Raw genomic sequence first — 253,814 nt, 5'->3', positions numbered from 1 at the left:
TGTGCCGTACAAGACCAGATCACTCCCAAGAGTGTGGCGAACACGTGGCCTGGGATGCACATTAGGTCCAGTGCCTGTTCATTCCTGCAGTGGGACAGAGTGTAGCCCTCACTTCCCTAGATCCCCACACATTTCTTCTCCAGGGCAGGTGCTTGCCCCATGGGCATCACAGGTGTAGGACCCAAGTGAGGCAAAGACAAAACACTGTACATATATATGCCTTATGTAATCATTTTCTTTGGCAGTAATTAATAAAACCCAGCATGTACAAAAGTACTGTAGAACACAACTTCTAAATAATGTACATAGATATATAACTAGTGTAGGTTTAGATATATAACTTTAGAAATAAGATTTAAAAAAGTAAAAGAAAAATTATTCTCACTGTACAGTAGGCATTTCCGTTCTGATGTCTTTGTTTTCTGAATTGCTTTGGTCCCATTGACTGCTGGCCCTTTAGTGCATGGCCTTTGTTCTGCGTCCCAGACTGGCAGCCCGTTCAGGTACCTCACTGTTCCCTCGCTGATCCTTTCATTGACTCTAATAAGCCATAGGTCTGGGGGGAGTTGGGAGGTCCAGCAGATGGCAAAACGCACCACCAATACACTGATATACTGTGAAATGTTTACAAACCGAGGCCTCTGGTTTAAGACAACCAGGGCCTCACTGACTAGCCTGGGGAAGAATTCCAAGAGGACATTCTCGAGCTTGTCACCAATGCCAGGTTTATGCTTTTCACACAAGCGCTCATCCTTTGTAGTTCAGGAAACTCTTCTGCAAAAACACTGATTCTCTAGCTGTTCCCATTCCGTAATCACGAGAAACTACAGACTATTACAAGGAGACATGGCAGGTGAGCAGAAGATGGTTGGGTCTGGAGTCATGGACTTCATAAAGGCTCATAGTGTCACTGACCTCACACACTGACTTTATCCTGCACTCTTCCCAACCCGGGGGCTTATCCATCGGCTTCTTGCATTGTTATTTATTCTATTCTTTTATTATTATGAAATGACCAGAGTTCAACATTCAGAGATTACACCAACAATCTCGGTGACTACGAAATCTCTCAAAAGTCTGCCACAGGTTAGAAATCAAATCCAAAGTGTCTCTCAATCAAAAGAAAACAAAAAAACTGCAGCCTTAATTCATTTCAATCTGCAAAGATAAATGTAGACAGAGAGAGGAAGACAAAGAGGAGAGAAGGAAGGAAAGAATGGAGGGAGAGCCAAGAGGGAGGGTGGTATTTTGTGCTGAAAATCTAAATTTTAATATAAAAAAATGTTTTCAAATAAAAAAAAAAGAAAGAAAGAAAGAGAATCTTATATGAAAACATTAAGGGCAGGTGGAAATTTTGCACTGTGAAGATCTTTCACGTTAATTTTACTATTTTAAACTGTTTGTTCCCTAACATCAATACCCACTGACTGGACGTAAGTTCATTGTCAGCTCCCACAGCTGTGCTCAGTGTGAGGCTCCGTGGAAGTCCAAGAACTCAGACTAGCCGTCCCTCCCTGTTGACCTTGCTCTCCCGCACCAGATCACTCAGGCCTTCGCCATAGTTGAGGGACCTTGTCTACTAACAAGCGTGTGTGGGAGATAAGGGAAGGGGTTCCTCGGTCTAACACGGGGCCTCTCTTCTCCCACTTCCAAGACTTTGCATCAGGACCGCTGCTTCTTGGCACCGACTTTCTGGAGAACAAACCTGTTGGCCACAGCGCCTTCCTGTTGGCCAACATCTCACTCTGCGTTGAATATCTGTTCAATCGTTTATTCATTCCACACTCCGAGGAGGAGGTTGCAGTCAAGGAGGACGAGGGAGCCCCATCCACTTCCTGCCAGGCGGTGGGAGGTACAGTGGCCTTTCCTCCACGTACGTACGTAGCCTTATACAGGGCGCTCTTGACTCGCGGGCGCTAACCCTGCAGCACCCCCAGAGCTGCAGGGCGTGGCCTGGTAGCACAAAGCGAAATCGAGCAGGGGTTGCAAAAAGTCTGCTACTTTAGCTCTTGAAGACTCACCGGGCCTTTTTGAAGCATGTACTAAGGCCTAAGGACCATGCACGCCCTGATGTCTGGTGGGAACAGCAGCTCGGGGCCCGTTAGCACAACTGAACATAGAGCCTGGCAGCCCCTGGTCACGCACATGGCGGTCGGTTCGGTAGCGGTGCCAGGGCACCCGGGTGAGCCCCCCCCTGTTCCCACCGTCTTCGGTGTCCATGTAGTTGGAGACAGAACACGAACCAAATCTCGTTTTTGTAACGTGAGCCTCTGAGTCTTTCCACGAGGATGTTCCAGAAGACCCTTTTACTAGAATGTCCCGCGCAAACGTGTCTATTTTTCTACAATTATTGATAACAGTTTAACGGTGTATTTTGTGTCAACTGTTAAAATTTGGAACGGAAAGCAGCTCCTTAAGACTGAATTTTCTAAGCAGCAAGTACTGAACGGTGTTTTCCCATTAAGACAAAGATGCCCCCACGATTTCCAGCCCCCGCCCCATATCCAGACCCCCCCTTCCCTCAGCCACTTTGTTAGCAAACCAAGTGCGATGACAATAAATAAGCCTATTTTAATGCAACAGCACCCATGACGAGTAAGAATCACTCTCAACTTGGTATGTTGGTGTCTGGTTGGCGTATTGCAGTCTCTTTTCCATAAAACCGTGGTGGGGTCCCTTCGCTGGATGAGCACTTTGAACTGAAGGTTGCCGTTTGCTCCAGGTGACCCCCATCTGGAGAAAAGGGCAGATTCACCTGCAAGCAGCACCCCCAGGGCGCCGGGGCCCTCAGATTCTCACTCCCACCAACCCCAGCGGGCTTCCCCTCCCCCCCCCCCCCCCCCCCCCCCGACAGAGCGCCTCTTCATCTCTGTCCGCTTCGTGTAGCTGCCACAGCTGTTTGTCTCTGGCGTCCCCGGGGCCATCGGCACATCTGTAGCAACGCCGGGTCACCACTTCGCTGTTCCTCGGAAAGACGGCTTTCCAGCCCCTGGTCCAGGAGGAGGTGCCCGGGCCCACCTGCCCCCCGCCCTCCTCCATCCGGCCCTCTCCTGCGCCCTTCCCTCCAGTTCGACCCGTTCCCGCAGTTCAGTAACTCCCGTTTCCGCTCAGAAATCAGCCCCTGTCCCTCAAAGTGTCAGCCCGTCTCTCAAGCACAGTTTCCTCTTCGGGTTTCGCCAGGTGAGGGCTCTCCTGTCTGTTTGCCATTCCATTTTAATTTCAAAATGATCTGTGACTTCCTATAGAGCCTAAATGTTGACTGACTAAAGTCTCCACATGCTTTCCCTCCCCACACTTTCCTATAGTTCTGGTTTCTTCCTTTTTTCCCCCTTGGCTTTTTTTAATTTAGATTTAATCAAGTATCTTAGGGAGGTTCAGAAACTATTTGGAAAGGTGGGTAGACAGAGAAGGAGGCTATAAAAATGCCGTTAGAAACTATACTTGAACTCGCCGCAAGAATGTGAAATCATTTGGTTAGCTGAGCAATTGAAGATTTGTTAGAAATGTTGAATATCCGTCGTCTTTTCCCAGATAGCTCGCGTTAGGCGGACCGGTCTTCAGTCTCCTTTCCTTGGCCCGGGGGGCGCTCTGTGGTTCACGACAGGGTAGTTGGAAATGAATGTCCTGCAGACACGACAGACCTTCTCTCCCAGGAGTTCCTTCCGGTGGATGGCTGTAAAGTCGGAAAACGGGCAGCACAGACAATTCTTTGATAACATCAGCTTGTTTCTAGACTTTATGGCCAGCCTCCGCTTACGGAAATATTATCCTTTAGTGAAAACGGAGTAAAACACGCCTCTTCCTACCATCTCTGCCCCTGTGTCTCGAAGAGCTGCAGACGCAGCGTGGCATCTGGAAGCAGAGCTCGCTCAGGACGCTAGAGAGGTTGACGAAGCACAGTGTGTGCAATAACAAGACGACATGACACCCTACTGTGCGCAGTGCCTGAGCACTTACTCAAACTACTCCATTTCATTCTAACCCATCAGGGAGCTGTGTGCTATAATTTCAATGTTACAAATGGAAACCCAGAGGGTAGGCAAATCACGGCCTTGCCCCGGTCACCAGGCCGGCAAACCACACACCCTGGTCCGGTCCAGGTGCCGAGGCGTAAGCTCTGGGCTCTTTTTACTACAAACACGGTCCGCAAAGCAGATCTGCTCCCAGCATCTGGCCGCTGCCTGTTTTTGGAAGACTTGCAAGCTAGGGATGACTTCACATTCTTAAGTTGTTGGGGGGAAAGTAAACAAAAGAAGACTATTTTGTGACATGTGAAAATTATACGAAATTCTCACTTCAGTGTCACAAATAAAGTTTTATTGGAACACGGGCACCCTATCCATTATTATTACTCACACACGCTAGCAGAGTTGAGGCCGTGCGGCCAGAGGCTGCAATATTTAGTATCTGGCCCTTTACAGGGAAAGTTTGCTGGCCCCTGTACATACTACTAAATGCTATTAGTACCATTAACTGCTATTAGTCAGTCAGCATTGTGCTGCAGGATTAAGAGATGCCAGGACAACTTAGAACAGTAACGCTCTTTCCCAGGACAAATCTGTTACGTCACCCATAGGTCTGTTCAAAGGGGGAAAAGAACACATTTTTTGGTAAGAGGCCAACTGCTTCATAGGACTGTGGTAGCCCAGTCGTAGTCAGGTCTCAAAGAAAGACTTCTCCCTTCTCGGGACACCCCCTTCCCCAAGGTTGGGGAGCAGAGGGAGAGCCAGCCGGGACCCAGCGGCCTACCCATTACTGAAGAGCAAGAAATGGCGGTTCCCGGGCCAGTTCCCGGGCTAGAGCTTCGCTGGGACCCACAGGCACTTTACTATGTAGTTGGGCCCCAGCTCTGCTCAGCGGGGTGAGCTGGGCTTACAGGGGAGCACGCAGCCCCAGCTGCTCCCCCTCCCCCGCCCCCCAGCCTTCTCTCTTCCACTCTCTGGCAGGAGGACAGCACTCACCCTGAGCTGCCGCTGGGTCCCTGCTGGTCCCCCCAACCCCCACCTGCAGTGACCAGGTGATAGGTGAACCCTGAGCTATGCTGGGGTTACGAGAACTAGTTCTGGCCCCTCCAGTGGCTCAGCAAAAAGCTTCACGTGCAGACGAGGAAGTACATGCTTCTCTTGGGAAACCACCGGGTCCTTTGGGGAGCGCCACAGGAGAAGGGAGAGGAGGAGGGTGGTTGTGGGGTGAGTCCGGGAGGAGAGGTGGTGATGGCGGAGTGCTGGATGGAAGGGAGCCAGACGATGCGTCAAGAGTAAACGCGCTCTTCAGGGCCGCTGAGCTGAACCCCTGGGTTCTAAGAAGCATTTCCAAAGCCCCAGGGTCAGCCAGGCCAGGGGGCCTCCCTCTCCAGTCCCACTGAAAAAGACCGCGTTTCCTTGGGAGTGCTTTCCTAGGAATCACGTGAGAGAGGAAATACCTGTAACAAATCGTTGAGATGCTGTGTTGCCAAGACGTACGTGGTGGAAACTGAGATGGACCTGGTCCTGGGTGGGGAACAGGGAATGCGTCTGCAACGTGGAGCACGCACAAAGTCTGCAGCCCTGCCACGGCCTGGAGCCCCACGTGACTCAGTGGGAGGGGAACTCCCACAGTTCACCCCATGAAACTCAGATCAATGCAAAGGACTCAAACTCTTACTTGGCCTCATTGCCTTGGTGAAAGGAAGCTTCCTGCACCCATTGAGTTCAGAGTCCTGGGCGGGGGGAGAGAAAATACTTTAAGACACCAGGTGGGTTCACTGAGGTCCCAACGTGACTACGTGACGGAGACTGGTCACCAGTGCACAGGGGACTTGCAGTATGTTCAGACGCTCCCCCACCCTCCCAGAGGCCGAACCCTCATGTGCTCTGTGGCTGGCCAGAGAGGTGTGGCCACAGGTCCTGATTTCAGAGAAGGACATGTTTCTACCGGCAGATGGGACGGAGCATTTTCAGAATAAAGCCCTGCGCTCCCACTGGTCGGGAATACTGGCATCGCCCAGCCACTCCTCATAAACACAGGAAGGCTGCGGAGAGCAGAGACTCTGGGGGAAGAGATGTGGAACTCATCGTCATTTCTAAGAAATCAGAAAGCATCCGTCCAAAGGCGCAAGATGGCCCAGGAGCCTAAGCTCAGACCTCGCTCACCACCGACACCCAGGCCTGACTGACAGCCCTACGGAGAATGTCCATGTGGGGCGTCTCACTGCTACACACAGCTACCGAGCGGGGTCAGCTGGAGCTGGAGCAGAGCCTCTGTCCTGGGCCAGCATTCCCAGAGGAGGAGGAGCACTGTCCTCAGGTCCGCCCAGCAGGTGCCATTCTGGCACCAGCTCTGGCACAGCTGCCCGTGAGGCAGGGAAGGAACAGTGCCCTCCCTTGGCTCAGCCGTGGGGCGTCCAGAGCTTGGCCATGCCCACTTCTCTGGGTGAGCCTCTCCTTCCAGGCCGGGTTCCTGCCCATCTAAACAATGACCCCCCACCACCACCACCCAGAAATGTCTTCCGGGAACCCTGCGTCTTTGAAGCTGACCTTGGCCAGCACTCTTTTTTTTTTTTTTTTTTTTTTTTATCTTTTTTTTTTATATTTTATTGATTTTTTACAGAGAGGAAGGGGGAGGGATAGAGAGTTAGAAACATCGATGAGAGAGAAACATCGATTAGCTGCCTTCTGCACACCCCCTACTGGGGATGTGCCCGCAACCAAGGTACATGCCCTTGACCGGAATCGAACCTGGGACCCTTCAGTCCGCAGGCCGATGCTCTATCCACTGAGCCAAACCGGTTTCGGCATGGCCAGCACTCTTGACCCCACAGAACACCCACGTGGGTCAGGGAGACACCTCTCCCTAAAGGAGCTCAAGTAGACCCTTTGAGTCCCCTGTGCACGGGGCTGCCCCTCCCGTACTAAATGAGAGTCAAACAGCACTGACGCATGAATGGAGTGAGTGCAAGGAAGTCCAAAGAAGTCCTCCTTTCCCATGGTGACTGTTGTAGCCTTTTGTTCCCCTTCGCACGTCTCATTCTGGAAACTCTAGGAATCTCCACTGTTGGGTCTCATGCTGCCCTGCACACAAACTCAGCTGGCTCGTCGGACGACCCCAGCCTTCTCCCCAGACAGTCTGACCCTGCTCCCTCCTTTTAAGAACGGGGGCTCAGTCTGCTCAAACCCACCCCACCACCAAAACAAGTGCCGCCCTGGGCAAGCGATGCGCACCCCTCCCTTTCCTCTGGCAGCCACCCAGCGAGGACAGCCAGGCCAAGACTTTCTGGATTTGCAAGGAACTCTGGGTGGCCGCGCTTGGAGACGCAGCTGGTTGTGTCCCCAGGAGCCCACCACTTCAGCCCACCGCAGGCTGTCCTCCAAGCACGCCCAGCTCCTCTCTCTGAACCCCTCCCTCTGCTCACCCGCAGGGGGTGTCCTCCCGGCACCTTCGTCTGAGGGCCCATGCCATCCTTGAGCAGCAGCCAAGAGCCTGTTCCTGGGGCTACTCCTATCTCTTGCCGTTTTCTTGTCCACCCCCAGGTTTCACTGAGCATGTACTATGTTCGCAGTCTGACCACCCGAGATCAAAAATGTAAAAGAGTTTGGTCCTGCCCCAGAGACAGAGCCCACGCGTGACGGCTGGGCATTGTGATGCCAGCCCATAGCTCAGCAGAGGGCCAGGGAGGTCTTGTGCCAAAGGCCAGCTGGACTTCCGCAGAGGAATCTTCTTGCCCCGAGCAGGCGAGGGGCTTGCCGAAGACGGCCCTGGCTTTCTTTCTTCATCCAGGGGGTCCATGTCTAAAAGAGAGCACCCAGGGACAATGGGAAGCTCCCACACCTCCCAGGAGTCCGGAATGATGACACGTGCCTGCCTGTGTTGGCAAAGTGGTCTCCCCGACTCCACGCTCCCCCGCCCCCTGCCCGCACTGTCTGCTCAGACTGTGCCCCAGGGAGAAAGCCTGGCGCCCATGGTGCCTGGCTCCCCAGGACCTGCAAGGCTGCTGCCGCGGCGCCTGTCCACCTGCACCTCGCCGCGGGGGCTGAGGACTGGCTGAGGCTGCGCCACCTGCGGCCCTGGGGAAGCCACGGTGATCCGGGCAGCGCCCGGGCAAACAGGTACTCACTCAGCACGCCACGTGCGGGATATTCCTGCCCTTTCTTCCCAGGATGGCCTGTCCTTAGGCGGCCAAACTGCTCCTGAAAAAAGCTATTCTTTAAGCCGTCATTTCCACACCCAAATCATGTTCATCTTTTTAAAAAGATCCCAAAACTAAATTCACATAATCTGATCTAACGTATGTCCAAAGAGCTGACCGTATTAATCATTCAACTCTGCCTAAAAGATTAAAATTGCCCCCCCCAAAATAGTTCCACAATTTTATTATGTTCTTATTATGTTCCAATAATAAGCCTAACTACAAGCCAACGTGATTTAAAATGTTTACAGATTCTTTTTTTTTAAACCTGATTTCCTTGTTTGATTCTCATATGTGCCCTGACCAGGGATCAAACGCACATCTTGGTGTCTCTGTGTGATGGTCTAACCAAATGAGCCCCCCGGCCAAGGCGGTGGCCACCTCTCGCAGGCCACCATGACCAGCTCAGTCAGCTCCAGCAGGTGCTTGGCAACTCCTTTCACCAGAATCCAGCTCCACCTTCCCCGAAGCAAACCTCTAGGCCCCAGGCAAAACCAAGGCACACTCAACCAAGCAGAACAGCCGAGGAGGCAAAAACCTGAAACCGTCGGAACTTTAATTCGATTTTTTTTTCAGCCATATCCCTCTTTTCCACTAATAATTGTAAGACAATTCATTGTATTTTTCCTAATAAACTAGCACAATACCAAGGCTGAAATATTTACTATGGACCATACGTAAAATACGAGGTTGTTCTGTGAGCCGTTTCCTGAGACAGAACGAAAATTATTCTGAAAAGTTACCCCCTAGGTCCATGGTCGGCAAACCGCGGCTCGAGAGCCCCATGAGGCTCTTTGGCCCCTTGAGTGCGGTTCTTCCACAAAATACCACGGCCTGGGCGAGTCTATTTTGAAGAAGTGGCGTTAGAAGAAGTTTTAAGTTTAAAAAATGTGGCTCTCTAAAGAAATTTCAATCGTTGTACTGTTGATATTTGGCTCTGTTGACTAATGAGTTTGCCGACCACTGCCCTAGGTTAAAGTCCACAGGATGCCTAAACGGTAATTTTTTAATGCTGGGTCTGTGAAGCTGAGGATGAGTCTGACTCTAGTGTGATGGTTGCATGTGTGTAGACATTCATGTTTCCGTTGACCTGGAAGTTCCTTTCTCACCACCACACGGAACTGTCAGGAACTTTTTAAGCCTCTCCCAGGCCTGGCTCAGCAAGCGGGTGCCTCTGGGGTGCGCTCCGGTGTCCCCTCCCCGTGCCCATTTCCAGAGGACACACATCTCCAAATGAGACAAGGCACACACACTTGCTCTTCCGCTCTGTGCCCAGAAATTCTTCTAGGAACTCGAGTTTTTGATAAAATGCTCGCAGCCCAGAGAAGTAAAATGTTTTGTTTTCAAGGAGCATGCAGCTCGCCAAAGCTGGGAGCAGGCGCGCGCTCCTGTTTCTGTCCTCAGGGGTCCAAGCAGCCAGGAAAACCAGACAAGCACAGATCGCCCCTCAGCGCTCCGAGAGCTGGCTGATGCCTGGCTCACCGTTCTCCACCTGCACTGGCTGGGCTGCGTGCCGGTCCCCACACACCTGCACACAGCGCTGTCCCGGGCAGGTGGTTGGGAGGACTCCAAGGAGCAGTGGCATCTTCCTCGCCAGCCTCCTGGCTGCCAGCTCTCCCCACGTGGCAGCTCTGTGCCGAGGGCCTCGAGCCACACCAAAGCCCTGTGAGCAAACACCGAGGAAGACCCTGAGGGGTGCCGGGGAAGTTCACTTACTCCAGGCTCAGAAATAAGACCACCGAATTAAGAGGCCATGACAACTGTTCTGACATTTGAAGACGGCAGGTCAGCCTCCACATAAGCCATCGCGAACGGTGTCCTGGGGAAGGAAGGGGTGTCTCCTGATGTTCCTCCAGGCTGGGCAGGATTGGGGGGTGGAGATCCAAGACAGAGGACCTTCCTTTCCGTCTGAGGGGCCAGCCAGGGAGAGGGTCTAAAGATAGACACACACAAAGCGAGCCTGGGTGGGGTGGGGTGGGGCGGGGTGGGGTGGCTAATCGGAGAATTCAATAAAATGTGCTTTTTGAAAACTGGTGTGAGATTGTAGGGGACTCAGGCTCCGGGCTAAGGAACCGGCCGGGCAGGACGGCACAGCAGATGCATTCACAAGCCCACCCAAGTGCTTAAAGGCTCGCGTGGGTCTTCAGGACTGATCTTTAAAAATAACCCGATATAATAAAAGCCTAAGATGCAAATCGACCAAACGGCAGAACGACTGGTCGCTATGACGCGCACTGACCACCAGGGGGCAGACGCTCAACGCAGGAGCTGCCCCCAGCCTGCAGGCCCCAGGCCAGCCAAGGCGGGTGCCAGCCAAAGCTGGGAGGCAGAGGGAGGCGACTGGCGGTGGTGGGGGGTGCCAGGCCAGCCAAGGTGGGTGCCAGCTGGGGCTCCCCGATTGCCTCGCCAGTCGCCCCACAGATCAGCCCTGATCACCGGCCAGGCCTAGGGACCCTACCTGTGCACGGATTTTGTGCACCGGGCCTCTAGTAATAATAATAATAATAATCTTTCAGTGGAAAGAGAGCCAAGTCTCCTTGACAAAACTGTCCAGCGGGTTGAAATGATGCAGCGAACCTGAGAAAAAGGTGGCATTTCTACAGCCTTGAGCAGTAGACACCATGCCCAGCAAAACCATAGACGAGGGTTACACAGGGGAGACTTATAAATATTAACCAACACGATGGCGAAACAAAGCTTCAGCCAAGGGGCAGTGCTCCTTTAGGGATGAGCCGAGAGGAAGGAGGAAGAGCGAGCACACACCTGCCCCGGCTCCGGCCTCCCTCTCGCCCTGTGACTGAGGTTGCTCTGAAGTCAGCCCCCTTCCCACTGCCCTTCCCAACACCCTTCCCGCCGCCCTCTTAGAAGAGGAAAGCCAGGCAGGGCTCCGGGACGGGTTTGGCTCCTGACCCACCTTTCGGTCCTTCTGTAACTGCTCAACTCTTCGTACGGCTGTGCGCGGACGAGGAGAGGAAAGCATGCTAAATGCAAAAGCACAAGCTATGTATTGAGAAATCATTACAATGCCAAATTTTTTTTTAGAATACAACCTGTATCTTTAAGAACTTGCTGTGTTAGGGAAACTGTTTACATATTGAGGTGTTCCTCCTTTTTATGACTGGAACAATAAAAAAACTGACACGGCTTTGGCTTCTTCTTCTGTGTGTGTGTGTGTGTGTGTGTGTTATGTGTGTGTGCGTTATGTGTGCGCATTTATGTGTGTGTATGTTGTGTGTGTGTTATGTGTGTGCGTGTGTGTGTGTGTGTGTGTGTGTTCAAAGAAGGCGGCCTTTTCTCCAGGTGGGCAACCCCCGCTGAGGCCCTCCTCGACTTCCTCCCCATAGTGCACTCACCGCTGCTCCACCAAAAACAGCAACAAACACAGAGCCTCATCACATGAGCACTCCCACAGCACCTGCTGAGCTACCTATTAGCTCACAGAAGTTTCTGGAAGCTTTGAATGCCTGCATGGTGATCGTCTCGCTGTAAAATAACTGTTTCCGGCAGGTCTGCCTGTCCAGATGCCTGTGGAGCCCAGCGGTCACCCCGAATTAAGAATGTCAGCGGCGCTGACTGGGGAAACTCGGAGCGGCCACTTCCCGTTATTTCTTTAGCAGCTTCCTGCTCCTCGGCACCCGCGGCGAATATTTGGGGCGTTTTCAAAGTCACCATTTCCTCCCTAAAGTCGCTCTCATGTTAGCTAATCCAGCCCCTAAAATCGGAAGTTTATGCATATTAGGCTAAAAAGGACTGAGGAGCTTACGGAAATAAGCAGCCCTCCGCTTCTGGAGAGTTCTCAGAGTCCTGGGCCCAGCTGTGCGCGGACAAGAATGACGGCTCCCCACGCACGCCCCCCACCCCCAAACCCTGGCACCTCGCAACACCGCGTGGCACACCCCTAAGAGCCTGCGAGGAAAGAGGCTGAGCGTGGTGCCAGGGCACAGGGGCTCTGCCAGCGGGGTGTGGCTTGGCTCCCTAAACGGGAAGCGAATGTGACAGCGGTGAGAGCTCAGCGGAGCTGCGTGCACCCCATTCCGTTTGAGGGGAACTTCTCCGTGTACCTGAAATACTCACTCCGCATTTTAAGAAAACCATTCCCAGGTATGCGTGGGGATCTAAGGTATCCGCCGTGGCCGCCCGCCTCTCTCAGCCCCACCAGTGCCCCGGCACATGCATGCACGTGCCACGGCCCCATCATCTCACACACATCCCGCACACACGTGCCACGCCCCCGAGCGTCTCACACACACACCCCGCACACACGTGCCACAGCCCCATCATCTCACACAAACACCCCGCACACACGTGCCACGCCCCATCATCTCACACACACACCCCGCACACACGTGCCACGCCCCATCATCTCACACAAACACCCCGCAGACACGTGCCACGCCCCATCATCTCACACACATCCCCGCACACACGTGCCACGGCCCCATCATCTCACACACACACCCCGCAAACACGTGCCACGCCCCCGAGCGTCTCACACCCCCGCACACGCACGTGCTGAGCCCCTGTCTGTCTCACACACCCCCATGCACGTGCCACGCCCCCCTCCCCCTCGTGTCTCACACCTTGGCCTTGACACTGCCCGGGCCTCTGAGAATCAGGAAAAGGGATGACGGGTAAGATTCCCAGGCTTCTGCCCCGCAGGAGATACAGGAAGTGCCCGCCCTGCCTTTGAGATGGGCTACCTCCCGCTGACCACTAGGGGGGACCGCAGCTCGCCAGATGCCAGCACCTGGGATTCTCCCAGCGGCCTGCGCAGAGTCTAGAGAAGTTGCTGTGCGTGTGTTTTCTGGCTGTGGGTGGGAGGAACATGGAACTGGCATTGGTGTCCCATCTGTGCCGGGAGCAAACTCCAGCTGTACCTCGTGTCCCTCAAGCCCATCCTTCAAGACAGGGCAGCACTGCCCCGTCACCAAGGAGGAAGCCCGGGCGTGGAGACCTTAGGGGCTCACCCCACCCCACAGTGAGCAGCAGGCAAAGGGGGTGGCTCAGCAGAAGAAAGACCCTGGCCAAGACCCAGGGGGAGGAATGGGTCCTGGAGGTGAAGCCCAAGGTCACCAGTCAGTCATCTGCCTCAGGGGTTCCAGGGGAGTGGAGTCTGAGGACCAGAGCTTGAGAAGTGGGTGGGCGAGGGGTCTGGGAGATCCTAGAACACACCCCAAGTTCAGTATAAACATGATGGAGCTCTCCTCTCAATACGTATTGGAGGACCCACGATATTGTAAATGTGAAGTTTGCATCTTAAAATACCTGCAAACGTGTGAAAGAGCTGCGCTTTGCTCTTGCAGATCAGGGAAGTCATCCTCAGCTCACCGCAGATCTTGCCAAACACCGCCCACCCGGGTTTCTGACACGGAACCGCAATCGGCAGGGCGCACTGCGGCTGGAGGCCGCCTCCACGCCTACTGAGGATCCCCATCCGATCATGGGGGTTGTCGGCATGTCAGAGAAGATCTGAGAGCAATTCCAACAGAGAGAACAAAAAGACACTCCTCCAGATGAGAAAGGTCCTTAGATGGGAAAACTCTCAGGCAAAACTATCTGAGAACACAACAATAACAACAGAGTTCTCAGGGCATGGGCTAAACTGATCAAAGGACATTTAGGAACTCAGTCTTCACTGATGAGCAAGTTATTTAGGCACATGGAAATCTGAGCAGTCGTGTGAATTTACAAACCCCCATTCAGTCACTCGGGGGATCCCCACGGGGACCTGTATGGAATCAGGCACAGTGCTGGTCTCACGCTGAGCAGTTGCTGCGCTCAGTGCATCCACAGACATAGAAGTTGAATGGTCAAAAACCCCTTATCCAAACTCCTGGGACGCTTTGCAACTCAGAATGTTCCAATTTTCAAAAGAGAAGAAGGTGCACAGACCTGGCATTGCATAGCAGGCCTGGTAAAGTCCACAGCAGTACCTGCAGCCAAGCACACAGACCAGTAGAGACCACACAGAGCCTCGGTTCATGCCAAGGGTTTACTGCCAAATGAGTTTGCTGCTTTCTGGTTTTAGAGCTTCCTGGGTTTTAGGACTGTGGGTAAGGGGCGAGGAATTGTGGACACAAGCTCCATTTCCAGAGAGGCTCGGACTCATGGAAAGAGAGAACACATGTGACTCAGCAGATAGAGTTGGGATCACAGGACGTCAACTGCTCAGACTCTCAGCCCAGGGTCCACATGACATTCACATCCTACATGTGTGACTGACCGAGGGAAAGAGACGTCTGTGACTTGGGATCACCGAGCCTTTGCAGAAGCCAGGACCACTAGGAGCTTTGATTAGCTGAGCACCCCAGCTGAGGAGGATGGGGTGGAGCGCTTGCTCCAGAGACATGATTTCAACCGATCAGGATCTGCTCAGGAAAGATGCCAGACAGAGAGCGGAGAGGAGGATTCTGGGAGGGGACCTGAAGTGGGACCAGATACTAGTTTTTGTGCCATTTTTTTACAATTTGTAATTTCTTATCTCCCCACAAAACCACCCCACACTCTCCATATCTCACTAGTGTGCTCCAGAGTTGGATTTAACTCAGTGACGCATGGAACTGCTGAGACCAAGCCAGTGGCCCACCACCTGTATCCGTGTGAGTGAATCTGCAACACTGTTTGACATCCATGACAGCAGCCGGGCTCAGGCATGCTTTGTTACCGTATTTTCCGGCGTATAAGACGACTGGGCGTATAAGATTTTCCTGGGTTAAAAAGTCGTCTTATACGCTGGAAAACACAGTAATATACTTTGGAACAGGAAGGCAGGGTGTGTTTTCCAACCGAAGGAATCTAAATGAGCTTCCCAACAACAAACAAAGGAACTACCGAATAGCATTCAGAACAGGATACTGACCTGCTCCAAAGAAGAGGGCGCAGATCAAAATGAAGGGAGAACTAAAGAAGCGCCAATGGAAGAGATTCAAGAAGCCACCAGTAGGTGGTCATGAGTGCTGGTGCTGGGCAAGTGTGAGCAAGGTGCTCTGGAGGAAAGAGGAGAAAGGTGGGACGCAGGTACGGGACTCACATTCTCAGAGGTGTCAGACTGGCTCGGAGAGGAGAGGCATAAATTGCAGAGGACCTAGGAAGGTTTTGTGTTTTTCACGGAAAGAAACCCTTTGCAACTCTTCCATAAATAGGACAAAATAGAGATGATTCTTCCTGCTCCTCTCCTGAAATTGTTATCAAAACTAATTTGCTGTTTTTCTCCCTCTGGTTGGAAATTGCTCGAGTTTGGCAAACCAATAGATGTGAGAAGGAGCTCCATAAGACAGCCTGGTCTTTGAAGCCTGGGTTCTTGCAAGAATATTGGATTGTGGGGATGGAGGGGGGTGGGGTCATTAAAACCAGAGAGACCCACTCAGAAGGATAGCCCAGGTGTGGCAGCCTGGGAAATTCTGAGCTCTGGATGCACAGGACAACACCAGTGATTCCAAGCGTAAGAGTCAAACACAGACAGGACACTGGAACAACACAGAGGGGTCTCAGAGTCCACCGGAATGTGCCGAGTGCCTTTGCAGATGCTGTTCCATTTGCCTGAAATACTTTTCCCCTCCTCCACATCTACCAAGTCTGCTTTGGCTAAAAGACCATCTCAGGTGCCCCATAAAGCAGGGCTGGAGCCCTTGCAGGCCAAGTAAATAGCTTTGGCCCCTAGCACGTTCCTGTGCTCATTGGGGCTGAGTGGAAAGACTGGACTGGGGAAGAATTCTGGGATCAGATGACCTGGATTCAAATCATACCGGCTGTGCGACCACGGTAATTCACAGCCCCTCGAGTCCCAGTCTAACGCATAGGGTCACTGTCTAACGCATAGAGATAACATCTAACGCATAGGGTCACTGTATTACACACACACACACACACACACACACACACTCGCCTGAGGCCCCTGGGCTGGTGGAAGCTGACACCGGCACTTTAGTACCTGCAGGGCCTGTTCTCTCTCCCCTTCTAGACTGTGAGCCCAGGGGGCAGGGCTCCCTGCGTTCTGCAGATCTCTGAGTCGGTGCTCACATTGTGCTGGGAGCTGCAAAGAGCTGGAGGAGGGGGAAGAGGGGGGAGAGGGGGGAGAGGAGGAAGAAGGGGTCTATTCAGGCGGGGCTGGTGGGGATCCTGAGCAGGCTGCCCTGTGAATTCACTCGGGAGTTACAACTCTGACTGTTCAGACGCGGGGATGAGCCAGCAGCAGCCTGCCACCTTCCGCCGGGAAAGAAATGTCTGCAGCTGCGAGTCACTGTCGAGGTTTCACTGCAGACCCGCCTTGGGGAGCCCGGCGTTGGGAGGGGTGGAGTGGGAGGGGGGTTGTCCTGAGGTCCGATCTGTGACCCCAGGGGACCGACCAGAGGAAAAAGCCAGTTGGGGCTGGGGCTGGGCCAGGACACTGCGGGCAGGGGGGCTCTGCACGCATCTTCCCGGAAAGGTGCCCCCAAGCGGCGAGCGCCTGCCTCAGGCTCCACGGCACGGGCGCATCCTCGCCGGGCATTCTCGGGAACGTCCCTGCCCCGCTCGTTGCTGAGGCCCGAGGGACGGGGTGCGCACCGCAGCTGGGTCCCAGGCGCCAAGATGCCCCGAGCGGCCCTCTCAAGGGCGCGTGAGGACACGTCCCCGCTCGCAGCACCGCCTCGGGGCGTGGTCCTGGCGCGTCTGGCCAATCGGGGCCGCGGACGCCTGGTCACGTGGCCGCCCGCCGCCAACAGGGTCTTCCGCGCTCCGCCTTGTAGCTCCTCCCAACGCGGCTCCAGGCCGCTGGCTCCGCCCCGCGAGGGTCTTCTCGCGAGAGCAGCCCAACCTGCGTCTCCTCTTCCGTGTGACACGTCGGCCGGCGTCCTGGAAGGAGCTGTGAGGAGCGGGGGCTCCGGCATGGAGGTCGGGAGGCGCCCGCGGAGCAGGGGCTCGGGCGGCCCGCAGCCGGCTCGCCACCTCCCCGCCGGGACAGCGCCCCGGTTTCGTCGTGTCGCATCCAGTCGGCCCTGGAGCCCCCCGGCCCTGGACGTGCGCTGGCCTGGCTGGGTTAAGGGGCGGCGGTGGGGGCTCGTTTCTACCCGTCACCTCCGCCATCCACCACCGAGAACCGCGGGAGACCGTCCCAGCGGGAAACCGGGGTCACCTCGGCCGAGATGGGTGCGAGCGCCTCCGTTTGTGTCCCAGGGCTCCAGCTCCACCCCGGGTGTCCCCCCCGCAGGGAGCCCTCGTGGTGCCTGTCGGAGAGGACACGGGCGCAGGTGGACCTGAGGAACTGGCCGGACGTGGCACAAAGCCGGACTCTGTGTCTCAGCCACCGGCATCTCCAACCACAACACCACTCGCTGCTTCTGTCCTTCTGCCCCGGAGGCACCGCCATGCTCAGCCTCCAGGCCGAAGGAGAAGACAGGCTCAGCCGTGACCCCAGAGCAGAGGCCCTGCAGCTCTGGCCTGGGAGCCCCGTGCCTTGCCCGGGTGCGAGGCTCAGGCCCGAAAGGGGCCACTTCTTAGCCACGGAGCCGGCCAGGAGTGAAAAAGGGGCCCCTCAGGTACCCTTCTCTGAGGGAACGCCTAAGAGGATATTAAAATTGTCCCAGCTTACAGCCACTCATGCCATCTATACAGTAGGTCCTCAGGTTACATGGGAGATCCGTTCCTATGGCGCTATGTAACGTGATTTTCGCCCTAAGTCGGAACCCACCTACATAAGCACCTACGTCACCCACATGGAGCACACACACAGCAGTAATGAAGTGAAACAGTAAAAAAAAATTTAAAAGAAAGATAATTCCTGACGTTTACTTGTGGTAAATAAATAATAAAAAACATAAAGCACATAAGTACATACGTTGAAATGACGTAACTTTTTTTTATAAATAAATGGGAGATGGTGACATAACCACGAAACGACATACATCAAGTCTGACATAACTCAAGGACTGCCTGTATATATAAAAGCCTAATATGCAGTGTCCCCTCGGGAGTTTGACAGGGAGACCTGAAGTTCAGTCGCTCGCTATGACATGCAGTGACCACCAGGGGGTGGCGCGGAACGAAGGGAGGCCCCATCCGGTGGCCGGCAGCTGGGGAAGGGAGGCCCCGGCTGGCAGCCAGAAGGCCCCGATTGGCCCTGCTCACCGGCCAGGCCTAGGGACCCTACCCGTGCACGAATTTCATGCCCGGCGCCTCTAGTATGAACATATATCTCAGGCCCAACGTGATACCTTGGTAGAGCCAAACCAATCATCTTCAGCCACCTACAGGTGAGTCAAGGCCCCCTCGCATTTAAAACACTCTGTGGAAATGCCTGAAATGCCACCATTGGCAATTCTCTGACATTAAAAATCATCTCTAGACTCGTTACTATTTGAACTGTACTAAACCCCGGGATCCTGATAAGACAGAAGGTAAACTAAAGTGCGGGGCTCCTGGGGAGAGGGGAGAGGACACAAACGTGGGAAAAGGGGCTCCGCTCCCAGGAGGGGCTCTGGAGGGAAACCTAAGAGGGATCTCTCCACTTGGTGCACATCACTCAGGAAGCTATAACACGCGTGTGTCCAACCCACTCTTCCCCAGGCCTTAGAAGGGCGCTCTTCTGCCTCTCGTGGGGTTCTGAGGCCCATGAGCCTACTGAACGCTCACAGCCAATGCGGCCGTATTCCGGGTGGACAGGAATCCCAGAGCTCTCTCCACTGGCCAAATGTACCTCGGAGCAGCCATGTCGTCAGAAGATTCAAAACCCCGCCTCTCTCAGGATTCATCGGAACCATTTGTTTCCCATTCCAGGAAGCAGAGCAGCGCCATGTTCAGAAAATAGTGAGAAAGAGCCATCAGATTAAACCAAAAAACAATTCCACTAATCACCTGCGTGTGGCTCTAAAGAGGCCAAGAACCCCAAGGTGACAGAAGCATTCAACATTATTATTAATACCGAGAAACTTCTGATGTTTGAACATGCTTTTGACTCATATCTTCATCTTCTCAGACTACCGCTGATATGAAAGAGAATCCCCCAGTTGGGAGTGTGGACATTGCAGAAGGGGTGCTGGTCATTTTTCATCTGAGGAAGAGATCTGACCCCTCTTCCTCACCCTTCTAGAAATAGCGTATATTAAGGAGCAAGAGCACCTCCATAAATTTTAAGAAACGTTACCATCTACATGAAGCATATGGTCCAAAGGAAATTAAATCCATGTTCGGGACCCACCACCACCAGCCGCAAATGCTCAGGGAGTAGCTGTGCTTAGCGGTCTGATCAGAAGCAACCTGATGTGGATCCCTGAAGAAGTCACCCTCTCCTGATAGCCAGTAACCCTATTGACCCCCAATAAAGACGCCATCGCCTCCAACTACATGGGGGGCCAGTGCACCCAGAACTCTCAGGGCCTTTACATCTTGGTATGGGCCATCCTTCGCCCTCCCTCCTCCTCCACTCCACCGAGGCCTGGCACAGGGCAGGTGCCCACTCAACCTCCACCGAGTAAGCATCCGCACCCACCGTTAGGGGAGTAGGGAAGTGGCCCCAAGGCCCCTGGGAGCTGGGAGTCAGCAAAGATCCAGGTGGGTGGCATCGTGGCAGAAGGAATTCTGTTTCCTGGAAGCTGAGCTGGAGCTGGCCTAGAAGAATTGGAGGATTTTTGATGAGTCAGCGGTATGAGAGGGCGAAAGCCTTGAGAGGGAAGTGAGAAAAGTGTGATGGAGGACACTTGGAAACCACATGGATGGGTTCACCCCAAGGACGAGGGTCGAAGTATACAATCCACAACTGCAGATATGCATCGCCTGTTGTATCCCAGTAGGTGAGCAAGGTAGACAGAAGTCACTCACATTCTCTTAGACATTTCCTGCTCCCGTGAGGAGGTCCCCTTAGGGGGGTGAGAAGAAGCACAAAGCTCTTCCTCTGAGATATCTGGTCTACCTTCGACTCATTCAACAAACATTCTTTGGGTACTTCCCACGTGCCAGCACCGCTCTGGGCACCAGGATCCTAGGATGCTCAGGACAGCCTGGGAGCCCACCGCCGGGGCTCATGTTCCACTGGGGGGGAGGGGGGTTGGTGATGAACACGTGTGCTTCTGCGGAGGGTGAAGGGTGCTTTGAGAAGGAAAGCAGAGTGTGCCGTTGCAGATGGAGGAATCAGGAAACGAGAGATGACAATGGACTTCCCTCGACTTCCCTGTTGTGGCACCACTGGCAAACCTTCACCAGAACCACCTGGGGTTCTGGGCTCATCCTCTGCATCTGCCGGTAATACTAACAACAGCCCCAGTGCCACAGAAACCATTCCAGATGTCTGCTCCCATCTGCAAAAGTTATGGCTTAGCTCTGCTTGCTACAAGCATTCATCAGCTGTTCACCACACTGTTTACACAGACAGACACATGGCAGCCTTACATGTTAGGGCCCTGAGAACAGGGCCTGTCTGGGAGCTCGCCGAACGCTCTGTTCTCGCAGAGCAGGGCCTCCACTCCCCCGCTGCATGGCTGTGCAGCCAGTCACACAGTGATCAGTGGGCTTGGTGTTGCTATTTTTAGAAAGAGTGCCCGTCTTTTGGGTCCCACTGAGGGCACGTCCACCTGTGGTTATCTTCTGGCTGGGTGTTGGCCTTATAAAGGCACGCACATGCCCTCGCCACTCAAGTGGAAGGAATTCAGGCATGTGGCCTCGGCCGCTGACATAATCCTCTCGGTTTAGGGACGGCAGAGTTCAGCTCCGCTTTCTGAGGTTGTGCAGCCCTGGTTCCCGTGCTTAAATGTCAGCAAGGTGTGTGGGCCCGAGACCCAGAGATCCCGCTCCGTCTGAAGAGGAGGCTGGGATTCTGCAATCAGGCCCGGAGCCCCGGCTGCGGGGCGGGCCCGCAGAGCGCGCTTGGAGAAACTGCTTACGGTTTCACAACCGAAGGGAGAGTTGGAGGCAGGCGTTTTGAGAGGCCACCTCCCAGGGCAGCGTGCAGACAGCTGTCAAGAACACAGAACAGCTTCCTTTCCAAGACCAAGTGCAAAGCCCTCCAAGGTCTAAGCAGAGAGAGGTCAAGAGGAGATGTGGTTGGAGGAGTGTATTTTTCCAACTCCTCTCCAGGGTTCCCACTCTTTCCCCCAAGATTCCCCTTCCATTTGGAGGTTTCTTCTTTTCTTCACTCTGACGTCCATTATGCCCTTCAAAATCCCAATCCTAGATCACAGTCTCTTGCTTCTTCTCCCCTGGGTATAATCAAAAGTCGCTGCTCTTGGCAGAAGAATGTGACTACTACTAACGCTGCAGGAAACTAAGGGGAAGTTTATGGGAAATACAAATAGCAACAAGCATGCAGGTTTCCAAAGCGTAGGTTTCTGGTGCTAAGATGACAGCCCACCGTAGTGAGTGGGTGTCCCCGATCCCCTCCCCCTCCAGTGTTCTCACTCCTGGACTCCTGCGGGCCTGCACCCCTGGCCACGTTCCGGTCAACACAACGATCGCCTCCTCTGAGAACCGAGGCAGGAAGGATGGTTTCTTACCCACATGCACACCTCCCCTGCCCCTAGAGACCCCTCCCCCGCCCCCCACTCTGTGCTGGTCCCACCCCAGGCGCCCCTGGGCTCTGCAGGGATGCCTTCGCACACATCCCACTGATGGCGCCTGTCTCTATGGGTAAGCAGGACATACAGGCCCAAGTAATCCCCACCCACAGCAGCTCCCACGTGTTCCCCGGAGCCACTCGGCATCCGGTGAGACGCGATATACAGAATCCAGCAAAACCTCGGTCCACTTAAACACGTCCAGCTCTCCCGCCAAGAACTTTAAGTCTAACTCTTCCCTTCGCACTCAGCCACACCTCCAACTCGCTTTCCTGATGATCCTTGGTCTTAACCTGCAGGAGACGGCCATGCCACAGTTGTGAGTATGTGAAACAGAGCCTACTCCTGAACTGTAATTTATTATTGTAATACTTCCCATACATACTGTACATCTATTTTTGCAGTATTTTCATTTAAAAAAAAATTAAATGAGTGTTGACATGCCAAAGCACACGCTTGGATTTGTGGGTTAATTTCTGTGTGACATCGTGTAACTCCTTAACACGAACTTGCACGTGGACAAGAAGCAGGTCACCTTCGCTGAAGAGTCGGAGTCCACAGAAGGGAGACCGTCCTGAAAACCTGGCTGTGTGGTTGCCGTAGTAATCGATGCCTTCTGGAACAAATCCACCCCGGGCTAATTACAGCCTTCTATTTTTAACTCCTTTACAGCCTTCTCCCCCTCCCCAACATGGCTCGCACAACTTCAGCAATAAAATACTCTTCTGCTGCGTGCACAGCCCGCGCTGATCTCAGAATAACTGTTCCCAGCCAGCCCCGCGGCACGGGAGGCGCGGCTCGGGCTCCCTGAGCCAGGGACGGGATGCAGAGACCAAGGGCCAAGCAGACCCCTGCCTGCCAAAGAGCCCAACTGCTCCCCAAGCTCCCGGGCAGCCGCCACCTGTGAGCACCAGGCCTGGGGTCCCGGCTCCCAAGGAGCCTGTGCAGGCGCCCACCCCTCCCGGAGGCCCACCTGACGGTCAGTCCTGCGCCTGAGGGGCTGTCAGGGCCGAACACAAGGATGAGAAGAGGCTGTAGGCCTTCTCCTCTCCGTGCCCCACAGAAAGCCGGGTCCTGCTCATTCGACCGCGGGCCTGTCCTCCCAGGCCGGATGGGTGACCTGGAAACAGACCCAGACACCCAGTGAGGACAAGCCACGCCTGCCAGCCAGGTGCACAGCCGGGGAGCCGCACCGTCCCTGCTGCGTCCTGGGCGAGGCTGTCCTCGCTCAACCAAGGGCCGCGCACCGAGGCCCCGAGCAGAACAGCAGCCTCTCTCCGTCCCGGCGCCAGAAGTCCGGTCAGGGGTCCGAGCAGGGAGCGGACACACACGGTGAGGAGCTGTGAAGCAAACATACGGAGATGAAACTGGACATCGGAGCCACTGATCAGTGACTGCTGCGTAACAAACAGCCCCTGGCATTGCCGCTGATCCCGGCGCTGATGGAGGCTGATGGAGGCTCCGTTTGGGGTCCCGTCTCTTCCCCTTGTTCTTTTCGGGCGTGAGAGAGGCGAGGAGCACCACACAGGCACCGTCCAGGCCTCTGCTCGCCTCCCGGCTGCTCACATCCCGCTGGCCAAAGCCAGCCGCCCCGTGGACACAACATCCCTGCCGCAGTGTCCGCAGAGAGGGGCATTGCTGAGCAGCAGGCCCAGGGCCGGTTTGGGCCGGGACGGGAGAGCCGCCGGGATCGAGTCTGTGGGGAAACCAAACTGTGGAGCAGCATCTCCCAGAAAAGTCGCAAGTGCTGCGGGATTTAAAGTCCGGGGTGGGAGCGGCCCTGAGGGAAAGGTTTTAGTAAGGTTCTTCTAACATCATAGCGTCTTGCAAACATGACATTTATTTCTAACCACATTGTGAAACACTTGTTAAATTATGTGGGAAGAATGTCATTTAGTAAGAAACGCTCTAACAAGTCAGGAGACCCCCGGACACGTGAGCGGAGGCCCCCCACCCGTCCCTTCCCTGTTCCCGGCTGGAGCCCCGGCCAGAACGCCCGGGCCCAGTGGGGAGCCGTGGGAAAGCCCGTCAACAGCCAGGACTTGGGGCGGGAGGTGACACCTGTCGCTTCAGACGCTCAGGTAAGACGCCCCGGGCCGCAGAGGAGCCTTCCTGCCGGAGCGGGTGATGGCGATGTGGCGGGAAGACGGCAAGAAATTCACAGACTGTCCAACCCGGAGGCCGGGCCCCCCAAACCTCTGCTTCACACCCGAGGCCCAGCGAGACCACAGGAAGGGACACCCCAGAACCCAGGCCGCAGAGACAGCCCCCCTCTCTCCAGCGCCATCTCGGAGCATCCCCGCCTTCCTGGCAACACTCCAGTTCCCCCCAAGAAACACGGGATGGCCTTTACGGGGGGGGGGGGGGGGGGGGGGGGGCGGTGAGCGCGGGAAAACCCGCACGAGCCCGCGGACACAGCAAAGGGAACCGGCCCGAAGTCAGGACCCGAGTCCCGTCCTCGCGTTGGCTGCCGTGTTCACCAGGTGCCTTGTTCCGGGACCCAAACCCGGAGACACCGGTCCCTCCCGCCCGAGCAGAGGGCAGGGATGCTGCTGCCCCGGTCCCGCTGGGAGCCCTTAGGGCTGAGCTATGGGCCTCCCCACCCCCCGGGGCCTCCGGGTGACGCTCCAGCCGGCAGAGAGCGGGACCACCCGGCCGTCCATCAGGCGGAGCCCGGGAGCCTCACTCCGTCCGGGGGCTCCCCGAGACCCGGGCCTTGTGGGGTCAGCACCCCCTGGCTCCGCTGGGCCCAGGCCCTCTCCATGCACCGGGAGCCTGTCTCCCGGATGTTGTGAAAATTAATGACCAAGTGGGTGAACCAGATAAGGTCACCACCACGCCGTGCGTCCTGGAGATCAGCACAGGCACCCCCACACGTGTCCCCAACAGACACCCCCATAGACACCTCCCCACGTGTCCCCCACAGACACCCCCCCACGTGTCCCCCACAGGCGCCGCCACAGGCTCCACTGCAGAGGCGCTGGGCTCTGCTCCCCTCCAGCCGCTGGGACAGCAGCCCTGGGGCATTGGCTGAACAAGCCCGTGGGCTGCACGCGCTGCGGACCCAGCTTGGTCCTCTCTCTCTGGAATTTCAGTGGGACACGCAGGACGCCCAGCTTGGTCCCTCTCTCTCTGGAACTTCAGTGGAACACACAGGACGCCCAGCTTGGTCCTCTCTCTGGAACTTCAGTGGAACACGCAGGATGCCCAGCTTGGTCCCTCTCTCTGGAACTTCAGTGGAACACACAGGATGCCCAGCTTGGTCCTCTCTCTGGAACTTCAGTGGAACACGCAGGATGCCCAGCTTGGTCCCTCTCTCTGGAACTTCAGTGGAACACGCAGGACGCCCAGCTTGGTCCTCTCTCTGGAACTTCAGTGGAACACGCAGGACGCCCAGCTTGGTCCTCTCTCTGGAACTTCAGTGGAACACGCAGGACGCCCAGCTTGGTCCTCTCTCTGGAACTTCAGTGGAACACGCAGGACGCCCAGCTTGGTCCCTCTCTCTCTGGAATTTCAGTGGAACACGCAGGATGCCCAGCTTGGTCCCTCTCTCTGGAACTTCAGTGGAACATGCAGGATGCCCAGCTTGGTCCTCTCTCTGGAACTTCAGTGGAACACACAGGATGCCCAGCTTGGTCTCCAGGCCGGTGATTGAACTGCAACCCAGGTACATGCCCTTGACTTGGAATCGAACCTGCTACCCTTAGGTGCACGGGCCAGTGCTCTAACCATTGAGCTACGAACCGGGGCTCTTTACTTTTTATTTAAGATAATCCTATGTAATAGAAGGGTAATATGCAAATTGACCCTAACAGTGGAATGACCAGAACAACCACTCAACCAGTCACTATGAGGTGCACTGACCACCTCTCGGTCCCTCCCCGCGACCAGCAGGCTCCCATCGCCCGATGGCGAACAAGGAACCAGGGGTGGGTGGCGGCGGGGCCGATGGCTGGCAGCTGGGGAAGATGGCCCTGATCGCAGGCCAGGCCTAGGGACCATACCCGTGCCCGAATTTCGTGCGCCGGGCCTCTAGTTTAACATAAAGTAGGATGAAGTGACCTTAAGTGCACCTTTCAGTGAGCTGTGACCAATGGGGAGACCTGAGTCTAGCACCTGTGGTAACAGAAGGTTTTCATCACCCGGAGTTTACGCCCATCCTTCCTGCTCACTCCCCCCACCCCAGAGAGAACCATGGCTGAGGTTTATCTCAGCATAGCTCGTCTGTCGTGTTCTAGAAGCTCAGATATAGGACCAAGTAGTATGTGCTTTTGTGTCTGGCTTATTCCACTCAACACACTGCTTTTAAGAGGTACACGGGTCCCGCTGTCAGGAGTTTGTCTCTTCTGTAGCTGAGTTGTGTTCCATTGTAAGGATACATCACCGTTTCCTCACCCACTCTCCTGTGGACGGAATCTGGGCTGTTTCACTGGTTAGACAGTAAGACTAAAGCTGTTATAAAGACCCTTGTACAAGTGTTTCAGTGGACATGTTTTTATTTCTCATCAGTAAAAGATATCTGGAAGTGGAACTGCTTGGTCCTAGGGACAGTGAATGTTTAATAAGAAATTGGCATTTTCCCAAAGCGACCCTAACTCGTTATCCTCCCATGCATCTGAGCTGCGACTACACCCTCACCACCTGCTGGTGTCCACCCTCCTCATGGTACAGGAGTAGCTCGTCATGGTTTTAGGGTGCATATTACTGATGCTGGTAATATCAAACATTTTCTTAAGAGGTTATTGGCCATTAATGCCTCCTTTCTGAAGTGTATGTTCAAACACCTTGCCCTCTTTTTAATTGGGTTGTTCATCTTCTTGGGTTGTAAAAGTTCTTTTTCTAGAACTTTCTTCATCTGTAAGTTTTATAGTTTGGGCCCTTATGGTCAGGTCAAGGATCCATTTCAGGGTACCTTCTGCACATGGTGTGAGATAGGGAGTGAGGGTCACTTTCCGTATGTGGATATCCAGTTGCTTCAGCATCTACTGGAAAGACCATCAGTCCCTGTTGTTACCTGGGCACCTTTGTTGAGAACTGACTGACCATATCAGGTGTACCAGTTAATAATGCGGATTTTTTTCAATAGATGGAGTTACACATATGTTGATATATATGCGATTTGATATGTATGCTATTTTGTTGTATTGACAGCAAGCTTCAAAACTTCATATGTCAAATTTGCTGAAGGTGTTAACATCGTAGATATTTTTATTCTTAAAAATGTCGAATTTCGTGCCCAAAAAAGAGCATTTATGGGAAGTTTTCATTCATCACTTTATTTTGAAGAAAAAGTTATCGTATACTTCAGGAAGCTTATGGTGAACATGCTCCATCTCAAGATACTGTGAACGCTGCTTTAAATGCTTTAAAAGTGATGATTTCGATGTGAAAGACAAAGAACGTCCAGGTCAACCAAAAAAGTTTGAAGACCAATAATTACAAGCATTATTGGATGAAGATGCGTGTCAAACTCAAAAACAACTTGCAGGAAGATTAAGCGTTGCTCAGCAAACAATTTCTGATCGTTTACAAGCAATGGAAAAGATTTTAAAGGAAGGAAAATGGGTGCCACATCAACTGAATGAAAGACAAATGGAAAACCGAAAAGTCAACAGTAAAATGTTGCTTCAACGGCATGAAAGAAAGTTTTCTTTGCATTGAATTGTGACTGGTGATGGAAAGTGGATTTATTTTGAGAATCCCAAATGCACAAGATCATGGATGGGTTGATCCAGTTCAACCATCAACATCGACTGCAAGGCCAAATCGCTTCGGAAAGAAGACAATGCTCTGCGTTTGGTGGGATCAGGAAGGTGTGGTGTATTATGAGCTTCTAAAACCAGGTGAAACGGTTACTGCTGATCACTACCGACAACAAATAATCAATCTGAACCACGCTTTGATCGTGAAATGGCCAGAATGTTCCAGAAGACATGGCAAAGTAATTTTGTTTCATGATAACGCACCATCACACACTTCAAAACCAGTTAAAGACACGTTAAAAGATCTTGCCTGGGAAGTATTAACCCACCCGCTGTATTCACCAGACCTTGCTCCTTCAGGTTACCACTTGTTCCGATCGATGGCACACGCACTTTCTGAGCAGCACTTTAAAAGTATGAAGAAGTGGAAAATTGGGTCTCTGAATGGTCTGCCTCAAAACAAGAAAAGTTCTACTGGGACAGTATCCACAAAGATTACCTGAAAGATGGGGGAAATGTGTAGCTAGCGATGGACGTTACTTTGAATAAAGCACCTTTGATGTTGCTCTTGAAATTATCGTGTTTTCTCTGATGACAGAATCCGCCATTAACCGGTCCACCTGGTAAGTGTGGACCTATTTCCGGACTCGACATTCCAGTCCTATCTGTCTCCTCTCTGTTCAAACAGTCTCAACTGCTCTGTATTTATAGTAAGTCCTGAAATCAAGTAGTATAATTTTTCCAACTTTATTCTTTTTCAAAATTGTTTTGTTTGTTCTATGACATTTCTATAACATTTTTAGAATGACCCTGTTAAATTCTACAGATAAACGTGCTGGAGTTTTGACTGGGAATGTGTTGAATATATAGATTAAGGGGGAAAAGATATCCTATCAATTGTGGACATTTCAATCCACACAGAGGGACACCCATATACTGAGGCATCAATGTGAATTCCGTTTCCATCACACCTCTCCATTTATTTAGGTCTCCCTGATTTCTCTCATGAAACACTTCTCATTTTCAATGTAAAGTCTTGCACATATTTTCTTAAGTTTGTCTCTGCATTTCAAAATGTTTATGAAACTTAAAGCATACCAGACAACAGCAATTACCAATTATTTGGTTCCTGGTATGTGAATACTGAAATTCAAGTCTCATATAACACTTTCAAACATGAAATATTATTTCTTAGATGTTTTTCAACCATTTGACACGTAAAAAGCATTCTTAGCGGGGTGGGCCACACAGCACCAGGGGGCTGGCTGCCATTGGCCGACACCATGGCAACGGACAGGACGCCGCGGCCAAAGGCATCGCTGCTCTTCCAGGGCTTCTGTGCCCGAGGGCCACCACCGGGGCTGTGCCAGGGCCTCCTGTGCCCGAGGGCCACCACCGGGGCTGTGCCAGGGCCTCCTGTGCCCGAGGGCCACCACTGGGGCTGTGCCAGGGCCTGCTGTGCCCGAGGGCCACCACCGGGGGCTGTGCCAGGCCTCCTGTGCCCGAGGGCCACCACCGGGGCTGTGCCAGGGCCTCCTGTGCCCGAGGGCCACCACCGGGGGCTGTGCCAGGGCTTCTGTGCCCGAGGGCCACCACCGGGGCTGTGCCAGGGCTTCTGTGCCCAAGGGCCACCACCGGGGCTGTGCCAGGGCCTGCTGTGCCCGAGGGCCACCACCGGGGGCTGTGCCAGGGCCTCCTGTGCCCAAGGGCCACCACCGGGGGCTGTGCCAGGGCTTCTGTGCCCAAGGGCCACCACCGGGGGCTGTGCCAGGGCTTCTGTGCCCGAGGGCCACCACCGGGGCTGTGCCAGGGCTCCTGTGCCCGAGGGCCACCACCGGGGGCTGTGTCAGGGCTCCTGTGCCCGAGGGCCACCACCGGGGGCTGTGCCAGGGCTTCTGTGCCCAAGGGCCACCACCGGGGCTGTGCCAGGCCTCCTGTGCCCGAGGGCCACCACCGGGGGCTGTGTCAGGGCTCCTGTGCCCGAGGGCCACCACCGGGGGCTGTGCCAGGGCTTCTGTGCCCGAGGGCCACCACCGGGGCTGTGCCAGGGCCTGCTGCAGCCTCCAATGGGGAAATGCAAGTAACAGCAGCCAAGAGGACACAGCTGGAATGGTTCAGGAAAACAAAAAGACGGGCTTCCCTGATAATCACTAAACCGTAACGAATCTCATTTCTTCTTGCAACGTTTCCCTTGGTTCAGAGTCCTACGGGGCCTCCCTCTCTCGGTGCAGAGGCCTGGCCCGGGGCCCTGTCGCAGGACAAGGCCTGAGTGGCCACTCACCTGCATGGAGTTACACTCGGTGCTGGAGTTGGGGGGCTGATGGGAGAGACAAGAGGGGAGAGACTGTCTGTGGATGCCATGTGGGGCAGGCAGTCCCGTGAAGGGTTACCCGACTGTGTCACGCCACCTTGGGGACACCACTGGGAAGAGCCGGAGCCGGGACAGGAGTTACGGGCCCTGGAAGGCAGAAGGGGCAGATATTACGGCGGGAGGAAGGATGGGGCGGAGAAGCCGCTTCCGAGGAGAGGAGAGGACAGAACGGCACCAGCCTGCCCTGACCCTGCGGAGCCTCCTGGACGCCGTTTTAGTTCCTGAGTATGAAAGTCAGAGATAAACCTGTTCAGCATTTCCAAGGTCAGGAAAGGCCCGCCGAGCAAAGCCTCTTGGGCGCCCTGTGTGTGGTTCCTTAGGCCAGGACAACAGTCCTTCTTCAGTGACCGCTCACCTGCCCGTGTTAACGGAGTTAATGACGTTTCCTCCCCTGCACCGCCTGTAGGGACACAGCTGGGCGGTCATCAGCTGTAGATGGTGCTGTGTGACCTCCACGTCAAGGTCAGCCCGCAGGGCTGGGGAGGCCCACGAGCAGCGGGACTGTCCCTGGTCGGCGTGTCCTCTTGAACAAGTTGCTCAAACACTCCGGTTTCCTCAGTGTAAAGTGAGGGCAGGTCAGTGACGCCACGTGAACTGCCCGGCGCCTGGTTCTAATGCAGAGTCTGAGTGTGCCGGGCCGGCCTGACATCCGCTCCCAGGGGATGCTGATGTCACAGGACCCGACTCCACTGAGCGGCGAGGGTCTAGATGACCTCTCTCCTCTTGTATCTAAAACGCCATCTCACCCACCATCATTTGCCTCCATAAGAAGAACCAAAATCGTGCCATCCCCCGCTTCCTCGCCTTCAATCCGTTCATTTGAATCAAATGCCCTGTTTGACATCTCCACTTAGATGCCCTGTAAGTCCTTAACACTCAGCGTTGGAAAACTGGAAGCACGACTCCCTGGCAAACCTGCTGTCCCTTTAAATGTCCCCAACCCCAGTGAACAGCACTGCCACCCGCCAAGATGCTCCCGCGAAAAGCAGGAGGAGGCCCAGGGCCAATGGCAGGGCTGTCAGAACAGGCTCCTTCCAGCCACTCCTCCAACAGCCTCCGTGAAGTTGTAGAGAAAATGCCACTGAAAACCCATCCTTTCTAGAACATTTACATGCCATACACTACATCCAAGCAAAGGGAAGGACGAAGCACACCACTCAGTTCTAACGCAGACATAGGCACCGTGCACAGCAAAACCAAGTCCTGACTTAACACCCAGGTGGACTCCAGAAGGAAAGTAACCGCGGAAGCAGTCCGTTTCCTCATTCACACGGTACTCACCTCGCCCCCGCACCACGCCCGTCAGCTTCGGACAGAATGCAGGCTGCGGACGCGGGCTCTCGCCATTTACCACGCCGCCGTTCCGTGCCAGGTCCTCATGGCATGACCTGTGAGAGCTGCATAAACCCCGACGTGGACCCGACAGTTATTCCTCTGGGACGAAAAGTCGAGGGTGCGCTGCCCAGGATGAGAGGGAGGGTTTGAACCCAATGCTGGATCCGGGAACCGCAGCCACTGCATCGCAGGCCTCAGCCAACGTCTGTGTGCTCACACCAGGCCAATGCCCGGAGACGCCCCACGGTTCCATGGAGACCTCCCGGGATGGAGCCTTGGGAAATCAACCCCACAGGTGCCATTCATGGGACACCTGAGCTACTGGCAGGATGTCACACCAGCACACTTTCAGAAGGTGACAGGAAGGAAGCAGATTGGAGCCTCATGTGCTTGCACCTGGTAATCGATGCCTTTCTTGGTGGCTGTTTTATAACACTTTGTGACGCCATGGGAGTTGTGAATTGTAATTATTTAATTACACACAGAAACTGCAGGAAAGCACTTAGAATTGCTCAGACCCCTCAGGTGAGCCACAGGCTCCTCCGGCCTCCTGAGCGGTGCTGGCTGCGGGCGCAGCATCCCGGAGGCGCTCCATCCCGGAGGCGCTCCATCCCGGAGGTGCTCCACCCCGGAGATGCTCCACCCCGGAGGCGCTCCACCCCGGGAGGCGCTCCACCCCGGAGGTGCTCCATCCCGGAGGTGCTCCATCCCGGAGGCGCTCCACCCCGGGAGGCGCTCTGTCCCGGGAGGTGCTCCATCCCAGAGATGCTCCACCCCGGGAGGCGCTCCGTCCCGGGAGGTGCTCCATCCCAGAGATGCTCCACCCCGGGAGGCGCTCCACCCCGGGAGGCGCTCCGTCCCGGGAGGCGCTCCATCCCAGAGATGCTCCATCCCGGAGGTGCTCCACCCCGGAGGTGCTCCATCCCGGAGGCGCTCCACCCCGGGAGGCGCTCCGTCCCGGGAGGTGCTCCATCCCAGAGATGCTCCACCCCGGGAGGCGCTCCGTCCCGGAGGCGCTCCGTCCTGGGAGGCGCTCCTTCCCGGGAGGCGCTCCGTCCCGGAGGCGGTCCGTCCCCGGAGGCGCTCCATCCCAGAGATGCTCCATCCCGGAGGTGCTCCACCCCAGGAGGTGCTCCACCCCAGGAGGCGCTCCACCCCGGAGGCGCTCCACCCCAGAGGCACTTCGTCCCGGGAGTCGCTCCTTCCCGGGAGGCGCTCCATCCCAGGAGGTGCTCCATCCCAGAGATGCTCCATCCCGGGAGGTGCTCCACCCCGGAGGTGCTCCACCCCAGAGGTGCTCCACCCCGGAGGCGCTCCTTCCCGGGAGGTACTCCATCCGGGGAGGCGCTCCGTCCCGGGAGGTCCTCCACCCCGGGAGGCGCTCCACCCCGGGAGGCGCTCCATCCCGGAGGCGCTCCATCCCGGGAGGCGCTCCGTCCCGGGAGGTGCTTCATCCCGGGAGGCGCTCCACCCCGGGAGGTGCTCCATCCCAGGAGGTGCTTCATCCCGGGAGGCGCTCCGTCCCGGGAGGTCCTCCACCCCGGGAGGCGCTCCACCCCGGGAGGTGCTCCATCCCAGGAGGTGCTTCATCCCGGGAGGCGCTCCGTCCCGGGAGGTGCTCCATCCGGGAGGCACTTCGTCCCGGGAGGCGCTCCGTCCCGGGAGGTGCTCCATCCCGGGAGGTGCTCCATCCGGGAGGCACTTCATCCCGGGAGGCGCTCCGTCCCGGGAGGCGCTCCGTCCCGGGAGGTGCTTCGCAGCCACAGGTGCCCGGCCCCGCTCCCAGCTCCCAGTCAGAAACCCCAAGCGTGAGCGGCCCGCCTACGACTGTAAGTCTGCAGGTGAGTCTGCAGCAGGGTGAAAACTCCCGCTTAACTGAGGATGCTGATGCAACAGTTTAAGACCACCTGGAGTTCACCAAAACCGCCTGTTTGTAAGGTCTTGCTTTCCCAGTTGCTGGGCAACGAAAGCGGGGCTGGGCCTGCAGTGAGCCCCCCCCCCCCCCCTCAGCCGTCCCGGAATGCACGCAGAGGGGACTTGCTCCTTCGGGTCACTGCTTCACTGTAGGATGCTAAGATCTTAAAAACAACCCTCTGTCAGCACCGGCAGCCATTTCGTTCCAGGCCGTCCTCACCCCCACGTGGCACCTCGATGCGGTGTTTCTATGCACGTGATGAGGGCGGTTCCCAGTTGGCCACCTGGGCTCTATGTTAACCAACTCAGCCTGTCCTACCGGGGAAGCTGCCCTGGGCGCAGCCCCCTCCTGCCAGGTGGCCGGCCACCCGGGTTCCCCTGGCTCTGAACCTCCCTCTTTCACTGCAGCCAAAGCACTTGGGGCAATGGCAGCGACTAATGAGTTAACTCCCCAACAAACCCTTCAAGAAAAGCCCCCAAAATGCCAAAGGTAGCAATTTTCAAAAACTTAATTAGAAAGATAACCAAATGAACTGTGGTCCAAGACAGAATGTTTGATTAAAACCGGCGTGGCCGTTCTGCGCCACGACCCAAAAACCCTCGAGGCTCTTTCTGGAGCTGAACACCCGGCTGCGGACAGCGTCCCTCCTGGCACCAGGCGGGCTGGGCCGCTCCACCATCGGCACACTTCCTCCTCCTGCAGCAAAGCCTGGCCCATCCCCGCCTTCTTTAGCCAACAGGCCTCCGGTCCCATCGCTCTGCCCTTCAGCCAGGTGGGGCTGGCAGTGGCCTCGGATGGCAGTGGCCTCGGATGGCAGTGGCCTCGGATGGCAGTACCAGGAGGCGAGTCCGCGGAGAGACGCGCGCCCCCTCGCTGCTCTGCTGCACATGGCAGGGAGCATGCTGCGGGCCCTGACACCCATACGTGCCATTCCCACCCCTCTGTAGCCTTCTGTAAGTCCTCACCGGGGACATGCCGAGAGCGAGAACCCGAAACCCAGCTATGATCGCCGAGTGGGAATCAAACCAGCAACCTTTCTGTGCACAGGATGCTGCTCAACCAAGCCACTCCGCCAGACTCCACCTTAATAAATGGACTTGCCCTCAAGATGGGAAATGATGGAAAACCACTGTTTTGGGGTAACAACACAGGAGCTAGAGAAGCTAGCTGTATATTGTAACCTGTGGTGTTCCCGATACCCAGTTGTTAGGTATTTGTGTGTTTAAATCACCGGAGAAGGAACTTTGAAGAAAACCTAAGGTAAGAAACTGGAAAAAATTAACCATGACAAATACCTGTGCTCTCCAAGTTCAGGTGAGTATTATCCACAACAGCTATGACGCCCAGACACCCTGGTTCTTCATCGCTTCTCGCCACGGGCAGCTGACACCTGGGACCTCGGCTGCACGTCACGCCGAAGAGAGAGACACACACAAGCAGCGGAGCCCTTACCTCACTGCCTCCTCAGAGAACACGGTGCTCACACAGCGGCACGGACGTGTGGCCGTCCAGGGGCAGGCCGGTGCCGTCCACGGAGCGCCAGTGGACGCCCTGACAGGGACACTGTGCGTCAAGAGGATGATAAAGGAGGAGGTGAGCGTTTCTTAGGGTTCCCCTTGCTCTTTGTACGAACACTTACTTGAGGCACGTGTTCCCTCTGGAAAACACGTCTCGAGGGGAACCGTGGTCAGGAAACAAGGACTTCTGCTCCCCTCTTCCGGCACCAGTCTCCCAGGACCAGGTCCCCCGCCGGCCCCGGCAGGGTTCTAAGAAATCTGAACGTGGTCTCAGTACCCCCGTCAGTTTCACCCAATCTTAACCTCAAAATTTCACTTTTTCCATTTATGGCACCAAGAGCAAGTTCTGTATCTAAAATGAACCACTTCAAAAATTAATATAAAGTGAGTACTGAACCTGTATTCTGAAAGTGACAGGGGCAGGCCTAGGGAAATGGGACACTAACCTAGGAGAAACCTGGCATTTGCTATCTCACCTGTGAACACTGTTATTTCCTTATACAACTGGTGACAATACGTTTAACAACACGGGTCCCAGAAAAGAGGGCACAGTGGCAAACCCAATGGTCATTCTGTGGGCTTACAGAATGACTGCAACCTCAATGACCTTTTACTCACAGTTCTAAACTCATTAAATAAAAATAAGCCTAGGTTGGTGGAGTACCATGTCGTGTACCATGTGCCACTTACCAAGGTAAAATGCTCAGACCCTAAGAAACAGCTAAAGGGAGTTTCTTCTTACATGTGGTAAGTGTACGAGTTGTATGCAGCCAACCTCAAGTTCACAGAATAACGCTTTTTAAGATTTTGCCTTCTGAAAGCCACCTTAATATATACTTATGCAGGGTAACTTACAGAAGGAGAAGACATTAGGTGAGAAATTAATTCATTGTAGCAGAATTCCAACACTCTGTACATGAAAGCTCGTGACATGCCCAGACGAGGGTCGGGGAGGAGGACCGATAGGATGTGTGTCCCTATTGCTTCAAGCAGGTCACAGCCTGTGAGAGACATCACCTCGCGCTCACATCCATCCTCAACACGAGACTATCAGCACTGTGCATCCGAGAAACCGTGAATAACGTCATCGTTCATATAAAAAGCCGACTTCAAAAATAAAAACGATCCGTTAAACCTCCAATTTTTCTGAGATTTTTGAAGCCTAGGTCGATGTAACTATTTTCCTTTTACATGTGACTAAACTGATACTCAGTATACCGACCAGACCATCCCCTGGACCAGGTGAATTGCATAGGAAGATTTTTACTATGTTCACATGGTTCTGAAATTAATTTTTAAAAAGCATAGTAAAGAGTCTGAGGACAAATTATTCAACTGTTTATCATACATAAGACCGCATGACTATAATACAAAGGGGATTCTTTTCATTTAACGTTACAATATACACAGCAAGTCCGGACCAGATCTTACAATCTGCACACAGGTATTTAACCTTTTCCATGCTGTTTATGTTTACAATGCACAGAAGTCCTGTAACCAAACCGTGTAGGAAAGCACACAAAACTGGACTGTAACATAACACAGTGTGCAGAAGCATTGGGTTGTATGACTTCCTGTATGTAAGTAGCGGTTTAAAAACTGCTTTCATTTTTTGGTGCTTTTAAAGATGTGGCAACCAGCACAGAAAAAAATGACCTGACCCATATGGTATCATCACCTTATATTCCTAAACAGCAGTAACTACTGAGTTCCTTTTGATATTGCTATACTCAAGATGATATCCTTTTATTCACTGTAAACCTTTATGAACTACCAAGTTCAAAAATCATCCACAGGCTTGACATTTAATTACAAAATAAATATGGATTTCCTGATTAACAACAAAAAAAATTTGTGTGGTGTATAAAAACGGATTATTTCCACGTTTCCATTCACATTCACATAGTTTTCAGCCTTTCTTTTATCACTGTTTACATATAAAAACCTGCTTTTGTTCAGAAAAAAGTTGACCTAGTCAGCCTCATGGAATTGACCAATAAGAAGTGATGTGGTGGTCTGCTGAGTTGTTTTGAACAGGGTTATCGGCAGAGGTAGATTACTGCTTCTTTTCTAGGCTTCTTTTGATCCTGGACAGGTAAATGACTCATCTTCATTCTCCCAATTCAACCGCTCAAAGGTATAACACTCTACAATTGGTCAATTTAAAATGGGAACACAAATTTAGCAACTGCCAGCCTGTGCTACATTAAGGCAGCGTAATCTCGAGACCAGGCCCCTGCCCACACCAGCCTGCTCGCGCCAGGTCATGTGCGGGGCCTTGCTCTACTCATGCTCTTATTCTGGACCTGTTGGTGCAACCAAGGTCTTGCTTTCGAGTTTACATGTAGGTTAACCAGGAATACAAGAACCAACTGCTGGCTCCACCGCTTCTGGACCGTGTCCCTTTCCCTTCAGAAGGCTGAACACGCTGAGAATGTAACAGGTGTTGTAGTCTTGAATTAGATGTCAATCTATTATGTTCAGTACAAAGATTGCTGTAAATGTATTGGCTATGGGTTCAACAGTTCCAGTTTTGTTTAAGCAATAGTACAGCCATAATTTTCAACTGACATTTAAAAATGGTCTAGTTACACCTTGTGTCAAAGTGCAGAACTGCTACATTATTGGTTACAGACATCTATGTGCTATAAAAACAGCTTTGGTACAATAAATTATCAAAAAAGAAAATAAATTTTTGTAAAATTCACAGCATAATTGTGAGGCAAAAAAGCAGTCACATAAAATTCTGCATTTTTTAAAAAATGTTCAGGATGAACAGAAGACATCTTTGTGCAGAAGAAATGGTGGAGATACCACGTGCCAAGAAAAAGCAAAAGAAAAGTAAAAAGCAGGAAGGGACACAGCTGTAGCTATTTCCATCAAAGCAAACCACTACCTCTGTGACCTTCAACCAATAAGGAAGTCAGCTTTATGACACACGCAAAGTGACCTTGCAATACCTTACAATTAGTGGGTCACAAAAGTCTATTTTAAAAGAAAGGCCTCTTGAATTACCCATTCTCTGTGTTTTCAGCATTAAGGACTGTCTGCAAAAGCATGTCCAAAGTGATTGCATCTGAAATGGTAGGCTCTTCTAATTCCGAGTCCAAATCCATAAGGCCAAAGGTTATCCCAAAGACCACCACTCAGACCTCCCCAGGACTGGCCGCGACTGACCCGTTGATTGCTTCTCAGTGCACCTTGGTTGGGAGACCAGTCACGTTCCGTTCCTCTCTTACTGTGGCCTCTCCCACAGGAGACCCACAGGATCCCATGTAATTGCTGCTTTGCTCCTCAGTAGGTTCAGACAGGAGAGTTCTGATCCCCGCCACTTAGCATGCTTACTGTGCCTTACACACTCCAATACCACCGTCCCTTCCATACAGCTGCAGGTGATGTTTGTGTGAGCTGGAGCTCCCTCTTCCTGACAGTACTGCATCTCCGTGCCCAAATGTGTTTAGAGGACTTAAAAACCCAAATTCCCCACCCCCACCCCAAACAAAACAAAAACAAAACAAAACAAAAAAGGGAAAAAAACACCCTCATGGGGCCCTTTATGCAAATTAGGTGCAGTGCCTTTTTATTTTAAAATTAGTTGGCAAATGACCAAGACCAACATCTGAACATTAACTTCTGTGGAATAGAAAGACAAAAAAACCCACTACGACTGGGATGTGGCAAGTTAAAGTGGGGGAGGCAAAAAGAGGACACCTCTGAGCTGTCCATGAAGATGGGTTTGGACATGGCTCTTTTAAAAACTTCATTGTCCCTTTGCAATCTTTTCAAGTTAAAAAAAAAAGTCAGCTTTGCCCTCTCGTAGCGGTTCAGTGTGTTAATCTCCTTCTGATTCAAGCAGCTTTGCACTTTGTTTTTTTTTGTTTTTGTTTTTTTGGAAAAAAACACCACTTCTATAAAAACACACAAGAAACAAACTCAAGTTTCAATTTAGTCACGAGCTAGCTACAGGACTCTGTTGCACACAAACTCCTGTCATGGGGGACTCTTCTCTATCGGCCCCTTGCCTCATTGTCAGAGGTCCTTCAGTCATGTAATGTGCAGGACCTGTATTAGCAGAAAATTGGTATGTTGGATGTCCAGCTATGCCAGTCTCTTGGCGGGGATTGGAGTAGACGGTTAAATTAACGTCCATAGCTCCATTCTGTCCAAAGTCCAAGGTATTAGCAGCCACTGGGCGATTCTGGTAGGCCTGATTGCCTTGATTACCAGTAGAGGAGGAAGATGTAGAGGAAGAAGTAGTTGAGGAAGACAGAGATGTCATGGAGTGGTGACTATGGCCAACCTCCATAGAATCCTGGGTAGAGGAGCTATTCGTTGGAGAATTGTAGACCCTTGGCCTGGTCCGGTTACCCAAGGCTTGTTGTCCATGGTGGTGGTGGTGGTGATGGTGGTGGTGGTGGTGATGGGAACTGTTTCCATGGTGATGATGCAATGCATTCTGTTGAGGGGCTACATGAAAGGTTGTTTCTTGAACAGGATGAGTTTCAACAGTGACCTGTGTAGGAGCTTCAGTGCCTGACCAGCCAAGGGGAGCAGGAAACTGCTGACGCACCTGGAAGAACGGATGTTTGGATTTATGCGGAGTACTGTTTCAAAGTTTTAATCTTCAGTCAAAAGCTATATCACTAGCATTTACATCAACGAGAGAAGAAGGTTTTGAAACTTATGTTAGTTCTATACTGCAAAATCCCAAACATGTTCAAGAGTACAAAATATTTAATTATGAAAGCTACAATTTTTAGCAAGTTATATCCATAAATAGACTCATGTACTTCACAGGCCACTTTTTTTTCCTTGGAAGTACCGTCTATGCCAAGGACAAGTAAATTTTTTTCTGGAAAGAAATAGCTAAGTAAATATTTGAGGAAGTCCAAAAGGAATTCTTTACTTTCCTCCTATAGCCCTTCTCTTCATCCTTCTGTTCCAATATAAGCAATGCTGTCCATTCAGCCGCTCAACCATTCCTCCATCCACACCAACAGCAATACTATTAACACCACCTTCAAATTAGATCCCAAACCTGGACACTTTTCTCCACCTCCAGCCCAGGCCACTATCATCTCTTGCCTAAAAATTATACAACAGCCTCCTCAATCAACTTCCACCTTCCATCTTTGCCTTTTTCCAATCTATTCTCCAAAAAGCCAAAAGAATAATCTTTTTAAAAACACAAATCCAAATTAGGCAAAGAAAAGAAATAAAAGGCATTCAAATTGGAAAGGATGGTACAAAACTATCACTATTTGCAAATGACATATACAGAAAATTCTAGACATAAAAAACTGTTAGAATAAACAAATTCAGTTAGAATGAACAAAATCAATACACAAAAATCTGTTGCATTTCTATAATGAATTATCTAATAATGAATTATCAGAGAAATAAAGAAAATAATCCTATTTATAACTGCATCTAAAAGAATAAAATAGCCCTGGCCAGGTAGTTCAGTTGGTTAGAGTGTTGTCCCACAATGCCAATGTTGCAGGTTCGATCCCCAGTCAGAGTACATACAAGTCCTAACCAACTATGAATGCATAAATAAGTAGAACAACAAATCAATGTTTCTCCTCTCTCTCTCTCTAAAATCAATCAATCAATAAAAATTTTTGAAATAAGCATTACACTCCTTGATTTCAAACTAAATTATAAAGATATAGTAATTTAAACAGTATGATAATGCCAATAAAAACAGACACATAGTTCAATGAAACACAGAGAGCCTAGATATAAACCCCTGCATATACGATCAATTAATCTATGACAAAGGAGCCCAGAATAAACAATGAGGAAAGGACAGTGTCTCCAATAAACGGTGCTAGGAAAACTGGACAGCCACATGTAAAAGAATGAACTTCGACCACTATTGACATCATATACAAAAATTAACTCAAAATGATGAAGACTTGAACAAAGACCTGAAACCATAACTCGTACAGAAGAAAATAGGCAGAAGCAACTTGACACAAGGTCTCGGTGATGACTTCTTTAATCTGACACCAAAAAGTACAAGCAACAAAAGAAAAAATAAATAAGCAGACCTACATCAAACTGAAAAGTTTCGGCACAGCAGAGGAAGCCATCAACAAAATGAAATGAAACCTACTAATCAGGAGAAAATATTTGCACATCATATATCTGATAGGGGTTAATATCCAAAATATATTAGAAAATAAACAAATAAACAAAAATCTCACAACTTAATAGTAAAATGACAAACAAACAAAAATCCACAACAATCTGATGAAAAAAAAATGGGTGGAAGATCTGAATTGACGTTTTCCCAAAGAGGATATACAAATAGCCAACAGGTAACTGAAAAGATGCTCAATATCATCAATCATGAGAGAAATGCTAATCAAAACCACAATGAGATATCACCTCACACAAATAATAGTCAGAATGGCTATTATTTCAAAACAAAACAAAACAAAAAACAAGTGATGACGAGAATGTGGAGAAAAGAGAACCCTCGTGCACTGTTGGTAAGAATGTAGACTAGTGCAGCCACTATGAAAAACAGTAAAGAAGTTCCTAAAAAATTACAAATAGAACTACCGCCCTGGCCGGTGTGGCTCAGTTGGTTGGGTATCTTCCTGTGCAGTGAAAGGTTGCTGGTTCAAGTCCCAGTTGGGGCACATGCCTGGGTTGTGGACTCAATCTCCAGTGGGGGGCATGCAGGAGGCAGCCAACTGATGTTTCTCTCTCTCTCTCTGCCCCTCTCCCTTCCTCTTTCTTCCAAAAGTCAATAAGCTATTCTTTTCTTTAAGAAATAAAAATAAAATAATAAAAATAGAACTACCTTATGATCCAGCAATCCCACTTGTGGGTATTTATGCAAAGAAAAGAAAACCACTAACTCAAAAAGATACATGCATTCCCATGTTCATTGTAGCATTATTTGCAATACCCAAGATACAGAAACAATCTAAGTGTCCATTAATGGATGAATGGATAAAGAAATTGTGGAATATGTAAAATGGAATAGTATTTAGCCATTAAAAATGAGGTTTTGCCTTTTGCAACAGCATGGATGGACCTCAACAGTATTATGCTTAGTGAAATAAGCCAGGCAAAGAAAAGATAAATACTACGTAATCTCTCTTGTATGTGGAATCTTAAAAAAATAAAAAACAAACAAACAAACAACAAAACCCCTCATATTCACATATATAGAAAACAGACTGGAGGCGGGGGGAGGGGGTGGGATTGGTGAAGGGGGCCAGAAGATAAAAAGAAAAATGCAGTTAATATAAAGCACAAACCTAATCACTTCACATTTAAAATCTTTTAATGACTTCTCATTGCACTTAGAAACTAACAAAATAATCTAAAATTCATCCCATGGTCTGCACAAATCGGGCCAATGCTCATTTCTCCAACCTTTCCCTCTAGCCATTCCTCCTCCTGCTACCTGGGTTCCAAGCGCACAGGGTCTCCCTTCTGTCCTTCTACCTGGCTAAGGGCTTTCAAATGCCACAGGGATCTGTACTTCCTGTTCCCTTCCGCCTAGGATGCTGATTTCTAACTTCTGCTTGGATGCTTCTCTATCATCATTTCGGTTCCAGAGTCTTCCCTGACCACTCTGGCTAATGCTGCCCCAACTCCTGTGGCAGAGACTGCTAGTTGTCCACAAAAGCTCCTCTTCTTCTTGAGCACAGGGCTGCGCTGCACTTCCCAGCCTCTCCTGCACTCAGGTATGGCCATGTGACTCAGCCTTACTCAATGGAATGTAAATAAAAGTTTCTATGTCATGGCTACACATGGCCACAAAATACCTCCCCAAGTCCTTCTGCCTGCTGAGTGCAACAAGCAACTAGGCCTTAGGGAATGAAGGAGCCACACACTGGTAGGAGCCCAGGACCTAAGGAGAGAGCCATGTCACTAAGCTGAATACCTACTCTAGACTGATACATAAAAGAGAAACTTCATATTCTAAGCTATCATGTATTGGGGGCCTACTGCTATCCATTTGGCCTAGTTGAATTAATATATCCCACCCAACAAATGGCCATTTTCTATTACATTACCCTGCCTCATCTTTGTTTAAACAGCCAATGGTACCTGCACTTCCTATTCCTTTGGTTAATGTTGTTTATTTACTGTATCACTATAAGCTTCAGGAAGGCAAAGCCTGTCTTTACCCCAGCAGCTGGCACAAATCACTAAGTATTCACTCAACAAAGTGGTCTGAGAACCAAAATTCAAAAATACAATTGAAAACAATCCACTAGAAAAAAGAGGCAAAAAGTCCTCAGAAAACACTAATGGTTCATAAACTATGAAGCTACTAAAATTAATTCATAAGAAGAAATAAGCAAAATAAAACTATACTTCAATAGCATTTTTCATTTCAGATTGATCCAAAGGTAATCACACTGACTGTTTCTCCAAACTCTGTTCATGGGAAACGAAACTGGCAAAACTACAGAGAGGGCAATTTGGCAACAGCTATCAAATTAAAAACCACATCCTCTCTGACCCAGCAATTTCACGCCCAGGAACTGATAATCACAAACTGCGTATGTGTGGAATGACATGTGTAAGTTATTTATTACAGCATAACTTGTAGTGATAAAAAAAAAAGCTGACAACAAACTAACTGTCCATTAACAGAGGACTGCAGAGGTGACTTATGGAATATCTAAGCAACAAAATAGTGTGACTTTTTTTTTCTAAAGAAAAAGCTATCTAAAATATCTCTAAAAATATATTAAACAAATATGTAAAACATGTTAAGAAAAAAAAGATGTGAAACTGTATATGATATACAAAAATTAGGTGAAAATGCATATATATTTTATGTTTGCATATGTCAAAAAAAATCCCAACTAAGAAATTGGGTGTCTACAGGACATAAAAAGGAAGACTTCATTGAATCCCCTTTTATATTACTTATTTTAACCATGTGAGCCCAGTCACAAGAATGGGGAGTGAAAGTCAACAACCTCAGTGTTACTTCACTCAAATGACACACTGGTCTCTCATTTCAAAGTACCATACAGCAGTGTTCAGTGAATTAACTTATTATTTTACAAAGCAATGTTACCACCACCACATGCTTCACCTCAATTTTTTAAAAAAGTTATTACTTAAATGAGATTCTCTTCAACAGGTTTAAAAACCTAAAAGGAAAAAAAAGCAAAACAAAAACCAGCAAAACCCCCAAAAGAATACAAAAGAATGTGGAGTTGAAATCAAACTACAAACTGATTCAGAACCTAGGACTACTGGTGCTGAGAGATCACAGGTGGGGCCCAACAATGGTGGCTCAGTGGCTGAGCGCCAAACTATGACCCAGGAGGTCACGGTTCAATTCCCGGTCAGGGCACATGCCGGGTTGTGGGCTCAATCTCCAGTGTGGGGTGTGCAGGAGGCAGCCCATCAATGCTTCTCTCTTATTGATGTTTCTCTCTCTCTCCCTCTCTGGGATCAATAACAATATATTTAAAAAAACGAAGAGAAGTTCCTTTCGTGTTTTAAAAAAAAAAAAAATCACACCTGGGGTAGAGTGCAGTCATTAAGATAGTGACCCAGGGAGTCATTTAATCCAGGAAGTCTCAGTTCCCAATGTAAAATGAAAATTTTCATTGTATAAAGCTGAAAATGTTGCTGTAGCAAATGAGATAAAGACAGAACAAAAAGCAAAACAAGAGACCTTTTCAGCAATGGCTGGTGTGCACCCAATAAATGTTAACTCTTTACAAACCAGGGGGATTGCAAGGATGTGCTTCTTCAGTTATAATTCCTTATAGGGGGAGCCGTGAACCTTCAGAGATCGTGACATTCATTCTACAGGCACTCGGCACCCAATACCACTCGGCCTGAGTGTGGCAGGAGACGTGCACCAGGGCGGGAGAGCTCACCTGGGGACTGTGGGTCTCACAGTCCATGGCCTGCACGGCGGCTGAGAAGTGCCCGCCGCTGTGCCGATGCTGGTGCGTGGGGTCCGACCTGGCTCTCCCACTGTTGCTCGTCCCCGATGACCCACCTGAAGTATTGCAACACAAAACAACTGTGAGTATAAAGTCAGTTTTGTTCAAATTTATCGTCTAAAACTGTAACGTTAAAACTAAAAGTGTGTCACACACAAGAATCTGCATTAAAAGAAAGTCACCGGATTCCTGATTCAGTTCTTGCACATCAACCCTGAACTACAAAGAGATCAAGATGGTTTCACTAGGGGAAGTTTAAGCATGTGGACAAAGTATTTCCATTTAAAGAACAATTTAAAATTTTGGTTAATAAGAAGTTTTGTTTCCAGCTACCAAGCAGAACTTATTACATGTGTAACTAAACACCGAGGCTGTGGGAAGGTGACATTTTTACTAACTGCAATGACTAGTTAGGTGAAATGACCGCTCCCCACCCCATGAACACTGTAACAGACCCCGCCAGGTAAAGAGACAGTCAAGGTTCTGAAGGCTCGCCTGTGTCCGAGGACAGACCTGAGCTTGACGAAGTGCTGGAGGTGGTGCCCGAAGACTGGGACTGCTCCATCGCGGGGCTCGTGGACACACTGTTACTTGTGTTTGTACCTTCATCAGCTGTTTTCTTGAAAAAACTGTGCTGCAGGGCATAGTAAGGTTGAATTCGTGTTTTGGGGTCATAATCAAGCATCCTTAAAATGAGGTCTTTGAACTTCAAGTAGTCAGCTACCGTATGACCCGACTCCCCAGCACGACGCCCACCAGGTCCTCCTGTTTCTACTCCCAGAATATTGTGAAGTTTGCGGGTTGCTGGTGGTTTATACTCCTAAAGAGAAGAAACACAGAAAGGCTTTCTCTAAGTTTGATGGGATATGTAAAAAGTCTACTTAATTTCAAAAATGCTAAAATATATTACAGATGGAGGCCTTTATTGAAAACTCTTCAGATTTACAGTTAAGTCCTCTAATGTTTTTTCACATGTTATTATTCCAAATGCACTGTGGTTAGAAAATTTCAAAAATTACAATCACTGGATTTTGACTTCTAGTTACAATGTAGAAATTTGCAGAAGACCACTGCTCTCACTCTAGAAGCAAAAACAAGCCTGGCAGGTAAGCCACAAAAAGCACTGCTTTTTAAAAATCTACCAGAGAGCTGAGGGCTAAAGAAACCAGAATTAAGTACATTCTAGAAGATGCACAGCTCTTCCTGGGAGAAGCAGGGAAGAAGCACCTGCCATAGGTCTGGGTAAGGAGAATTCAACCCAGCTCTGAACTGACTCCTAACAGCTGCATGTGAACAGGCCTGGGCAGGGGAGAAGTGTGGACCCGGAGAGGCAGGAGCCCCGATAGGACCCCCAGGGCACCGTTAAGTCTTGGGGCGGAGCAGCAGTATGAACACAGATGACCTGAGGCACAGGTAGGAACGGGCTGCTGGCTGGGCAAAATGAAGGGAGATCACTCGGCCTCCACCAGCACTGCTTAAGAACTATATGGACAGTGGAGACGAGAATCCAAGTCAAGCAAACAAAGCCCCCATGCAACTGGAGCCCTCACTCGCTGTAGGGATGGGAAATGATAAAACTCTAGCATACTGTTTAGTGTTTTCTTACAAAGGTAAACACACATTTTCCCTGTAACTTGGCAATAATTCTACTTCTAGGTAGTGACCCCACAAAAATGAAAACATATATTTAAAAGATTTATATAAGAATGTTACCAATAGCCTTATTCATAATATCCCAAACTGGAAATAGACCAAACATCCATCAACAGGCAAATATAGATGTTACGGTATTTCCATTCAATGAAATAGTAGGAAGCAATAAAATAACTCCTGAGACACACAATATGAGCGAATCTCCAAAAGCAATGTTTGTAAAGTGAAAGAAAGAAAATAATAAATACTATGGAGTTCCAGTTATAGAAATTTTGCCTGTGAATGGGCAAAACTAACCTCTGATGATAGAAATCAGAAAGCAGGGGTGAGATGAGAGAAAGGGGTCATGAGAAAACTTCTGGGGCAGTAGAAATAAAGGGCTGAGCAAAAGCAGGCTTACAGTTGTTCATATGGAAAAATGCATACAAGTTATGATTATAATAGCTTCATTAACTCAAAAGAATGTCACAATACAACTGCAAACCTACTTTTGCCACCCTTGTATATCTTGTCTTAGGTAGTAGATATGTTACCCTATATAATAAAAGGCTAATATGCAAATTGACCGAATGGCAGAGCAACCAGTTGCTATGATGCGCACTGACCATCAGGGGGCAGTCGCTCAACACAGGGTCTGCCCCCTGGTGGTCAGTGCGCTCCCACAGGGGGAGCGCCGCTCAGCCAGAAGCCGGGATCATGGCTGGCGAGTGCAGTGGCGGTGGCAGGAGCCTCTCCCGCCTCCTTGGCAGCACTAAGGATGTCCGACTGATGGCTTAGGCCGGTGGTCGGCAAACTCATTAGTCAACAGAGCCAAATATCAACAGTACAACGATTGAAATTTCTTTTGAGAGTCATATTTTTTAAACTTAAACTTCTTCTAACGCCACTTCTTCAAAATAAACTCGCCCAGGCCGTGGTATTTTGTGGAAGAGCCACACTCAAGGGGCCAAAGAGCCGCATGTGGCTCGCGAGCCGCAGTTTGCCGACCACGGGCTTAGGCCAACTCCTCGTGGGAAGTGGGAATAAGCCATCAGTAGGGCATCCCCCAAGGGCTCCCGGACTGCGCGAGGGTTCAGGCCAGGCACCGGGCCTCTAGTATATGCACCGGGCCTCTAGTATATGCACCGGGCCTCTAGTATATGCACCGGGCCTCTAGTATATGCACCGGGCCTCTAGTATATGCACCGGGCCTCTAGTATATGCACCGGGCCTCTAGTATATGCACCGGCCTCTAGTATATGCACCGGGCCTCTAGTATATGCACCGGGCCTCTAGTATATGCACCGGGCCTCTAGTATATGCACCGGGCCTCTAGTATATGCACCGGGCCTCTAGTATATGCACCGGGCCTCTAGTATATGCACCGGGCCTCTAGTATATGCACCGGGCCTCTAGTATATGCACCGGGCCTCTAGTATATGCACCGGCCTCTAGTATATAAAGATTAAAACTCAACAACAAGAAAAACACTTAAAATGCATCTAATTGTATAAAAATTATACTTTAACAAAACAGCATCATTTATAGTCTTAATTCTTCATCCCCCTTCTCCACCAAAGGAAAAATAAATATATAGTAGATATGGATTTCATTACTAGGAAGCTAAAATGGGCTCATGAAACATAGAGAAATTAAAAGTAAAAATAAAATCACCTATGGTTAAAATTCCTGTACATCCTTCATAATGTAACCATTAGGTTGTAGATTTGTGGGGGGTTGGTTTGTGTCATTTTTTAACAAAATTTATTTCTGTTCAAAGAGAAATGGTCACTTTATACTTTAAAAAATTTAGTTTCTTAAGTTGGTTGCTACTTGTGGCTATGGGAAATCTCATAAAAAGATAGTTAAATATAGGTTAAAATACTTTTAATTTTAGGAAGGGAAATAATTAAAAATAATAATAATTACAGCCCAAATTTGGAAGAAATGACAGGTTATAGCCCATAGTGACTTATCTGTGGTATCATAAGGTAGAGATTTGGGAAATTGGATGGGATGAACATTTTATTTAGAAAAAGAATAAAAATAGCATATGGAAAAAGACAACTTCAAAATAGAGAAAGAAACAATAGCCTGCAGAGAGAGATAAAACATAAAGTAGGTTTCATATCCTCATGCTAACGAAAATCAACTGGTACGGGCTGCCATGGATGCTGGGGAAGCTGAGGAGGATTCCCAGCTGTGTTTGGGTTCGGTGGGAAAGGGGCCCTGACTGACAGCAATGTGATCAAAGGGAAAAGGACTCGGGATGTTCGCTTGGTATTTTCCATCCCTTCCTTATGGGGAGTGGGCATAATCAGCTGCTGGATAGTCCACTGCCTGGATCTTAAAGAATAAGGCAGAATGCAATAAGCTAAAAATCAGTTGTGAAAGATACAATTACATATATATTCTAAAATAGTCTAAAAAATTCACTTGATATTAAAAGTGAAGGCTCCATAGCTATATGAAGGTGAATTAAAGCCAACAATAATCTTCAGTTCCCTAGGAATGGCACATGGTGGCAGCGTCGCTAAAATGCAAGGGCAAAATAAAAACTAAAGCAAAAATAAAATCTCTTAAATGTTAGAAAGGCAAAACTACACTCGCAAGGTGTCTGTTATATATCATATACAATCATATATTTAACAATTATATTCATTTTGTAATAAAACAAGCTAGCTTACAAAATACATGAATATTTTCAGATATATAAAACAAAAAGGTAAATCACTCTAATTAAACAGACAGTTTAGGCATCTGAAAAAAAGCTCTCAAATTTAAAAAAAATCACTGAAACAAACCTAATGTTTCAAAACTTCACTTTTAAAGATTTTAGAGATGTGAAATTCCTTCTAAGCATGTCATCAAGCTAGGAATATAAAACCAATCAAAGAACCATCTAGTCAGTTCATATTCTTGTCACACATTGCTTAAGTAAAAAATCTTTTTCTTCCATCTAAACGAAAAAAAAAAAAATCCATTTACTGCAATTATGACTGCCACTGTCCACAGCTGCAGTACTACTAACTGTGAATTTACTATAAACTCAAGTGGTGAGAAACAAAGGGCAAACTTACTGATTCTACTGCTGAAACCAGCCCTGGTGCCTGACCGGCTGTCCGAAGGCAGACATCCAGTTGTCATAATGAAGCCTTAGAGAGAACTCTGACCATTAAGCAAGCACTGGCCCCTACAGTTCAGGTCAAACTATATCCAGCTTTTGAAAAAATTATATACCTAAGTTACTGAAACTGTTAACTCTAACACTGATTTCAAGTAAATACAAAATGGGCTATTAAAAGACAGCTCCAGTGAAAGAAATAACAAAGGCTCAAAAAAATATGTCCCTGCTTTACCCGTTTTCCATCTTTGGTCTTCTTTAAGTTCCAAGTGCCATCTGGCAACTTCTCAAAGAACTTTCTTGCTTTTGGTGCTTGATCAAGAATATGAGCAGGTGGAATACCCAGAACTTCCACTATTTTATTCATCTGATCTACCTGTATTAAAAATAAAAATAAAAACACCTGTAATTTCTATGGTAGACATCCTACTTCTGCTCATTAATTCGTTCATTCACTCATAAGTTATAATTAAATAAGTTGAGCATCTTCTGTGTGCCACGCACTCCTCTAGGCAATGAGTATACAATAATGACCAAAAGAGAAAAGTCCCTGCCCTCCCTGGAGCCCAACATTTCAGAGGGAAGGGCAGACAAAGAAATAAATACATAAGCCTGTGGTATGTCAGGTGGTCATGGATAAAAAATAGAAAAAAGATTGGAGGGAGTGTTACAAGTTTACGTTTTTAGAGTTTTAGTTAAATAACCACACACAAAACATTCCAGGGGCTTAATACAGTGTGGATCTAATAAACTCTTTTTTAAGTGCAGATTCATTCAAATAATGAGTCTACTATATGCTAGAAACCATGCTCAGTTGAATATAGTAGTAAACAAAACAGACAAAACTCCCTACCAAAAAGTTTATATTACAGGGGAAGAGATCACCAATAAAAGAATACTAAGCATATCATGTCGGATGACAATTAAGAACTATGGGGAAATGAAAAGGGGATGGGAGTGAGAAAGGGCAGCACAACTTAAAATACGGTGCCATGAACGGTGCCATGAACGGTGCCATGAAGACGGTGCCGTGCGAGCACACAGCGAAGGCAGTGCAGGAGGAGCCGAGTGCTTTCCGGAGGAAGCATTTCAGGCACGGGGCAAACAAATGCCAAGGCCCTGCCATGGGAACTGCTTCCAAGGAACCAGACAAGGCTGGGTGCTGGGTCGGAAAAGGTGGGGGAGACTAGGAGGACACAGGTGGGAGACAGGACGGAAGTCAGAGGAAGGAAGGGGTCCGAGGACTCTGGCATTTCCATGGGTGAGATGGAAGCCACAAGTTCCAGGCGGCCCTGATATTGTTTAAGCCCATGAAAAGATACCAATTTACAGTGATATTATTTATATTAAAACAAGAAGAAACACACACTATGGCAGTTACTGCCAAACAGTAGCTCTGCCTATTATTAAGAGCTGTATAACCCAGTACCAATCATTAAATCTCATTGATCTTTCTTTTCTCATTCATAATGAATGGACTGATCAAGAGCTGCAATGGTTAACTTTTCTTTAAAAATAAAAAAGCACAGGGTTTTTTAAGGAGGCAGATTATTATTTTCAAAATTAAATTTATTGGGGTGACATTGGTTAATAAAAAATATAGGTTCCAAGTATGTATTTCTATGATACATGATCTGTATATTCCATGGTGTGCACCCCACCCAAAGTCAAATCATCTTCCATCGCCATATATTTGACCCCCTTCCCCATTAACCATCTCGTGAATAGTTTTAAAACTAATGAAAGCCCAATTCCTCTGCCTGCGAGGGAGCTTGGCCTCTCCCTTGCCCTCCCAGGTACTGCCCTCTGACCTTCAAAAATCTTCTAAAACACAACACAGAAACCTGTGGACTAGAAAAAGTACTAGTCTATAGCTCTAAAATCCTCTAATACTAATTTACCCTAAATTATTCAGACTCAATATCTATCAACCCTACTGGTCATGACTTTTGTTTGCTTGTTTGTTTGTTTAAATTATTACATATGTCTCCTTTTCCCCCAAATGACCACCCCCTCGTGCCTTCGTTATCATCATTTTCTGTTATATTATACTTAAAATCTGTAAAATTTGTACCAAGATACTTAACATTTTCTTATTTTTTATTGTTCTCCTTTACTAGCAGATTAAAAGTTCTCACTTCCCACCTCATCATTATATAATAACTGAAAAAATTGATAATATAATTCAAAACTACCCTAATATTTGAATGATTACATTGGTAAAAAGACATCTTTTCCTAAAAACAACTTTCAGATTCCACTGTCAGACTAAAAACAAAAATAAATTATGAAAACAGAATTTTCAAAGCAATCCACCATATACCTCATTGGCTCCACTGAACAGAGGTTCTCCAGTGTGCATTTCAACCAAAATACACCCAAGGGACCACATGTCGATAGCAAGGTCGTAAGGCATTCCCAGTAGCACCTCTGGAGACCGGTAAAAGCGACTCTGAATATACTGGTATATCTGAAATATATTCAAAGTAAGTTTTAATTGTAGACAGTATTGGATTAACAGCACTGATCTAATATTAACCGGAAGAAATAATTATCTAACTCCTAAATTGGGGTTCCATTTCCTGATTTCAAAGCGGCCTATGAATATTGTTTAAAGAACTAAACATGTCCCAGGAATGGCTAGTCTGCCTGTGAAATGCAAACTATACACAATTCAAGTCCTTTCATTTAGTTCAATCCTAGCAGGTAAAAAGAGACATCTTAAAGCAAATAATTATGCCTTACTACAAGAAAATATTATTGAGAATAATTTATTTTCCTATTAATTATTCTTTGTTGCTATGGCTGGCACTTGGTTTACCATTAATTTAACAGCTAAACTGTATTTATAAAGTTAACCCTCTTTAGATTAACTTAGGTACACTGTAATGGACAATCCAGACATCTGTACTATACTAGTATCACAGATGAATCCTAGAGACATTGCCACATAAAGATTCAATCAGGAGTTGTTTCTGGTTAACCACTTCTCTGCCCTGTCCCCCTCCCACCTCAATCTAAGACTTCTTAGAAAACAAAATATTGAGGTGGGTTATTTTCAATGAAGTAATCTGAAATGTCTTCACAGACCAATTTATCTTCACTTAGCCATTGTAATTTCATATCTAGAAATATCAGCAAAGCAAAGAAAGTTTTATGAAAAAAGACAGAAAACAAAATCCTCCTAAGTACACTTTCTATGTGAACACTCAAACCAGGCAGCCAGCAATGCGATGTTGTTTCTAACCAGTGTTTCTGTGGCTCCGACCTAAACCTACAGCCAGGTCTCCAAGCTTCATCTCATGTCCCATTAGCAGGTCAGCCCAACCTCAAGGCCTCTCAGAAAAGAAAGCCTCATTCAAAGAAACCAGGAAGAACTACACATTTCCAGATTTTTATGAGCCAACATCATCAGTAGGCCCCAAAGACTCCCTGCTACTAAGATTACCTATTTCCCACCTGACACAAGTTAGTATACTATTACCTCCAGTAATGACCTCTGCACTGCGTACACATTACTAACATCTCACATATCTACTGCCTCTATTTTACGTAATTCTATTTAACTCACAACTCCTGAAATGTACTTACCCGCTGCCCCAATTGACAAGAACTGCCGAAGTCAACAATCTTGATTGCACTGCGTTTGGGGTTACACAGAAGGATATTCTCAGGTTTTAGGTCACAGTGAATGATACTAAGTTCTGGAGTCGCGAGGAAAAGCAGTGCAGTGCACATCTGTTGTGCAAACTTTCGTGTTAGGTTCAAAGAGACACCTCGAAAATTGGTGTTCCTCAACAAGTCATAGAGGTTGTAGGACAGCATTTCAAAAACTAAACAGAGATGGTTTCGAAACATAAAGTGGCGTTTCAAATGCACTGAAAGAGAAGAGTTGCCATTTAAATTATACATAGACCAATAAAATGAGAATAATGTATGCATGAACTCTCAAATAATCTGTAACATTACAATGTCAAATGCAGAGTGAACATCAAGTTAAAATTTGGAGATCAGCATTCTGCACTAACAGCAAATTCTTTAATCAGTTAAAAACAGCTAAATTGTTCATCTGCTGAATTAACCAGGTGCACTGTCTGCCAGAAAGCAATATAATGGAAGAAGTACCACCAAAATGCCTTGTTTTTAAAAAAGGTAACTCAGGTCTAAAAATATGAGTAGCAACGTGATGAACAGCCCTAAGAACACATCAGTAACTGCCCTCACTCAGGAGGGAAAGCACCTTTTACCGCCCGGGGCCCTGCCTCACATCCTGTTTCAGTGCCACCCCAGGACCGCAGGTCTGTGGTAATGCCGTCCTGCGCAGCCCTCTCTGGGAAGGCTTTGACATATATATACAATCTGCTTGGCTGACACTTAGGTTTCACTAGTAATTTTCGGTAACAAGTCAAAGGAAAATACAGATTTTTCTTTCTTTTAGGCAAATATAGCAAATGTCTAAAAATCATGCATTAGAAGGCATAGTTCATAAAGCATTTGATTATGTTCATCAAACTGGTACATGAGACATCTTGTGCAACACTGAAGGTTTGGGAAAACTTCAAAATAAAGTTCAATTACAAGAAATTATAAGTAGACTTATGAATGGGGAAAGAGTAGAGAACACATTACTTGCTACCCCTGTTGACCCTCTATAAAGGCTTCATACTCATGAAGCTGTTTCAAAGGTTGTTCTTTAAGTATTAACACTGACTTCACATCAAATGAGGTCATTCAATAAAAGCTGCCCTTCACTATAAACATTCTTACATATACCAAACTAGAGGCCTGTTGCACAGTATTCGTGCAAGAATAGGCCTTCCTTCCCCTGGCTTCACTCCCAGCCGCCCAGGAGCCGGCAAGTCCTCGCTTCTGTCCGGAGCACTGCTCCTGTAGCTCCCTCAGCCGCCCTCCCCTCCCCCTCATCGCAGGTGACCCACCCCTTCCAGCCCGCTCCACACCTGCATATGCAAATTAACCCACCATCTTTGTTGGGTTAATTTGCATACTCACTCTGATTGGCTGCAGGCATAGCGGAGGTATGGTCAATTTACATGTTTGTCTATTATTAGGTAAGATGGAGCACCTATAACTCAGTGGGAGTGATAGGAAACCACCATTTATCATGGGTGCCTTCATTTTGGTCTTCTGTATCATAAAAACAGGTTTCTCTACAGATCTATCTAGAGTAACTATGACAGTATTCAATGTCTGGTCCCTGAGGAAGGGGACACATTGAGTTGTCCTGGTAACAATACTGCTTTTAGATCACTCCTGATACACATGATCTAAAATTAGAATAAACAACTCAATATGAATACTACATGACTCTGTAGGAGTCTATAGTAGAAATCAACACTCCGCAAATAAGAATCCTTAAATGTTACATAAGAATGTATAACATCTGCTCTTAATCACTGAAGTTCACGGGTTTAAAACTAAAAACACAGCTCGTGTGACAATAAGACACCCAAGAAATGGTCCATGCAAAAGTTTTAATATGAGTAAGCAGTAGCTACAAAAAGAATGCAAAGGTAATTGATGTCAGAATTCCAATGTGATTATGAAAATCCCTCTAAGAAGCTCTGAGATTAGAATGCTTTGAATCCTCCTATATAATAAAGCGGTAATATGCAAATTAACCCTCACACCCTCACAAGATGGCTGCCTACAACCAGGCCAGCAGGGGGGTTAGTGAGGGATGACCAAACGACTGAATACGCAGGCTGTGTGGGGCGACCAGGCTGGCAGGGGGGTTAGTAAGGGACAACCAAACGACTGAACAAGCAGGCTGCATGGGGCAACCAGGCCGGTAGGGAGGGCGCAGTTGGAGGCAACCTGGCCAGCAGCAGGGGGCAGTTAGGGGCGACCAGACAGGTGGGGGAAGGGGCAGTTAGGGGCGATCAGGCAGGCAGGCATGTGAGCAATTAGGAGCCAATGGTCCAGGATTGTGAGAGGAATGTCCGGCAGTCAGACATCCCCCAAGGGGTCGTGGATTGGAGAGGGTGCAGGCTGGGCTGAGGGGACCACCACCCCCCCCCGCCCCCGCTGCCCAGTGCATGAATTTCGTGCACCAGGCCTCTAGTAGAAGATAATCTACTCAGCTCCACTTGACCTCCCTACTCAGTCCTTACTCACTGAGCATCACAATGTGCTAAGCACTAAAGATGCTGTCAAAGAATGCTCAAACTCAAGTATACCTGTTTAGTCTTTTAAACTAAACTTTGGGGAAAATAGATAGGTTAGCAAGACTTTGTTCTACACCTAAATGGAATTTTCTTTTAACAAGACCCTGGCAGGTACTAATAATCCAGGTAAAAAATTATGCTAGATGGTAAAGCAGATTTTTTAAGAGTTCCAAGACTTAAGACTATAAAATCATCTGAATAAACTATATCAGTCAACCACTTCAAAATATAAATAAATTATCTATACTAATAAAAGGGTAATATGCTAATTAGACCGGGTCGACCGGACATCTTCCGGACGTCCGACTTTCTTCCGGACAGTTAGGGGGCGACCAGGCCGGCGGGGGGGGGGGGGGGGGGGGGGGCAGTTAGGGGGTGACTGGGCCGGCAGGGAGGCGACCAGGCCGGCAGGGGGGCAGTTAAGGGGCGGCCAGGCCAGCAAGCAGAAGCAGTTAGGGGTGATCAGACCAGCAGGTAGAGTGGTTAGGGGCGATCAGGCAGGCCGGCAGGCAAGTGGTTAGAAGCCAGAGGTCCCAAATTGCAAGAGGGATGTTTGACTGCCGATTTAGGCCCCATCCCAGGGATATCCCCCAAGCAGTCCCAGATTGGAGAGGGTGCAGGCTGGGCTGAGGAACGCCCACACACACACGAATTTCGTGTGCCGGGCCTCTAGTTTACATTATAAAAGAGCAATAGGACTTTCAGACACCTTAAATTTAAGGTATCAACTCTATTGGTATGTCTGCATCTAATTCTAAAGTTCTTTATTTGTTGTTTTCCAATATTAGAACCTCTATTTCTTGTGACACTGCATTCACAATCTTCCTAAAAGAGCTTAAAAACTCATCCAAAAGAATATCTGTAATGACTTATACAATTAATGGTCATTCATCAGTTTACCAAAAACAAAAATGATTGCTGTTATTATCTAAGAGCTGAGTAGCTACCATTTACTAAGTACTTACTATATGCCTGCCATGTTTTCTTTCAATAAAGCAGGGTTAAAATATTAGAACAACACATCAACATTTTCTCTCAACTTTAGCAAACATTCAAAATAGAACACACAAGAGTGAGAGGAAGGAGGAAGGCGTGCCCAGTGACCACTTTATAAGCCGAGCATCCTTAGGGTCCTTCTTGTGCTTCTAAAGCCCCTAGAGTGGAAATGGGCTTCACTATACTAAGTTATAATCACAGTGAACAGCAAATGTTCAGTAAGTCTGAATAAAAGAGGTTTTAAATACTAATGTTATTACTACCAATTATATCTGATATCTAAAGAGAAGGAACCAAGTTAGAAAAAAAAGTAATAGCATAAGCTCTTTTTATTGTACAATGGGGAGTGAAGGGTGTTTCATAAATGGAATATAACCCGAGTATCAGAACATTATACCTTTAACGTACATTCTCTTGTTTCAACCACATTCAGGGGACTAAAAAGACCATTAACACCACAATGTCCTCCCTTATTTTCTTAAAAAGGAGCTTGCTAAGTAAAATTTAACCTCATATTTATCAAGTAAAGCCAGCATTCCTGAATTTAAATTGCTATGGATATATACCTACAGGAACTTCTACCATTAATTGATTCTAAGGTCTCTATCATAAAACTGATGGCATCTGATATTTATACTGGGCAGCAATTGTTTCCTGGTAGCACATAAATTATTAGCATCTCACAATCACTGGCATCTTAGATTTGGTTAAGAAGAGCATTGAAGAATGGATAATTAAATGTTTTGCCCATATACTAATCGGCCCTAGACATCACTATTTTCCTAATTCTTCTGTCTCCTCATTTTGTTTTCATAAGAAAAACACCATATGACAATGAAACAAACACAGCCTGCGGAGTTAGGCAGAGATAGGTTCACATCCTATCTCCAGAGCCCTGGGACCTTGGGTATCGTTCCTCTTTATAGAAACCACCTGTGAATAAACATTCTACCACTTTCCTTACAGGACTGCTATGATTATTATAGATGATGGAGGAAAAGCACAAGAATGTGATAGGAGTTCAATAAATGGTGGCTATTCTCTCTTTCCTGTTGTAGTAAGTCCAACAGCTTTTAATGCCACCAAACTTATATAAACAGCCCGAGGAGCCAAGATCTTGACTCAGCCATACCAAAAATGGTTCTATAACCATTAAGAACAAACATTCTAGTTTACTTCTCATTTCTGATCTATATTAGAAATGGTTAAAGTTATCAGGAAGATTTTCTGGATAAATGTCCATGATGAAAGCAAACAAAAGGGACTTTTTAGACCCCCTGACCCTCCAAAGTCACTATTCTCATTGTTTCTAAACTGTATGCCATTTATAATGCACAGTCCCAAAAACTTAGCATATTATTGCCAGATCAGGTAACTTATATAAATCCATGCCCACCAACAGAAATAAAGAGCTGAATTTTTAGTCAGTCACGTTAAAGAGAAAATCAATGTAGTGTCATACGAAAATAACCATTATCTCAAATTTCTGGTCTGGATTAGGCACACTGCTTTGTCTCCTGTTTGTTTACCTATGTAGTATTTCATTTCAGTGTCATGTTTGTTCATGAGCTCAAGAAGCCGCACTTCTATCTGGGCTTGATTCAAAAAAGCCTTCTTGTTCTTTATTATTTTAATGGCAACCCATTCTTGCTCCACACGATCATATGCCTTTACAACCTAAAAGAGAAGAAAGAGGAATAATTCTCTATTTCACTAATGGCAACAATTTCCCAGCAGTTACAATTCACCTTAATTGTACATTTACCTAACTCATTTCATGACGTTCCTACTTAGAAGAGATCCTATTCCTTTCCATTCAATATCATTCATTTACCACTTTACAATCACTTTAAGTCAATCTTTTCTATTGAATTTCTTTTGCATCCTTATAATATTTCTAAATATCTACAAAATAGGTAACTTTAACAAAATTAGATTAACTATTTTCCTGCTTCAAAAATAAATTATTAATTTTAACAAGTGCTTTGGTTTTTCATCTTTCTTATTAATTAACACTGTAAGACAATTCTGTTATATTCTTTTAATGAGAAAAAACCTGGTTTAAATCCTAAGTATTAGTGTAAAATATATCAAAAGTCCTAAGTCACCTGAAAAATGTAGATAAATTTCTAACTTTAAATTAGATTTTCATAAATAACATAGGTATATAAAATAAAAATTAGTTTATACTAAAAAAGTCAAATATAAATTACCAGAAAAGTTCCACAATACAGGAGTGGGCAAAAGGAGGTTTACAGTTGTTTGTATGGAAAATAATACAATAATTAATACAAGAATAAACTGTGTTTCACAACTATAAATCTACTTTTGCCCATCCCTCTATACACTTAATGTCATAGAGAATTTTGATGGTTTTAAAATGAGAATCAGTGCTAAGGTAAGGAGTGTTCATGACTAAATCACCATGCACACTTCTCATTTTAAATTTACTCATTTAAAATGAGTTTCATGTTAACAAAGGGATTTACATAAAAATTAAGAAATCAATATAGATATAAGAAACTATCTCTACAATCAGGAATAGCGACTATAACTGATTAAATAAGTTATACTTATAATATTATACAGAATCTGCACATTCAGAAAGTCTGGGGGTGCAGGTAGAATTACAAGTGATTCCACCCTGTAGGTTGAGTACCACTGACTTACAGAAGAGAACAGAATGTATGTTCCAAGATTTATATCAGTCAGGATAAATAGATGGTCAATGACAGAGTGTAAACGGCTCAGCTGAAATCAAACGTGGAATGAGAAGTGCAGGACCTCTAGTTCCACCCAATACTGAAAAGTACTACCTATTGCCTTTTGAGGCAGAAGCTGCCCCTGGAAACACCTGACTAGCTGCCTGCACCAGTGCCTCTCTCCCAATAGAATCCAGGACAAAGGCCATTAACAGGCCCCAACTCTTTACTGACTTAGCAAATAGTTAACCGCTAAATGCCAAAGCAATGGCTTTTAACCCTGAATTACACATTTAATAGGTAGTTTTTAAAAATACCAATGCCCAGAATCCAGTCACAGATTCTGATTTAATTGGTATGGAGGCTAAGCATCAGTCCTCCCCCGCCCCCGCCCCCGCAGCTTCCCAGGGAAATTTCAACATGCAATAAGGATAGCCATTGGCTAAAGAAGTGAAGGAGCCCTTATTTAACAAGGATCTGGCAGAGACTTCAGAGAGTCTAACAGAGTCAATGGAGGACATTATCCGGTGAGTGGCAGGTCCTGAACCAGAGCACACCAACAGCATATGAGAGGGGCATCAATCTGACCTGGTGAAGTGAAGTTTTATGTCAAAGAGGCCTACATTTTCACAGGTTTACAGGAATTAGAGTAGAAGAAAATTAAAGTGAAAGAGGAAGAAAACATCACTCTGACCTCAGAGACTGAGTATTTAGGGAAAGCGAAGTTTAGAGAGTAGGCTACATGGCCATAATTTTCATGGTGGACATCACACAAGTAAAAAAATCCTGTTGATAGCAACTGCTTACACGTTGGTGTAATTTTCAAGGTGGAGACAACAATCCCTGTATCGAAGGTGTTGAGAATCACTCTCAAAAGCTGGTTTCAGAAGTAACTTTCCTTAAGAAACTTTGAGAGAGAAACAGAAGCTGTTTCTAACAAAACAAATAATCCTATATAATAAAAGCCTAATATGCTAACTGGTCATTCGTTCAACCGATCAAAGCATAATAGCTAATGATATGCTAAGGCCGCTCAACCACTAGCTATGATGTGCACTGACCGCCAGGGGGTAGACACTCTTGACCAGTAGGTTAGCTTGCTGCTGGGGTCCGGCTGATCAGAACTGAGTGCGACAGGCCGGACAGTCCCTGGAGCCCTCCCGCGGTCCCTCTCCAGCTGGCCAACCTCCTGCATCCCTCCCTGGCCCCTATTGTGCACCGATGGGGTACCCTCAGTCTGTCCTGCACCCTCTTGCAATCCGGGACCCCTCAGGGGATGTCACAGAGCCGGTTTCAGCACAATCAAGCAGGCCAGGCTGAGGGACCCCACTGGTGCACGAATTCGTGCACTGGGCCTCTAGTACTTTAATAAAAGAGGGACTCCCGACACACTGAAATACCTCCAACTAAGAAGAATACGAGGTTACAAATCAAGGGAAAAGCCCCTGCATTATGTAAAATCACTAAAATTCCTTGAAATCATGGAAGGGGCAGACATATAAATGGAACAGCAAAGCCACACCAAAGCTCCAGAGGTCTTCTAACAATCTTGCTCATGTGTCCTTACAAGCTTATTTAATAGCATAGATTTTTCTGGGTCTACACCCGTGGCTGCTAATGGCCTACAGTATACTTTTTGTCCCAAGCATGATAAGACTGACAAATGACGAATTTGTTCCACACAGGTTAAAAAGAGGTATATGTTACTTTCTCTCCAGGTAGGAACAGGTAAGTAAATGCATGCAGGTTCCATAGTTACAGAAAAACAAAATAAAAATTTAAAAGGTAGTTCAGGATGAGTCATTTTGAGACCCCTTCTATCCTCATCATTAAGAAGTCAAAAGAAGTAATTGGATTGCAAGTTAATGACTGGCTCATAGCACAAAGGTTGCAAGACAAATATTCTGGGATTAACAGTAAATCACACCTCAAACAAAAAAGAGCTCTGTGACTCAGTGAGATAGAATTTACAGTGCAAAGAGATGGGGGAGCCACAGCCACCGAAAACGCTTTTTAAAGTGCAAGGAGGAAGGCTGGCTAGCTATTGGTCTGAACACAGCTGATGAAAGAGACTACTGTATTGAGGTTTTTGTGCTTTGTGTTGGAGCTGGGCGGGCAGGTGAGGAAAGGAGAGTTATGGGTAAAGAAAGAGGCCAGGAATGAAGAAAAAACAGTTTCCTTGGAGTTCCCAAATTCCTTGTTGTTCCTGATAGAAGCTCCCAGAATGATCCTCTTAATGCATCCAAGTGACCCCATCACACTCAGCACTGCTGAATGCTGTGCGGACGGAAGAGGAGAGGCCTGACAGAGTCAGAAGATGAGCTGAGAGAAAAACCCCGGGCACAGCCCCTGGCTTTCCGAGCCTCCAAAAAGGGAGGGCACCTGCCGTGCCAGCTAAAATAATGATTCTTTGCTCCTTGAGGAGGAATATCAAACAGGGGTCATTATCTCTAGCATTCATAATGAAGAATCAGCCATAGACTGCACAAAGCCCATATGAACTGCAGGCCCATATTCGTGATTAAACTCGAACTCCCAGTGCCGACTGGTGTGGCTCAATGGCAAGAATCGATCTATGAACCAGAAGGTCAAGGTTCGATTCCTGGTCAGGGCACATGCCTGGGTTTTGGGCTATATCCCCAGTAGGGGGCCAGTAGGGGGCCAGCAAGAGGCAACAGATCAATGTTTCTCTCTTATCATTGATGTTTCTATCACACACTCTCTCTCCCTCCCTCTCTAAAATCAATAAAAATATATACTTGTATATATATAAATCAACCTCTTAGTAACGTAAGTACTTGGCAGCTGTATAAATAAAGAAAAAAGGTCCAAAGGGATTTGGACAGCTGACACATTTTACTATCTTTAGAGAGCTATGACAATCCAAATACATACCCGTTGTTTAGATCTATTTACAAACACTGAAAAACATGCCACTGAGGAAAGGGTATAACAACATCATTCACTAAGAAATTGAAATTTATTAAATCCAGCATTTTCCATTCAATTACCTGTCCAAAGGAACCTTTGCCTATTAAGGAATCAATTTCGTAACGATCCATCCACTTTTCCCCGTTTTTCACAATGTAATCATAGTTATCGTCGTCGTAACCATCGTTGTAAACCTTCCGCTCTTTCTTATGACTAGAATCGTCTCCCTGGCCCTGTTGGTGCCTTCGCTTCTTTTTTGCATAGTAAACCTGAAATGAGAACATACAGCGTTAATTGTATAACTTAAAATATTATGGACTAGGGGAGCATATATCAAGAGGCAAATCTGCTATTCGTAGGAAATTAATGAATTTTTATTCTTTATAACAAATACAAAAAATAAAATAAAAATTTTCAGTAGTTGCTATTTGAATTATAGAATGACACTGATAAATAACCAATGAAAATTGTCTACAGTAAAATTCACTTTAAAATTATACTGTGTATCCCTGGCCAGTGAGGCTCAGCTTGTTGGAGCGTCGTCCCATGCACCAAAGGGTCGCAGGTTCTATTGCCGGTCAAGGCACATACCCAGGCTGCAGGTTCCATCCCCCAGGTGGAGTGCATATGGCAGGAAAGCAATCGATGTTTCATAAGGCAAAAGATTTTATAAATGAAAGTTTAAATGTATATAAACTGATGTTTTACTAATATAAAGGCCCTCCTAGACATGCTCAATTTTTAAGCCTATAATAATGTAACAATTAATAAAAAACATCCTGTCTCCCCACCTCACCCCGCCCCCGCCCAATACTAAAGGCCATAAACCTGGAGGCTGATCACAGATTGGTTTATTTTCCTTATATCTGTTTTTCTTACAAAATAGTTTCTAAGATCAATAAAAAACAAACAAACAAACAGGTGAACTAGGCAACAGTCCAAGTAATTGGTAACTAACTTTAAGGAAATTATAAATTAGGGTTTCACAGAATAGCATTAGAAAAACTCTAGTTTACAAGGTACACTACATTTAAAAACAAGCTTCACAAAGTTACTGGTTAACAACAGATTAACAGTGGCTTTTTAATTTATCAGATATTAACAAATTGACATTGATAAATTATTAACAATTTATCAGCTATTCTTAATATTCAAAAGCTAGTTTGGCACCACATCTTTTATAACACATTAATTGTGTGCAATATTCAACTCAGAAATATTCCTCATTGCATTCATTCTAATTTTATTTTGTCACATTAATATAATAATATTGGCATTAACAGCATCAAAGTGCTGTGAAATGTGTACCTACAGAAGAACGTCTTTTTAGCTACACGGCTCTGAAGCTGTGGAGGAGAAGGCTCCAACGTGAAGAGAGGGGACTCACACTGGGAGAGGGCAGAAAGCACAGGCACGTGCTCTTCTCCGAAGCTCCCTCAATAACCAATAATGGAGCTGGAGTTGAGGCTAAGTAGCAAATGGCAATCAAGTCAAAGGGCTAAGACAATAGAAAAATAATTTTTGGTGGCAAAGAGCCAACTTGGAAGATGAGTAAGTTGAAATGCTATGTTTTTTATCCTACCTACTTCCACCCAAAAAGGCTTTTAGATACCTTACAATTAAAAGAACACCCATAAAATTTAAAAAGACAACTTAAAACCACAGAAATATAGATCAAATACACTAGGCCAAGTGCCTGTTAACTAGTTATTAAATATATCTCAGAGTTTCCTGACATCCACGGCAAAAGCAAAAACAGATATATAAAAATTTAAGCAAAATTCTAACTGAAACATACTTTTATAGTGGTCACTGCGCCCTCATGCTGCCCTTTCTTGTTTTGGAGAAGTTATTATAAAAATGGTAACTCAGCATTTATTAGGTAAAACTCTGGAAAAAAGGGGAAGCTATCCACAAGTAATTTTTTTTTGCAGTCCTTGTTAGTATATCTTCTTTCTTTTACATAATTATATCGTCTATAAATCATTAGTTTACCAGTCTTCACAAAAATCATCCAAATGACAATCACTGGGGTAAAAAAAAAAAGTTTAGTATGTTTAAATAGGTCACAAAATAACTTTTTCCCCTATTCTATTGATAGAGAGATGCTGTTATAACAAATCAATAGTCTTACCTCATTAATATGTTTATATGTTTTGATCAAGTCAACAGAGAGTTTTCTCAGCGGAGCAGTTGCTGGATCACGGAAGGTTTGGGGCATCCGCCTCTGTAACATGACAATATCAGGCATCACCTTAAATAGACAGAAAAGACTAGCACTTTAACTTTACTGTACTGGTATAAATTCCCTCTTCTGTATCCTGTGTATCTTTTAAAAAGGCATCTACATTAGATGATTATACGTTCTCTCTGTTATTTCTTTCAACAGATTCCACTGAAGAAAACCACTGGAACAAATCAATGAAATTAGCAGATAAATGCCCAGCTGCCCAAGGCTTCAATCCTGTTCCCCAAATTAAACAGTGGGATTACAGAGACACCCCTGGTTTAAGAGACTCGCAAAGTGCTGCCCAAGAGGGCTTCTCCACCATACAACTAGCCCAATGAAAAATATCTTCTGAATGACTCCTAAAACCTGGCCTCATTCAAGACTCAGTGGGCATCACGAAGCTGGCCTTGGAGGAGGACTGGGGCTTGGTGCTGCAGAAGGACAACTCCCAACAACTAGACTCTGCCCTGTGACAAGCATCTGCCCTGTAAGCAAGGCTGAAATCTACTCTCATTTCTTTAACAACTGAGTACATGTCCTCCACATCCCCCCTTTCCCGCTTTCCCTGCTCTGTGACTCCCCAAAGCACATCAGACAGATTATACATTACACATTTACAGGTTTTCATTTGTTTCTCCTTTTCCTTCCACTACAATGAAACCTCCATAAGGGCAAGAAGTTCATTATTGTATTCCCTTTGCCTCAAAGAGTATCTGGCACACAGTAGGTTTTTAATAAATATTTGACTAAAAAAATGGAGTCATAATACCTATCAATATCCTTACTTATGATTACAACTAGAGGCCCGGTGCATGAAATTCATGCACAAGGGGCGGGGGGGTATCCCTCAGCCCAGCCTGCACCCTCTCCAATCTGGGACCCCTTGGGGGATGTCCGACTGCCGGTTTAGGGGCATTAACTCCAGCCATTTGGAAAATCACACAGAATGTCCTTGACAAACCAACAGTGTGGTTTTGAGTTGTTTTAATAATAATGGTCATTCCTTTAAATAATATCTGCTTACATACAATACAGCTGGTCCTATGTGAACTCAGAATGTTAATATCACAAAATCATAGAAAGTTGTAGTAGAAATAACCTTGAATTGTCTAGTCCAAACTTTTAAAAATATGGGAATTCCCTTTTCAAAGATTTTGAATGCTTTTTGTCCTAAGAAGCTTAACCAACTTTTGAGGCAACCCATTTTCTGTGAAAGGACTGGGGGACTCCGGCAGCGGGCGCGCCTGCCGCCCCCTGGGACTGGGGGACTCCAAGCAGGGCTTAGAGGACTGGGCGCCGCCATCTTGTGGCTATAGACGCCACCATCTTTGTGACAGTGTGATGGTCGATTTGCATATTCCCTCTTTATTAGATAGGAAGGAAGGATAGGCGTTGACCACAAACAAGTTCCACAGGACACCTTACAGCTAATGAAACTTTCTTTTAAAAACCTCATTTCAACCATACTCTATTCACTCCTCCCATCCCCAATCGTAAGCCACATCCCTTTCATCATCCAATAGGCAGTCAGAGTTCAACTATGAGTTTCCTGCTAGACAGGAAAGCTGCAACTAGCACATCCCAACCCTGCTGTTCGTGCCCCACTCGGGTTCCCAACGGGCCTTTTGCAATCAATAGATCCTCAAAACCAATTAATTACATGAAGTTACCTAGAGTCACCACCACTAGCTCTCCCGGGGTTCCTCTCTAGCTCTTACAGACATTTATGCCAGTCAAGTCTACGGAGTCAGAAGCTGCTAATGCAGCCCCTCTCAAAGGATACTCAGGTCACTTTGAGGGGCAGAGAGGCAGTGACTACCTCATACCTAGCAAGACCTCCCAGAAATATCTGGAGTCTTGGGATAATTAAGCAAGTTTGAAAAACAGGAGGAAGGTTATAAGGCGACAGTGGACAGGACAGACAAAAATCACCATCCCTGTGGCATGGAGAGAGAGTTATCATAGCAGTTACCTAGGTGCACTTTCTCTTTAACCAGCATTAACATTAGTTTCCTCTGCGCCTATACTCAAACTCTAAAAAGTTGTTATCCAGCTGATAAATTCATGGAATTACTGTTAATAATGATCTCTTCTCATGATCCTCTCTTTCTTAAAGTTCCAAATAAGGTTTAAGGAGGAAAAAAAAAAAAAAAAAAACAACTCCAGTGATTACAACTATTTATCTGAAAAGAGTAAGAATAAGAAAAGCTGATTAATTTTTCTAATATACAGTTTTCTTTTTCTAAATATAAATAATAGGTACAGCTACAGTCACCACCACTAGCCATCCCGGGGTTCTTACACTATTCCTTGAAGACTTAATTTAATGAATAGACAGTATCAGTAATAAGCATGTCAATGATTTTTATGTGAATGAATGCTATAAGCATTTAAGGTAATAAGAGATTTCCCTTAGCATATTTCCTTTTTATTTTTTAAGACCCTGATGGTCTTTATTTTCATGCCGGTAATTTACTCAGCAAGAACCTGCTCGGACTACTGGAGGAGACCCTCACTGTGAGGTTTCACAAAATCATTTTACAGATGAGAAGCCTGAGCCTCTGGAGTAAAATCACTTGACCAAGTCCAGGAGCCAGGGCAGCATGCAGGTGAGGAGAGGAGCTGGGCCGTTTCACACCGCATCCCGGGCTCTGGACCACAACACTATGCCAGGAACCCCTTATCTCTTTTAGCCTCTATTCTACTCTCTTGGCTGAATCATTTTTAGGCTGTTTGCTGGGCAAAATAATTGTCATGCACAATAAATACCAATAAAATAAGCATATGCATTTATTAAAATTAGTTATGTACAAAATCGTGAATATAAGTTTTTTACTTGCCCATTTATAATTCCACTGGTATTTCAAACATCTGGAAAAAGCATACACCACTGACTACATCTTTCCAGAACAAATTATGCTCACTCAAAACACCAAGATCATACAATCATAACACAACTTGGGTATGAATGTAATGCTGACTGAGTAATGATGTTTTTCTGCATTCAACATGAGTGTGTGCTGTGTGCTATGTGCTTGGCCCTTCACAAAATATTGCTAACCTCTTCCACAACTGGCCAGACTCTGCCTGAAAGGCCAAATCAACTGGCTGGTTCTAAATGCCTTAGAAGGTATTATTTCAGGGGCACTTGTCTATGTAAACCAGGTGCATTCTGTTTACAAAAAACACAAGCCTTCGGACCAGACCGTATGTCACCACGTCAGCACAAACCCAGGCCTAGGAGATGGCTTCTCCAAACACTCAGCACACATTTACAGAAGACTCGAGGCCGCCCTGGGTGATGCTGCCGGCACTTCTGCTTCGTACGGCCACGAAGTCGGAGAATACACAGGAACGGGCACTCCTTTCCGCCCTTCCACGCTGAAAGCCCATGGTGCTCAGAAGACCCAAAAGCCCAGCAAGCTAAAGGTGGCCAGTCCTCACCCCACCCCACCCCGTCCTCCTGCAGAAAGGAAAGGTGATGATACCCTCCTGCTGCCTCAGCTATCTGGCCGTGGGACCCAGAAAGAGCCACAGCCCAATGCTCACATCTCCCACCTTTCTGTGTAAAGACACAGACCACCAAGCAAAGGGAAGTAGTTTCTACCTCCCGCTTAGGTCAGTATCAAGAGCTAAAACAGCTTTTTTTTTTTTTTTTTCCTAAAAAGACTCCATAGGATAAGCTCCAGAACTTAAACTTTGTTTTTTTAGCTTAATGTCTATTCCGTCCATTTTATTTATATTACCTCATATTTTCATATATAATGCAGAATTAGAAACACTATATTCTACCTCCTTGCTATTTTGAGAGCCACTAATAAAGGTGACTAGCATATTTAACGCATATCCAGAGTACTGGTTTAGTGTAACTATGAAAGGCACCCTAACAGCCCATAGGCTCAGCATTCCAAACACCAATCATACTTTCCTACACTTGCCTTTACTACATTTCTCATTTCCTAAATTTATCTTGTGAACAAAACTGTGTAAACTTGTATGAAACATTAACTACCAAAAATAAAACGTTAAAGTTAGCTCCTTTCAATTTGTTTTACAATAAATCTTATTTAAAAGACACTGACAGGATGATAAACAAGAAAAAAGGGAATCAAATAATGAAATTACAGAAGCTTAGAGCTAGAAAGGGGTGGTGTGGGCGGGGGTTGTCCTAGTCTAAGGTCCCAATCTTACATCCAAGTAACAGATAGAAGGGTCCAGGTGACCTGACTCAAGGCATACAACCAACTCATACAGTAAAAACGTGAACCCATGTTTTATGACTTGTAGAACATACCACAGCAGCACCCAGTTTTAGTGGTTTACACTTCAGTTCTAGGAAAAAAGTCTTCTATCTGACTGCCTTATTAGGTTCAGAAATCTATGGTGTTTAGTAGATATATTTGACTAAATATTATTTTATATTATAAATATTGAATATGAATATTATACTTAAGACAATCTTATATAAATCTTTAAAAGTATTTTTACAGATTAAAATGAAAATGCTAAGTGAATTATATCATTTTAAAATAATCCACAAGATATTTGTTATAACTAAAAATAGGTACTTTACTAAATTACCTCCTTACAAGAACCATAAAATAACGTGGAAGGACTGGAATCTGTCCTAGCCCTCCTAATGCCGGGTGTTGGAACTCAAAGAGCACTGCATCTGAGACGAAAGACGCCTGGGCTGGGTCCCAGGGTCCTGTGCTCACACACTTGAGGAAGTCAGTCCCATCAGCTGTGAAACAGATAGAAGCAGGCATCCTGCCTGACAGGCTACTTTGGAACACGAGGAAAATGAACTGTATTTTACTTTGTTTATTAAAAGTACAATGCAATTGAATCAATGTGCTATTACTACTTTTTGGATGTCAGAGAATTTTCTTCTGGTATACAATTAAACACTTTCCAAACTTGAACATTCTGACCAACTGCTCCAATTCCAAACATCCAACTTCTCAATATAATGCATAAAAAAATTCTTAAGTCCTGCCATAATTGATATTACTGCTTAACTGAATGTTACTCACATGCACATTTCATAAATAAAAAGCAAGCTCAACTAGTGACAAAATCTTATTATAATATATACAAGGTTGTCCCCTAATAATGACATTATTTAACTGTAGCCAAACACATTACTTTGAAATAATCCAGTGTAAGAAATACTTTGAAGTTTCCTAAATTTTTTATCCTCACTTGATATATTAAAAGACTTAAAACAGTGGCAAACCAAATTCCCAAGTACATGGAAAAACAGCCATTTTCAGACTCATCACAGACTCAATCCCAGTGAGGAAAGAAAATGCCAGACAATAGCTAGTCAAAACTTCTCCCCAAAGCAAAAGAAAAGTAATCAATGTAATGGGTGCAGATAACTCAGGAAAACATAAAAAATACACACGGGCATGTATGTATGTATGTATGTAAATCCAGAGATTTCAGCACTTACTCTCTTTACACTAAGTATTTTATGAAAAAACGCTGAATCTCTGTCTAAATATCAAAATGAACAGCATGGTTTGCATTACATATTTTTGTTTTAATTTTAAGGAGTTTTGTCCTTATTTTGATAAATATATGCATACTAAAGTAGCTTATCTCTCTATATATAAAAGCCTAATATGCTAAGTGTCCGACCAAGCGGTTGACTAATCAGTCACTATGACGTGCACTGACCACGAGGAAGCAGATGCTCCGACTGGTAGGTTAGCTTGCTGCTGGGGTCTGACCGATTGGGACTGGGTGAGATGGGGCTGGGCACGCCCTGGAGCCCTCCCGCGGTCCCTCCCGAGCCACCAGCCCCAATTGGGACTGGGCAAGATGGCCCCGATCGCCAGCCAGGCAGAGGGCCCCCACCTGTGCACGAATTTTGTGCACTAGTCCTCTAGTAAAAGCATAAAAAAAGCTATGTAAGTTTGCTATAATGAACTCAAACTTGTCCTCCTATAATTTAAATTTTTCTACTTAACCACCCTTTTCCACACAAATAAGCTTTTGGGCCCTGGCCAGTTGCTCCGTAGTTAAAGTATCGGCCCGAGCACTGAAGGGTTGAGGGCTTGATTCCCGGTCAAGGGCAAGTACCTGGGTTACGGGTTCACTCCCTACCCTCGGTGGGGCACATGCAGGAGGCAACCAGTCACTGTGTCTCTCACACATCGATGTTTCTCTCCCCCCACCCCTCACTCTCTCTGAAAAACAATGGAAAAAATATCCTCATGAGAGGATCAACAAAAACAAAAAAATAAGCTTTCAGTTTCTTTAATATTCTTCAGAAAAATATTTTTCCTTCCCTGTCATAGAATAAGATTATGTGATTACATTCAGTATGTTTTAAGTGAAATAGAAGAAAAAAAAACCTCTTTAAATGCAAACTTCTTAACATCATACTATGTCAATCCAGAATTCCACTTGACATGTAAAACTGAAAACCATTAAAGCATTTTGCCTATTTACCATTTTCAGGAATAAACTACCATTCCAACAAATTGTTTTGATATGTCATGAACTTACCTGGTTAGTTAGAGGTTGCTGAATCTGGTCAGAATAAGATAAGGCAGAAACCTGCTGGTCACTTATGTTTGGCTGGCGACGGTCACTGTACTGATGTGAATGGGGCATCTGTCCAGCCATCTGAAGGCCAGCAGCATGGAATGAAAATGACGGTGCAAGCCGAACAGATGAAGGTTTGCATGCTGAAGTCTCTCCTCCTGCGAGAAGACAAGGGAGGATTGGTTACAGGATGTACTCGGAGCCTGGTGCTTATATCCTCGGACCTATCTGGTGTTTTTTTAAATGAGTACTTTAGGGTGTTCAATGACATTAAAAACATCTAGAACTACAAACAATATGTCACTCAACACAACAGCTTTATGTTAAAAGGTATAAAATACAGTGATCAAATGAATATTTATAAATCTGTATTAAGAGAAAAATCTTAAATAGTTCTCTTTTTTATAAAGCAATAAGAATAATCTTTAATATTTATTTTCATATATGAGATTTTCATCAACTGAGAACCATAAGTTATGTAAATAGTGTCAAGTTCTGAAGGGCCTCTCCAATGGACTGGGCTGCTGAGAAACCAATGCAAAGTACAATCAATGGACACGGCTAAGATGTGGCTTTGCACCTGCCAGGTGTATGGCAATCAATATCCCCAATAGCCCCCAAACCAGCTGAAAGATCTGTTCTCATGGTGCTCACCACTGACACAGGTAATTAAAGGTTGAGCATAATTCACAAAAATGAATCCACAGAATGCTGGTTTCTCTGGACTCTTCCTAAGAGAACCTGGACCTGGCAACCTCATCACAAGAATGATGATCAATAATTATCCACAGGTAGGCTGGGACCATCCATGATCATGAATTTTACTGTAGAAATGAACGATAAACACTTTGGGTCTCTACAAGTATTTGGCAGCTAACTAATAAAAGTTAATTCTTCCTTAAAGAGGGGAAAAACCTTCTTATATTCAACCAAACTTGCTATCACAGACTAAAGCCTAAAGCAAAGGTAAACCCTGGTCAGCAAACTCTGGACCAGCACACTTGTGCTCGTCTCCCTGAATAAACCAGCCATTGCCCATCACGACAGAACACTGCCCAGCACCAGGGTACTTTGCCTGAAGTCTGCTTTCCTTCAGACTTACACCACCACTGGCCCAAGAGCGATGAGCACAGATTCTCAACCACGCAGTTTGCAACTTCAGCTCCACATTTACCTATTCCCTTAGGTTTGTTGTGAAGTTTAAATGAGACACCTATACACCTAATTTCCTGATAATGATAATATCTACCTCAAAAGGCTGTGGTGAAGGTTAAGTGTCTTATACATGTAAAGTACTTAGAACAGCTCTGGCAATTAGTGAATGGCTCAATATCAGCTGCAATCACAGTGCTGTACAGTAAAAGATGATGAGACAGTGCCCCTTCCAGCGGAGCCTTCAATCTCTACATGAGCTACCCAGGCGCTACAAACAGGAAAACAAAGCTTGATCTTCCCCAAACGTACGTTTCACTCCTCCTTCCTCCCGCGGCGGGTGGCCTGTCTCCCACCCAGTCCACAGACTCAGAGCTCTGGAGTCTGCAGTCCTCTCCGCCAGAGGCCACCTCAAGCCATCAGCCGCCCGTTCTTGCTGACTCCACCTGCCATAGAACACTCCAAAACCACCTTCCCACGGAAGACGTCCACACAACCTCCGCCCTTCATCTCCATTACCCTAGGCCTCGCTTGGATGACTTAAACAGATTCCTAACACTTATTCGTCTTTACTATGCCCATCTGCAAATTGTCATTTCTTCAATAACATGACTAGTGACTTTCTAAAATGCAAATCTCAATCTTCCACCCTATTAACTTGACTACCACCTGCCTTAGCACTGCTTTTAGACCTTAGCTTGTCTCCCTCCACTACAGCATCAGGGGCTTGGCTGACCCATAGTACATAATAAATATCTTCTCAATATGTAAGATGACAATGTAACTGTATGATAGACGAGATAACTTTTCTAAACATTTCATTACTCATTATAAAAAATACTCAATATAATTATGTGGAGCAACTTTGTTCAGTTAAAAAAAAACACTAGCAATTTATCCCAAAGAAGTAATTGATGATGTGCACAAAGATAGTTAGGAAAAATGTTTCCTTAGCACTGTTTGTAACAGCAAAAAACTGGAAACCTACATGTTAAATAATGGGAGGAAAGGAGGCTTTAAATCTGCATTGTAAAAAAATGGAAAGAGATGTAAATAGCTCTTATAAGTAAACAGTAAAGAAACTGAGGCCCTGAATGGTGAATAACTTTACCACTCGGCATCTTAGTTTCCCTATCTATGAAGCAGATGTATTAAGACAATAACCCTAATCCGTGAGGTTTGTTATGAAGTTTAAATGGACACCACAAGTAGACATGCAGAATAGAACCTGGTATATAAAAACCACTGTTTAAATTATTAATTCTGTTTCTATTATCAATGCCATTACTATATACCATAAACTTATCTATATATATAAAAGCCCAGCGACCAAAACCGCAGAACGACCAGAACAACTGGAATGATCAGTGGCTATGATGCGCACTGGAGCAGCCAACCAGCCTGATCCAATATCATGCCCCCCCGGCTGGCCCAGCCCCCAATCGGACCCCAACACCCCAATTGTGGGCGGGGCTGGCTGGCCAACTGCCCGAAGGCCCCTCCCCGTGGCCAGCCCTGCTACCGACCGCCTCCCACCCCGATCAGGGACCAACCATCCACAGGCCAGCGCACACAATGGGCCCCCATTGGGGCAGACCACCGGATCCCAACCGTGCACAAATTCGTGCACCAGGCATCTAGTTTATTATAATACTAGAAACCTATTGCATGAAATTCATGCATGGGTGTGGTCCCTTAGCCTGGCCAGCGATCTAAGCTCAAGCATCTGGCTTGGAAGGGCAGGTCCCAGCTGACCTCTGGGCACTGGGCAGCACCTGGGCCCCCGGGCCCCCATGCACCCCCCTCCACCTGAGTCACGGCGCCAGAGTCCCCATGGAGAGATGCAGTGAATGCGGATGGCCTGGCACCGCCCGCTCACCTGCTCCACCATCCCGCCACAATCCCGCTCTCATCGGGGCCCATCGGGGCCAGTAGCACCTCCACTGCTGCCTGCTGCCAGCGCTGTCGCCATGTTCCTTGTCACCCCCTGGTGGTCAGTGATGTCATGGCAAGCAGTCGAACTCCCGGTCGAACAATTTGCACATTATGCTTTTATTATATAGGACTAGAGGCCTGGTGCATGAAATTTGTGCATGGATGAGGTCCCTAGGCCTGGCCAGTGATCAGGGCCTATCAGGAAGGCTGGGGCCTGCCAGCTGCCAGCTGGGGGGGTAGGGCGGGGGAGGAACTGTGGGAGGTTTGCTGGTGGGGGGAGGGACCGGGGAAGATTGGCTGGCCATGAGAGGTTGGCTATGGGAGCGCACTGACCACCAGGGGCAGCTCCTGCATTGAGTGTCTGCCCCCTGGTCAACCAGGCATTCTGGTCATTCAGTTGTAAAGGTCACTTAGGCATCTATCTATCTATCTATCTATCTATCTATCTATCTATCTATCTACACACACACACAGGCCCAGTGCACGAAATTCATGCGGGGGGGGGGGGGGGGGGTCCCTCAGCCCGGCCTGCACCTTCTCTAATCTGGTACCTCTCGGGGGCAGTCGGACATCCTTCTCACAATCCGGGACCCACTGGCTCCTAACCGCTCACCTGCCTGCCTGCCTACCCCTAACTGCCTCTGCCTGCCGGCCTGATTGCCCCCAACCGCTCCCCTGCAGGCCTGATCGCCGCCTAACTGCTCCCCTGCCAGCCTGATTGCCCCCAACTGCCCTCCCCTGCCAGCCTGATCGCCCCCAACTGCCCTCCCCTGCTGGCCTGATCGCCCCCAACTGCTCTCCCTGCTGGCCTGATCGCCCCCTAACTGCTTGCTCCCCCACGCTGGCCTGATCTTGCCCCTAACTGCTTGTTCCCCCTCGCTGGCGTGATCTCACCCTTAACTGCTTGCTCCCCCGCCAGCCTGATCGCCCCTAATCGCCTCTGCCTCGGTCCCTGACACCATGGCTTTGTCCAAAAGGAAGTCGAATGTCCGGAAGATGTCCGGTTGACCCAGTCTAATGAGGATATTACCCTTTTATTAGTATAGGTCAGTGGTCAGCAAACTCATTAGTCAACAGAGCCAAATATCAACAGTACAATGATTGAAATTTCTTTTGAGAGTCAAATTTTTTAAACTTAAACTTCTTCTAACGCCACTTCTTCAAAAGACTCGCCCAGGCCGTGGTATTTTGTGGAAGAGCCACACTCAAGGGGCCAAAGAGCCGCATGTGGCTCGCGAGCCGCAGTTTGCCAACCACGGGTATAGGTTATTTTAGATATATAGAGAGAGAGATGCAGAAAAAGTGCAAAAGTCATTAGTATGTAACAAACAATTATCATCAATTGAGCCTGTGTGTCAAGAAAAAAAAGAATGACCATCATCCTTGAAACTCCTCCCCACACTACTCAATGGCCCTTCCCAATCAATCCAAATTCCCTCTTCCCCAAAAGTTAGTATTTGATCTCCAAAACCAGATTTGTTTTAACTTTATATAAATTGGTCTCTATACTTAATGACATGTTTATAGGCTGGTTTGTTCATTATCATTACTTTATAGTATCCAATTATATGAACATATGACAATTGGTTTATCCATTCTACTTTTGATTGACATTTGGATCATTTCTACTTCAGAGTTAGTATGAATACTGCCAGTAGGAAGATTGTTAAGTGTCTTTGGTATGCACAGAGATGCTGTTCCGTTTTTTTTCCAGTTTTTTAAAAATTCAATCTGTTTTCCACTAGCAGTTTATAAAAATTCCCTCTGCTCCACTCTTACACCAATACTTGAATCATCAGACTTTTTAATTTCAGGCATTACAGGAGATGTGTAGTGCCCACTGTGATTTTAACTTGTATTTTTCTGGTGACTAGGAGCATCTTTTCATTTATTTACTGGCCATTTGGATATCCATTTATGTGAAATGACTATTAAGACTTTCTTTACCATTTTTCTATCAAAAAACTTTCCCACAAAATTTCTTAAGTTAAAAAGTTTCTATTTTTAAACATGTTAGATGTGAGCATCTTATTGCTTAGAGATGATCTGCATCGTCATTCTCTTAATAGTGTTTTTCAATTAACACATCTCTTATCACTTTTGCTTTAGAATTAGTACTTTTGGTGTCTGATTAATCTTTCCTTATGCCAAAGTCATGAAAAATTGTTTTCTTTTACAAGTCAGATTTTACCATTCACATCTAGATGGGCAATGCTCTTGAATTTTATTTCCCCCAAAATAAACATCCAATTGACCCCAAAGCAATTATTAAAAAGACAAACTTTCCCCACTGCTCTGCAATGCCATCTTTGTCATAAATCACATGCTCATACATACTTGGATCTGTTTCTGGATTCTCTATTCTGTTCTACTGGATACAGACTTAACTAGATTTCTTAGATCTTTATACAAAAACCAGACACTGTTTAAATTATGATCGCTTTACAAGTTTTAATATTTAGTAGAGAACTTTATTCTTTAAGAATGTTTTAGCTATTCTTATCCCTTTGCCTGTCCATATATGTTTTAGAATTATCTCATCAAATTCACCAAAAACAAATGAACCCATGTTGGGATTTTGGTTGTACTTGCATTGTCTGATGAACAGTACTGTTCATCAGAATTTTCTGCAATGATGGGTTGATCTGCACTATCTAAGCAGTAGCTACTAGCACTACTGGGCACTTTAAACAATTTTATTTTTTCCTTCCCAATCCTTATTCTTCCCTTTCCCTTATTCCACTTGCTGGGACCTCTAGAACAGTGATTAGAAGAAGAAGAGATAAGCACCACTGTCTCTTTCCCAATCTCAGAAAGCAAGCTTTCAACAGTTCTCCAGGACAGTGGTTGCTGTAGGTTTTTAACTGATAACCGTTTTCAGAGTAATGATGTTCCCTTCTACTGGTAGTCCTAGTTTGCTAAAACCTTTTCCCCACAAATGGACACTGAAGTTTATTTAATGCTTTTTCTGCATCCAATGAGATGACGTAAGTTTTCAGATTTACTGCTAATGTGATGAAAAACATTGACTGAGTTGTGAACGTTGAACTACCTTGGATTCCTGGTTATCCTTTTGTGGTAGATTTACTAGTGAAACCATCTGAACCTAGAGTTTTCTTTGTAGATTTTTCAATTAAAAGTTATATTTATATAATAGAACTATTCAGATTTTGTATTTCCTAGTGCCTATTTTAGTAAATTGAATTTTTTAATAGTATGTCTACTTCATCTAAATTTCAAATATACTAGCATCAAGTTCTTCATAGTATCTTTTCATAAGCATTTTGATCTAAGGAGGTATAATTGTAGTGATATCCCTTTCAACTCAAGATTGGTTAATGAAGCCTTCTGTTTCTTTGTGATCAGTCTAATGAAAGGTTTATTAATTATCCTCTCTTATATGTTGCTACTATTTCTGCTCTCATCTTGTTCTATCAGTTAGCAAGAGAGGTGTATTATAAATCTCCCATTTCAGTTATGTTATTAGATTACATACATTTACAGTTATACCTTTCTGATGAATAAAACCTTTTATCATTACAAACTGCTCCTCTCTATTTACTCTGTCTGAAATTTGTATAGCTACACCAAATTTTCTATTAATCTTTGCATGGTATATCTTACTTTCAACCTTTCTATCTCCTTGTATTTTAGGTTTGTTTGTCTCTTGTAAACAACACATAGTTCTGTTTAATTTATATATGAACACTAATAACTTTTCTATGTTACTTTCTTATTTTCTACTAGATTGAAGTTTTAACCCCCCCAGAATACAAATTACGTTATTTTTAGTTATTTTATACACCAGAGGCCCGGTGCATGAAAATTCATGCACTGAAGGGGGGGGGGGGTCCCTCAGCCCGGCCTGCCCCCTCTCACAGTCCAGGAGCCCTCAGGGGTGGGAGGAGAACCGGCGCCCAGGCGAAGGCGGCACCCCCATCACACCTCTGCTGCTGCCACTGCCAACAGCACAAACCTCAGCTGGCCCTGGTTACCTGAGCCTCAGGCGGCCCTGGGCAGCTGGGCAGCCACCATCCAAGGCTTGCCTGGGTCTTGGGCCAGCCCTGGGCGGCTAGGGGGCTGAAGGGATTGGGGGACTCCGGAGGCAGGCGCACGGAGCAGCTAGACCCACCTGGGGGCGGGCCTGGCCGTGCCACGCACCTGACACCCCAGCAGGGCTGAGGGGACTGGGTGTCGCCATCTTGTGGCTGTGGGTGCCGTCATCTTTGTGAGGGCATGATAAGTAAATTCCTTCTTTATTAGATAGGATTATATTATCAACTATGTTATCGTCAACTCATCAAAATCGAATTACTTCTTTAATTTGTAATACCATTGTTGACTTGTATATTACACACACACACACACACACACACACACACACACACACACACGATCACAAGATCTCTACTCAACCATCCAGCATGATTAGAATCAGACTCAAGATACATTTAAAGGGACAGATGGATAACTTTTTGACATCCAGATAGCTATCAAAGAATTACAAAGAAATGGTTAGCTGCTGCTTGATTATTATTGTTACTAGGGGCCCAGTGCACAAATTCGTGCACCTTGAAAGGAACTGTGGGCCGTGAGGCTGTGGTAGGCAAAAGGGCGGGTCTCAGCCCATCCTCCGCACCCCTGCCCTGCCCCTCCCGCCTTGGCCCCTGTGCCCGTCTGCCAGCAGCCCTGCTCCCGCTGCTCCCACGCACTGACAGCGCCAGCCCCGCTCACACCCACTGACAATGCGGAGCAATTGGGGCAGGCGCCAGCAGCAGGTGCGAGTGGCAGCTGCTGCTCCAATCGTCCCTCAGAAGCAGGGGGAGGTGGAGAAGCCCTCAGGGGCAATCGGGGTGGCAGTGGCTGCTTGCACCCGCTAATAGTGCCGAGTGATCAGGACCAGCACTGAGCACCCGGCACTGAGCACCGGCAGCGGGTGTGAGCATTGGCTCTGGCCTCAGCTGCAGGTGTGAGCAGGGCCAGCGCTGGCAGTGGGTGCAAGAGCCAGGCAGGACAGCAGCACACAGGAGCAAAGAATTTTCAGTAACCACCAGAGGCTCGCGCCCCAATGACAGCGACCAGCGCCCCACCTTGGTCTGACACCCCCGCTCACCTGCTCCACCATCCCACTGCGGCCAATGCCCTCCATGTTCCGCACACACCCCCTGGTGGTCAGCGCACGTCATAGCAACCGGTTGTTTGGTTGTTCCAGTTGTTCCACCATTCGGTCTATTTGCATATTAGCCTTTTATTATATAGGATTACTATCTTCCTAAAATACTTCATGTTCTGAACCTAGATCCAGTCAACTACAAGCATTAAATTCAACAAGCTTTTACTGTGGTTATACTATGACACTGTTTATTGGGGTGCCAATGACATTCATGATCTATAACAGCACTTCTCAAACTTTAATGTACTTACAAATCTCCTTTCAATCCTGTTAAAAGTGGAGATTCTGCTTCAGAAGATCTAAGGTAGAGCTTGAATCTACATTTCTAACAGCCACCAGAGGACACCAATGATGCTTTGAGTAGCACCTAAACTACAATTTAATGGCTCACTTTAATAAAAGAACACCACTTTCCAGCTAATACAAGTAACAGATAACCCAAAGGTATGCTGTATTCTGACTATACCATACACTACAGTGCTTTTTCTCCCAATAGATTACCGTATTTACCGGCGTATAAGACGACTTTTTAACCCAGGAAAATCTTCTATACGCCCAGTCGTCTTATACGCCGGAAAATACGGTACCTTCCTAGACTCAAGGGCTTGTGCTTTGTTTTTTAAAACTAATGCACATTCCCGCTCATAAGGCTGATATGCCAAATGAAAAGGAAAATTTTCTCTTTCAAATTTGCTATAGATAATCTGAATATAGATTAACAAGAAATAACTATGTTTTTCACTTGTGGGACGACTTCCTCCCTTTAGATAAGAGTCCAAGACAAACTAATACGGAAATTTGTCAACCTGATTTTATTAATTAAGCAAATCACCATGATTTGTATTCTTCCTAAAGTTTCCATCTTCCCTTTAATTCAAATGTTAATAAGAAAAAATAACTCAGTTCATCCTATAATAGGGATGATGATAGTAAAGTATTAGGTTTAAAGTGCTGATATTAGAACTACTTTGGCCTATGAAATTACAATTTTATATGGTTTAACCTGCTATCTACCATATTACATGTAAGTCTTATTCAACTAAATTTAAAACTAGCTCATCAGTACTAATAATATTTTACTTACCCCGAGAATATATCACAATACATGTAGCAATATCAGATACTGTAATTTAATAATAAACTTATAATGTTTAATTCAAAATTTTCTTCAAAATCATTACTTGGAGTTCAATTCCAAAATAATACTTTAAAGTGCTGCCAAACAGTACAAAAGCAAGCTGGAAAAAAGGATATGCATGTGGGTCCTACTTTTTCATATCCTGTATGGATCTGTTTTACCCCAAGCACATTTCTGTAACTTTTTAAAAGTTCGTAAAAAATTGTGTTGGGCCCTAGCTGGTTTGGCTAAGTAGATAGAGCATCAGCCTAAGGACTGAAGGGTCCCAGGTTCGATTCTGATCCAGGGCATGTGCCCAGGTTGTGGGCTCAATCTCCAGTAGGGGTCATGCAGGAGGCAGCAATCAATGATTCTCTCTCATCATTGATGTTTTTCTCTCTCCCCCCCTCCCTTCCTCTGTCAAATCAATAAACGTGTACGTGTGTGTGTGTGTGTGTGTGTGTGTGTGTGTGTGTGTGTGTGTTTTAATTGTGTTGGTAAATAGTTTACTAAAAAATGAAGTAGCTTTCTCACTCTACTCAAGTTCCTATATTTTACCAAGAAACTATAATAAGTAAAGACCATACCACTAACAGAGATGAGCAATGATTCCACAGAGAAACATTTCATGAACAGATCTCAGAGAGTGGAAGGTGGTAGGTAAGACTCGAAAACACAGTAGCAGACATGGAGGAACTGTCAACTAGAAAAGCCTAGAGAAGACCCGAGTGAAAGTAACTGCCATTGGTCTGGTTAACACCACCTGTAACTCCGCTTGTAGGCAACTTGAATTTCTTTTTGTTATTAATATGTTGAGAGGGGACCATCCTTGTGACAGTATTAACCCACATTAGATTTTAGAGAGAAAGAACAATATTAAGAAAAGTAGCCAAAACCGGTTTGGCTCAGTGGAGAGAGCGTCAGCCTGCAGACTGAAGGGTCCCAGGTTCGATTCCGGTCAAGGGCACGTACCTTGGTTGCGGGCACATCCCCAGTAGGGGGTGTGCAGGAGGCAGCTGATCGATGTTTCTAACTCTCTATCTCTCTCCCTTCCTCTCTGTAAAAAAATCAATAAAATATATTTTTTTTTAAAAAGAAAAGAAAAGTAAAAGTAATTCAAGTTAATTAAAACTATGGCATCCAAAATGTGGAAACTCTTATGAGGTCAAGCTTCTGGGACAGAATCCCCTAAGAAATGGAGGAGGGGGGTGGGGGGCAAGCTTATGTGGGAAGCAACCTGCAACAAGACATACTCTTAATGACACAGAAAAAGTGTTAACGGAATATGCAATTGTACCTTTAATGGTGGCTGGAAATAAAGGTACACAAAAGAGAGGGGAACTGAATTTAAGTCAATGAGTAAATTTTGTTCCTCATGATATCATTAATCAGTACCAAAAACAGTGCCTGGCAAATGCCCTGCATTCAATAAATATTTATTCAATGAAACAATACACTGAACCCATCAGTAATATTTAGAATATGAAGAAGTTGTTGAGAAAGAAGGGGAGTGAGCTGAAGGGGGTAAGGATGAAAGAAATATTTTAAAAATGAGGGCTCATGAGCCAGAAATAAAGAAGTCTAATCATAGCACAGGCTAGAGCTACTGCTTAACAGTCTCCCTTACTCATTTTATATCCCAACCACACAGCACAGCGCCTGGCTCCACAGGTTTTAAATAAGTGTAAATGACGCTGTAAATTATCTAATGATAAGGACAAAGGAACTGATTTCTTATTAACTTCTAGTTAGGGGCCAATACATGTCACTACAGAATATGTGAGTACACACACACACACACACACACACTCACAATGAGGCAGTCAGCCAGATCACTGAAAACCAACACTAAAGAAAAACATTGTAAAAGCAGCCAGAGGGGGTAAAGTACCCGATGACATACAGGAGAACCACTGACTTCTCGTAAGAAACCACACACACACACTACAGTACCGGCTTTAAAATGATAGGGGAAAAGACCTGTAACCTACAATTCTATATCCAGTTAAAACATCCTTCAAAAATGAAGGCAAACACTTTTTAAGACAAATCAAAGTGCAAAAATTTGTCAACAGCATACTTATACTCAGAAAATGTTTACAGTTTAGAGAAGATTTGAGATAGAAACTGAGATCTACACAAAGGAATAAGGACCAACAGAAATGGTAAATACGTAGATAAATAGTAAAAAAGAAAAAGTTATCTTGTCGATATTTTTAATAACTATTTAAAGCAAAAATAACATTGTATTGTGAAGTTTATAACATACAAAAGTAAAACATGTGACAACCAGAGAGGTAAAATGAAAATACTTCACAGTACAACTTACGGATGCCTGGAATAAGCACTCAAGCAACCTCTAAGATTAGATAGATAGATAGATAGATAGATAGATAGATAGATAGATAGATAGAGATACAGATGATAAATTGATAGATATGATTGATAGATAGATAGATAATGATAGATAGATAGATAGATAGATAGATAGATAGATAGATAGATACAGATGATAGATTGATAGATAGATGACAGATAGGTAGGTGGATGGATGGATGGATGGATGGATGGATGGATGGATGGATGGATGATAGGGACAGACCAACTAACAAGCCACTAGAGGAGACAAAGTAGAACACTAACTGTACTTGGGAACTAAAAAGAACATCTTGATACTTTGAGACCAGCATACATATGCATGCACTTTAGTCACACTACTTAACAAGCACCCATTCTGTTTGAGATGCTATACTATCCTCAACAACTACATTATAAGAACATCTTCCTGAACCCTACAAGAAATGAGTCCTTAACCCTTTCAATTATAAAAGACAAACCAAAGTCTTACAGCTGAAATTAGAGGTCAAGAACTTATTTTTAGTCATAGCATCTGGAACACACACACAAAAAAAGACTAAAACAGTCACCCAAGATATAGCTGCTAGATTCCACAAATTATTATACTTTACACAGTATAACATGAAATATTGATAAATTTATTATTTTCCTCCACATTCTAAAATGGTTAGCTATTTTTAATTAGTAAAAATAAGTAAAGCAGATAATACTACCTGATATTTCATGGGTTATGAGTAGTCATGAAAACTTCAAGTGGAAAATCTTTTTATAGTGTCCCTAATAAAAAATGTTTAATCATTACTGAAACCATTTAAATAAAATATTTCCCCATTTAGTAGAAAACAAGGTGCCAAGAAGCTTTGAGACCTTAATTTCTATGATGGGGGGTGGGGGGGCTTTCTTTTATTAAGGTGAGCCATTAAATTGTAGGTTAGGTGCTACTTGGTCTCAGTTTAGCCCAACATTTAAAAAAAAACCTTTTCCCTCTACCCCAGGCAAAGAGCAGAACCATACACATACTCCTCATTCATTCTTAGCTCCAGTGAGACAGCTGTTAAACATACAAGATATATTTAAATCCAGTTAAGTACTTGGGTACCTATATTGAATTGCAGCATAATACTTAAAATTATCCAATGAGGCAACCACTTGGCTTTGTGATTCCAATTAAAAGCAGTATATTTACAGGGATTTTCCATTACAGAATGCCCAAAAGGCAAGATATTCACCTGACCAGACACTTTGAAGTTAAGCATTAAGCAAATTTTAACTCTTCAAGAGAAGTTATAAAATTTAATAATATAAAAACAGCAACCCTTCATTAAAAGTATATTTATATAGCAAATAGACATATCATTTCAGAGTTCAGAATTGGTTTTCCTTCTCCCATACCTACTGTGCAAAAGTGGTTAAAATTTGCACATCTCAGTTCTATATCAAATGAAAATAGTCTGGAAAACGTTACTATCCAAAGTGTTATACAATATCCTTAATCTCTAACAACACAATTACCAACACTAAGATCTGCCCCGCTCTGGAAAAAGAATCAGGCAAAAGATGTCACTGATATGTAATACGGTTGGAGCAGGAGAAGCCACAGCAGTGATCAATTAGGGGCCTATTCCAACAGTCCCAGCAAAGGAGAGAGCCTTTCGGAGGTTAATGCTGAGGAAGAAAAGGAAAGAGACCGATGAAAACACACTGTGAGGAAGAGGTAACCGGACGTGGAAACTTGTTTAAATATGGAAGATGAGAGCTGACCTGGATTCAAAAATGACTCAGAAGTTTGGAGCCTAGGTGACTTGGAAAACGGGTGATGTTAGTCAGAAGAGGGCAGAGTTGCGTGATGATATCTCCTTAAATGCATTATGACTTGAACTTCAAAGACTGCCTCTGAGTATAGCTCAGCAGTTTTCATTTACCGAGCATATGACAATTAAAACTTGGTTGAAAATAGAAGGCAAAGGCACAAAGACAATAGAAGGAGAAGGAGAGGGTGCGGAGAAAAGAACGCTGCCAGGAGCAGCAGCCCAGGTGCCGGTCTAAGCTCAGCGGTACCCACAGGACACTGGGCAAAGCAGGCGCCTTCCCAAACAGCCCCATTACACACAGGGAGCACCACACTGCGCCGGGCCCTTCAAACTACACGTAACCACTTTCCCCTCTCCCTCATCTGCAAAGCATTGTCCTGGGGAGCCTCTGTTTTTGACAAGTATAACCAAACTGCTCCGCATTCTCAGGCAGAAAAAGAAGTTGAGAAAACACACCTGAATAACCATCTCCACAGTCACTTTAAACTTGACATTATCACTTTTTTTGACGATCTAATTGGCTTTATGGAGTGATTCATGAAAAGGGCAGCATCCCATCTAGCAACTGGACGTGCGTTCCCTGACATCATATTTGCCTGACGATACCTCAATCGGGATTATAAGGCTGTGTCAAAAGCAGAGATCTCACATTTCCTAACCAGCTCAATGTTACATCTCTATCTATGTACTAATGAGGCACTCATCTCAACACAGCCAAAAGCCCACCTTCTTCAACACCAGTGCCTCTGCCAGCATCAGAGCACATGACAGTAACTTCTAAGTCTTTTCAGATACAACACTTTTGATTGCCTGTATGACACTGTAACTGGATATTTTATCCCAAGTAACAATGATGTAAAAATAAGTTAATATTGGAACAGCTGATGTTTTCCATGAATCCTATGGGTATATTCATGATTACAATACTTCTTTTTTTAAAAAAGTCTGTAAAAGTTTTATTTACATCAACACCTAAAAATGTGAGGTCATAATTTCAAAATACGTTCAATTTCTCTGCCTCAATTTGTACAAATTCATTAACCAAGGGACTGCCACAGCATCCCAAACTACTATTACGAGAGGTCCCCCGGCCTATGTACCATCCTCAGAGAACTTATTCAGAGCAAAGTAACGGACAGTCACCCCATAACCTGAGACGCTACGTAAAACACTGTTTAAGGACTCAAATATGTATATTAAGGACTGAGGGATAATTTGGGAAAATAATCTACTGTCTTTTGATGTGTACGGTATGTAATTTTATAAAATTCCAAATATAATCACAAAGCTAAAAGTCATATTCAATTGTTTTTAATACAGAAAATACTTATTTTTCTCGGTGAATGACACATGCCAACAACACTTCTTCCCACTTCCACCTAAAAAGACATCTCACTTTAAAAAAAAAAAAATGTTTTTGGCTCTCCATCCTAGGAGCACCCCCCCCCCCCCGTCTTTACCCTCCCCTCCCCTCCTCTTCCCCACCAGCCGTGTTTTCCTTGCCTCTCTTCCCTGAGCTCCAAGGGCCCTCCTTTAGTCTCCGTAACTTGTTTCCTAAGCCCATTTCTTCTACCACTCACTTCTTCTACCTCTGTGATTTTCTAAATAAACTTTCTCTTATAAAAAATGTTTTTAGTTGAGGTATAAGTGACACATAGCATTATATTAATTTCATGTGAACAACATAATGCTTTGAGCCGTTCTTTTCTTAAGTCACTAGGAAATCACTGCTATGCCTGAGACCTGACAGGCACTAGTCAGAGGTGGCTACTGAGAGCTTGGAATAGTTGGAATTGAGGGAAGGACTGATCTTCCTTGTTTGTGTATAATCCTAACTACAAATGCAAAGGCTTACAGCAGACAATGAATGAATGAATGGGTGAATGAAGCAGAGAGTGATTTCTGAATCCTGCCCACAGCACTCTCACCCCCTACCTAGTCTGAAGGAGCTAACTCCTAAGAGCGGCTTGCATTCCCACTCACCCACTGAACAGCGGGAAGGCCAGGATGTTTTACTCATCTCTTTTATGCCAGCACAAAAGCACTCAATAAATATGTGTTCAATGAGTGAGTAGATGAGCAGATATTAACAGACATCAAGTTCCCCATCTCAATTTACAGAGGCACAGCAGCAACCCAGAGAGGTTTAATCACTTGTCCAAAAGGTCAGTGGCAAAAAAAATCAAGACTGAAACACAGTTTTCTATCTCACAACACAACATGGGACCTTTCATCCTGATAAAAAGGTCCTAAAGTAGTTGTTTGCCATTCTTTGGTCACTTGTATCTTTGGACACCCATTTAGGTTTGGGAAAATCATGAAAGACAAAAAAAAAAAAAAAGCCATGCCCCTACTATAAAAGCCAGAGTAACAACAAAACAAAACAAAACAAAACAAAACAAAAAAATCACTCTTCCTTACTCCTTGGTAACTAGGGTTTTGCTAAAAACCAAAGTTTGAACAGTCACGTGTTCCTGCTCAGAGTTTATGATCTTGAAGGTGCAGGAACAGTGCGAGCCCATGTACTGTGGGGAAGGGAAAGGTGAAGTTCATGCAACAAATCCAGGAGTGGCCTTCTAACCAGACTTGGGCCTATGGCTTCACCCTGGCTGTATCCTCTGCTGCCTGCCACTTTGGTTCCTACTTAATTTTCTAGCATAATCTCCAGCCTTCCAATCAATTATGTGAGCTAACTTGCAGCCTTCAATTAAATTCATTTTTCTGCCCAACTTAGCCAAGAATGAGTTTCTGTTGTCTGCATACAAAAACCTCGACTATCACACATAAATGAACAATGAAGGCCATCGCCCCCTCCCCCCCCCCCAGCAAAAAACAATAACAAGATCACAGGAGAGGGGGGTAATTTACAGAAACATGGGGGAATGAGAAAAGGAGCAACAAAAGAAATAATTATGTAGAATAAATCAATGTCTTACTGGTGTTTATGGCGGCTGTATTGGCCACATGGCCGGGACTGCTAATTAATAACCAAAGGCACTTCTTTTTCCTGACTGAGGCAACTAGTCATTTCCCAGGCTCCCTTACAACTAGCAGACCTGCGACTAAGATCCGGCCAATGGAGTACCAACAAGTGGTATGTGGTGCTCCCAGGCCTCGCCCATACCAATCTCCCTGAGGAAACCTCCCTGCTCTTTCCCCATACAATGACTGAAGGCCAAAGACCTTTGGACACCATGTGTATGTAAAATAGGGAAAATGCCTCCAGTTTGGTCCTGGAATAACTAACTGTACAGTGTAGAGCAGTTATCCCCTGGTGTAACAGTCATTGGGCTATTACATGAGCAAGAAATGAACTTCTAATTTAAACCACTGAAATGTTGGGTATGTTTGTTATACCAGTTAGCCTACCTTAATGAATACAAAAAGTATTATCAACCTTAAAAGGTTAGTAAATACCTACAAGAAATGTTATTCCCAGTTTGAATACACTGATCAGATGTATGCCACTTACCATTAGTAAAGATCTGGACTAATACAAAATTACCTCCCAACAGTTAAGAAGTATGCTTTGGGTTTTGAAAGGGTAGACTTTTTCTTAGAGAACAGATACAAAAACGTAGAGGTAGGAGTGATAAAACTGGCATGAATCATCAAATTAAATTATCGCTATTTTATATATATTTCCCTCCTTTGTTCAATATTTGAATTCAAAGAAATGTAGTATACAAATTTTTTCCAGAATAAATCATGACAAATAATCAACTGTTGTTCAAGCCCTATTCTTAGCATTTTGAGGTACCAAGACAAACAAGGGCTCACAACGGAAAGGAATATGATCAGAAATGCAGATTTTTTTAAAGTATTGGTAGAAGAGAATATTAGACAGCTCTTAATAATGAATACTTGTGAAGAGTGAGACTCAGAAACAGGCAGCTTCCATTATCTGATTTATAAGGGCACACCATGCTTTAGGGCAGTGGTCGCCAACTGGTGGTCCACGGACCACTGGTGGTCCGTGAGGTCCGAAAGGTTGGCGACCGCTGCTTTAGGGCATACCATGTTTTATTACGCTTCGCTTTATTGGGCGTCACAGATGTTACCTTTTTTGGCGAAACCTGCTTTGTTGCGGTGGTCTGAAACCGCAGTATCTCCAGAGGTATATTGTATATAGCATTATTACTTTATCATTAATGCACAATTTTTAAAACCGCTATACACAATTCACATTTACTAGAAAACACCAACAAGAATAAATGCTCCACTGAAAGCACAATAGGTTTCCCGTCTCAAAGCTAAGATACTTCGTCACCTCTACCTTGACCCACCATGGTGATCCCACACCTACAGCACAGAAACTACCCACTCCAACAATCTGTCATCGCTGTTGGCTACTTACATCAGCTTTATTTTCTAGCTCTGACGTTGAACCATACCTTCGAGTACAATGGCTGGCAAGGTACTGAGGAGAATCAGCCAACTTCTTCTTAAAGCCAGAGTGTGCATATTTTAGGAGCATACAGTCTCTGTTGTAATTAATCAACTCCACTCTTGTAGCACAAAAGCAGCCAGAAAATACATAGAAACCAATGAGTGTGGCTGCGTATTGTTTTTATAAAAAAGAGGCAGCAAGCTGGATTTGGGGTCTTGAGGCTTCAAAAGCAGCACGGGTAGTATTAGGCACCCTGAAATTATCCTATATATATATAAAGTCATTATCTCTTAATGACCACTATAATACAAGGCCCTTAAGGACAGAACTGCTGCTTCCTTCACTGACAACTCTTTAGTGAATGGGCACAAAGTGACACTCAAAGCATACCATCGCATGACTCAATTAACTCACCTCAAGAGACTTGGACACACATGACTAGGGAGGAGGGGAGTATGAAAGACAACATTTCTCCTATTAGGAGAATAGAAGGATTATTATATGTGAAGCTATGCTTCCTGGTCAGATGCTAAGTGGCCCCCCTTCCCTCCCAAGCAATGACTGTCCCTGAGAGGAGGACCAGTGTTAATAATGAAGAAGGGGAGGGGGTGACACTAATATCAAACAGCAGAGCAGTGACTCTATCAAGGTCACCAGAGTCACTGAGGGAGCCCTGGGAGCAGAACTCCCGCTGCCGGGCCTGGATGCTGCGCGTCAATGGCAGGAAGGAGGGTTGCCAGCCAGGACTCAGAGTGAGGTGTCTGCACCACCCAGAGCGGAGACCAGGCACTGAGCAAATACTGCAGCAAAAAGAACAAAGTCTAGCCTCGGCGCTAATGCAGTGTGACCTTCACCTTCTCTCCAAGGCTCAGTAGCCCTCTGTAAAGTGGGGATGAGAAATCATTCCAACACGCAGGGGAGGGTCACGTGAGCTAACACATTTGAACACACTAAAAACTCAAAAACACTCCACAAATTCAAAGTAAAGGATCTGAAAGATATTTTCATGCTATGGATTCTCAAGCTAAGGATAATATTTCAATAGCTTGAAAGCAATGTCAATTTTCCCATTAACCACTTTAATAAATATAAAAGTCAATTAAAATGCTTTTAAATCACCCCCCCTCCCCCGCCATGAACCTGAATTTTCATTATCAGTTTTTTAAAAATGCAACTTGTCAGCTTTGTTTTTTGGGTTGCACCTGCTGCAGTGAGTATTTAATAGTGGATTCAGTTCACTGTGTTTAGGGAAAAGTAAATATGCCTGTTTTCAGAAATATTACAATATTTAGAAGATGGTTAAAATAAGACAGTGCAGTGTAATCCATTATACACCAAATGAGTAAACGGAGAGACCTACTGCTCAATTTTTCAAACTTTTTCAAATTCTCAGTTATGTAATGTTCTTCCACATTAACTACTGACAAATATGAATGGTATATACGGTTCCTAACAGGGATTTCACCAACTAAATTTTTCTGCACATTACCCCTGTATTTTGCCTCCTAATGCCTCAGACATTTTTGAAGCAAATTCCACTCAATGTTTTAAAAGCAGGAAAGCCCTTACCCCAAAGTGAGTAATGAAAATGTTAAGATGCTCAATGAGAAGAACAGAATGCTCACCTCCCGCCTTTTCCTTGGCTCTGTGACAAAATGGATAGCGATTACAAATGACTAACTACTATCTTATATGGAGCGTCCTGGGCTTTCAGATGAACAACTGTCATTCCTCTACTCCAACTGGGGAAAAAGTTAAGTTGTTCATGATACAAGAATAGATTTGCATCCTAGCCGGTTTGGCTCAGTGGATAGAGCGTCAGCCTGTGGACTGAATGGTCCCAGGTTCAATTCCAGTCTTGGGCATGTACCTCAGTTGCAGGCCTGTCCCTGGCCCAGTCCCTGGTCAGGGCTCGTGCAAGAGGCAACCAATCGATGTGTTTCTCTCACATCGATATTTCTCTCTGTCTTTCCCTCTAAAATAAAAAAGAAATCAATGTAAAAATAGTCTCAGGCATGGATTTAAAAATAAATTTTAAAAATAATAACTTAAAAAAAAAAAAAGAATAGCCCTAGCTGGTTTGGCTCAATGGATAGAGCATAGGCCTGCTGACTGAAGGGTTCCTGGTTCGATCTGGTCGAGGGCACATGCTTGGGTAGTGGGCTCAATCCCCAGTGGGGGGCATGCAGGAGGCAGCCAATCTATCTCTCTCCTTCTCACTTCCTCTCGGGGGGGGGGGGGGGGGTAGATTCTCAAAATCTTATGCATCACAGTGTATGGCACTATAACCCAGAATATTCCAGAGATACATACTAGTATATGTGTTCATTTGAAACAAGTCAAACGAAACTGAAGTAAAGCACTCCTTTGGAGAGATCATCCCTGACCTTCCAGGGGGAACAACAACAACAAAACAACTGTACCTTCCCCAACCATCTCCTTGTTTAGATGTTTATAATACATCTCTATCCATTATAATGTAGGGACCATGAGAGCAAGGGTTCTGTCTCACCGACAAGTACAGACCCAGCACCAAGAGAAAATGCTCGGCACAATAAATGTTCAACAAATATTTGCTGCTTGTCTCACATAATATCTCATCATTATATTAAACCACCTGACATCTAGCAGAATATCCGTTAGTTACTAACTAACCATGCATAGTCCCATTGTTTTCAGATATGCATTCTATAAGTTGTATAAATTTAACAGAATTGCCTTGATTTCCCTATATTTATTTTTATTCCTTCTACAAGGAACAAGTAAGGCTGATGTTCTAACTTTATAATAGTACTAGAGACCCGGTCCACGAAATTCATGCACGGATAGGGTCCCTAGGCCTGGCCGCCAATCAGGGCCAATCAGGGCCTTCCGGCTGCTGGCCGGGGCCTTCTTTCCCTGGCTGCTGGCTGCCAACAGCCAACCAGGGCCTTCCTTCATTCCGCACCACCCCCTGGTGGTCAGCGCATGTCATAGTGAGCGTTCGAACTCCGGAGGGGACAATTTGCATATTAGGCTTTTATATACAGTGCTAGAGGCCCGGTGCACAAAATTTGTGTACGGGGGAGGGGAGTCCCTCAGCCTGGCCTGCACCCTCTCCATTTCAGGACCCCTCAGGGGATGTCTGACAGCCGATTTAAACCTCCCGTCAGACATCCCTCTCGCAATCCGGGACCAATGGCTCCTAACCGCTCACCTGCCTGTCTGCCTGATCACCCCTAACCACTCAGCCTGCCAGCCTGGTCACCCCAAACTGCCCTCCCCTGCTGGCCTGGTCACCTCTAACTGCCTCTGCCTTGGCCCCCGCCACCGTGGCTTTGTCCGGAAGGATGGCTGGAAGGATGTCTGGAAGATGTCCAGTCTAATTAGCATATTACCCTTTTATTAGTATAGATATAGAAGATTAGTTTCCTTACAAAAGAAACAATGTATTAAATAAGTGAACAGATTTAAAGAAATATATTAGGGGAAGAATAGAATAGGCCTAAAAGAACAGACTGTGGGGCCACACCTCCCAGGTTTGAAGTCTGGCTCCAACACTTACTAGTGTGTCCTCTGGCACCTTTCTTCACTTTCTGTGCCTCCGTTTCCTCATTAATACTAGTAAAACAGAAAGGATCGGCACAGCATCACCTCCCAGTTCTCCAGCCCTTTCCAGCCCTGCTCTCCACTCTACTGTCAGCCCCTCCACCCAACTAACTGCTCCTGCTCTCTCTTCCTTTCATGGTAAAGCAAGACCAACACATATAGATTCTCTTATTCATTTCTGAATTTTCTGCAATATGGAATTTCTATATAGGGGTTCTATATAACTCTGCCCTCCCTCCCCCCAGGAGAATGCCTTTGCCTGACTTCCCTTTTGTACTAACAATACTCTCTCACTCATCCAGACTTAACATCATGCTCCACTCTACGTGACTGATCATCCTCCAAGTTCTGCCTAGGGTTCCTTAGGGAATATTTTCATATCCTTCTTCACTGTTCTTTTACATTCTTTTTCAGACAGTAAGTTCCATAAGAACAGAGGCAGATTATGATTATTTCCACAGGTGTATCTATTCCCAACATCTAGTGAAGGGTTCTATACTTAGGCTCAATAAGCACTTATTGAATCTAATGAATTAATATATGCCTGGCGTACTATAAGCACCTCCTAAGCCTCCAGTCTGTCCTAAAATTATTAATCTTTCTTAAAATCCCTCGTTCCTATAACTTGTCTGTTCAGACACACTCATTCATATATTCAAGTAACCACTAGTTATAAAGTACTACAGGTGGTATAGTGCAGAGGGAGGAGAGAACGGGGCACAATTCCATAAACAAGTCCTCTCCTGTTCTTCAAAAACATTACAAAAAGCTATCAGAGCTAGTATGTGATCTTAGCAAGGTTGCAGACTATAAGATCAATATATAAAAATCAGTTGTATCTCTTTTTATGTACTAACAATTACAAACAGAAACTGAAATTTAAAAACCATTTATAGTTGCATAAAAACATAAAATGGATATGAATCTGCCAAAAGATGTGAAGGGCTATTATACTAAAAAGTTTTTAATTAGAGCCATGACCCATGTGATTCAGTTGGTTGAGTGTCATCCTGTGCACCAAAAGGTTGCCAGTTCAATTCCCAGTCAGGGCACATGCCTGGGTTGCAGAGCTTTATTCTCCAGTAGGAGGTTGCAGAAGGCAGCCAATCAATATTTCTTGCTCCAAAAATCAATTTTCAAAATCTTTTTTTTTAGTTTTAATTAGAAAAATTAAAGAAAAATCTAAATAGGAGAGATATTACCAACTACGTACCACGTGCATGACTCTGAAGAATCAATATTAAGATGTCAATTCCTCCCCAAAATCATCTATAGGTTCAACACAATCCCAATCAACATCCTAGTAGACTTTTTTGTAAAAACTTACAGACCCGCACACATATGGAAGACTGATTTTTGACAAAGATATAAATGTAATGAAGTGGAAAAAGAGTAAGTCCTTTCAACAAATAGTTGTGGAATAAATGGGTATCCATTTGCATAAAACAGTGATCTTTTAGTTACACCTTGCAATACCATTTACAAATATTAACTCCAAATGCATGCCAGATTTAAATGTAATATCCAAAACTATAAAGTCCGGAGGAAAAAATAACTATGGGAAACCTTTTAGACCTTGAGACAAGTGGGCAAAAGTTTTCCCAAAAGCATCCATAAAAGAACAAATCAATAAATTGGATTTCATAAAAATTAAAAACATTTGTTTTTCAAGACTCTTTGTCAGATACATAATTCACATAGATTTTCTCCTAGTCCAGAGCTTATCTTTTTATTTTCTTAAAAGTGTCTTGTGACAAAGAACTTGTATTCAAAACAGTTAAGGAATTCTCAAAGCCCAATAATGAAAAGGAAAAAAAAAAAAAGTTGGGCAAATATTTGAACAAACATATCCCCAAAGATGACTTTTAGAGGGCAAATAAGCACATGCAAAGATGTTCAACATCATTAATCACTGGGAAATGCAAGAGACAGCACTGCACATCTACCAGAATAGCTAAAATAAAGAGTGACCACACCAGATATGGGAATGTGTGGCGGAACTATAACTCTCTGTACAGCTGGTAGCGATGTAAAATAGCACAACCACTTTGGAAAATGATTTAATAGCTTCTTAAAAAGTGAAGTATACACCTGCCATATGGTCCAGTCATTCCACTAGTAGGTGTTTACCCAAGACAAATATAAACTCATCCACACAAAGACTTGTAAATTAATATTCATAGCAACTTCGTAACAAGCAGAAACTGTAAACAACCCCAATGTCCTTTCAACAAGTGAGTGGATAAACCGTGGTATATCCACACAATGAAATACTACTTCAGTAATAAAAGGAATGAACTATGATATGTGCTACAGCATGGGTGAATCTCAAAATAAGTATGCTGAATGAAAACAACCAGACCAAAAAAGACAAAATATTATATGATTCCACTTACATAAAATCCTAGAAAAGGTGAAGAAATCTATACTGACGGAAAGGAGAGCAGTAGTCTCCTAGGGATTTGGGGGGAGGGTGGGGCAGAGAGTGGAATTACAAAGAAGCACAAGGAAATTTGGGGGGAGGGATAGATACCAGTATGTTCATTATCCTGATTGTGGGTGATACATGTCAAAATTTGTCAAATCATACACTTGAAATATGTGAAGTTATTGTACGCCAAGTATCTACACTAATAAAAGAGAAATATGCAAATTGACCATTCCTATGCAACACCCACAAGCCAATCAGGAGTTAGTATGCAAATTAACCCAACAAAGTTGGAGGATTAATTTGCATATGTGGTTGCGGAGCAGCTGGGGACGGGGCGGCCGCTTGTGCATGCACCGGTGCCAAGCGGCCTGCGTCCCAGGGACAGGCGTCCTCTGGACCCAGGCCACTCTGAGCCTGTAGGCCCACGCGTACACCCAGAGCAGCTGGGGTCCTGGAATGACCCCCGGCCACTCCAGGCCTACACACACAGGCGCAGAGCAACCGGGGGCGGGGCGGGAACATCCACCGTGTCACCATGGCAACGGGGTGAATGTTCCCGCCCCGCCACCGCTTACGTGCGCATGGCCTGAGTCCCGGGGACAGGCTTCCTCGGGAACCAGGCCACTCTGAGTCTGTAGGACCGCACGTAGGCCCAGAGCAGCCGGGGTCCCAGAACGACCCTCCAGCCACTCCGGGCCTACACGTGCAGGCATGGAGCAGCCAGGGGCAGGGCGGGAACATCCCCAAGACCCAAGCACTCCGAACCGGCATGTGCGCAAGCGGCCGGGGGCGGGGTGGGAACGTCCCCCGCAGCAAGAGAGCAGACAGCAGGCCCCTGCTTGCCCCTGGCCGTGGCAGCAAGGGGCTAGCAGTCCCCCGCAGGGCCCCCACAGACAGCAGACACCAGGGCCTGCGGTGGCGTCAAGCAGGCAGGTCCGCAGAGAGCAGAGAACCACGGGGAGCAGGCCTAAGCCGTCAGTAGGACATCCCCTGAGGGATCCCAGATTGGAGAGGATGCAGGTCGGGCTGAGGGACCTCCCCCCCCCATGCATGCATTTCGTGCACCAGGCCCCTAATAATACAATAAGGCTGTTTGAAAAGTTTTAATCTATCCAAAATTTGACCTTTTAGAGGCATACTCCCCACCCAAAGATATGCTTCTCCTACTCCATATATCATCTCATGTGATGGTAACTCAAACCTTACAGTTGCTTAGACCAAACACCTTAAAATTATTCAATATCGTATTTTCATATTTTAAAAATAAATGCCTTTTAATATTTGCAAACATTCATAAAAGATATGTTTTTTAAAAAACACCATGAAACACTGCTATGAAGAATTTTTAAATCCCCCACTTTTTACAAGAAAAACTTCAAAGTCTATGTTTTCCATTCTTCAACAACCCCGTCTCCTTTACCACCAACAACCCCATCTCCTTTACCTAAGCCAGTGATGGCGAACCTATGACATGCGTGTCAGCACTGACACGCGTAGCCATTTGTGATGACACGCGGCCGCTGAGGCGGCCGCATGCCGAGGATGAAACATTTGCTGCTCCTGAGGATGAAACATTTGCGAAATAATGTTTTTTCCTCAAAGTGACACACTACCCGAGTTATGCTCAGTTTTTTGGCGAAGTCTGACACACCAAGCTCAAAAGGTTGCCCATCACTGACCTAAGCTAAGCTTTCTAAACAGGCCTCCACCTTCCAATGGTACCATGTGCATGGTCCCTGCAGCCTTACAGAATCACCTGTTAAAATCCCATCCCCTAAGACCATGTGAAATACCACTCTAACCAAGAATCTTTTCCTAGTCCCAATCCAAAAAAAAAAAATGGCTCCCCTCTTCTGAATGTCCACCTCTCTTGCAGCATAATGTGATACAGTTAAGACACAGCTCGTCCACCTCCAGAAAATTATAAATGTCCTGAGTGTGGTTCTCTCTGGACTATGTGGGACAATAAAGTGTTTCCATACATTTGTTTTAAATATGTGTGCAGTATATACGCCTAGGAAAGCATAATTAATAATCAAATGTTATGGTTTAATTTTCATTACTCTCTACCAGGCTGTAAGATTGTCCAATTAGCTTGTCTGTCTAGGCCCTTAAATAAAGGAGAGAACAATTAAATGGGTAAACTTTTTAGAAAACTTGATACAGACATCTAAATTCACAGGGATTATCTTTGGTGACATCCTGTGTTTCAATGCTCTAAGGCCAAGAGAGAGGGAGGAAGGTAAGTTAAAGTCTTAACCAACAGACAAAAAAGTGAGGAGAACTGATTGCCACAAAACCAGGTGAAGAAAAGCCAAAGAGAACGAGACTTAAAACAGTAAAACCACAGGTCTCGTTTTAAATGAATGCCAGCCTACTTGGGCACCGAAACCTCCAAGACTGGGAACCTTCATCACCGTGACCACCTGCTGTGCTAGGTTACTAAATAATACAGGAAATGTTACCTTTGTTCAATTATCGCCTCTTCTTCACACTGAAATGTTCTTCCTTCCTATTACTCCCAGCTATGTGAATCCTAACCCACATTTAAAACCTTACACAGTTCTATGAGCTTCCTCTTGAAGCCTTTCCCAGTACACTAAACCCGTTTCCCATGACCCTATCCTCAAAACACCTGGTGAAGGCTTCTTCCCTTACTCTTCCAGATAAATCCGCACGGAACTTTCCGTATGGTTGTCAGATTGTTAGCTAACTTTGCATGTATATATTCTTCACCTCTTATGTTCCTTGAACAAAATGATTGAGTTTGTATTTCCTACAGAATCACCCACCTAACAGTACCCAATACAGACTTACTGAAAACCAAAGATAATACAGTACAGGCAATAGCTAAAATATCTGATTAAATATGAAAAGTAATAATAGTGGAAGGTGGTGAATAACAACCAAACAAACAGAACATCATGAACAGAGTTTCAAGTTTATGCTCCTATTTTGCTAGATCACATGAGTAGCATGAGATAAGTTCTGCCCAAAAGCTTGCACCAATTTATTAAAAATAAACATGTATGTTTATAAAAGGTCAAAATCATGAGAAAAATCAAATATGCTACTCATTGCAATGGTACTATTTCTAATCTGGAATAAAAAAAAAGATCTATTTTACTGAACAATTTTAGAAAACCTGTATATTGTGCTGCTACCTGGGTTATATTTTAAGAGATAAAGCTAAAACATTTTCCTTTTATGTTATAAAAGCACTTAATTAGGTAAAGATTTTATACAACTTAACTTCTATAATATAATACACATATTTTGGTTACAGGTATTTAACAGAGCAATTAAATCCTTATTTCCACTTCTGTTCTAAAATCCGCCTGCCCGCAGTGAGTGGGAACTGCTGCAGATCATTAAACACTCATTTATCAATGTCTCTCACCAGGCAACACAATGCAGCAGAACAGCACAGGGAAACCATCCCGAACCCCAGCAACAGCGGCTAATTAGCATAGCCTACCACTAAACCTACACCATATGATTGGAACTGTTAGTTGGAATGCTGGCCAATCAAACTAGGTTATGCAAATAGCCTATTTTAGTTGCCAGGGCAGGGCTACTTCCAATTGTCCAATAGGAAAACAAGCAATAAACAAGAAATGAAATTGAGCTTTGTCACATTTTCAAGTTGCTGTTAACACTTTCAGGTTTAGAGCAAAATTAACAGCAACTGTAAAGGATTAGAATCATATTCTGCTTTCCAATCCAAAAGCAATCCAATGATAACACACAGAGTATACATACGGTTGAAGTCATGCATTTAATTTTAACTTTTTACTATATAGATATGTTTTTCTAACAGCTGCAATCAACATTTCTACTTTCTCCCCCACCGACTCAAAAGCAACCGTTCTGTAAATGTCTTTCTATAGATTCTCAAACATTACATTACAGAAAAATCCTACAAAGCATTTTTATTCTACTATGAAAAGACTAAAAGGTGAGCGTAACAGAACACCCACTGGGAGTCTCCAACAAGCTTTATTAGATTGAAGAGACATTAACATTTTGTTTTTTATTATGACATATGTTATACAATTTCAAAAATAATTTAAAAATAATAAGACCCAAATTAAGTATTAACCCATAAGCTTAGAATATACAAATTGAACCCACATAATAATACTCATCTCTTGGAACCAAATTAAACTAAGATGTAGGCATAATATAAGCATATTATATTCATATGTAAAATTTCTAATAATAAAACAAAAAACTACTCTGTCAGTACATACTAACAGCTACAAAAATAGTTTTAAAGAACAGTGTTCTGACAATTCTTAGTGGTTGAGAGAATTTCTTTAATCTCACATTTTCAGAGAAATGCTTTGAAACATGTCAAGGAGACACAGTTCCCATTTGTGCCTTATAATTGTATCTTTATAAAAGATACAATTTTATTTTAAAATAGATCGTGTCCCACCTATCCTAGCAATTATCTCCTTCTAAATGAGGTACAGATTCATCCCACACCAAGAAGTTAGTGATTTTTAAATATATTTTCCATCGAATGTCTGTAAATGTCTCCAGAAAAACTTCCAGCACTTGTAAAATAGCAGATTTCGAGCATCAGATTCAAAGATAACAGCATGTTGGTCCTATTTCTATCACTGCCAATTATCTCCCACCTTAAGAAAACTGAAGCCACTTTTCCACCATCTCTAAAGCACCCACTACCCAACACTTGTCTCCTAATTTCTTCTCATCGTCTCTACTTACGGATTCTAGATGAAAACCACTCCAAGTCCAATGAAACCAAACTAGAGTCAGCTTCTTAGAAAGAGCAAAGGGATCAATAACAGAACTTTAAAGATTAAAAAAAAAAAAACAACTTTAAGTATCATCTAATAGCAACCCCTCATTCTACTAGTATAAACCAAAACAAACAAAAACCCACATTTAGAAAAGCAGCATATAAGATAAAGATCCTATAGATAAAATCAAAGCCCTCCCAAACTATCTTCTAAGAGTATCTATGAATAATCAATATATCAGTCAGGTATCAGCAAGTCTCTTGGTTTGTTTTAATATGAACATATACGGAAATACAAGCATTTTTTTAAAAGATTAGCTCAGGATCATTCTCCTTGTCATCATCTACAGCATCTATTAACCAAGGCTTTAGGAAGGCTTGAAAATCACTCTCTAACCCAAAGCATTTAACTCATTCCCTGAAAGACTCAATTTATATCATTTGGTATGTTTCTGAACTACTTGGAACCCTACACAAGCCCCTTTTAATTCCTAAGGGTAAAGGCAAGAAGAGAAATAAAAGGGAAAGATTTCTTAAGCCAATTTTATTCACACTTTTGCTCATAAACCTTTAATATTGTGGTTAATGCCCCCCCACACACACTCATAAAGCAATTCTAACCCACTCTATCTCCCAATCTATAGTAGTAAATGGAATTTTCCACGTAATCAAGGACTGATCCACACCTTAAGCATTCTTCATATCACAAAATTTTGCCATCCTTGAAGGAGAAAAAAAGTAAAACCTTGGCACTCCTATTTTCCTTTGGGCCCTGGAAACACAAGGAAACATCTCTGCCTGATGATAGATGCTTTGGGATAAAACAACCTAAATTTAAATAGTGTTCAGTTTATCTTCAATGCTTTCAAAAGCTACTTACATCGTGGAGTTTAGAAAAGTACCAGCGAATACTATTTTTAGAATCAGAAATTAAACATCTAGAACATTTAAAAATAGTTAGCTCACTAAATTAGAATCTTCGTTACATAAAATATGTATTTTAGAAATTCTAATAAAGAAAATAAGTTTTCTAGGTATACAACTAATCATTTACTTTTTTAAAAAACAGTATTCCAATTACATTTTCTCTCCTATATTGTAAGAAGAAATACATTTAGGATAAATAACCGTTAACTTCTTATCTGCTAATGATGCTCAAGATATATAAATAGCCTCTATCCTCTCAATGGGTAACAGGCCATTTTTATGCCAATAATAAATCATCCAAGATCATTTCAATTACAAATCATACCATACAAATGACTTTGAATTTTAGGGATAAATTTGATATTGTTTTAAAGTTTTAAAAAATGGCAAGTGGATAAAATGTATTTTCCTTTTTTATTTAAAAGCCATCTAATCTGGGAAAATATTTTTTTTAGTTCTGAGCAATTGCTTTGATCAAGTTCGTAATTCCTTATTCTATAAGCGAGTCTGCCACCATATTGTCTAGCTGAACATCTTTTACAAAAGATTAAATAAGCCCAGCAGAGATCTATAGTCTCCAACTTAAAAGCCATTAGGATGCATTTTTCCCTCCCTCTCAATAAGTCTGCTTATAAAAATAGGTTAACTGTTATTTAAACCTGAATTATAAACATAGATTTTAAAATTTGGGGCTGTTCCCTTGTGGAACAACTAATTCATGTTTGGAAAATGGTCCCATTCTCATCCCCTCTTCCCCTCCCTAGCCAAAAATGCACTTAGAGCATTATGAATACTCACAGTTGTATATTAAATATACTTTTGTTCCTTCATTCAGACATCATGGAAATATAAAAGTTGACTGATCAAGCCTTTATTTAGATAAGTGGTATCATAACTAATGCACACTGATAAAACAAAAAAAGATTCTTGCAAATTATTTTTGGCGTTAAAATACCTTTTTGTATTGTGCTTATCAAGGCAATCAAAGTTTCGCCTTCCTTGAGCATATTCATCTATACAAACTGCATTAAGTATTTTCTTGTCAATTTTCATGTCATCTGAAAACAGGTACAGTTGTGAAAACTTGAAAGCTACCTAGTTCTTAATATATGAATCACAGTAAATAGAGAACCAAGGCAGCCACACCTGGAGGAGAGCTTGAAAAAACTCTACCACCAGCAAGGAACCACCACCACACCTAGAAGCTCAGTGTCCTAAGCTGGGGAAGTAGAGGGCTTCTAAAAAGAAAATCTAGAACACTACATAGGTCAAGCATCCTCATCCTCACCCTCACTAATATCCACCAAATCAACAGTAACGAATCACAAATATAATATCAATTATTTAAAGCATGGGATGGAGACACACCAGTGAACCAGATTCCGACAGATTTCAAGACTAAAGGTCAATGGGATCGTGCCAACAATTAAAGAAATGTCAGCGAGACCTAGAGCCAAAAGCTGGCACCAGGAACCACAGCAGAAGTGGCAGGTGCCACTCTGGGTAGAAAAGGAAAACTGGAGTAGAAGGAGGAGCAGAAATTGGCTTGATTATTACTAGACAATTAATTTTGTGCTGCATGATCAACTGAATGCATATCATACAATTAACTCATTACTTAAAATCACCATTACATTGCACTACACCTCAATCCAATGTTAACATTTCTCTATGAGTGGAACAAACTTAATGACATAGTATTTCATCTCTCTAGCTATAGTTCCTTATACACTATGTGTTCTTCCAGTATACGTTTCTGTCTTCAATTGTCACACAACTCAACACACAAAACATGTAATTCAATTATAGTTAAGGACAGGTGTGTAAGTGTATATACTTACATACAATGTAAAAGTAACTGGTGGGTACAAGGCGAGAGGCAAAAAGTAATATAAAGGGTACTAAAGCCCTCATTTCATATCTTGGGAAATCAAGAGAAACTGTCTAAAACTGATGAGTCAAGAAAGAGAGATTTAAGTAAGTTTTATAAAATGTTAATAATATCAAGAGTAAAACTTTTAAAAAGGAATAGAAGTTGGCAGAAAGAAACACAGCATAGAGTTACTTGATTTCATCTTTCTGGGAGGACAGTCATTATTTTTTTAAGTAAAAAGACAGCTATAAACACATTATTGTATTAAAGTGATGGAAGTAACCAAAGAAGAATATAAAAACTAAAAATTAAAAGGGGTCTTACTACTAACATGTGAGAAGGAAGAAAACATATTTCATTTTTTACTTCCAAAATAGATTAAATATATGCATAAATGTTGAGTAATTAATGTTTAATATAGGAGAAAAGTACAATCTAAATTTAACCTGTCAGTTAAATATAACCTAAAAGAATACGACTATGCCCTAACCGGTTTGGCTCAGTGGATAGAGCATCAGCCTGTGGACTGAAGGGTCCCAGGTTCGATTCCGGTCAAGAGCATGTACCTTGGTTGCGGGCACATCCCCAGTAGGGGGTGTGCAGGAGGCAGCTGATGGATGTTTCTAACTCTCTATCCCTCTCCCTTCTTCTCTGTAAAAAAAATCAATAAAATATATATTTTTAAAAAAGAATACAACTATAGTAGGAAGAAAAAAGACTGCAATCAGTAGGCTACAGAAATGCAAGCATTCAACAACAAAAAAAATTTTTTGCTTTTTTAGTATTAACAAGGTAACATTTTCAAGTGTCTACTTTTTGAGTACTTGATCCCATGTAGTATATTTTGTGCGGGGTGTGTAAAAATGAAAATACACCTACTTGTGCTTTTCTCTAATGTAATCTCAAACACAGACCCATTTAATACCACAGGTCTCTGCACTTATAAAGACTAGAGTAACAGATATACAAGCCTCAACCAAACTAACGAGGGACCACTAGGTAGCCTAATGTCAACCACCAAAGGACGTGGGAGAAGAAACACTAAACAGTAAAATCTTAAATTGCACTTTTGAAGAAGTTGATCTACACTACCCAAACTTTAAGCAATAAAAACTTTGTACATCAGCTTTCTTAGTTTGGGTTTTCCCTTTTAAAGTATCTTCTTAAAGTAAACCAAAAATTATTCAAAAAGCTTTTAAAACAATGGCCAAATCTTTCATTTTCTAGAACTCCAAAAACCAACTCCACCAAATTATTCCAAGAACCAAAACCAATATTTCATTTCACTTGAATCTACAATTCAAATCACTGTCAATAATACACATTCTTCACAACTCATATTTGCTTGTTTAAGAACACGTGTTCCTTTTTAAAGCAGTAATTACTTCCATAGACTTTCCAGAAAAGCTAATACAGATAAGCTTATTGTATCTTCTCAAAAGCTAAGAGTAAATTATTTATGAAGCCCTTGGGAATCCCTTTAAAAGAGGAAATATAATCCTATATAATAAAACCCTAATATGCAAATCGACCGAATAGCAGAACAAGCGGTCACTATGCGGTACACTGACCACCAGGGGGCAGACGCTCAATGTAGGAGCTGCCCCCTGGTGGTCAGTGCACTCCCACAGGGGGAGCGCCGCTCAGCCAGAAGCCTCACGGCTTAGCCTCTCCCACCTCCGCTACAGGCGGGCAGTAAGGCGCGAGCATTCCCAGACTGCAAGAGCCCCAGATTTCGAGAGGGATGTCTGACTGCCCCCTGAGGGATCAGGCCTAAGCTGGCAGGTGAACATCCCTGAGGGTCCTGGATGGTGAGAGAGCGCAGGCCAGGCTGAGAGACCACCCTCCACAGCGCACAAATGTCATGCACCGGGCCTCTAGTACATAAAATAAAAGATCACCGCCGTTAACAGATTATTAATGGGTTTATTTCTCATTCGTCCAACAAATATTTGAGAATCAATCATGTTCTAGGCATTACACTAAGCATTAACTAATTACACTAGGCATTACACTAGTCCCTCCATACAAAAACTTAAAGCTCCTGTATAAAAAGATGCTATCAGCAAAATTAAAACACAAATGCAAACTGGACAATGTATTAGCAGAAGTAACAAAGTAGGAACATACTGGTTAAGAGTCAGGAGTCATGTTCCTGGGTTTGTAACCTAGCTCTACTAGTCATCATACCTATCTCAGAGTTATAATCAAGAAAATATAAGTTAATAAATATAAAACATTTAGAATAGTTCTTGGCATATAGTAAGGTTTCAATGAGGAACTCTTATAAATTAACAAGAAATAAAAAATCCAAGAGAAATAATCAGCAAAAAATATTGAAAGGAAATTCAGCCCTGGCCAGTTTGTCACAGTAGTTACAGCGCTGGCCCTCGGACCAAAGGGTCCTGTGTTCCATTCCCAGTCAAGGGCACATACTTGGGTTAAGGTTCACTCCCCGCCCGAGGGCGAGTGTGGGAGGCAACCAATCGATGTGTCAGTCTCACGTAAATATTTCTTTCTTTCTCTCTCTCTCTCTCTCTCTCTCTCTCTCTCTCTCTCTCTCTCGGATATTTCTCTCCCTCCCTCCCCTCCACTCTCTCTAGAAATCAAAGTGAAAAAATATCCTCTGGTGAATATTAAAGAAAAAAGAAAAGGAAAATTCACAGAACATATGAATAACAAACATGGGAAGCTTAATCTCACTAATATTCAAACAAATGCAAATTAAAATATTAAATTGTGTTTTCCCTATCAAATTGGCAAACAGTTTCAAGTACCCAGAATTCTAGAATATGGAGAAATTATTGCTAGTAGAATTGTAAATTGTACTTTTAAATGACATTTGAAAATACATATCAAAAGTCTAAAAAATATACCATATTTTCCGGCGTATAAGACGACTGGGTGTATAGAAGATTTTCCTGGGTTAAAAAGTCGTCTTATACGCCGGAAAATACGGTACATATCCTCTAACTCAACAATTTCAACTTCTAGCAGTTGGACCTAAAGCAATAAATCAAAGAACACAAAGACCGTCACAGTAATGTTCACTTAAACATTACTTATGAACTAATTAGCAACAATGAGGAATCCTCTCTAATAAAATGGTAATATGCAAATTAACCATCACTCCGCTACATAAGCCATGCCCACCAGCCAAGCCACGCCCACCAGCCAATCAGGGCAAGTATGCAAATTAACTCCATCCAAGATGGCTACAGCCACAGAGAGCAAGGTTTCCCAGGTAACAGAGCAAGCCAAGCTTTCCGATAGCCATTGCAGGCCTAAGCCTCCACTTAAGCTACAACGTTTCAATTATAGAAGGTAAACAAATTCAAACAATTGGCGGCAGAATGGAGCTTGAGAGAGCAGGCCAGGGTTGCCAGCGGCAACAGGGGAAGCAAAGCTTTCCGCACACCCTGGCCGGGCTCACCCGCTTAAGGCTACAAAGTTTCAATTGTAGAAGGTGAATTAACTGCCACAGAAATGGCTGCCGCCCCGGAGGGAGCAGCAGGCTTGGCTCCACTCCAGGCTACAAAGTTTCAATTGTAGAAGGAAAATAAATTCCAGATACCAGGGCTCCACTTGGGTTGCCAGGGGGCATGGCTGTCCTGCAAACCACCACAGGCCCCTCGCCCCAAGGGAACCCCACCCTGATCCAGGACACCCTTCAGGGCAAACCAGCTGGCCCCCACCCCTGTACCAGGCCTCTATCCTATCTAATAAAAGAGTAATATGCAGATTGACCATCACTCTAACACACAATATGTCTGTCCCCATGTGGTCAAAGATCCTGCCCCCATGTGGACACAAGATGGCCACTACAAGATGGCCAGCAGGAGACGGCAGTTGGGAGGCACCCGGCCTGCAAGGGAGGGCAGTTGTGAGGGACCAGGCCTGCAAGGGAGGGCAGTTGAGAGGGACCAAGCCTGCAAGGGAGGGCAGTTGAGAGGGACCAGGCTTGCAAGGGAGGGCAGTTGGAGGTGATCAACCCTGCAGGAGAGGGCAGTTAGGGGTGACCAGGCTGGCAGAGGAGGGAAGTTGGGGGCAAACAGGCTGGCAGGGGAGCAGTTAAGCATCAACCAGGCTGGCAGCGGAGTAGTTAGGGGGTGATCAGGCTGGCAGGCAGAAGCGGTTAGGGGCAATCAGGAAGGCAGACAGGCAAGCAGTTGGGAGCCAGTAGTCCTGGATTGTGAGAGGTATGTCCGACTGCCCTACAGGAGTCCCAGATTGGAGAGGGTACAGGCTGGGCTGAGGGACAACCCCCCGCCGTGCACGAATTTCGTGCATCGGGCTTCTAGTAGATTAAATAAATAGCAACTGATCTGTAAAACACTAATTAGGCATTAACAACTATACCCTCGCATGGTGCCCTCACGTCATCACAAGATGGCCACCACAAGATGGTAGGCAGGGGAGGGCAGTTGTGGACAATCAGTCCGGCAGGGGAGGGCAGCTGGGGGCGAACAGGCCGGCAGGGGAGGGCAGTTGGGGCGAGATCAGGCCGTTAGGGGAGAGCAGTTGAGGGCGACCAGGCCTGCAGGGGAGGGCAGTTGGGGACAACCAGGCCTGCAGGGGAGGGCAGTTAGGGGAGACTAGGCCTGCAGGGGAGGGCAGCTGGGGGCCATCGGGCCGGTAGGGAAGGGCAGTTGGGAGCAATTGGGCCAGCTGGGGGCGATTGGGCCAGCAGGGGAGGGCAGTTGGGGCTATTGGGTTGGCAGGGGAGATGTTAGGCGTCAATCAGGCCAGAAGGGGAGCAGTTAGTGGGCGATCAGGCTGGCAGGCAAAAGCGTTAGGAGCAATCAGGCAGGCAGGCAGGCAGGCGAGTGGTTAGGAGCCAGCAGTCTTGGATTGTGAGAGGGATGTCCGACTGCCGGTTTAGGCCCGATTCCGCAGGGATCGGGCCTAAACCGGCAGTCGGACATCCCCCGAGGGGTGCCAGATTGGAGAGGGTGCAGGCCGGGCTGAGGGACACACACCTCTGTGCACGAATTTCGTGCACCGGGCCTCTAGTAATGCTATAAAAGAATATTAATGGTAAAGAAATGTTTAAATTTTAAAAGACTATAGTAAGTTATAAAAAATTTTTAAAAAGACTGTCAGTAAAGTATCAAATGGTTTTAAGCCAGTGGTTCTCCACGTGGGGCATAAGCCCCACAGGGGGGCAATTTGACTTTTAAGGGGGGCAATTCAAGAATGAGTTATTAACAGTGAATTTTTTGCATTACTTATGGTTCTAGGGGCCTCATATACAGTATGTAAATATATATTGTGACATATTTATGCATTTCAATTCTCTATTATATGTTCTGAAACTTAATTTGCTATTTTTTCGTTTCATTTTTTTTTTTTAACAATTTCTTAGTGATTTCTTCCTCAGTACTTCAACTGTCCTTTCTTTCTTTTATTTTTCTCTTTCATGGATGCCATGTTCTTTGGAAGCTTGTTTAGACCAAGTTAATGGACTTTTAGGCTTCCTCCACGTGAATAGTTTACTTTTTGAGTAATACGAATTATATGTCACAAGGGCGGCATCAGGATTTTAGAGATGCTTAGGTGGGGCATGGCCAAAAAAAAAGATTGGGAACCACTGTTTTAAGCAGTTAGATCTACCTAATAAAAGAGTAACATGCTAATTGACCGTACCTTTGCTATGCCCTCCAGCCAGTCAGGAGTATGCAAATTAACCCAACAAAGATGGTGGGTTAATTTGCATATGAAGGCGTGGAACGGCCAGGGACAGGGCAGGACGCTTGGGTCATCGCCATGGCGACAATGCAGGTGTTCTGCACCACCCCAGCTGCTCCAGGCCTCTGGGCAGGTGGGAAGACAGAAAGGTGGCTCCAGGCCGGAGCGGAAAGGCGGCTCCAAGCCAGAGTGGAAAAGCTGCTCTGGCCAGAGTGAAGGCGGTGCCGGCAGGCAGGGGAACGAAGGCCCATTCTTGCACGAATCTTCATTCGTGCATCGGGCCTCTAGTTCATATATAAAAGAAATATGACAACAACATAAATTAGCATAATTTAAAATGAATTTCTAAGGCTATTCAATCTCAAAGAGTTACAGTTCTGTATGTTCTAGAACTATTTCAAGTTTTAAAGTCACTAACCTATCACTATTGTGTAACAATTTAATTTTTAAGGAAGTCTATGGCAACAACAACAACGAAAAAGAATGGAATCAACTGCTATGTTCAACAGCTTTTCTCAAATTTATCTCCATTAAACGTTAACGGGTATAAACAACAAATAAATCAGAGGGAAGGACCTTTTATCAAATACATTTGAAAAATGCAAGAGCCTTTATGTTAATGTGCACAGTAATCTGAGTCGGTACATCTTCCAAATTTAACCTCAGAAGTAAGTGATTCTACATCCTAAATAAACTGAATTTGGTTACCTCTTAATTCAAAGGGATAAAGAGTGTCTCCCTAGTTCCCAGGATGATGGTGAATAGGACGGTGTCACTATCACTAACAGGAGTAAGTGGGAGGTGAGTGGGAGTGAGAGACATCCAGGGGGCAGTTACACAAGTCAAGAGCTCAGGAGAGAGAGCAGTTGGACAAATAGATTTTTGACAACATCAGTATTTAGGTGTCAGGTGAAACCATTACCATGATTGCTATTAACCAGAGAGTGTTTTCTGTTTTTAGTCTAGATGCCTTGAATTCAATAAATAAGTCTTAAAATTTTCCCATAAGCACCCATTGCATCATTTGTTTATATGCGTCCCCTCCTCCAAATGAAATGTGTTCCTTGATTCCTAAGCACAAGGATCCTTGTGGGCAGAGTATCTATTTCAGTACCTGGTACAAAGCAAATGTTAGCCAAATAACTGTTCTGTCACAAATGATTTTTCTTCCAAAAATTAACAAAATAATCCAATTTTACCTCATTTATGTTCTAATTATATATTCAAATAAGTGAAAAGACCCACAAATTAACAAGTACAGGAATACACACACACACACACACACACACACTAGAGACACATCACAGTTTAACTTTGGCGTGGTGTTCAGTAAAAATCTATTAAGCTTTGGCTTTTGAAAGACCAGTCAGTGGCTACTTCAATGTCCTGCCTAGCATCCGGAGCATGCACCCGATCAATGAATGGTAGGAGAATGAGGTATCAGCGCATCTAACCAACATAAAATCAGCACCACAAATGCCTGAGGAAAACAGCATATTCTCTTTCAAGTGTGCATAAGCATTCTAGAAATAACTTTCATTGAAAACGCCTTATGGGCCTTTCTGTGGTGAAATTCTACCAGTTGAAGTGTAATAAATGTGTGCATGATAAAACAAGAGCAAACTGCTGCACTCATTAATGATTACTATGAAAGCTGTTATTCTATATTCAAAAACAAGTATTAACTTTCAAATTGTTTAGAGGGAAATACATCAACAGCTAATACATTTATTAGAAAGAACCAGAACTGCTTTCTTGATTTTTGTCCTTTATAGCCAATAAATGTTGAAAATTTTTAAGGAATACAAGGCCAACTAACAGAGACTGTATTATGTCATAAATCTAATATTTGTAGATTTTGTTTTTGTTCTAGCACTCATAAAAATAACTAGATAATCCTTATAAACTGTATTTACTCTTTAGGTATTTCAGTTTATCGATAAGCCTTTCAAAAGAAAGCTTTCTGAAAACTCTTCTTATCTTATGAAGTAAAAAGAAAATAGCAACTTTGCCACTTCTAACTTTCATAAGAAAAAATCTCCAAAATTATTAATATTCATGAGTAAGTCTATGAGACACCCCAAAAACACCTTGTTCCTTACTGACCTCGGTGGAAAGTGAGCATCTATTGGGCACAGCCACCGTGCAGAGCAGAGCCCAAGGGGCAATCGGGAGCGGGCAGTGCTGAGAAACTCTTCTGCACCAAAAGGTCAAACTTATAAGATCTGACAACAAAATTTTCATAAAACTCTAAAATTTTCTCTGTAAATGTTTCTACTTATTTCTCTATGATGGTGATATTCAGCCTCAGTATATCAGCCACTCAACTAGACTGTGTACAAGGCATACATCTAATATGTTCAGGCAAAAATGTATGTGCACGCTTGAGGGACAGATTACAGATGATTCCTCACCCATCTTTTAGTTACAAAGGATTAGCATCATAGTCTTTAAGTCCCTCATGAATGTAAAATATTATTTGATCTATAATTTAATTTGCAATATGTTCAAGCACACTTTTTCATACAAAATGGTACACCTGAGTTATTTTTATAAATTCACTCCAAAGTAAAAAAAAAAAAGTTAACTTTTCCTTTTTTAAAACAAAGATCACTAAAAACAAAACCAATGACAAAATCGTTAACAGCTACACCAATAATGTAATTAATTATCTATCCAGGATTTATGCACTTACTTCTTTTCCAGTTAAAACCACATTTTCAAACGATTTATAAATATAATCAAGTAAGACCATCTTTGACCAAGTCTACAAAAATAAGCCACTTGGTTCAACAAAATGCCTCATAATCGGCCTAATTTAAGAAGATACAAGTTTAAAAGTTAGTAACACTTTATCCATTAGCTACACTACATTTTCAAGAGTTTGAACATAGCCATACATGAATTAGCCTCAATTTTTCCATATATGATTAAGAGCACCTCAATTAATTATAAAACAGTCAAAAATATTCTTTCAAAAATGACTCCATACTGCTTTTCCTATATAAATGGCAAAAGGATGAAAGGGAAGGAGGAAAGGAAGGAGGGAGAGAAGAAGGAAGGAAAAGAGGGAGGATCAAAATCCTAGGCCATATTTTATAAAGGGATCATACATATAGGTGTAATATCCTTAATTTAATTTCAGATACACTGTTATAGCCTTAAAAGACTTGTTCTATTCTAACAGGAATCTAACGGAAACATGCATTCAACTATAAAGGAAATAGTTTATTTATTTTTAACAGAAATACTTCAATTCTCAAAGTATTAGTCAACCATCCACTTTTAAAAAGGTTAAGTACCAGCAATTACTAAGCTGTATTTGTATTACCACTATAAGCCACTAATTATCAAACTGATTTCCAAAGTCAAGTTAAATAAACAGCCCAGCTATTTTTGCATTACTGATCTAAATAATTCTCCCCACTAACAGTGTTTACCAGAAAGCTCCCCATTCAAAATATTCCACATTCTCGCAGACAGCATAGTCTTACTGAATTTTAAAACTGAGTCACCTGTATGCATCGTCTTCTTTCAAGTCTCATATCATCCTGATGGGGTGGGGGAAGGGAGGGAAGAGTCCAGCAGCAAAACTACAACACTGTGTGAAGAAAAACAGATTATGATGAGAGATAAGGATGCAAGACAATTATCCCTAATTGAGGAATATCTAATGTAACTACAATCCCCCAAACAGACATAAAATTAATTCAAATTCATTACTAACATTTATTTAAGCTTGAAAATAATTTTTATTAAAGTGTTCTATTGTCAGGAAGAAAAACATTTTGAAATCTGCCTACTACCAATGAAAACTTCACACATTTGTAGATATGAAATAAAAGTCAACATTCTATTATTCTACGTAATTTAACTGGGGGGAATCTATATATTGTAATCTCCGTCAATTCACAAATCAGTATGAATGCAAGTTCGCCTTCATCATGACTTACTATCAGAGGTAATCACAGGTAATGAAAATTACTTTATAGGAAAGATAACATGTCAATCTACCAATGTTACTTATAAATGAAGTCTGAGACACTGTTCACAACCGCTCCTCTAAGCCCACAAGCCCTCTTTTGCTCTCCGAATGGCTTCTCTTACTTTATTCTAATTATTTTACTGTACTTCCTACTTACTGCTTCCATTGATAATTTCATGACTGACCAGCAAATTCCATAATGACTGACAGAAAGCAAAAGCAACCTTGTTGTTGTTATCAACTGAGAGCACAAAATAGCAGAAGAGACAAAGACAAGCTTACAGACTAAAACCTAATTTATAAATGAGTTCAGTCTAAAAATTTATTTTTTAAATTGATACTATGGAATTCAATAAATATTCCTAATAAAACAATGTTGCTTATCTTGGTCAGTTCCCAGGCTAGCCAAAAGAAACCTATTGATTCTCAAGGATATTACTGGTCATGGGCACTAGGGACCCTGCAGAACAAACAGAGGAAGTTAACCAATTCTAGATCTTCTTCATCTGGACAAATTCTAAAATTGGTTCGTTTTTCTCTGTTAGCACTCTCTCAACTCCTATTACCTGTAATTCCCTAAATTTTACATTATGGCATCCCAATCATCCTGCTTAATAATAATCCTTTCACCTAAGTACATTCCCAAATTACCATCTAACACTCCTATTGCCTCAAGTGTAGTTTCACGTCAGGTAACTGATAGAAAGAAATCAACTGGGCTAAAATAATTCACTTTAACTAAATTTGCAATTTTCAACAAGGATACTAGTTAACACAAATGAACCCCTAACTGATAGAATTCTAATAGTGTTGCAATAAAAAGCAAAAAACTACTGAGGCAGTTTAAAGAAAAACATTTTTAGGGAAATGGATCATAATTTAGATTTGAGTCTATATTTATTGACCCCAAATATTTCTGCTGTCCATTTATTTCTCTTACTGATGATCTTACAAGTTCTTTAAAAGCTCTAAGTCCAAATAGCAACAACTGGAAGAGGAGCTCAGGGACAGGGGTTTAAATGAATAAATTATTTGTAAATTAGGAATTGCCTGTCTAAAATCATTACCTATTTTCAGATTCCATTTCTATAGAACCATCTTCTAGTTCAAATGCCAATATGTTAGCAAGTAAAACCCTAAACGGTATCCAATTTGAGGGTTGTATGGATAGATGGATGGATAAACATTAAAATACTGCATCAAAATAGTTTTATTTACAAAAATAATATTGGAATAATAAAGATTAAAGGTGTTTTTTTACTTCAAAGACATATTCTCTAACAACTTTTCCCCCACATAAATGATCAGTTTTTTCAATTCTAGCATAAAACATGGAAAAAGAAAATATAAATGAAATCTCTAGCTATACACAATATATCATCAAATCCTTTAAGCTCTAAACATCGTATGCTTCACATATAAAATTTTACAGTGCTACCTAAACCCCAAGAACGTCAATGGTTTCAATAGAAAAAGATATTACTGTTACAAAAGCACTTTATAAAAAGAATCAAGACATTAGTATTTTTTTTTATTAAAAGTTGTTAGAAATTAGCAGATCATTTCTTAAGTATTTTAAATATCTAGAGGTACTAAGTATGGATGAGCCAGTGGTACATGCATAATGCATCTGACTATAGATCATCAAAATAGTCTGACCCGCGGAGACCGGTTTGGCTCAGTGGATAGAGCGTCGGTCTGCGGACTCAAAAGTCCCGGGTTCGATTCCGGTCAAGGGCATGTACCTTGGTTGCGGGCACGTCCCCAGTAGGGGGTGTGCAGGGGGCGGCTGATCGATGTTTCTCTCTCATCGATGTTTCTGACACTCTATCCCTCTCTCTTCCTCTCTGTAAAAAATCAATAAAATATATATTAAAAAAAAAGTCTGACCCTAAATCTGACATCTTTTAAATATATTTTATTGATTTCAGAGAGGAAGGGAAAAGGAGAGAGAGATGGAAACATCAATGATGAGAGAGAATCACTGATCAGCTGCCACTTGCACGCCCCACACCTGGGATCAAGACAGCAACCCAGCCATGTGCCCTAACCAGGAAATCAAACTGTGACCTCCGGGTTCATAGGTCAATGCTCAATCACTGAGCCACGCTGGCCGGACAATCTGACATCTTTTAGAAGTCATCCATTAATCACTCATTTGAAAAGCAGCAAGGGGTAAAATATCTCAAGTTACAAAATGTGCTGCTGACATACACAGCAATTAAGTCATTATATACTGAGTATGAGAAACTCAAGTCTTGACCATGGATTGCTTTAAATAAGGATTCTATTTTTTTTTATTGTTTCAAGTATTACAAATAGTAGTACATGTCTCCTTTTTTTTCCCCATTGACCTTCCCCTGGCCTTCCCTACCCCCTTGCACATGCCCTTACCCCCCACCCCCAGTGTCTTGTGTCCATTGGTTATGCTTCTATGCATGCATACAAGTCCTTCGGTTGATCTCTTACCTCCCGCCCCCCTAACACTCCCCAGCCTTCCCGCTGTAATTTGACAGTCTGTTCGATGCTTCTCTGCCTCTGTATCTATCTTTTTATTCATCAGGTTATAATGTTCTTTATTATCCATAAATGAGTGAGATCATGTGGTATTTTTCTTTCACTGTCTGTCTTATTTCTACATATCCTCCAGGGTGGTTACTTTTCTTTCTTCTTTCTTCTTCTTCTTTTTTTTTTTTGAATGTTTATTGATTTTCAGAGAAGCAGGGAGAGAGAGAAACATTGACGTGAGAGTGAAATTTCGATTAGCTGCCTCCTGCATGCTCCCTACTGGGGGCCTGAGCCAGCAACCTGGGCACATGCCCTGACTGGGAATGGAGCCGGCAACCTTTCAGGGCATGGGATGCCGCCCAACCACATGAGCAATACCAGTCAGGGCCAGAGTGGTCCCTTTTCACACTCAGTAACAAATTATATGAAAAGAATGCTCATATTTTAAATTTTCTTGAGAAAAACCTATAGTGAATTTTTCATCTTTCCTCCCAACCATTCACCAATTATGCAGCAAAGATTAGATGCTAATGAAAAGCATCTCCTATGCTAACTACAGGAACCTCCCGTAATCCCGAGAATCTCTTACAGTATGTTTTAGCTCACATTTTGCTAAAGGCAATATAACAAATGATCAATGAACAATCTAGGAACTGAACTTACGTGGTTTGAAGTTAAATTTACAAACCATTTTTTAGTTGTCTAAAAATCATTGCATAAAATTAATTAATGCACAACATATCTTCAGAGAGGAGGGGAAAGGAGGGAGGGGAAAAGAGAGGAAGAGGAGGAGGAGGGTGAGAATATCAACACAGTTAAAAGCACTGACATACTGAGATTTATAAAAATAATACTAATCCACCTGGCCAGTGTGGCTCAGTGGTTGAGTGCTGACCTATGAACTAGGAGGCCACGGTTCAATTCCCAGTCAGGGGACATGCCTGGGTTGTGGGCTCAAGCCTCAGTAGGGGGCATGCATGCAGGAGGCAGCTGATTAATGATTCTCTCATCACTGATGTTTCCATCTCTCTCTCACTCCCCCTTCCTCTCTGAAATTAATAACAATGTATTTTTTAAAAATTAATACTAATCCACAAAGACCAAGAGTGGCAAAACTGTGATTGAAATGAACAAATTAGCATGATATGGCAAATCCAGATTAACTGAGGAGTTGATGAATTAAGTGGCAGGTATGATGTTTTCTCCAATGTCACAATGTTTTGTAATGACACAAAACTAAAAATCCTATCTAGTTTCAAAATAAAGTAGTAGAGAAACATTACATGCAGCAGGTGAAAAAAATTAGTATGACACAAGCTTAAAAAGTTCTGGTAGGTACTGTTTTACTTCTCAAGCTAGGTGGAAATACAGACAGTTGTTTTTTACTATCATTAATTTTACATGAGATATACATATACTGTATATATATTCTTGTATAATTTTGATCCCACAGGAAAAATAAAATACAATGCACAATGGGATTTAAATAGTTCAAAAGCAATCAGATGCTCAAACCTCAGAGGGAAGGTAGGGAAGGTAGGGGAGGATGTGGGTAAAGGGGAGAGATCAACCAAAGGACTTGTATGCATGCACATAAGCATAACCAATGGACACAGACACCAGGGAGATGAGGGCATGAGTGGGGAGGGGGGGCAGTGGAGGGATAAGGACACATATATAATACCTTAATCAATAAAGGAAGAAAAAAAATGAGAACACATGCAGCAGCTACTAAAAAAAAATAAAGCTGTCAATTAAGAATAAGCTACCCCCGGATTAAAAATGGCGGCAGAGTAGGAGGATGCTGCACGGACATGCTCCCAGGAACAAGCTGGAATTAAACTGAAATATAGAAAGGCTTCCTGAATAATCAACGGAAAACTCACAGGAGAGAACCTGATACCCAAGGACCGCATAGAGACTGGTAGGGGGGGCGGAGGCACAAAAGGGCTGGCCTGGCACCCACAGACGGCAACTGAAGTCCCGGAGAGATATCTCAGCTGTGGGGGGTTGCCACTGAGAACTCTGGGATCTAATCCCCCAGCTGGGCTCCCCAGCAGAGAGTACCAAACTGAGGAGGGTACCCACATAACATCTAGCTGTGAAAAGCAGTGGGGTGCTGTCTGCCAGGGAGTGGCAGCTGAAAGTTCGGGCACCCTCTTAAAGGGCCAATGCACAAAAACTCCCTGTGGAGCCACCCACCTTGTACTCTGGCAGAGGGAGGGTGAAGTGGACTGGAGCTGTGAGAGTAGAAGCCAGGACTGGGGACTCGGGGGATAGAGCTCAGAAGGCAGACACCTCATATTTCCTGGGCTGAGTCATTCCCTCACGCAGCAGAGGACATCTTTCCCACATAGACATCTGCCTTGCCTGGCGGGAAGACAGTTGACACACCCTATTGGAAAACACCTTGCCCTGAGGACGATTGCGGGGGAGGCAATTCAAGTCGGAGGCAGTCTCCAGAGGCTTTGAGTCTCTGCCTGATCCAATTAGTCAGAAACAGCCTTTAACACTGTCCTGCACTAGAGACTGAGAGGTACAGAGAGTCTACCTAAAACATAGTCACAAGCACAAACAGACAACCAAAATGAGGAAACAAAGAAACAATCTCCAAATGAAAGTACTAGCTAATTCTCCAGAAGAAGAGATAAATGAAGCAGAGGTAAGAAATATATCTGAAACATAGTTCAGAGTAATGATGTTAAAAATGCTCAACAGTATGAAAAAAGATATAGTAACTATGAAAAAAGAACAGTCTGAAATAAAGAATGACATAACACAAATAAAGAATACATTGGAAGGAATACACAGCAGATTAGGGGAAGCTGAGGATCAAATCAGTGAATTAGAAGACAGAGTTGAAAACATCACTCAATTAGAGAACCAAAAAGAAAAAAAACAATTAAAAAACAGGAGGACAGCTTAAGGGACTTGTGGGACAATGTGAAACATAACAGTATTAAAATAGGTGTGCCGGAAGAGGCAGAAAGGGAGAAAGGAATAGAGAAGGTGTTTGAAGAAATAATGGCAGAAAACTTCCCTAACCTGATAAAGAAAAAGTCACACAAGTTCAGGAGGCACAGAGAACCCCAAACAAGAAGAATCCATTCTTCTGCCTCAACCATCCTGAACATGAAATAAAGCTTCTAAGTAGTAAATCAACTTGTAAAAAGCATTTCATTTAGGAGAATGGAAGCAGAAAAATTTTGATTACAGCATATAACAGACTGTTATATGTTCCCTTAACAACAACAAAATTTTTTTAGGAAGACAAACTGCAAAGAGGGTAAGTCCAATAGCAGTTAAGTCATTTTTGCACTGAAGCTTTGAGCAAGCTACAACAGCATGAAGAGTTAGAAACCTGGGTCTTGAATTATACAACTCCAAAGGCATGTGGGAAGTGGGAGTATCTGAGATACGTAATAAAGGGGATAGAAGGATGTGATTTCTCATGAAATTATATGAAAAGTCTTAACAAAACCATGAGTAAGCACTGGAGAGAGAAGGTTCAAGAACTAAGAGCAGAAAGGACTAAATAAATATTGCCCCAAATTTTTGCTACCTCAAGCATCAAGTTACTTGGCCTCTCTGGGACTGTATCTAGCCTCAAATGAGACCAAATTAAACAATGAATATTTGGGTACAGCACTAATTACAGGAAAACAGGAGGGAAATACTTCATCCTCATATGCATGTTATCCATAATACATAATGCACTGACAAATATTTTGTTTTACTGGATGAGAGAGACTGAAACTCTCGGCGTAAGTTATCAATTGGTATAAAGTACAGTGCCCCGTCACTAATTCAAAATAATAAACTACCACTGATATTCTATTTTGCTTGCCATCCTTCATCTTCCATTAGTTGAGTGTGAAAACATAAAATATTTACAAAAATTTATATCAACCATCAAATCTGTCAACATATTTACATGTATTCTCTTGAATTGAGTTCCTCAAATATGAATTCTTAGACCACAAAACTTTTGAACATCCCAACTCCCACTACTGGAGAGTGGTTGCTATATAGATACCAGGAAAAACCTCTACTATAAGCAGATCTAAGTTCCAGAAGACTCATTTCTAAGACGGTTGGTTGAAAGTCAACATTAAGTACTTTTTAAGTTATATATGGAATTAAGCAGACTTTTACAAGCTGGCTTGCCTCTAGCCCACCTTTCTCTGTAGAATTCAGGTCCACATTTCTGAAAGCCTAGTGAACTGAGCCTGGATGCCTCAGTTATTACTGTTTCCCAGTTATTACCGCATATGACAATCTCTCTTATCTTTAATGGACACCTATTTCCTTAATCCCATAAATAGTTGTAGAAGGTAGGTAGCACTATCATCCCCATTTTACAGGTGAGGAAACTAAGGCTCAGAGAAGTGAAGTGGCTCCAAGTCATAAATGACTAATGGTAGAGAGATAAGATTCAAATCCAACCAAACTGACTTCCAAACAGCTGAATTTACCATCCATCTCCCCATCCTTCTAACCTGCTCAAAAAAAATAAAAGAGCCGAAAGACCAGGGAGGACAGAAAATAATCCACTACTTCTTATATTCTCAGTCTTAGTTGATGGGTGTCACCATCACCCCATCTCCCAAACTAAAACCCTAACCATCTAGGACCTTTCCTGTTGCTTACCCCACATGCAATCCACAAATTCTTGTGTTAGATTTCACCTTGCAAGTTTTTCTAACTGACCTCATTACTCCATTTCTACGGTTCCTATCTAAGAGCCCTTCTTGTTTTGTTTGCACTCCCTGCTCAAATCTACCCACTATAGCTCATTCTCATCAGAACTATATGCCTTAGAAACAAATCCTGTCACCATTCCAACCCAATTGTGTGCAATTTTGTTGTTCTAGTCTATAAAATATTATATGCTCATTGCTTTAAAAAAGAATAAACTAGGAATAAGAACTAAAAGTCATATAAAATTTCACCACCTTAAAATAATAAATCTTTGCTCTTGTTTTTATAATTTTACATCTTTACATCAACAATTTACACTTGTACGATTTTAAATAGTTGTATATTACTATGTACAGAAGTAGGTTTACTTTAAGCAAACACCCATTGGGGAATATTTGGGTAGTTTCCAATTTTTCACTAGCATATATTTTGAACCTTGAAACCTGCTTTTACCTTGCTAATAGAACCAAGAGCAAAGTACAAAACACCAAGATTTTTCAATCTCTTCTGTTGATGTGCTTCTTGAAGATATTATTTTACACTAGAGGCCCAGTGCACCAACTCATGCACGGGTGGGGTCCCTCAGTCTGGCTGGCAATTGGAGCAATCGGGGCCATCTCACCCAGTCCCGATCAGGGCCAATGGGGGCCGGCCAGCCAGAGAGGAACTGCAGGAGGTTGGCCGGCCGGGAAGGGATTGAGGGAGGGCTCCAGGGCATGTCTGGCCCTCTCGCCCAGACCCAATCGGCAGGACCCCAGCAGCAAGCTAACATACCGGTCGGAGTGTCTGCCCCCTAGTGGTCAGTGCACATTATAGCTACTGGTCAAGCAGTTGACCAAACTGTCAACCAATTGGACATTTAGCATATTACACTTTTATTATATAGGATTATTATATAGGATCGCCTATACATAATGTCCTCAATTCAAGTCAATCCTAGTTCATAAGAGGAATTAAAAAGAATGGCCAAGCTCTAGCTGGTTTGGCTCAGTGGACAGAGCATCGGATTGCGGACTGAAAGGTCCCAGGTTCAATTCCAGTCAAGGGCACATGACCAGTTGCAGGCTCGATCCCCACTGGGGGCATGCAGGAGGCAGCCAATCCATGATTCTCGCTCATCATTGATGTTTCTAATCTCTCTCTCCCTCTCCCTTCCTCTCTGAAATCAATAAAAATATTTTTTTAAATAAAATAAAATAAAAAGGAATGGCCAAGCCCTACCGGGACGGCTCATTGAGCGCCATCCCATGTACCAAGAGGTTGGTGGCTCGATTCCCAGTCAAGCCATACGCCCGGGTTGCAGTCTGGATCCCCAGTAGGGGACGTGCAAGGCAGCCGATCGATATTTCTCTATCATCGATGTTTCTACTTTCTCTCTCTCTCTCTCTCTCTCTCTCTCTCTCCAAAAAAAAAATCAATAAAAGCCTATTTTAAAAAATAAAAAGGAATGGCCCAATGACCTCTAGGTGCTCAGAGATTAACACAAGGATGGGGTCCAGTATTTCATGTTCACCCTGGTTAATTTCCCTCCTTAACCTAAACGTCTGGGGTGATCTCACTTGTGTATGTATTTCGTAAACAAAAAAGTGCCTGTTGCCCTAGCGCAGTGGTCGGCAAACTGCGGCTCGCGAGCCACATGCGGCTCTTTGGCCCCTTGAGTGTGGCTCTTCCACAAAATACCACGGCCTGGGCGCGTCTATTTTGAAGACGTGGCGTTAGAAGAAGTTTAAGTTTAAAAATTTTGGCTCTCGCCGAAACCAGTTTGGCTCAGTGGATAGAGCGTCGGCCTGCGGACTGAAAGGTCCCAGGTTCGATTCCGGTCAAGGGCATGTGCCTTGGTTGCGGGCACATCCCCAGTAGGGTGTGTGCAAGAGGCAGCTGATCGATGTTTCTCTCTCATGGATGTTTCTAACTCTCTACCCTCTCTCTTCCTCTCTGTAAAAAATCAATAAAATATTTTTTTTTAAATAAAAAATTTGGCTCTCAAAAGAAATTTCAATCGTTGTACTGTTAATATTTGGCTCTGTTGACTCATGAGTTTGCCGACCACTGCCCTAGCGGGTTTGGCTCAGTGGCTAGACCGTTGGCCTGCGGACTGAAAGGGCCCTGGTTCCATTCTAGTCAAGGGCACATGCCCGAGGTACAGGCTCGACCCCCAGTCAGGGCCATTCAGGAAGCAGCCAAACAATGATTCTCTCTCATCATTGATGTTTCTCTCTCTCTCTTCCTCTCCCTTCCTCTCTGAAATTAATAAAAGTATTTTCTTAAGTGTCTGTCAGAAGACACAGGAAGAACATGTTCAATTGATAGCCTCCAAGCCCTTCTCATAACTAGTGTCTAAGAGATGCCCTGGAAAACCACTCTGCTCTCTCCCTTCTGGGAACACTGACTTTTCTAAATAGGATGGTCTAAAGTATAATAATACATATACACACATATAATTTTATTTATAAAATATACGTTATATATAATTTATTTACATAAATGCATGCACACATATACTTAGTTGGTAATATGTACTTTTAGACATACATAATTATATGTAATTTTATAAACCACTGCTTTTAATTATCCTTGCATTTTCAAAAATACATAAAAATAACAAGGCCCAGAATTAATTAAAAAACACACACTATTATTAACAGCTTACATTTTCTTCCAACAAGCCTATTACTAAGAGTAGTAAAATGAGTTTAGTTTTACTTGTTTTCCCTGCTACACTTTTGTGGAACTTACAAAAAGGTCACCTCCTCGAAAAATCCTTAGTACGTGCGGCCTTATACTTCAGAGCACCAGTTACCCTCCAAATGCCACCCCAACCTCACGTTACCTCCAGTGCCTGGCCCCTCCGCTCATTCCTCTATCCATCTTTCTCGCCGAAGGAAGTACTTCAAAGTTTGCTTGAAACTCATTACTAGTATTCTGGTCTCTTTTTCTCCACCCTAACTTCTCGCTCAGTATCCAGACCAACAGCAAGCTGCTGGGTCACTTCCAGGGTCACATTATCACCTCAATTCACTATCCCTAAACATCCTCACCCTTCCTTACACAGCTCACCTTGCCAGCTCTATCCCAGCACCGCCATTCTTCTAGAGACTTCACTAAAAACTGCTGACTTCATCTACTCACAGGGGTCTCACTAAGTCCTATCAATTTTGAAACGACTCAGGCTTTTCCACTCTGCTCCATGCCCAGTGCAATCACCTGGTCAGGGTACATGCCTGGGGTTTCAGACTCGTAGCACGTGTGCAGGAGGCAGCCAATTAATGTTTCTCCCCTCCCCCTTCCCCTCTCTCTCTCTCTCTCTCTCTCAAGTCATTAAAAACATTTTAAAAATTAAAAAGCCATTTCATGATAGAAAATATAAAATTCACATACAAAAGTGTATCATTAAAATGATTTCAAAAACAGAAAAAATAAAAATGTTCAAGACAAAAAGAAAAGGTGGCATAGGTTATGGTACATTCATATGACAAAATATTATGTAATCATTTACTTCTTCTTATGGTAATTGTATTACATGAAGGGAAAAGTCATATACCAGAAAGAGCTCAAAATCTTCCCCAAAGCACAGTTCCAGGAAAGTAAAATAATAGCACAGAAAAACCATGGAAGAAAATATATGGTTAATGATGAATGTCTTAGGCCAGTGGTCGGCAAACTGATGAGTCAACAGAGGCAAATATCAACAGTACAACGATTAAATTTCTTTTGAGAGCCAAGATTTTTAAACTTAAACTTCTTCTAACGCCACTTCTTCAAAATAGACTCACCCAGGCCGTGGTATTTTGTGGAAGAGCCACACTCAAGGGGCCAAAGAGCCGCATGTGGCTCGCGAGCCACAATTTGCCGACTGTCTTAGGCTAATAAAAGTCTCAGTGATTTTTAATTTTCTTCTTTTTACTCTTCAGTGCATCACAATTTTTATAAGTAAGCAGGAGAAAAATGATCCAACAAATTCAGCCTCCATCCTATATAATAGCTAATATGCTAATTAGACCGAACAGCCCAACAACCTTCATGACGAAGCCGGGGCTGCGAGGGCTGGCTGGGGTGGCCGGGGCTGCAAGGGCTGAGTCCCCTGCACGATTTTTCGTGCAATGGGCTTCTATCTATAATAATAAAAGGGTAATATGCTAATTAGACCAGACAGCCAAACGACCTTCCGGACATCATTCTGGACAAAGCCACAGCAGCGGGGACCGAAGCAGAGGTGGTCAGGGGCGATGAGGCAGGCAGGCGAGCAGTTAGGAGCGATGAGGCAGGCAGGCAGAGTGGTTAGGGGCGATGAGGCAGGCAGGTAAGGGGTTAGGGGCAATGAGGCAGGCAGGCAGAGGGGTTAGGGGCAATGAGGCAGGCAGGAGAGTGGTTAGGAGTCAGCAGTCCCAGATTGTGAGAGGGATTTCTGACTGCCAGCTTAGGTGCAATCCTCTGGGGAGTGGGCCTAAGCTGTCAGTCAGACATCCCCTGAGGGCTCCCGGGCTGCCAGAGGGATGTATGACTGCCAGCTTAGGCCCGATCCCCCAGGGAGCGGGCCTAAGCTGTTAGGTGGACATCCCCTGAGGAGTCCCGGACTTTGAGAGGGCACAGGCCGGGCTGAGGGGACACCCCTTCGGTGCATGATTTTTCGTGCACCGGGCCTCTAGTGTTAACATAAAAGTCATCATGGAATCTAGCTAAAGGCCACAACCATGAGGACAACCTCTAAGTACAGCCAATTTTAAAACTCCATTATAGGGTAAATCTCATGATAAACTCTATTAAAGACCTTTGTGTTTAAAAATCACTTAATAGCCAAAACTGGTTTGGCTCAGTGGATAGAGCGTCGGCCTGCGGACTGAAAGGTCCCAGGTTCGATTCCGGTCAAGGGCATGTACCTTGGTTGCGGGCACATCCCCAGTAGGGGGTGTGCAAGAGGCAGCTGATCAATGTTTCTCTCTCATCGATGTTTCTAACTCTCTATCCCTCTCTCTTCCTCTCTGTAAAAAGTCAATAAAATATATTTTTTTTAAAAATCACTTAATATATTGCTAGGTCACTATCCCAAAAAAAGCATTTAATGTTGCTTAACCCAGTTGCTATTCAAGGCCCTAAACCATCAGACTCATCAGCCTGCCCTCGTTTAACCTCCTGGCTCCGCAACTTACTGGGTGGCTTCAAGCAAAGTTCTAAAACTCCTAAGTGACTGAGTGTCTCATCTACACAGAGAGGATAATTCCATAAAACTGTATTATCAATGGCATAGCACTCATACAGCATTTAAATCACTGCACAGTAAGTGCTCATACATTCACCTCTGTACACTGTAATATTACACAGTCATTACCACCACCTTACCTCCTGCTACACATTTTCCCCAAATCTACACTACAGCCCAAAAGACAAACCCCGTTCCCCAAATATCACTACCCATCTCTGCCTGTCAACACCATTCTGGAAGCCAACACCAACGCTTTCTCCCCCAGTTCTCCCACCAGCATCCGCTACAGACACTTGCTCCTCAGCCCTGCCACAGCATTTATATGCCTTTATTGAGACCCTAACCCCACTCTGCCTGGAACTGTAGGTAACTGACTATATACACATCAGCGTGTAGTCCCAGAAAGTGGGAAAAGCCTTGTTCATCTCACCCTCCAGGACAGCCAGCTTCCTCAACTATAGGCAATTCTCAGCAGAGAGAGAAAACCATCATCATCAAACCAACTCATCTCCTAAAACATGGCTTTTGGTTGCTTTGTTGAAACAAATTAATTAAAAATTTTAAATACTTAAGATGAGATATTAATATTAAGCACAGTTAAGTGATACCTGCAATCTAATGATAGAAAAAAATGAATTTGCCATGGTTTAGCTCTACTAGTATAACTCATTTCAACGCAAAAGGCACAAAACCTAGTACATTTGCTACAGAGAATAATCATTATATGAGCTAAAAACATTATAAATAATTATCAACTATACAAATAGCCATGATAAAACTTGAGCATAGATTGAGCTGGGAATTTTTTGTTAAATACCAACCCACTTTCTAAAAAGAGTACTTTTACATTTGGTATTACTTATATCAAAAATGTTAGAAAAGCAAGTGGGCAAAATATTGATGACTGCCAAAGCAGGATAGGCACATGGAGGCTCATTGTATTATTCTCTCTACTGTTGTGTACATCTGAAGCTTTCCATAATAAAAGCTTTTAAAAAACTGAACAGTGAGTTCTCGGACTTGGCGCCATCCTCTCAGAAACCTCTGCGCCGTGAGAGCCACGTGGGGAAGAAGCGACTGCGCGGCTGAAGCACAAAGGAGGAGGAGGAGGCAGGGGTCCAGCGCACGGCAGGCCTGTGCACCCAGGAAGCCGCCCGAGCAGGAAAGAGGGAGGCCAGAGGCCGGGGCACTGGTCCAGGGGTTCAGACTGCACGTCTGCTGAGAACTCCTCCTGGGACCTAGAACATACACGCGCACCGCCTTCTGGGAGACTACCCTGCTCTTACAAAACAGTCCCTCTGGATCTGTGCCCTGGACCTGTGACATTCTGGATTGGTTCTGTTCTCAGTTATAACGGTGTAACATGTACAATGAGTCATCTCTTCTGCCTTAGCTGAAGAAAAAAAAAAAGAAAAAAATAACTAAATAGTGGTATTTTTTAAAGGATTAGAAATATGATTATTTAAACTACACAATGATTAAAATCAGCAATTTTCAACCTTTTTCATCTCAGGGCACACATAAATGAATTATTAAAATTCTGCAGCACGCTGAAAACTATATTTTTGCCAATCTGACAATAAATATTGGTATAAAAAATTATTTTTGGTTAATCCTCACCTGAGGATATATTTTCCATTGCTTTTTTTCAGAGTGGAAGGGAGGAAGAGAGAAAGAGAGAAATATCAATGTTAGAGAAACACATCAATTGGTTGCCTCCCCTATTCAACCTGACCAGGGGTGGGGAGCGAACCCACATGCCAGATACCGGCCCTTGACTGGGACTCAAACCTGAGCCCCTTTGGTGTGCAGGCTAACACTCTAACCACTGAACCATGCCGGCCATGGCAAAAAAAAATTGGTATAATTTTGATTCATTTATATTGAATGGCTCTTGTTATGTTGGCTGTTTTCATTTTTTTATTTGACAATCTAAGAAAGAAGTCGTCAGTATGCCCCTGATTAAATATTGCATGTTTGAAAAATTCTTGTGGCATACCAGTTGAAATGATAAAATAAGAGAGTCACTAGACAAAAGAAGCTAATTTACAAGAAACCTAAGGATTCAATAACATTTTATGGCAAGAGAGCCTACAAACATACCATGACTGAGTAAAAGTTGCATTTTTATTCTTTTGCTTGTTCCTCTTTGGGAAAAGCAGAAAAGGGGTTAAAATAGTTCAGGAAACTATTTTCCACAAAAGGTTGTTTTTAAATAAATCACTAACAAAGATTTACCTATGTAAGTTTTGGTTTGCATAAAAAAAAAAAAACTCTAGGGCATTCACTGTGTTAATAAATGTACACTGCGGCCTTAGCCGGTTTGGCTCAGTGGACACAGTGTCAGCCTGCGGACTGAAGGGCCCCGGGTTCGATTTATGTCAAGGGCACATACCTCAGTTGCAGGCTCGATTCCTGGCCCAGGTCAGGCCATTTGGGAGGCAACCAAACAATGTGTATATCCCACTACCTCCCACTCTTTCTAAAAGTCAATGGGAAAATATCCACAGGTGAGGACTGACAACAAGATAGATAGATTAGATAGACAGATTAGATAGAGAGATTGAGCCATGTTTCCAAATCCACTTTGTATACTTTTTTAAACACTTTATTTATTTTTTCTATATTTTTATTGATTTCAGAGAGGAAGGGAGAAGGGGAGAGAGATAGAAACATCAATTATGAAAGACTGATCGGCTGTCTCCTGCACGCCCCCTACTGGGGATCGAGCCTGCAACCCAGGCATGGGCCCTTGACCAGATTCGAACCTCGGACCCTTCAGTCCGCAGGCCAACATTCTATCCATTGAGCTAAACCGGCCAGGGCCACTTTGTATACTTTTTAAAAATAAAGATAAATAAACAGACAAACAAACAAACTGTGTGATGAGAAAATTCAGGGAGTTGCATTGAAATTCGCTTTAGGGTATCATCAGCTAGCTTTACTGAATCAATCAAGAGCAAATTTCCTAGTGCCAATGTCCACAAAAGACAGATCTCACTACTAATTTGAAAAGCTTATATTCTCTAGTCACTTTTGGAGGGGGGAAAAATGAGCATTTTAACAACTTACCCCCAAATTTCCTTTTGCTATCCAAAGTCAATTTTGATTTTAATCTTCCTACTTTTTTATGTTAAGCAGAACACCCCACTGTTCATGTCTAATAGAGTTGAATTATATAACATTGAATTTAGAGCTAAGAAATTTTCAATTTCATTTCATTCACATCAATCCTTTATCAGATGTGGAAACTGAGAAATCATGTATGTGCCTTCCTTATGACTAATCTGAAAGTAAAGTAAGCACTGAAAAAATCTGATTATCAAACCAACTGCTACTGTAATTGAGCACTCAAACTCCATTGCTACACAGAAATATGTGCAAAAATATATGTATAACAAGAACATACGTATACTTACTTATAAATGAGAAAAATGTCCAGAAAGGTAACTGCAAACCTTTAGTAGCAGTGTCTCTAGTTAGGGCAACGAGCTAAGAAGGTGGTGGTGTAGAAGTGGGGACAAAGTTGAAAGAGAGACAACCACACATATTTCTGGATACACTTCAAGAAGTGCCATCATTTACGCCTACTGAAACTGCAAAGAGTATTAAGTAACAGCACATACACAATATCCTAAAAATCAGATGTTGTCATGACATGATGTAGAGTTTTGAATTCATCATTCATTTCAACAAATATTTGCTAAGTACTAAAGTCATAAGTGTAAGATCTGCTGTCACTGTGCCTGCTACCAGGGAACTCATAGTCCAACTTGAGAAACAGACAAAAATCCCAGTATTATGACTGCAAACTTTGCTAACGGTCATGAGAAAAAGGCTGCTAAAAGAGAATCTAACAGGGGAACAGATTTAGAGTTGAGGAAGGGGGAGTATCAGAAACGCCCTTTCCAACACCTTGACAATGAGGCCTGCAGTTACAGTCTTTCTATCTGTAAGGTTTCTTCAGTTCCCAATTCTTTTCCTTTCTAGACCTACATAAAGAGAGGTGGTGAGAGAATTCAAACTTCTGAGAAAGTAATAGATGGATAGATGGGTGAGGATCTGGAAGTACCAAGGATCATCGACCAAGACAATGAAAGACTAAAGGAACAGTGAATAAATGTCTCCAAATAATTAAGCCAAATCTCACAAAAATAAAATGAATTGACTTGCTCCCTGTACTTAAAGAAGACTGGACTAAAACCAAGAATAAGTACAATATTACAGGAAAACAGGTAGAGAATGAATAAAAAAGAAGGCATCCAATGGAGTTGTTTCATGTATGGCAGGCAGGCAACCCGTCCCTCCTCCCCATCCTCCCTCCAACACATCCCATCATTGCATGTTCCTGCAAAGCCTGGGACCCATAGCCATGACTCCAACACTAAGCGGGAAGTGGGGTTCAATTACTTTTTACTCTGAGCCCACCACCCCTCTGTCCTGACCTTCGCCCAAAGAATTACGTCACTACAATACTATTTTAAAATCTGTCCACTCCATCCTATCTAATAAAGATGGAATATGCTAATTGACCCTCACGCCATCGCAAAGATGATGGCACCCACAGCCAATAATAAGAGAATGTGCTAAATGACCCTCACGCCATTGCAAAGATGGTGGTGCCCACAGCCAATAAGGAGGGAATCTGCTAATTGATCCTCACGCCATCGCAATGATAATGGCGCCCATAGCCAATAAGGGTGGAATATGCTAATTGAATGCTCCGCCCTCAAAGATGGCAGCACCCACAGCCAATAAGGAGGGAGTATGTTAATTAACCCTCACGCCATCACAAATATGATGGCGCCCACAGCCAATAAGGAGGGAATATGCTAATTGACTGTCACACCCTCAAAGATGGTGGCGCCCACAGCCACAAAATGGCGGCACCCAGTCCCCTCAGCCCCGCTGGGGCGCGCCTGCCTCCGGAGTCCCCCAGTACTCTCAGCCCCCCAGCTGCCCAGGGCCTGCCCAAGGTGCAGGCAAGCCTCGGATGTCGGCTGCCCAGGGCTGCCCGAGGCTCAGGTAACCAGGGCCGGCCAAGGCTTGCGCTGCCGGCAGTGGCAGCAGCAGAGGTGTGATGGGGCATTGCCTTCCCCTGATCGCTGGGTCGCCTCCTGCCCCTGAGGGCTCCTGGACTGTGGGGGGGGGCAGGCCGGGCTGAGGGACGCCCCCTCCATGCATGAATTTTCATGCACCGGGCCTCTAGTTTAACACAATCAGGGAGGTAGCTAGAATTTTAGAAGAAAATCATCTCCTGCACTGAAACTATATTTTTGTCCTGGGGATAATTCCCCAACATGGTGGAGGGAACTGAAGTCCAAGCAAAACATGGCAGTCCTGCTAAAATGTGAAGGTAAAGATTAGAGTTCCAAAGAGCTGGAATCTTTGGGAGACGGGACAACAGAGAGATAGGAGCTGTGCCGAAGGGGGTCACCAGAACTCTGCATAGGGGACCCAAAAGGACCAAAATGCACATGGACAGGGTGAGACTACCCAAAGCTTAGCAAAGTGACTTCTATGAGGTTCAGAGCAGAACAGAAGTGACAGAGAACGAGCAGGCCTGGGGGAATTTGGTGTTCCTGTCCAGTCCCAGCGGAAAAATCGCATTAACAGCATATGAAGGTTCATTTATTTTTTTAAAGCATTTTATTGATTTCAAAGAGGAAGGGAGAGGGAAAGAGAGATAGAAACATCAATGATGAGATGTTTCTATTGGGAATTGAGCCCCCAACCAGGGCAAGTGCCCTTGACCAGAATCAAACCCAGGACCCTAATTTAGTCCACAGGCTGACATTCTATCCACTGAGCCAAACCAGCTAGGGCTAAAGGTTAATTTAATGTGTCAACTTGCCTGGGCCTTGGGTGCCCAGACACTTGGCCAACAAGTATTATTCTGGGTTGTCTGTGAAGGTGTTTCTGTGAGATTAACATTTGAATGGTAGACTGATTGCCCTCCCCAATGTGGGTGGGCCTCACCAAGTCAGTTGAGGATCTGAATAGAACAAAACGGCTGGGACTTCTTATAACTTCCACAACTCCTCCACTCTGTGTTAAGTTGAAATATAGATCTTTTTTCCTGCCTTTGAACTCAAACCAAACATCAGCTCTTCCTGAATCTTAAGTCCAACAGCTTTCAAACTAGAATTTACACCATCGGCTTTCCTGAGTTTTCAACTTGCCAAGTGAAGATCTTGGGACTTCTCATCCTCCATAATCATGTGAGCCAACTCTTTATAACACATCATGTATCTCCTATTGCAGTGGTCGGCAAACCACGGCTCGTGAGCCACATGCGGCTCTTTGGCCCCTTGAGTGTGGCTCTTCCACAAAATACCACGGCCGGGGCGAGTCTATTTTGAAGAAGTGGCGTTAGAAGAAGTTTAAGTTTAGCCCTAACTGGTTTGGCTCAGTGGATAGAGCGTTGGCCTGTGGACTGAAAGGTCCCAGGTTCAATTCTGGTCAAGGGCATGTACCTTGGTTGCAGGCACATCCCCAGTAGGAGGTGTGCAGGAAGCAGCTGATAGATGTTTCTCTCTCCTCGATGTTTCTAACTCTCTATCCCTCTCCCTTTCTCTCTGTAAAAAAATCAATAAAATATATCTTTAAAAATAAAAATTTTAAAAAAGTTTAAGTTTAAAAAATTTGGCTCTCAAAAGGAATTTCAATCGTTGTACTGTTGATATTTGGCTCTGTTGACTAATGAGTTTGCCGACCACTGTCCTATTGCATCTGTTTCTCTGGAGAATCCTGACAAATACATACCTTCACATTCCTTTCCCTCCTTCAAGACTAAGGACAACACCCTGGAGTACAGTCTACTCCAGACCAATACTAATAATGTTTAAAGCCAAACTCAGACAAAATCCAGAGACCCATTGTGGAAGCCATGTCCCACCACATTAAAGTGGCTAGGAGTCACTTTGACTTTTCCATAAATCTTGCAAAATAAAGCAAAAAACCCAAACCTATATAAATTCAAGGTAATCAATCAGTCTTCTAGAACAAACATTAACACTCTCAAAAAGAAGAAAACATGGCATTCAAATCCTAAAACTGTAACCAAGCAAAAAAAAAACACAGAAAAATGTGATCCACAGTCAAGGCGTCAACAGAACACCAACCCCAGGATAGATCAGATGTTTGATTTAGCAAAGACTTTAAAGCAGCTATTTGATACAAAGAATATGAAGAAAATATGTTCAAAATCTTTAAGGAACATAAGCTCTTTAATGTATGAGCAAAGTGTCTCAGCAGAAAAACAAATTATATAAAAAAAAAAAACTCAAAAGAAATTCTGAAAGTAAAAAACATAATATCTAAATGAAAATTTACCGGATGGATTTTAGAGCATATATTAAAGATGGTAGAAAAAAATAAGAAAACATAAAAACAGGTCAATAGAAATTATCCAATCTAAAGGAGACAAATAAGACTGAAGGAAAATGAAGAGACTCTTAAAGAACAGCAAAACAATATCAAGTGTTCTAACACACGTAAAAGAAATCAGAAGACAGTGAGAAAGAGGAAAATAAATATTTAAAGAAATCATGGCTAAAAACCTCTCAAATTATAACCACACCCAGGCATATCATAGGGAAACAGCTTAAAACCAAAGATGAAAGGAAAATCTTGAAAGTAGCTAGAGAGAGAGAAAAGATACTACAACTCTCCCTCAGTATCAACAGGGGATTGCTTCAAGGACCCTGTGGATACCAAAGTTCAGATGCTTACTTCCGTCATATAAAATGGCATAGAACAATACCTACAGTCAGCCCTCTGCATTCATGAATTCCCAACCTCAGATCAAAAATACTGTTTTCAATCCACGTTGGTTGAATCAAAAAATGTGAATCCCACAGATAGGGAAAGTTGACTATAAACACTGAGTGGCCAGATTATTATGATCTCTGAACGCATGATAATCTGGCCACTCAGTGTGTATCCTATATAATAAAAGGCTATTATGAAAATTGTCCCCTCGACCAGCAGGCAGGCCGGCCAACTGCCCATGTCCCCTCCCCCTGGCGAGGCTGGCCGGACCACACCCATGCACGAATTTATATATATTTATATTTATATATATATATATATATATATATATATATATATATATATATATGTATGTATATGTATATGTATATATACACACATACACACACACACACACACACACACACAGAGTGGCCAGATTATTATGGGTTCAGAGATCATAATAATCTGGCCACTCAGTGTATATAGAAAACAAAACAGCAATTATCACTGACATCTCATCAGAAACAATGAAAGCCAGAAAACAATCGATCTGGAATTCCATAGCCAGTGAAAATAATCTTCAAACACAAAAATAAAATGAAGTCATTTGCAAGATTTTTTTTTTTAATCTGAGATAATTCTTTGCCAGCAAACCTGCACTAAAAAAATGCTAAAGAATGTTCTTCAGACTGAGAGGAAATGATACTGATGGAAACGCATTTCTATACAAAGGAATGAAGAGTACCAGAAATGGTAAATAAGTAGGTAAACTGTCACAAATTAGTATTTTTCTCATAATTTAAATATTGTTGACTGTTTAAAACAAAAATTAATTGGAAGCTGGAGTTTAAAATGTGCTTAAAGCAAAAATAATAAAATTGTAAGCTATAGTTTATAATGTATAATATAACATATGTAGGAGTAAAAACCATGGAAACAATTGCACAAAGTGGGAGGCAGGTATGCCTATTGTGTTTATGGTAATGACATTTGGAAAACGGAGCAGAAAGTGGCAAGTGTCACTATTTGAAAACTAATATGTACTTCCTTCAAAATATAGAATAGTGGTGCCTTATCTCTCTCTATTTCTTTCTCCCCTCACCCTTTTCTCCCCTCTCCACTGCCCCCACAAGATCCAAAGGCCCGTCTTTTGCCTCTGTAACTTGTTTTCTGAGCCCACGCAGTCCAGCTGGCTCATTTTTTCTACCTCTAAATAAACTTTAGCTTGTATTTTTTAAAAATTAAATTAAAAAATATATAGAATACCTTCAGAAATTCCTGTTAAGAGCTCATACACAGTAATTACAAACACACAAAGAAACTCCCCATCACAAGAGAAATTTAGCAGAAAGACAACAAATTTCATACCCAGGAACTTAAAATAATTTGAAAAGAACTTAAAAATGTATTTTATGATGTTTAGAAAAATAAAGAGTCTGTTTTTTAAAAGGTGACCAAAAAAAGTCAGGTTCAAGAAAGAACCAGGTATTAAAATTAATACACACACATACATTTCTGTTAATGACTGGCTCATGACTTCAAAAACTCTCCATTGGGCCCTAGCTAGTTTGGCTCAGTGGATATAGTGTCGGCCTGCGGACTGAAGAGTCCCGGGTTCGATTCCGGTTGTGGGCTCAATCTCTGGTAGGGGGTGTGCCAGAGGCAGCTGATCGGTTTTTCTCTCTCATCTATGTTTCTATTGCTCTCTTCCGCTCCCTTCCTCTCTCTGAAATCAATAAAAACATAAAAATATTCCTAGATTGCTAAAATAAATTTCAATAATTTGTATTACTTTCCTAAATTTACTCATCTACATATATAAAAGCCTAAGCGACCGTCAAGTGGCCAACAGGCCAACCGGCCGGTAACTATGATGCGCACTGACCACCAGGGGGAAGGCGCTCAACGAAGGAACTGCCAAGCGACAGCAACTTTGCAGAGCGCCCTCTCGCACTCCGGGACCCCTCAGGGGATATCGGACTGCTGGTTTTGTCCTGATCCCCGCAGGCCAAGCCGAGGGATCCCACCAGTGCACATGCACCGGGCCACTAGTTTTTAATAAATGCTTGATAAAAATTTCCACCGTCAGCTTGAGCTAGCCCTAAAAAAACAATAACCTCCATTATTTAGAGACAAGTAGATCACAAATTATCATTATAAATGGCATGTAAGGTGGCAAAATTAGGGGAGATGCCTCCCATATTGGATCCCAAATTTGGATCATCAAAGCTAACACTGAAAATTTACAAAATATATTACGGAGTCTTACCGTAATTGAAAATATAGCTGAAAGTTAATATTTCAAAAGCAAATCATTCTCTTTCAAATAATTTACAAGAGTGTAAATTAAAAACTCTCTCTCTTTCTCTCTCTTTTTCACACACACACACACACACACACACACACACACACACACACCAAAATCCACATACTACTCTCTGGAGCCTACAGGTGTCATTGTATCTGGGAAAAGGTTTGCATTATCACATCCCACTTTGCAGATGTGATTATGATGAAGTCGAGATGCGGAGATTATCCAGGTGGGCCCCACATACATTCCCAAGTGCCCTTACGAGAGAGGCAGGGGGAGATTTGACACAGACAGAGAAAGGCAATATGGCCATGGAGAGAGAGATGAGAGTGATATGGCCATAAGTCAAGGAATGTCGGCAGCACAAGGAACCAGAAGAGGCAAGAACAGACCGTCTCCTAGAGACTCCTGAGGGAGCGCGTCGCTAGCCCTCGGACACTCGTGTGAAAAGGCGTGCTTAATTTACGTCAGCTTCTCATTGAGAATGATAAGGAGTCTTCCTGCTTTTTGGTGAGTTCCCTCAAACTTTAAAAAGACAACCATTCTAAGACATATAGTTGAAAATCTCATGCTCGATGAAATCTAATACTGAGCTATCCAACATATGAAAGTTCAAGAAAAGTATGAAAGCTCAAGATTATTCTACCACAACCAACCAATACTAAAATGCCAAACCTAGACGTCAATGACATGAGGACACAAACTGTCTTATTTTTCACTAACACTGGTATATTATTTGTCAATTATATCAACCCTTCTATTCCCTTTTGTAAAGCAAGCATGTCAAACTCACGGCACAAGGGCCGTATGCGGCCCACAACTAATATTTTTGCGCCCAGCCAATATAACGGTATGTAAGAAAAGTTTTAATAGAAATTTTGTGACTTAATTTTTACAATATACTGTTACACAGAATTATTAATAACGAACTACAATGTTCGCTAATGACTGATATCGAGTTGCGTTCATTTCCCTTATGCACCTTGCGTGCAGGCGCACCATTTCTCTCCACTAATACTAGCAGCGAATATTTTAGCAGCCGATTGCCACGTCATTAGTCCTGGACTGACTTGTTTGGTGTGCTCAACAGGCAATATTTCGCTTTCGGAGAACAAGAAAAATAGGTTTATTTGCATTACACTTATTAATTTGTGCAATTATTCAGAGTCTGGTAAGTTAATGTTCAAGAAAAAATATTAATTTTTATTTAAATGTTGTTATTTTATGTTAACGATGACTCATTTATTTCAGCCCTTTGTATTCAGCATGTCTCTATGGAAATAAACCTACATTTCTAAGAAAATTGAAGCTTTTGTTTTTTTGCAACCCACATAAACTTAAACCTTGTTTACTTGGCCTTGTGTTAGCCTTTGAGTTTGACATGCTTGCTGTAGAGTTTCCCTACGACCAAATGATGTACATTTGCATTACCACTTCCTGTATCCTGAAGCTTGATGGTGAACCTGCAGGTCTCTGACCGTCATATGTAACATGGTGGATCAACAGCCCTGGTCAAAACCAAGGCAAACGTGCTGAAAGGGAGGAAGAGTCTGATATGTCCTGTGAAGTTTTCAAATAAGCCCACTTATTTGAACATCTATGCAGAGCCCAGATTGGCTCCAACATTACCAACTGCTTGTAGTTTTAAAATTCCCATCCTCCTGCCCTGGCTGGGTGGCTCAGTTGGTTGGAGCAGCGGTCGCCAACCGGTGGTCCATGAGGTCCGAAAGGTTGGTGACCACTGGGTTGGAGCATCGTCCCATACACCAAAAGGCTGCGGTTCAATTACCAGGATTCAGAGAGTGTAGAAGGAATTGTATTTCAAATTGTTTCATGAACTAAAAAGTACTCTGAAAATGTTAGGTGTTGTTCTAAGTCAAGTCTGTGCCAGGTTTTGTGCTATTTGCACAACAGTCCTAAAACGTTGAGAGCTGTTATCCCCATTTAATAACTGTAAAGTAGAAATCAGGGCACATACCTAGGTTGCAAGTTCTAACCTGGTAGGGCATGTAGGGGAGGCAACAATCGATGTTTCTCCCTCCCTCCCTTCTTCTCTTTCTAAAATCAGTAAAAACATATCCTCGGTGAGGATTAAAAGCACACACACACAAACATGCGTCTTCCACTAAAGGATACTGCCTCTCTCAATTCGCAGAGCTGTTGGAAGTAAGTGCCTGGCACATAATTGGCATCATCACATTTAGTTCTTCCCTCTATTGCAGGAAATAGGGCACACCTTAACCTTCAAAAGCTTCTCTATCATCTCACTTGCCTGCAAGGTCCTACAACTGCACTAGCACCTGACAGAGGTTGGTCCCTCTGGGGTTAAAAGAAAAAGAGAAGTTACTTCTCCTGCACCTTCACCTCACCTGACCTCCCCCTTCTTCTGAACTCGTACATCGCCTTGTTATGATTGTAGGATTCGTTCTTTAAAAGGAAAATGTTATGAATGCTGTCATAATTTGTTCTTAGGTCTTCTCTACTAGGTTGTAACTTGCTTATGGACAGAGGCTGTGTAGTATTCAGCTTGCCCTGGCCACAGGGCAGTTTCCCACTTAGATGACTCTGAACATGTATTAACTGAAGCCATCAAGTTGATACATGGTATCTTAAAAACACTATGTAAAAACAACTGTAAGTAAATCATTTGGCATGTTCCATTATTGGTAGCTATGCTGGACAGATAACTTTTTCTGAATCCCTGTTGCATTACGAAAGATTAAGGCTAGATTTCTAACTTTACAGTTAATAAATGGGGATGACGATGCTCACGTTGTAGGACTGTTGTGCAAAACCTGGCACAAACTTGACTTATAATACCACCTACATTTCCAGAGTACTTTTTAATTCATGAAACAATCTGAAATACAATTCCCTTTACGCTCTCTGAATCCTAGGAAGCCAAAAGGGTATAATTTTGCACCTTTGCATGTGAGACAACTGATGTGTAGAGTACCTACAGCAGTGGTTCCCATACCACTGACAGCTTCATGGAATCACCCTCAAGGGCTTGTTAAAAATTCAGATGCAGAATAAAACCATCAGAACCTCCAGAGGGTAGGGTCTGATCCTATATTTTGAACGAGGGCCCACGGCGATTTTGAGACATGTTCAAATTGAGGGACGTAGGGTAAGAATGCAGGGCCCCAGAGGCCCGATGGTATTCAAGAAGGAGCCGCTTCTGGTGGGGCTAGCTTACCTAGTGCACCGTGGGCTGCTTCTCTGGGAAAGGAGCGTCCCAAACGCGTACTTCAGTGTTTCTACGAACACAAAATTCGGCAACGATTAAATGACTTCCCTGGCTTGTACTTTTTGAGGAGACAAATAATCAGTAATCTAATTAATTTCAAAACTTGTCTTTTGATATACTCTACTTGGCATTTTAACCCATCACTCACCAAATACTTTACTATCTCTTTATATTACTTACATTAATTTTTGCTAAACAAAAATGTTAAGTAAAAACCTTCCCTCAAAAGTGTACTAAGAACCCTAGCTGGTCTGGCTCAGTGGATAGAGCGTCAGCCTGTGGACTGAAGGGTCCCGGGTTCGATTCCGGCCAAGGGGCACATGCCTGGGTTGCGAGCTCAATCCCCAGTGGGGGGAGTGCAGGAGGCAGCCGATCAGTGATTCTCTCTCGTTGATGTTTCTATCTCTCTCTCATTCTCCCTTCCTCTCTGAAATCAATAAATATATTTTTTAAAAGTGTACTAAGAAAATTAAAAAGCTGCATCTATACTATTTGTAGCTGAGACAGCTCTTCTTCCACAGTAATTGTAGTCAAGCACATAACTGCCCATCTAAGTTACAATTCCCAGCCTTTCTTGCGGCTGGGGATGGCCACGCGACTACGTTCTCATGAACAGAATGTGGGGGGAAGCATGTGGCATGCCACTTTGAGAGCTTAAGACATGGAGTGAACACTGCTCTGTCTCTTCACCTTCCTGTGAGACAGGGCAGGAACAGAGACGAAGACCATACTCTAGGGCAGTGGTCGGCAAACTGCGGCTCTGCTGACTAATGAGTTTGTTGACCACTGACCTAGACTCTCTATTCCAATAATTACAGGCTGTTGTTGTTCCTTGTGATTGAGCCCCTATCCCAGTGGTCGGCAAATTCATTAGTCAACAGAGCGGCAAACCGCGGCTCGCAAGCCGCATGTGGCTCCCAAGCTGCAGTTTGCCGACCACTGCTCTAGGGTATGATGAAACTAGATTTTAAAATGTGTCTCTGAGTGACCAACTGAGGTAGTCACATACACACACCCCACAATCTGGCCATCTACCTTTGAGATAATGTTCTTGGAACCATGGAATTGCTGGCTCTCAGTCATAGCAGCTTAGTTAGCTGTGTACCCTAAAACCTTACCCATGACAAATAGAACTAATTCCCTCTCACAGCTGCATCAGCTGAGGACATTTCTAATGTGTTGATAATAACATTTTGGACCCTCAAGTTTATAAACAAGAACCTCCCAGTACACGTTTCTGTCAACATTATGCTACAGAATAGATTCTAAAATCGTAGAAAAGAGAACTACTTTAAAAAAAATAACCCTTGGATTAATTTCATTCATTGATTCAACAAATAATCTACCCCAGCATCTGTCAGTTGGCAAGCAATGTTGTTTTCAGGTGAATGCAGATTTACAGAAACCTTTCATTTCCCAGCTGTACTATGCCTTTAACTCCCCTGAGCCTGGACAAATTACACAGAAAATAAGTACAAAGAATATAATACAACCTTGAAGGACCTACAAATAATGAAATCAAAATTTGGGAGTTTTTTTTATAGAAGGTACTAATAGATTGAAAACTTCTATTTCTCCCACCACTGCCCATCCCCAAAAAAAGCTTTTTTCATTTGTATCTATCCCAAAGCAAAGAAGGAAGCCAACAAATCCTCCTATACTTCTTCCCAGAGAACAGGGATGCCTGGAACCCCATCTTCCAGTCCCCCACCTCACCCTGCCCCAGACCTGCAGGAGTAGGAGAGGATGGGGAGGAGACAGGAGCGGCTCCTTCCGGTGGCATACAAGGGGTCCTGGTGAAAGCGTGCAAACAAGCTAGAGAGTGTGACGAGGTTTTGCTAATACAATGGTCCAGCCTCATCTGTGGCTTCGCTTCTCAGGTTTCAGTTTACCATGGTCAGCGCAGTCCAAAATATTAAAGGAAAAATTCCAGAAACAAACAATTCACACATTTTAAAGTGCACACCGGTCTGAGTAGTGTGATAATATTTCACACTATATCATCGTACAGTACCATCAGGGATTTGGAGGGAGAGACCACATTCACCTAACTTTTATTACAGTATATTGTTATAATTAACCTGTTTTATTATTAGTTATTGCTGTTCATCTGACTGTGCCTAGTTTTTAAGTTGAACTTTACCAGAGGTGTGTACTTTCATTTCAGGCATTCGCTGGGGAGTTGGAACATACCCTCCGCGGAGAAGGTAGGACTATTGCACAAAGTCAAAATGTTTCCAAATCCCAGGACAGAGTCCATTCTGACAGTGCTTTGTTCATAAGTATAAGATCAATCTGCTTGGATGCAAAACACCGCAGAGTAAAATTATTTTTACCTTCTAGATTTTTTTTAAAGAGAAGTCCATTGATTGTAGGTAAAACCTTATATTAAAAACAGTATCCAAACCATACACTACGGTTTCCCAAGACGGAGGAAGTGGCATGGGTCCTGTGGGGCACGTGCTATGGCACAATGATCTTACAGGACAATGTTTCTCAACCTTTATTTCATTATTCCTATCCCCAGGGAAAAAGCAATTTAAATTATTTTTTTCCTTAACAGGAGAAATTAAATATTAAGGAATAATATTTTGTCAAGTAGTACTGACTTATGGAGGGCCACAAACCATTGTAGTGTGAATGTGTGTGTGTGTGTGTGTGTGTGTGTGTGTGTGTTTTCATTCTTCCATGCCAAAGAACAGTTTTTGCCCCCTTGCAGAGTGACAGCATCCCCAAGGAAAATGCATGTATAGAACCTATAAATGGCCTCAAATTTCACATCACTCAGACCTTTTCCAAGACTTTTGGATATGCTAAGTCTAGGATTAGACCCAAACTCTGCACTTCTTATTAAGCTTTCCAGAGGGCTCTAATGTACATTGTCCATGGCCCATAATGCTTTGACAAATTTCATTTCACACTCAAGCCTAGTAACGGGATGACCACAAGATAGAATCAAGATGAGAACTATTTAAATGAAATGAAACACTGTCAAGTCCAGGGCATTAACACAGGAGAGATGTGCTAGGAGGCAAAACAGAACATCTTGAGCTGCAATTACAGAGTATCTAAAACTGTCCATGTCTTGTTTCTCCTGTACAAAGGAAATCGGGGCATTACTAGAGAAATACTTGAGAGGTTTTTTTCCAGTTTTGTTAATATGCTGAGATATTTTATGGATTTAACATGAGACCGAGAAGGTTTATGTCACTTCACAAAGTACATATTCAAAGTTTTTAGGTATGATGCATTATATCTTTTTCCCCACCCCCAACTCTGTACTTATGAATCCTCCCAATATTACCAATCCACAGTTTAAGTGAATTTGACAGATATTACTATATAAATGTAGTAATATAAAGAATGTAGTTATAACAGAAAGTGAAGCATACATACAGTTACATCACAGCATTATAAAAGTAATAAGCCAGTAAGATTAGATAATAAAAAAACAAACATAATAAAAATGTCACCATTTTTCCCTTCAGAGGAATATATGGTTCATGTGGTGTAGTGTTCCTTGGTGGCCCCAAAACACCACTCTTGCCGGTGTCCACACCTTGTACAGTCCCCTCGGCCTGAATCTGGGCTGGCCTGCGACTTGTGTTTAGCCAAAAGAATCTGCTGAGCTGGCACTGTGCTGGTTCCAGGCATAAAACTTAAGGCGGCCCAGCAGCTTCTGCTGTTGGCACCTACAGAATCCGTCATCACATACGAAGTCCAACTCCCCATGACCATCCCGTGAAAAAACCCACTAGGCAGGTGAAAAAGCCCACGCTAGGCAGGTGGAGGTCAATACCCCAGATTCCCTAACCCAGTGGTTGGCAAACAGAGCGGCAAACCACGGCTCGCGAGCCACATCCGCGTTTGCCGACCACTGCCCTAACCATACATGTGAGGGAATAAGCCATCTCAGACTTTCCAGTCCCAGCAGATGCCATGTGGAATGGAGGCAAGTGAGCAAAGAAATGTCATTGTTGTAAACTACTGAGTCTTGCCAGGGTTTGTTAAATAGATAACCTCAGCATTCTGTATGCAAACAAACATGGAGGAAAGATTGTAATGTACCTGTTTGCAAAATGTTTAAAAGTAAATATTCTACATCTTCTGAAATAATGTATCTTCTTGACCTTGAGAAAAGGCTTGTAAATTCTGGCATCTTATATTGTATCAGCATACTTCTTTAAAACAACTCAACTCCTACCAGAAGAGAGAAGAGTCAAGACTTCATCTCCAACTACAGACCTATACACACCCCGAATAAAATAGTTTATGTATTAAACTTCAGTAAAAATTTGCCTATAGCCCTAGCCAATTTGGCTCAGTGGACTGAGCGTCAACCTGCGGACTAAAGGGTCCCAAGTTCGATTCCGGTCAAGGGCACATGCCCAGGTTGCAGGCTCGATCCCCAGTAGGGAGCGTGAAGGAGGCAGCTAATCAATGATTCTCTCTCATCATTGATGTTTCAATCTCCCTCTTCCTTCCTCTCTGAAATTAATTTTAAAAAGTATTTTTTTAAATTGCCTATAGATGATTTCTTTGAATATGCCCTGCTAAGAATATAAAGTTTTTGAAACTGATCTGTATCTTCATGTAGAAGCAGTAATGAGTAATGAAGAAAACTACCTGCTATTAGTAAATAGTAACCGTCAGTCTTTATTAATGGGTCAAACGCTTATTGAGAATAGTATATACTGTGAGCAAGGCATCCTGGATACAAAAAAAGGGGGGGACCCTGCCCATGGCAGCTCAATCTAGCAAAGGTGCCAAATACAAACACTGATTTTAAAAATGCCATGTAGAATAAGTTTGTGCACAATGTGAACACAAAAAGGAACTAATGAGAACACAGAGGCGATCCATTCTACCCCATCCCTGCCTCCTTCCAGGTGGGTTAAAAAAGACTACAGGAGATGACATCCGAAACAGTAACTAAGATTTATAGAAGACTTCCCCAAAAAACCCACCCACAAAGGTTAAAATTTAAGATTTCTATATATTGGTTCCATTAGGAGCACATTTATCTGCTTTGTTCCCCAAATGTCTCTAGCATCTAAATCAGTGCCTGGCCTGGCCGGTACTGCTCGGTGGTTGAGTGTCAACCCATGAACCAGGTGGTCACGGTTCAATTCCTGGTTGGGGGCTCGATCCCCAGTAGGGGGCATGCAGGAGGCAGCCAATCAATGATTCTCTCTCATCATTGATGTTTCTCTCTCTCACTCCCTCTCCCTTCCTCTCTAAAATCAATATAAATATATTTTTAAAGTATGATTAATAATAGGATGTTTCATAGTATCAAAGTACCTGTACACAAAATATTTATTAATTGTGCGGGGTAAGGTGGGACTACTAAAATGGAAAAGCCTGAAGGCACCACTATAATCAAATGATCAAAGTAAATATTATCAGTAATGAGACAAACTGAAATCATATACCACCTGTAGTAGACACAATAGCCCCCCAAAGATGTCCACATTCTAATCCTTAGAACCTGTGAATGTGCTACTTTACATGGCAAAGGAGAATTAAGGTTGTAGAAAAAATTAAACTTGCTAATCAGATAACTTTAAAATTGAGAGGTTATCCCAGATTATTTTGGTAACGTCAATGTAATCTCAAGAGTCAAATGAAAAGACCGGGAAAGAAGAGGGAGAGAGAGATGGCAGCATGAGATGGACTAGGCCCAAAGTTGCAGGCTTTGAAAATGAAGAAAGCAAGCCGTAAGCGAAGAATGCAGGCACAGCCTCTAGAAACTGGAAAAGGCAAAGAAATACATTCTCCTGTAGACCCTCCAAAAGGAATGCAACCTGCCGACACCTTGATTTGAGCCCAGTTGAGATCCATTTTGGACTTCTGAACTGTAAATTAATAAACGTGGTAACTGACTACAGCAGAAATAGAAAATCAATAATACACCACCTAACAAATGCAAGGAGAAAAATGTAACATCACTTTTGTGATATTCCTGAAAAGATGCCCAACCTACATCTAATATGAAGAAAAATCAAACAAATTCACACTGAGGGTGATTCTATAAAATAACTGGCTTGTATTCTACAAAAATAGCCACATCATAAAAGACAGCTGAAGAACTGTTCTAGATCAGGATGTGAGAATAAACAAGTCATCTTTTCTGTCAAAGAACAGTTTAGACAGCCGCCATTTTGGACTGCATGACTTGGCAGCCGCCATGTTGGCCGCATGGCTTGCAGCTCCCCTGGGGGCCACCATCTTGAAACAGCAAAGGCCAACCACTCCCTTTGAGTTAGCCAATCTCGAAAGACTGTGCACCTGAGCTCCAATCAAGAGCAAAGGACAGGTCACATGCGTCAGGGATTATAAACCCGAGCAGCCCACCTGCTCGGTGTGCGCACCCCTCTACGTAGAAGTAAAGATGTTTGCCTTGCTGCCTGGCTCCCGAGTATGTTTTGTGTTCTACCAGGACCCTTGACTTGGGGGGACTTGCCTTATTTCTAACAAGGAGTTGAAAACACAAGAGGACAAAATGTGTAAATGATCCTAGACAGTATCCTTTTCCTATAGAGAACACTACTGAGTCAACTGCCAAAACTTGAATGGAGTCTTAAGGATCAGAGACTGCTGTAATGATGGTTATATTGCTGTTACGCCCATTTGTAGGGATTATGAACTACAATATTCAAAAGAGACATCATATCAACAACTTTCTCTCAAATGGTTTAAAGAGTAAGTTATTTGTATTAAATGTAACTTGTATGAGTTCATTTCAATAAATAAGTAAATAAAATAAAGGTAGTAGACCCCAAATTGCAGACCAAGCTTCCAGGTTGGCAACCACCTGGTCCTCAAAGAGCCCAGAGGTATAGTCTCTGGGGCAAATGAACAGAAGCTCTACACTTGCAGATTCCAAGCATAGCAGGGAGTGAGTTTGAGGCACAAGACAAAGCAGCCTATGCAGAGCTGTGGACTCCAGGCCCCCTCCCCGTTCCGTCTGCAAAACTGCAAGCACAGGATATGCACTCCCCTTCCCAGGTGTGGATTTACAGTTTCCATCAGGAGACACCAAGAGCCCTGGAGTAAAATCCCTAGGGATACTCATATGCCTGGGTCACTCCATCACTGTACTAAGCCTTCGATGAACAAGCCTCACCCGTGCAAGTCTCCCATCGGTTTTACTATGCCTTCCTCAAACACCAGCCACTAGCCCAGGAAGGGCCAAATCTCTGAGGACAGCTGCCAACATCAACGACAAATCCAAACAAGCAGAAAAACAGGAACCCAGAGGAAACTGAGACAATGCCGTGAAGGAAAAGTTTTTTAAAAGGTGTTTAACTACAGTATGAATGTGTTGGTTGAAGTAAACAAATATATGTATTCATGAAGTAAAAACTGAAATAACCAGATGGAAGATAAAAGTTGAAAAATCTCTCTCAAGAAGGGTAAAAAATAATTTAAAAAAATTAGAAGATAACAAAATCACGTCACTTGAGAAAACCAAAGAGAAGAAATAATCAAGAAAATCATACAAGAAAATTTCCCAGATTTAAATGATATGCATCTCCTAAGTAAAAGGATGGGTCCAACACAAGGAAAACACCCATGCCAAAGCGAACACTACAGAATGTCAGAACACAAGACATAAAGGCCGAAACCGGTTTGGCTCAGTGGATAGAGCGTCGGTCTGCGGACTGAAGGGTCCCGGGTTCGATTCCGGTCAAAGGCCTGTGCATTGGTTGTGGGCACATCCCCGGTGGGGAGTGTGCAGGGGGCAGCTGGTCGATGTTTCTCTCTCATCGATGTTTCTAGCTCTCTGTCCCTCTCCCTTCCTCTCTGTAAAAAATCAATAAAAATATATTTAAAAAAAAAAAAGACATAAAGAACAGAACCTTAAAACTTTCATGGTGAGAGAGGGGGAGATGTCACATACAAAGGACCAAAATCTAATGAATTAATGAATCTATGCAACATCACAGAGAGAGTCACATATTTTGTGCCTCCTGTACTCATGAAGTATTCTAACCACTAACACTGCCATCCCCCAACAAAAAACAACACCCAGGCTGTAGGAAACTACAAGACAGATGACAAAGTTTCTTCAACAAATAAAGTCAAGGGGGGAAAGAGATACAGAGGGGAAACTAATAGATTAAAAGACTTAAGAGATCTGCCAATCAATGAGAATTTATGGACCTTACTTAGATCCTGATTTTAATAAACTGTTGAAAAACATAATTATGAGGCAATCAAGGCAATTTGAACTCTTACTGGATATTTAAAGAATTACTTAATCTTTTGAAGGTATGATAATGGCATTAGGATTATAGTTTAGGAACTAGTCCTTAGAGATGCTGTTACACCCGTTTGTAGTCACAAGTGAAATTATGTATCTGGGTTTGCTTGCAAAAACTCAAAGGGAAAAAAAACAAAACTCAAAGGGAAGAGGTGTAGACAGATATACAGATGTTTTTTAAAGTGGTCATGAGTTGATAAATGTTGAAGTTGGGTAATGAGTACATGAGAGTTCATTATGTTCGGTAACTATTCCATACTTTTGGGTATTTTTAATGAAATCCAAAATATATCTGCTATCTGAAGCTAGAACACCATAAAGCAATACATTCAGAGTTCTCAGTAAAAAATACATTCAAACTGCAATTGTGTTTCCAGTCAAAAGTTTTAATCATGAGGAAAAGGAAATTAAAGGTATTTTCAGACAATGTCTCAAAAATTAAACTCTCTCGCCCTGGCTGGTAAGGCTCAGTTGGTTGGACCGTTGTCCATACACCAAAAGGTGGAGGGTTTGATTCCTGGTCAATAGAAAGAAAAAGTTTATTTAAAAAAATTAAACTATCATGCACTCTTCCTCAGGAAGTACTGGAAGTTGGGCCCCAGGAAAATCTATATATATAAAACCCTAAGCGACCGGTCAACTAGTTGACCGTTTGACTGGTCACTATGACATGCACTGACCACCAGGGGGGCAGGCGCTCAACGCAGGAGCTGCCCCCTGGTGGTCAGTGTGCTCCCACAGTCGGAGCACTGCTCAGCTGACCAATGGGCCCCAGAAGCCGGGCTCACGGCTGGGAGCGCCGCTGTGGCAGTGTGAGCCTTTCCCGCCTCCGCAGCAGCAGCAGCAGCAGCGGCAGCAGGCACAGCTGGGCCAGGATGAGCAGGAGTGGTGCAGCACCCGTCCCAGGCTCGGGTTCCTCCCTGGCTGCCTGCCGCTTCACGCACTACTACATCCCTTGGGGGATGTCGGATTGCGAGAGGGCACAGGCCAGGCTGAGGGGCCCTACCGGTGCACGAATCCGTGCACCAGGCATCTAGTGAAAGATAAAAACAGGAAATATAAAGGCCAGAGAACAAGGAAACAGGAGATCCAAACCTATTGGAGATATGTAAAAGGCATTGTATTAAGCCTAGAAAGCAGGAACAAGACTACCATAGTCATAATTAAACACTGATTATGTTTAACAACAACAACAACAAAAAGTTTGATGGTGGGTCCCCTAAGAAGGTTAAAAGGGGAAAGATGGGAGGAAGGAGGGGGGAGAATAGGACAACTAATTCTCTGATATATTTGTGCAGAAAACTATATTGAGAGGCTATTGGAAGGCATGCGAAAACTTAGTCACAAGTAGCTAGAAAAGAAAGCAAACAGAAATACACAAGACAACTATTAATTCCAGGAAAAACAAAATCATACAAGGAAGGAAATGTAATCATAGTATACAATCGATGAACAAGACTACCATAGTCATAATTAAACAGTTAATATATTTAACAAAAAAATATATAACTTTAATGAGTAGGTGGAAAAAGAAAAGTGTAAGGCAGATGAATTCAAGGTAAATATTCATCTCCCTTAACAAAAAGTCAATAGTGTCTTAAATTTTAAGTCAAATACAAGCATAAGGTCAGGAATACCTACCAACTCCCCTTCTTCCCTTGTCACAAAAGCTAATTTTGTTCAGAACCCATTTGCACATCTACCCACTTAGATACATGCTCAGGAAAAACCATGCCCAGTTCCAGGAGTGTGTATAATTGGTCTAAATGTAATGCCATTTCCCTTTCTAGTGAATGTTTCAGAAACAGGCATAGAACCCAGGAGATAAATCTGCCAAAGAGTTTCTAGGCAAAGTTTCCACATTCTTTTATAGCTACTAGAGGCCTGATGCACGAAATTTGTGCAAGGGGCTCAGCCCTCGCAACCCCTCACAGCCCCGGCTTTGTCCGGAAGGTCGTCTGGACAGTCATTCTGCTGTTCGGTCTAATTAGCATATTAGCTCTTTATTATATAGGATAGGATAAGAAAAATGTTCTCTTCTCTCTCTGGACATTGTTGCATTAGATATAACTCCTGAAACTGCTGTAGCCATCTTAATAATCTGAGGGTGTGACCACCAATGACTTAAAGGGGGAGATGAAAAACCTGGAGCCCTTAAGACGTGATAATGCCACCTAATCAGTTAGCCCGAGAGTCTATCCTGCCCCTGGACTTCCAATTTATGGACTTTACTTAGAGATGCATACTGAAATAATCACAAGTAAAATTATGTATCCGAGTTAAATTCTCCTATTTGAAGCCAGTTTGAGTCTGGGACTCAATACTGGCATCCAAAAGCAGCCTGATACAATAAGCATATGACTTAGAAATAGAGGACTACAGCAAGAAGAAACAGCTAAGACTTGATGTAAAAGTGATTACCTATGGGGCAGAGCTTGCCAACTAGTGGGCATAGCCCACAGTGCCACAAGTGTCCTGGATGTGCCAAGGTCCTCTCAAGACCTCAGGACATCCGAAGCCTCTTGTGGTTTATCCATGCAGAGCCTGGGGGTAGAATGTTCGGGAAGCAGTGCTCCAGCAGGGAGAGGACCAGCAGTAGTGAGGGTGTACTGGGGACTGCCGTTTTCATTATCAGCCTGTCAGCAGTATTCAACTTTGAGTATATGCATGTTAAAACTAAAAATTAATTCTAAAAAAAAAAAAAAACTGCAGTAAGCAGAAGAGACTGAATTTCTGATCAGTAAGGAGGGTCACTAACAATAATATAAGGACGTAATTGAAGACTATTTCAGAAACAACACTCAAAGAGCGCGGGAACAGGGTAGATTTCAAAGTAACAAGAGGAACAGCTACAAGGAATCGAAAACTACACAGATGTTTCTTCTTTAGTGACATAACTGTACTCAATCACAAAGCGAAAACACAAAATTACTTTTTGTTGTGCATTATACTGACTGGATATTAGATGCGACCTACCAAAGTCTCTTCAAGTTTTACAAGTAATTCAACTCAGGAAGCTAAGATACAGTATAAATTAACACCAGAAACCCTTCATTCAACCTTGTGTTAAGGACTAAGCAAAATTCTAATACTAGACCCACAATTCTCAAAATATACAAGGTTGCTGCTCTCATAAAATTAATCAAGTATTTGCTAAACCATATTCGACAAAAGCTATATTAGAATTACAAGTAAGAGCTGAGCCTGGTTTTGAATCCTATCTTACCAACCACTAGAGAAAAATTACTTCACCTCTAACTAAATCTAAATTTCCCATCAGTTAAATGAAAATAATGCCTTACTAGGTTGTGGTATGTGTATGTTTATAAAGTGTTCAAGCTTGATAAAGATTGCCCTCACTATGTTAACAGGTGAGGAGGTGGTTTCCTACAGATGCTAACGTGCATTGTGTGTCTCCTAGAAGGTCATTTTCTCCGAGTTTATTTCCTTCATACCACGTCACCCAGGGAGTGGTCTGCACAGCACATTTATGGCAAAGAGAAGCTCCCTACTGGTTATCTTGCTTCTAATCCACTTGGACTGATTTTTCTTACTGTGTCCTCATACTGTCAGCCACTTAATATTTCTGAACCACTATTTAGCATTCACTCTGCAAACCGTTATATTCAGTTACTAGAAACGCGTTGCACGAAGTTTCGTGCAATAGACTTTCACCTGGCTGCGGCACCAGTTTTCCGCCAGCAGCAGTTTTCCTCTGACCACCCGCCGATCAGAGCGCCTCCCGCCAGCGCGATCGGCCACCCCGAGAAGAACTCCGATCCGATCCCGGAGGCGCTCTGATGGCGGGTGGCCAGAGGAAAACTGCTGCTGGCGGAAAACTGCTGCCAGCAGCCACGCAATCGGCCACCACCAGCGTCTTCCGCCGGCCCCATGGGTCCTTCCGCAGCGTCGGCCGTTTGGGAGGAGCGGGGGTCGGGGACTCGCGGGAGCGGGGGGCGGGGACTCGCGAGTCCCCGCCCCCCGCTCCTACCGCCAGCCAATCGGCCACCCTGAGTCCCGCCCCCCGCGCCTCCAGCCGGCCCAATCATGGGCGTAGTGGAGTGATGCAATTTGCATATTACCTTTTTATTATGTAGGATAAGACTACTAGAGGACTGGTGCACAACATTTGTGGGGGGGAGGGGGTAGGGAGGAGGCCATCCCCTCAACCCGGCCTGCGCCCTCTCGCAGTCCGGGAGCCCTCGAGGGATGTCCAACTGCTGGCTTAGGCCCACTCCCCGCGAGGGGTCCTCAGCGCTGCAACGGAGGCACTCGCCAGCTGTGAGCCCAGCTTCTGGCTGAGTGGCGCTCTCCCTGTGGGAGCACGGTGACCACCAGGGGGCAGCTCCTGAGTTGAGCGTCTGCCCCGTGGTGGTCAGTGTGCGTCACAGCGACTGGTCATTCCGCTGTTCAGTAGATTTGCACAATAGGGTTTTATTATATAGGATTATGCCTTGGGCCTCCTGCTAGACCCTGACCATTTCAGAAACAGAGGGAATATCTTTTAGACTGATTGCTCAAGTATCTGAGAAAAACATAGTATGGTAACAATAAAAACGCTTTCTCACAGAAACCATGCACGTATTTTAACCTCATTCTTTGTCATTCAGCAAACATTTATGAAGTCTTCTATGTGCCAGAGCCCTAGGATATGATACAATAATGAACAAAACAGATGCAACCTCTGCTCTTAAGCAGCTTAGTGCAAATCGTATATGTACACACACACACACACACACACACACACACACACAGCCCTAATAGCTATCAAATTCAGGTCAAACAAGTGTTAAGCTGTGAGAAGAAAAAGTTTAGGGTGTTTGGAAATGTAACAGAACAGAAGGAGGGGGAGTCAGGGAAGGCTTCCCTGAATATACAACCTCCAAATTAAGACTGAAAATATGGCCCTTGCCTGTTTGGCTCAGTGGATAAAGCGTCGGCCCGCGGACTGAGGGGTCCGGGGTTCGATTCCGGTCAAGGGCATGTACCTTGGTTGCAGGCTCGATCCCCGGTGGGGGTTGTGCAGGAAGCAGCTGATCAATGTTTCTCTCTCATCGATGTTTCTAACTCTCTATCCCTATCCCTTCCTCTCTATAAAAAATCAATAAAATATATTTTTTTAAAATTTTAAAAAAGGACTGAAAATATGAGCATGAGTTAGTAGAACGAAGTCCTCAGCATATCACTTACTCTTCGTAACACTATAAATAGTAAGTACATACTATCCCTGTCATATAGACAGGGAAACTGAGGCTCAGAGAAGTTTATATACTTAGGAAAGGCAGGGCTAGGATTCAAAGCCAGATATCTAGATCAAACTCTACAGATGTACTCTTTACCACTACACAGTGCTGCTTGTGACAGACAGACTCTAAGGTGGCTCTCCCACCCAGCTTCCTGTTGCAGACCTCTCCCTTCACACAGGACTTTTGACTTGCTTTTAAGCAAGAGAACAAAGGAAAGGTGATGGGATATCACTTCTATGGATATGATACACAAGTCTTACGTCTGTTTTGTGAGGAGACTCTCCCCTCTCCTCCACTGCCTGTGAGAAAGTAAGGGCCACGTTGGGAAGGACCAGACAGCAGGGAACTGAGAGCAGGTGCCTACCCATAAGCAGCAAGAAACTGAGACCCCCCCTCCCAGCACCAGTGAAACAGTGCACAAGGAACTGAATTCTACCGAATAACTATCTGAGCTGAGAAGAGATCTTTCCCCAGTCAAGCCTCAGATGAGACAATAGCTCAGCCAACATCTTGACTACAGCCCACTGATACCCTAAAGCAGAGGACCCAGCTGAGTTGTGCCCAGAAATCTGACCCACAGAAAACTGTAAAATATAAATGTATGTGTTTTAAGCTTCTAATTTTGTGACAATATTGTTACATAATATTGTTAAATTAATAAAGTTCTTCCAGCAACCACTGGTACTTTGTTTAAAATACAGATTTTCAACTACTCTTTATTTTTTCCCCAAATATGTTTTTACCGCCCGGCCAGTGTTGCTCAGTGGTTGAGCGTCCACCCATGAGCCAGGAGGTCAAGATTCGATTCCCAGTCAAGGCTCATGCCTGGGTTTTGGGCTTGACCCCCAGTAGGGGGCATGCAGGAGGCAGCCAATCGATGATTCTCTCTCATCACTGATGTTTCTCTCTCTCTCCCTCTCCCTTCCTCTCTCTCTGAAATCAATTTAAAAAATTTACTTTAAATATGTTCATGGGTCGACCTTCAACCACTGAGCAACACCAGCTGAGCTCACTCTACTGCTCTGAACTACACATCAAGTCACCTTCAGGTAGCAATCACAGTTGTTCTTTTCATGCAAAACTCATATACCAAAATGTTAACATTACCCACAATCTCACCCTACATTTTACAGTAGCCATTTTAACAACTTTGTCATATACCTGCATTATTTCTATCATTTATGCCTGTTTCTATTGACTGAGTTTCCTGTTCTATGTCTTTGAATTCAGTGATGTCCAATCTGTCAGTAATTCCATACATTGCATTTTTTATCTCATACTTTCGTTTTCACTACTAAAAATTTTATTTGGGTTTTTTTAGACCTTTCAAGTTTCTACTTAATCCTTTGAATACATGGAATACAGTGATAATAACTGTTTTACTGTCCTTGCCTGTATCCATCAGTTCTGGGTTGGTTTTAATGGATGGGTATCTTAATTATAAGTTATATTAACCTACTTATTTGCATATTTAGTAATTTTTGATTGGATGCTGAACATTTTGCATTGTTGAGTAATGGGTTTTAATTTCTTTAAAGAGTGTTACACTTTGCAATGGCAGGCAACTGTATTACTTCAGATCAGTTTGCTCCTTTCAAGGCATGTTTTTAAGCTTTTTTCAGACAGAACTAGTGTAGCCTTTACTTTATTCAGAGCTAATTTATTAGCCCACTAAGACATGACCCTCTGGAGTCTCAGGGGACACAGCATATAACAAGATCTTTCTACTGTGCCTATGAGATACTCAAATATATCCTGGCCCTGTGTGAGAGCTCTGAGTCTTGTTCTGCTTATAGCTTCCCAGGGAATTCCTTCCCCCCAAAATTGTTCCTTTATGAAACTGTACCCTGAATATGCACAGCAGATTGGTACTGTCAAACATATAAAGGGACCACTAAGATTTATGGAACTCTCTGCATGGCTCCCTTCTTTCCAGAACACTGCTCCTCAAATTGGAACCATCTTGGACTCCCCCAACTCCAATCTTATTTTCTCAGTTCAGTCAGGCCACATGGTTCTATCTGGATTCCTCCTCACTGCACTGAGATCTAAGATCTGAAAACTGCCTCCAGGCAGAAAGCTGGGCCATAATTGGGCTTACCTCGTTCATTTTCTATCTGTCAGAGATCACAGTTCTGCACTACCTGTTGTTCAATATCTGAAAACGGATGTCCCATGTATTTTGTCCAGTTTCCTAGTTGTTTACAGTAGAGGGTAAATTCACAATGTTACTGCCTTATAATGAAAAGCAGAGGTCATGACTCCTGACACTGATTTTAAAGGAATTGTTTTATTTAAGATACAACTCCTAAACACGTACATACATACATCATCTATCACATTATCCCATCTTTATTTTTATTGTGGCATATACCACTCTATACCATTCTTTGTCATTGTGTCCAGTTTGCTTTATTGCTTATTCTACATTTTACCATAGAACGTAAGCCCTGTGAGTGCAGGGATCTTGTCTATCATCACTCCTGCATCCCAACAGGTACTCAAGTCCACACTAATTCAATCAACAAGCAAACTGATTTAGAAGTATTTCACTTACTATGTACTGTGAACTCTTCTCATTAGTAAATTCTGATCTAGACGCAGGTAACACCGACTCTGGAGAGTTCCTTAGAATTGTCTATTATCTTAATTAGCATCATCTAAGTAAAGGTTCTTAGTTGCCAACAAAAGACACTAACTGACTTTGTTGAAACTGAAAAGGACGTTATTAAAGTATACTAGACAACTCACAGAAAACCCAAGAGGGCCTGGCTTGAAGGCTACATAATCCAGAACAGCCAGAATTCAAACCACAGATCTGGTCTAGTGGAGACAATCTAGGATTCAGTCACTGCAACTTGTACAAGATCCAATGACACCGGAACTAAATGCTCCAGCTGGATCTCGGTCACTGTCAGCCCCTGGGAAACAGATGCAGCTGTGATCCCCGTTGCACTGCAAATCCCAGGCTTCTGAGGGAGTGCAGTGAAGGTCAGAAGATTGCACACCAACTCCAAAAGATGCAGAGAAAGTGAGCAATTGACTTTCAGATTGAATATTCTACCTCCCAGCAAGATTTTCCCCCCAATGTTTTATTGATTTTAGGGGAAGAGAAACATTGATCGGCTGCCTCCTGCATGAACCCCTCCCCACCTGACCCCCCACTGGGGATCAAGGCCACAACCACAGCATGTGCCACAAACTGGAATCAAACGAGCGGCCTCTCAATGCATGGGACAATGCTGAACCACCTGAGCCACACCGGCGAGGGCCCACGAAGATTCTTAAGGTAAAAAATTCCCCCCAACATTGAAAGCTGTTAAATGTTCCTGTTTATTATCCAAAAGAGTAACAAACCAGTAGCACAAGGCATCAATACCAGAACTTTTATCTATTTCTTTAATTAGTGGGTTATAGAAGCTCTATTTTTCTTTCTTTTCTCTCTAAATGTTTAACTTTAGGGCAGTTAACTCTTTGCTGGGGGTATTATTATTATTATTATTACTATTACCACTATCTGGAGGCAGCATATGTAATCTACTGTGATTAACCTTAAGCCAATTTAATTCCATGCATCTCAGTTTTCTAACTTACAAAACAGAGATACTACCAACCACCTTGTAGGGTTGCTGAGAATATTAAAATAACTAATAATGAATATGTACAATGTCTGGCCCATAGCAGGCAATCAATTAAGAGTAGCTATTGTTACTATTATTAAATGACAAATTAGAGGAGAAACTCAGTAATTGACACAAACATCTTTTTTTAAACATGCAACAGGTTGAAGATCCAAGCTTCTATTTTACCTTAGTGCTGTACTATAACTGTTATATCCCTTAGCTCCCATGTCACCAGAGATAAAGCAACAAGTAGCTTAAAGAAGTCTAACATGTTGCCATCAAAACTGAAGTTCAAGAAATAAATAAATAAATAGGTGGGTGGGTGGGTGGGTGGGTGAGTGGGTAGAAGGAAGGATGGAAGGACTGCTCGCCCTGACCACAAGCCATCTCCCTGCACATTCCTCGCCAGTGAGCTCTGACTACACTGGAAACTTGGTGAGGGCAGGAACCATTTATGTCCATGTGACTCACTACTATGTCCCAAGAGCCTAGCATGGGGCCAAGCAGAGAGACCGTCCATAAAATTTAAATATTTGCTTTTCTAAATATTTACAACAGAAACTAATCACTGAGAAGAGTTTCCGAAGTATTTTAAAACAAGTCACCTATAAGCTTTAAAAAACTTCATTCTCCTGCCGAAACCGGTTTGGCTCAGTGGATAGAGCGTCAGTCTGCGGACTGAGGGGTCCCGGGTTCGATTCTGGTCAAGGGCATGTGCATTGGTTGCGGGCACATCCCCAGTAGGGGGTGTGCAGGAGGCAGCTGGTCGATGTTTCTCTCTCATCGATGTTTCTAGCTCTCTATTCATCCCTTTCCCTTCCTCTCTGTGAAAAATCAATAAAATATATTTTAAAAAAAAAACTTCATCCTCCTGACAAAATCAACACCTTCAATAATGTTCTAACTACAAGACCCATTGTTTTGAAAATCCATCCATTCAATGAACTTTCCCCTCAATCACTCTTGTTGTCATCCAAACCTGAAGAAGTTAAAGACAAAAAAGCATCCAAACAAACCATGTTCTTAATTTTTCTGTCACTTTTTAAATAAAGTAAAGCTAGAGCTTTTTTAGATGTGAACCTGACAGCTACTACAAATGCTGGGCTGACATTCCAGATAGAACTGCTGAAAGAACATCACTTCGTTGGCTAGGAATCATGAAGAATATCCAACAATTTAAAACCACTCCAAATGACCACTAAGGGCTGTATCTATTTCAGTAACTACTAAAATTATGCACTTCTTTTAAAAAAGAAGGCACAATCTTTCCACCCCATAATCTTGCTTCTAACATATAGTAGATATTTCACATGCATTTAAGTTATTAATCTATGAGTAAATAATTTTGTCTCTTTCCTAGCTACAAAGAGCTTTCCAATCGTATTAAAGGCAGGATTCACCTTTTTCTTTTTCCTCAAGGCTCCCATATTCCCTGTCCAGCTCTTTATCCAAATGTACAGACATTCCTCTGATGTAGTCCTTTTGTCCTTGAGACCAACTAGTAAAGATCAAAACATGTAGCTCACTGACCAATCCAACAAGTGTTTAGTTAGTGCTTACTCTGTCAGGCCAAACATTCGACAACCCCCGAGACAAGAGGGAGCAAAATAGCGCTGCCCCTGTTCACTGAAGGGCATTATTCAAATCCACACAGGGATACATGGGACATGAAACAAGAAGAGGTGACTGGGATGGGAGGGTGCTTTCCCTTACAAAAGTGACATCTGAGCTGAAACTGAAGTAGGAAAGAAGTTGAAAACAGAGGATAGCTGACTAAGGAAGCAGCACGTGCAAAGACAAGGTCCAGAGACCTGGGACAGAAGACTGCACAGGGGCCATCATCCAGGTAGGCGCAGTGATGGCGAACCTCTGACACGCGTGTCAGGGCCATTTCTGTTGACACGCGGCCGCTGAGGCAGCCGCATGCCGAGGATGAAACATTTATGTTATTTAAACTATAAATATCGCGAAATAGTGTTTTTTCCTCAAAGGGACATACTACCCGAGTTATGCTCAGTTTTTTGGAGAAGTTTGAAACACCGAGCTCAAAAGGTTGCCCATCACTGAGGTAGGGGGTCCTGTAACTAATTTGGTCTTTACTCTAGAAGTCACAATAAATCATTAAAGAGGTGTTTTGTTTTGTTTTTTTGGGGGGGAGTGTTGTTGTTTTTTTAAGGACAGAGAATTCTTGTTTATCCTTTTGCTCAAATCCCTCTTTGATTTCTGCCCATTCTATTAAACTTTCCTTATTCCTTGACCTTCCTATATGCCCACATCCTTTACTTCAGATATCTGTATCTTTGTCTTATTCAGCAACTAGCTTTCCTCCCAGTGGTTTCCCATGAATCCTAAGACTCTTCAAGTTCTTCCTTCTGCATAACTAATACTGCTGAGTAACTGTGGGCCTTCAGGGCAATTCTTAAGTAAATTTACCTAGCTTTACTGAAGTTCTGAACTGTACCAGAGAACCATGATAGGAAAATTTAAAAAGTAAAACTAGATTGCAAAATACTCAATGAGATCCTAATAATCTTCTTACCGTTGCTGTTTTAAAAATTTTTTATGAAACAATCTTTTGTACCATAGAAATACTGTCTCCCAATAATGTCTGATATAATGATGAAGTTAAAAAAACACCAATGTGGTGATACTTGCAGGTCTTTTCAAGGGGAAATAATGACCTCAGAACAAATTTTTCAGTAGACAGTATTTATCTTAAAGACTGGAGTCCTATTCAGATCCAAATAAACTTTAATTCAAAAATTAACTATCAAAAGACCCTAAAACGAGAACAAAATTTTGACCTTCAAAAGGCAACATCAAAAATTACTTCATTTCACAGACTCCGTGTTCCCTTTAATGAAAATGTCTGTGTATCTAGACTGGGTTCTTCAGGCTCCTCTAGAGACTACTCAAGATCCCGCCCACCGCCCCCAACGAGAGCGTAACTTCCATGATGGTATAGGCCAGGGGTCCTCAAACTTTTTAAACAGGGGCCAGTTCACTTTCCCTCAGACCGTTGGAGGGCCGGACTATAGTTTAAAAAAAACTATGAACAAATTCCTATGCACACTGCACATATCTTATTTTGAAGTCAAAAAACAAAACGGCAAAAACACCCGCATGTGGCCCGCGGGCCGTAGTTTGAGGACGCCTGGTATAGAGCATACCTTTTGATTTCAGGCCCCAGGTCCATGTTTGGCACTAGCAGATACTCAATAAATAATTCTATCCACCTCAAATGATAAATTATTTTTAGATGATCATCTCCCAATAAGGATACAAGTAAAAACGAACAGAACATGATATTTTTCATGAAAATACTAAGACCCTCAGAATAAATTAAACTCACATGTTCAGTTAACCAGGTACTTTTCAATCTCTGAATTATGATATAACCTTTTCCTTTCCAGATTCACGGCTTCTAACATTGCCTTCTGCACTGCCCCATCGCTGAGCTCACCTTTAACTGTGCTACGAATGATTCCCACCACCTGCCCTAACGGAAGGTTTGAGCTACAGTAACTCTCCTCTGTTCTTCAACAGTTACTCCAGGTCCTGCTGTAGAAAGTATTCTCAACTGTCCCATTAAACCAATCATTCCACACATACAACATTTTACTATACTGCCACCAAGTTTAATTGTCTATTTCCAAAAACTTGGCGACATTGCTATTTAAATCCCGAAATATTCACTTTGTTGTGTTGAAAACTAAATAATTAAGAAATTTTTAACGTGTTTCAAACTTGGGTCTCCCATCTGTCTTCCACTTTTTACCTTTTCTCATTCCTTCATGCCTATACACCTAAAATGGCCTGCCTTCCAAGCCCTCCTCCTTGTGGTTCATCTTCCTAACCCACAGATATGCTACCACTGCACTGCCGAAAAACCTTCCATCACCCCAACTTCAAATTCTTTATAATACATAAGACCCATCACTCTCATTTCTCACTGCAGTTGTTCCTATCCCTCCCCCAGCATATATATATATCTACATATATACATATTTACATATATAGAGGCCCGACGCACAAAATTCGTGCAAGGGGTTTGGCCCTTGCAGCCTCCGCGGCTTCCCTGGGCTTCATCCAGAAGGTCGTCCGGAAGGACGTCTGGTCTAATTAGCATATTACCCTTTTATTATTATAGATGTACATATCTATATGTGTATGCATGTACATATGTGTATATGTATATATACATACATATATATCTCTGGAACACACTCTGGCTGTCACCCCTCACTTCCACCACCACCCCAGGCTGCCACATGACCTCCTCAGAGGACTGTCAATTCCCCAGGTTCTACTGTAACAAGCCTAGCCATTCTTCATACCAAGATCCAGTCCCACCTCCTCCACAGGCATGCTCAAATTCTCAGAATTGTCTTACTTCCTGTGTTCTTCTAGTCCTTCATATGTCAATACCTTTACTTGCTAACAAGGTCTTGTTAATTTTGCCTGTATACACACAACTATCTCAACACTAACAGCAGAGGAAACCAAATCTTGTTCACTTTTGTAGTCAAAGCTTATACCACCATAATTCACATATACAGGACAGTTTATTCAATTGAAGAGGACTAAGAATCCCCTCTTACAATTTAACAAGGATTTACAATTACAAGCACTTACACTTTATCAAAATACCAGTTTTTCATCTAACACAATACAGGAAAATCAGGAAATATGTTTAACTATATCTGACAAAAATGAGTATTTTTATCATTTAAAGCACAAGACTTATAGTACAACTTAAGATGTTCAAACTCACTCAAATTAACGAAATGAAAATCCAGCCCTGGCCAGGTGGCTCAGTTAATTGGAGCATCATCCCGTGCACCGAAGGGTCACAGGTTCAATTCTCAGTCAGGGCACATACCCAGGTTGAGAGTTCACTCCCCGGTCTGGGCTCGTAAGGAAGGCAAGTTCCCACATTTAAATATTCATTTGACTAACTTGCACTATTTATCTAAGTTGCTCACAAGTGAGCCAACCATTCACTACCAATGAGCTCACACATAAGAAGCATCATTTTTTAAAATTAACAGGTATCCCTATAAAGTCCCAGTGCAGTTGGTACTCAGCCCTCTGTTCCTTCTTTGGTAAAAAGAACAAAGAACCAAGAGTCAGGAAAACATATGCTACTTCCAGACCTGATTATGCTGAGGCATTGGTTAACAAGCAATTTAGTTTCTTTGCATCCATTTCCTTCTTTAAGAAACATGAATTATATCAATGTTTCTACAGCATCAGGAGTACCTGGAGCCCTAATTACGAAAGCAGATGCCAAAGCATCACCCACCTGCAGAGAGCCGACTATGTCTTGGGAATCCCCCCAAAAGACTGAGAACCGTTAAGTTTTCTCAGGGCTCTACTAGACCTAGTAATTCTCTATATTGTCCAAAGGAATCCTACACCTTCCTTTTTTTTCAAACCCACAGAAATTAAAGAGGAAGATATTAGTAAATGTATTTATATTTTTTTAACTATTTGTATGCTATAGCGTCTATAGATGCAAGCGGCGGACCTTTTTAATTAAATTCAAAATATCGTAGCAGTTAACTGGTTGATTTGAGAGGAAGGGAGAGCAAAAGAGAGATAGAAACATCAATGATGAGAGAGAATCATGGATCAGCCGCCTCCTGCATTAGGAATCGAGCCTGCAATCCTGGCATGTGCCTTTGACCAGAATCAAACCCGGGACCCTTCAATCCACAGGCCGACGCTCTATCCACTGAGCCAAGCCAGCTAGGGCAGATAATAAATGTATTTTTAAACATCACTGCTAACATCCTCCTCGCAACTTCTATGACTCAAACATTTACTGAAACCTTGACAAGATGCAAGTATTATTCTAGTAGTATTGTTTGCTGAGGATATCAGCAGGAACACACACTGTATAGTCGAGGAGACTAAGGCAAAATCCAAAAGCTAAGATTCCAAATACTGTTTACATACAGTATAGTCACAGCCATCAAGAATCATGTTTCTCTCAGTAAAATAATGTGCTATTAGACTCAAAATACATTCACTACATTTTTTCTAAGCTGACATTTATGTAAAAACTGCATGTGCTGAATACTGGTGAGCTATTTGAACTTGCATACCATAGTTTAAAAGATTAATGACCAAATAAGAAAAATAAAACTTATTAGTGCAATGTGTTGTCTTCTCAAAAGTTTATTTCTGCAAGTTTCTCCTAAAACATCTGAAAGTGTGACAGCAATGTTTCATAATCCCCCATTCTCCTCTACTTCAGGAGAAACAGATTTTCAGCCAAACAACTACCAAAGACCACATATCCCAGCCTCCTTTGCAGCTAAATGTGGCCACCTGGCTAAGTTCTGACCAACAGGTATAAACAAAAGTGTAAACAATTGTAAACTTCCAGGTTTTTGATTAATAATAAAAAAGTAAGTGTGTGTGTGGGGGGGGGGAAGGAAAGGGAGAGAGAGAGGAATATCGGTTTGTTGTTCCATATTTATGCACTCATTGATTCTTGCATGTCCCCTAAGAGGCACGTGTGTGTGTGTGTGTGTGTGTGTGTGTGTGTGTGTGTGTGTGTGTGTGAGAGAGAGAGAGAGAGAGAGAGAGAGAGAGAGAGAGAGAGAGAGAGAGAGAGACCCACAACCTTGGAGTATAGGAATGACACTAACCAACTGAGCTACAAAGGGAGAGGAGAGGGGGTGGATGTGCCTCCCACATCCTGGTCCTGGACTGTGGATGTGCTGGGGAGCCGTCTTGTACTGTACAGAAAAGGATGTCTCCTTAAGCATGGGAAAGCAACCAGACAGAAGAAACCAAGATCCCTATACCATGCAACCACATCAGCCTTACACTACTTATACTTGATACATGAACTTCTTGTTCAAGCCACTGTGTTTAGTCAGAACATAGGCCCAATCTCATGTTCTAATTAATATATAAAGTTTACATTTGTAATAAATATTAAATAATAGCTACTTACCAACTCAGTAAAGCTGAAACTAGTTATAAATTCTTGGGTAACCCCACTACTGAAATTATTGCTACTGTAAACAGCTTATATTTATATGGCATTCTACACTTTTGCAAAGCACCTCATTACAGTATCTCATTTCACATTCTCGAAATCCTGGGCAGGGCAGCTGGTGCTATGCACATTTGGCATATAGGATACCGGAAGCTCAGAGAAGCTATTTTGTCCAAGACTGCACAACTAAGCAGTGGTACGTACTTAGACAGGGTTCAGTCTATAGGTTCCTCAGACCATCATTCTGTGTACATATACGCTTATGTATCCCTGCTACGTGCCAGGCAATGGAGTGACAGGTGTGATCAAAAAAGAATTATTCCTATCCAGATGCACCTTACAATCTAACATAGGGATAGACATTAAATGAATACACACACATACACACATGAATGCAATTGAATAATTACATAGCAATAAGAGCTGTGGGAAAAAAATAAAAAATAAAGAGTTCTGTAAGAACCTCTTGGCCAAGGAACCTTCCTTAGTCTGGCGGTCTGGGGAAGGCCTTTCGAAAGAAGTAGCATTTATACTGAGACCGTAAGGATGAGTATGGATGAAGAAGAGGAAGGGAGGGAGAAGGGGAGAAGAAGGCTATTTAGACATTTACATCCATTATCAATCTCACAAGAACACTAAGTACCACTGACCCCATTTACAGCTGAAGATGCTTAGTGAACTCACTGTGCTAAAGGTCACACTGGGTCACACTGCCAGTCAATGGCAGGTCCTGTTGAGATTCCAGACCCCCCTGACTGGACCCTCTACCAGGCTCCACCGCCCAGGCCAGTTCTCTCCTCTCTCCCCAGTATCATGATGCTCTACTGCTTTCTATAACTAGTTATCACAGATTTCAAGTAGATGTCACAATTGCAGCATGTTTTTACCCAAATGTATGTGCTAAGATGCCAACCTTAACCACAAATATCCATTAAAAAAAAAAATCAACTCTTGTCATTGTATAATTGACATATTTACTTAGAAAAATTAGGGAGTTATTTAATGAACAGGGATGTTACCTAAAATAGAAGTGACCCTGAAAATCAGTTTCATTGCATGTTAAACCAGCTCACTAATCCCCCCCCCCCACACACACACACACACACACACAGCCAATTTAAACAAGCATTTCAATCATGGGGAGATAAAACTCAAAACAATTCAATTCAAAAGATACATCTTAAGCTATTATGCACTATACATTAAATGCATATATATAAGCACGTGTCCCTCAAACAAACTAAAATATGTATATGCCTTGTCAAAACCCTAACAGTAATACAAACTTTTTAAAATAATCTTCAAGAAGAGAGGGTACATAGCTCTGGTAGAAGAATTAATTGCCAAGAAGCCAAAATGATTCTATATTAGCAAAAAGTATGCCTACAAGGAACCACATCATTTTAGATGTTCAATGTACAGTGTTGTTATCACCAATAACAACTCATTATACAACTCTAGAAGTAGGACTTCAAAGCAAAAGCATAACTATTAAAAAACATTTAGATGGTTTATACAAATCAGCATTTCCACAATTTTTCATATACCAAAAAATGAAACTAAGGCTGCCTGTAGCCACAAGGTTAGGACAGTGGTCGGCAAACTCATTAGTCAACAGAGCGGCAAACCTCGGCTCGCAAGCCGCAGTTTGCCGACCACTGGGTTAGGAAACAAGTAATACTTAAGTCTTTAATTACCTACTATGAACCTTAAATTATTTTAGTCATGTGAAGTAAACATTTCACTTTCACATAACCAATGGTAAACTTTACAGCTCTTGCTTAACATTATAGTGTTGACATAAGGCAAGGTTTCAAGATTTCTTCATTTAGGGGCAAAGTGAAGAGAAATTTTAAGTAATTTAAAATAATTTGATTATTTTTCCAAGTAATTAAACACAAGTTTTAACCACCCAAAATTTTTAATCCAAAATTGTGCTAGCCTTGGATTATGAATTACCAAATTTTCTCTAGCCATCAAAACATTGCCCAATGGTCAAAATAATATATGTTAAGAAGTCTCTTAAATGGCATAATCATTATTTATATAAGGTGCTCTTATCCAAGTTCTGCAACACTTTGACAGGGCAACCGTGTTAATGTAAAGTCTCAGGTGACCATGTTTGATAGTTTCATACAACATCTTTACTTCTAAAAAGAAAATATACACAAGTTTCTGGAGGTAAAACCACCAAAATACTCAACACAAATTCTTAGATCGCAGTTTAAATTACTGATAAGGAATATAACAAAATCAAAGACTAATTAAATTTGGGGAGAAAAGAGGTAATTTCTTTATAAAGACTCTTTTTGGAAGTTTTTAGGTTTTGGTGGGTTCAGATGGTTCAAGTTTTTCCTTAGGGATAAGAGCAATTGCTTGGAGAGGTGGGGGAGGGGGGACGTGCAGTTCTTTGAAATAAAGTTACTGCTAAAGCAAAGAAAAATGGATACACAACTTATTACAAATACCAAGTCACAAATGAAGCCCCTGTTCTATTAATCTTATATTTAATGTCATATATATAAGGCAATTCCCTTCTCATTCATAATGAAGGTACTTCTATCCAAATTTTCTTCCCATAACTGGACACTTGCCAACAATAAATATGCATGTGAAACATCCTGTGCAGACTACATTTCTAAACTATTTCTTATTTTCCTAAATTGTTTTCTAGTACCCAAAATTCAATACAAATTAGTCTCTTCATCCTTTGTATAGTTTCAAAACAAAATACATGCCCAAGGTCATTCTATACCATGTGTTATAACAAGTTATCTTGCGTTCTGCTTTTGCAGATAAACATTCATAGCACTATAAAAACCTATATAAATTCTTTAAATACTAGTTGCTACACTTACCACTCCCCACCCCCCACCCAACTTTAAGTCATAAATACAGTAACTCTCTGTAAATAAAACTAAGGGCCAGACACTGAACAATATTCTAGAAGGGGGGAAAAATTCTAACCAAGGGTATTTTTTACTATATCTACCTTCCCCCAACAGGACAGTGCATTAAAATGGAATATTTTTGTTTATTCTGAATGTTAGTGCCCCTAAAAGACTGGACTAAATCATTAATTTTTTAATCCCCAACCAATTTTATATTCGTTGTTTCTAATAAGGTCCCACCAAAATATCTTTAAAATATGTTTAAGAAACAGTCTTAGCCCTAAATTCCAAATTCCTAACAATAAAGATCTTACTAGATCCGTCTATCTCCCACTCTTACTAATAATGGCCATTCGCTCCATCAAATCTAGAATTTTTTATGTTTCAAATAAGTGTGCTTTCACCTTACCTAGACAGGGATGACCCTTCCTTTCTAAGCTTATGTCTCTTCTGAACTTTTTATACTCAGTCTTAGCCTAGAACTTGGTATAGACATTGACAGGAGTCCTTAACTTGCTAGCAAGGTTTAAAGTCTAAATGAATTTGGACAGCCACCAAAAACACTGCTGCTATGGCAAGGCAAATACTCCAAAAGCAATGGGGTATTTTAAGTGAAAGTTTTATGTATATTAAAAGTCTTAACCATTGCCAAGCAAACTTTTTTCAAAGAATCTACAATTTCTTCAGACTAAAGTCAGCATATGAAATTTTAATTCTAGTCTCATATTTATAGTTTTCGGAAAATACTCCTAATGTAACTAAACAATTAAAGTATGAGAAATTTAAGAAAACAAAAGCTAGAGAAAATTCCACTGAATTATTAAACACCCCAAAATCAAAGTATTAAATATATCCTTTCTTAAACACTGTATATGTAAAGTGTAAGGGGTCACAGAAGAAATCTATGTATTCAAAGATTAAAAATGACTAAACAGAACTTTACACAAAACTTTCTTCTGACTCACCAATACTTAAATGACACCTATAATTAAAACTAAGTGTGGAGAACGAAATGTACCACATTTAATTCCTTCCATTCAAAAAAAATTGTCTACATGGTTCTCTGGGTGGAATGGGGGGCTGATGAGTTTCATTAAGTGCCTCATCTCATCCCTTCCTTTTCACTTCAGCAAACTACAGAGTTAATTCCACGCTAACGCGGACATGGGCACCATCTCTGGGTTAGAACCCTGAGTCATCACACCCAGATGGCTTCAAACGGGCCGGTGTTGCCCACCAGGAGCGATAACCTAGTGACAGGCTGGCTAGGCGACAGGCTCCCAGCGCTCCAGCTCCGTGACCTTGGGTGAGTCACCGCTCAGTTTCCTCATCTGTGAAATGGGTCCGTTCCCACCGGGAGGATGTAAAGCCCCCAGCAGAGTGCGTGGCCCTTGTCGTCCTCCTCCTCCCATGGGTGCGCACACCATGTTTTCAGGTGTATTTTTCTGACAACTTGGGTGGAATGCAAGACCCAAATGCTGCTGCCATTCCAGGGCTGCACCTCGGTCACAGGATTCACAGAGCCCGGGGCTGGATGGAAGGCCCAGCCGAGCGATCGGAGTCGATCACTTACTGATTTTGCCCTTTTTTTAACCATTTCGGGGTAGGGAGGGGCCTTTCGCTAGGTGCTAAGGTGTCGGGCAGCGTCCGTGGCCGAGAGCGGGTGAGGGTCTGCAAACAGACCGGCAAGTCCTGCTGCAACACCCAGGTCTGAGCGATCGTCGGCGAGCCCTGGGCCGCCAGCTCCCCCGGCTGCTCACCGGGCCGCCACTCCGCCTCCAGGGGCCGGGGTCGCTCGCACCCGCGGCTCAACTTCGGAGCACGCCGGGGGCCTCGCCCGGAACCCGCCCGGGGCCGCGGGGGGACCGGGCGGCCGACCTTCCCGGCGCCTCGCCCAGCCGCCAGCCCCATTTTCTTAACCCGTGCATTGTCCTTGCGGAGAACCCCGGCGGCTCCCACACTGGAGGGGCCGAGAGGAGGGACGAGGGAGGAGCTGGGGGCAGAGGATGAGGAGGAAGAGGAGGAGGAGGAGGAGGACAGCCTCCTGCCCGGCGCTCGGGCGGCCAGGGGAGGTCTGGCGCGTCCTCCGGCCCCCGGGCCCCGGCTCCCAGGAGGCCGCGGCCCCCGCTCCCGCCCTCCAGCAACTTTCCCTCCGCTCGCGCCCGCCTCTCCTCCGGGACCGGGCCGGCGGCTCCCTCCCCGGCGGCCAGCCCCGGGCCGCGGCGCCTCCTCCTAAAATGGCAGGTCCCTCCCTCCGCCCGGCCGGCCTCGGCGCGGCCCGGCTGCAGGCCGCGGGGGGGAGCCGGGCGCCGGGCCGGGCGGGGCCGCGGCCGGGCCGGACACTCACCGGGACGATGGCGGGGCGCTCGCGCCGCTCCCTCCGGTGAGTCTCAGCCTCGGGCTCCCGCCGCTGCGCTGCCGCCGCGAGTCCGCAGCCGGGGCCGCCCGGCCGCCTCCGCGCCGCTCCCTGCTCCGCGCCGCAGCTGCTCGGTGTCGGTCCGGCCCGCGGTCCAGCGGCGCCCGGGGCCGGGGAGGCGACAGGCCCCTCCCCGGCAAATACCGCAGTCCCCGGACCCCGACTCCCGGCGGCGGCGCCGCGCGGCCCGGCCCGGGCGGAGGGCGGCGGGCGGCGGCGAGGCCGGGCGCCGAGGGGCGGCCGCTCCCGCGGCTTCTTCCCGAGGAGGATTTTATAAATCTCACAAAATGGCGCGCGCTCCGAACCTGCGCAGCGAGCAGCGCCGGGCCGAGCGGCGGCGGCGGCGGCGGCGGCGGCGGCTCCTCCGCCAGGAGAGCCCGAACCGCCCGCCCCCGAGTCCCCGCAGACAGACACACACTCACACACACACGCGCGCACGCACACTCGCCCTCGCACACGCTCCCTCACACACACACTCGCACACTCACACCGGTCCCGCCCGCTCGCCGGCGGCGGCAGCGGCACCAACAGCAGCAGCAGGAACAGCAGCAGCAGAAGCGGCGGCGGCGGCGGCGGCGGCGGCGCCCGCACCCCCCGCTCGGGGTGTCCGCTCCCTGAGCCCGACCTGAGCCGCGATCAGCAGCAGCGACGGCAGCAGTCTCCCCGGATCCCCCCGCCGCTCTTGCCGCCACCACCCCCGCCTCACTCCAATAGGGTTTTTTATTATTATTCGGGCGGGAAGCGAAAGGGTTTAAAAAAAAACCAACCAACAAAATGGCGACGGACCGACCCGGTCGCTATAGCAACTGTCAATCAAAACGCAAAACCCCGGCTGACGTGCTGACGTCCTCCTCCCGCCCCCCGGCCCAAGCCGGAGGGCGGGGCCTGTTGCTCGGGCAACGGCAGATTCTGTTCCCTCCTTTCCCTCTCCTCCGCCGTCCCCGACCAACCACCCAACCCCCTCAGGTCACGTGAAGGATAAATTCGGAGCTCGGGCCCGCTACGAGTGTCAGAGGAGGGCGCGTGATTCGCTCGGGGGAGGGGAGAGGAGGGCGACGGCCGGGCGGAGGGAGGGGAGGGGAGGGGAAGGGAAGGGGGGCCGAGGCGGCGGCCCGGCCTGCACGCCAGAGCCCGCCGCCTCCCCGGCTGCCTGGCCGCGCCCCGCGCCCGCGCCGACTGCGGCCCGGGGAGCGCGCGCGGCCTCTGCGCCTCCGCCTCCGGAGCCCCGCGCTTCCGCTTCGTGCGCCCGCAGCCCCACCCGCGCCGGGAGAGGAGGGGGAGGGGACCGGCGCTGCCACCGCGCGGGGCCCCGGGAAGCCCACCCCCGCCCCCCCCCCCCGACACGCGCCCGGCCCGGGCTCTCACCTTCCTCCCCCGGGAGCGCGCCGGCCACCTGCCCGCGGCCGGGGGCGCACGTCCGCGCGCTTAAGCCGTTCCCGGACGGGCCCGCGGGCCCCCCTCGCCGGAAAATGCCCACGGAGGCCGCGGCGGGGGGTGGGGAAGAGGCCGCCTCCGCGCTCCAGACATCTCAGGAATTCCGGACGCTTCCCCGGAATCCGGGATGCCCCTGCGGCTGACACCTCGATTAAATCCCGCCGCCCGGGGTGTGCGGCAGCCCGTGCCCGCGTCCCGCAACCACGGACGGAGCCATCATGAAAACTTTCTTGAGGCTGTGCACGCTCTCCCAGGCTGCCCAGCGATTTCCGAACCCTACCCACCTTTCCCGGCGCTGCCTGCTCCGGCGGAATGCCCCTGCCATTGGTCCCGGAGCTATTCCGGTCCTTGAGTCGCCCAACGCCCTGGTTTTCTTCTTCATGCACCATCTCAGTGCCCAGATTCCGAAGGCAGCCACCATGCCTTCATGTGCGCGTGTGCCATCGGGCCCTTCTTCCTCCGTGCCTGTCGCCGGGTGTGCTGCCCAGGTACGGAAACCTGGCCGAGCGGGGAGCCATGCTGTGCTGGCTACTTCGTACTCAGCAGACAGCCGCTAGCTGAAAACTGGATTTTGTACCAAACCTGATGGAATGGCAGCTCCGTGTTACGCTTCACGGGATAATACAGATATGATGTGACACCAAGTCACTAATTGATTGATTCCTAAGTTTGATTTTTTTCCATCAGGTGATAGTGTTGGTGCCAATGTTTAAGCTAAACCTGGTCACAAAATACAGTAGCAACAGATACCATTGTAGAGCCATAAAGAAAACCCTGCAATAAATACTGGTCTCTGTCCCATGGGACTCAAGGGAAGATACTTGCTCAAACGGTTTCCAGCAAATGTTTGCCTCCTTCAGTAATTAAAACACGGACACACTAAGGTAGCCATTCGAATTAACAGGCCCCGGAAGAAATCAGACTACACCTAAATAACGCAAAAGTAGTCAAGCCAACAGCTCACTGTAAAGACTGACTCTTTGTGGTATCAAAAGTTGCTGTAACTGTCAAAAGTTCTTTTGGAGCCCAGCTGGCGGGGCCGGGTGGTTGAGGGTGGACCTATGAGCCAGGAGCTCAGGGTTTGATTCCGGGTCAGGGCACATGCCCAGGTTACATGCACCAGTGAGGGGCACGCAGGAGGCAGCCCATCAGTGATTCTCTCTCATCATGTTTCTATCTCTCTGTCCCTCTCCCTTCCTCTCTGAAATCAATAAAAATATTTTTTTAAAAAAACAAACACGTTCTTTCGGATTGCCCTACTAATGTGGTTAAAGTCCACATTGAACTAGATTGTTTGGAAGGGAGCGGTCAAGAGTGTCCCTATTGAGGTGAGAGATCCAGACCTTAGTTCCTCCCAAACTCACACTTCCACCATATAGCTCCTTGTCCTGCTTCTCCTCTCCCTGCTGCCCACCCCCACCCCATTCACCAACTTTACTTCTATGGGAACACTTGAGCATTGGCACCCTTTAACACTCAGTGAAATGTGACTCACATTTTTACTGCTGATAGTGAAGGAAACCTGCATAATTAATCCTCTAGGTAACCTGGAAAGGATATAACAGTGTCTCAAGAAATGTGCCCTTGCCCTGGCAAGTGTGCTCAGTGGTTAGGGTGTTGGCCCGCACACTGAAGGGTTCCCCATTTGATGTCAGGGCGTGTGTGGGAGGCAACCAATGGATGTGTCCTCTCACATCCATGTCTCTCTCTCCCACTCTCTAAAAAAAAAAAAATCAATGGAAAAAATGTTGTCATTAACAACAAATATGCCCTTGCCTTCAGTCAAATCAATCTAGAATATTATAAAGATGAGGCAAAATCTTCATGTCCAGAAGGTTGCACCCGTCCTTGGCCACACTCCACCAGTCCCCACCCCCTCTTCCCTGGTGTGACAGCCTCCCACAGCATTGGTGGATGAACGGTCATTGTCGTGTCCAGGTTGCAATGCTGTAAGGTAGTTTTATGTAGGCTTTACCTAAAAACTAAATTCTGCTGGCTCCACACAGTGAGCACCTGTGAGCAGGAAGGACTCTGGTACAGACGCCACTTCAGTTTTCACCAGGTTCAGCTCTCGCTTTCATTTGAGATTCTCCTCACACAGGCATGGGACCCCCACCTCACCCATAACAACAGCCTCCACTCGTCCAGCGCATTCTAGCGTGTCTCTAATCCTCACAGCAACATGATATCCCCATTATACACCCGCGAAAACAAGTCCGAAGTAAACCTACCCCGGATCACACTACCAGTAGGTGGTAAAGCTGAGATTCAAACACGGGCATCATTGCAAAGCCTATTTCCACCACCCCAAAATGACTCAAGATTATTTGGAGGTCAGGTCATGACAGGGGTCATGAAGATGTCCTTGGAGTGAGCCCTAATCTAATATGACTGATGTCCTTATAAAAAGGGGAAATTCAGACCGAGACAGACACACACAGGGAAGACGGAGAGTGCCGCCTAGAAGCCGAGGAACGCCTGAGACTGGCAGAAGCTGAGAGAGAAGAGGGGACACGTTCACCCTCACAGTCATCAGAGGGAACAACATCCCCGACCCCTGGATCTTTGGCCTCTAGACTCCAGAGCTGTGAGACAATTCATTTCTGTGGGGGAAGCCACCTGCCGCGTGGTACTTGGTTACGGCAGCCCTGGCAAAGTGATGCCAGATCTAAGCCGAGATGGTGGGCGTCTTGCTTGGTTCCACATGTTGAAGACGGCTCCTGGTGGGGTACTGGACTACCCAAAAGCTCGGGAGTTGAACCCCCCCCCCGGGAGGTATAACCCAAACACTCCAAGGACAGACGAACCAGTATTCCTACGCCTGCCCCTCACACCAGGTGAGAAGGTGGACAATTTACACGTCACCCCTGCTCTCCTGGCAGACTCTGAGTGAAGGTCTTTATTGCTCCCCCTGCACAAGCTTTATTTTTGGTTCTGATTTTAAAACGAATTCGTGTATATCAAACAGATGAACAGAAATGAAATAAATTAAAATGAGAGAGGGGCCTTATTTGACAATGATAGCATGCTAGAAATCAAGAAGTTAATACTCAATTCTCTACATCGGAGGTCCAAAAACAACAAAAAAAAGAAAGTAATTTATGGTCATTAGAAACAGGTTTGTAATATGGAAAAACGAAGAGGTGAAGATTATTCAGAGATACCACCCAGAGAGAACCCTCATTAATATCTTTATATTGGCATAGATCTTCCCAGACTTTCTTAGGGAGACGTAAACCCACACAGACACATGCAGTACATGTTTTATGCCTTTTTTTTTTTTTTTACTTGCAATTATGTTATGAACACGGTTTTGTGTTAATCAACTGAAATTTAGGTAATTATTTTAACAGCCATCAGTTGAATGGGCCACAATTCATTTAACTGCTCCTCTATTTTTAAAGGAAGTTTTCCTCTTTTGTTACTATAAATAAAGCTGCATAAACACTGCATGTATGCTTTTACACACCTGTCCAGTTATTTCCTTAGGATAAGGGCATCAATCCTTACAGAGCTTTGATTCACGTTGCCAAAATATCCCTCAGAAATGATTTCACCAATTTGCACTCCTAAAAGTAGTATGTGAGAATGACTTTTTTCCACACTCTTACTTTAATTTGCATTTCTTTGCCCATTTAATGTCTTCTTTTTATATGTATGTTTATTGGCTATTTGTACCCTACCTGCATGCTCCTTTGGGGCAGAGGGGAAGAACTGTCATCTCTTTATTGGCTTCTTTTTTTAATTTAACTGTAAAAAAAAAAAGAAGAAAGAAAACTGGAAAGCTATTGTTGTTAGAATAGTGTATGATCTCAACACCAGACATCCATCACCCCAATTTATCTGTGACCATCTCCATCCCTGGCCATCTCCCAAGTGGAGCTAGCCCAGACTTCTTCCCTGCTCAGCCTCACTGCCTCACCTCCCCAACCCTCTTACCTGGACCAGGTGCTTTGGGGCCATGTGTGAATGTCACACTTTGTTTATTCATTAGCCTGTTGTTCTGTCCTGTGCAGCCTGCTCCTGCAATAGTCCACTCTGCTTTGCTCAGGTGGTACATCTTCAGAGTTCAGCTCAGCCAGGAAACACAGCCTTCAGTCTTCAGTGGAGAGGGAAAGTGCATTCTCAGAGCCAGAGAGGAGCTGGCTTATACAGACAGAAGTCCCTGCTTCTGGCCCATGATTGCGCTGTCCTCATGCAAATGAGGACTTCAAATCCTCCCAGTTTGATTGGTCCAAAAAGCACTGTCCTGATTGGTCAGAAATGAGCTGCTCTGATTGGTCTGTTGATGGCGATATAGCTGCACAGTTGGGATGGTTGGGGAAAGCCTTACTCCTATTGGTTGAAACAGAATTCCAGGAACTCCTCAGTAAGGACTGGCTGGGATGGCAGGAGCAGAGGGCAGGCAGTTCAGTGCAGGCTTCTCCTGGAAGTGCAGTTTGCATGAGAGGCCCCTGAGCAGAAATGGCTGCTAGGTTCTGTATGTTTTTGTTTTTTTGTTTGTTTCTTTGTTTTATTTTGTCTTCAAGTTGAGCTCAGTTAGCCACAGCCCTTCTTAGTAGGCATCTTCTAAGGGTTCATAGGCCGAAATGCAAAAACAATAGCCGCCTACCTGGATGCACTGTTAAATCCAGAGCCAGGTCAAAGAGCCTACGTGTATTTATAAGGACAGCAAGCATGTCTGTTCATTCCCGTGTCTACATTTACCTACAGACTTTTAAAAGCAAACATTGGCTGGGGGCAGGGGGAATTGAATGAAGGTGGTCAAAAGGTGTGAACTTCCAGTTATCAAATAAAGACATACTAGGGATGTACCGTACAACATGATGACTACAGTAAACACTGCTGTATGATGTATACAGGTGGGGCAAGCGTAGGTTTACAGTTGTGAGTATGGAAAAAAATATAATTAATAAATAATAATCTACACTAATAAAAGAGAAACATGCAAATTGACCGTCACTTTGTGACATCCACCAGCCAATCAGGAGTGAGTATGCAAATTAACCCAACAAAGATGGCGGCTGCCCCACCCTCCCAGCTGCTCCAGGCCTCTGGACAGCACACATGCAGGCGCAGAACAGCCGGGCAAGGTGGGACACCTGCTATGAGGGGGAGGGCGGGTGGCGGAGGGAGCCACAGGAGCAGCGCTCTGGCTGGAGCGAAGACTGAAGACTCTGGCCAGAGCACAGACGGAAGGCGGCGGCCAGAGTGAAGGCCTGGGTCCTGGGTGCCGGAGGAAAACCAGTGCTGGCAGCCAGGAGAAGGGAGGCCTATTGCACGAATCTTCGTGCAACGGGCCTCTAGTACAAAAATGAACTCTTTCACATAGTCACAACTGTAAACTTACGTTTGCCCCACCCTGTATGAAAGCTGTTAAGGAAATAAATCCTCAGGGTTCTCATCACAAGAAAAAAAAAATCAACATTTTTTTTTTTTTGTATCTATGAGGTAGTGGATATTGACTAAAGTTATTTTGGTAATCATTTCACACTATATATAAATCAAATTATTATGCTGTACACTTTAAACTTATACAGTGCTGTATGTCAACCATATCTCAATAGAACTGGAAAAAATACATAAAGGCAAAAATTACTTATTACCTTTTGAAATCTGCAACATGAAGAGCATAAAGAATAAGACAAAAGGAGCCACTTACTCTCATTGCCCAGATAACCATTGTTTATTTTTCAAATAAGAACCATTCAAGTCCGTGGCTTGAAAAATCCAAACAGAACAGAAAAGAGTAACAGACTGAAAGCCACTCCCAGCCTCCCTGTCTCCTTTCCCCTTCACACTCCTCAAGTTCAGGATCCCAGCACTGCCTGCTGACTACCCAGAGGACTCCTCATGGCTTTGGGGATAACACTCCTCCTTGGTAGTGTGTCTGCGGACCCCTGCATGACTGGACCCTCCCTTAGGCTTCCAAGTGAGGTCCCCAGAACACAGGACCGGTCCTTGCAGGCTGCCGCCAGGGAGGCCTCATTCCCTCCTCAGAGCATCCACCTGGCTGCGCTGCGTTCATTGCAGGTCCCTCCTCCATCTGCCAGGAGAAGAGGAAGCTCTTCAAGGGCAGAGGCTTCACTCACTTGTTTTTTTGTTTGTTTTTTTTTACTCCTAGTGCTTGGCATATACTGGGTACCAAATAAATGTTCTTGCAAGAAAGGAACCACCAGCAGGCAAGTAACTAAGACCAGGAAATGGCTAAAAGCGAGAGGAATCCACTTCACAGGGCTGAAGGGGGTGGCCATCTGCTTCCGGCCTTCCTCTCCTCCCCCGGAGGATGCAGGCTTCCTGAAGGTGGGGAGGGGCCTGGGGGGCGGGCTGCAAACCCTGAGGAAGGGCCCCAATGGCTTCAGTGGAGCATTGAATGTGGGTGCCTTTCAGGGGCGACGTCATCCCAGGACCCTCGGACTTGCTCTGGCGAGAACCGCCTGTCGGAAAGGGTCCCCAGGCCCTGACCAGTCTGGCTCAGTGGATAGAGCGTCGGCCTGCGGACTGAAGGGTCCCAGGTTCGATTCCGGTCAAGGGCATGTACCTTGGTTGCGGGCACATCCCCAGTAGGGGGCGTGCAGGAGGCAGCTGATCGATGTTTCTCTCTCATCGATGTTTCTAGCTCTCTATCCCTCTCCCTTCCTCTCTGTAAAAAATCAATAAAACATATTAAAAAAAAAAAAAAAAGGGTCCCCAGGCAGCTGGTCACCTGAAGATGGTGCTTGGCCCCTCCTGTAGCCCAAAGGAGACCTTGACCTTTCCCTCCAGACGGGGTGCTGGAAACAGGGATAAATTCCTAAGCGATGTGCTTTGCAGCTGGACAGCTAGAGTGCAGGGTCAAAGGCCAGTGTTTCAAGTTCTGCATTGACAGAGCCAAAGTACATAGGAGACAGGGAGCCTGTTTGAAGAGTATCATTTCAGACCATTGAAGCAGGGCCTGTCCTGAGCAGAAGGCCCCTGAGGCATCCCAGACTCATAGGATGTCAGAGTGAGCCCCACCCTTACCTGTCAAAATCATGCAGTCGCTGCTGGGGGAGAGGTGACACACAGGAGACCCTACCTGTTAGCTGCGCAGTGGCGTGTTCCTATTCGTCATCGGGAACATTTGCGTTTCCCTGCAGTGAAGGAAGGCATAGCGATGTCCTCTGGGTCTGGACTTAATAGAAGGAGCTGGTGACCGGAAGAGTCATAATAGCAACTGGAACAAAGCAGTTGTGAGGCCCAAGAGCATGGACATCTAGTCTAGTCTCAACTGCCTCCTGTGTAGGAACCGGGTTTCCTTAACCTCTCTGAATGTCTCCTCATTTTACAAGGGGATTCACCATGATCTTTATGAACTGTAGATCGCTGTATAAATATCGGGCCCTGAGAGAAAGAACAAGAGGACTGCATTCCAATGTTCACTTTTGGAGCCTTTCCGAAGAACCCTTCCCCTCCCAAGAAAACAAATAAATTAGTGACTTCTTCCACGCTCTCAAACACATCCAAGCTGGGAGGCCTATGTGTCAGCATCTTCACCCGCTGGACACTCACTGCCTCCTGAAACTGCCCGGACCCACTTTGACTGCCCTTAACTGTAGAAAATCGTCTCTACACACCACATATTGGTCTCCCCCGAGTTTCCATCCGCTCTTTTAAATCTTCCCTTTTGGGAACCCACAGACCAAGTCTTACTCCTCTTCCAAATGCTCACCTTTAAATATCGGAAGAAAGCTGGGGTTTTCCCACCAGAGTCCGGACTTTCACAGGCTAAAGCCTTGGGTGCATCGATGTTTCCCCAGGGCAAGCCCCACCCTGTGTGTGACTCCCTTCAAGAGTGTCCTTAAGTTGAAACATTGGAAACAAATGTCCAGCAGGGGAGACTCACTTAAAAAACGTAGCATATCTTGTTGAAATAGAACACATAAAAATATATATATTTCACGGGGTCCTGGCCAGGTAGCTCAGTTGGTTAGAGCATAGGTCCCAATACGCCAAGGTTGTGGGTTCAATCCCTGGTCAGGACACACACAAGAATCAATCAATGAATACATAAATAAGTGGCACAACAATCAATGTTTCTCTCTGTGTGTCTCTCTCTCTATCCCTCCCTTCCTCTCTCTCTCTCTCAAATCAATATATATATATATATATATATATATATATATATATATATATATCACAGCATGAGAAAAATAATCACAGCCTGTTTGATGATAAAGGAAGTTTTAAAGTAGTAGATTTTGTATAACTTCAATTTTGTAAATAAACAGTATAGATATTAACTTGCATAATGTTTAGTCCTGGGAGGTAATACAGGTGATATTTACCTTCTTTGTACCTTTTCTCAAATTTTCTACAATCAAGCCCTGACGGGGTAGTTCAGTTGGTTAGAGTATTAAGTAGGTATCCAACCAGATATTCAATATGACCACAGTACAAACACAAGTTGAGACTTCTGATTTTTTTTGTTCCATTTACTTATGTTTGGCAACTCACTGTCCAGGATTTTTCTTGAAAAAAAAAAAAAACTTTTTTTTTTTTTTAAATCCTCACCTGAGGATACTTTTCCCTTGATTTTTAGAGAGAGGGAAAGACAGAGAGAAACATCAATGTGAGAGAAACACATCAATTGGTTGCCTCCTGCATGCGCCCTGACCAGAGCCCAGGCCAGGGAGGACCCTGCAACTGAGGTTCGTGCCCTTGACCGGAATCTAGCCCCAAACCCTTCAGTCCACAGGTCGATGCTCTATCCACTGAGCAAAACTGGCTAGGGCGGAAGAAAACCTTTTCAATATACAAAATCGAGCCCCGCTGTTGTGGCTCAGTGGTTGAGCGTCGACCTATGAACCAGGAGGTCGCAGGCTCAATTCCCAGTAAGGGCACATGTCGGGGTTGCGGACTCAATCATGTGTGATTCTCTCTCATCATTAATGTTTCTCTCTCCCTCTCCCTCTCCTTTCCTCTCTGAAATCAATTAAAAAATTTATACACACACACACACACACACACACACACACACAATCATGAACGGTGTGTCATACTTGCTTTCTCCTCTCCAGTGCAAATGGTTCCAGCCCTGTGTGGAGAACCCGTGGTCAGAAAGCCTGCGGCCCTGTGGCATGATGCACGGGTGTGATGAAAAGATGAATTCCTTCCTGGCTCTTCTACTTCAGAACATCCGGGGGCTTTCCTGGTTGAGGGATGCTGTGAAATGGTGGAGCTGGCGTTCCTTTTTCACGTCTTCTCCTTCTAGAGAGAGGCGCCTGCTTCTTCTTGTTGGTGGCTCCCAGGGACTTCTCCTCAGAACCCTGGACAGAGCTGGAGGTAGAGAAGGGATGCCACGGGAGTGGTTCTCGGTGCTCAGGGCAGTAGAGAAGGAAACACATTCTTGTGGGGTGCCCACCAGGCCCCCGGCCCTGTAGGTTCACCTCTGCATGTTTATTTGTGAGCTGAGAAGGGGGGGAGGGGAAGAGGGAGCTGATTTTGTTATATTTCAAAGATTTAGGGCCTGGACCATTAGGTAAAGACTACAGGGACTTACGGTCAATTAGCAGCCCTGACTACCCATGCTTGGTTGTCAGGACATCAGATAGAAGAAAATAGCCCAAGAAGTTTTAGAGAGGAAGGTCTCAGACAAAGAGTCAGGAATTTGAATGGAATTCAACTCCTCAACGAAACACAGAGCGCTAACTATGAGGATAAGGAAGCAAAGAGGAAACTGGGATCCAGGAATCCGGGGCCCAACACAGGAGAGACACATGGGCATCCGGGGTGGTGGTAGGGGACATCCCAGGTCACGCGGTATTTGCGTAGAAACCTGGGGAGCACGCAGTGCAGACCCAGCGCTTCACAGCGGCGTCCAATGAGTGAGCATGGGACTGCTGGAAATTACTTTCCAGGAAATGACCCTGAGTGGGATTTTACAGAACTGTTATTTATGTTTTTTGTTAATCTTCACCCAGGATATTTTTTCCATTGATTTTTTTTTTTTGGGGGGGGGGGCAGGGAGAGACAGAGAGAGAGAAACATCGATGTGAGAGACACACCAATTGGTTGTCTCCCCGACACAGCCCAACTGGCTGGGGACTGAGCCTGCAACCGAGATACTGTATGTACCCCTGACTGGAATTGAACCCAACAACCTTCAGTCCACGGGCCGACTCTCTAACCACTAAGCAAACCAGCTAGGGCTAGAGCCGTTATTTTTAGGTGAGAAAACATTTAACAGTAGCTCATAAAAACCAAAGCAACTGAAGAAGTAAAGCAATTAAGTCCAATAAAAAAGGTAGTTTTACAATTCAGGAACTGTAATCACTGTATACTCTTTTGTTAATCTTACACAGTCCTATGTTTCGTTTTAACTGTGAAAAGGCTGAATATGGATTTCCATACAAAAGAGCTAAAACTGTCACCCACTCTACTGGAAAGTTATTAGTTAGATCTCAAACTGTAGAGTCAACAAATAGCAGGATCTGCCTTTTCTTTTAAGTTTGGAGGTAAATACCAGAACAAGCGGCTAAATGCACTGAAAGCAGATATCCTGGGAAACAGGAAGTGGGGGAAACAGGAGACCACATGTTTTGGTAATGAGATTTTTCCCACCAGACTTTCCCCCTGACTTTTATTTTGAAAAAAATTTAAATCTATATAAAAGTTGAAGAACTGTACTATGACTATCCATATACTGGATATTAACCTGGATTCCACATTAGCATTATTTCTCCCTCATTTTTTTTGTGAATCGCTTAAAGTGAGTTCAAAACATCACAAAGCTTCATTCATAAATGCTCCCGCTGGCGGCTCTTGAGAGCAAGGACATTCTCCTCCATGCTCTGAGTGTCAACATCACATCCGAGGAAATTAACAATAATCCCCATGGCCCCCTATGTGGGCTGATATACAATCCACAGTCAGATTTTCTCATCATTCCCCCAAACATTGCATATATGTACTAGTATATATATTTTTTCCATCCAGGACTTAATCAGATTTCAGTTTGAACTTTTATTTTTTACTTTTTACTTTTTTGTTAATCCTCACCCAAGGATATTTTTTCCATTGATCTTTTTTTTGTTGTTGTTTATTTTTATTGACTTTAGAGAAGAAGGGAGAGGGAGGGAGAGATAGAAGCATCAATGATGAGAGAGAATCATTGATCGGTTGCCTCCTGCACATCCCCTACTGGGGATCAGGCCTGCAACCCAGGCATGTGCCCTTGGCCGGAATCAAACCTGAGACCCTTCAGTCCGCAGACTGATGCTCTATCCACTGAGCCAAACCAGCTAGGGCTCCATTGATCTTTTAGAGAGAGTGGAAGAGAGAGGGAAAGACAGAGAGAAACATCGATGTGAGAGAAACACATATATTGGTTGCCTCCTGCACACCAAGGTACGTGCCCTGGGCGGGAATCGAACCCGGGACCGTTTGGTCCACAGGCCAACACTCTGTCCACTGAGCCAAACTGGCCAGGGCTCAGTTTGAACTTGTAAATTACAGCGGAGCCGCTGCCCCACCAGGCCTTTTTGGTTTCTCAGGACGCTGAGTCTTTTGAAGATGGGACTCTAGTTGTCTTTGAGAATGGCTTCTGTGCTAGATGTCACCTCGCAGTTACATTAAGGGGCACACGCATCACTTTATAAACAAACAAACGGAGCTGGCATTTGTTTACAGTTTTTAAAAAGAGGCCACTTTCTCTCTCAGGCAGCCTCCGGCGGAAGCTTGATGCCTTCCCCATCAATGGGGTCAGCGTGTGCTGGCTAAGTGTTCCCTAACACAAGTCACTCCGGGAAGCAGGTTCAACACCTTTTCCCGGAGAGGCATGCATTTCACAGCTTTTCCTTGCAAATTTGCTCCCAGTGGGAATCGGTTCCCTCATCTGCCCGAGAAATTCTGTTAGTGCAAACTCTTGTGTCAGTTATCGGAACCACAAATGGGAGTGGCTCCTGCGCAAACCCCTGGGAACCTGAACAGAACGGAGAGCGCCGGGGGCCGGGGTGCTGTGCCCACCTGCCACTGACCCCCTGGGACCCTGAGCAAGCCCTCGGCCTCTGGGCTGCAGGGTTCTTATCTACTAGAAGAGGAGGGTAGAACAAGTTGATAATCTGAGACACCAGTCTAATTTAAACGCAAAAGAAACCTCGAAGCAATCTCATGACAGGGAGGTACCCCACAAAAGTTGAACGAGTGTAATGGTGAAGGGCTCGGGACATGCAACCCTGGTGCATGGATTATTCTGAGCTGAAGGCACTAGAAATACAGCAAATGCAGGGAGAGGCTTACCCTGACTCCCCTCATCTGCCTGAAGCCTGACCCTCCTGGAGGGACTTGTTATCACAAACCCCCACCCCAGGAATGCCATCAACCCGGGAAGGCTCTTTATCGCGGAGACTAGGAGTCAGGACCACACCCAGACAAACTCTGGCACAAACCGGGATCGCTCCCAGCTAGTCTCCTCAAGCCCCCTTCAGCGCCCCTAAAATGTCCTCTCCCCCAAGTTGGCTACCCGCCCGCCCCTTCCTGTTAGGAGGGTATATGAGCTCTCGAATCTCACCAATTTATTATTCACTTTTTTCTGGTGATGCTCCCGTACAAGGATTAAACATGAATACATTGTCTACCTTCTCTGTGATTCCTCTGCCTGTTGTCAGTTTACCCCGCAGGCCCAGCTGGGAGCCTAGGAGGGAGGAGGGATGTTCTTGCTCCCCTACAGGGCAATCTCCAGCTTCGACCTGCGGGTGGTACCCCGTTACCTTTATTGCTGGTGTGATTTCCTCCCAGTTGCCCCGAACAGCTTCGTAAAGTCTCTCTCAAACCTGCTAGGAGGAGGGCCGAAGAGATGGCGAGCCCTGGACTCGGCCAGGTGATGGCATCTCACCCAGCACTCTGCAGATGAGCGATTCTTAACTCTGGGCCCAGCTCCCAGCCCGCAAGCTGCCGTTTTCTCTTCTGTGACATGAATGGGGAGGAAGGTGGTAGATGGAGTCATCTCTCAAAAATCTCATTGAGCCAATTCCTGAGACTTTGCGGACCAAGAGACATTTTGTGTCTTTGTCCTGTTGTCATATTGAATAACTGGTTGGATATCTACTTAACGGTGTTTCCCAGCTTCCTTTACTTAGATGACCTATTCTCTTTAAACGGGTATTAAGGAAACATCCCACTTTTTCTCCCTTTGCTTTGCAGCCATGGCTTCTGGTCCCAGAGCGTTCTGAGTCTGCGAATACTTATCTGGTTTAACTTATGGATACCCTGAAGGTAATCACTTCCATTGCTCATGATTCAGTTTTGCTTGTACTTCCTGTATAAAAGCCTCCCCCTCCCCAAATCCTGGGGTGATAACATTACCAACAGCGCTCCTTTCGGATTACACGGAATTTCCCACCGGAGTGTCTCTCACGTTTCTCACGCCCGTGACCAATGCAGGCTTCAAGGAGCAGCAAGGAAACCGTGTTGGCGGGATCCTCAAAACAGTCTTCTCACTCACTCCTAGACCCTCACATCTCTCGCTCCTCAGAGCCACGGGAGCCTGGAGAGAATAGAAGAGGGTGAAATGAGGAGCCAACCAGTTCCTGGGTCAGACCTTGGGGCTGGGAGGAGGGGAGAGTGGGCGAGAGGGGGAGGGAGAGAGAGAAAGCCAGCGAGTGGCCCTCATGGCAATGGCCATGGATTTTTAGGAGTCTTCGGCGACACATCAATCAATCACAATGAATGGGCCCTTTTGGATCCTGATTCTAACCTGTTTTTAAAAATTACAGAACAATCGAGGAAATGGAACATTGACTGGATTCTGGTGAAATTAAAGAATTATTCTCATTTTAAGAGGCTCTAATGCTATTAGGGTTCATGTTTCCTTTTGAAACGTTTTTATCTTTCAGGAATTCTAACTGAAATGGTATTGATGTCTGGCATTTGCTTCAAAATAATATGAGTTGCGGGAGTGGGTGGGAGTATAGATGGCATAAGGCTGGCCTAAAGCTAGTCAGCGGTGAAGCAGCAGGAGGAGTAGGCACATGGGGTCCGTATACCGTATTTTCCGGCGTATAAGACGACTTTTTAACCCAGGAAAATCTTCTATACGCCCAGTCGTCTTATATGCCGGAAAATACGGTATGTTTCTCTTTTTATTATATACATATATTTTTAAATTGATTTTATTATTTTTTAAATATTTTTTATTGATTTCAGAGAAGAAGGGAGAGGGAGAGATAGAAACATCAATGATGAGAGAGAGAATCATTGATGGGCTGCCTCCTGCACGCCCCCTACTAGGGATCATTCCCACAACCCAGGCATGTGCCCTTGACCAGAATCGAACCCAAGACCCTCTAGTCCGCAGACCAGTGCTCTATCCACTGAGCTAAACCAGTTTGGGGCTATGTATTTTTTAAAAAATACTTGTATTGATTTCAGAGTGGAAGGGAGAGGGAGAGAGAGATAGAAACATCAATGATGAGAGAGAATCATTGATTGAATCCGGGCATGTGCCCTGACTGGGAATTGAACCGTGACCTCCTGGTTCATAGGTCAATGCTCAACCACTGAGCCACGCCAGCTGTGCCGTAATATGTTTCTTTCTAACCTTCTATCCGTTTGAAATTTTTTAAAACAATTTAAAAATGATAACCAGGGAGACAAATCTTTTCACAACTGACAGTAAGAGACGGCGAAGTCTAATTTTGTGTGTTCCATTTTATATTAGGCAGCCCTCAGGTTTATTGGATAGAAATAAACTCTTGCATTTGAAGGTAAATATAAAAATGGGAAAAGGGAGAAGAGTCCTGATGTTTTATTTTCCCAAGTAAGGCAATATCGACAGACATCTGACTCATGTTTACAGTTTCAAAGTACTTTATATCTCGCTTCCTCTTGGGAAAGCCTGGTATGTGTACTTGTCATATATGCCATCTGACAAAATGTGTTCATTACGCTGTTTTTGCTTTTTTTTTTTTAAACAATTTACTTTAAACCTCTGGAAATATTCTTATTGCTTTATTAGTCTCTTAGTTGTTTCCTAAGGATTTATTTCCTGTTCTCACTTTGCAAGGAAAACTCAGCCTGAATGTCTATTCACAATATTAGAATTCTTAAATGTTCCCCTATCCTGACTTGAGCAGCTTTATTTTTCCTCTTAGTTCCTATTTGGGGGACTGCACGGGAGAAAAAAAGCCCTCTCTGATTTCCTCTGAGCCCACCCAGCTGTTTTATTTCGTGTTCGCTTATTTCCCAGGCTCCCGGTTGGAGTGAGGAGCCGTCAGAAGTGTTCTGTTCTCTTTAATACTTTATCAGCATTTCCTTTATTAGCCACATTATCCTTTATCTCTTTCCTGCGAAAGCTTTTAAAGGCAAAATTGATGAAGTCAACGTCATTTGTTATTTAAATATGATGCCATCAACGTTTACAAGTACATTATAAGAAGATTTAAACGCAATATCCCACCCTAATGATCACCAGCCCACACGCATTTGGCAATCTGACTCCCCTCCCCCTGTTGTCAGGTTCCAGGATTCCAGCCTCTGAGCACAGAAAATGATCAGGGGGCCCCCGCATTACCTACTCCGAACTGGTCACAGACCTTTCACAAGGTCAAGAGCCGTAAACGCCTGTCTTTATAGCGGCAACACATTCTTAAGTTAACCCCAAAGACCCAGATGTGTGTGTCCATCATTGGTCTTTATGGAATCACAGGGCCGCCATTCCAAGACCATCCTCTAAGAAAGGGTCTGTAAGCAGATATCTGGGAAAGAAGGGACCCCCCCCCCGCCCCCCACTGAGTGAAGGCTTCCCTGGACTCAACAGGACTCACTCTGTGACGCTGCAAATATTAAATATAGCTGCATGAATCACACCGCAAAATTCCAGTCCTGAAACCTGGTGTCAGGCATCACGCTTTGTCCTCTCTCCTTGCTCATGAATAACAGAGAACCAATCCAAGGAATTTTGGTCTATATAAAGAATACTCTCATGCTTTATTCCTCTCTCTGGAAGAGACATTCTGCGTTTGACATGACATGTGTTTCTCAACTGTTATTTTGTGTTTATTAATCTTTGAACTAAATTGTCAGTCCTTGTCACCGGGGAAGGCATTTCTCCAGAAGCCTCCTGACTCATGCTGAGGGTACAGAACAGCTGACAAACTCCAGTGACCTCTGAGGGGACAGATGTGCTTTGTGGCTTTGGACAGCCACGTGGCTGTCTGATTGTGGATGACAACATAACCCAGGTTAAAATGGTTGGCAAAAATGCTCGGGCCTTTTCCATATTTATCAAGTTGATCATAGGGTTATGTCACCTGTTCTGTGGTTCTGTAAAGCCTCTTTATTATGACCATCCTTGCCACTATTCTTCATCACTGCATATGTCTTTGTGTATATTTCTTTATACATGCAAAATAATCCTTGCTTATTACAACAGTAACAAGAGCTAACATTTATTAATTGCTTATAAGGTGCCGGGCACTCTGCTTAAAAGCTTAAAACTCTTGCCTCATTTAACGAAAACAACTCTATGAGATGGGTATCATCTCCATTTTGCAGGTTTAAAAAAAGGCATGGGAATAAAGGAATCAAATTTATCGCCTATTCATTCTTCCCCCAAAAATTTCAAATTATTTTCTGCAAAAGTGGCAGAAAAAAAATAAGCTAGTCAAATTTATATGTAAATGTCAAGGTTAAAACATTTAAGAAAGCGTTTTGAAAAAATTAAAACAGAAAATTGTAAAAATGAGGCAGGACAGTTAGACACTGGGACTATTCCTTGACAAATGGAATGGGGAAACTGAGATAACGGAACAAACTGGCCGAGCAATTTACAGCCAGGCCATAAATCCCAAGATCTTACCTTACGCATTCCAGACCACGCTAGGGCAGATCCGCTGTGGCCCAGGTCCCTCTTAGGTGACATTCTTTGAAGGTGAAACTGACCAGGGAATGACCTATACGCTCATTTTGATTCAGCAGCGTATTAAAGGACACACATGGAAAGCTGGTGAATATTCTATTGCGATCCTCCAGAGACCGCCCCTAAAATCCCAGCCTTTAGGAAACAGACAAAAAACCCTGAAGACAAAGGACCCAGGTCGAGTGCTCTCCGGAGCACACCCACGCCTTCTTCGCTTTCCTTCTCTTAGGGTCCCCATGAGACTCGCCACCAGGGGAGCAGCAGGCAGTGGCAGCGAACGCCCTGAGCCTGTCTCCAGCAGCCCTTCTCTTGTCTCTGTATCTTGTTTCCCGGGTCCACGCAGCCCAGCGGGCTCACTTCTGCCCCTGACTTGCTTTCCTGAAGAGCAGCCCATTCAAAGCTTCTCAAGTGCACTGCCACTTTGCATGCTACATAAACTTCCTCCTGCGCTAGAGTTCTTGCCTCTGAATTCTTTCTTCATTAAACTCAAGAACTGAGAGCCAACAAAAAGAATTTTAATGATAAACTGGGACAAAATTTCAGATTGTTGCTACTAAACCTGAGATGCTTAAGCTTGTATCTTCTTCCAGAGGAGAAAGTTATACTGATTTGTTCCAAATGCTTGTAGAAAAGCAAGTTTAAAAAGTTTAATTAAAATTAACAGCCAACTTTTAAAAAATGTCAAAGTTATCAAAAGTAAGGAAAGACTAAGAAACTGTCACAGCCAAGAGAAGCCTAAGTGTAATGTGGTATCCTGGAACAGGTAAAGGACGATTGACAAAATCTAAATATGAATAAAGTATGAACTTCAGTTAAAAAATAAAGGTATCAGTATTGGATCATTAATGTTGACAGACTGCCATATTAATGGAGGATGTTAATAATAAGGGAAACTGGGTATGGAGTATACAGAAACTCTCCATGCTATCTTGCCATTTTTCTATACATCCAAAATTACTCTAAAATAAAATCTTATTTTTTTAAATAAATAAAACCAAAGTCATAGCGTTCTGGAGGTTGGTTATACCACAATGTGAATGCATTTAACACAACTAAACTGTACACTTAAAAATGGTAAAACCTATGTTATGAAAATTTTACCACAATTAAAAACTTTTTTTAAAGGGAGGATTTTCAGTCTGCACAGCAGAGGGTTGCAGGTTCGATTCCCAGTCAAGGACACATACCTGGGTTGCAGGTTCGATCCCTGGGCCTGGTCGGGTGCATGCAGGGGCAACCAATGCGTCTCTCTCACATCACGTTTCTTCTCTCTCACCCACTCTCTCCCTCCCTTCCTCTCTCTCTCTCTCTCTCTCTCTCTCTCTCTCTCTCTCTCTCTCACAACAACAACAAAAATCCTTAGGTGAGGATTAACTAAAAATTAAAAATCAAACAATAATAATAATAATAATAATAGCAGTATTTCTTGAAAAAAATACACATACAGTGGACCTGCACTGTTCAAACTTAAGTTGTTCAAGAGTCAACTGTGCATAGGTATGTGACTGGACTGAATCTATTCTGATGTGGAATGTAACTTCCGAGCATTTTTTGCAAACAAACCCTTTATAATGTTTATTGATTTCCTATTTGTTTCCCTTCTAAATGTAAAGTGTGTTGTTTTTAAAAGTTAATGAAAACATTTCCCAATAAAATCATGTATGATGTCCGCCACTACTAGCATCAGTTGAAATTCCTTTGAAAGTTCCAATCAAAGCAACAAGAAAAGCATATGAGGAGAAAAGAAATGTTTACTTGTATGTGATAGTGTTGTCTACTCAGAAAATCAGAAAGAATAAATTAAAAATAAATAAAAATAAAATAGAATTTAGGTTGGATTGGGGATATAGTAATGAGAGGTCTGATCTAGGCTTTACTCATTAATTTCACTTCTTTTGTAAAAGAATATGGCTCCATGGGAAAGTATATCAACTATTAATTGGTCCAATGACTCAACTCTATTATTTGCTTTATTGATTTTGTGGTGTCAATATTTCATATCAAATTTTTCATACAAACATTTTTAAATGCTGTCATAGTTCTAAACCTTTAATCTTACTCAACTCATGAACACCTAGAGGTGCAATGAAGGGGGTCACTGGGCCCTTGAGTGGAGAAATGGGCTTTGTTGTTGTTTTGTTCCCAATGTGTTTTAATGACAAATATTCTTGTAATGAATTCCTATTTCCATCTGTAGAGAGTGGGTCTTTAGTCCTTGGAAACAAAGGAGCCACCACTTGGACAGTAGGATGCACGGCTTTGAGTAGACATGTGTCCTAAGAGCAAAACACTACAGCAGAGGGACCAGTCGGGAGCGGAGTGTTGCAAAGTCCAAGCAAAGTAGACAGCACCCTCAATCTGGGAAGTTGTGTGAATGAAAGGAAGGGGCCAGTGGACCAATGGAGCAAAGGCACCAATGAAAATAAATGGACATTCGCCCTAGCTGGTTTGGCTCAGTGGACAGAGCGTTGGCTGTGGACTGAAGGGTCCCTGGTTTGATTCCAGTCAAGGGCACATGCCCAGGTTGCAGGCTCAGTCCCCAGTGTGTGGCGTGCAGGAGGCAGCCAATCAATGATTTTCTCTCATCATTGATGTTTCTCTCCCTCTCCCTTCCTCTCTGAAATCAATTATACACACACACACACACACACACACACACACACACACACACACACACAAGAAATGGACATTCAGACACTGAGAGGGCAGTCAGAGACTCCTGGACTCAGAGGTGAGCCCCCAAATGTGTCCACAGTGTGAGAGTAACCATCAAATCAGGAGAGCGATGGGTCACACCAGCAGCACATGGTCCCCTGGGGTCCTCCTGCAGAGAACAGACGTTAGCCACCCTGGAAATGAGTAGGCACAGTGGTGAAACGGACAATCACAACTTAAAATGAAAACACTTAATATTTCTCCCCGAATCCACACTTCCAGAGGAGACCACCCTTACCCATAATGAATATATAAAGAGTGAAATCAGATGCTCCTGAATCCTCAACACACATCCCCACCTCCTACTCACTCCTCTAAATAAGACGGTCTGCACAGAGACACGGAGCTTTTTGGAGCTGCTGGAGGGCTCCCAATATGCTTCCTTTTCTGACACGCACGCTTTCAACCTATTAGGAAAATGTTCTACTTTGAGGCAATGTTTCTCTCTCTTTTTTTTAATACTCAAATGGGGATATGCTTTTATTGATGAGAGAGAGACAGACAGACATTGATGTGAAAGAGAAACATGGATTAGTTGCCTCCCTGGATCAAACCCACAACCTAGATATGTGCCCTGACTTGGTGTACAGGACGACACTCCAACCAACTGAGCCACCTGGCCAGGGCAAATGTTTCTTAGTCTTAACTCTACCAATTAATCTATATATATAAAAGCCTAAGCAACCGAACGACCCATCAACTGGTCACTATGACACATACTGACCACCAGGGGGCAGACGCTCAACGCAAGAGCTGCACCCTGGTAATCAGTGTGCTCCCACAGTGGGAGCACCACTCAGCTGACCCACGGGTGTCAGACACAGGGCTCATGCTGCTGCCGCAGCCCAAGACCGCAGTGGAGCGGCAGCCAGCCTACCGAGCAGTGGAATGGCAGGTGGCGTTGGACTGACAGTTTCTGGCCCGCTCCCCGCAGGCAATGCCAAGGTACCCCACCAATGCACAAATCTGTGCACCGGGCCTCTAGTATGTAATAAAATAAAAACTACTAAGGACCTAGTTAAATGTTTTTGCAAGTTTTTTTAAATATATATTTTTACTGATTTCTGAGAGGAAGGAAGAGGGAGAGGTGGAACTATTAATGATGAGAGAGAATCATTGATTGGCTGCCTCCTGCACGCCCCCTACTGGTGATAGAGCCCACAACCAGGCATGTGCCCTTGACTGGAATAGAACCTGAGAGCCTCAGTCTGATGCTCTATCCACCGAGCCAAACCAGCTAGGGCACGAGTTTTTTTATTATTTAAAAAAAGCTATAGATCTTAGAATATTTTATCTGGGATTGTGTCATCAGAGGTGAATTGAACGACCCCAAGCTGCTATTTTCATTCAGGGGAAGGGGAACACATACAACTGGCATGTTCTTGTCCACGCACTATCGGCGGGCTGCACGAGACCCACTCCCATTAGGGGTGGCTGCCTTTACCATCTCTTTTAAAAGCCTTTTACGTTTTGGCAGTTCCATGTTATCTCAGTGGGATTCCCCTGCAAAAATTCCCACCGGTATTTTTATAATTTCTTATGATGGAAAATTTTATACAAATACCAAGTAGACGGTCTAGTACAATGAAACCCAGTCATCCAGACTCTCACTTATCAACTCAAGGTCAACCTTGCTTCACCCCTGCCCTCACCCACTTCCTGCCCTCCAGTATTGTTTATTTTTTTAATTTTTAAAAATTTTTATTGATTTCAGAGAGGAAGGGAGAGGGAGAGAAGGGAACATTAATGATGACAAAGAATTATTGATTGGCTGCCTGCTGCACACCCCCTATTGGGGATTGAGCCCGCAACCCGGGCATGTGCTCTGACCGGGAATTGAACCGTGACCTTCTGGTTCATAGGTCGACGCTCAATCACTGAGCCACACTGGCCGGGCAACCTCCAGTATTGTTTAGAAGCAAATCCTGACATCATACCATTTCACGTGTAAATATTTCAATATATAATTCTAAAACACAGGGCTCTTTTAAATATAACATATCCACAGTTCCACTTTTGCACCTACAAACTAGTATTCATTTCATAGTTTCTGATACAGTCACACATTATTTTATAGTAATTCAAACCAGATCCGATTTTGAGGAAAGATCATTTCGCACCATAAGGAAGCAATGCGGTGGCTTCCCGTCCACAGAAGGAAGGGATGGGAGTAAAACAAGGACAGCGATGGGCAAAGGGGCTGGCTGTGGGTCAGAGCTGGGTTAGCCAACCACCAGGACCCTTTCCCACAGGACCGGCGTGTCTCATGGAACTGGCGCTCAGGAAGGCAGGGCCCCACAGGGGACTGACCTGGGGAGGGAGCGCAGTCCCCCCAGGGCCCCCCTGCCCCCCTCCCATACTCACCCAGGTTCCCAGGGTGCCCAGTCCTCAAGAGAAGAGAAAAGCAATGCATTTTCTCTCCTTCTCCGTATGAGAAACTAGCACCAGGATGGGGCATCTTAGTGGTAATGGCCCGTTTGTAGACTGGGTGAAGCGTCCACTCTGGGGCAATCAGTGACTGGGGGGCTGGGGGTGGGTCCCACGTTACAGATGCCGCTGCCAGTGGCTTGCCCGTGGGGTGTGGTGAGTGGGCAGAACCTCCCGGACAAAGCCAAGGGCACTGCTCCTGGGTGGGCTGCTGCCAGGGAGGATGGGAAGGAGAGGTCTCCAAGCTAAGGGGTCAGCCGGGGACCACCGCGAGAGCATCACCAGCAGGACAGCTGTCTTCCCGCACAGCAGAGCTGGGCTGTCAACTCAACCCGCTCTGTGCTCCCCGCCCCGCCCCTTCCCCAAGCAGGGCTTAGAACGAAGACTGCCCTGCAGGTTCCCAGCCTGAGAAGCAACCTGTGTCCCATCCCGTGAGCAAAGGCCTCCTCGTCCTCCTGTTCAGTCCGTCGGTCCCCTGTCCCTGGTGGGCGGGGTGTGGGCGAGAGAGGACCCTTGAAAACGATCTGAGTCCCCTCTACCACAGGTGGCCTCCTCTACAGGAAAGCCAGGCCAAGAGGCAGGTAAGGATCAAGGCCCAGTGAGAGATGGGGATGAGACCAGGTTCAGAAGGAACCTAAACTCAATCCAGCTGAGATGCCTCAACAAGGCCTGCTGACCAGGTATCTTCACAGGCGCGCCTTTTCCTCTCTCTCTCCCTCCCTCCCTATTTCTCTCTCTCTCTCTTTCTCAACAACTCCCCCACCCTGTTTCTTCTTTCCTCTTTATCCAGAGTTCCCTAAACCGAGTTTTGAGGACCGTTAGTGTAACAGTCACCTCCGTGGCTCCTTAAAGATCCAGGCTCTGGCCCTTGCTCCCAGGCATTCGATTCTGTAGCCTTGAGACCTGGCCTGGGAATCTGGCTCTTTAACAAACCAGGAGATTTCGATGGGCACCCAAGTTCGAGAACCACTTGCTGTGGACAGAAACGCTAGCCAAGCTGACACCTGAGTGTTCCGGTCCCCCTTTCGCCTTTGAACAAGGTGCGTTTTCCTAATGCAATCTGCCCACATTGCTGTGGTGGCGGCGACGCGTGAGCCAGCACGCCACAGTTGTTAGTGAAGGCATTTAAGTCTACACCCTTAATACCCCTCCCCCTGCCCTGGGAACTGCCCCAAACAGCTGCCTGGGGCAAGAAAAGCTCACGACACTCTCCTGGGCTCCAGTCACTCCACTGTCTCTCTTTCCAAATTAGGGAAGCGGCCTGCTTCCCTCAATCTAATGGGCTGATATTCTTGAACACGGCATTGGTACCGGGAGCCGACTAATAACAGTTATGTCTACAAACGGCAAATCCTAATGTTGGAAACCTCAGCAAGCTGCTTTGCTCTGACAGAGTTTAGATTTGTACATCAAAGCTCCGTGCTGGGGAGAGGCTGCGCACTGGGAAGGTGCCGTGGCTGCCCGGCATCAGACAGGTGAGGCACCTGCTGAGCAAGGCGATCGGGGGCTGGTCCTGGAAGAACTGCTTCATTTCTTTAAACAAAAAAGCTTTATTCTAGCCAAAGAAACCCAAAACACTCCTTGGAAAGGATATATGCACCCTCGTGTGTACTGCAGGGTGTTACTTACAATAGCAGCCCAAGCACCTGTCAATGGATGAATGGGTAAAACAGCCGTGGGGCATAAACGCAGCGGAATATTACTTGGCCATGAAAAGAATGAAATCTTGGCATTTGTGACAGCATGGAGGGTATTATGCTAAGTGAAATAGTCAGGGAAAGACAAATACCATGTGATTTCCCTTGTATGTGAAATCTAAAGAAACAAACAAACAAACAAAATAGAAACAGACTCATAGATACAGAGAACAGACTGATGGCTGCCAGAGGGGAGGGTTGGGGTCTGGGTGAAAAGGATTAGGAAATACAAATTGGTAGTTACAGAACAGTCACACGGATGTAAAATACAGCCTAGGGGATACAGTCGGTAATACTGTAATAACCATGTATGCCGCCAGGTGGGTACTGAAAATATCGGGGGGCGGGGGCACTTTGTAAAGCATATGATTATCTAACCACTATGTTGTGCACCTGAAACTAATACAAAATAATATTGAATGTAAACTGTAATTGAAAAATAAAATCTTAAATATTTTAAAAGATAAGGATACTTGAGCCTAAAAAAAGATAAAACAGCTTTATTGAGGTATAGCTTACATACTATAAACTCACCCATTGCAATGGGCAATGAGTTTTAGTGAACTTATATATTTATATAAACATTATGAATGAATTCCGTTTCCCAGCACTTCCATCCACCCCAAAAGCTCCCTTTGTCCACGTGCAGTCACTCCCTGCTCCCACCTGCAGTCCCAGGCAGTTCTGCCTTTTCTAGAAACTTCCTATAAATGGAATCATTCCCTATATAGTCTTTGTCTGGCTACTTTCATTTAGTGAAATGTTTCTGAGGTCCATTCAGGCTGTTGTATAATCAGTAGTTCGTTCCTTTTTTTTTAAATATATTTTTATTGATTTCAGAGAGGGAGAGAGAGATAGAAACATCAATGATGAGAGAGAATCATTGATTGGCTGCCTCCTGCATGCCTCCTACTGGGATTGAGCCCGTAACCGGGGCATGTGCCCTTGACCCGGGATCGAACCCGGGATCTTTCTGTCCACAAGCCGACGCTCTGTCCACTGAGCAAAACCAGCCAGGGCTTGTTCCTTTTTCTTACTGAGTAGTAGTCCACTGGGTGCATCCTTTCACTGTCTTGGTTTGCTCTCTCTTTTTTTAAATCCTCACCCAAGGATATGTGTAGGGGTTTCTAAAAGTTGATTTTAGAGAGAGAGAAGGGAGAGAGAGAAACATCAATATGAGAAACATCCATCAGTTGCCTCCCACTCTGACCAGAGATCAAACCTGCAACCTAGGTATGCACCTTGACTGAGAATCGAACCCACAACCTTTTGGTGTACGGGATAATATTCCAAACAATTGAGCCACCCAGCCAGGGCTTGGTCTGCTCTCTTAACTCTCTGAAACATGTTTTCCCATTGGATGACTGGAACTTCCCTACAACTAGAAACTCCAACGCTAGACAATTTCTCGCTGTCTCTGCTGGCAGTCGAGAAGAAACCATTGTGTAGGCTGGGGGACGAGATGAGAGGGTAACTTTCCCGGCGCTGGTTCAACACTCAGCTCTTGTCCTCAGATTTCAACTAATGACACCTATTTCTCGGTGAAAAAAACCACTGCATGTCTTTTTAAAAAGATATAATTATGCATGCAAGGTTTTTTTCTGAAAGATGCTAGTGCCATTAGGTAATCACAATTTTATATGTATTTTACCATAAGAAGATCCATGTAAAAGTATGTGACCTATCGTCTTACAAGCTTACCTATCGTCTGTGGCACACACGTTTTGCTCAGGTTCACAGCAGGCTGTGGCACATAAAAGTGGTGAAAATGTGACATTCTGTGAATGTGCCCCACGCATCTATTTTGAGCGCATTTTCTCTGGTTCGAGTATCTTTGTGCGTGGATTGCTCTACAAATACTTCCTCCGCTTCCGCGGCATTCTCCAAACACTTCCCAACATAGCCAGCATTCCCGGTCTTCACAGATGAGCCCGGCTCCTCTCCCACCACCCATTTCCGGCCGCACAGCTGAGTGGCCCAAAGAGGAAAGAGCATCTAGTGGCTGGAGAATTTGCTCAGCCAGCCTTGGAGTTCTTTATTTTTAACAGGATGATTAAACAATGTTTCTGACAGCACAGGAAATTCGACACGTGTTTATTGCTTCTTTGAAAAGGGCCCAATGCCAGGGTATAAAGCAATGATTTATACGCCTCATTCATTCAGAAGCAATGTCTGCACCAACTCCCTGCTAGGGGCGAGGTACGAAGTCAAGTAACTGTCATCCTCCAAGAATGCACGACCTAAAAGGGAGACAGGAACTCAGTGTTGTCCTTTAGGTGGCTTGTGTCGGCTGATGAACTTTGGAGACCTCCGTGTTCTCTCTCTGGTTTGGTTTGGCAGAAAAAATCGTGTTGGCATCCTTTTGGAGACAGAAATCCCCTGCTTCACCAGAACCCAAGTTTCTTTCCAACCAGAAGAGCACGAGTTAGCTGGATCCAACCGCTTTCTGCGCTCATCGGAAACCCGTCTGCGGCTTAAGGGGCCTGCATTTCAACCTTGGGCCTGTCTGAGAGGGGACACAGGATGTTCCCAAAGAGCCTGACCCAGGAGCCAGAGCAACCTGGGTGCGGATTCTGGCTTTGCTGCTAAGTAGCAGGGTGACCTTGAGCATGACTTGGATTTCCCCAGGACTCAGTTATTCCATTTGGAAAAGGAAGACCCTTGTGTCAGTAAGTTCTTACGGTCCGTTCAGCAAGAAAACTCCATGAGGCCTTTCTCACTGAGGACACAAACCCTGGCCAACCCTGTCTACTAACCATTATCAGGTCGCCCGCCTAAGACTTCATGACTTCCATTCTTCAGGCGTCACACCACTTTTCTTTCCATGGCTTTGTAATAAAACGAAGTAAGAAACACGTCATTGATACAGGTTGATGTTTTAAACAGATTTGGACTGTGTAGTGATGAGAAAATTAACTTTCATACTTTAAACACATACACTAGTACATATAAATATACATATATGTAATACATATATTCTACCATGGAAATGAGAAAGCAAGTCATTAAGGTAGGCAAATTAGAAATGAGACTTTTGGGTTTTAGGGTCATTTCTTTCATACTTTTCCAACCTCCAGTTCCAACACTAACCAACCAGGAGGTTGGTGACAGAGGTCGCACGATGTCCTGCTGCTGTGAAGTGAAGGAAGGATAAGACCCACATCTTCATAATGTAAAAAGTAGTCTTTGCTCATCCTTTGTGTTTTAATGATTAATTTCTTAGATATTTACAAAAGCTGTGGTAAAGTTTTTATAAAAAACAAAAGATGCCCTAACTGGTTTGGCTCAGTGGATAGAGTGTTGGCCTTCGGACTGAAGGGTCTCAGGTTCGATTCTGGTCAAGGGCATGTACCTTGGTTGCAGGCACATCCCCAGTAGGGAGTGTGCAGGAGGTAACTGATCGATGTTTCTCTCTCATCAATGTTTCTAACTCTCTTTATCCCTCTCCCTTCCTCGCTGTAAAACATCAATAAAATATATTAAAAAAACAACAACAAAAGATGACAAAACATCAAAAACATAAAAATAAAAGATTTAGTGTTTATCCTGCTTTCTGTTGATCTGTTGTGAAGCAATTAGGTAGGCATAAGGAACCCTGGTACATTTTTATAAAATGTGGGTAAAATTCAAATATCAGGTCTTAGAAATATCTATAAATCTTTATTTTGATTAAACAAATATGTTTGTCAATTTTAAAAAGGGGAATCAAGAAAACTGACCTGAAGGTACAGATATAAAACTTAGGTATAACGTTCAGTCAAATCTCCAATCAATTAGCCATGGAAAGATAATAATTATATAATCAGAAAACAGCCCTTCCTGCCGTCATGCCTCAGCTGAAAATGGAAAATAAAAAGCCTGGATGGGATAAAGGCTTGGGACAAAGGCCAGTGTTCTAGTGAGGCAGGAGTTACCATAGAGAGGCAATGACCAGGAAAGGTCTGATAATGTGAAGGTGAGCTGGATTAATGATGGAATCTTGTCATCAGTGAGCAAAGACTTTCGCACGTCTGGATGTAAGCTATATAAAAGTAAGTTTGAAGCAAATGTTGAAATTAGATCCTGCTGCAAAGGACAGAAAATCCAAAGGAATAGAGGCTTCAACATGATTTAAATGTTTTCTCCAAACATCCGTATGATAGGTGCCTCAATCAAGAGGAACCCAGGCTCCTGCTACCTTGTTGCTCACCATCCTGAACATGCAGCTTCACCGTAGGGGCCACGACAGCTCCTCAAGCCCCATTTAGGCAGCAAGGAAAAAAGAAGGGGGAGCAGGCCCCCTCCACTTAAGGACACTTCTGAGAAGTGGCAAATACCACCTCCACTACATCTCGTGGCCTAGAATCTAGTCACATAGTCACAACAACACGCGTGGGAGGTTGGGGTTCTGAATTCTGGGTGCTCTGTGCTCAGTTAAAAATCGGGATTCTATTATTGCAGATGATTGCATGTGTGTAGTAAGGAATTTAACCTTGCCCAAGGAGAGGCCTGGACTTTGCCTTCGGCTTCAGATAGGTTGCCATGCTCGATAGGCGTCTTTGTTTAGATTGGAGGCTGGCCAGGGCAGCAAGTCTATGTGGGGGCTTTGGGTCATGTGGGATTAGTCCAGTTTCAAGAGGGGCTCTAGACTGAGGTCAGCCATGTGGGAAGTGAGCATTACGACACGATGGGGCCCCAAGAAAACTCTGGACGCCAAGCTTGGGTGAGCTCCCCTGGTTGGCAGGAGTAACGCTGTCCATGATCCACAAGGAGGACAATGGGAGCTCCGCGCGGGGAAGTTTCCGGGACTCTGCCCTACGTGCGTCTTCCCTTGGCAGGCTTCAAGCTGCATTCTTTGCTGTGATAAATGATAACCCTGGTACAACAGTCTTCAGTGATTGCTGTGAGCCGTTCCAGCAAATGACTGAAACTAGAATGGTTTGGGGATTCCCCTGCACCTGTAATTGGTCTCAGAAGTGAGAGTGGTTTTATGTAGACCAGTGATGGCGAACCTATGACACGCGTGTCAGCACTGACACGTGTAGCCATTTCTGATGACACACGGCCGCTGAGGCGGCCGCATGCCGAGGATGAAACATTTGCTGCTCCTGAGGATGAAACATTTGCGAAATAATGTTTTTTCCTCAAAGTGACACACTACCCGAGTTATGCTCAGTTTTTTGGCGAAGTTTGACACACCAAGCTCCAAAGGTTGCCCATCACTGCTGTAGACTGAGCTCACCAACGCATCCCATCCCAACCATTTCCTCACAATAACACAGGAGCAGGAGGACAAGGCTGCCTGTGGCCTGAGGCTCTACGAGCTCCAGGTCTTATCGGCCTGCCCCGAAAACAAAGATACCGATATCTGAACAAACATAATTCATATGACACCCCAGCATGCTGCAATCAAAGAGATTCTGCTGTAGAAGTGGGAGCGGGGGATGCTGGTAGAGAACAGCAAACTACCGCAGCCCAGCCTGCCTTGTCAGCCCCCCAGATATCCCATGCGTGTCTTCCCTCCTGTAGTGCAGTCAGACCTCCCCCAGGAGCAGCACCTCAGGGTCCCGTGGGGCACAGCCTGCAGCGCCACCACCGGCATCTCGGGCGGTGTGCAGGGCACTTCCCTGGTCCAGAGAGGCCCCTCACGGTCTGGAAACCCCTCAACTCAAAGAAAAGGTACCTGCCTCAAAATGAGCAGCACGCCATGGTGAGCAGGAAAAGAGCAGTGAAAATAGTAACTCCCATTTGAAAAGAAGGTTCATGGGAGAGACCCAGCACCTTGGCCTGCAGCACTGAGCAACCCTATGGAAAGGTGAGGTCCCCTTCTCTGGCAACAACGCATTTCACGGTCAGCCCGTCTGAATACCTTCGGCTGTGGGACAGTCTGGCTCATTACCCTCCCAGCTGCCCTGAGGGAGGACCGCCTTGTCCCCCATCTTTAAAAGCCACATCAGAAGTGAGCACTGGCCCAGCCAGTGTGGCTCAGTGGTTGAGCGTTGACCTGTGAACCAGGACACAGGTTCGATTCCCGGTCAGGACGCATGCCTGGGTTGCCGGCTTGATCCTCAGTGTGGGATGTGCAGGAGGCAGCCGATCAATGATTCTCTCTCATCATTGATGTTCTATCTCTCTCTCCCTCTCCCTTCCTCTTTGAAATCAATAAAAATAAAAAGAAGTGAGTGCTGGAGGGTTTACCCATTTGGGAACTGAACAGCATGGGGAACGAGGAGGTGCTTGCTGGGTGGTTCGGTCGCCTGGTCAGCAGGCCAGTTCGTGGTCCCTTTAAAACATGATTACTGCCCTCGCCAGATTTAGCAAACTGAAAAACAGGAAACACCGAATTCCCAGTCAAACCTGAATTTCAGATAAACGACAAATAACACTTGAGAATTAAAATATTTGGGACATACTTATCCTAAAAAATGATTTGTTGTTTTGCTGAAATCCTAATTTAACTGGGCAGCCCGTGTTTTATTTGGCAGCCGTACTCCGTTTTCAAGGACCAGAGCCCAGATCCCTGCCTAGACTTTTTTTGTGTGTTTTTTTTTGCCTGAAGTGGTTTGTCTTTCAGCTGCTGGTCGCTATGCTCCCTCAGCCCCTTCTCTCCAAGTCACTGGTCGCTGCCTTCCGGTCTTCGGAAATGAAGGGCTGTCTTGGACGGTAACACCCTGACACGGGCGTTTGCCTCTGGACTGTCTGGCAGAGAAACTGAACTCTCAAGCCCTTCGTAAAACTCTGAGATGTCAGCGACACCGTCTGCCCAGGCCGCCTTTGCTTGGGGTGGGAAAGCAGTGGGCCGTTCAGTCCACAGGACCACTCATTACCAGCTTCTCTGGCCCATCCCACTGTGGGCGCCAGGCAGAGAGCTTCGCTGGCCGAGCAACATTGCCCACTCTGCTAGACTGGCTGGCTTCTCCCCAGCTTCACGTCTGCCCCGGGCTCTGTAGGAAGTGGCAGGAAGCCGCTGAATGTGCCCCAAATCCTAAATTTTTCCAACCACTTTTCCAGCGCTCGGCCTTGGTCACCCGGGAGTGTGCCTTCTGAAGTCACACGGGGAACCTGCCACCAAACGCCTCATGGCCACGGACCGATGGCCGTCCTTCTTCCTGCTGCGGCCCGAGTCCTTGCCGCCCAATTGCGAAGGCAGTTTAGGCTGAGGGTCAGACGTTTCCTCACTTCCAGATACTGAATCCTGAACAGTTTGGGTCAGGAGACAGAAATGAGAGTGACAGTCACTTCAGAGGGTACATTCGTTTCCTGTTGCTTCTGTCCCAAGTCACCACACATTCAGTGGCTTGAAACAACATAGATTTATTTTCTTTGACGTTCTAGAGGTCAGGAATCGGAAAGGAGACTTCTGGAACTCAACATCAAGGCTCTGCCAAGCTGAGCCCCTCTGGAGGCTCCAGAGAGCACTGGATTCGCGCTCCTTTCCATTTCAAGGTGCATCCATCCCTCCAACCCCTGCTGCTCCCCTCCTCACATCCCCGTTTTCTGTCTCCACGACGTTCCTCCCTCCCTCTTATCACCCCTTCGTTACATTTTCCCACCAGGGTAATCGGGGACCATCTTCCCATCTCAAGGTCCCTAAATGAATCACACCTGCAAAGTCCCCGTGGCAGGGAACGTGGTCCCAGTTCCCAGGAGTTAGGATGTGGACATCTTCCCATGGGGGTGGGTCTTCCTGTCTACCACAGCAAGGAAACGTATTTCTCTTTCAAATCACTGTCGGCGGTCAGGGCCAGAATGGAGGGTCCCCGGTCAGAAAGGGCTCAGGTGCCCTCTGTCTTGTCTCTCTCCCATCCTTACCGAGGAGTTCCCACCGCACGGTGCAGGCGGACTCCTCAAACTGCAGCCAACACACCCGAATCCTAACCAGCAGGAGGGGAAGGGGAGAGGAAGGACTTGCCCCTCTCTTTAAAGATACGCCCCCGAAGTTGCACACTCGGCTTCCCTGAACATCCCAGGGGCCAGAACGTAGTCACATGGCCACACTAGCTGCCAGGGTGACGGAAAAATGTGGGAGTTGTTCTGGGCACATTGGGGTTGCTACTACGGCCGAGGAAGGGGAGGATAGGCATTGGGGGACATCTAGGATTCCCTCCAGAGTGTCTGCCTAAACCCCTAAGATTATGTGCACATTTTCAGAGGATGACTTTAATCCACAAGCCAGTGTGCTTAATTCCAGAAGGCAGGCAGCTTTTACCTAACTGCTAGTAGGTCCAGGCAGATCTTCAGAGAAAGGCAGCAAGCGTTCTCCTGTAGCACCTACACCGATGTTTCCTTAAAAAAAAGCAGAGGCAGGTATATAAATAACTTCACGGGAAGAAGAGATGAAATGGAAGTCTGATGGCTCCAGAAATAAGCACAGGAGTGTTTTCCCCAGACGCGGAGAGTGTACGGAGTGATCAGGCGGTCAGTGAATGGGTGCTCTGAGCTCTTACTGAATGGCTGTGGCAGCCGGAGGAGGTGCATCCCACAGAAGAGGTGAGGTCGCAGGGCACAGAGCCAGGAACTGGGCACTCCTCCTGTGCTGACCCCGAGTTTCCTGAAGGCCGCATGGGCATACCGCACGGGAATGAGGTTTGGATGGACAAGGGACCCTCTCCCCCATCCACAGGCAGAACCCTTCTCACTCTCCCAGCTCAATAACCAGGTCAACACCGGGACGAGCTCCTAAAATGTCCTCTCAATGCCCACTTCTTTCCATCCTGTGTTATTACCACGATCACTGTCCAGTTACTCTTGCCTCTTGCTACCGTAATTGCAAACGTTTCCTAACAGAGATGTTTAGTGAGAGGTGACTCTGCACACCGCAGCCAGGAGGGTCTCTCTAACGCACAAAGCCGATCACCTCATGTCAGGGGTTGAAAAGTGTCCCTCCAAAAAGGAAGTCAGAGTCCTGACCCCCAGCACTTCAGCATGTGACCTTACTTGGAGACTGGGTCTTGACAGAGGCCATCCAGGTAAAATGAGGTCCCACTACTGGAATTCCTTGTTCCACCCTCTCCCTTCCTTTCTAGGCTGTAGGCTACATACAGCGAAGATGATGCCTGCTTGGTTCCCAGTGAGTCCTCAGGATTTTAGCATAATATATAATTGGCACCCAGTAAACAGATGTGAAAAAACTGATCCAATGAATAATATATTGTCTTTAAAATTTTTTCAATTACAGTTGGTATTCAATAGTATATTAGTTTCATAAGTAACATATTTTTTTCTTGTAAATTGTGTACATATCTCTATTTCCATTTTGATCCCCAACTTTCAGCATTTTAAAACTTTCCAACATAGTGAGGAGTTGAGAAGTGGTACAGCGAACAGATACGTCCACCACATAGATTTGCTATGTTTGCTTTCTCACGTGTCTATCCACCAACTCCTCTGACTTGACTGAGTTTTGAATATTAGATGCCCTGTGGTACCTGGCCACATGCCTGTTCAGATTAGCAGATATTCCTAGGGCACCTTGACCATGAGGTGAATATGCCTAAAAGTCAGATCCCAGGCCTTTCATTCCCTTCAGTTCAGACCCTTACCTATTTTCAGTATAGGTATATATTTAGGAGAGATTATCTAATACAGTGACTTTTCAACCTTTTTCAACTCATGGCACACATAAGCTAATTGCTAAAATTCTGTGATACACCCAAAAAAGTATTTTATTTTTTGCCGACCTGACAAAAAAATAGGTATAATTTTGATTCATTCACACTGGACGGCTAGTGTGTTGGCTGTTGTCATTTCTTTTATTTGTCAATCTAAGGGAAAAGAAGCCAGTGCCCCTGACTACACAGTCGGGTATTGCATGTTTGAAAAATTCTTGGGGCACACGGGTTGGAAATCACAGGTCTGATACAACATTTTGCCCTCAGTTTAGGATTAACAAGGGAACTGTCCAGATAAGCCAAGGAGATCTCGGTGATGATGGAGAAAAGACACCAATGGGGCCATAGCTCAAATGGAACAAAGGACGCCTATCTGGAGGAGGAGCCCGTGGCTGGCAGCCGCTGTCCTGCTCAGCCAGGGTCCGAGAGGGTGAACCAAAACGTGGAACTTCCCCATAGAGCTGTGGTACCACCTGACATCTCCTGGCCACCTGGCCCTCCCGCGATGTCAGGAAAACCCAGTAGTCCCTGAAGGAAACAGAAGCCCAGGCTAATGAGACTGGACGCAGACAAAACGGACACAGCCCAGGCAGCCGGCCAGGAGCTGGTGGGTAAGGAGACGGGGCTGCTCTTGGCCCTGTGTCCTCTGCACCCCTCCTGGCTGTGGGACCAGCGGGCACTCTGGCAGCTGCCCCAGGGCTGGAGGGAACCTGGCCTCCATCAGCTTCGCCAGCCCTGACATGTTCTTAGGCATTCATGAGCAATGGCAGGAAATCAAGGTAATTTTGGTGATTTCTGCCACGATAACATCTTTCACAAAGGCTTCGCCTATTCTTTAAAGAATTATTAACTTAAACCCGTGGCTCACATTTTTGGGGCTTGTTTTGCATGAGTTCTGGCTACACTTACTATAAAAACTAGAGGCCCGATGCACGAAATTCGTGCAAGAGTAGGCCTTCCTTCCTCCAGCTGCTGGCACCAGCTTCCCTCTGGCACCCCGAACCTGGGCTTCCCTCGCAGCCACAACTTTGTCTGGAAGGACGTCCGTCTAATTAGCATATTATGCTTTTATTATTATAGATTTTCTCTTAGTAGATTTACACGTTAGAATTTTAAGTAACTCTGATACACAAATAGTCAGGGCACAATGGTCCACAGTTGATACGCTGTAGGAACTGTCAGTTGGCCCATCAGCAGCCTCTCCATGGTAAACGCACTCTACATCGTGGCGGGTCAATGGAAAGCAACACCACAACCAGGGAAAGAGGTGCGTGGCACGATGTTAACTTTACACAGGCTGAATTATCAGAAGGCTCTGAGAATGATATTAATGTAAGAGATAGAACATATGGTTTTAACAAGTTTTCCTTTCCTTCCTTGCCTTTTTTTTAAAAAATATATTTTATTGATTTTTTACAGAGAGGAAGACAGAGGGATAGAGAGTTAGAAACATCAAAGAGAGAGAAACATCCATCAGCTGCCTCCTGCGCACTCCCCACTGGGGATGTGCCGGCAACCAAGGTACATGCCCCCGACCGGAATCGAACCTGGGACCTTTGAGTCCGCAGGCCGACGCTCTATCCACTGAGCCAAACCAGTCAGGGCCCTTCCTTGCCTTTTTTATTCCGAGTTTCTGATGCAGTATACATGTTTCTCCTATGAAGGGTAAGGATCTTCTGTAAGGAAGAAGGTCCAGAAACAAATAAATTAATTTTGTATATATAACTTAAAACAACTCCATCTTGGACTTGACAAGCCACCATATGTTTGCTTAAGATCACTTAAAGTGGTTTCTGGTTCTTGCAGTTGAAAGAATCCCAACTCTGCCCTCATGGATTCCTTTATGCTCTTTTTTTTTTAAAAAAAAGCTAATCTATATCTATATCTATATGTAAAAAGAGGTAATATGCAAATTAGGCCGGGACACCGTAACGGTCACGACCAGCTGAGGAGGAGGGGCCTGGCGCGAGCCCAGAGCCTGAGAGAACAGACAGCGTGGCCCACGCCTGGCCCCGGAGCAGGAGAGAACAACACGCAGGGGGGCCGGTTTTGATTCTGATCAAGGGCATGTACCTAGGCTGCAGGCTCCTCCCTGGCCGGGGCCCAAGTCAGGGCTCATGCAGGAGGCAGCCAATCAAAGTGTGTCTCTCACATTGATGTTTCTCTTTGTCTTTCCCTCTCTCTTCCATGCTCTCTAAAAATCAATGGGAAAATATCCTTATGTGAGGATTAAAAAAAAAGAAAGAAATGTCATATCCTATGAAAGAGACATCTTGAAAATGCCTAAAGAAAGTTGTCATTTTTTCGTGGTGAAGGGACTGGAGCCCGTGTTGATGAAAACACTTTGGTGGCTGCGGCGGCTGGCAGTGGCAGCAGCAGTGGGGTGATGAGGTGACACCTTCCCCTGATCAGCCCGGTTGCCTCTCACAGAGGGAGGCCAGACTGCGGCTTAAGCCGTCAGTAGGACATCCCCTGAGGGCTCCCAAACTGTGAGAGGGGGCAGGCTGGGCTGAGGGACCCTGCCCCCCCCCAGTGCACGAATTTTGTGCATTGGGCCTCTAGTGGTAAATATATTTTTAAACTTTAATAGTAAATACCTTAAAATTTATGGTATTGTTGAAATAATACATATTTGTGTTAAGAGCAAAAAAGAACAAAAAGCACCCGTGGTTCTAATCATCCCAGAAGAGACAGTTAATACTTGGGAGCAATTCTTTTTCTGCTAGGCTGTGTGTGTGTGTGTTGCATATGTTTTGTTTGTTTGCCTATTTTTCATAGCTATGATCATATTATAAAATCCTCTCTTCTGCAATAGCCATTTATCATTTCTGTTCTGTGGGTGCACTGAGGCTCAGCTGAGGGGTTCACCTGCTGGTCTCACCTGGTGCCATTCATGTGGCTGCAGTCACATGGCAGTGGAGAGGAACCTCCCAGATGGCTTCATTCATGTGTCAGGTCCTGGGAGAGAGCCTGGGAGCTCCTGTGCAGAAGCAGATGTGTCCAGGCCTTTTTAAAGCTCAGGACCAGAATGCCCACCTCTTACTGTTGGTCACACGTACTAGTATGTACATGACATGGCCTAGGCCCCTTCCTCACTTGTTCATTCCTTGTTGGGACTTTTTCTGGCTAGTCTTGCTGATTTACTATTCCAATTAAACTTTATAATCAATCTGCCTGGCTCCAGGAAGAAAGAGAAGATGGTTATTTTTATCGGCATTGCTTTAAATGTACAAATAATGGAAGAGAGAATATTTTGATGTTGAACCTTCCTATCTAGGCATATGGTATGCTTTTCTCTCTGTTCAAATCTTCCGATATGTTTTAAAGTAATTTTTCTCACACAGGGTTTTCACATTTCCATTAAGTCTATGCCTAACATGTTTTATTATTTCCGAACTCTTTAATCCAACTAAGGTTTTTGGGGGAAGTGAGTAACTCATGGTATGATAGCAAAACCTAGAATTTTTCTTCTAAATAAAAGCCATTTAATCTATTATTTAGATTAATCCTCTATTCTCTATAGATTTATATCTTTTATCATATATTAAAATATACTGGCATCTGTTCTGAGCTATCTTGTCCAATTGATCTTATGCCCGAATGATGCTTTATTAACTCTTATAGCTTTATTGTTTTATGCTTAGTAGGTCTCTTTTCCCTTCAATTAACATTAAAAAAAATCTTTTTAACACTGTATGATTTTTTTCAGAAGAATTTTAACATAATTTCTTTAAATTTCCTCATTAAATATTATATTGAGATAAATTAATTAAGCCTAAAAATTAATTTGATAAGACTGGGCATTTAAAAGTATGTTGATTTCTGTTTTTAAAATATGGTACATATCTCAATTTTCATATTTCTTAATTTAGCCTTATAGCTATACTCATGTAACTAAAACATATATTAAATTCAAATTACTCCACGTATTTTATATTTTTATTGCTATTGAGAATACAATCCCTATTTTCACTTTATTTTCTAACTGGTTATTGCTGTTAAATAAAAATGCCTATTGATTTTTGCATATGTAGCTGTTTTAAAATTTGCAGGCGCAACACATTAAATGGCCAAAGAAGTAACAGTCTTCATCCCTCTATAAATTAACCCAGGTTAGCTCTCCAGCAACCATTTCTGCTGGGAGGTGGGGGTGGGAATCAATCTTACTATTCAGTTGAAACTCAATTGATAGTGTTTTATTTTCCCTGTTCCCCTCCCCATTCTCCTTCTCCCTGAAGTATTCTAATATTCTACCTGGGACAGGAGAGGCATATGGTTCCAAACCGCCATGGACCTTGGCCAGGGTCCCAGCTGGAGCCCGGTGCAGTCCGTCCTGCAGACCCAGGAAACACCACGTGAGAGGGATCCGGCTCACATTCCTCACTCACTCTTGCTGGACCTTCTAACCCTCTGCCCCTTGAGTGTCACGCAGCCTCTGAGTTTCCTATCATTTTCTCTAGCCCTGCCCTTCCCCTCCCCAAGTGGGTGTGGCATCCGGAAGCCGGGGGGTTGGACCCTCCCCCAGGCTCTATGCTGCTTGCTCCTGGTTCACATCCTTCCTAGAGCAGACACGTTCCTATCCTGGGGAAAGTGCTCTGTATCACACACTTCGTGATTCAGGATATAAATTTGATGAAGAGGGAGTTGGGGGCACCTACTGGGAATTACAAGGCATAAAAAAATACTTAAGCTAATTTTTAAAAAATATTATCCTACTGCAAACATTGATCTTGTCTCCTTCTATTATGGAATGCAAACATCCACCACACAAAGCAGAAACATAGAAAGCTCATGCAGCTTCCATAGTTAACATCTGCTTTGCCTATCGCCTTCCTGCCCTGCCCCAGCCACTACTCCTCCCTTCCTCCTCCTCCTCCTCCTCCCCCCGCTGGAGGTATTTAAAAGCAAATCCCGGATATCATTTCACTCTGGCCAAATTTTCAAACTCTTTGTCTAATAACTTTTCTAAGGATTCTTCCTTTGCTTGTATCCCATGTGTTTTCGCATGAAGTATTCACACTTTGAGTCGGTTATTGTATTTTTATTTGGTCCTGGAGTTAATGTATGTGGAAAAGTAGGTCTTAGCTTCCAAGTACTTATAATGTCTGGTGGTTAGTGTCTAAATTGTACTTAGTTGATTGAATATGAGAATTTCTTTGTGGCCTAGTATGCAATTAATGCTTATAAATGCATCATGGACACTTGAAAAGGTGCATTTCCTGTGATTCTATCTTATTTGTTAACTGTGCCTCAATTATTTTGTTAAAATCCTGTATGTCTTTATTATTTTATCCACTCAATGTCTGACAGACTGTTACAATTTTCTACTAACTGTATCTGTCCATTACTTTTATAAGTCTAAATATTTTTGTTGTACATATTTTGTTGCTATGTTACAGGTTTAATTTACTGTCACTGCCAAATTCATATGTTGAAGTCCTAATCCCAATACCTCAGCATGTGACAGTATTTGGAAATAGGGGCTTTACAGAGATAATCAATTTGAAATGAGGTCATTAGTGTGGCCCCAGTAAATATGACTGTTACAAAAAAAGGGAAAAATCGGAGGCAGGCACACCTAGGGGAGAAGGCCATGTCAAGATGAAGACACTAAAAAGAAGACGATGTAACCTGAGCCAGTTTTGCTCAGTGGATAGTGTCGCTGTGGACTGAAGGGTCTGGCTCAGGGTTGGATTCCAGTAGAGGCCCGTGCCTGTGCGGGAGGCAACCAATCGATGTCTCTCTCTCCCCGCTCCCTTCCACTCTCTCTAAAAAATCAACAACAGAAAGAAGATGATATAAAGAGCCAGGGGAAAAGATGGCCATCAGCAGGCCAAGGAGAGAGGTTGGAGCAGAACCTGCCCTGCAGCCTTCAGAGAAAACCAACCCTGAGACACCTTTTCAGACTTCATTCTCCAGAACACTGAGAGAATACTTTGCTGTTTTACGCTGCTGTTTGTGGTACCTTGTTACGCAGCCCTACAACACTAACACCCTGTATTATTCTGCCATGGTTTATGTAATGTGTCTTCACTATCCTATATAATAAAAGCCTAATATGCAAATTGACCAGTGGGGGTTGGGGGGGGCAGGGCCGGCAAGCAGGTAGTGCCAGGCCAGCCAAGGTGGGTGCCAGTGGGTAGAGGGAGGGGATGGCGATGGGGGGGGGGCAGCAGCGACCAGTGGTAGTGGAAGGGCAACTGGTGGGCGGGGCTAGCCGCTCACTGGCCTGCGCCCCCCGTGGGTTGCCTCCCACAGAGGTGGGCCAGGCTGTGGCCTAAGCTGTCAGTTGAACATCCCCCAAGGGCTCCTGTCTGCAAGAGGGTGCAGGCCAGGCTGAGGGATCCCTCGTGTGCATGAATTTTTGTGCACCGGGCCTCTACTCGATTGATAAAATGACCCCGATTCCTTTTTTAACAGGCACCTTTGACTGTAACATTGTACGCCTGCTTGATTTTTACATTTGATTGGCAGTCCTTTGCCCAGTCTTTTTTAAAAATATTTTTTATTTCAGAGAGGAAGGGAGAGGGAGAAAGAGATAGAAACATCAGTGATTGATCGGCTCCTCCTGCACACCCCACACTGGGGATCGAGCCCACAACCTGGCCATGTGCCCTTGACCTGATTCAAACCCAGGATCCTTCAGTCCACAGGCCAACTCTCTACCCACTGAGCCAAACCAGCTAAGGCTGCCCAGTCTTTTAATGAAGACCCTGTGGCCCTTGCTGTAAGCCCAGGTGTTTGTTGTGCACACACGTATCATGGTGATTGCTGATTGCACACGTGAGCTCTGGAATCAACATGGGTGGCTGCCACTTAGTTGTGGAATGGCCTTGAATGAGGATGACACTTTTTGTGCCTCAGTGTTTTCCTTTTGTAAGGTAGGGAAATAGTAATTATAAGATTGTTGTGAGGATGGAATAAATTAAAACATTCAAAATGCTTAGAGCAGTGCCTGGCCCACAAGTAGTTGATAAACACATGAGATGCTATGAATCTTGTCAACTTCCCTGCAATGGAGGTATTATAAGATCTTTTTACAGATGAGGTAACTGAGGCGCAGAGAAGACAAGTCAGGAAGCTAGTGTTGCAGGTTGGGTTGCCAGGAGGCAGGCCTGAGGTAGAGGTCCAAGTGGAGGAAGTACATTAGGGATGCTCTCCAGATCAACAGGTGTGGAGGGGTGGGGGTGAAGGAAGCTGGATTAGGTTGGGCAGAAGGAAAGGTTGAACTGTGATGCAATCACAAGGTTCCCCAATGGGAGTGGAGTGGTTCACGGTTTTGATGCTCCCTTCCAGAGGCGGAGCCAAATTCCCCTTCCCTTGAGTGTGGGCTGGATTTAGTGACTCCCTTCTAATGACCAGAAGAAAAGTGAATGTGAGAAGTCAGAGCTTGGCCATACAAGGCCCTGCTGGCTCTTGCCCTGGGATCGCCTGGCCTGGAGAAGTTAGCTGCCATCCTGAGAGGGCTCTGGAGCGGCCAGTGGAGAGTCCCACATGGTGAGGAACCAAGGCCTCCAGCCAACAGCCATCTTGGAAGTGGCCCCTACAGCCCCAGCCAAGCCTTCACATGCCCGTGGCCCTACCGTACTGATGGTAACCAACTGAGACCAAGAGCAAGAACCCTGGCTGAAGCCGCAACTATTTTCCTGACCCACAGATACCAGGAGATAGTAAATGTTTCTTGTTTTCAACTACTAATTGTGAGGGTGATCTGTTATGCACAACAGATACTAATATAGGGACCTTTGCAGCTGAACTGTCCTTCAGAGTTGTCCCAAACTCGGGTGAGGAGGAGAGGTCTTCACGTTGACTACGTTCATGAGGTGTGGCTTGACCCTCTAGAAGGGACCATGACCTTGGGCAAAGCAGCTATTCTCAGCTGAGGGTAAGTTTCTGAAGAATGACTGAGCTGAAAGCTGTTGAGACCAAACTCTGAGCAGCTCAGGAGCATGGCCTTCAGCCCTGAAATAAAGGTCTTGGGGGAGGATCACAGTATCCACCAAAAGACCTGTAATGGGACCTCTCTATTGTCCAGAAGGAGCACTAGGCTTACAGCTGAAAGCAAGGCATAGCACCCTGTCTTCTAACGAAAGGTGCCTACAATCGACTTCCCCCAGGGCTTAGTAAGAAGATGCAGATGTAGCCCTGTTTTCACCAAATATTCCCCCACTCCTCTCCTTTTCCAGTCTCTACAAGGATGCAGGGGAAGGAACAAAAGGAGGCAGTTGGCCTTGTGGCAGTGTTTCTGGTGGGAAGTGATGGAGAAGAGGAGGCTGTAAAATAACCTGTCCTCCTATCAGTGGGACCCGCTGGAGGGAGAGGCTGGTGTTCCATGCCCTGCTTGCAAATGTGTCTAGTCAGCATTCTTGCTGATTTATTCCTGTGTGTATTCATGAGGGAGCAAGATTAAAGGCAGAGCCCAGCTGGCGTGGCTCAGTGGTTGAGCATCGACCCATGAACCAGTAGGTCACGGTTCAATTCCCGGTCAGGGCACATGCCTGGATTGCAGGCTCAATCCCCAGTGTGGGGTGTGCAGGAGGCAGCTGACCAATGATTCTCTCTCATCACTGATGTTTCTACCTCTCTCTCTCTTTTATCTCTGAAATCAATAAAAATGTTTTAAAAAGACAGATAACAGAATGGAGAGGCCCCGGGACACCCTCCAGTCCAGCTTTTTGTGTGGCAAGAATGTGCATTTCTCAGGAGTCAGATGGACTCGTAGGAAGATAAATGGTCTTGCTGGACCCTCGCCCAGGAGACTGGGGATAGTACTGCTGTGTGCAGGCAATGGGATGATGGGGAAAAAAATCAAGCTGGGGATGGCTCTCCCATTGAAACTATGGAGAGAAGGACCACCAGGCCTTCTTATTGTGTGCCCCATGAAGGCAGTTTCCAACGAGGGCCAGTCATCTGGAGAAGCAGGTATCTCAGTGGTAAGAGAACTGCAGCACTGGCCAGTTAAGAGATCCTCGCTTCAATATAGCATCCAGGCCTTGAAGAAAACATGGAGGAAGTGTCTGAGAGCCAGAGCCATGCTTGCACCTTCTCAGCCTAAGGATCTCAGGTCCCACCCAGGCCATGCCACAGACACTTGGACATGTTCTGATTTTCAGTAACTGAAATTGACCAGAAAGTTCCAGTATCACCAAGGTGTAGTTAAGGGACGGAAAACAGCAGTGATTGGAGAAAAGTTGTTTTATGCTTGGAAGCCATCACACACCATGATGGCAAAAGTGATTCCACTGATAACTGCTGGAACTGAAGTTCTTTGCATGCACCAGCATCCCATAAAGACTGTGTACAACCGACAGAGATGAGTGCAATGTGGCACGCCTGTCCTCGAGGAACAGGAAACGTTCTATGGTAAAGTAAGCATAAAGCAGGTTTGCCGAAGCAAAAGGCTAGCCAAGGTGGATCCTGGCTTCATTTCCTGTTTCCTGGCATTGTCTACTGAGGTGGATATTTTCCCGGTTGGAAAGGATGGGTGAGACTGGTGGAGAGGGAGGGATCCATCTCTTGAATTGCAGACAGACAGACTGAGATGACTAAGTCCCTAGTGAATTGTTTTAGATTTGCTGAGTTGGAGTTGGCAGGAAGATCGCCAAGGCAGAGACGGAAGCCCTCAGGGCAGAGAGGAGCTGAACACTGGAAATCGGGAAATACCGCTTGGAACAACCTTCAAAAGCAACTGCTCCGTCACCGCTGTCTTATAAAATACCTTCCATTCTCGAGAGGGAGGCACTCGGGACACTTAATTCATTAAGTCGTTTTACAGAACATTTCTTCCGTAATCCTAGAAGTAATGCCGTTTACAGCACATCTCGGCACCCAGGCATTTCAAGAAATCATTAGTCCTCCTTCACTTGACCGCTCTGCTTACTGGAGATGTCCTCGTTTAAAACCCTCACGAGGGATTTTCTTCCCACAGACGTAGTATGTCGCCTAACGCGGCATTGCTGCCCGGCCCGGAGGCAGTGCTGCCCCCGGACAACGTGTGACTTGCGTCCGGTCCCGTCAGCTCCGGCGGGGAAGGAAGAGGAGACCGGCAGGTCCGCCCGCCTTTGGTCCCCATCGCCGCGCACGGCCGGGACCCAGTCCGGTGAGCCGCGCCTCCCCGCACTCTGCGCCCGAATATGAATATTCAACACCCCGTTCCGGGCGCGCGCAGGGGGAGTACCCACAAGTCCCCGCGCCCGGCGACCCCGCGCCACGGCTCGGAGGGAGGCGAGGTCACCGCGCGCCCCGAGACCTTGGCCCCGGGCCCGGCGGCGGGGCTGGGGCCGCCGAGACACCCGTCAAGCGGCGCTTTCCAGGCCTCGAGTACGGGGCCGCGGGCCCTCAGAGCCCGTGGGAGACAGCGGGGGAGAACAGGAGAGGACGAGAGGAGGAAGACGGGGAGGGAACGCATCGCCCCGCCAACGTGCCTTCAAGCCAACTCACTAGTGCGGCGGCTCTGCGCGCGCGGCATGACGGGAGCCTGGGCTCCCAGGCGCGGGCTGTTCCCGCGACGCGTCTCCGGCACCGCCCCCGCCGCGGCGCACGCCGGGAGCGCCCTCCTCCATCCTCGTAGTAAACGGGCGAGAAGGAGGGCACTTCCGGCGTTAGGACTGTTTTTAAGGAAGGGGCGGGGCTACTCTGGTCCCGCCCCTCACGCCCGGCGGGGGCGTGACGAAGAGTGATGGTCCTCCCTCAGCACGCCCCTGCGCCGGAAGAAGGAAGGCGGGGAATCGATCCGGCGTCCGGCGCGAGATCACGTGACGCAACTGCCGACGGAGAAGAGAAAGGGGTGTGGCCCGTGCGGGAGGGGCGGGTCACCCCTGCTTCTCCTCGGGTCACGTGTGGCAGGAAGTGGCGCCTGCCGCGGCGTTTTCGGGATGGGGACCTCCCTGGACATTAAGATTAAAAGAGCGAACAAGGTGTATCACGCCGGGGTAAGTGGGGTGGGCGGGGCCTGCAGGTTTTGTCATTTCCAGGATCCCACGCACATCTGGGTGTCCCTGGGCGGGACGGGGGCGCGCCGCTGGCTGCCCCACCGAGGGCCCCCACCCCCGGAAGAGCGGCCCACGGGGGGCGTACGGGCCCGAGGGGCCGGCGCCGGGCCTGCGGTGCTAATCGCTGGGCTCCTTGGACATCCGGCTCCGCCTCGGGCCCGGGCCTGAGCTGTCACAGGGAGCCCTGAGACCTCACCCCTCTGCAGAGATCTAATGAAGAAAGGCAGAATTCACCTTCGAAACAGAAAATGCACTTCAGGCTGAGGTCGGCTCTAACACTGTACAAAAGTGACTCATTTCTCTGGTTTTATTCTTCGAATAGCATACAGAAAGAATGGCATATTAAAATGCAAGTAAAAAAAATCTTAAGTATGCCATTAAGTTCTGTGCCACTGGCCCCTTAACCTCCTCGGGCCTCAGTTTTCTATTTGCAAAATGAAACTGTTGCAAGGTTCCTCTACCTCGGGGATCACCAACCCTTTCTTTTCATCAGGGTCCATCACCCTGGGTTTTTTTTTAATGTGATTGTCCAGGTCCCACTCCAGCGATACCAACGATTCCATTGTGCAGCCAGGGTTGAAATCCCAGTTGCTCTCACTCTGGAATAAAATTGAGAGTAGTGGTCAGTCACATGAATGCAGCTAGGTATCAAAAGGGATAGAATAAAATACCAGGCAAAGATCATGAGTGGATGCTAAAAGCTTTGGGTGCAAAGGTATTGGGGAAACCTGATATTTACACGACTCAAATAGTCACCTTAATTGCAAAAGGAAAACACGTTTATAATGAAAGGATCTGGTAGTCATCACCCTAATCAAGCCCAACAGTGACCACCACACCTTACCATCACCACTAATGAGACTGGCATACGTTCTGTTATAACAACAGGGTTCTGGCATGACGCACAGAGGAGGACACCACTCACCTATGCAGTATTTCTGCCAAAAAGAACCTAAACCAGTTCATAAGGAAACAATCGGGCACATCCAGAATTAGGAATATTCTATTAAGTAACTGGACTGGATTCTTCAAAAATGTCATCATCTTGCTTGGCCGAGGTGGCTCAGTGGATGAGCGTCAACCCATGAACCAGGTGGTCACCATTCGATCCCTGGTCAGGGCACATGGTTGCGGGCGCAATCCCCAGTGGGGGTTGTGCAGGAGGCAGCCCATCCATGATTCTCTCTCATCATTGATGTTTCTATCTCCCTCTCCCTTCCTCTCTGAAATCAATAAAAATATATATATATTTTATTAAATGTCAATGTCATGAAAAAAGGAATTTTCCTAGATTAAGAGACTAAATGGATATGACAACCAAATACAAGGCATAATTTTTTTATTTTTTTTAAAATATATTTTAATTGATTTTTTACAGAGAGGAAGAGAGAGGGATAGAGTTAGAAACATCGATCAGCTGCCTCTTGCACACCCCATACTGGGGATGTGCCCGCAACCAAGGTACATGCCCTTGACCGGAATCGAACCTGGGACCCTTGAGTCTGCAGGCCGATGCTCTATCCACTGAGCCAAACTGGTTTCGGCACAAGACATAATTTTTGATAAATAAATTTAAATGTGGACTATTAATAGTTTTATATTGGTATTAAATTTCCTGAATGTGACATTCATATTTTGGTTATGTAGGAGAATACTGAAGTATATAAAGGTCAAGTGCCACAATTACTAAATTTTAAATGGACCAGCCATAAATGGTTCCTCTCTATTCCTCTCTAAAATCAACAAAAGTATATTCTAAAATAATTATCATAAAATATGGTACAAGTAATAAAAAGCACATTTAGAAAAGATGCAAGAAATGGAATCATGAAGTTGACCCAGCCGAAAGTCTTGCCCAGCTGGGCCACTCCTGTGGGTGGCGGATGAAGGTGGTGTCAGCTATGCCCATCTAGTGCACATTCTTTGGTGCCATTACCAGGACCGGAATCTGCAGTTATTGGTTTATGGCAGTGTTTCTTAATCTTTAGTCATTTTTGCACTTAATGCATTTGACACTAATGCGATTACACTAAATACATTTTAAAGGAGACCTTACATGGCGATTGTCAAAGAAAAACCAGTATAACTTCCATGTAGATGGTTGCTATATATTTTTTAAAATATGTTTTTATTGATTTTTTAGAGAGAGGAAGGAGAGGGAGAGAGAGAAACATCAATGAGAGAGAAATATCAACATCGATCAGCTGCCTCCTGCAAACCCCCTACCTGATTTGAACCATGACCTCTTGGTTCATGGGTCAACGCTCAACCACTGAACCACACCGACTGGGCTATATGTATATATTTTAAAAGCCAAATATATATATGTTGTTAATCTGATTAGTTGACAAAAATATACCCCTTGACGTATGTGCCTGTGACTCACGTATTAGACTTCTGATGTGATGCAGGGAGGTGGAGTAGGAGGCCAGCACTGTCCTGGCTGCTTCCTGAGCTGCAGGTGGCAGGACCTCTGCCGGCTAGTCCCTCGGTGCGGTCTCCGTGCCTTTGGACGGTGCATGTTTTGAGTGTAGTTTGCACCATGGTTGTGAGCAGCGTGCCTTTCTTTCCCACCCTCCCTACTCGGAGGTGTCTGCAGGTGGAATGAACAGCATACAGGTTTTCAGTGTTCTCTGTACACCTCAACAGCACTGCTAAAGATTCACTTCCTGAAGATTTGACTCATCGGTGGCCAGCACAGTACCTGTAATTCTCACGGTTTGCTTGAAGTGGCTGCCACCTATGTTGGCCTGTTCCTTAGGTCATAAGTGATTGTTATAGAAGTGAACTGTGTTTGTCCAGGTAACCCGCTAGGACAGTCTTATGTTCTACTGAGGACCTGGCAGACACTGGTGTGGGGTTTTGTCATCTCACTCCCATTTTACCAATGAGGAAACCGAGGCCTGCACAGGTTGAGGAATTTACCCAAGGTTACAACTCACGAGAGTCAGTGTCAGCTCAAGTCAGTCAGATTTCAGAGCGTGTCCATCCAGCACTATTATTCTCCTCCCTGAGAGTGGCCATTTTTATGCAAAAGGGTAAATTTTTAATATAGAAATAGTTGTTATTAATTTCCTAAGAGTGCTATAAAAAGCATTGCAGTATTTCAGTAAAAATCGCTATGACTTCTACTCAGATGATTCTGTACCGTGTTTAGAGTATCTTAGTTGTGGAAGCATTTGAAAATGGCTTTGGTTCCGTTTGTCACCGGAGAACGTAAGTTACGCTTGGATTTAATATTGACGTTTGGGTTTTTCCCTAGAAAAGGATGCTCATTCACAAAACGATGGAGTTTTGTTGTTGTTTTATCACAATTGAATAATTTTTAAAAATATAAACATATGTGCCAAATTAACAACTTAACATTTTACAGAAGACTGGAAGTGAGAAGTTAAGTCTTTTCTTCCTCTTGCCGACTTTCTCTTCTGTCTCTGGGTATCCACTGAAACATGTGTACTATTCCAGACATTTCTTATGAATAACAGGTGTACATGTGTATGTATATACACACACACACGTACACACACACCCCTTGTTCTTTTTGCTTAACAATGTGTCTTTGTCTTGGATGCCTTTCCTTATTACATCTTCATCAATCTCATTCTTTTTTTCTATTGTAACTTAATCAAAACAAATCCATTCAACCAATGTTTACTGATCTCATGAGGCCTACAGGCCAGTAGAGAAAGATAGATAAATTTGGAACATAAAAAATAGATAAATACGGATAAAGTGCATGTATGATATGTGAGGGGCACAAAGCAGGTGTTGTCGTTTCGGGGGTAAGGGAGCTGGGCTTCATTGAGGTGACCATGCTTGAATCTGGTTAAGTTTTCTCTGTACATCTCTGCAGCATTGGTACAGACTCAGTTACTGACGATTTGGCGCATTGGTGGCAAGCGCAGTCCCTGTAATTTGTGTGTAACATGCACCTGTGATGTCTTCTCCCTGAGAGTTTCTCCCATTGAGTCCAGAAACTTGACTTGTGTTTCCAGAGCCCCACGGATGGTATGATGCAATCAGGAATGTGATAAAAATTCCCTGATTCCGTATTTCCAGCTGAAGTTGTGATTTCCCAATGAGAGGACTTAGCATCTAATCTAATAATAGACAAATATGCAAATTGACTGCACCTCCGCTATGCCCAAGCCACGCCCACCAACCAATCAGGACGAATATGCAAATTATCCAAACAAAGATGGCGGCTAATTTGCATATCGCGACAGCTTAGAAAGAAGCCAAGAGCTGCAGAAGGGAGCAAAGCTGCAGAGAAGCAAGCAAGCCGGGGGGAGGAGAAGGGAGGAGCGGAGGCGGGGCCGGGGGAGAAGGAAGTTGAGCAGGCGGGGCCTGGGGAGAAGGGGCGGGGCCGGGGGAGAAGGGAGGAGCGGAGGCGGGGCCAGGGAAGAAGGAAGGAGAGCGGGCTGGCAGAGAAGTTAGAAAAGCAGGGGGGCTGGCGGAGATCGCAGGGCGGGGGACAAGGGAGGAGAGCAGGCAGGGTGGGGTAGAGTGCAGCAGGAAACCCTATTGCAGGATTTTTCCTGCAACGGGAACGCTAGTTGTTTTATAATGACGTAAACTAGCATAGCCCTTTGCAACTCACAGTGCTTTCATCCTCACAGATCCTGAAGAGGCGGCATTTCCCCCCACGTTATGGCTGAAAAGGCTGAGGCTCAGAATTCAGTGATGTGCAAGAGCACCGATAGGAACAAATACTTGAAATCGTGTCCTTTTATTCTGAAGTGCAGGACTCTGCCTTCTCTGGGTCCTAATTCTCATCTGTGGGATGGAGATGATGCCCACTCAGAGGGTTTGTTGTGAGGATTAAATGAGATAGTGTTTTAAAACATTTATTATAGAGCACAAATTGCCAGTTATAAAAGAGTCACAGGGATGCAAAGTTCAGCATAGGAAATATAGTCAATAATACTGGAATACCTACGTATGGTGCCAGGTGGGCACTGGACTTACTGGGGTGATCACTTTGTAAGGTATATAAATGTCTAGTCGCAATGTTGTACACCGACACTAATACAATAGTGTACGTCAATATTGAAAGGTAAGTCTTTTTAAGAGACACTTTTTATAGGTTCTGACTCCAGTGGTAGGTGGTAGAGGTACCATTAAGCTTTTCCACGATGTCTTTTCACACTCAGCATGGCCTGTCTGCCCAGTGTTCATTAAGTTGTTATGTACGCTGCACGTGGCACAGTTAGAGCTTATCAGACGCTGTACCGGTTTTTGGATGTCCCTTCATGGTGGACTTGGGGAAAGGAGGGCCAGTGACCGAGGCGATCAGATAGATGACCGCATGGTTGGCCCTGAAGCTGAGTGGTGTTGGGGTTGCCGTGTCCTTTTTCGCTTGGCGCAGTAGATGTGTTCTTGACCAGAGTTTGACTCAGATGCGTTGTGGGTTATGTTATTTCAGTGCGCCCGCCAGAGGAGCTTATCAGTTAAGAGAACCCTGCAGTCCATCTTTTTGTAATGTAAATACACTTCATTTGTTTTTATAAATTCAGAATGTTTAATATTCTTTAATCCTGGCACACGTACTCATGAAAACGGCACTGTTAAATATTATGGTTGTGAAAAACATAAATAAGAGATTTACTGCCCAGCAGAGCCAGGTTATGGTGATGAGGGATTTATGTACTGAGGGCTCATTGCTGTTGCCACAAAGAAAATTCCTACGCACATCAGTCCATTGTTATGAAGAAAAATTGCAAAGCTAGAATGGTCTGAAAAACATAAAAGCCTGTTTTACTTCATCTTACTGGATTCTTGATACATAAATGGTCAATTATAGTGACTGCTGTGGCAAGGACTTAGGGTGTAAAAATACAGATCTTTGAAGCCCTGGCCAGGTAGCTCAGTTGATTAGAGCGTTGATCCAATAAGCCACGGTTGCGGGTTTGATCCCCAGTCGGGGCACATACATGAATCAACCAATGAATGCATAAATAAGTGGAACAGCAATTCGATGCTTTCTTTCTCTCTCGCTCACTCTCTGAAATGAATTAAAAGTAACAATACAAATCTTGGAGCTGGGAGGGATCTCATTTTGTGGGAGGTGTGAACCTTCAGAAAACACAGTCTTCTAAACTTGAAGTGGGTCTCCCTTCACACTCATAATCAAATTCTCCTGAAAAGGTTTGTCTCCTAAATCATACCCTAACCCAGTGGTCGGCAAACCGCGGCTCGCGAGCCACATGCCTCAATCAGGTTGAGGACGTTTTAAGCAAAGGCCAGCTTAGGAGTACCCTAATTAAGTGAATAACAATGTACCTACCTATATAGTTTAAGTTTAAAAAATTGGGCTCTCAAAAGAAATTTCAATCGTTGTACTGTTGATATTTGGCTCTGTTGACTAATGAGTTTGCCGACCACTGACCTAACCCTTACATCATGCCTGAGAGGCATTTTCAGAGTTAGCCAAGGCCTGTTGGAAAACTGGGATGTAATACAGTTATCCGTGTAGTGCTCCGTTTGGTGTTTGGTGCCGCGGGCCTGGTGCGGGCCTGAGCTTTGGTCAGCCTCCTGGCCACTGTGGGTGTGTCAGTTTCCAGACTCCGCAGCCTCTGGTAAGTCTCAGCACGTCACGGCCACTTGACCCTGGCAGGCTCTGGACTTTGGCAGGGTGGATGGATTTTTCTCTGCCTTCCTCTCGATGCCAAGTCCCCAGGCCAGACGTCCTGACCTCGCATCATCCTGGGTTCAGCCCTGTGTGGCAGCCTCCGCCTTCCGCCAGGTCCTGGGTGATTGTCCCCAGCACTGAACTCCTAGCGGTGCTGCTCCAGGATCTCATTTTGTGGGAGAGATGGCCCCTCTCTTCCTCCTGTGATTCCCCCTCACCGACCCCTTTCCCACTGCTCCCCGGCCTGAGTCAGCAGAGCCTGGCTTGTCTATTCTGTAGCTGGTCGCTGCTGTCACCATCTTGCCTGACCCTGGTCTTCCTGTTCCTCTGAACCATGTGCCTCCCACTCCCCACTGTCCTTTGGGCTGAGCTGACCCCTCCTTGACCCTTCTTACTCCCATCACTCTAACTGCACCTTTCCTCCCTCGGCTCTGCAGCCCCCGCTCCCCCTGGCCTGCCCTCTGCAGCCCCCTCTCCCCCTGGCCTGCCCTCTGCAGCTTCCGCTCCCCCTGGCCTGCCCTCTGCAGCCCCCGCTCCCCCTGGCCTGCCCTCTGCAGCTTCCGCTCCCCCTGGCCTGCCCTCTGCAGCCTTCTGTCACCCCGGCCTGCCCTCTGCAGCCTTCTGTCACCCCGGCCTGTCCTCTGCAGCCTTCTGTCACCCCGGCCTGTCCTCTCATGGTGTCTCATCTGCCATCTGCCCTTTAGCACAGGCATGTTCCAGGAAACTGTCACTTGAAGCTGGTTTACCACCCGCTTTCCATTTGACTTCAGCTACGTTCTGGGAGTTTTTGTGTGCTTTTTTTTTGAATTATATTTTTATTGATTTCAGAGAGGGAGAGCTAAACATCAATGATAAGAGAGAATCATTGATTGGCTGCCTCCTGCACGCCCCTACTGGAGATCAAGCCCACAACCCAGGCATGTGCCCTGACCAGGAATTGAACCATGACCTCCTGGTTCATGGGTTGACACTCAATCACTGAGCCACACCGGGGCTAAATATTAATCACTTTTAGAATATGACCCTGTTGTCAAGAAAGTAGTATAAGTGTATATCCTTTTAACTTGATTGTCTCTGTGGGCTTTTTAGTTGATCACATACAGTAGATCCCTCTTTTCAATGCACAGTTCTTTGACACTGTAATCACCATCACAGTCACAATGTGGAACAGTTTTGCCACCCCCAAAATTCCCTGTGCCCTCCACTAGCCCTGGCAGGCACTGACTCTTTTTGATCCCTGTAGTTTTTCAGAATGCATATAAATGGCATAAATATCCTACCTAATAAAAGCGTAATATGCAAATTGACCCTAACTCCGCTACACCCACAAGCCACGCCCACAAGCCAATCAGGAGCAAATATGCAAATAAACCCAACCAAGATGGCTACAGCCACAGAGAGCAGGAGGGAGGCTTGGGTTTCCCCGGCAACAGAGGAAGCTAAGCTTTTCGCCTGCCCTTACGGGCCTAAACCTCCACTCAAGGCTACAAAGTTTCAATTATAGAAGGTAAACAAATCCAAACAGAAATGGCGGCAGCTACGGAGCTGGAAAGAGCAGGAGGCAAGGGTTTCCCCTGGCAATGGAGGAAGCAAAGCTTCTGCAGCCCTGGCTGGCCTAGGCCTCTGCTCCAGGCTACAAAGTTTCAATTATAGAAGATACATCAATCCCAAGAGAAATGGCTGCCGGCCATGGAGTGAGCAGGAGGCTTGGCTCTGCTCCAGGCTACAAAGTTTCAATTGTAGAAGATACATAAATCCCAGATACCAGGGCCTCTGCTTGGGTCGCCAGGGGGTGTGGCCGGCCTGCAAACCACCACAGGCCCTTCACCCAGGCTGCCCCACACCCCAAGGGAACCCCCACCCTGATCTGGGACACCCTTCAGGGCAAATCAGCTGGCCCCCACCCTTGCACCAGGCCTCTATCCTATCTAATAAAAGAGTAATATGCAGATTGACCATCACTCCAACACACAAGATGGCTGCCCCCATGTGGTCAAAGATCCTGGCCTCATGTGGACACAAGATGGCCACCACAAGATGGCCAGCAGGGGAGGGCAGTTGGGAGGGACCAGGCCTGCAAGGGAGGGCAGTTGGAGGCGATCAACCCTGCAGGGGAGGGCAGTTAGGGGTGACCAGGCCGGCAGAGGAGGAAAGTTGGGGGCAAACAGGCTGGCAGGGGAGCAGTTAGGCATCAATCAGGCTGGCAGCGGAGTGGTTAGGGGATGATCAGGCTGGCAGGCAGAAGCGGTTAGGGGCAATCAGGAAGGCAGGCAGGCGAGCAGTTGGGAGCCAGCAATCCTGGATTGTGAGAGGGATGTCTGACTGCCCATTTAGGCCCGATCGGGCCTAAATGGGCAGTCAGACATCCCTCGAGAGGTCCCAGATTGGAGAGGGTGCAGGCTGGGCTGAGGGACAACCCCCCCTCCGTGCACGAATTTCGTGCACCGGGCCTCTAGTGATTATATAATATGTAAGCTTTTGAATCTGGCTTTGTCAATTAGCACAATACTTTGAGACTCATTCAAATTGCTGTGTGTATTACTAGTGTGTTCCTTTTTAATCAAGCATGTCAAACTCAAAGGCTAACACAGGCCAAATAAAAAAGGTTTAAGTTTATGTGGGCCGCAAAAAAACAAAAGCTTCAATTTTCATAGAAACGTAGGTTTATTTCGATAGAGACATGCTGAATACAAAGGGCTGGAATAAATGAGTAATCGTTAACATAAAATAATAGAACATTTTAATAAAAATTCATATATTTTCTTAAACATTAACTTACCAGACACTGAATAACTGCACAAATTAGTAAGTGTAATGCAAATAAACCTATTTTTCTTGTTCTCCGAAAGCGAAATGTTTTCTGTTGCGCACACCAAACAAGTCAGTCCAAGACTAATGATGTGGCCATCGGCTGCTAAAATATTCACTGCTAGTATTAGTGGAGAGAAATGGTGCGCCTGTGCATAAGGCACGTAAGGGAAATGAATGCAACACAATTATAGTAATCAGTCACTAGCGAACATTGTAGTTTGTTATTAATCTATATATATAAAAGCCAACTGGCCCATCAGCCAGAAGCTATGACGTGCAATGACCACCAGGAGGCAGATGCTCAACGCAGGAGCTGCCAAGCTGCAGTGACTTGGCAGCTGTGGTTCTTGGGTGATGCACCCGGAACCAGAGAGGAGGGAGCCCAATTCTGGGCACCCGAGAACCTCCCTCTCGCAATCCGGGACCCCTCGGGGGATGCCGGAGAGTTGGTTTCAGCCCAATCCCTGCAGGCCAGGCCGAGGGACCCCACTGGTGCACAAATCTGTGCACTGGGCCTCTAGTTATGTATAACAGGATATTGTAAAAATTAAGTTACAAAATTTTTATTAAAACATTTCTTACATACTGTTATATTGGCTGGGCCACAAAAATATCCTTGTGGGCCGCATGTTTGACATGCTTTTTTAAAAATATATATATATTTTATTGATTTTTACAGAGAGGAAGGGAGAGGGATAGAGAGTTAGAAACATCTATCAGCTTCCTCTTGCACACCTCCTACTGGGGATGTGCCCGCAACCAAGGTACATGCCCTTGACTGGAATCGAACCTGGGACCTTTCAGTCTGCAGGCTGGCACTCTATCCACTGAGCCAAACTGGTTAGGGCTGACATGCTTGTTTTTAATGCTGAGTCATCTTCCCTTGTATGGATGTACCACTTTTCATCCATTTACACATTGAGGGACATTTGGGTGATTTTGAATAAAGCTACTAGAAACATCTGTGAACAGATATTTTGTGTGAACGTAATCTTTCCTTTCACTTGAGTACAATCTAGAAATGGGATTGCTAGGTAGCATTACCTCCATTTTAATGATAGATTGGAAACAATACATTCTCTTCAAAATTCACTTTTCTACAACATCACATAATATTGGCCATTATTTACTACCTGGAGAAATCTCTGGTGATCGTGTATTTTTCACACAAGATGGGAAACAGTTGTTACACAGAATAGTGGAGATGGGGATACCTAACAAGCTGAAATCCCTAATGTTTCTGATTTTCGTTTCCAACCAAAATGGGTCTCTGAGTGCCACTAGGAAGACTAGAGTGTTTCAACAAGCAATTACTTGTCTAACTTGTGTTTTCCCACTTTGACTTACGATTTTTAAAAAATTTTGGTTAATTAATGCATTTGATTCTGTCGGTAAATGAAAGGGCAGCTCACTGGATGTACGTGATCTCTAGACCAAATGTGGAGTAGAGTCCAGGTGATTCTAAGCGTTTCTGAACCGTGAGGAAGGACGGACTTGTTCAGGTGCGCAGAGGCCTCCTGGGAACAGCGGTGGCTGTTGTGGCACATCGTGCTGCTGGGACCATCAGAAAGGGAAGACGTTGGAGAGAGAATGTCTGGGACAAACTAAGAGGCTTCCACTTCTCTGGCTGTTGTGTTCAAGTCCAAAGAGATAATCCAGAGAAATGTGACTTTGTAGCATGCAATCTTGACATCTCTTCCGAGGAAGACCACTATGCCCACAAGTTACCAAATTTTTTAAAATATATATATATATTTTTAATTGATTTCAGAGGAAGGGAGAGGGAGAGAGAGATAGAAACATCAATGATGAGAGAATCATTGATTGGCTGCCTCCTGCACGTCCCACACTGAGGATTTAGCCCACAACTGCCTACAACCCGGACATGTGCTCTGATTGGGGATCAAACCGTGACCTGGTTCATAGGTCGGTGCTCAACCACTGAGCCATGCCAGCCGGGCAAGTTACCAATTTTTAAGGGGCTTAGAATTTTGTACGTTTAAGACTAGAGGGCACTCATTCTGTAAAGATTAATTTATTGTGTTAATAGTTAACCAGTTCACTAGATTCAAAATTCATGTTTCAATTTTTAAAAAATATGTTTTTTATTGATTTTAGAGAAAGAGGAAGAGAGAGAGAGAGAGAGAGGGGCATTGATTTGTTGTTCCACTTACTTTTGCATTCATTGGTTGATTCTTGTATATGCCCTGACTGGGGATCCAACCCTAAACCTTGGCATCTCCAAACAACACTCTAACCAGATGAGCTATCCGTCCAGGGCTCTGCTGGTTCTTTTTTTTTTTTTTTTTTTTAATATATTTTATTGATTTTTTACAGAGAGGAAAGGAGAGGGATAGAGAGCAAGAAACATCGAAGAGAGAGAAACATCGATCAGCTGCCTCCTGCACACCCCCCACTGGGGATGTGCCCGCAACCAAGGTACATGCCCTTGACCGGAATCGAACCTGGGACCCTTCAGTCCACAGGCTGACGCTCTATCCACTGAGCCAAACAGGCTTTGGCTCTGCTGGCTCTTTTAATGTCACCTTCTTGTAGGAGATGAATGTATTCCTAGACCAAGCCAACTGAGGTTTTCTATGTGACCTTGTTTAATCTACCTCTACCGTACTTTCCGGCGTATAAGACGACTTTTTAACCCAGGAAAATCTCAAAAGTCGGGGGTCTTATATGCCGGAAAATACGGTAGGTTAGAAAAATCTCCGACAGTGTATATCAGATTGCTTAAAACCCAAATACCGTATTTTCCGGCGTATAAGACCCCCGACTTTTGAGATTTTCCTGGGTTAAAAAGTCGTCTTGTATGCCGGAAAGTAAGGTACTTTTCTTCTGCCGGTGAGATAAGCAGCTGGGGGAGGTGCTCACAGGGCAGAGGCCGCAGTGCCTCCCACTGCTGCGGAAGGAGGACTGCTTCCTGCTTGGGGCACATTTGTAGGATTCTTCTTTGGGGTCTGCCTCCTCTGCTCCTGAAAACCTGACCAGCTTCTCCAGCGAGCCCTCGCCTTTCAGAAGCTGTTTCTACAGCCATGGCCTTGTTTTGGCTTCTTCCTGCATGTGTGCCCCCACCTTCGCTCTTTTTGTAGCTCCTCCACCTCTTTGATGGTATTGAACCGTTTTTTTGCTTCGCCAAAAATGGAGTTTGTGGTTTTGTTTCTTATTCTGTTGGATAATTTCCAGGAAGGCGGGGGGATGCGGAGTTGATGTCAACGTCTTCAAACCCAGAGTCTGATTATGGGTTTGGTATTTCATTCCCAAGAACAAGAAAGAAAACGTTGTGTGGTTGGTAGTGGCCTCTTACGTTTAGAGAAGACACAGTTCGAAAAGGGCTCCCTTTACCACCCTCAGGGCCGTGGTTTCTGCTGAGGAAGCCAGCATGGCTGAAGGCGGGGTGACAGTCGCCTCTGAGCGCCCTGTTCCAGCCTCATCTTTTGGTCTGTGGTTGAAGGCGGCTGTTGGGACCTTTCTCTAGACATGGCTCCTCCGGGACAAAGACTTGCATTGATTTGCAGAAGCGCCGAATGGTGTGGTTGCCTGAACGCCTCACCTCGCAGAGGGTAAGGTTCCACAGAGCTGGTGGGACCCAGGCTGCTTGCTGGCCCCTCTGGCCATCGCTCAGGCCACGGCCCTCTTCAGGGCCCAGGTGTGTAGTCAGAGCACTAGGATCTGCTACTCTGTCTTGTGTGTGCACACGCGTGGGGCCTGCATCTCTCTTCTCCGTGTGTCTTGTCTTTCTCAGGTCAAGGGCCTCCTGGATTGAGAGGCCAAACGCTATGGCTCTTCTTCCTAAAACAGCACGTGCCCATGGCTTTGTACATTGTTTCTGGGTTCATTGCCATCCTTAAGTCTGAGCGGCCTCTCTCTGAAGTCGTGGCCTCAGTTGAAGAACCTCCACTTACTATGTTGGGAGAAGAATGGGCACTGTTTTCTCCTTGTCAAGAGTCTAGACGCAAGTCTGCGGGGAAGTTCTCCTTAATTTATATTCAGTCTCATTTAATATTCAAGTTCATTCTGTCCTCCTTTGCCAGGATTAATCAAGAATTGCCTGGTATACCTAATACTAACACAATGTCACATATCAATTATAGCTCAATTAAAACGAGAAAAAGATAGTTTTCTCATTACTGTGAGTCTTAACTTGTTGAAATCTCTTCTGTTTCTAAAATTCTTGGCTCGTTGGGCTGTTCTTGGACAAATTCTGTATCTTCCTTTTGTTGGTCGAAGTTGACTAGACCTGTATATTGTTAGAATGCCTAATTTATCTACAAATATTTTATTAATGTTGTATTCTCTCCACTATATTCCTTCTTAATTAAAATCGAAGAATGACAAGAGAGTCCCTTGGGTCATGAAGTACTTACTCTGCTTACTCCCAAGGTCCTTCACTGCCTGTCCTTGTTGTGCAGTAGGGAGGTTCTGTGGCGCCTGGTTATCAAATGCCAGCCCGAGGCCAACCCAGTCCCCGTCCCAGGAGGCTCCCTGAGCATGTCCTGGTTGAGTAGAAGCAGAACTTTCCTCACGGCCGTTGTGTTAATTGGTGTTTATGAAATTATTTTGTCTCATTTTATTTCTGGGACATACCAATGAAGTGTGTGTTGTTTTATTTAAATATGTTTTTATTGATTTCAGAGAGAAAGGGAGAGGGTTAGAAAGAAACATCAATGATGAGAGAGAATCATCCATCGGCTGCCTCCTGCACGCCCCCCCACCCAACCTGGGATTAAGCCTGCAACCCAGGCCTGTGCCCTCAGCTGGAATCGAACCTGGGACCCTTCAGTCTGCAGGCCTATGCTCTATCCACTGAGCCAAACTGGCGAGGGCTGAAGTGTGTTTTAAAAAATATACTGGTGGATTTAAATTTTTGAAAGTTAGGTTTGTTTGATTTGGGTTATACAAAACTTAATAGAATTAATTTTAATTAAATTTAAAAGCCATGTCAGAGGAATTTTCATTTAAATTTGCTCATGAGCTTTTTACATTAAGAGCTCTACTCCTTCAATTCTGCTTAAAATGGAGATGCTAGTGTTTGTTTCGCTCAGACTTCAGGGCTGTGAGGTGGGGAGTGGGAAAGACATGTACCCGGCACATTTAATCCCGAGGCCGGCTTCCCGAGTCCGCCCCAGGAGAGGACTTGGTGAAAGCTTTTTCTCTAGTGACTGGAGGAAATAGAAGGTAGACAGGTTTAAACACCAACAGGACAGATGTGTTTTTAATGCTTTGAACTGCAGGTCATTTTTCCTGTTTTTCTTTTATTTTCTAGTTTTGTTGTCAACTTTCTGTCATGTTATGGTTTGGCAACAGTCACGCCACATTTCTGAAGGTCATTTAAGAAACGTATTGTTTTGTATTTATTGTAGAATCTCTGTTCTGGGTGATGCTGATTAATCTCCTCAACTTCCTTTTCCTCTTCGTACTCCCCAACCTCACCCGGAGCAAATTGAAACTGTGAAGTTCCGTGGACAGAAAGAAACTGTCATGCATGAAAGAATGTAGTGAATGTCCATATTATCTCACTTGGTAGTCATCTTCAGATAAGTGGAGATGATGCGAAATGATTTGTGAACCAGGGCCTTGGCCTTGAACGTTCGCCAGATGACCGGATGTGGAGGGACAGGAAGCTCTCGGGTGAGATGCCGCTGCCTTCTGTGCAGTGTAGATAACCTCTGGGCTCTCCGGGGAGCCCGCTGGGCTGCGCTGTGTTCAATTACTCCTGCACGTGGAAATGTGCAGTCACTTTCGTCAGCATCCTTGAGAGAGAACCTCGAGACAAGGGTTTTATTTTATTGCATCCCTTCTGAAGAGAGCGCTGCCATTCACGTAGGGGGACTCTGCCATTCGCCCCAGGCCCTTCTCTGCCCTTTTGAATTCAGACTTTGTTGGGACTCTCCCAGCCGGAAATGAAGATGTGTCTGGAAGGCTGGGATGGGATGGGATTGTGTGCCCAGCCTGCCCTGTAATTATCAGTACCCACCCCCACCTCACCCGACCCGGGGCCCTTCTCACCTGGCCTCCTGGCGTCTGATCTGTAATAAGTGAATTGGTGAATGTCTGCATCTTTGAACAAATTGGTGGTGAAAGAGGCTTGCTTTTGCTAATGAACAAGGTGGCTGAAGGGACCTCCTCGTTTGACGGGTGGCTGCGTCCTCTCCCAGGAGATGCTCTCGGGCGTGGTGGTCGTCAGTGGGAAGGACCCCGTGCAGCACCAGGGCCTCTCCCTGACCGTGGAAGGCACCGTGAACCTCCAGCTCAGCGCCAAGAGCGTGGGTGTGTTCGAAGCTTTCTACAACTCCGTGAAGGTAGGAGTGCTGGGTGCACGGCATTGGTGCAGTGCTCCTGTTTGTGGCGGTTTTTACTTGTTGTCCGTCAGTATTTTGCAAGTAGTGTAGTGACAGTCACACTTTTAATACTTACTAACCAACCTGGAAACGAGGTCAGCTGATTCTGATTAGATCCTGAGATTGGAAGCGGCTGGCTTTATTCCTGTTGGATGGGAGCCGGAGAGCGGTAAGGGCTGAGCCGGCCATGGCAAAGGCCAGCGCTCCTGGAGGTGTGCGGTGGTCCTGGCCCTCACCCTCCTCCCGCGGGACTGTCACTTGCCCTGTGCACACGACTGCTGCTGGATTTGCCGTGCAGGCAAGAGGAGTGGCCATCCTTTTTGTCATTCGGTGGATTCTGGAACGTAGACTCTTTTTCTGTATTTATAGTTTCCTTTCCCTGAAGGACACACTAACTTTCAAATTTGCGGGGGGAAGAGGGAAGAGGAAAGAGGGGCTCATTAACCGTAGTCCCATTCAGGGCCGTCCCATGTTTTCTACATTAGCTCTTAGAGTTTCACGTCAAGGGCCAGGCCCCGACTCTCAGTGATGAGACACAGAGACTGGGAGCTGAGTGGACTGAGTGGCTTCTCTTTACAGCCGATCCAGATCATCAACAGCACCATCGAGATGGTGAAGCCCGGGAAGTTCCCCAGCGGCAAGACCGAGATTCCTTTTGAATTTCCTCTGCACGTGAAGGGGAACAAAGTTCTGTACGAGACCTACCATGGCGTGTTTGTCAACATTCAGGTGAGTTCCCAGCATGCAGTCGTCTTCACAGCTTCCTGCTGGTGGTGCTTCCACTGAAAATGTGGGTGGACCCAGAATGTAATCCTGCGCTTACTGCGTGACCCCGTGTGTTCCGTGTCCGCGCCTCGCTTCCCGGGGCACCCGTTTCCTGTGTGACCATTGTGTCAGCAGGAGCCCCGAGGACCCCGCTGCCGCTTCTTCTTAGAGCCCCTTTGTGCCCCGCGCTCTGTGCAGCCACACGGGCTGTGAAGGGCGCTTTCATTGCGGGGTAATAGATAGGCCTCCTCCTCCCTGGCACCGACCAGCTTGTCTGTTTTCATTCGCATAAACACCTCTTTGTTTAACACCCAAAGGCTGCTGCTTTAGCAGAGGCTGTATTCTCTATTGAACAAACCTTGTCCATGAGGGGAAGTGAATTTATGACTTCCTGTCCACCACTGTGGTTCTGGATGTCTTTCACAGTTGCCATTGTCTCCGCGTTTGGAGGCACGACTGAGAGAGAGCGAGCGAGAGAGAGGGAGGGACTTCCCTTTGGTCAGTGGCAAGAAGGGTACTTTTTTTTTTTTAAAAGAAAGGTACTTTTCTGATGTCAGTCCTGCTGCAGGCCCCCCCCCCCCCCGTCCTAAATGAGACGAGACACGTGTTGTCTTATGTGCAAACGGGCTGAAGTTAGGAATTTTTTTATTTCATAATAAAGTTTTAGCTGATAATTTGGTCTTGGTTGAGACCATTCCCCTGCTAGTCACCCTTTTTACAGTTAAAAGTACCCTTTCTAGGAGTCTCTCTCAGTCTATGGGCGAGCATCTTCTTGCTTCATGCCTGTCGATGTTTGTTTACTGATGGTCGAAAAAGATGGAATCTGCACCTTCTTTTGGTGCCCTGCTCAAGTCTGCCCACTCTGACCTCCTGCCGCTCATACCCCCAGTCACGCTGTAGTGATGGGGAAAGATCACGGGTGGAAAGAGGCAGGGCTTTGCAGACAAATCTGAGCTCGAATTGCAGAACTGCGTCAGGACTCGGAGCGTGGGCTCCTGCCACCGGCAGGTGTGACTTCAGAGCCGACCTCAGGGACCCCCACGCAGCCTTCACGGCCTCTCCTAGGGGTTAACTGGCGTGAAGTGCTCAGTTACGGTTGCAGCCCGGCATGAGGGTGTGCCAAGTACACTGAGTGGCCAGATTATTATGACCTCTGAACACATAATAATTTGGCCACTCAGTGTATATCCTACATAATAAAAGGCTAATATGCAAATTGTCCCCTCGACCAGGAGTTTGACCAGCACGCAGGCCGGCCAACCGCCCATGTCCCCTCCCCCTGGCCAGACTGGCCGAACCCCACCCATGCACGAATTCATGCACCGGGCATCTTAATACACACACACACACACACACACACACACACACACACACACACACATATTGAGTGGCCAGATTATTATGCGTTCAGAGATCATAATAATCTGGCCACTCAGTGTAGATGGTCACCGAATGACTAAGTGAGTTAATGTGCCTGCCCTTGCCCTGACAGTTCTGACATGTGTGTTGTTAGAACTGAGCTAGTACTTCTGCGTGTAACACAGTTCCTGGAACATAGCATCAGCATTTTCCTCCGCTTCCCCTTTGTCCAGCCCTCCCTGACTTACCACCAGCTGCCTTGTATGTTAATTATTGCTTTCACACTTAAAAAACATTGTGACCAAAAGTTAATGCCCGTTATTCACACCCTTTTATTTGCAAGTTATAGAAATCCAACTCGAGCTGACTTAGTCAAAATAGGGATGTGGATCATAGAACTAGCAACTCCCAGGAATGTGGAGCCAGGTCAGAGGCCAGGCAGGCTCCCCTTGCGTGGCACAGCTGGCTGCCAGCAGGCGGCTGCGGCCCCCCGTCTGCCCTTGCAGATAGCACTGCTTCTGCTCAGTGCCTGCTCCTCCTCACCCTCCACTCGGCCGCACTCTGTGCTGCGGGCGGGACCCTGCACCCCTGGTCCGTGGGTCCGTCCACAGGATGGCTGTGGGAATCGGCTGAGGAGTAACCTTAACATGTGTTTTTAAATATAGAAATGCCTTAATTTTAAGCCTTAACTCACCCTTCTGTGTGTATTGATTTCAGATACACATTTATTAGACTAAGTTTCCCTGAAGCACTGACTGGACTTGTCTCCTTGAATATTCTAAGATGGAGACAAATGACACTAAAAGCCGCTTTCTTCTCCGTTTCCATCTAGTACACCCTGCGCTGTGACATGAAGCGGTCGCTGTTGGCTAAAGACCTGACCAAGACCTGCGAGTTCATCGTGCACTCTGCGGTGAGCGTCCCCGGCCCTGCGGGCGTACTGCTCCAGGGAGGACTCAGCCTGGCACTGTCGCTGCCGGCCACCGGGGCCAGCACGAGCACCGGCGTGGTGTCGGTCCCTGCGCCCAGCGTCCCCTGGGTGGTGCCATGGGCTTGCATGGCGCTGCACCTGGGGGGTTTGTGCCCCGTTGAGGAGTCCCAGCAGGGGTCCCACCTCTGTTGGCAGCAGTGAACACCCTGGGGGGGGACGCACCTCAGCCCTCAGGCTGCAGGCAGGCAGCTCAGATGGCCCAGCCTGGTAGAGCGTCAGGGCCTTACCGTTGGTGGCAGAACCAGCAAGAACACACAGGGACACTGGGGGGGGGGGGGGGGGTCGCCCCTCCTCCCACCTCCTCCTGATCCTCAGCAGTGACATAAGGTTCTTAGCAAATGCCTTTCACGTGTCACCTTCGGGGACTGGAGCCTCCGCCCCACCAGGAAGCGCCGTACAAGTTCCCAGGAGTCCTCTGCGGCGTGGCTGGTGCTGGGCCTCGGGCACGCAGACCTCGCAGTGACGGGCAGCGCTGGCCTCGGTGTGACACCTGGTGACATTGTCCTGCTCACAGCCCTGGGTCCGTGTCTCACGCGGCGGCTGCCGTGTGGGTGTGGGCCTTCCCTGGCCGGCTGCACGCTGGTGCAGGGCCGGCCTGCCCGCTCTATCCAATCTCCGGTAGCCTCGTTCCCTCGGGCGTTCAGAGCCCACGCACCCTGCCTCGGTGCCAAGCTCTTCCTGGTTCACCGTGCTGCCCTTCGTGTCTCCAAAGAGGGAAGAAGTCTGACCCGCAAAGCTCTTGGCCCTCCAGCCCTGATTGTGGTTTCCCTCCTGTTCCAGCCTCAGAAGGGGAAACTGACTCCGAGTCCCGTGGACTTCACCATCACGCCCGAAACCTTACAGAACGTCAAAGAGGTAGCGTGCTCCTCCCCCGATGCCAGCGGTGCTTGCTTAGCAGCTGATCCCACTGCAGACTGTTGCTGATGGTTCTTCATTTGGGTGCCGAGAGGAAATGCCAGGTTATCGTCTGTACCCCAAACAGCCTGGAATTCTACTTTGATGTCTCTGTAAACTCGGAAACTACTTAGAAGACTCATACTTGTGAAAAGTTTCTTAGGATATGTGTTTATTATTTCTTACATCTTCTCCTAGTTTTGCACTGTGGTTAGACTCTTCCCTTCCCTGAGCCCAGTCCCCACCGCCTACGCGTGGCCACCTGTCTCTGCTCCTCCACGGACACAGCTGTGCTTCCCCGCTCTCACCCCGCAGCCTGCTCTCGGGGCCCTGTTGACCAGTCGGGCTGAAGGCAAGCTCGGGGCCGGGGCTCCCGAGTGAGGCTGGCCTCATCCCGCAGAGCCACAGCTGAGCGGGGCCGTGCGGTGGGCCCTTCAGAAAGTCCACTGACCACCCTGCTTGGGAGAGCGCCCGCCCCAGGGGCCCGGCAGACTCCTGCAGTTATCAGCCTTGCGAGGAGAGACTCGGGGACAGTGTGTTTGGGGATGGGCCCGGGCCCCGCCTCTACGACCTCACCTCCCTGAGAGCTCCCTAAGGCTGTCCCAGTCAGCCCCACTGTTTCTTAAGTCGGTTAGAATACGTCTGTATTTCTTACTTGCAAAGAATCTAAATGATAGAAAACGTGGTGACAGCTGGAGCGGAGTTGGTGGTGAGCAGATAGATAAAAGCAGCCCAGTGCGGTCCCTCTCAGCGCACCCAGCCCGACTCTAACGGAGTGGAGAGCCATTCTTCTTGGCTTTGAAAACCGTCCCATTGTACTCCTTCCACCTTGCCCTGGACTCGGGCAGATTGTATTCTTCCATTTTTCCCTCATTCATTAAGGTTGTGTGTTTTTCTTTCTGTTCTAAGTGTTGTTTGTTCCTTTTTTCTCTAACATCCTGTTTCTCCTTTCCTAGTAATTTCCCTTAAGTGTTCAGATACACATGGGCGTTCTGAGTTTACATAACATTGAGAATCCGCCCCTTCTGACAGAGGCTTGTAGCGTTTTTGCATTTTCTTCTCATCACACCGCCTTGTTTGTTGTGTTTGGAATCGAAGTCCCGGCTGTCGTCAGTTTCATTTTCCCAGTGGTAGGGTTCTTCATCATGGCCTGAAGTTTCACAGTCACATTCCGTAGCCTTAACTCTAAGTTTTACCATGGTCATTGCTCGCCATTGATTCTACTCACTTGTGTTTTCTTCTTTTTTCAACTTGGTTCTCGTTTAGCTGGAATACATCCTGGAGTCATTCTTTCAGAAAGGGTGAGGAGTGAGCGTGAACCCTCGAGTGGCTGGAAAACCCCTTACTTTGCTCCCACAGTTGAATCCTAGTCTAGGTAGAAGAGTCCAGCTCTAATATCATTTGCCCTTAAATAGTTCCCTGGGTTTCTAGTGCCCAGTGATACTGCTGACAATCTGGTCCTCACATTGGTGTGAGCTGCTGTGTTTCCTCTCCCTTATCCCTCCTCCCCTGCAAACTCCCAACCTCTCCCCTCCCTGTGCTGGGAAATGTCGGGGGACTCGCCCAGGCGTGGACCTGGCTTTAGTTTGTGTGTCTGGCATTCAGTGGTCTCCTGCACTGTGAAGCCGAGCCTGCCTCCAGTCCTGGGAATGTCTCAGATGTCATTTCCTGGACGCATCCCAGAGAAGCCCTGGGCTCAGGCCCCGCTCACTGATCGCTTGTCCGTGGTATTTAGCGCTCCGGGTGGAATGCTTACTCACCACCATTCCTTCCTGCGCAGGGCTCTCCTCCACGCTGGCCCTTTCTCTCATGGTGGATGCAGCGCCGTCATCCCCCTCCTGTAGGGTGCTGTTCCCGGGGGTGGGGGGGTAGTTCTCTCTGTAGAGTGCGTACCTCCTTTTCTTGCTCTTGTTTTCCTCAATTGTGTCTTGGTTCTGGTTACTAGTTTATGTTTGTAGATGAGGGTCTTGTTAGGCTCTGTCCTTGGCCCAGAGAATCTGTTGTGGTTATAAACGCACTCTGACCGAGGAGCCGAGCTTGGAGTTGTAGGGGGAGGAGGCCTGGCCCTGTAGCTTCTTTCAGGGTCGGGTGTGCGCGTAGCTTGTCTTCGGGCCGCGGGGCTCCTGCACTGTGGCCGTAGTGACTTGGGACACTTGCCCTTTCTTGCCCAGCCTGCTTTGGGCGTCTCCTTGGTGGAAAGTCCCCCGTTGGGGAAGCTGCAGGCCACCTGGGCGAGGGCTAGCGTCAGAGGCTGCCTGAGGCCAGTTGCCCACCCTCTGGGCGTTACCTGGGAGCCCCCGCTGGCTGCCCCTGCCCCGGTGCCCCCACCTCTGGTCTGACTGACGCCCAGCGCCTGCTGGGCACGCTCGCTCTCAGCGCTCTGCCAGCTGTAGGCTGCAGTCCCTGACCTCTGGTGAGCGGCGTCGTCAACCACAGTCTCAGAAATGCCCCTGGGGTGGCCTCGTGGCGGCCTCGGTGGCGCCATGGCTCTGCCGGGCGGGGCTGTTTGGCGTGCGTGTTCACATCAGGCTGGGCCAGGAGAGGGGCCGCTGGCGAGGCTCTTCAGCTGGGTCTTGAGAGCTTTTCATTGTTCATTTGCTCAGAAGAGTTTTAATGTGGTGCTACTGGTGCTTATTTTTCTAAACAAGTAGCTGCTTTTACTTTTAGTTATTTTTAGAACGCGGTCTTGAATAAAGACTTCTTTCCAGCTCCCTGCTCTTCAGTCCCAGGCCTGTGCTGTCCAGTAGGGCGGCCCGGCCACAGGTGACCGCTGGCCTGCGCTGTGGGAAGGTCTGGGTGTCAGACTCAGCCTGAGAGAGAACGTGACGTCGTACTTTTCAGATATTGTATGTGGACGTGTTACTCTTTTGGATATGCTGGCTAATTTTACCTGTTTCCTTTTACTTTTTAAAATGTGGCTACTGGAAACATTTAAATTACGTATGTGGTCACATGTGTGGCTCGCGTTACATTTCTGCTGGACGGTGGTCTAACTCTGAATTACCTCCAGCGACTGCGGCCACAGTGTGGGACTCCTCACCTGCTTTCACATCACCCCTCCCCTGGGACCAGTCTCCTGCCACAGAGACAGGCCCCGGGCTCCCAGTCCACGGAGGGACACTGTTCTCTGCGTTTCCTTGAAATAAAATAAATGTGTCGACTTGCCAAAACTGTATTACACAGAACATTTTAAATTCTTTTTTAAAAATATATTTTTATTGATTCTTTTTTTTTTAGATAAAGAGAAACATCGATGAGAGAGAGAAACGTGAATCAGCTGCACGCCCCTTACTGGGAGCAAGCCCAAAACCCAGGCATGTGCCCTGACCAGGAATCGAACCTGTGACCTCCTGGGTCGACGCTATACCAGCCGGGCTTAAATTATTATTTTTTAAAACTTTTTGGCGTGACTAGTTGAGTTAAATACTTCTCAGACGCTTTTATACATCATTTCTTTCGTGAGGAGCTTTCCAGTCTGACCTCACAGTCCGGGTGGCTGAGAGCCTGTGCGGGGGACGGCGGGGGAGGGGGGTCCGTGTGGGGCTGCATCTCCAGGAATTTGGGCAGGCAGTTACGCTGACAGAAGATGCAGTACTAGTCTACCTTTTCCCCATTTTGTAAAACAGGGTCCCAGTGGGTTTTATCAAAATTACCCGTCTCTGTTTTCCGTTTTTGTTTATCCTAAATGACTGGAGTCATTTCCAGTCCTGACGCCCTTGTGTTCGTCTCATGTTAGAGAGCCTTGCTCCCCAAGTTCCTGGTCCGCGGACACCTGAACTCGACCAACTGCGTCATCACACAGCCGCTCACGGGCGAGCTGGTGGTGGAGAGCTCGGAGGCCGCCGTCCGCAGCGTCGAGCTGCAGCTGGTGCGCGTGGAGACCTGTGGTGAGGCCCCACCTGCCCGGCTGAGGGCTGAGGACTGAGCACGGGCTGTGAGGGAGGGGCCCTGGGAACCCTGGCGAGCACGGGGAGGGGGTGGGGAGTGGTCCCCGCGGGTTCTCGCGGTCACAGAGCGTCCTGATCGCTGCGGGAGGCTCGTTGGACGGCCCTGCTTTCTGACACATGGCGCTCACCCTCCCCAGGCTGTGCCGAAGGCTATGCCCGGGACGCCACGGAGATTCAGAACATTCAGATCGCCGACGGGGACGTCTGCCGGGGCCTCTCGGTGCCCATATACATGGTCTTCCCGCGGCTGTTCACCTGCCCCACGCTGGAGACCACCAACTTCAAAGTGGGTGAGTGCCGCTCCCGCCCCCAGTCCGAGGGCGTGGCCCACAGAAGGGCCGCCCGCGCCGGGACAGACACGCCGTCCGCTGGGGTCAGGGCGCTCAGAGCGCTGTCCTTCCGGCCCCACGGGGCTCACAGAGCTGCCATGCTGGGCGGGGTCCGCCACGAGCAGTCCCAGCTCTTGAGGGCACTGCCCTGTCACCCAGGGAGACGCCAGCAGCCACGTCAGTGTGGCCAGAGCAGGGGACGGTGTGGGGCCGGGGCAGGGGACGGTGTGGGCCGGGGCAGGGGATGGTGTGGGGCCGGGGCAGGGGACTGTGTGGGGCCGGGGCAGGGGATGGTGGGGCCGGGGCAGGGGACGGTGTGGGGCCGGGGCAGGGGATGGTGGGGCCGGGGCAGGGGACGGTGTGGGGCCGGGGCAGGGGACGGTGTGGGGCCGGGGCAGGGGACGGTGTGGGGCCGGGGCAGGGGACGGTGTGGGGCCGGGGCAGGGGATGGTGTGGGGCCGGGGCAGGGGACGGTGTGGGGCCGGGGCAGGGGACGGTGTGGGCCGGGGCAGGGGATGGTGTGGGGCCGGGGCAGGGGACGGTGTGGGCCGGGGCAGGGGATGGTGTGGGGCCGGGGCAGGGGACGGTGTGGGGCCGGGGCAGGGGACGGTGTGGGCCGGGGCAGGGGATGGTGAGGCCGGGGCAGGGGAAGGTGGGGCCGGGGCAGGGGACGGTGTGGGGCCGGGGCAGAGGTCGGTGTGGGCCGGGGCAGGGGACGGTGAGGCCGGGGCAGGGAAAGGTGGGGCCGGGGCAGGGGACGGTGTGGGGCCGGGGCAGGGGTAGGTGTGGGGCCGGGGCAGGGGACGGTGAGGCCGGGGCAGGGGAAGGTGTGGGTCAGGGCAGGGGTAGGTGTGGGGCCGGGGCAGGGGACGGTGAGGCCGGGGCAGGGGACGGTGAGGCCGGGGCAGGGGACGGTGTGGGCCGGGGCAGGGGATGGTGTGGGGCCGGGGCAGGGGACGGTGTGGGGCCGGGGCAGGGGACGGTGTGGGCCGGGGCAGGGGATGGTGTGGGGCCGGGGCAGGGGACGGTGTGGGCCGGGGCAGGGGATGGTGTGGGGCCGGGGCAGGGGACGGTGTGGGGCCGGGGCAGGGGACGGTGTGGGCCGGGGCAGGGGATGGTGAGGCCGGGGCAGGGGAAGGTGGGGCCGGGGCAGGGGACGGTGTGGGGCCGGGGCAGAGGTCGGTGTGGGCCGGGGCAGGGGACGGTGAGGCCGGGGCAGGGAAAGGTGGGGCCGGGGCAGGGGACGGTGTGGGGCCGGGGCAGGGGTAGGTGTGGGGCCGGGGCAGGGGACGGTGAGGCCGGGGCAGGGGAAGGTGTGGGTCAGGGCAGGGGTAGGTGTGGGGCCGGGGCAGGGGACGGTGAGGCCGGGGCAGGGAAAGGTGGGGCCGGGGCAGGGGACGGTGTGGGGCCGGGGCAGGGGTAGGTGTGGGGCCGGGGCAGGGGACGGTGAGGCCGGGGCAGGGGAAGGTGTGGGTCAGGGCAGGGGTAGGTGTGGGGCCGGGGCAGGGGACGGTGAGGCCGGGGCAGGGGACGGTGAGGCCGGGGCAGGGGACGGTGAGGCCGGGACAGGGGTCGGTGTGGCCGGGGCAGGGGACGGTGGGGCCGGGGCAGGGGACGGTGGGGCCGGGGCAGGGGTCGGTGGGGCCAGGGCAGGGGTCGGTGGGGCCGGGGCAGGGGAAGGTGAGGCCGGGACAGGGGACGGTGGGGCCAGGGCAGGGGATGGTGTGGCCGGGGCAGGGGAAGGTGAGGCCGGGACAGGGGACGGTGGGGTCAGGGCAGGGGATGATAAACTGACGGGAACTAGCACAACAGGGACCGGCCAGCGCTGTGCATGAGGTCAGGGCGGGGACCGGAACATGACAGCCCCGTGGCCATTAGTCACTTGAGCCTGGGTTTGTGGGACAAGCTTCTGTGAGGGCCTGGGAGCTCTGCTGTGCCCGACTCTCTGAGCACTGGGGACCCGTCCCGAAGGCCATTGCGTCCCAGTAATGTCACTTCCCCCTAGATCTCGTAAGGCGCGTTATGTTTGGTCCAGAGAGAACCTTTGGTTTTAAATTAGACCGTGGATTCACCAAACCGATTCCAAACCATGGAACTCGGTGCGTTTTGTCACCAGAGTGAGCGCTGTTGGTTGGAAGGGAGCTGTCGGCCGCACTGACTCCCGGGGCCTCCGGGGCCGTCCTTTGTCTTCTCAGAATTTGAGGTGAACGTCGTGGTGCTGCTTCAGGGCGACCACCTCATCACCGAGAACTTCCCGCTGAAGCTCTGCCGGATGTAGCCGGAGGGAGGAGGGAGCCGGAGGGAGCGGCCGAGGTGCAGCGCGGGGACCTCCCGGAGCCGGAGCTGGAGCTGGAGCCACCGCAGTGATCCTGTGCAGACGTGGACCTGACCCCCTGGATCCCGGTCCCCTCCTTCCCCGTGTCCTCCGCGCGCCTGCTCCCAGCGGCGCCTGGTCAGGCCTTTGCTTTGAAAGCCATCGGGATTCTCTGTTCTTGGCGAGATCATTTCCTAGGACTCCGACTTCCGGCTGCTCATGCGGGCCTGAGGACAAGTTTGCCCACGGTGTGAGCTTCGCTGGGGTCGGGTCCTGGGGACCTCAGCGGCCAGGCCTGGCTCACCGGGCCTGCGACCCCAGAGCCCCTGCCGACGGACAGGGATGGGGTGGGGGGGGCGGGAGTGGGGGGAGCTCCTTGCTGGTGGCACGTTTTTCATGAGAACTTGAAAGTGTTCTTGCTGTCATGGGAGTGAGCGAGTTGGGTGACAATGGCTGAAGTAGTAAGTCTCAGGACCTGCTATGAAATCTTGTGCCACCATATTCCCAGAATGCACTTCCATGCCAGCTTACGTGAGGGGCGCATATGTCCATGCCTGGTGTCGGGTCACTGGCTGGTGCCAGGACGGTGCCCTGGACCGAGGAACCCGGCCTCTCTGCGACCCCGGGGACCTGTGTCAGCCAGACCCCTCTGGTTCAGGGTGTGGTGAGCCTGTTACACCCACTGCTTCCCTCTCCCCCACCCCTGTCCTGCATTCTTCCACCAGCTCACACGGTCCTCAGAAGTAAGCCCTGCTCTGCAGGCCGCCTGGCCTTCCCTGCCAGTCCTCCCTCCGCCTGGAGCGGCTCGGGCCGGCTGGCTCAGGCCGGCGGCCGTGGTCCCCACACAGCCTCGTGGCTGAGGGCCAACAGCCGACTCAGGCTCGGCTCATCGCGGGGCCGTCGGTTCCCACGGAGGACACTTCAGCGCATGGTCTCCTTTTCTGGTCACATGACACGAACAGTGACCTGTCTTTGGTGATGTGTTCACAGTGGCAGAAAACAAAGAGGCTATACTTTTTGGTAAATTTCAAAGGTAGAAGTAATCTTTAATGTTTGGGGTGTGTATTGCTATATCATTTCTTCACTAAACCAGTTTACGGAGACAAGCACACCAAGTGCTGTCCGTAGGGAGTAATTGTTACCTGGAGAGGATCCACAGCCCATCTCCTTCTGCCCAGCACCCAGGCCAGGGCCTCCGGCTGCACAGTCCCTTCTTGGCCCGACGCCTGCACCGTGGTTGCTAGGAAACTCGATGTTTGGGTGTCCTGGACAGCAACCATCCGCTGCTGCCCACGCCGGCGCTGGGCATCCACTCTCAGGCCCAGGTGGCCAAGTCCTCCCGTTCGGGCACGAGGAGAGGAGGAGGAAGGGGAGTCGGCCGTGAGTGCACTGTTCTGGAAAGGTCCACGTGGGCGGGGCACATTCTGGCCGTCAGAGCTCCAGCAGGATTGGGCACAGCTCCCACCACTCTGAGCTCCAGAGCAGGCGGAGAGGTAAAGCAGAATAAAACGGAAAAGCCGAAGCATCGGCCTGGATTTGTCGAGTCCCTGTCCCAGGCCCGCTGTCCGCTAGCTGGGGGCCGGAACCTGGCTGTCACCCCGTTGGAGTCTCACGTCCTGGACCTGAGTGTCACTGGCCCTTTGAGAACTTGGGGCTGAGTTGCCCCACGGCCAGCGGTGGTTGGGCATCCCTCCTGCTCCCCCTTCTGGTTCAGAAACGGTTGTGTTGCCAAGGACCTGTGCCTGCCTGGTGAGGGACTTAACTTCCTGTTCCTTTACCTCTAGGTGTGGTCATGTGACAGGTGAGGGAAAGGCCACATCCCCTACCTCCCTGCCCGTCCCAGGGAGCTGCCATCTAACGTGGCCCAGTTCCACCTGCGCCGAAGCCATCCCCTCACCTGCCTCCTCCGGGCCTCACCCTGACCTGTCACTGTCCTGTTTCCCCATCCCGGCATCTGTCACACCTGTTGGGAGGCGCCAGGGCTCCGCTCCCTCTGTTCACAGTCCAGTCCCCTCAGTGGATCCGCTGGGTCAAACGGGTGAAGTCCGGACACAGAGGGAACGTTTGCAGCTGGCTCCAGTGCAGGGATGACGTGGTGACTGAGGACCCAGACCTCCCAGGCAAGCCGTGTTCTAGTCCCAAACTCCTTGCACTGAGTGTAAATGTGAGGGCACGAGGACGGGGTAGTGAGTGACCTCCCAGGAACCCCTGAGGGTTCATGCCCGCTTCACAGCCGAGCGCAGGGAAGCCGAGGCCTGCCGCGTCCACGTCCGCTGACCTGTGGCCATCCTGCCTCTGGGAAAATGCTCTGCAGGGAAGGCCACCTTTACAATATAAGTAATTCCGTAACCACGAGACTCAAAACCAGCCACCTGAGTAGGAAAAGGTCACACATGGGTCTGAGGTGGAGGTGAGTAGGTCTCCCAGGCCTGTGCTCTGCCCTCCGACCCCTGGGAGCTGTCTATGTCTGAGACTGAGCGGTGAGTGTTCAGAGAATGCGACTTCACTCAGAAACTCGAGGCACCGAGTTTATAGCAGCAAAGCTGATCCGACTGCACTTACACAAAATGCAGTCAAATCCCTAGAGCATGTCACTCATAAGAAAGGGAAAAGGCAGACCACGCGTTGACAACTCAGTGAGAAGCTTGGATACCTGGATACCCTCCTGTGAATGCCCTGGTGCAACGGGAATGCCTTGGCCCTGCCCTGTTGGCAGGATTCTAACTTGGTGGGGTGCTTCATCCCCAAACGCAGCCAGTCCCCTAAAGCTTTCCGTGTAACATATAGCAAACACACTCTGCAGGTGTTAAGTTACTTGGGAGACTACAAAGACAATTTGCTCCTGCTTCTTTAAGACACCATATTGGGGAGCACCTGCTCAGCCAAGACCAAGGGTCCCGAGGTTTGCCTGCGACCTGCACTGGCTGTCCTCTCCCAAGACAAGGCCCCGAGGGGTAACCTGGGAGACAGCAGCCCCAGAGAGGAGGCTCCGAGAGGCAGGGCTGCTGAGCAGGGCACCACCATGGCCTTTCCGTCACCCCATTCTCAGCGGTCCCTGTCTCCCACCTTGGGCGAGGACTAGCGCTTCAAGACCACAGCCTCTGGGTCTAAAGTGACAGGAATGGGACGAACTTTCTGTCTGCAGATGGGCAGCCACTGATGGGGCCGGCAGGGGAGGCCCAGCCGCCAAGACACACGGCTCTGCGTGTGGACACACCGTGAAAAGGGTGTGCTCAGGCTTCCCAGTGGAAAGGAGCAGAAAAATAAATTCTTAAATAAATTATTATTTAAAAGTTTCCACGTCAGTATGCATTAAGAAAACCCAAATTCAAGCCCAATACATAAAAAAAGATCAAATTTAAGAAATTAGCTTTTCCTCATTTTTTACTACCATGTTCCTTTATATTTTACTGAAAATACATATTTTTTAATTCATAGAAAATTTGCAACAATTATATATTTTTGCTACAAAGAGAAAATCTCAATCAAATTTTAACAAATAGAAACTGCCCCAAACGCTACACACTCCCTTGTAGTGCAATAAAATTAGAAATTAATAACAAAAGGAAAATCAAATACAATATAAGCACTTGTAAATTATACAACATTCATCAAAGCGGAAACCAAAACTTCATTAATGGGCCCTTTTAAACTTAGTGAAAACGAGCACACTATACAGTAATAGATTTGCACTATGGCCAATGCTGCAGCCAGAGCCAAATTCATAGCCTTAAATATTTTTACACCAGAATGAGAACTAATGAGTTTGACATTCAAATATCTTATGAAACAAGAAAAAAATTAAGAGGAAATAATTAATGATAAAAGCAGGAATTCATTTGAAAGCAAAAACACTATAGGAAAATGTATAAGTCCATCAGTTGGTACTTTGAAAAGACTAATTCAATTGAAAGATCTTTAATAAAACAAAACAAAACACAGGAAGATGGCACCGTAGGTAAACACATACCGCCTCCCACAACCACATCAGAATTACAACTAAAATATAGAACCACCATCCAGAACCACTGGAAAGCTGGCTGAATGGAAGTCCTACAACTAGAGAAGTAAAGAAGAAAGCACACTGAGACTGGTAGGAGGCACAGAGGCACAGAACTGGCTGGTCTGGCACCCAGGTGTGCCACTTTTTTAATTGGGAGGGAGATGTCTCTGTGGAGGCCACCAGGAGGAGCAAGGGGTCCCAGCCCCACACCAGACCCCCAGCCCAGGGTCCCAGAGCTGGGAAGAGAAATCCCTATGGGCAGTAAGAACTATGGGCTATAGAAACCAGTGCGATTGGGGCTCCGTGACACAGAGGCTGCTGGAGACCCAGTTGTTCCTCTTAAAAGGCCGCACCATGAACTGAACTTATAAGGTCCCACTTCCTCTGAGCTCCAGCATCAGCACGAGGCTCTGGGGAACACAGACACATACGAGGAGGAAATGGTTTGTCTGGCATCAGGTCAAGAATTCTGGGGCGGCTTTCTCCCAGACGGAGGTGCTCTCAGGGATAATTGTTCCTTTGCTGGGACCTCACCATTTGTAGGGCTGACTGGCAGCCATTTCTGTTTGCTCCGTCCTGGTGATTCCCTAAGAACCCGCTTCATCTAATTTACAACCCCACCCAAGCTGTGTGCAGCAGCTTTTGCATATGAATGGCCTGTCCTTGCTCAGGCTAAAATCTCTCAAACAAGCTGCAGCTGGGTCAGGGATCCCCTAACCCAGTGGTCGGCAAACAGCGGCTTGCGAGCCACATGTGGCTTGAGAGCCGTGGTTTGCCACTCTGTTGACTAATGAGTTTGCCGACCACTGGACTAGACTAAATGTTACCGTGTAGGTGGAAGCTGTGAGGATTAGGCAATTGTGGCATATTGTGTGCAAAGAGGTAAAAGGTCGTATATGACAGTGGTCGGCAAACTCATTAGTCAACAGAGCAGCAAACCGCAGCTCGCAAGCTGCATGTAGCTCGAGAGCCGCGGTTTGCTGAGCACTGCACTAACCTATCAATGAAAGGCCCAAGACCCAGCACCAGCACCAACCTCCCTTGCTTCATAGCTGGGCCTCATCTGGGTACTTCCAAACCCGATACAAAGAGGAGGAATCCTCAGACCTCTCAGTAGCTCCTGCTGGATGGCCCCAGGCAGTGGTTAACTTTGCACCTCCCTGGAGACCCAAGAGCCAGTGTACCCTATGGTCAGTGTCAGATCCATACCAGATTATAACTCTACACATCCATAAGTGACACACTCAAGGGGAAGACTCAGTGAGCACCAAAGCCCCACTGAAGCAAGTCCTGCTCCAGAGGGTTGTCTCCTACACAGCAGCTCTCTCACTGTAGTCACAGCTGGTCCTCACAGTCAATTGGCCTGGAGGTCAGTTCCTCCCAGTGACACCAACAGCATTCAAGTCTCAACTACAACAAGTCTGTGCACACAGCCCACAAAGGGGTGCACCTAGAGCTCCCAGCTCAGGTGACTGGAGAGGCTGAGCCACTGTGCCCTACAGGACACCTACTACACAAGGCCACTCTACCAACTCAAGGAGACATAGCAGCTCTACCCAATATATAGAAACAAACACAGGAAGCAGCCAAAATGCGGAGACAAAGAAACATGTCACAAGTGGAAGAAATGGAAGAAAGCCAACTACTGGATATGGAATTCAAAACCATGGTTATAAGGTTACTCAAGAATCTTATAGAAACCTCCAAAAAAATGGAAAATGACCAGTTAGAAATTAAGCATACACTGACTGAAATAAAGAATAATATACAGAGATTCAACAGTAGAGGAGAGGATTCTGAGAATCAAATCAATGATTTGAAATAGGAAGAAGCAAAAAACACCCAACCAGAAAAGCAAAAAAGAAAAAAGAATCCAAAAAATGTGAAGATATGTAAGGAGCCTCTGGGACAACTTCAAGCGTACCAACACTTGCATTATAGGGGTGCCAGAAGGAGAAGAGAGAGAGCAAGATATTGAAAACATATTTGAAGAAATATTATCACCAGAAAACTTCCCCTACCTGGTGAAAGAAATAGACTTACAAGTCTAGAAACTGCAGAGGATCCTAAATAAGGGGAACCCAAAGAGGACCACACCAAGACACATAACTAAAATGCCAAGGGTTAAAGGCAAAGAGAGAATATTAAAAGCAGCAAGAGAAAAGCACTTAGTTACCTACAAGGGAGCACCCATACGACTGTCCGCTGATTTCTCAACAGAAACTATACAGGCCAGAAGGGAGTAGCAAGAAATATTCAAAGTGATGAACAGCAAGAACCTACAACCAAGATTACTCTACCCAGCAAAGCTATCATTTAGAATTGAAGGTCAGATAAAGAGCTTCACAGACAAGCTAAAGGGGTTCATCACCACCAACAGTATTACATGAAATGTTGAAGGGTATTCTTTAAGAAGAGGAAGAAGAGCCCTAGCCAGTTTGGCTCAGTGGATAGAGCGTCAGCCTATGGACTGAAGGGTCCCGGGTTCGATTCCAGGCAAGGGCACATGCCCGAGTTGTGGGCTTGATCCCCAGTGGGGGGCGTGCAGGAGGCAGCCAATCAATTATTCTCTCTCATCATTGATGTTTCTATCTCTCTCCCTCTCCCTTCCTCTCTGAAATCAATTAAAAAAAAAAAAAAGACAAAGAAGAGGAAGAAGAAGGAAAGGATAAAAAATATGAACAACAAAATGGCAACAAATACATACCTATCAACAATTGAATCTAAAAATCAAAATAAACGAATAAGAAATCTAATGAACAGAATAAACTGGTGAATAAAATAGAATCAGAGGCATGGAAATGGAACAGACTGATGATTCTCAGAGGGAAGGGGGTAGGGGGACAGGGGTGGGGGGACGGGAAGAGATTAAACAAAGATCTTCTATGCATGTATGCATTACCTATGGACACAGACAATAGGTTGGCGAAGGCCTGGGGCTGGGCGGGAATCGGGTGGAGGGGGGCTATGGGGGGAAAAAGAGGGACATCTGTAATAATTTCAACAATAAAGATTACCAACAAACATCAACTACAAACAAAAGAAAAACCTAACACTAGGGACAATGTCAGATGAAAAGGAGCCGGATGAGAATTATAACAGCAGTGCCCGCAGTGACCCCCGATCCGTCTCCTGTTTCAACAGTGTTTGGACGGAACAGACTCAGGACGCCCCTTCTTCAGCCTCCAATCTCTTCTAGTCACCGCTTTCGGAACCATCGTGGATTTTCTCCGCCTGAAACCGCCAACACCGGTTTTTACCTTCACTCATGATAGCAACCAGCCATGAGCTCCCAGATTCGTCAGAATGATCCCCCCGAGACCGAGGCCCGGCAACCGCCTGGCCGGCAGCACTGCAGCCTCCGCACCTGCCTGGCTCCGGGCTTCCGTCCCCTGGTGCTGTGGCTCTGGAGGGCGTGGGCCACTTCCCCCCAGCGCCGGCCGAGGGGAGGCCAGGGCACCCCAGCGGGGCGGCTGCCCTCTTCCAGGACGCGCTGAGGCCTCCCCAAGGTGCGTGGGGTGGCTCTGGAGACCTGACCAGGCCCCTGTGGACCCGCAGCCCTGGGCTCTGCCCGCACCGACCCCCAGCTCCGTGACTCCCTGGAGAGCCCCTCTCCGCTGGGCAGGTGAAGCTCAGGGAGAAGATGGGCGACACCTGGTCCCCTCCGCGGGCTGCTGGCTCCGGCCTGGGCCTCTCCCTGCAACCGTGAGGCAGCCTGTTAACCCCCTGGGGCCCTCTCCCAAGCCTTGGACCAAAGGGAAATATAAAGCTATTTACAGCAAACAAACAAAAAAACAAAACAAAAAAAGAATTATAATATTAAATTAAGTATATTTCCTGCCAATAGATTTGCAAGCTTTAATAAAATGTAGAGTAACTCCAGTAAAGGTCGGCAGCGGGGGATCCAGGATACCGATGGACCAATAGAGTAAGAGCAGGAAAGGGTTCCAACGTGAGCGGACGGAAGGTCTGATACTTCACGGTAAGTATTTGGGCTGGTGAGAGAACGCGGCATTTACAAGGCCATTCTACAGGACAGCCTTTATGAGAAGAGCTCCTGATGGCCTGATCTGATGGCTTCACTGAGTTTGCTCCTTCAGAGGACGTCCTGTGTGACTGTCAGATAAAGAAGCCCACTGTGCCTCTCCCATCCCCACGACAGAGACCAGCTCTGCCTGCATTCAGCGTCCAGGCAGGAGGGCGGAAGCTCGCGAGGGCCCTTCTCTACTGTGGACCCCACATCCCTTCTTCTCACAAGCATTTTTATATTCTTTTTAAAATATATATTTTATTGATTTTTTACAGAGAGGAAGGGAGAGGGATAGAGAGTTAGAAACATCGATGAGAGAGAAACATCGATCAGCTGCCTCTTGCACACCCCCTACTGGGGATGTGCCCGCAACCAAGGTACATGCCCTTGACCGGAATCGAACCCGGGACCCTTGAGTCCCCAGGCCGACGCTCTATCCACTGAGCCAAACCGGCTTCAGCGCATTTTTATATTCTTATTTATAGCTAATATTTTCATGATTAGCAATAGTTTAGTACTACTTGGATCTGCTCAATATCTCCTATAGTAACCTGGTAAGAAATGTATACAGCCCTGGCCGGTGGGCTTGGTTGCAGGCACATCCCCAGTAGGAGGTGTGCAGGAGGCAGCTGGTAGATGTTTCTCTCTCATCGATGTTTCTAACTCTCTATCCCTCTCCCTTCCTTTCTAAAAAAAAATCAATGAAATATATTAAAACAAAAAAGAAATGTATACATATACAACCTACCTACACTCATAGTTTTTAAAAAATCAACATAATTCTCAGCTATAATCCATAGAGGAAATAAAGGTGATGTATGATAAGGTCATACGTTTGGAGGCGGGTAAACCAGAGGACACTGGGAGGGAATAACGCCGTGCCTGTCCCCACAGGTAGCATCACCACGACCTGAAGCCGCAAGCGGCGCTGGCTGGGGCGTGGGCTGTGTTGGGGACTCAGACCGCGGAAACGGGGGTGCTGTGGGATGATCTCACTTCCCCAAACGGTGCGAACTCTTGGTGAAGTTCCAGAAAAAACAAAGTACAGTCAAACCTCAATCCTCTGTTTGCACAGTAGCACATTCCTGGAAAACCCACGTACATGCAATGCCCAAGAGGCGTGGTGTTCACACAACAGTGAAGTGAGGCCTCGACCTGCACCGTCCAGTTCAGTGGCCACAGCCACTGGCCATTTGCAATGTGGCTGCTCTGGATGTTGTCAACTGACAATTATTATTATCTTTTTAAATTTATGTTAGGAAGTTATATAGTAGCCAGTACAGGTAGTATGCATTTAAGGAGAGAATTTTTCCTTAATAAGGAACATTGGTTTTAAATATATATTTTTATTGATTTCAGAGAGGAAGGGAGAGAGGAGGAGAGAGAGAGAGAGAGAGCGAGAGCGAGAGCGAGAGCGAGAGAGAGAGAGAGAGAGAGAGAGAGAGAGAAACATCAATGATGAGAAAGAATCATTGATCAGCTGCCTCCTGCAAACCCCCTGCCGGGGATCGAGCCCACAACCCGGGCATGTGCCCTTGACCGGAATCAAACTTGGGATCCTTCAGTCCACAGGCCAATGCTCTATCCACTGAGCCAAAGAGGCTAAGGCTGGACTGACAATTATTAAAAAATAAGTAATAAATCTCATTAAGAATGTTTATATTGATTATATGTTGAAATAATACTTTAGATATACCGGATTAAATAAAATACATCACCCAAAGAATTTGACTTGGTTCTTTTTACCTTTTTAACGTGGCTGCTAGACAATTTAAATGTGATGCTGCCTGCACCGTGGACCGCGGCACTGATCACAGGCTGAGCTTGGTGGGACTTGCAGGCTCAGGGGCGCGGGACCAGTCCTCACTCGGAATTACCTGGCTCCCGGCACAGTCTCTCAGCCCCCTGGCCGTCACCACTGACTCCTAGTCATGGTAACAACCAAAAACACCTTCATCTCTCTCCAGAACGCCCTCCTGGGAGGGCATGGCACCGCCCTTCCGACTGGTTGGCGCTCTCGCCTCCTTGCCCCCCTCCCAGCCTCCGTGCCGGCTCTGGGCCTCACACTCGGCTCCGGCGGCCTGAGCTCCGTGGGCACACCCTCACCCCGAGAGTGCCCGTGACGATGATTCCCCAAGCTAATGCATCGGCTGCAGCCTCCATCTCAACACATTGGAAAGGATTCGATCATACAAAGTCCGTTCTCAGGTCACAATGGGATTAAATTCCTGGTAGATCACAGTAATTCAATGTAATTGAGCAATAGATCACTTTAGAGGGAAATTTATAATTTAAATGCAAATAGAAAAGACAGTAAGTTCAAAACCAGTGATCTAACTAAGAAGCTAGGAAAAGAACAGCAATAGCCAAAACCAGTTTGGCTCAGTGGATAGAGAGCATCGGCCTGCGGACTGAAAAGTCCCGGGTTCGATTCTGGTCAAGGGCATGTACCTTGGTTGCGGGCACATCCCCAGTAGGGGGTGTGCGGGAGGCAACTGATAGATGTTTCTGGCTCTCTATCCCTCTCTCTTCCTCTCTGTAAAAAAATCAATAAAATACATTTAAAAAAAAAGAAAAGAAAAGAACAGCAATAAACACCAGAAAAAATAACAAAGCCAAAAGCTGGTTCTTTGAAAAGATTAGAAAAATGTTAAACTGGCAATACTAATGAAGAAGAAAAGACAAATAACCAATATTAGACATGAATAAGCCATCCACAGGTTCTTTATATATTAAAAGGATAATAAGAAAATACTGAAATAATTTCAAACCAATAAATTCCACATCTTAGATGAACTGGAAAAAGTCCTTGAAAGACACAAATTCTCATAACTGACTCAAAAAGAAATGGAAAATTGGAAATGTCTTATATATATTAAATATAGGGTATCCCCCCCAAATGTATATACACACTAAAAGGAAAAAAATCAAACGATCACTAAAAAAATCAATGAAATGCAACATGTATTGATAATTTTTAAAAACGCTCACCAAACTAGGAAACTTCCTTAACTGGATAGAGGGCAACTGTGGAAAGCCTATAGCTAACAACGTATTTACTGGTGAAAAACTTAACTCTTTCACCCTCAAACCGGGAACCAGGTCAGACTGTCTTGTCCTGGAGGTCCTAGCCAAGGTATTAAATAATAATAAAGGCGTAAGATTGGAGGGAAGGAGTCCAATTGTCTCTATTTGCTGACACAACGATCTACATAGACGCGTCTAAGGAATAAAAAAAATACTACTAGAATTAATATCATTTATCAAGATTGCAGGATACAAGGTCAAAATACAAAAGTTATATTTCTGTGAGCCATCAAAAACACTAGGAAATAAAAACCAAGTCATGGAATTAGAAGCTGAAATTTCCACCACCACCCCCATTCTCTTGAAAAGGGAGGAGGGCTGTAAATAGAGTTAATAATTGATCATGCCTAGGTGATGAAGCTTCCAAAAAAATCCCAAAAGTATGGTGTTCAAGGAGCTTTTAGGTTGCAGAACACACCCATGTACCTGGTGGGTGACACATCCCAACTCCACAGGGACAGAAGCTCCCTTGCTCTGGACCCTTCCAGATCTCACCCTATATATGTCCTAGTATCTGTATCTCTTCATCTGGCTATTCATCTGTATCCTTTATCATAACCTTTAATAAAATGGTAAACCTAAGTAAGAAAAAAAAAACACTAGGAAATAAAGTTTAAAAAAATAGCATTTTCAATAGAATCAAAATACATAGAATATTTAGGGCTACATTTGATGCAAGATTTGAAAGCCCAAGTGAAAACTATAAAAATATTGATGACATTTAAAATGCTCTAAGTAAATGGAGAGCTATATCTTGTTCAGAAATGACAATAATCAGCCCTTTGTTTACGCTTCCAACAATGACCCCCCGAGCTTCCAGCTACCCCAGGGCCTCTGCATTGTATTCGGAGACAAAGCACATGAGGAGCCACAGTTACTTTATTATTATTTTTTAAAATATATTTTATTGATTTTTTACAGAGAGGAAGGGAGAGGGATAGAGAGTTAGAAACATCTATGAGAGAGAAACATCCATCAGCTGCCTCCTGCACACCTCCTACTGGGGATGTGCCCACAACCAAGGTACATGCCCTTGACCGGAATCGAACCTGGGACCTTTCAGTCTGCTGGCCGACGCTCTGTCCACTGAGCCGAACCGGTTGGGGCCACAGCTCCTTTAAAAGGGGGAGTGCCGGGGCTGGTTGTACTGGTTTGCTCCCGCCCCATCAGAGACCGCGGTCCCATTGGACCTCGGTTAACCCCAACTGCCCCCCCCCCAAAGGCCCTGTTTCCTAATGCAGTCACATGGGGGTGAAGGCTGAATTTGGGGGGAGCACGATTCAGTCTGTAACATGGATCTCGCCCCTGAAGTGCACCCCAGCTGGTCCGGGGATCCTGGTTCCGGCTGAGAAGCACCGAGCCCGACAGGTCCCGCCTGTGTGAGCTGAAGTCCCACTGAGTCACAGAGCCATCGGGGCGCTAACTCCCACCTGGATGGCCCCCCGGACACCCCGAGGGCCTGCCTGGTCCTGGGGTCAGCGCCCCCTCAGGCCGGAGTGATGCTCACTCAACAGAAGTGCCAGGCACTCAGCTCTCCACGCCCCCCCCCAAACCCCCCCCCCCCCGCCCCTCTGCGGGCTGTGGGGGGCACAGCACAGACCCAGGGCGTGGCTGCCTGGGGTTCATTCATTTTAAAGTCCCTGTCGCTTCGGGTGTGTCCGACCCAGGGCCATTGCGTGATGACCCCGCCACCTCCTGCTTCCTCCACAGCCACAGCCACAGCCACAGCCACAGCCACAGCCACGAGGTCACACAGGAACCACGGGCGCCCACACACGTTCCCCTCTGCTGATTCCTCAGGAGGGACTGTTGGGGGCCAGTGAGGTGCCACTGGCGGGGGGTGGGGGGAGGGTGGAGTGGGGGTCCCGCACCGCTTTGTCTGAGCCTATGCTCCCCCCTCTTTTCTGCTTGGCAAGCCCCTCCCGGCCCCTTCCCTCCAAGCCTGGCTCTGTCTCCTCAAATGAGCAGACTTGGGGCTGCTCCAAACCCCTCCCCCCAAACTGTCCACAGTGCAGCTCCAGTGCAGAGGAGCCCGGGCTGGGAGAGAGGCAGGGAGGCTGGGAGGCAGGGAAGGAGGGAGGCAGGGAGGCAGGGGAGGAGGGAGACAGGTAGGCAGGGAGGGAGGCAGGGAGGGAGGGAGGCAGGAGGGAATGAGAGAGGCAGGGGCTGGGAGCAGAGGGAAGGGGCAGGCCGAAGAGCACGGGGCCAGCTCATCCCACTGCCCCCCACCCCAGCTGGGTCTGCCCGGGTGGGAAAGCCGTATTCGGCGCTCTGGCTCCCTGGGGGCCAGGTCCCAGGCGGGCAGAGCCTCAGGCTCCGGTCTGAGCAGCAGACACTCGGAGGCAGTCACTTTCCTCCCCTCCAGGCCGGCGTCCTGCACGCGCAGCTGCCTCTGCCCGGGCGGCCAGTCCTGCGGGGGTGGGGTGGGGAGTGGGGGGTGGGGGGTGGGGGGACTCCAGGACCGCAGAGTTGGGCGTCAGTTCAAAGAAATCTAAAATCCGCGGCTGCTTGAGGGAAAGAGTGGAAACACGCAGGGAACTGTTCTCTGGCCTCCACTCACACCGGTTGGAGGACACGCTCTCCTGTCCCGGCGGGAGGCGGGCAGGTGCGGACACACCTGAAGCGCAGGTGTCCTCGGCCAGGGTGAGCCCAATCCCTGAGTCCACACCCCACACGCTAGCGAGGCCCGGCGAGTGCCTGCTCTTTTCTTTTTAAAAAATGTTTTCAATGATTTTAGAAAGAGGAAGGGAGAGAGAGGCAGAAACATCGATGATGAGGATCACTGATGGGCTGCCTCCTGCACGCCCCCCACTGGGATGGAGCCCACAGCCCGGCATGTGCCCTGACCAGGAATGGACCGGCGACCTCCTGGTTCGTAGGTTGGCGCTCAGCCACTGAGTACACATTCTTTTTAAGTGCACAGGGGACACTTGCCAATTCAGAACATACTGTGGGTCATAAAGCAATTCTTAATAATTTTTAAAGGATTCAAGTCATACAAAGTATGTATTCTGACTCCTGGAATTAAAGTAGCAATCAATAACAGAAAGATAGCTAGAACCCCCTAAATATTTGGAAACGAAATCATGTCCTTTTAAATAACCTATGGGTCAAAGAGAAAATCAGAATTTAAAAAAATATGTTGAGTTAAATAAAAATGAAAACACAACATTATAGGCCCAGATGGGTTTAAAACTGAATCGAACCAAACCTCTATGAAAGAAGCAGTGCCAATTCTGTACAAACTCTTTCAGAAAATCAAAGAAGAGGGAACCTTTCTTCTTCTTTTTTTCCTTGCGCAGGGGCCATGCTAATCTTCTCCGTCTTGTTTCAGTTTTAGACACGTGCTGCCTACGT

At 45.7% G+C, this 253,814-nt stretch overlaps 3 protein-coding genes across 13 annotated transcripts; 2 read left to right on the top strand and 1 right to left on the bottom strand.

Moving 5' to 3' along the window:
* Positions 1-25,592: 25,592 nt before the first annotated feature.
* LOC307097252 (uncharacterized protein) lies at positions 25,593-31,929 on the top strand (the record flags this gene model as incomplete). Its single annotated transcript, XM_079767253.1, has 3 exons — positions 25,593-25,613; positions 28,621-31,710; positions 31,875-31,929. The coding sequence occupies 2 exons, from the start codon at positions 25,593-25,595 to the stop codon at positions 29,545-29,547; spliced, it is 948 nt and encodes a 315-aa protein (XP_079623379.1). The 3' UTR covers positions 29,548-31,710; positions 31,875-31,929.
* Positions 31,930-35,839: 3,910 nt separating this feature from the next.
* On the bottom strand, positions 35,840-169,843 carry DYRK1A (dual specificity tyrosine phosphorylation regulated kinase 1A). 11 transcript variants are annotated; one of them, XM_079761992.1, is made up of 14 exons: positions 167,148-167,973; positions 137,706-137,766; positions 135,938-136,038; positions 111,562-111,647; positions 70,794-70,990; positions 64,179-64,298; positions 62,125-62,313; positions 57,941-58,088; positions 52,822-53,108; positions 51,554-51,700; positions 49,466-49,606; positions 44,988-45,294; positions 44,406-44,530; positions 35,840-39,094 (listed from the first exon to the last, which is right to left on the bottom strand). In XM_079761992.1, the coding sequence occupies exons 4-14, from the start codon at positions 111,569-111,571 to the stop codon at positions 38,474-38,476; spliced, it is 2,292 nt and encodes a 763-aa protein (XP_079618118.1). In that variant the 5' UTR covers positions 111,572-111,647; positions 135,938-136,038; positions 137,706-137,766; positions 167,148-167,973; the 3' UTR covers positions 35,840-38,473. The 11 variants fall into 11 exon arrangements, with proteins under 11 accessions (XP_079618118.1, XP_079618119.1, XP_079618116.1 ...); XM_079761993.1 differs by lacking the exon at positions 135,938-136,038 and adding an exon at positions 113,777-113,878; XM_079761990.1 differs by lacking the exons at positions 135,938-136,038; positions 167,148-167,973 and adding an exon at positions 168,582-168,909.
* Positions 169,844-212,764: 42,921 nt separating this feature from the next.
* VPS26C (VPS26 endosomal protein sorting factor C) lies at positions 212,765-243,400 on the top strand. The gene is made up of 8 exons (XM_079766709.1): positions 212,765-212,886; positions 228,556-228,699; positions 229,318-229,467; positions 231,695-231,775; positions 232,634-232,708; positions 236,484-236,634; positions 236,832-236,984; positions 239,219-243,400. Exons 1-8 carry the CDS (start codon positions 212,830-212,832, stop codon positions 239,299-239,301), a joined length of 894 nt encoding a protein of 297 aa, XP_079622835.1. The 5' UTR covers positions 212,765-212,829; the 3' UTR covers positions 239,302-243,400.
* Positions 243,401-253,814: the final 10,414 nt, after the last annotated feature.

The sequence above is a fragment of the Cnephaeus nilssonii genome (assembly GCF_951640355.1).
Source record: "Cnephaeus nilssonii genome assembly, chromosome: 3".
Lineage (NCBI taxonomy): Eukaryota > Metazoa > Chordata > Mammalia > Chiroptera > Vespertilionidae > Cnephaeus > Cnephaeus nilssonii.
The sequence above is the reverse complement of the archived record's forward strand: the minus strand, read 5'-3'. Positions and strand labels throughout refer to the sequence as shown.

What these genes read in the sequence shown, in the direction of transcription:
- DYRK1A (XM_079761996.1), bottom strand. An exon ending in AGCAACCTCTAACTAACCAG is followed by an intron (nt 64,299 to 70,793) that starts GTAAGTTCATGA and finishes TGTCTATTTAAG; the next exon opens with GTGATGCCTGATATTGTCAT. An exon ending in TGTTCAGTGGAGCCAATGAG is followed by an intron (nt 49,607 to 51,553) that starts GTATATGGTGGA and finishes TTTTTAATACAG; the next exon opens with GTAGATCAGATGAATAAAAT.
- VPS26C (XM_079766709.1), top strand. Translation starts at nt 212,830, where the DNA reads ATGGGGACCTCCCTGGACATTAAGATTAAAAGAGCGAACAAGGTGTAT. An exon ending in ACAAGGTGTATCACGCCGGG is followed by an intron (nt 212,887 to 228,555) that starts GTAAGTGGGGTG and finishes GTCCTCTCCCAG; the next exon opens with GAGATGCTCTCGGGCGTGGT. An exon ending in CCTTACAGAACGTCAAAGAG is followed by an intron (nt 232,709 to 236,483) that starts GTAGCGTGCTCC and finishes GTCTCATGTTAG; the next exon opens with AGAGCCTTGCTCCCCAAGTT.